Genomic DNA, 277,475 nt, shown 5'->3' with positions numbered 1-277,475 from the left:
GCCACTGCATCCTTGCTGCTTTCTCATGTGGAAGTCTGTTTAATGTGAAAACAAGGTGATATCTAATTAGCACACAGGTAAGGAATTAAGAAAATCTTTATTTAAGGGTAAAGATGTTTCTCACAAAATCATTGCCCCAATGCATCATTGAAATTCAAGCTGGAAAGATGATTTTAATATATCACTTGTACATTTTGTATTGCTCTTCTGGTGACAATGTAGTTTGTTTTTGTCAATTACCATTTTAATAATAGGGTAAAGAAAATTAAGTGGATTTTTGAAAGAAAACAATACTGTCAATATACTATTAAAACAAATTAAAATGGTAAAAGTTATTGTACTTTAAGTAAAAATAAAAGCTAAAATATCAATCCCAGTTTTGGATTACTTTAATGAACAAAAAAAAAATGCATATAGCAAAGGATAGTTTCAATCTGCCTACCTCTGGGTTATGGGCCCAGCATGCTTCCATTGCAGTACTCTGCTGCACATGTAAGTGCAAGAGATCCTGAAGCACTCACTCATCATGCGAAAGTACCAATGTGTTTCTTCATTGGTTGCTGGAAGAAACATCTTACAAAAACTCTCCAGATTATTGACTTTTTAAAGTTTTTCTAGGAAACGTTCTAGATGAATGCTTATTAGTCTTTGTCAGTATATTCTTTTTGCAAAGTGTCTCTGTGGTGCAATCGGTTAGTGTGTTCAGCTATTAATCAAAAGGTTGGTGGTTCAATCCCACCCAGGGACGTAATTGACCTTGTGATCAGATTTTGGTGATATTTAAGTAGACAAGTCAAAATTGCAAACCCCCTCTTATGGTGTAGGGTACCTGGCCTTCTCTGATGTAATCAGAGTTAGTTTTGATTAAGTGATTTTATAAAAAAACAGCTAGGAAGCACAATTTAGCAGTGGGTTGCAGAGAAAAAGAAAAATGCTGGCAGAAAAATACAATTGAGTGATTAAACAGCTCTTCATTTTCTGGCTTTATTTTTATGATAACAAATTTGTTCTCTGAAAAGTGTCCACAAAGCCAAGTCTCTGATTAACACCTTTGTAGGGATGGTTTTTCACCTATTACTAAATTAAACTTGCTTCATTGGAAAGGCAGCAAGATGCATCCTCATTTCAATATCTACTGAAATAATACAGGTTGACACCAGGAAACATTAACGCCACTGCATCCTTGCTGCTTTCTCATGTGGAAGTCTGTTTAATGTGAAAACAAGGTGATATCTAATTAGCACACAGGTAAGGAATTAAGAAAATCTTTATTTAAGGGTGAAGATGTTTCTCACAAAATCGTTGCCCCAATGCATCATTGAAATTCAAGCTGGAAAGATGATTTTAATATATCACTTGTACATTTTGTATTGCTCTTCTGGTGACAATGTAGTTTGTTTTTGTCAGTTACCATTTTAATAATCGGGTAAAGAAAATTAATTGGATTTTTGAAAGAAAACAATACTGTCAATATACTATTAAAACAAATTAAAATGGTAAAAGTTATTGTACTTTAAGTAAAAATAAAAGCTAAAATATCAATACCAGTTTTGGATTACTTTAATGAACAAAAAAAAAATGCATATAGCAGAGGATAGTTTCAATCTGCCTACCTCTGGGTTATGGACCCAGCATGCTTCCATTACAGTACTCTGCTGCACATGTAAGTGCAAGAGATCCTGAAGCACTCACTCATCATGGGAAAGTACCAATGTGTTTCTTCATTGGTTGATGGAAGAAACATCTTACAAAAACTCTCCACATTATTGACTTTTTAAAATGTTTCTAGGAATCGTTCTAGATGAATGCTTATTAGCCTTTGTCAGTAAGTACTTTTGCAAAGTGTCGCTGTGGCGCAATCAGTTAGTGTGTAAGGCTATTAACCAAAAGGTTGGTGGTTCAATCCCACCCAGGGACTTAATTGACCTTGTTATCAGATTTTGGTGATCTTTAAGCAGACAAGTCAAAATTTCAAACCCCCTGTTATGGTGTAAGGTACCTGGCCTTCTCTGATGTAATCAGAGTTAGATTTGATTCAGTGATTTTATAAAAACAGCTAGGAAGCACAATTTAGCAGTGGGTTGCAGAGAAAAAGAAATATGCTGGCAGAAAAATCCAATTGAGTGATTAAACAGCTCTTCATTTTCTGGCTTTATTTTTATGCTAACTAATTTGTTCTCTGAAAAGTGTCCACAAAGCCAAGTATCTGATTAACATATTTGTAGGGATGGTTTTTCACCTATTACTAAATTAAACTTGCTTCATTGGAAAGGCAGCAAGATGCATCCTCATTTCAATATCTACTGAAATAATACAGGTTGACACCAGGAAACATTAACGCCACTGCATCCTTGCTGCTTTCTCATGTGGAAGTCTGTTTAATGTGAAAACAAGGTGATATCTAATTAGCACACAGGTAAGGAATTAAGAAAATCTTTATTTAAGGGTAAAGATGTTTCTCACAAAATCATTGCCCCAATGCATCATTGAAATTCAAGCTGGAAAGATGATTTTAATATATCACTTGTACATTTTGTATTGCTCTTCTGGTGACAATGTAGTTTGTTTTTGTCAATTACCATTTTAATAATAGGGTAAAGAAAATTAAGTGGATTTTTGAAAGAAAACAATACTGTCAATATACTATTAAAACAAATTAAAATGGTAAAAGTTATTGTACTTTAAGTAAAAATAAAAGCTAAAATATCAATCCCAGTTTTGGATTACTTTAATGAACAAAAAAAAAATGCATATAGCAAAGGATAGTTTCAATCTGCCTACCTCTGGGTTATGGGCCCAGCATGCTTCCATTGCAGTACTCTGCTGCACATGTAAGTGCAAGAGATCCTGAAGCACTCACTCATCATGCGAAAGTACCAATGTGTTTCTTCATTGGTTGCTGGAAGAAACATCTTACAAAAACTCTCCAGATTATTGACTTTTTAAAGTTTTTCTAGGAAACGTTCTAGATGAATGCTTATTAGTCTTTGTCAGTATAGTCTTTTTGCAAAGTGTCTCTGTGGCGCAATCGGTTAGTGTGTTCAGCTATTAATCAAAAGGTTGGTGGTTCAATCCCACCCAGGGACGTAATTGACCTTGTGATCAGATTTTGGTGATATTTAAGTAGACAAGTCAAAATTGCAAACCCCCTCTTATGGTGTAGGGTACCTGGCCTTCTCTGATGTAATCAGAGTTAGATTTGATTAAGTGATTTTATAAAAAAACAGCTAGGAAGCACAATTTAGCAGTGGGTTGCAGAGAAAAAGAAAAAAGCTGGCAGAAAAATACAATTGAGTGATTAAACAGCTCTTCATTTTCTGGCTTTATTTTTATGATAACAAATTTGTTCTCTGAAAAGTGTCCACAAAGCCAAGTATCTGATTAACATCTTTGTAGGGATGGTTTTTCACCTATTACTAAATTAAACTTGCTTCATTGGAAAGGCAGCAAGATGCATCCTCATTTCAATATCTACGGAAATAATACAGGTTGACACCATGAAACATTAACGCCACTGCATCTTTGCTGTTTTCTCATGTGGAAGTCTGTTTAATGTGAAAACAAGGTGATATCTAATTAGCACACAGGTAAGGAATTAAGAAAATCTTTATTTAAGGGTGAAGATGTTTCTCACAAAATCGTTGCCCCAATGCATCATTGAAATCCAAGCTGGAAAGATGATTTTAATATATCACTTGTACATTTTGTATTGCTCTTCTGGTGACAATGTAGTTTGTTTTTGTCAATTACCATTTTAATAATCGGGTAAAGAAAATTAAGTGGATTTTTGAAAGAAAACAATACTGTCAATATACTATTAAAACAAATTAAAATGGTAAAACTTATTGTTACTTTAAGTAAAAATAAAAGAGCAAAAATATCAATCCCAGTTTTGGTTTACTTTAATTAACAAAAAAAAATGCATATAGCAGAGGATAGTTTCAATCTGCCTACCTCTGGGTTATGGACCCAGCGAGCTTCCATTACAGTACTCTGCTGCACATGTAATTGCAAGAGATCCTGAAGCACTCACTCATCATGGGAAAGTACCAATGTGTTTCTTCATTGGTTGATGGAAGAAACATCTTACAAAAACTCTCCAGATTATTGACTATTTAAAGTTTTTCTAGGAAACGTTCTAGATGAATGCTTATTAGCCTTTGTCAGTATGTACTTTTGCAAAGTGTCGCTGTGGCGCAATCAGTTAGTGTGTACGGCTATTAACCAAAAGGTTGGTGGTTCAATCCCACCCAGGGACGTAATTGACCTTGTTATCAGATTTTGGTGATCTTTAAGTAGACAAGTCAAAATTTCAAAAACCCCTGTTATGGTGTAGGGTACCTGGCCTTCTCTGATGTAATCAGAGTTAGATTTGATTCAGTGATTTTATAAAAACAGCTAGGAAGCACAATTTAGCAGTGGTTTGCAGAGAAAAAGAAATATGCTGGCAAAAAAATCCAATTGAGTGATTAAACAGCTCTTCATTTTCTGGCTTTATTTTTATGCTATCAAATTTGTTCTCTGAAAAGTGTCCACAAAGCCAAGTATCTGATTAACATCTTTGTAGGGATGGTTTTTCACCTATTACTAAATTAAACTTGCTTCATTGGAAAGGCAGCAAGATGCATCCTCATTTCAATATCTACTGAAATAATACAGGTTGACACCAGGAAACATTAACGCCACTGCATCCTTGCTGCTTTCTCATGTGTAAGTCTGTTTAATGTGAAAACAAGGTGATATCTAATTAGCACACAGGTAAGGAATTAAGAAAATCTTTATTTAAGGGTGAAGATGTTTCTCACAAAATCGTTGCCCCAATGCATCATTGAAATTCAAGCTGGAAAGATGATTTTAATATATCACTTGTACATTTTGTATTGCTCTTCTGGTGACAATGTAGTTTGTTTTTGTCAATTACCATTTTAATAATAGGGTAAAGAAAATTAAGTGGATTTTTGAAAGAAAACAATACTGTCAATATACTATTAAAACAAATTAAAATGGTAAAAGTTATTGTACTTTAAGTAAAAATAAAAGAGCAAAAATATCAATCCCAGTTTTGGATTACTTTAATTAACAAAAAAAAATGCATATAGCAGAGGATAGTTTCAATCTGCCTACCTCTGGGTTATGGGCCCAGCATGCTTCCATTGCAGTACTCTGCTGCACATGTAAGTGCAAGAGATCCTGAAGCACTCACTCATCATGGGAAAGTACCAATGCGTTTCTTCATTGGTTGATGGAAGAAACATCTTACAAAATCTCTCCAGATTATTGACTTTTTAAAGTTTTCTAGGAAACGTTCTAGATGAATGCTTATTAGCCTTTGTCAGTATGTACTTTTGCAAAGTGTCTCTGTGGTGCAATCGGTTAGTGTGTTTGGTTATTAACCAAAGGGTTGGTGGTTCAATCCCACCCAGGGATGTTATTGACCTTGTCATCAGATTTTGGTGATCTTTAAGTAGACAAGTCAAAATTTCAAACCCCCTCTTATGGTGTAGGGTACCTGGCCTACTCTGATGTAATCAGAGTTAGATTTGATTAAGTGATTTTATCAAAAAACAGCTAGGAAGCACAATTTAGCAGTGGGTTGCAGAGAAAATGAAATATGCTGGCAGAAAAATCCAATTGAGTGATTAAACAGCTCTTCATTTTCTGGCTTTATTTTTATGCTAACAAATTTGTTCTCTGAAAAGTGTCCACAAAGCCAAGTATCTGATTAACATCTTTGTAGGGATGGTTTTTCACCTATTACTAAATTAAACTTGCTTCATTGGAAAGGCAGCAAGATGCATCCTCATTTCAATATCTACTGAAATAATACAGGTTGACACCAGGAAACATTAACGCCACTGCATCCTTGCTGCTTTCTCATGTGGAAGTCTGTTTAATGTGAAAACAAGGTGATATCTAATTAGCACACAGGTAAGGAATTAAGAAAATCTTTATTTAAGGGTGAAGATGTTTCTCACAAAATCGTTGCCCCAATGCATCATTGAAATTCAAGCTGGAAAGATGATTTTAATATATCACTTGTACATTTTGTATTGCTCTTCTGGTGACAATGTAGTTTGTTTTTGTCAATTACCATTTTAATAATCGGGTAAAGAAAATTAAGTGGATTTTTGAAAGAAAACAATACTGTCAATATACTATTAAAACATATTAAAATGGTAAAAGTTATTGTACTTTAAGTAAAAATAAAAGAGAAAAAATATCAATCCCAGTTTTGGATTACTTTAATTAACAAAAAAAAAATGCATATAGCAGAGGATAGTTTCAATCTGCCTACCTCTGGGTTATGAACCCAGCATGCTTTCATTACAGTACTCTGCTGCACATGTAAGTGCAAGAGATCTTGAAGCACTCACTCATCATGGGAAAGTAACAATGTGTTTCTTCGTTGGTTGATGGAAGAAACATCTTACAAAAACTCTCCAGATTATTGACTTTTTAAAGTTTTTCTAGGAAACGTTCTAGATGAATGCTTATTAGCCTTTGTCAGTATGGACTTTTGCAAAGTGTCTCTGTGGCGCAATTGGTTAGTGTGATTGGTTATTAACCAAAGGGTTGGTGGTTCAATCCCACCCAGGGATGTAATTGACCTTGTTATGAGATTTTGGTGATCTTTAAGTAGACAAGTCAAAATTTCAAAAACCCCTGTTATGGTGTAGGGTGCCTGGCCTTCTCTGATGTAATCAGAGTTAGATTTGATTCAGTGATTTTATAAAAACAGCTAGGAAGCACAATTTAGCAGTGGTTTGCAGAGAAAAAGAAATATGCTGGCAAAAAAATCCAATTGAGTGATTAAACAGCTCTTCATTTTCTGGCTTTATTTTTATGATAACAAATTTGTTCTCTGAAAAGTGTCCACAAAGCCAAGTATCTGATTAACATCTTTGTAGGGATGGTTTTTCACCTATTACTAAATTAAACTTGCTTCATTGGAAAGGCAGCAAGATGCATCCTCATTTCAATATCTACTGAAATAATACAGGTTGACACCAGGAAACATTAACGCCACTGCATCCTTGCCGATGATAACCTCAAGTTGGGTCATTCGGTGCTGCAGAGTCGTACGCACTCTTCCACCCGTTCAAGAGCTTTGGTATAACCCCATGGTTCTTAATGTGACCCCAGCATCCTCTAGGTCGTATGAGAAAATAGGATTTTAATACCTACCGGTAAATCCTTTTCTCTTAGTCTGTAGAGGATGCTGGAGTTCCCTTGTGCTGCCTCAGTTGAATCTCCTTTACTTGACAGAGATGTGCCTGAGCAGCGGCCCTCCCCAGCCCTATCCCAAATCATACTTATTTTGCATAGGAGATACCATGGTCATGAAGATTATTCTCCCAGGGTGAGGTTCATTCATTGCATTCTGGGTATGCTGACCCCTGTGATTTCCCCAAATGTGGGTAACTCGACTGCATTATTTGTGGTAGTGGGGGACTGTGTTTGTGTTTTCCTCTGGTCAGCTCTGGTAAAAGTCAGATTTCTTTGTTTCAGATCTTCCTATAGCCTTGTTCTTCTTTCGAGAGTTCCCTTGTGCTGCCTCAGTTGGATCTCCTTCACTTGACAGGGGGGTGCCCGAGCAGCGACCCTCCCCAGCTCAAGCCCAACTCCTACTTACCTGCCAGGTGAGATACTATGATCATGAAGGTGCTTCTCCCAGGGCAAGGCTCACCCATTGCACTCTGGGTGTGCTGCCCCTGCGATTTCCCCAAATGTGGGAAACTTGACTGCATAATTTGTGTTTCCCCTGGTCGGCTCTCGTATAATTCAGATCTCTTTGTCTCAGGTCTCTCTCCAGCCTAGTTTGCTGTCTGTTTCCACTTCTTTTTTCTTGAGCCCCTCCCTTTTATACCCTTGTGCACTATCCTGACTTCTCCTCCTGTCTGCTTACTTTGTGCCTTCCAATGCACAATGCAAACTACACACCCTTTTACTTGCCTTACAGAGCAGCTCTGGAGCTGTTACAGTGCCAAGCTGCTGTAAGAAATCAGCTTGAATGCTTCAGGGGCTGGGGCATTGTCAACATGAGCCCCACACCGAAGGAGGGTGGGGGTGTTTAATGCGAACTAAGGGTCATCCAAGCGCCGCAAAAGGCCGCCATGCCCTGCATACCCCTTTTCTCTTTTCATATGCAGATGAGGGTTCCAGCCAACTTTGGCCCACTGCTTGGATGACATCACCGTATGCAAATCCATCTTCTGCAGAACTTCCCCCAGGAATGCTTGTACTAGTTGTTGCATTTGGTTTGTTGTTTGGGGGTGCTTCAGTATTAGGCAGCCTTCTGCCCTCCCATGTTCATCTGAAAATATGTGTTCTCCCTGCAGTTGTTGTCTCCAGATGAGAGTTCCCTTGTGCTGCCTCAGTTGAATCTCCTTTACTTGACAGAGATGTGCCTGAGCAGCGGCCCTCCCCAGCCCTATCCCAAATCATACTTATTTTGCATAGGCGATACCATGGTCATGAAGATTGTTCTCCCAGGGTGAGGTTCATTCATTGCATTCTGGGTATGCTGACCCCTGTGATTTCCCCAAATGTGGGAAACTCGACTGCATTATTTGTGGTAGTGGGGGACTGTGTTTGTGCTTTCCTCTGGTCAGCTCTGGTAAAAGTCAGATTTCTTTGTCTCAGATCTTCCTCTAGCCTTGTTCTTCTTTCGAGAGTTCCCTTGTGCTGCCTCAGTTGGATCTCCTTCACTTGACAGGGGGTGCCCGAGCAGCAATCCTCCACAGCTCTGGCCCAACTCCTACTTACCTGCCAGGAGAGATACTATGATCTTCACTGTTAGGGCAATCAGGATGTGGAATTCCCTGCCAGGGAAGGTGGTAATGGCGGACTCTGTAATTGGATTTAAAAAAGGAATGGATACATTTCTGAATGAAAAAGCTATCCAAGGTTATAATACTTAAAATATCAACATGGTTAATCCGGGGGTAACATGAGTTGTAGTAGCTAACTAGTCATAAAACATTATTCAGCAAGTATGTAGAATCATCACAACTTAAAACAGGTTGAACACGATGGGCAATTTGCCTCTATTCAACCTCAAAAACTATGTTACTATATTACTATGTTACTGTAGTATACAGAACACCACAATGCAATGAGCAGTGATAGTGAGCACTGATGAGGATACTAGAACTGACACTGAGCAGCAAGATGCAGCACTGGACTATTAGTAATGTACTGTAGTATGCTGAGCACAACAATGCAGCACAAGACAATGAGCAGTGATACTGAGCACTGATGAGGATACTACTGAGAACTGACACTGAGCAGGAGAGACACACTACTAGTATTACTGAGCAGCAATAAGTATCCACTGATACTGAGCACTGATATTGAGATTTCCACTGAGAGAACATAGCCACGTCCTCTCCGCTCTCTCTTCAATGCACGAGTAAAAATGGCGGCAACGCGCAGCTCTTTATATGGAATCCAAATCTCGCGAGAATCCGACAGCGGGATGATGACATTTTCCCTTGTTCAGGTTTTCCGAGTCAGGCGGGAACAACCGAGCCTGCCTCGTACCAGTGTAAACCACGTGGAGTTCGTGGGGAATTCGGTTCTCGGAGAACCGAACCCGCTCCTCTCTACCTTATACCCATCAATTTTTTTTATTTTCAATCTAAGCCCCTGCAGTTTTCTGTAAGCATCTGCTTTGCTATGATGATCAACAAGTCACAAGGGCAAACACTCAGGGCTTGAGGCGTAGATCTTAGGACCAGCTGCTACAAGCATGGCAGAGGTGTCACTATCACTGGTGACACCCAGAGAGGTGGCGAGGGAGATTGTAATGCAGTGCGCGCAGATAAGCAGCGCAATGGTAAAAAGGAGGCATGGTTTCATAGGTAGGGGCGTGGCCTGGTGGCCTGAATCTACATTTTGTTGCTCCGGGTGTCCCGGGGGTTGGGGGCTGCACCGGGGACTAGTGTGTGAGCGGTGCTGGCTCCTGCACAGTGACATGGCATGGCCACTAGAGATGTGCACCGGAAATTTTTCGGGTTTTGTGTTTTGGTTTTGGGTTCGGTTCCGCGGCCGTGTTTTGGGTTCGAACGCGTTTTGGCTAAACCTCACCGAATTTTTTTTGTCGGATTCGGGTGTGTTTTGGATTCGGGTGTTTTTTTCAAAAAACCCTAAAAAACAGCTTAAATCATAGAATTTGGGAGTCATTTTGATCCCAAAGTATTATTAACCTCAATAACCATAATTTCCACTCATTTTCAGTCTATTCTTAACACCTCACACCTCACAATATTATTTTTAGTCCTAAAATTTGCACCGAGGTCGCTGGATGACTAAGCTCAGTGACCCAAGTGGCCGACACAAACACCTGGCCCATCTAGGAGTGGCACTGCAGTGTCACGCATGATGGCCCTTCCAAAAAACACTCCCCAAACAGCACATGACGCAAAGAAAAAAAGAGGCGCAATGAGGTAGCTGTGTGACTAAGCTCAGCGACCCAAGTGGCCGACACAAACACCTGGCCCATCTAGGAGTGGCACTGCAGTGTCACGCAGGATGGCCCTTCCAAAAAACACTCCCCAAACAGCACATGACGCAAAGAAAAAAAGAGGCGCAATGAGGTAGCTGTGTGACTAAGCTCAGCGACCCAAGTGGACGACACAAACACCTGGCCCATCTAGGAGTGTCACTGCAGTGTCACGCAGGATGGCCCTTCCAAAAAACACTCCCCAAACAGCACATGACGCAAAGAAAAAAAGAGGCGCAATGAGGTAGCTGTGTGACTAAGCTCAGCGACCCAAGTGGCCGACACAAACACCTGGCCCATCTAGGAGTGGCACTGCAGTGTCACGCAGGATGGCCCTTCCAAAAAACACTCCCCAAACAGCACATGACGCAAAGAAAAATAAAAGAAAAAAGAGGTGCAAGGTGGAATTGCCTTGGGCCCTCCCACCCACCCTTATGTTGTATAAACAGGACATGCACACTTTAACCAACCCATCATTTCAGTGACAGGGTCTGCCACACGACTGTGACTGAAATGACGGGTTGGTTTGGACCCCCACCAAAAAAGAAGCAATTAATCTCTCCTTGCACAAACTGGCTCTATAGAGGCAAGATGTCCACCTCATCATCCTCCGATTCATCACCGTGTACATCCCCCTCCTCACAGATTATCAATTCGTCCCCACTGGAATCCACCATCTCAGCTCCCTGTATACTTTGTGGAGGCAATTGCTGCTGGTCAATGTCTCCACGGAGAAATTGATTATAATTCATTTTAATGAACATCATCTTCTCCACATTTTCTGGAAGTAACCTCGTACGCCGATTGCTGACAAGGTGAGCGGCGGCACTAAACACTCTTTCGGAGTACACACTTGTGGGAGGGCAACTTAGGTAGAATAAAGCCAGTTTGTGCAAGGGCCTCCAAATTGCCTCTTTTTCCTGCCAGTATACGTACGGACTGTCTGACGTGCCTACTTGGATGCGGTCACTCATATAATCCTCCACCATTCTTTCAATGGTGAGAGAATCATATGCAGTGACAGTAGACGACATGTCCGTAATCGTTGGCAGGTCCTTCAGTCCGGACCAGATGTCAGCATCAGCAGTCGCTCCAGACTGCCCTGCATCACCGCCAGCGGGTGGGCTCGGAATTCTGAGCCTTTTCCTCGCACCCCCAATTGCGGGAGAATGTGAAGGAGGAGCTGTTGACCGATCAAGTTCCGCTTGACTTGATAATTTTCTCACCAGCAGGTCTTTGAACCCCTGCAGACTTGTGTCTGCCGGAAAGAGAGATACAACGTAGGTTTTAAATCTAGGATCGAGCACGGTGGCCAAAATGTAGTGCTCTGATTTCAACAGATTGACCACCCGTGAATCCTGGTTAAGCGAATGAAGGGCTCCATCCACAAGTCCCACATGCCTAGCGGAATCGCTCTGTCTTAGCTCCTCCTTCAATGTCTCCAGCTTCTTCTGCAAAAGCCTGATGACGGGAATGACCTGACTCAGGCTGGCAGTGTCTGAACTGACTTCACGTGTGGCAAGTTCAAAAGGTTGCAGAACCTTGCACAACGTTGAAATCATTCTCCACTGCGCTTGAGACAGGTGCATTCCACCTCCTATATCGTGGTCAGATGTATAGGCTTGAATGGCCTTTTGCTGCTCCTCCATCCTCTGAAGCATATAGAGGGTTGAATTCCACCTCGTTACCACTTCTTGCTTCAGATGATGGCAGGGCAGGTTCAGGCGTTTTTGGTGTTGCTCCAGTCTTCTGTACGTGGTGCCTGTACGCCGAAAGTGTCCCGCAATTCTTGTGGCCACCGACAGCATCTCTTGCACGCCCCTGTCGTTTTTTAAATAATTCTGCACCACCAAATTCAAGGTATGTGCAAAACATGGGACGTGCTGGAATTTGCCCAGATATAATGCACGCACAATATTGCTGGCGTTGTCCGATGCCACAAATCCACAGGAGAGTCCAATTGGGGTAAGCCATTCTGTGATGATCTTCCTTAGTTGCCGTAAGAGGTTTTCAGCTGTGTGCGTATTCTGGAAAGCGGTGATACAAAGCGTAGCCTGCCTAGGAAAGAGTTGGCGTTTGCGAGATGCTGCTACTGGTGCCGCCGCTGCTGTTCTTGCGGCGGGAGTCAATACATCTACCCAGTGGGCTGTCACAGTCATATAGTCCTGAGTCTGCCCTGCTCCACTTGTCCACATGTCCGTGGTTAAGTGGACATTGGGTACAACTGCATTTTTTAGGACACTGGTGAGTCTTTTTCTGAGGTCTGTGTACATTTTCGGTATCGCCTGCCTAGAGAAATGGAACCTAGATGGTATTTGGTACCGGGGACACAGTACCTCAATCAAGTCTATAGTTGGCTCTGAAGTAATGATGGATACCGGAACCACGTTTCTCACTGCCCAGGATGCCAAGGCCTCAGTTATCCGCTTTGCAGCAGGATGACTGCTGTGATATTTCATCTTCCTTGCAAAAGACTGTTGGACAGTCAATTGCTTGGTGGAAGTAGTAAAAGTGGTCTTACGACTTCCCCTCTGGGATGACCATCGACTCCCAGCAGCAACAACAGCAGCGCCAGCAGCAGTAGGCGTTACACTCAAGGATGCATCGGAGGAATCCCAGGCAGGAGAGAACTCGTCAGAATTGTCAGTGACATGGCCTGCAGGACTATTGGCATTCCTGGGGAAGGAGGAAATTGACACTGAGGGAGTTGGTGGGGTGGTTTGCGTGAGCTTGGTTACAAGAGGAAGGGATTTACTGGTCAGTGGACTGCTTCCGCTGTCGCCCAAAGTTTTTGAACTTGTCACTGACTTATGATGAATGCGCTGCAGGTGACGTATAAGGGAGGATGTTCCGAGGTGGTTAACGTCCTTACCCCTACTTATTACAGCTTGACAAAGGCAACACACGGCTTGACACCTGTTGTCCGCATTTCTGTTGAAATACTTCCACACCGAAGAGCTGATTTTTTTGGTATTTTCACCAGGCATGTCAATGGCCATATTCCTCCCACGGACAACAGGTGTCTCGCCGGGTGCCTGACTTAAACAAACCACCTCACCATCAGAATCCTCCTTGTCAATTTCCTCCCCAGCGCCAGCAACACCCATATCCTCCTCATCCTGGTGTACTTCAACACTGACATCTTCAATCTGACTATCAGGAACTGGACTGCGGGTGCTCCTTCCAGCACTTGCAGGGGGCGTGCAAATGGTGGAAGGTGCATGCTCTTCACGTCCAGTGTTGGGAAGGTCAGGCATCGCAACCGACACAATTGGACTCTCCTTGTGGATTTGTGATTTTGAAGAACGCACAGTTCTTTGCTGTGCTTTTGCCAGCTTAAGTCTTTTCATTTTTCTAGCGAGAGGCTGAGTGCTTCCATCCTCATGTGAAGCTGAACCACTAGCCATGAACATAGGCCAGGGCCTCAGCCGTTCCTTGCCACTCCGTGTGGTAAATGGCATATTGGCAAGTTTACGCTTCTCCTCCGACGATTTTTATTTAGATTTTTGAGTCCTTTTTTTACTGATCTTTTGTGTTTTGGATTTTACATGCTCTGTACTATGACATTGGGCATCGGCCTTGGCAGACGACGTTGATGGAATTTCATCGTCTCGGCCATGACTAGTGGCAGCAGCTTCAGCACGAGGTGGAAGTGGATCTTGATCTTTCCCTATTTTTGGAACCTCAACATTTTTGTTCTCCATATTTTAATAGGCACAACTAAAAGGCACCTCAGGTAAACAATGGAGATGGATGGATACTAGTATACTTATGGATGACGAGTGACTGACGACACAGAGGTAGCTACAGCCGTGGACTACCGTACTGCGTCTGCTAGTATAGAGATGATAATTAATGATATAAAAAAAATATATATATAACTACTGTAGGTATATATAATATAATGACGGACCTGGTGGACACTGTCAGCAGACTGCTAAACTACTAGTATGAAGAAGATAGAAAAAAACTTCCACCACAGGTAGGTAGGTATACAATTATGGACGAGCACTGACGACACAGAGATAGCCACAGCCGTGGACTACCGTACTGCGTCTGCTAGTATAGAGATGATAATTAATGATATAAAAAAAAATATATATAACTACTGTAGGTATATATAATATAATGACGGACCTGGTGTAATTCAGATCTCTTTGTCTCAGGTCTCTCTCCAGCCTAGTTTGCTGTCTGTTTCCACTTCTCTTTTCTTGAGCCGCTGCCTTCTATGCCCTTGTGCACTCTCCTGACTTCTCCTGTCTGCTTACTTTGTGCCTTCCAACGCACAATGCAAACTACAGGTAGTGCTGCAGGGCCCACACCCTTTTACCTTGCCTTACAGAGCAGCTCTGGAGCTGTTACAGTGCCCAGCTGCAGCAAGAAATCAGCTTGAATGCTTCAGGTGCTGGGGCATAGCCAACAAGAGCCCCACACCGACGGAGGGTGGAGGTGTTTAATGCAAACTAGGGGTCAGCCAAGCGCCGCAAAAGGCCGCCATGCCCTGCATGCCCCTTTTCTCTTTTCATATGCAGACGAGGGTTGAAGCCAACTTTGACCCACTGCTTGGATGACATCACCATATGCAAATCCATCTGCGGCAGGCCTTCCCCCAGGAATGCTTGCACTAGTTGTTGCATTTGGTTTGTTGTTTGGGGGTGCTTCAGTATTAGGCAGCCTTCTGCCCTCCCATGTTCATCTGAAAATATGTGTTCTCCCTGCAGTTGTTGTCCCCAGATGAGAGTTCCCTTGTGCTGCCTCAGTTGAATCTCCTTTACTTGACAGAGATGTGCCTGAGCAGCGGCCCTCCCCAGCCCTATCCCAAATCATACTTATTTTGCATAGGAGATAACATGGTCATGAAGATTGTTCTCCCAGGGTTAGGTTCATTCATTGCATTCTGGGTATGCTGACCTCTGTGATTTCCCCAAATGTGGGAAACTCAACTGCATTATTTGTGGTAGCGGGGGACTGTGTTTGTGCTTTCCTCTGGTCAGCTCTGGTAAAAGTCAGATTTCTTTGTCTCAGATCTTCCTCTAGCCTTGTTCTTCTTTCAAGAGTTCCCTTGTGCTGCCTCAGTTGGATCTCCTTCACTTGACAGGGGGGTGCCCGAGCAGCGACCCTCCCCAGCTCTAGCCCAACTCCTACTTACCTGCCAGGTTAGATACTATGATCATGAAGTTGCTTCTCCCAGGGCAAGGCTCACCCATTGCACTCTGGGTGTGCTGCCCCTGCGATTTCCCCAAATGTGGGAAACTTGACTGCATAATTTGTGTTTCCCCTAGTCGGCTCTCATATAATTCAGATCTCTTTGTCTCAGGTCTCTCTCCAGCCTAGTTTGCTGTCTGTTTCCACTTCTTTTTTCTTGAGCCCCTCCCTTCTACACCCTTGTGCACTATCCTGACTTCTCCTCCTGTCTGCTTACTTTGTGCCTTCCGATGCACAATGCAAACTACAGGTAGTGCTGCAGGGCCCACACCCTTTTACTTGCCTTACAGAGCAGCTCTGGAGCTGTTACAGTGCCAAGCTGCTGAAAGAAATCAGCTTGAATGCTTCAGGGGCTGGGGCATGGCCAACATGAGCCCCACACCGAAGGAGGGTGGGGGTGTTTAATGCGAACTAAGGGTCATCCAAGCGCCGCAAAAGGCCGCCATGCCCTGCATACCCCTTTTCTCTTTTCATATGCAGATGAGGGTTCCAGCCAACTTTGGCCCACTGCTTGGATGACATCACCGTATGCAAATCCGTCTTCTGCAGACCTTTTCCCAGGAATGCTTGTACTAGTTGTTGCATTTGGTTTGTTGTTTGGGGGTGCTTCAGTATTAGGCAGCCTTCTGCTCTCCCATGTTCATCTGAAAATATGTGTTCTCCCTGCAGTTGTTGTCCCCAGATGAGAGTTCCCTTGTGCTGCCTCAGTTGAATCTCCTTTACTTGACAGAGATGTGCCTGAGCAGCGGCCCTCCCCAGCCCTATCCCAAATCATACTTATTTTGCATAGGAGATACCATTGTCATGAAGATTGTTCTCCCAGGGTGAGGTTCATTCATTGCATTCTGGGTATGCTGACCCCTGTGATTTCCCCAAATGTGGGAAACTCGACTGCATTATTTGTGGTAGTGGGGGACTGTGTTTGTGCTTTCCTCTGGTCAGCTCTGGTAAAAGTCAGATTTCTTTGTCTCAGATCTTCCTCTAGCCTTGTTCTTTTTTCGAGAGTTTCCTTGTGCTGCCTCAGTTGGAGCTCCTTCACTTGACAGGGGGGTGCCCGAACAGCGACCCTCCCCAGCTCTAGCCCAACTCCTACTTACCTGCCAGGTGAGATACTATGATCAGGAAGGTGCTTCTCCCAGGGCAAGGCTCACCCAATGCACTCTGGGTGTGCTGCTCCTACGATTTCCCCAAATGTGGGACACTTGATTACATAATTTGTGTTTCCTCTGGTCGGCTCTCGTATAATTCAGATCTCTTTGTCTCAGGTCTCTCTCCAGCCTAGTTTGCTGTCTGTTTCCACTTCTCTTTTCTTGAGCCGCTCCCTTCTATGCCCTTGTGCACTATCCTGACTTCTCCCGTCTGCTTACTTTGTGCCTTCCAAAGCACAATGCAAACTACAGGTAGTGCTGCAGGGCCCACACCCTTTTACTTGCTTTACAGAGCAGCTCTGGAGCTGTTACAGTGCCCAGCTGCTGCAAGAAATCAGCTTGAATGCTTCAGGGGCTGGGGCATAGCCAACATGAGCCCCACACCGAAGGAAGGTGGAGGTGTTTAATGCGAACTAGGGGTCATCCAAGCGCCGCAAAAGGCCGCCATGCCCTGCACACCCCATTTTTATTTTCATATGCAGACGAGGGTTGAAGCCAACTTTGACCCACTGCTTGGATGACATCACCATATGCAAATCCATCTGCTGCAGGCCTTCCCCCAGGAATGCTTGCACTAGTAGTTGCATTTGGTTTGTTGTTTGGGGGTGCTTCAGTATTAGGCAGCCTTCTGCCCTCCCATGTTAATCTGAAAATATGTGTTCTCCCTGCAGTTGTTGTCCCCAGATGAGAGTTCCCTTGTGTTGCCTCAGTTGAATCTCCTTTACTTGACAGAGATGTGCCTGAGCAGCGGCCCTCCCCAGCCCTATCCCAAATCATACTTATTTTGCATAGGAGATACCATGGTCATGAAGATTGTTCTCCCAGGGTGAGGTTCAGTCATTGCACTCTGGGTATGCTGACCCCTGTGATTTCCCCAAATGTGGGAAACTCGACTGCATTATTTGTGGTAGTGGGGGACTGTGTTTGTGCTTTCCTCTGGTCAGCTCTGGTAAAAGTCAGATTTCTTTGTCTCAGATCTTCCTCTAGCCTTGTTCTTCTTTCGAGAGTTCCCTTGTGCTGCCTCAGTTGGATCTCCTTCACTTGACAGGGGGTTCCCGAGCAGCAATCCTCCACAGCTCTAGCCCAACTCCTACTTACCTGCCAGGTGAGATACTATGATCTTCACTGTTAGGGCAATCAGGATGTGGAATTCCCTGCCAGGGAAGGTGGTAATGGCGGACTCTGTAATTGGATTTAAAAAAGGAATGGATACATTTCTGAATGAAAAAGCTATCCAAGGTTATAATACTTAAAATATCAACATGGTTAATCCGGGGGTAACATGAGTTATAGTAGTTAACTAGTCATAAAACATTATTCAGCAAGTATGTAGAATCATCACAACTTAAAACAGGTTGAACACGATGGGCAATTTGCCTCTATTCAACCTCAAAAACTATGTTACTATATGTTACTATATTACTATGTTACTGTAGTATACAGAACACCACAATGTAATGAGCAGTGATAGTGAGCACTGATGAGGATACTAGAACTGACACTGAGCAGCAAGATGCAGCACTGGACTATTAGTAATGTACTGTAGTATGCTGAGCACCACAATGCAGCACAAGACAATGAGCAGTGATACTGAGCACTGATGAGGATACTACTGAGAACTGACACTGAGCAGGAGAGACACACTACTAGTATTACTGAGCAGCAATAAGTAACCACTGATACTGAGCACTGATATTGAGATTTCCACTGAGAGAACATAGCCACGTCCTCTCCGCTCTCTCTTCAATGCACGAGTAAAAATGGCGGCAACGCGCAGCTCTTTATATGGAATCCGAATCTCGCGAGAATCCGACAGCGGGATGATGACATTTTCCCTTGTTCAGGTTTTCCGAGTCAGGCGGGAACAACCGAGCCTGCCTCGGACCAGTGTAAACCACGTGGAGTTCGTCGGGAATTCGGTTCTCGGAGAACCGAACCCGCTCCTCTCTACCTTATACCCATCAATTTTTTTATTTTCAATCTAAGCCCCTGCAGTTTTCTGTAAGCATCTGCTTCGCTATGATGATCAACAAGTCACAAGGGCAAACACTCAGGGCTTGAGGCGTAGATCTTAGGACCAGCTGCTACAAGCATGGCAGAGGTGTCACTATCACTGGTGACACCCAGAGAGGTGGTGAGGGAGATTGTAATGCAGTGCGTGCAGATAAGCAGTGCAATGGTAAAAAGGAGGCATGGTTTCATAGGTAGGGGCGTGGCCTGGTGGCCTGAATCTACATTTTGTTGCTCCGGGTGTCCCGGGGGTTGGGGGCTGCACCCGGGGACTAGTGTGTGTGCGGTGCTGGCTCCTGCACAGTGACAGTGCATGGCCACCGAGCATGACGCCTCCATTCTTGACCATGCTGTAATTGCAGTCGCACTGCAGTTCAGCGTGATCATATAAAATGGTGTAGCCTCCTGCTGGTGCAGACTGTATGTGCGCGCAGGAAGCCGCCACCATTTTTGTGATCACAGCGGCTGAATGTGATGTCATACAGCCGCTGTGACCACGCCCCCTGTGTCTCCTCCGTTGCAGACCCCATTTTGAAGCCTTGCCCCCGCACCGCTCCATCCCTGACTTGGAAATGGAGTGTTGCTGACCCCCCTCTCCCCCCCCCCCGCCCCGATTGACAGGCAGAGGCGATCGCATTCTCTGCGGGGTGCCGCAGAAAATGCAGGCACATGCGTATGCTCTTAGCAATTTTTGCAGTTGGATCGCTTATTGTGATTGCAATCCAACCTGAATCAGGCCCTATTACCTATCACAATGCGCTGCGGGCAGTACAAAATTGGGTTAATATAGGAGTAAAACTCCCAGACCTGTGCTCCTTAACTGTACCTGGTGGCTAGTGGAGCGGCTGCCCAGTAATCAGTGTCCACGCCAGTGCGCACACGGTCCACCCCCTACGGCCACGCTCCCCTTCATCAGCGGCCTCGTGATCCGGAAGGGCGGTGTGTGTGTGACTGACCTTAGGAAGAAACTGGAGCCTCCGCTGCAGTGACCCAGCAACCAGGGCACGGGAGTATACAGCGCCGCTGGGAGTGATGAAGCTGCAGTAAAGATGTCTATTAGACCTAGCCTGCTGCAGCCCTTGTAGATTCTCATAAAACAAGTTCTTCTTTTCTTGTCAAAATTAATAGCTAAGAATAGGCTGCTTGAGGCAGGCCCCTGTTAAGAGGCCTGCTACTGAAGGCACCAACTACAAACTGAGCTCCCTGTTCATGGAAGCGGGGTTATAGAGGAGAATGCACTGAGCATCTTGGGAACAGTCAAAAGCTTTGAGCCGGTTGGTGCCTCAGATCAAGATCCTACTCTACACCCCAATGTGAATCCTTGTGGAGTCCAGTGTACCCCACAGAAGAAATTAATGTGTCACACCCATTGGCAGCAACCTTAGAATAGCTGCTGACGGGCACAATTGAGAAAGGAAGGGGGGGGGGACATTTGAATCCAGCACATAGATGCAATTCAAATATGTAATTTGTACCTTCCTATTTTAAAATATAATGGATGAACCTCACCCTGTGAGAACAATCTTCATGATCAAGAGATCTCATATGCAAAATAAGTAAGAGTTGGGATAGGGCTGGGGAGGGTGGCTGCTCGGGCAGCCCCTCCCCCGTCAAGTTAAGGAGATTCAACTGAGGACGCACAAGGGAACTCTCGTCTGGGGACAACAACTGCAGGGAGACCACATCTGTTCAGATGAACATGGGAGGGTGGAAGGCTGCCTAATATTGAAGCACCATCAAATATCAAACCATATGCAACAACTAGTACAAGCATTCCAGGGGGAAGGTCTGCAGAAGACGGATTTGCATACGGTGATGTCATCCAAGCAGTGGACCAAAGTTGGCTGGAACCCTCATCTGCATATGAAAAGAGAAAAGGGGCATGCAGGGCATGGCGGCCTTTTGCGGTGCTTGGATGACCCCTAGTTCGCATTAAACACCCCCACCCTCCTTTGGTGTGGGGCTCATGTTGGCCATGCCCCATCCCCTGAAGCATTCAAGCTGATTTCTTGCAGCAGCTGGGCACTGTAACAGCTCCAGAGCTGTTCTGTAAGGCAAGTAAAAGGGTGTGGGCCCTGCAGCACCACCTGTAGTTCGCATTGTGCGTTGGAAGGCACAAAGTAAGCAGACGGGAGGAGAAGTCAGGATAGTGCGCAAGGGCATCCTTTTCTCTTAGTCCGTAGAGGATGCTGGGGTCACATTAAGAACCATGGGGTATAGACGGGATCCGCAAGAGACATGGGCACTTTAAGACTTTCAAAGGGTGTGAACTGGCTCCTCCCTCTATGCCCCTCCTCCAGACTCCAGTTATAGGAACTGAGCCCAGGGAGACGGACATTTCGAGGAAAGGATTTATTGTTAAACTAAGGTGAGCATCTTACCAGCTCACACCTTAAGCATGCCGCAGAACGTGGCATTCAACAGAACACAAGCCAACGGCATGAACAATTGCAGCAAAAAGCTGACCAGAACCATAACACAACATGTGTATAACCACAAGTAATAACTGCAGACACAGTATGGACTGGGACGGGTGCCCAGCATCCTCTACGGACTAAGAGAAAAGGATTTACCGGTAGGTATTAAAATCCTATTTTCTCATACGACCTAGAGGATGCTGGGGTCACATTAAGAACCATGGGGTTATACCAAAGCTCTTGAACGGGTGGGAGAGTGCGTACGACTCTGCAGCACCGAATGACCCAACTTGAGGTTATCATCAGCCAAGGTATCAAACTTGTAAAACTTAGCAAAAGTGTTTACTAAATAGCTGCTCGGCAAAATTGCAATGCCGAGACTCCCCGACCAGCTGCCCAGGATGAACCCACCTTTCTAGTAGAATGGGTCTTCACCTATTTCAGTAACGGCAATCCTGCCGTGGAATGAGCATGCTGAATCTTACCACAGATCCAGCGCATAATGGTCTACATGGAAGCAGGACACCCAATCCTGTTGGGAGCATACAGGACAAACAGAGCCTCTGTTTTCCTAATCTGAACCGTTCTGGTGACATAAATTTTCAAAGTTCTGACCACAGCCAGAGACTTTGACTCAACGAAGGTGTCAGTGGCCAAAGGCACCATGTGGAAAGATGAACCACCTTCGGCAGAAATTGTTGACGTGTCCTCAATTCTGCTCTATCTTCATGAAAGATCAAATAAAGGCTCTTGTGATACTGCATGGTTTGTACTGTTTTCCATGTGCTCCCAGATCTTTCAAGCAAGTAGCATGGTCAAGAAAGTTCTGTTTGAAAAGTAACAACATTTACTGTCATTGTTATAGAATTTGGGAGAAAAAACAAGAAGAAATCTGCACTGTTGACGCACTGGACAGAATGAATGAATCATAAAATATAACCTTTATTAAGTATGTATTAAAATTGGATAAATATTAATATTATTATCCCAAACTGCAGTGAAACATAAAGGTTAAAATCACAGAACTAACATACATGTGCATAAGAAGAATAAAGAGATGTGAAAAAAAGGTTTAAAAAGCGTGTCCATGTGTGATTATTTTTGAAGGCACAACCCTGGCGGGGTTGTTTATATAGATATATATGTTGCTAATAATCACTTTCTAGCGTAATGTTATTAAATAGCTGTTAGTATCTATGTCGTCAGGTACCACTGGGTCGTATCCTATATACTCCCTTCACTCAATAGGGGTTACCTCCCGGGAAGCCATCCCCATTGGCGAATTTGTGGGGGTGATTGAGTATAACCGGTAAGCTAACCTCCAATTTGTGGGGTGCTTAGGTAGATGGGGATCACTTATTTCTCTGTGTCCCCTAAGACTATATTCCTAAATTCAATACCATAGGGGGATAGCTTTCTATATCGGATAAGGAATCACTTGATAGGGAAATCTCTATGCATCATGGAAAGATCATATTTATTAATATCCAAACTAAAAAAATGATGAATACCTTTAATTTAGCTGTTTAGATATAGTTAATTGGCGAGATATACCAACAGGTGCGGTTGCCTTAAGGAATATGGCAATTCCAATATAAATAGCAGCCCTCCTTCATATAATCAGCCAGATCTTATTAAATCTGGTCCAGATATAGCCGTTCAGATATACTTAATTGACAACATATATCAATCGGTGGGGTTGCCTTAAGGAATATAGCAATTCCAATTCTCATATAAATAGCAACCTTCCTTCATATATTCAGCCAGATCTTATTTAATCTGATCTAGGCGTAGGCAATAATGCTTTCCTTAGAGGTATAGCCACCTCAATTCTTATTAGGAAGCAAAGTGTCTGTCATAATGGTTTATCCAATTCATCTAAGAAATAATATATTCCATGTGTCAGAGATTCATTACTCTCTATTTACACTGTTAAAGAGTTAATTCTTATTATGTTACAGTGTAATGAAATTATCATATAGGGAGATGTGGCAATTCCATGTGCTATATATATAATAACCCTTAGTGGTCCAGATTCCACAATGAGGAATTTTCTTATAAACCGCTGAAACACACAGCTGTTTGACTGACTTCCAAATATATCTATCTCACTTTGTAACAGTCTTATGATAGAGAAACTGTTACATATTCGGTCACTTAGTTATCTAAAGGTAAACAGACTCAGTGTGAGGGTAATATAATATATCAAATGCGCTGTCAATAATCGTGGTAACTGGTGTAATAATGTGGTATATTGAGTATGCTAGTAAGGCATATAACTGCTCTCCAGCCTTTAAGTGTTACCAATCAATTTGTTACACTGTAAAGGATTTATGGTGTCCTGTTAGGACATGCAGCTGCTAGGCTGACTCAAAGATTTATCCATTTGTAACAATTATGTAACAGTTATATACATGTTACTGGTATTACATAGAAATAGTATGACACAGGCCAGCAGTCCCATGTGTCTAGATTCCACAATAGGAGATTTTCTTTGTCTTATAAACTGCTGGAACACACAGCTGCTAGACTGACTTCAAATATATATATTACTTTGTAACAGTCTTATAGTAAAGAGACTGTTACACACTGTCATTTAGTTATCTCAAGGTTAGCAGATTCTGTGTGAGGATAGTGTTCTGTTAGAACATGCAGCTGCTAGGCTGACTCATAGAAAATGTATCCATTTGTAACAAATGACACATACAGCATTAAATTAATATCTATAGCAGCCCATGTGACATCTCTACTCTTATCATAATTGTCTGGTTATTGCCAATCTGGACAGCAGGAGTGATATATATTCACTAGTCCCAATATCCCATCATATAAATATACCCACACTGATATACTTTCTTATCAAGAGTTATTAGTAGCTATCTGTATGCACTTTAGACATTGTAATTGCTAAGTGACATCATATCTAGTGTATTCCTTTCTTATAGCTCAGCTTCTATTCCCTATTAGTGGAGACTAACAGCTAACATCATAATCATATATTTTTGTTTTATAACATTTCACATGAGTCAAATACACGAGGACACGCCGTGCCCTACACGCGTGTTTCACTGCATCTATGGCAACTTACATTAAAGCTAACAAGAAAGCACACTCGTTCTGTCTTTAAACAGATAAAAGAAACCCCAATAATATGGGGCATGCAAAAATTTAGATAAAACTCAGTTTTGCTCCTCTCCACGGAAATCTTTAGTAAAAGGCGAAAGATTTGTTCGTTCTGAAGAGAAACCAGAGCATGACCAAGATTCCACCTGTCGCCTGAGTGCCATGCCAGCAGTCCTCATTCAGCTCAAAGTGAGCACCCAATATGAAAGAAAGAAAGCAGATTTCTCACCAGGCTTCCCCTTGCTATAAGCATGGTTTGTACTCTTTTCCATGTGCTCCCAGATCTTTCAAGCAATTAGTATGGTCAAGAAAGTTCTGCTTGAAAAGAAACAGACATTTACTGTCATTGTTATACAAATAAACTTACATTAAAGCCAACAAGAAAGCTCACTCGTTCTGTCTTTAAACTGATAAAAGAAACCCCAATAATATGGGGCATGCAAAAATTGAGATAAAACTCAGTTTTGCTCCTCTCCACGGATAATCTTTAATAAAAGGCGAAAGATTTGTTCATTCTGAAGAGAAACCAGAGCATGACCAAGATTCCACCTGTCGCCTGAGTGCCATGCCAGCAGTCCTCATTCAGATCAAAGTGAGCGCCCAATTTGAAAGAAAGCAGATTTCTCACCTGGCTTCTCCTTGCTATAAGCATGGTTTGTACTGTATTCCATGTGCTCCCAGATCTTTCAAGCAAGTAGCATGGTCAAGAAAGTTCTGTTTGAAAAGAAACAAACATTTACTGTAATTTCTATGCAAATTAGCTTTCATTAAAGCACACTCATTCTATCTTTAAACCGATAAAAGAAACCCCAAAAAGATGGGGCATGCAAAAATTGAGGTAAAACTCAGTTTTGCTCCTCTCCACGGAAATCTTTAGTAAAAGGCGAAAGATTTGTTCGTTCTGAAGAGAAACCAGAGCATGACCAAGATTTTCATCTGAAAATATGTGTTCTCCCTGCAGTTGTTGTCCCCAGATGAGAGTTCCCTTGTGCTGCCTCAGTTGAATCTCCTTTACTTGACAGAGATGTGCCTGAGCAGCGGCCCTCCCCAGCCCTATCCCAAATCATACTTATTTTGCATAGGAGATACCATGGTCATGAAGATTGTTCTCCCAGGGTGAGGTTCATTCATTGCATTCTGGGTATGCTGACCCCTGTGATTTCCCCAAATGTGGGAAACTCGACTGCATTATTTGTGGTAGTGGGGGACTGTGTTTGTGCTTTCCTCTGGTCAGCTCTGGTAAAAGTCAGATTTCTTTGTCTCAGATCTTCCTCTAGCCTTGTTCTTCTTTCGAGAGTTCCCTTGTGCTGCCTCAGTTGGATCTCCTTCACTTGACAGGGGGTGCCCGAGCAGCAATCCTCCACAGCTCTAGCCCAACTCCTACTTACCTGCCAGGTGAGATACTATGATCTTCACTGTTAGGGCAATCAGGATGTGGAATTCCCTGCCAGGGAAGGTGGTAATGGCGGACTCTGTAATTGGATTTAAAAAAGGAATGGATACATTTCTGAATGAAAAAGCTATCCAAGGTTATAATACTTAAAATATCAACATGGTTAATCCGGGGGTAACATGAGTTATAGTAGCTAACTAGTCATAAAACATTATTCAGCAAGTATGTAGAATCATCACAACTTAAAACAGGTTGAACACGATGGGCAATTTGCCTCTATTCAACCTCAAAAACTATGTTACTATATTACTATGTTACTGTAGTATACAGAAAACCAAAATGCAATGAACAGTGATAGTGAGCACTGATGAGGATACTAGAACTGACACTGAGCAGCAAGATGCAGCACTGGACTATTAGTAATGTACTGTAGTATGCTGAGCACCACAATGCAGCACAAGACAATGAGCAGTGATCTGAGCACTGATGAGGATACTACTGAGAACTGACACTGAGCAGGAGAGACACACTACTAGTATTACTGAGCAGCAATAAGTAACCACTGATACTGAGCACTGCTATTGAGATTTCCACTGAGAGAACATAGCCACGTCCATTCCGCTCTCTCTTCAATGCACGAGTAAAAATGGCGGCAACGCGCAGCTCTTTATATGGAATCCGAATCTCGCGAGAATCCGACAGCGGGATGATGACATTTTCCCTTGTTCAGGTTTTCCGAGTCAGGCGGGAACAACCGAGCCTGCCTCGGACCAGTGTAAACCACGTGGAGTTCGTGGGGAATTCGGTTCTCGGAGAACCGAACCCGCTCCTCTCTACCTTATACCCATCAATTTTTTTATTTTCAATCTAAGCCCCTGCAGTTTTCTGTAAGCATCTGCTTCGCTATGATGATCAACAAGTCACAAGGGCAAACACTCAGGGCTTGAGGCGTAGATCTTAGGACCAGCTGCTACAAGCATGGCAGAGGTGTCACTATTACTGGTGACACCCAGAGAGGTGGCGAGGGAGATTGTAATGCAGTGCGCGCAGATAAGCAGCGCAATGGTAAAAAGGAGGCATGGTTTCATAGGTAGGGACGTGGCCTGGTGGCCTGAATCTACATTTTGTTGCTCCGGGTGTCCCGGGGGTTGGGGACTGCACCCGGGGACTAGTGTGTGAGCGGTGCTGGCTCCTGCACAGTGAAAAGGCATGGCCACCCAGCATGACGCCTCCCTTCTTGACCATGCTGTAATTGCAGTCGCACTGCAGTTCAGCGTGATCATAAAAAATGGTGTAGCCTCCTGCTGGTGCAGACTGTATGTGCGCGCAGGAAGCCGCCACCATTTTTGTGATCACAGCGGCTGAATGTGATGTCATACAGCCGCTGTGACCACGCCCCCTGTGTCTCCTCCATTGCAGACCCCATTTTGAAGCCTTGCACCCGCACCGCTCCATCCCTCACTTGGAAATGGAGTGTTGCTGACCCACCTATCCCCCCCCCCCCCGCCCCGATTGACAGGCAGAGGCGATCGCATTCTCTGCGGGGTGCCGCAGAAAATGCAGGCACATGCGTATGCTCTTAGCAATTTTTGCAGTTGGATCGCTTATTGTGATTGCAATCCAACCTGAATCAGGCCCTATTACCTATCACAATGCGCTGCGGGCAGTACAAAATTGGGTTAATATAGGAGAAAAACCCCCAGACCTGTGCTCCTTAACTGTACCTGGTGGCTAGTGGAGCGGCTGCCCAGTAATCAGTGTCCACGCCAGTGCGCACACGGTCCACCCCCTACGGCCACGCTCCCCTTCAACAGCGGCCTTGTGATCCGGAAGGGTGGTGTGTGTGTGACTGACCTTAGGATGAAACCGGAGCCTCCGCTGCAGTGACCCAGCAACCAGGGCACGGGAGTATACAGCGTCGCTGGGAGTGATGAAGCTGCAGTAAAGATGTCTATTAGACCTAGCCTGCTGCAGCCCTTGTAGATTCTCATAAAACAAGTTCTTCTTTTCTTGTCAAAATTTATAGCTAAGAATAGGCTGCCTGAGGCAGGCCCCTGTTAAGTGGCCTGCTACTGAAGGCACCAACTACAAACTGAGCTCCCTGTTCATGGAAGCGGGGTTATAGAGGAGAATGCACTGAGCATCTTGGGAACAGTCAAAAGCTTTGAGCCGGTTGGTGCCTCAGATCAAGATCCTACTCTACACCCCAATGTGAATCCTTGTGGAGTCCAGTGTACCCCACAGAAGAAATTAATGTGTCACACCCATTGGCAGCAACCTTAGAATAGCTGCTGACGGGCACAATTGAGAATGGAAGGGGGGGGGGGACATTTGAATCCAGCACATAAATGCAATTCAAATATGTAATTTGTACCTTCCTATTTTAAAATATAATGGATGAACCTCACCCTGTGAGAACAATCTTCATGATCAAGAAATCTCATATGCAAAATAAGTATGAGTTGGGATAGGGCTGGGGAGGGTGTCTGCTCTGGCAGCCCCTCCCCCGTCAAGTTAAGGAGATTCAACTGAGGAAGCACAAGGGAACTCTCGTCTGGGGACAACAACTGCAGGGAGACCACATCTTTTCAGATGAACATGGGAGGGCGGAAGGCTGCCTAATACTGAAGCACCATCAAATATCAAACCATATGCAACATCTAGTACAAGCATTCCTGGGGGAAGGTCTGCAGCAGACGGATTTGCATACAGTGATGTTATCCAAGCAGTGGGCCAAAGTTGGCTGGAACCCTCATCTGCATATGAAAAGAGAAAAGGGGCGTGCAGGGCATGGCGGCCTTTTGCAGTGCTTGGATGACCCCTAGTTCTCATTAAACACCCCCACCCTCCTTTGGTGTGGGGCTCATGTTGGCCATGCCCCATCCCCTGAAGCATTCAAGCTGATTTCTTGCAGCAGCTGGGCACTGTAACAGCTCCAGAGCTGTTCTGTAAGGCAAGTAAAAGGGTGTGGGCCCTGCAGCACCACCTGTAGTTCGCATTGTGCGTTGGAAGGCACAAAGTAAGCAGACGGGAGGAGAAGTCAGGATAGTGCGCAAGGGCATCCTTTTCTCTTAGTCCGTAGAGGATGCTGGGGTCACATTAAGAACCATGGGGTATAGACGGGATCCGCAAGAGACATGGGCACTTTAAGACTATCAAAGGGTGTGAACTGGCTCCTCCCTCTATGCCCCTCCTCCAGACTCCAGTTATAGGAACTGTGCCCAGGGAGACGGACATTTCGAGGAAAGGATTTATTGTTAAACTAAGGTGAGCATCTTACCAGCTCACACCTTAAGCATGCCGCAGAACGTGGCATTCAACAGAACACAAGCCAACGGCATGAACAATTGCAGCGTGGCCTAAGTAAAAGGGGGTGTGACTTCACGGGAGGACCCGCGATCGCGAGTCACGCCCCCGTTTTCGGCACTGAGGGGGCATGCCCAGCGCTCTGTGAGCCGCTGGCATGCCACCTCTCCCTCTGACTTCAGTGAATAGACGCTGTGCGCATGCGCACAGCGTCTATTCACCGCTGCTCTGCTAAGCAGGGCAGCGACAGACAGAGCCTCCCAACTGTCCTCCCCACCGCGGGACACTGCGGCCCGCAGGTGGGACAGCGGGACAGTCCCCAAAAAACGGGACTGTCCCGCGAAAATCGGGACAGTTGGGAGGTATGATATGGGGCATGCAAAAATTGAGATAAAACTCAGTTTTGCTCCTCTCCACGGAAATCTTTAATAAAAGGCGAAATATTTGTTAGTTCTGAAGAGAAACCAGAGCATGACCAAGATTCCACCTGTCGCCTGAGTGCCATGCCAGCAGTTCTCATTCAGCTGAAAGTGAGCACCCAATTTGAATGAAAGAAAGCAGATTTCTCACCAGGCTTACCCTTGCTATAAACATGGTTTGTACTCTTTTCCATGTGCTCCCAGATCTTTCAAGCAATTAGTGTGGTCAAGAAAGTTCTGTTTGAAAAGAAACAAACATTTACTGTAATTTCTATGCAAATGAGCTTACATTAAAGCACACTCGTTCTATCTTTAAACAGATAAAATAAAACCCCAATAAGATGGGGCAAGGAAAAAATGAGATAAAACTCAGTTTTGCTCCTCTCCACGGAAATCTTTAGTAAAAGGCGAAAGATTTGTTCGTTCTGAAGAGAAACCAGAGCATGACCAAGATTCCACCTGTCGCCTGAGTGCCATGCCAGCAGTTCTTATTCAGCTCAAAGTGAGCACCCAATTTGAAAGAAAGAAAGCAGATTTCTCACCAGGCTTCCCCTAGCTATAAACATGGTTTGTATTTTTTTCCATGTGTTCCCAGATCTTTCAAGCAATTAGTATAGTCAAGAAAGTTCTGTTTGAAAAGAAACAAACATTTACTGTCATTTCTATGCAAATGAGCTTACATTAAAGCACACTCGTTCTATCTTTAAACCGATAAAATAAAACCCCAATAAGATGGGGCATGCAAAATTTGAGATAAAACTCAGTTTTGCTCCTCTCCACGGAAATCTTTAGTAAAAGGCGAAAGATTTGTTCGTTCTGAAGAGAAACCAGAGCATGACCAAGATTCCACCTGTCGCCTGAGTGCCATGCCAGCCAGGGCCGGCTCCAGGCCTACTAGCACCCTGAGCGAGAAAATGTAAAAGTGCCCCCCCCCCATGCGCGCGCCCTTGGAAAAGTGGGCGTGGCCTCTTGAAAAAGTGGGCGTGGTCTCGTCCCCCAGCAGTGCCAGCTACACATGACATGCCCTCCAGCAGTGCCAGCTACACGTGCTAGTGTTCACTTTTTAGGGCAGGTTGCTGATCACAGGGAGGGCACATTTTTAAGTTAGGTGGGCAAAATGATGTACATACTGTAATGCTTGTTGTTCCCATTTCCACACGCTAAAGCATGGACAGTGCGCGCCAAAGGCGCGCAGCAAAAATTTAGGGGAGTTACTTCGTGGGGAAGGTGCGTAGCCACATTATAGTGGCAATTCACATTACACCACACAGTAGTGCAGCTAATACACATTGCACCAGGTAGAACCTCCTATAAGAGCACGTTAGACACATTGCGCCAGGTAGAGCACTGAGACACACTGCCCAGCCACAGACGCCTAGCGGGAACACTACATGATATGCCCCCCAGCAGTGCCAGCTACACATGACATGCCCCCCAGCAGTGCCAGCTACACGTGACATGCCCCCCAGCAGTGCCAGCTACATAAATGGCCACACAGTTCCAGATGGATAAATGCCCCCACAGCGCAGATATGCCCCCACAGTGCCACATACATTAATGCCCTCACAGTGCAAGATATGCCCCCACAGTGCAAGAAATGTCCCCACAGTGCAAGAAATGCCCCCACAGTGCAAGAAATGCCCCCACGGTGCCAGATACATAAATGCCCCCACGGTGCCAGATACATAAATGCCCCCACGGTGCCAGATACATAAATGCCCCCACGGTGCCTGATACATAAATGCCCCCACGGTGCCAGATACATAAATGCCCCCACGGTGCCAGATACATAAATGCCCCCACGGTGCCAGATACATAAATGTCCCCACGGTGCCTGATACATAAATGCCCCCACGGTGCATGATACATAAATGCCCCCACGGTGCATGATACATAAATGCCCCCACGGTGCCTGATACATAAATGCCCCCACGGTGCCTGATACATAAATGCCCCCACAGAGCCAGATAAATGCCCCCACAGTGCCAGATATGTCCCCACAGTGCCAGATATGCCCCCACAGTGCCAGATATGCCCCCACGGTGCCAGAAATGCCCCCACAGTGCCAGATAAATGCCCCCAGTGCCAGATAAATGCCCCCACAGTGCCAGATAAATGCCCCCACAGAGCCAGATAAATGCCCCCACAGTGCCAGAAATGCCCCCACAGTGCCAGAAATGCCCCCACAGTGCCAGATATGCCCCCACAATGCCAGATATGCCCCCACAGTGCCAGATATGCCCCCACAGTGCCTGATATGTCCCCACAGTGCCAGAAATGCCCCCACAGTGCCAGAAATGCCCCCACAGTGCCAGATAAATGCCCCCACAGAGCCAGATAAATGCCCCCACAGAGCCAGATAAATGCCCCCACAGAGCCAGATAAATGCCCCCACAGTGCCAGAAATGCCCCCACAGTGCCAGAAATGCCCACACAGTGCCAGAAATGCCCCCACAGTGCCAGAAATGTCCCCACAGTGCCTGATATGCCCCCACAGGGCCAGATATGTCCCCACAGTGCCAAATATGCCCCCACAGAGCCAGATATGCAATGCCCCCACAGTGCCAGAAATGCCCCCACAGTGCCAGAAATGCCCCCCACAGAGCCAGAAATGCCCCCACAGTGCCAGAAATGCCCCCACATAACCAAAAATGCCCCCTGTGTGCCAGAAATGCCCCCACAGTGCGGATCTCCCCCCCCCCCCCAAAAAAAAAAATACCTGCGGCGCTGGGGAGGAGTACTGCTGTCCGCCTGTGTGGGAGCGCTGGCGGGCGGGCGGGAGGCCGGGCGAGTGAGCCTGAGCCTGGGTCCGGGCTGGCGGGCGGGTGGGCGGCCACTTGTGCAGGCGGGCTATGCGCGGCGCCGGCGTCTGATGTTAGATACCGGCGCCGCGCAGCGCGCATACACAGCGCGACCGCCAAATGCTGCAGCAGCACACACACAGGGCCGGCTCCAGCATCGAATATGGCGGCGCCAGCGCGTGGCGCCCATTAAGGGTGGTGCCCTGCGCGGCCGCTCTATTCGAACATGCCTAGAGCCGGCCCTGATGCCAGCAGTCCTCATTCAGCTCAAAGTGAGCACCCAATTTGAAAGAAAGAAAGCAGATTTCTCACCAGGCTTCCCCTTGCTATAAGCATGGTTTGTACTCTTTTCCATGTGCTCCCAGATCTTTCAAGCAATTAGTATGGTCAAGAAAGTTCTGCTTGAAAAGAAACAGACATTTACTGTCATTGTTATACAAATAAACTTACATTAAAGCTAACAAGAAAGCACACTCGTTCTGTCTTTAAACTGATAAAAGAAACCCCAATAATATGGGGCATGCAAAAATTGAGATAAAACTCAGTTTTGCTCCTCTCCACGGAAATCTTTAATAAAAGGCGAAATATTTGTTAGTTCTGAAGAGAAACCAGAGCATGACCAAGATTCCACCTGTCGCCTGAGTGCCATGCCAGCAGTCCTCATTCAGATCAAAGTGAGCGCCCAATTTAAAAGAAAGCAGATTTCTCACCTGGCTTCTCCTTGCTATAAGCATGGTTTGTACTGTATTCCATGTGCTCCCAGATCTTTCAAGCAAGTAGCATGGTCAAGAAAGTTCTGTTTGAAAAGAAACAAACATTTACTGTAATTTCTATGCAAATGAGCTTTCATTAAAGCACACTCATTCTATCTTTAAACCGATAAAAGAAACCCCAAAAAGATGGGGCATGCAAAAATTGAGGTAAAACTCAGTTTTGCTCCTCTCCACGGAAATCTTTAGTAAAAGGCGAAAGATTTGTTCGTTCTGAAGAGAAACCAGAGCATGACCAAGATTTTCATCTGAAAATATGTGTTCTCCCTGCAGTTGTTGTCCCCAGATGAGAGTTCCCTTGTGCTGCCTCAGTTGAATCTCCTTTACTTGACAGAGATGTGCCTGAGCAGCGGCCCTCCCCAGCCCTATCCCAAATCATACTTATTTTGCATAGGAGATACCATGGTCATGAAGATTGTTCTCCCAGGGTGAGGTTCATTCATTGCATTCTGGGTATGCTGACCCCTGTGATTTCCCCAAATGTGGGAAACTCGACTGCATTATTTGTGGTAGTGGGGGACTGTGTTTGTGCTTTCCTCTGGTCAGCTCTGGTAAAAGTCAGATTTCTTTGTCTCAGATCTTCCTCTAGCCTTGTTCTTCTTTCGAGAGTTCCCTTGTGCTGCCTCAGTTGGATCTCCTTCACTTGACAGGGGGTGCCCGAGCAGCAATCCTCCACAGCTCTAGCCCAACTCCTACTTACCTGCCAGGTGAGATACTATGATCTTCACTGTTAGGGCAATCAGGATGTGGAATTCCCTGCCAGGGAAGGTGGTAATGGTGGACTCTGTAATTGGATTTAAAAAAGGAATGGATACATTTCTGAATGAAAAAGCTATCCAAGGTTATAATACTTAAAATATCAACATGGTTAATCCGGGGGTAACATGAGTTATAGTAGCTAACTAGTCATAAAACATTATTCAGCAAGTATGTAGAATCATCACAACTTAAAACAGGTTGAACACGATGGGCAATTTGCCTCTATTCAACCTCAAAAACTATGTTACTATATGTTACTATATTACTATGTTACTGTAGTATACAGAAAACCAAAATGCAATGAACAGTGATAGTGAGCACTGATGAGGATACTAGAACTGACACTGAGCAGCAAGATGCAGCACTGGACTATTAGTAATGTACTGTAGTATGCTGAGCACCACAATGCAGCACAAGACAATGAGCAGTGATACTGAGCACTGATGAGGATACTACTGAGAACTGACACTGAGCAGGAGAGACACACTACTAGTATTACTGAGCAGCAATAAGTAACCACTGATACTGAGCACTGATATTGAGATTTCCACTGAGAGAACATAGCCACGTCCATTCCGCTCTATCTTCAATGCACGAGTAAAAATGGCGGCAACGCGCAGCTCTTTATATGGAATCCGAATCTCGCGAGAATCCGACAGCGGGATGATGACATTTTCCCTTTTTCAGGTTTTCCGAGTCAGGCGGGAACAACCGAGCCTGCCTCGGACCAGTGTAAACAACGTGGAGTTTGTGGGGAATTCGGTTCTCGGAGAACCGAACCCGCTCCTCTCTACCTTATACCTATCAATTTTTTTATTTTCAATCTAAGCCCCTGCAGTTTTCTGTAAGCATCTGCTTCGCTATGATGATCAACAAGTCACAAGGGCAAACACTCAGGGCTTGAGGCGTAGATCTTAGGACCAGCTGCTACAAGCATGGCAGAGGTGTCACTATCACTGGTGACACCCAGAGAGGTGGCGAGGGAGATTGTAATGCAGTGCGCGCAGATAAGCAGCGCAATGGTAAAAAGGAGGCATGGTTTCATAGGTAGGGGCGTGGCCTGGTGGCCTGAATCTACATTTTGTTGCTCCGGGTGTCCCGGGGGTTGGGGGCTGCACCCGGGGACTAGTGTGTGAGCGGTGCTGGCTCCTGCACAGTGAAAGGGCATGGCCACCCAGCATGACGCCTCCCTTCTTGACCATGCTGTAATTGCAGTCGCACTGCAGTTCAGCGTGATCATAAAAAATGATGTAGCCTCCTGCTGGTGCAGACTGTATGTGCGCGCAGGAAGCCGCCACCATTTTTGTGATCACAGCGGCTGAATGTGATGTCATACAGCCGCTGTGACCACGCCCCCTGTGTCTCCTCCGTTGCAGACCCCATTTTGAAGCCTTGCCCCCGCACCGCTCCATCCCTGACTTGGAAATGGAGTGTTGCTGACCCACCTATCCCCCCCCCCCCGCCCCGATTGACAGGCAGAGGCGATCGCATTCTCTGCGGGGTGCCACAGAAAATGCAGGCACATGCGTATGCTCTTAGCAATTTTTGCAGTTGGATCGCTTATTGTGATTGCAATCCAACCTGAATCAGGCCCTATTACCTATCACAATGCGCTGCGGGCAGTACAAAATTGGGTTAATATAGGAGAAAAACCCCCAGACCTGTGCTCCTTAACTGTACCTGGTGGCTAGTGGAGCGGCTGCCCAGTAATCAGTGTCCACGCCAGTGCGCACACGGTCCACCCCCTACGGCCACGCTCCCCTTCATCAGCGGCCTCGTGATCCGGAAGGGTGGTGTGTGTGTGACTGACCTTAGGATGAAACCGGAGCCTCCGCTGCAGTGACCCAGCAACCAGGGCATGGGAGTATACAGCGCCGCTGGGAGTGATGAAGCTGCAGTAAAGATGTCTATTAGACCTAGCCTGCTGCAGCCCTTGTAGATTCTCATAAAACAAGTTCTTCTTTTCTTGTCAAAATTTATAGCTAAGAATAGGCTGCCTGAGGCAGGCCCCTGTTAAGTGGCCTGCTACTGAAGGCACCAACTACAAACTGAGCTCCCTGTTCATGGAAGCGGGGTTATAGAGGAGAATGCACTGAGCATCTTGGGAACAGTCAAAAGCTTTGAGCCGGTTGGTGCCTCAGATCAAGATCCTACTCTACACCCCAATGTGAATCCTTGTGGAGTCCAGTGTACCCCACAGAAGAAATTAATGTGTCACACCCATTGGCAGCAACCTTAGAATAGCTGCTGACGGGCACAATTGAGAATGGAAGGGGGGGGGGGGGACATTTGAATCCAGCACATAAATGCAATTCAAATATGTAATTTGTACCTTCCTATTTTAAAATATAATGGATGAACCTCACCCTGTGAGAACAATCTTCATGATCAAGAGATCTCATATGCAAAATAAGTATGAGTTGGGATAGGGCTGGGGAGGGTGGCTGCTCGGGCAGCCCCTCCCCCGTCAAGTTAAGGAGATTCAACTGAGGAAGCACAAGGGAACTCTCGTCTGGGGACAACAACTGCAGGGAGACCACATCTTTTCAGATGAACATGGGAGGGCGGAAGGCTGCCTAATACTGAAGCACCATCAAATATCAAACCATATGCAACATCAAGTACAAGCATTCCTGGGGGAAGGTCTGCAGCAGACGGATTTGCATACAGTGATGTTATCCAAGCAGTGGGCCAAAGTTGGCTGGAACCCTCATCTGCATATGAAAAGAGAAAAGGGGCGTGCAGGGCATGGCGGCCTTTTGCAGTGCTTGGATGACCCCTAGTTCTCATTAAACACCCACACCCTCCTTTGGTGTGGGGCTCATGTTGGCCATGCCCCATCCCCTGAAGCATTCAAGCTGATTTCTTGCAGCAGCTGGGCACTGTAACAGCTCCAGAGCTGTTCTGTAAGGCAAGTAAAAGGGTGTGGGCCCTGCAGCACCACCTGTAGTTCGCATTGTGCGTTGGAAGGCACAAAGTAAGCAGACGGGAGGAGAAGTCAGGATAGTGCGCAAGGGCATCCTTTTCTCTTAGTCCGTAGAGGATGCTGGGGTCACATTAAGAACCATGGGGTATAGACGGGATCCGCAAGAGACATGGGCACTTTAAGACTATCAAAGGGTGTGAACTGGTTCCTCCCTCTATGCCCCTCCTCCAGACTCCAGTTATAGGAACTGTGCCCAGGGAGACGGACATTTAGAGGAAAGGATTTATTGTTAAACTAAGGTGAGCATCTTACCAGCTCACACCTTAAGCATGCCGCAGAACGTGGCATTCAACAGAACACAAGCCAACGGCATGAACAATTGCAGCAAAAAGCTGACCAGAACCATAACACAACATGTGTATAACCACAAGTAATAACTGCAGACACAGTATGGACTGGGACGGGTGCCCAGCATCCTCTACAGACTAAGAGAAAAGGATTTACCGGTAGGTATTAAAATCCTATTTTCTCATACGACCTAGAGGATGCTGGGGTCACATTAAGAACCATGGGGTTATACCAAAGCTCTTGAACGGGTGGAAGAGTGCGTACGACTCTGCAGCACCGAATGACCCAACTTGAGGTTATCATCGGCAAGGATGCAGTGGCGTTAATGTTTCCTGGTGTCAACCTGTATTATTTCAGTAGATATTGAAATGAGGATGCATCTTGCTGCCTTTCCAATGAAGCAAGTTTAATTTAGTAATAGGTGAAAAACCATCCCTACAAAGATGTTAATCAGATACTTGGCTTTGTGGACACTTTTCAGAGAACAAATTTGTTAGCATAAAAATAAAGCCAGAAAATGAAGAGCTGTTTAATCACTCAATTGGATTTTTTTGCCAGCATATTTCTTTTTCTCTGCAAACCACTGCTAAATTGTGCTTCCTAGCTGTTTTTATAAAATCACTGAATCAAATCTAACTCTGATTACATCAGAGAAGGCCAGGTACCCTACACCATAACAGGGGTTTTTGAAATTTTGACTTGTCTACTTAAAGATCACCAAAATCTGATAACAAGGTCAATTACATCCCTGGGTGGGATTGAACCACCAACCCTTTGGTTAATAACCAATCACACTAACCAATTGCGCCACAGAGACACTTTGCAAAAGTCCATACTGACAAAGGCTAATAAGCATTCATCTAGAACGTTTCCTAGAAAAACTTTTAAAAGTCAATAATCTGGAGAGTTTTTGTAAGATGTTTCTTCCATCAACCAACGAAGAAACACATTGTTACTTTCCCATGATGAGTGAGTGCTTCAAGATCTCTTGCACTTACATGTGCAGCAGAGTACAGTAATGAAAGCATGCTGGGTTCATAACCCAGAGGTAGGCAGATTGAAACTATCCTCTGCTATATGCATTTTTTTTTTGTTAATTAAAGTAATCCAAAACTGGGATTGATATTTTTTCTCTTTTATTTTTACTTAAAGTACAATAACTTTTACCATTTTAATATGTTTTAATAGTATATTGACAGTATTGTTTTCTTTCAAAAATCCACTTAATTTTCTTTACCCGATTATTAAAATGGTAATTGACAAAAACAAACTACATTGTCACCAGAAGAGCAATACAAAATGTACAAGTGATATATTAAAATCATCTTTCCAGCTTGAATTTCAATGATGCATTGGGGCAACGATTTTGTGAGAAACATCTTCACCCTTAAATAAAGATTTTCTTAATTCCTTACCTGTGTGCTAATTAGATATCACCTTGTTTTCACATTAAACAGACTTCCACATGAGAAAGCAGCAAGGATGCAGTGGCGTTAATGTTTCCTGGTGTCAACCTGTATTATTTCAGTAGATATTGAAATGAGGATGCATCTTGCTGCCTTTCCAATGAAGCAAGTTTAATTTAGTAATAGGTGAAAAACCATCCCTACAAAGATGTTAATCCGATACTTGGCTTTGTGGACACTTTTCAGAGAACAAATTTGTTAGCATAAAAATAAAGCCAGAAAATGAAGAGCTGTTTAATCACTCAATTGGATTTTTCTGCCAGCATATTTCATTTTCTCTGCAACCCACTGCTAAATTGTGCTTCCTAGCTGTTTTTTGATAAAATCACTTAATCAAATCTAACTCTGATTACATCAGAGTAGGCCAGGTACCCTACACCATAAGAGGGGGTTTGAAATTTTGACTTGTCTACTTAAAGATCACCAAAATCTGATGACAAGGTCAATAACATCCCTGGGTGGGATTGAACCACCAACCCTTTGGTTAATAACCAAACACACTAACCGATTTCACCACAGAGACACTTTGCAAAAGTACATACTGACAAAGGCTAATAAGCATTCATCTAGAACAATTCCTAGAAAACTTTAAAAAGTCAATAATCTGGAGAGATTTTGTAAGATGTTTCTTCCATCAACCAATGAAGAAACGCATTGGTACTTTCCCATGATGAGTGAGTGCTTCAGGATCTCTTGCACTTACATGTGCAGCAGAGTACTGCAATGGAAGCATGCTGGGCCCATAACCCAGAGGTAGGCAGATTGAAACTATCCTCTGCTATATGCATTTTTTTTTGTTAATTAAAGTAATCCAAAACTGGGATTGATATTTTTGCTCTTTTATTTTTACTTAAAGTACAATAACTTTTACCATTTTAATTTGTTTTAATAGTATATTGACAGTATTGTTTTCTTTCAAAAATCCACTTAATTTTCTTTACCCTATTATTAAAATGGTAATTGACAAAAACAAACTACATTGTCACCAGAAGAGCAATACAAAATGTACAAGTGATATATTAAAATCATCTTTCCAGCTTGAATTTCAATGATGCATTGGGGCAACGATTTTGTGAGAAACATCTTCACCCTTAAATAAAGATTTTCTTAATTCCTTACCTGTGTGCTAATTAGATATCACCTTGTTTTCACATTAAACAGACTTCCACATGAGAAAGCAGCAAGGATGCAGTGGCGTTAATGTTTCCTGGTGTCAACCTGTATTATTTCAGTAGATATTGAAATGAGGATGCATCTTGCTGCCTTTCCAATGAAGCAAGTTTAATTTAGTAATAGGTGAAAAACCATCCCTACAAAGATGTTAATCAGATACTTGGCTTTGTGGACACTTTTCAGAGAACAAATTTGTTAGCATAAAAATAAAGCCAGAAAATGAAGAGCTGTTTAATCACTCAATTGGATTTTTTTGCCAGCATATTTCTTTTTCTCTGCAAACCACTGCTAAATTGTGCTTCCTAGCTGTTTTTATAAAATCACTGAATCAAATCTAACTCTCATTACATCAGAGAAGGCCAGGTACCCTACACCATAACAGGGGTTTTTGAAATTTTGACTTGTCTACTTAAATATCACCAAAATCTGATCACAAGGTCAATTACGTCCCTGGGTGGGATTGAACCACCAACCTTTTGATTAATAGCTGAACACACTAACCGATTGCGCCACAGAGACACTTTGCAAAAAGAATATACTGACAAAGACTAATAAGCATTCATCTAGAACGTTTCCTAGAAAAACTTTAAAAAGTCAATAATCTGGAGAGTTTTTGTAAGATGTTTCTTCCAGCAACCAATGAAGAAACACATTGGTACTTTCGCATGATGAGTGAGTGCTTCAGGATCTCTTGCACTTACATGTGCAGCAGAGTACTGCAATGGAAGCATGCTGGGCCCATAACCCAGAGGTAGGCAGATTGAAACTATCCTTTGCTATATGCATTTTTTTTTGTTCATTAAAGTAATCCAAAACTGGGATTGATATTTTAGCTTTTATTTTTACTTAAAGTACAATAACTTTTACCATTTTAATTTGTTTTAATAGTATATTGACAGTATTGTTTTCTTTCAAAAATCCACTTAATTTTCTTTACCCTATTATTAAAATGGTAATTGACAAAAACAAACTACATTGTCACCAGAAGAGCAATACAAAATGTACAAGTGATATATTAAAATCATCTTTCCAGCTTGAATTTCAATGATGCATTGGGGCAATGATTTTGTGAGAAACATCTTTACCCTTAAATAAAGATTTTCTTAATTCCTTACCTGTGTGCTAATTAGATATCACCTTGTTTTCACATTAAACAGACTTCCACATGAGAAAGCAGCAAGGATGCAGTGGCGTTAATGTTTCCTGGTGTCAACCTGTATTATTTCAGTAGATATTGAAATGAGGATGCATCTTGCTGCCTTTCCAATGAAGCAAGTTTAATTTAGTAATAGGTGAAAAACCATCCCTACAAATATGTTAATCAGATACTTGGCTTTGTGGACACTTTTCAGAGAACAAATTTGTTATCATAAAAATAAAGCCAGAAAATGAAGAGCTGTTTAATCACTCAATTGTATTTTTCTGCCAGCATTTTTCTTTTTCTCTGCAACCCACTGCTAAATTGTGCTTCCTAGCTGTTTTTTTATAAAATCACTTAATCAAATCTAACTCTGATTACATCAGAGAAGGCCAGGTACCCTACACTATAAGAGGGGGTTTGCAATTTTGACTTGTCTACTTAAATATCACCAAAATCTGATCACAAGGTCAATTACGTCCCTGGGTGGGATTGAACCACCAACCTTTTGATTAATAGCTGAACACACTAACCGATTGCGCCACAGAGACACTTTGCAAAAAGCATATACTGACAAAGACTAATAAGCATTCATCTAGAACGTTTCCTAGAAAAACTTTAAAAAGTCAATAATCTGGAGAGTTTTTGTAAGATGTTTCTTCCAGCAACCAATGAAGAAACACATTGGTACTTTCGCATGATGAGTGAGTGCTTCAGGATCTCTTGCACTTACATGTGCAGCAGAGTACTGCAATGGAAGCATGCTGGGCCCATAACCCAGAGGTAGGCAGATTGAAACTATCCTTTGCTATATGCATTTTTTTTTGTTCATTAAAGTAATCCAAAACTGGGATTGATATTTTAGCTTTTATTTTTACTTAAAGTACAATAACTTTTACCATTTTAATTTGTTTTAATAGTATATTGACAGTATTGTTTTCTTTCAAAAATCCACTTAATTTTCTTTACCCTATTATTAAAATGGTAATTGACAAAAACAAACTACATTGTCACCAGAAGAGCAATACAAAATGTACAAGTGATATATTAAAATCATCTTTCCAGCTTGAATTTCAATGATGCATTGGGGCAATGATTTTGTGAGAAACATCTTTACCCTTAAATAAAGATTTTCTTAATTCCTTACCTGTGTGCTAATTAGATATCACCTTGTTTTCACATTAAACAGACTTCCACATGAGAAAGCAGCAAGGATGCAGTGGCGTTAATGTTTCCTGGTGTCAACCTGTATTATTTCAGTAGATATTGAAATGAGGATGCATCTTGCTGCCTTTCCAATGAAGCAAGTTTAATTTAGTAATAGGTGAAAAACCATCCCTACAAATATGTTAATCAGATACTTGGCTTTGTGGACACTTTTCAGAGAACAAATTAGTTAGCATAAAAATAAAGCCAGAAAATGAAGAGCTGTTTAATCACTCAATTGGATTTTTCTGCCAGCATATTTCTTTTTCTCTGCAACCCACTGCTAAATTGTGCTTCCTAGCTGTTTTTATAAAATCACTGAATCAAATCTAACTCTGATTACATCAGAGAAGGCCAGGTACCCTACACCATAACAGGGGGTTTGAAATTTTGACTTGTCTGCTTAAAGATCACCAAAATCTGATAACAAGGTCAATTAAGTCCCTGGGTGGGATTGAACCACCAACCTTTTGGTTAATAGCCTTACACACTAACTGATTGCGCCACAGCGACACTTTGCAAAAGTACTTACTGACAAAGGCTAATAAGCATTCATCTAGAACGATTCCTAGAAACATTTTAAAAAGTCAATAATGTGGAGAGTTTTTGTAAGATGTTTCTTCCATCAACCAATGAAGAAACACATTGGTACTTTCCCATGATGAGTGAGTGCTTCAGGATCTCTTGCACTTACATGTGCAGCAGAGTACTGTAATGGAAGCATGCTGGGTCCATAACCCAGAGGTAGGCAGATTGAAACTATCCTCTGCTATATGCATTTTTTTTTGTTCATTAAAGTAATCCAAAACTGGGATTGATATTTTAGCTTTTATTTTTACTTAAAGTACAATAACTTTTACCATTTTAATTTGTTTTAATAGTATATTGACAGTATTGTTTTCTTTCAAAAATCCAATTAATTTTCTTTACCCGATTATTAAAATGGTAACTGACAAAAACAAACTACATTGTCACCAGAAGAGCAATACAAAATGTACAAGTGATATATTAAAATCATCTTTCCAGCTTGAATTTCAATGATGCATTGGGGCAACGATTTTGTGAGAAACATCTTCACCCTTAAATAAAGATTTTCTTAATTCCTTACCTGTGTGCTAATTAGATATCACCTTGTTTTCACATTAAACAGACTTCCACATGAGAAAGCAGCAAGGATGCAGTGGCGTTAATGTTTCCTGGTGTCAACCTGTATTATTTCAGTAGATATTGAAATGAGGATGCATCTTGCTGCCTTTCCAATGAAGCAAGTTTAATTTAGTAATAGGTGAAAAACCATCCCTACAAAGGTGTTAATCAGAGACTTGGCTTTGTGGACACTTTTCAGAGAACAAATTTGTTATCATAAAAATAAAGCCAGAAAATGAAGAGCTGTTTAATCACTCAATTGTATTTTTCTGCCAGCATTTTTCTTTTTCTCTGCAACCCACTGCTAAATTGTGCTTCCTAGCTGTTTTTTTATAAAATCACTTAATCAAATCTAACTCTGATTACATCAGAGAAGGCCAGGTACCCTACACCATAAGAGGGGGTTTGCAATTTTGACTTGTCTACTTAAATATCACCAAAATCTGACCACAAGGTCAATTACGTCCCTGGGTGGGATTGAACCACCAACCTTTTGATTAATAGCTGAACACACTAACCGATTGCGCCACAGAGACACTTTGCAAAAAGAATATACTGACAAAGACTAATAAGCATTCATCTAGAACGTTTCCTAGAAAAACTTTAAAAAGTCAATAATCTGGAGAGTTTTTGTAAGATGTTTCTTCCAGCAACCAATGAAGAAACACATTGGTACTTTCGCATGATGAGTGAGGGCTTCAGGATCTCTTGCACTTACATGTGCAGCAGAGTACTGCAATGGAAGCATGCTGGGCCCATAACCCAGAGGTAGGCAGATTGAAACTATCCTCTGCTACAGTATATGCATTTTTTTTTTGTTCATTAAAGTAATCCAAAACTGGGATTGATATTTTAGCTTTTATTTTTACTTAAAGTACAATAACTTTTACCATTTTAATTTGTTTTAATAGTATATTGACAGTATTGTTTTCTTTCAAAAATCCACTTAATTTTCTTTACCCTATTATTAAAATGGTAATTGACAAAAACAAACTACATTGTCACCAGAAGAGCAATACAAAATGTACAAGTGATATATTAAAATCATCTTTCCAGCTTGAATTTCAATGATGCATTGGGGCAATGATTTTGTGAGAAACATCTTTACCCTTAAATAAAGATTTTCTTAATTCCTTACCTGTGTGCTAATTAGATATCACCTTGTTTTCACATTAAACAGACTTCCACATGAGAAAGCAGCAAGGATGCAGTGGCGTTAATGTTTCCTGGTGTCAACCTGTATTATTTCAGTAGATATTGAAATGAGGATGCATCTTGCTGCCTTTCCAATGAAGCAAGTTTAATTTAGTAATAGGTGAAAAACCATCCCTACAAATATGTTAATCAGATACTTGGCTTTGTGGACACTTTTCAGAGAACAAATTAGTTAGCATAAAAATAAAGCCAGAAAATGAAGAGCTGTTTAATCACTCAATTGGATTTTTCTGCCAGCATATTTCTTTTTCTCTGCAACCCACTGCTAAATTGTGCTTCCTAGCTGTTTTTATAAAATCACTGAATCAAATCTAACTCTGATTACATCAGAGAAGGCCAGGTACCCTACACCATAACAGGGGGTTTGAAATTTTGACTTGTCTGCTTAAAGATCACCAAAATCTGATAACAAGGTCAATTAAGTCCCTGGGTGGGATTGAACCACCAACCTTTTGGTTAATAGCCTTACACACTAACTGATTGCGCCACAGCGACACTTTGCAAAAGTACTTACTGACAAAGGCTAATAAGCATTCATCTAGAACGATTCCTAGAAACATTTTAAAAAGTCAATAATGTGGAGAGTTTTTGTAAGATGTTTCTTCCATCAACCAATGAAGAAACACATTGGTACTTTCCCATGATGAGTGAGTGCTTCAGGATCTCTTGCACTTACATGTGCAGCAGAGTACTGTAATGGAAGCATGCTGGGTCCATAACCCAGAGGTAGGCAGATTGAAACTATCCTCTGCTATATGCATTTTTTTTGTTCATTAAAGTAATCCAAAACTGGGATTGATATTTTAGCTTTTATTTTTACTTAAAGTACAATAACTTTTACCATTTTAATTTGTTTTAATAGTATATTGACAGTATTGTTTTCTTTCAAAAATCCAATAAATTTTCTTTACCCGATTATTAAAATGGTAACTGACAAAAACAAACTACATTGTCACCAGAAGAGCAATACAAAATGTACAAGTGATATATTAAAATCATCTTTCCAGCTTGAATTTCAATGATGCATTGGGGCAACGATTTTGTGAGAAACATCTTCACCCTTAAATAAAGATTTTCTTAATTCCTTACCTGTGTGCTAATTAGATATCACCTTGTTTTCACATTAAACAGACTTCCACATGAGAAAGCAGCAAGGATGCAGTGGCGTTAATGTTTCCTGGTGTCAACCTGTATTATTTCAGTAGATATTGAAATGAGGATGCATCTTGCTGCCTTTCCAATGAAGCAAGTTTAATTTAGTAATAGGTGAAAAACCATCCCTACAAAGGTGTTAATCAGAGACTTGGCTTTGTGGACACTTTTCAGAGAACAAATTTGTTAGCATAAAAATAAAGCCAGAAAATGAAGAGCTGTTTAATCACTCAATTGGATTTTTTTGATAGCATATTTCTTTTTCTCTGCAACCCACTGCTAAATTGTGCTTCCTAGCTGTTTTTATAAAATCACTGAATCAAATCTAACTCTGATTACATCAGAGAAGGCCAGGTACCCTACACCATAACAGGGGTTTTCGAAATTTTGACTTGTCTACTTAAAGATCAACAAAATCTGATAACAAGGTCAATTATGTCCCTGGGTGGGATTGAACCACCAACCTTTTGGTTAATAGCTGTACACACTAACTGATTGCGCCACAGCGACACTTTGAAAAAGTACATACTGACAAAGGCTAATAAGCATTCATCTAGAACGTTTCCTATAAAAACTTTAAATAGTCAATAATCTGGAGAGTTTTTGTAAGATGTTTCTTCCATCAACCAATGAAGAAACACATTGGTACTTTCCCATGATGAGTGAGTGCTTCAGGATCTCTTGCACTTACATGTGCAGCAGAGTACTGTTATGAAAGCATGCTGGGTCCATAACCCAGAGGTAGGCAGATTGAAACTATCCTCTGCTATATGCATTTTTTTTTTGTTAATTAAAGTAATCCAAAACTGGGATTGATATTTTTGCTCTTTTATTTTTACTTAAAGTACAATAACTTTTACCATTTTAATTTGTTTTAATAGTATATTGACAGTATTGTTTTCTTTCAAAAATCCAATTACTTTTCTTTACCCGATTATTAAAATGGTAATTGACAAAAACAAACTACATTGTCACCAGAAGAGCAATACAAAATGTACAAGTGATATATTAAAATCATCTTTCCAGCTTGAATTTCAATGATGCATTGGGGCAACGATTTTGTGAGAAACATCTTCACCCTTAAATAAAGATTTTCTTAATTCCTTACCTGTGTGCTAATTAGATATCACTTTGTTTTCACATTAAACAGACTTCCACATGAGAAAACAGCAAAGATGCAGTGGCGTTAATGTTTCCTGGTGTCAACCTGTATTATTTCTGTAGATATTGAAATGAGGATGCATCTTGCTGCCTTTCCAATGAAGCAAGTTTAATTTAGTAATAGGTGAAAAACCATCCCTACAAAGATGTTAATCAGATACTTGGCTTTGTGGACACTTTTCAGAGAACAAATTTGTTATCATAAAAATAAAGCCAGAAAATGAAGAGCTGTTTAATCACTCAATTGGATTTTTCTGCCAGCATTTTTCTTTTTCTCTGCAACCCACTGCTAAATTGTGCTTCCTAGCTGTTTTTTTTATAAAATCACTTAATCAAATCTAACTCTGATTACATCAGAGAAGGCCAGGTACCCTACACCATAAGAGGGGTTTTGCAATTTTGACTTGTCTACTTAAATATTACCAAAATCTGATCACAAGGTCAATTACGTCCCTGGGTGGGATTGAACCACCAACCTTCTGATTAATAGCTGAACACACTAACCGATTGCGCCACAGAGACACTTTGCAAAAAATACATACTGACAAAGACTAATAAGCATTCATCTAGAACGTTTCCTAGAAAAACTTTAAAAAGTCAATAATCTGGAGAGTTTTTGTAAGATGTTTCTTCCAGCAACCAATGAAGAAACACATTGGTACTTTCGCATGATGAGTGAGTGCTTCAGGATCTCTTGCACTTACATGTGCAGCAGAGTACTGCACTGGAAGCATGCTGGGCCCATAACCCAGAGGTAGGCAGATTGAAACTATCCTTTGCTATATGCATTTTTTTTTGTTCATTAAAGTAATCCAAAACTGGGATTGATATTTTAGCTTTTATTTTTACTTAAAGTACAATAACTTTTACCATTTTAATTTGTTTTAATAGTATATTGACAGTATTGTTTTCTTTCAAAAATCCAATTAATTTTCTTTACCCGATTTTTAAAATGGTAATTGACAAAAACAAACTACATTGTCACCAGAAGAGCAATACAAAATGTACAAGTGATATATTAAAATCATCTTTCCAGCTTGAATTTCAATGATGCATTGGGGCAACGATTTTGTGAGAAACATCTTCACCCTTAAATAAAGATTTTCTTAATTCCTTACCTGTGTGCTAATTAGATATCACCTTGTTTTCACATTAAACAGACTTCCACATGAGAAAACAGCAAAGATGCAGTGGCGTTAATGTTTCCTGGTGTCAACCTGTATTATTTCCGTAGATATTGAAATGAGGATGCATCTTGCTGCCTTTCCAATGAAGCAAGTTTAATTTAGTAATAGGTGAAAAACCATCCCTACAAAAATGTTAATCAGATACTTGGCTTTGTGGACACTTTTCAGAGAACAAATTTGTTATCATAAAAATAAAGCCAGAAAATGAAGAGCTGTTTAATCACTCAATTGGATTTTTCTGCCAGCATTTTTCTTTTTCTCTGCAACCCACTGCTAAATTGTGCTTCCTAGCTGTTTTTTTTATAAAATCACTTAATCAAATCTAACTCTGATTACATCAGAGAAGGCCAGGTACCCTACACCATAAGAGGGGGTTTGCAATTTTGACTTGTCTACTTAAATATCACCAAAATCTGATCACAAGGTCAATTATGTCCCTGGGTGGGATTGAACCACCAACTTTTTGATTAATAGCTGAACACACTAACCAATTGCGCCACAGAGACACTTTGCAAAAAGTACATACTGACAAAGACTAATAAGCATTCATCTAGTACGTTTCCTAAAAAAACTTTAAAAAGTCAATAATCTGGAGAGTTTTTGTAAGATGTTTCTTCCAGCAACCAACGAAGAAACACATTGGTACTTTCGCATGATGAGTGAGTGCTTCAGGATCTCTTGCACTTACATGTGCAGCAGAGTACTGCAATGGAAGCATGCTGGGCCCATAACCCAGAGGTAGGCAGATTGAAACTATCCTTTGCTATATGCATTTTTTTTTGTTCATTAAAGTAATCCAAAACTGGGATTGATATTTTAGCTTTTATTTTTACTTAAAGTACAATAACTTTTACCATTTTAATTTGTTTTAATAGTATATTGACAGTATTGTTTTCTTTCAAAAATCCAATTAATTTTCTTTACCCGATTATTAAAATGGTAATTGACAAAAACAAACTACATTGTCACCAGAAGAGCAATACAAAATGTACAAGTGATACATTAAAATCATCTTTCCAGCTTGAATTTCAATGATGCATTGGGGCAACGATTATGTGAGAAACATCTTCACCCTTAAATAAAGATTTTCTTAATTCCTTACCTGTGTGCTAATTAGATATCACCTTGTTTTCACATTAAACAGACTTCCACATGAGAAAGCAGCAAGGATACAGTGGCGTTAATGTTTCCTGGTGTCAACCTGTATTATTTCAGTAGATATTGAAATGAGGATGCATCTTGCTGCCTTTCCAATGAAGCAAGTTTAATTTAGTAATAGATGAAAAACCATCCCTACAAATATGTTAATCAGATACTTGGCTTTGTGGACACTTTTCAGAGAACAAATTAGTTAGCATAAAAATAAAGCCAGAAAATGAAGAGCTGTTTAATCACTCAATTGGATTTTTCTGCCAGCATATTTCTTTTTCTCTGCAACCCACTGCTAAATTGTGCTTCCTAGCTGTTTTTATAAAATCACTGAATCAAATCTAACTACATCAGAGAAGGCCAGGTACCCTACACCATAACAGGGGGTTTGAAATTTTGACTTGTCTACTTAAAGATCACCAAAATCTGATAACAAGGTCAATTAAGTCCCTGGGTGGGATTGAACCACCAACCTTTTGGTTAATAGCCTTACACACTAACTGATTGCGCCACAGCGACACTTTGCAAAAGTACATACTGACAAAGGCTAATAAGCATTCATCTAGAACGATTCCTAGAAACATTTTAAAAAGTCAATAATGTGGAGAGTTTTTGTAAGATGTTTCTTCCATCAACCAATGAAGAAACACATTGGTACTTTCCCATGATGAGTGAGTGCTTCAGGATCTTTTGCACTTACATGTGCAGCAGAGTACTGTAATGGAAGCATGCTGGGTCCATAACCCAGAGGTAGGCAGATTGAAACTATCCTCTGCTATATGCATTTTTTTTTTGTTAATTAACGTAATCCAAAACTGGGATTGATATTTTTGCTCTTTTATTTTTACTTAAAGTACAATAACTTTTACCATTTTAATTTGTTTTAATAGTATATTGACAGTATTGTTTTCTTTCAAAAATCCACTTAATTTTCTTTACCCGATTATTAAAATGGTAATTGACAAAAACAAACTACATTGTCACCAGAAGAGCAATACAAAATGTACAAGTGATATATTAAAATCATCTTTCCAGCTTGAATTTCAATGATGCATTGGGGCAACGATTTTGCGAGAAACATCTTCACCCTTAAATAAAGATTTTCTTAATTCCTTACCTGTGTGCTAATTAGATATCACCTTGTTTTCACATTAAACAGACTTCCACATGAGAAAACAGTAAAGATGCAGTGGCGTTAATGTTTCCTGGTGTCAACCTGTATTATTTCCGTAGATATTGAAATGAGGATGCATCTTGCTGCCTTTCCAATGAAGCAAGTTTAATTTAGTAATAGGTGAAAAACCATCCCTACAAAGATGTTAATCAGATACTTGGCTTTGTGGACACTTTTCAGAGAACAAATTTGTTATCATAAAAATAAAGCCAGAAAATGAAGAGCTGTTTAATCACTCAATTGGATTTTTCTGCCAGCATTATTCTTTTTCTCTGCAACCCACTGCTAAATTGTGCTTCCTAGCTGTTTTTTTATAAAATCACTTAATCAAATCTAACTCTGATTACATCAGAGAAGGCCAGGTACCCTACACCATAACAGGGGGTTTGCAATTTTGACTTGTCTACTTAAATATCACCAAAATCTGATCACAAGGTCAATTATGTCCCTGGGAGGGATTGAACCACCAACCTTTTGATTAATAGCTGAACACACTAACCGATTGCGCCACAGAGACACTTTGCAAAAAGTGCATACTGACAAAGACTAATAAGCATTCATCTAGAACGTTTCCTAGAAAAACTTTAAAAAATCAATAATCTGGAGAGTTTTTGTAAGATGTTTCTTCCAGCAACCAATGAAGAAACACATTGGTACTTTCGCATGATGAGTGAGTGCTTCAGGATCTCTTGCACTTACATGTGCAGCAGAGTACTGCAATGAAAGCATGCTGGGCCCATAACCCAGAGGTAGGCAGATTGAAACTATCCTTTGCTATATGCATTTTTTTTTTGTTCATTAAAGTAATCCAAAACTGGGATTGATATTTTAGCTTTTATTTTTACTTAAAGTACAATAACTTTTACCATTTTAATTTGTTTTAATAGTATATTGACAGTATTGTTTTCTTTCAAAAATCCACTTAATTTTCTTTACCCTATTATTAAAATGGTAATTGACAAAAACAAACTACATTGTCACCAGAAGAGCAATACAAAATGTACAAGTGATATATTAAAATCATCTTTCCAGCTTGAATTTCAATGATGCATTGGGGCAACGATTTTGTGAGAAACATCTTCACCCTTAAATAAAGATTTTCTTAATTCCTTACCTGTGTGCTAATTAGATATCACCTTGTTTTCACATTAAACAGACTTCCACATGAGAAAGCAGCAAGGATGCAGTGGCGTTAATGTTTCCTGGTGTCAACCTGTATTATTTCAGTAGATATTGAAATGAGGATGCATCTTGCTGCCTTTCCAATGAAGCAAGTTTAATTTAGTAATAGGTGAAAAACCATCCCTACAAATATGTTAATCAGATACTTGGCTTTGTGGACACTTTTCAGAGAACAAATTAGTTAGCATAAAAATAAAGCCAGAAAATGAAGAGCTGTTTAATCACTCAATTGGATTTTTCTGCCAGCATATTTCTTTTTCTCTGCAACCCACTGCTAAATTGTGCTTCCTAGCTGTTTTTATAAAATCACTGAATCAAATCTAACTCTGATTACATCAGAGAAGGCCAGGTACCCTACACCATAACAGGGGGTTTGAAATTTTGACTTGTCTACTTAAAGATCACCAAAATCTGATAACAAGATCAATTAAGTCCCTGGGTGGGATTGAACCACCAACTTTTTGGTTAATAGCCTTACACACTAACTGATTGCGCCACAGTGACACTTTGCAAAAGTACTTACTGACAAAGGCTAATAAGCATTCATCTAGAACGATTCCTAGAAACATTTTAAAAAGTCAATAATGTGGAGAGTTTTTGTAAGATGTTTCTTCCATCAACCAATGAAGAAACACATTGGTACTTTCCCATGATGAGTGAGTGCTTCAGGATCTCTTGCACTTACATGTGCAGCAGAGTACTGTAATGGAAGCATGCTGGGTCCATAACCCAGAGGTAGGCAGATTGAAACTATCCTCTGCTATATGCATTTTTTTTTGTTAATTAAAGTAATCCAAAACTGGGATTGATATTTTTGCTCTTTTATTTTTACTTAAAGTACATTAACTTTTACCATTTTAATTTGTTTTAATAGTATATTGACAGTATTGTTTTCTTTCAAAAATCCAATTAATTTTCTTTACCCGATTATTAAAATGGTAATTGACAAAAGCAAACTACATTGTCACCAGAAGAGCAATACAAAATGTACAAGTGATATATTAAAATCATCTTTCCAGCTTGAATTTCAATGATGCATTGGGGCAACGATTTTGTGAGAAACATCTTCACCCTTAAATAAAGATTTTCTTAATTCCTTACCTGTGTGCTAATTAGATATCACCTTGTTTTCACATTAAACAGACTTCCACATGAGAAAGCAGCAAGGATGCAGTGGCGTTAATGTTTCCTGGTGTCAACCTGTATTATTTCAGTAGATATTGAAATGAGGATGCATCTTGCTGCCTTTCCAATGAAGCAAGTTTAATTTAGTAATAGGTGAAAAACCATCCCTACAAAGATGTTAATTAGATACTTGGCTTTGTGGACACTTTTCAGAGAACAAATTTGTTAGCATAAAAATAAAGCCAGAAAATGAAGAGCTGTTTAATCACTCAATTGGATTTTTTTGCCAGCATATTTCTTTTTCTCTGCAACCCACTGCTAAATTGTGCTTCCTAGCTGTTTTTATAAAATCACTGAATCAAATCTAACTCTGATTACATCAGAGAAGGCCAGGTACCCTACACCATAACAGGGGTTTTTGAAATTTTGACTTGTCTACTTAAAGATCAACAAAATCTGATAACAAGGTCAATTACGTCCCTGGGTGGGATTGAACCACCAACCTTTTGATTAATAGCCGTACACACTTACTGATTGCGCCACAGCGACACTTTGCAAAAGTACTTACTGACAAAGGCTAATAAGCATTCATCTAGAATGTTTCCTAGAAAAACTTTAAAAAGTCAATAATCTGGAGAGTTTTTGTAAGATGTTTCTTCCATCAACCAACGAAGAAACACATTGGTACTTTCCCATGATGAGTGAGTGCTTCAGGATCTCTTGCACTTACATGTGCAGCAGAGTACTGCATTGGAAACATGCTGGGCCCATAACCCAGAGGTAGGCAGAATGAAACTATCCTCTGCTATATGCATTTTTTATTGTTAATTAAAGTAATCCAAAACTGGGATTGATATTTTTGCTCTTTTATTTTTACTTAAAGTACAATAACTTTTACCATTTTAATTTGTTTTAATAGTATATTGACAGTATTGTTTTCTTTCAAAAATCCACTTAATTTTCTTTACCCTATTATTATAATGGTAATTGACAAAAACAAACTACATTGTCACCAGAAGAGCAATACAAAATGTACAAGTGATATATTAAAATCATCTTTCCAGCTTGAATTTCAATGATGCATTGGGGCAACGATTTTGTGAGAAACATTTTCACCCTTAAATAAAGATTTTCTTAATTCCTTACCTGTGTGCTAATTAGATATCACCTTGTTTTCACATTAAACAGACTTCCACATGAGAAAACAGCAAAGATGCAGTGGCGTTAATGTTTCCTGGTGTCAACCTGTATTATTTCCGTAGATATTGAAATGAGGATGCATCTTGCTGCCTTTCCAATGAAGCAAGTTTAATTTAGTAATAGGTTAAAAACCATCCCTACAAAGATGTTAATCAGACACTTGGCTTTGTGGACACTTTTCAGAGAACAAATTAGTTAGCATAAAAATAAAGCCAGAAAATGAAGAGCTGTTTAATCACTCAATTGGATTTTTCTGCCAGCATATTTCTTTTTCTCTGCAACCCACTGCTAAATTGTGCTTCCTAGCTGTTTTTTTATAAAATCACTTAATCAAATCTAACTCTGATTACATCAGAGAAGGCCAGGTACCCTACACCATAAGAGGGGGTTTGAAATTTTGACTTGTCTACTTAAAGATCACCAAAATCTGATAACAAGGTCAATTACATCCCTGGGTGGTATTGAACCACCAACCCTTTGATTAATAACCAAACACACTAACCGATTGCGCCACAGAGACACTTTGCAAACTTACATACTGACAAAGGCTAATAAGCATTCATCTAGAACGTTTCCTAGAAAAACTTTAAAAAGTCAATAATCTGGAGAGTTTTTGTAAAATGTTTCTTCCATCAACCAACGAAGAAACACATTGGTACTTTCCCATGATGAGTGAGTGCTTCAGGATCTCTTGCACTTACATGTGCAGCAGAGTACTGCATTGGAAACATGCTGGGCCCATAACCCAGAGGTAGGCAGATTGAAACTATCCTCTGCTATATGCATTTTTTATTGTTAATTAAAGTAATCCAAAACTGGGATTGATATTTTTGCTCTTTTATTTTTACTTAAAGTACAATAACTTTTACCATTTTAATTTGTTTTAATAGTATATTGACAGTATTGTTTTCTTTCAAAAATCCACTTAATTTTCTTTACCCTATTATTATAATGGTAATTGACAAAAACAAACTACATTGTCACCAGAAGAGCAATACAAAATGTACAAGTGATATATTAAAATCATCTTTCCAGCTTGAATTTCAATGATGCATTGGGGCAACGATTTTGTGAGAAACACCTTCACCCTTAAATAAAGATTTTCTTAATTCCTTACCTGTGTGCTAATTAGATATCACCTTGTTTTCACATTAAACAGACTTCCACATGCGAAAGCAGCAAGGATGCAGTGGCGTTAATGTTTCCTGGTGTCAACCTGTATTATTTCAGTAGACATTGAAATGAGGATGCATCTTGCTGCCTTTCAAATGAAGCAAGTTTAATTTAGTAATAGGTGAAAAACCATCCCTACAAAGATGTTAATCAGAGACTTGGCTTTGTGGACACTTTTCAGAGAACAAATTTGTTAGCATAAAAATAAAGCCAGAAAATGAAGAGCTGTTTAATCACTCAATTGGATTTTTTTGCCAGCATATTTCTTTTTCTCTGCAACTCACTGCTAAATTGTGCTTCCTAGCTGTTTTTATAAAATCACTAAATCAAATCTAACTCTGATTACATCAGAGAAGGCCAGGTACCCTACACCATAACAGGGGGTTTGAAATTTTGACTTGTCTACTTAAAGATCACCAAAATCTGATAACAAGGTCAATTAAGTCCCTGGGTGGGATTGAACCACCAACCTTTTGGTTAATAGCCTCACACACTAACTGATTGCGCCACAGTGACACTTTGCAAAAGTACTTACTGACAAAGACTAATACGCATTCATCTAGAACGATTCCTAGAAACATTTTAAAAAGTCAATAATGTGGAGAGTTTTTGTAAGATGTTTCTTCCATCAACCAATGAAGAAACACATTGGTACTTTCCCATGATGAGTGAGTGCTTCAGGATCTCTTGCACTTACATGTGCAGCAGAGTACTGTAATGGAAGCATGCTGGGTCCATAACCCAGAGGTAGGCAGATTGAAACTATCCTCTGCTATATGCATTTTTTTTGTTAATTAAAGTAATCCAAAACTGGGATTGATATTTTTGCTCTTTTATTTTTACTTAAAGTACAATAACTTTTACCATTTTAATTTGTTTTAATAGTATATTGACAGTATTGTTTTCTTTCAAAAATCCAATTAATTTTCTTTACCCGGTTATTAAAATGGTAATTGACAAAAGCAAACTACATTGTCACCAGAAGAGCAATACAAAATGTACAAGTGATATATTAAAATCATCTTTCCAGCTTGAATTTCAATGATGCATTGGGGCAACGATTTTGTGAGAAAAATCTTCACCCTTAAATAAAGATTTTCTTAATTCCTTACCTGTGTGCTAATTAGATATCACCTTGTTTTCACATTAAACAGACTTCCACATGAGAAAGCAGCAAGGATGCAGTGGCGTTAATGTTTCCTGGTGTCAACCTGTATTATTTCAGTAGATATTGAAATGAGGATGCATCTTGCTGCCTTTCCAATGAAGCAAGTTTAATTTAGTAATAGGTGAAAAACCATCCCTACAAAGATGTTAATCAGATACTTGGCTTTGTGGACACTTTTCAGAGAACAAATTTGTTAGCATAAAAATAAAGCCAGAAAATGAAGAGCTGTTTAATCACTCAATTGGATTTTTTTGCCAGCATATTTCTTTTTCTCTGCAACCCACTGCTAAATTGTGCTTCCTAGCTGTTTTTATAAAATCACTGAATCAAATCTAACTCTGATTACATCAGAGAAGGCCAGGTACCCTACACCATAACAGGGGGTTTGAAATTTTGACTTGTCTACTTAAAGATCACCAAAATCTGATAACAAGGTCAATTACGTCCCTGGGTGGGATTGAACCACCAACCTTTTGGTTAATAACCATACACACAGACTGATTGCGCCACAGCGACACTTTGCAAAAGTACATACTGACAAATGCTAATAAGCATTCATCTAGAACGTTTCCTAGAAACATTTTAAAAAGTCAATAATGTGGAGAGTTTTTGTAAGATGTTTCTTCCATCAACCAATGAAGAAACACATTGGAACTTTCCCATGATAAGTGAGTGCTTCAGGACCTCTTGCACTTACTTGTGCAGCAGAGTACTGTAATGGAAGCATGCTGGGTCCATAACCCAGAGGTAGGCAGATTGAAACTATCCTCTGCTATATGCATTTTTTTTTGTTAATTAAAGTAATCCAAAACTGGGATTGATATTTTTGCTCTTTTATTTTTACTTAAAGTACAATAACTTTTACCATTTTAATTTGTTTTAATAGTATATTGACAGTATTGTTTTCTTTCAAAAATCCAATTAATTTTCTTTACCCGATTATTAAAATGGTAATTGACAAAAACAAACTACATTGTCACCAGAAGAGCAATACAAAATGTACAAGTGATATATTAAAATCATCTTTCCAGCTTGAATTTCAATGATGCATTGGGGCAACGATTTTGTGAGAAACATCTTCACCCTTTAATAAAGATTTTCTTAATTCCTTACCTGTGTGCTAATTAGATATCACCTTGTTTTCACATTAAACAGACTTCCACATGAGAAAGCAGCAAGGATGCAGTGGCGTTAATGTTTCCTGGTGTCAACCTGTATTATTTCAGTAGATATTGAAATGAGGATGCATCTTGCTGCCTTTCCAATGAAGCAAGTTTAATTTAGTAATAGGTGAAAAACCATCCAAGAGCTGTTTAATCACTCAATTGGATTTTTTTGCCAGCATATTTCTTTTTCTCTGCAACCCACTGCTAAATTGTGCTTCCTAGCTGTTTTTATAAAATCACTGAATCAAATCTAACTCTGATTACATCAGAGAAGTCTAAATACCTAACACCATAACAGGGGGTTTGAAATTTTGACTTGTCTACTTAAAGATCACCAAAATCTGATAACAAAGTCAATTACATCCCTGGGTGGGATTGAACCACCAACCTTTTGGTTAATAGCCATACACACTAACTGATTGCGCCACAGCGACACTTTGCAAAATTACATACTGACAAAGGCTAATAAACAATCATCTAGAACGTTTCCTAGAAAAACTTTAAAAAGTCAATAATCTGGAGTGTTTTTGTAAGATGTTTCTGCCATCAACCAATGAAGAAACACATTGGTACTTTCCCATGATGAGTGAGTGCTTCAGGATCTCTTGCACTTACATGTGCAGCAGAGTACTGCAATGGAAGCATGCTGGGCCCATAACCCAGAGGTAGAAAGATTGAAACTATCCTCTGCTATATGCATTTTTTTTGTTAATTAAAGTAATCCAAAACTGGGATTGATATTTTTGCTCTTTTATTTTTACTTAAAGTACAATAACTTTTACCATTTTAATTTGTTTTAATAGTATATTGACAGTATTGTTTTCTTTCAAAAATTCACTTAATTTTCTTTTCTGTGTGCTAATTAGATATCACCTTGTTTTCACATTAAATAGACTTCCACATGAGAAAGCAGCAAGGATGCAGTGGCGTTAATGTTTCCTGGTGGTAGTGGGGTACTGTGTTTGTGCTTTCCTCTGGTCAGCTCTGGTAAAAGTCAGATTTCTTTGTCTCAGATCTTCCTCTAGCCTTGTTCTTCTTTCGAGAGTTCCCTTGTGCTGCCTCAGTTGGATCTCCTTCACTTGACAGGGGGGTACCCGAGCAGCGACCCTCCCCAGCACTAGCCCAACTCCTACTTACCTGCCAGGTGAGATACTATGATCAGGAAGGTGCTTCTCCCAGGGAAAGGCTCACCCATTGCACTCTGGGTGTGCTGCTCCTGCGATTTCCCCAAATGTGGGAAACTTGACTGCATAATTTGTGTTTCCCCTGGTCGGCTCTCGTATAATTCAGATCTCTTTGTCTCAGGTCTCTCTCCAGCCTAGTTTGCTGTCTGTTTCCACTTCTCTTTTCTTAAACCGCTCCCTTCTATTCCCTTGTGCACCTTAATTAAATCTAACTCTGATTACGTCAGAGAAGGCCAGGTACCCTACACCATAAGAGGGGGTTTGAAATTTTGACTTGTCTACTTAAAGATCACCAAAATCTGATCACAAGGTCAATTACATCACTGGGTGGGAACCTTTTGGTTAATAGCCCATGTAAGTGCAAGAGATCCTGAAGCACTCACTCATCATGGGAATGTACCAATGTGTTTCTTACAAAAATTCTCCAGATTATTGACTTTTTAAAGTTTTTCTAGGAAACGTTCTAGATGAATGCTTATTAGCTTTTGTCAGTATGTACTTTTGCAAAGTGTCGCTGTGGCGCAATCAGTTAGTGTGTATGGCTATTAACCTAAAGGTTGGTGATTCAATCCCACCCAGGGACGTAATAGACCTTGTTATCAGATTTTGGTGATCTTTAAGTAGACAAGTCAAAATTTCAAACCCCCTCTTATGGTGTAGGGTACCCGGCCTTCTCTGATGTAATCAGAATTAGATTTGATTAAGTGATTTTATAAAAAAACAGCTAGGAAGCACAATTTAGCAGTGGGTTGCAGAGAAAAAAAATTATGCTGGCAGAAAAGTCCAATTGAGTGATTAAACAGCTCTTCATTTTCTGATTTTATGTTTATGCTAACAAATTTGCTCTCTGAAAAGTGTCCACAAAGCCAAGTCTCTGATTAACACCTTTGTAGGAATGGTTTTTCACCTATTACTGAATTAAACTTGCTTCATTGGAAAGGCAGCAAGATGCATCCTCATTTCAATGTCTACTGAAATAATACAGGTTGACACCAGGAAACATAAACGTCACTGCATCCTTGCTGCTTCCTCATGGGGAAGTCTGTTTAATGTGAAAACAAGGTGATATCTAATCAGCACACAGGTAAGGAATTAAGAAAATCTTTCTTTATGGGTGAAGATGTTTCTCACAAAATTGTTGCACCAAGGCATCATTGAAATTCAAGCTGGAAAGATGATTTTAATATATCACTTGTACATTTTGTACTGCTCTTCTGGTGACAATGTAGATTGTTTTTGTCAATTACCATTTTAATAATCGGGTAAAGAAAATTAATTGGATTTTTGAAAGAAAACAATACTGTCAATATACTATTAAAACAAATTAAAATGGTAAAAGTTATTGTACTTTAAGTAAAAATAAAAGAGCAAAAATATCAATCCCAGTTTTGGATTACTTTAATTAATAAAAACAATGCATATAGCAGAGGATAGTTTCAATCTGCCTACCTCTGGGTTATGGACCCAGCATGCTTCCATTACAGTACTCTGCTGCACATGTAAGTGCAAGAGATCCTGAAGCACTCACTCATCATAGGAAAGTACCAATGTGTTTCTTCATTGGTTGATGGAAGAAACATCTTACAAAAACTCTCCACATTATTGACTTTTTAAAATGTTTCTAGGAAACGTTCTAGATGAATGCTTATTAGCCTTTGTCAGTATGTACTTTTGAAAAGTGTCGCTGTGGCGCAATCAGTTAGTGTGTAAGGCTATTAACCAAAAGGTTGGTGGTTCAATCCCACCCAGGGACGTAATTGACCTTGTTATCAGATTTCGGTGATCTTTAAGTAGACAAGTCAAAATTTCAAACCCCCTCTTATGGTGTAGGGTACCTGGCCTTCTCTGATGTAATCAGAGTTAGATTTGATTAAGTGATTTTATAAAAAAAACAGCTAGGAAGCACAATTTAGCAGTGGGTTGCAGAGAAAAAGAAAAATGCTGGCAGAAAAATCCAATTGAGTGATTAAACAGCTCTTCATTTTCTGGCTTTATTTTTATGCTAACAAATTTGTTCTCTGAAAAGTGTCCACAAAGCCAAGTCTCTGATTAACACCTTTGTAGGGATGGTTTTTAACCTATTACTAAATTAAACTTGCTTCATTGGAAAGGCAGCAAGATGCATCCTCATTTCAATGTCTACTGAAATAATACAGGTTGACACCAGGAAACATTAACGCCACTGCATCCTTGCTGCTTTCTCATGTGAAAGTCTGTTTAATGTGAAAACAAGGTGATATCTAATTAGCACACAGGTAGGGAATTAAGAAAATCTTTATTTAAGGGTGAAGATGTTTCTCACAAAATCGTTACCTCAATGCATCATTGAAATTCAAGCTGAAAAGATGATTTTAATATATCACTTGTACATTTTGTATTGCTCTTCTGGTGACAATGTAGTTTGTTTTTGTCAATTACCATTTTAATAATAGGGTAAAGAAAATTAAGTGGATTTTTGAAAGAAAACAATACTGTCAATATACTATTAAAACAAATTAAAACAGTAAAAGTTATTGTACTTTAAGTAAAAATAAAAGAGCCAAAATATCAATCCCAGTTTTGGATTACTTTAATTAACAAAAAAAATGCATATAGCAGAGGACAGTTGCAATCTGCCTACCTCTGGGTTATAGGCATAGCATGCTTCCATTGTAGTCCTTTGCTGCACATGTAAGTGCAAGAGATCCTGAAGCACTCACTCATCATGGGAAAGTACCAATGTGTTTCTTCATTGGTTGATGGAAGGAACATCTTACAAAAACTCTCCAGATTATTGACTTTTTAAAGTTTTTCTAGGAAACGTTCTAGATGAATGCTTATTAACCTTTGTCAGTATGTACTTTTGCAAAGTGTCTCTGAGGCGCAAACAGTTAGCGTGTTCAGTTGTTAACCAAAAGGTTGGTGGTTCAATCCCACCTAGGGACGTAATTGACCTCGTTATCAGATTTTGGTGATCTTTAAGTAGACAAGTAAAAATTTCAAACCACCTCTTATGGTGTAGGGTACCTGGCCTTCTCTGATGTAATCAGAGTTAGATTTGATTAAGTGATTTTATAAAAAAAACAGCCACGAAGCACAATTTAGCAGTGGGTTGCAGAGAAAAAGAAATATGCTGGCAGAAAAATCCAATTGAGTGATTAAACAGCTCTTCATTTTCTGGCTTTATTTTTATGCTAACAAATTTGTGCTCTGAAAAGTGTCCACAAAGCCAAGTATCTGATTAACACCTTTGTAGGGATGGTTTTTCACCTATTATTAAATTAAACTTGCTTCATTGGAAAGGCAGCAAGTGATGTCATCCAAGCAGTGGGTCAAAGTTGGCTTCAAACCTCGTCTGCTTATGAAAAGAGAAAAGGGGTATGCAGGGCATGGCGGCCTTTTGCGGTGCTTGGATGACCCCTAGTTCGCATTAAATAATGCAGTCGAGTTTCCCACATTTGGGGAAATCACAGGGGTCAGCATACCCAGAATGCAATGAATGAACCGCACCCTGGGAGAACAGTCTTCATGACCATGGTATCTCCTATGCAAAATAAGTATGATTTGGGATAGGGCTGGGGAGGGCCGCTGCTCAGGCACATCTCTGTCAAGTAAAGGAGATTCAACTGAGGCAGCACAAGGGAACTCTCATCTGGGGACAACAACTGCAGGGAGAACACATATTTTCAGATGAACATGGGAGGGCAGAAGGCTGCCTAATACTGAAGCACCCCCAAACAACAAACCAAATGCAACAACTAGTGCAAGCATTCCTGGGGGAAGGCCTGCAGCAGATGGATTTGCATATGGCGATGTCATCCAAGCAGTGGGTCAAAGTTGGCTTCAACCCTCGTCTGCATATGAAAAGAGAAAAGGGGCGTGCAGGGCATGGCGGCCTTTTGCGGCACTTGGATGACCCCTAGTTTGCATTAAACACCTCCACCCTCCGTCGGTGTGGGGCTCATGTTGGCTATGCCCCAGCCCCTGAAGCATTCAAGCTGATTTCTTGCAGCAGCTGGGCACTGTAACAGCTCCAGAGCTGCTCTGTAAGGCAAGTAAAAGGGTGTGGGCCCTGCAGCACTACCTGTAGTTCGCATTGTGCGAGACCCCTAGTTCGCATTAAACACCCCCACCCTCCTTCGGTGTGGGGCTCATGTTGGCCATGCCCCAGCCCCTGAAGCATTCACGCTGATTTCTTGCAGCAGCTGGGCACTGTAACAGCTCAAGAGCTGCTCTGTAAGGCAAGTAAAAGGGTGTGGGCCCTGCAGCACTACCTGTAGTTTGCATTGTGCATTGGAAGGCACAAAGTAAGCAGACGGGAGGAGAAGTCAGGATAGTGCACAAGGGTATAGATGGGAGGGGCTCAAGAAAAAAGAAGTGGAAACAGACAGCAAACTAGGCTTCCAATGCACAATGCAAACTACAGGTAGTGCTGCAGGGCCCACACCCTTTTACTTGCCTTACAGAGCAGCTCTGGAGCTGTTTAATCACTCAATTGGATTTTTCTGCCAGCATAATTTTTCTCTTACGTCCTAGAGGATGCTGGGGACTCCGTAAGGACCATGGGGGATAGACGGGCTCCGCAGGAGACATGGGCACTTAAAGAAAGACTTTAGATCTGGGTGTGCACTGGCTCCTCCCTCTATGCCCCTCCTCCAGACCTCAGTTTACTACTGTGCCCAGAGGAGACTGGGTGCTTTTCAGGGAGCTCTCCTGAGTTTCCTGACAGAAAGTATATTTGTTAGATTTTTTTATTTTCAGGGAGCCTGCTGGCAACAGACTCCCTGCATCGAGGGGCGGAGGGGAGAGATGCACACCTACTTCTGTGAGTTGATAGGCTCTGCTTCTTAGGCTACTGTACAGCATTAGCTCCAGAGGGATCGGTACGCAGGTCTCACCCTCGCCGTCCATCCCAGAGCCGCGCCGCCGTCCCCCTCGCAGAGCCGGAAGATAGAAGCCGGGTGAGTATGAGAAGAAAAGAAGACTTCAGAGGCGGCGGAAGACTTCATGATCTTCACTGAGGTAACGCACATCAGTAAAGCTGTGCTCCATTGCTCCCATACACCTCACACACGGCAGTCAGTGTAAGGGTGAAGGGCTCAGGGGGGACGCCCTGGGCAGCAATATAGACCTCTCTTTGGCAAAATAAATATATATGCAGCTAGGCACTGTATATATATATATAAGAGCCCCCGCCATTTTTTTACTATATTTGAGCGGGACAGAAGCCCGTCGCTGAGGGGGTGGGGCTTCTCCCTCAGCACTCACCAGCACCATTTTCTCCACAGCACCGCTGAGGGGAAGCTCCACGGACTCTCCCCTGCTTATACCACGGTAGAAAGAGGGTCTTAAAGAAGAGGGGGGCACATAATTAGGCTCATATATATATGGAAATACAGCGCTACTGGGTAAACATAAAATTATTGTGTTTTTTTCCTGGGTCATATAGCGCTGGGGTGTGTGCTGGCATACTCTCTCTCTCTGTCTCTCCAAAGGGCCTTGTTGGGGAACTGTCCTCAGATAAGAGGATTCCCTGAGTGTATGGTGTGTCGGTACACGTGTGTCGACATGTCTGAGGTAGAAGGCTCTCCTAGAGAGGAGCAGGAGCAAATTAATGTGGTGTCTCCATCGACAACGCCGACACCTGACTGAATGGATATGTGAAATGTTTTAAGTGCTAATGTAAACTTATTACACAAGAGATTAGACAAAGCTGAAGCTAGGGAACAGTCAGGGAGTCAACCCATGCCTGTCCCTATGTCGCAGGGACCTTCGGGGTCTCAAAAGCGCCCACTATCCCAAATAGTTGACACAGATACCGACACGGATTCTGACTCCAGTGTCGACTACGATGATGCAAAGTTACAGCCAAAATTGGCTAAATGTATTCGATATATGATTATTGCAATAAAAGATGTTTTGCACATCACAGAGTCCCCTGTCCCTGACACGAGGGTACACATCTATAAGGGAAAGAAACCTGAGATAACCTTTCCCCCCTCACATGAGTTGAACGAATTATGTGAAAAAGCTTGGGAATCTCCAGACAAAAAGCTGCAGATTCCCAAAAGGATTCTTATGGCGTATCCTTTCCCGCCAATGGACAGGATACGGTGGGAATCCTCCCCTAGGGTGGATAAAGCATTGACACGCTTATCCAAAAAGGTAGCGCTGCCATCCCAGGATACGGCTACCATCAGGGACCATGCTGACCGCAAGCAGGAGGTTACCCTAAAGTCCATTTACACACATTCTGGTACCTTACTCAGACCGGCAATTGCGTCGGCCGGGGTTGTAGCGCGGTGGCAGCATGGACAGATACCTTATCAGCAGAGATTGAGACCCTAGATAAGGATGCTATGTTATTGACCATAGGGCATATAAAAGATGCTGTCCTATATATAAGAGATGCTCAAAGTGACATTAGTCTACTGGGTTCTAGAATAAACGCTATGTCAATTTCTGCTAGACGAGTCCTATGGACCCGGCAATGGACAGGTGATGCCGACTCAAAAAGGTATATGGAGGTTTTACCTTACAGGGGTGAGGAATTGTTTGGGGAAGGTCTCTCGGACCTAGTCTCCACAGCTACAGCTGGTAAATCAAATTTTTTGCCTTATATTCCCTCACAGCCTAAGAAAGCACCACATTATCAAATGCAGTCCTTTCGATCACAGAGAAACAAGAAAGTACGAGGTGTGTCCTTTCTTGCCAGAGGTAAGGGCAGAGGGAAGAAGCTGCACAACACAGCTAGTTCCCAGGAACAGAAGTCCTCCCCGGCCTCTACAAAATCCACCGCATGACGCTGGGGCTCCGCTAAAGGAGTCCGCCCAGTTGGGGGCACGTCTTCGAGTTTTCAGCCACATCTGGGTTCATTCGCAGGTGGATCCCTAGGCAATAGAAATTGTTTCTCAGGGTTACAAGCTGAAATTCGAAGAGGTGCCTCCTCGCCGGTTTTTCAAATCGGCCCTACCATCTTCTCCCCAGGAAAGGGAGATAGTGTTAAATGCAATTCACAAATTGTATCTTCAACAGGTGGTGGTCAAGGTTCCCCTGCTTCAACAAGGAAATGGAAATTATTCGACCCTGTTTGTAGTCCCAAAACCGGACGGTTTGGTCAGACCCATATTAAATTTAAAATCCCTGAACCTATACTTGAAAAGGTTCAAGTTCAAGATGGAATCGCTAAGAGCGGTCATCGCCAGCCTAGAATGGGGGGATTTTATGATATCTCTGGACATAAAGGATGCATACCTTCATGTACTCATTTATCCACCTCATCAGGCGTACCTAAGATTTGCGGTACAGTATTGTCATTACCAATTTCAGACGTTGCCGTTTGGTCTCTCCAGAATTTTCTCCGAGAATTTTCACCAAGGTAATGACGGAAATTATGGTGCTCCTGCGAAAGCAAGGTGTCACAATTATCCCGTACTTGAACGATCTCCTCATAAAAGCGAGATCAAGAGAGCAGTTGCTGAACAGCGTATAACTTTCACTGAAGGTGTTACAGCAACACGGCTGGATTCTCAATATCCCGAAGTCGCAGTTGGTTCCTACGACTCGCCTGACTTTGCTTGGGCATTATTCTGGATACGGACCAGAAAAGGGTTTATCTTCCGATAGAAAAGGCCCAGGAACTCATGACTCTGGTCAGGAACCTATTGAAACCAAAACAGGTGTCAGTGCATCACTGCACTCGAGTCCTGGGAATGATGGTGGCATCATACGAGGCCATTCCCTTCGGCAGGTTCCATGCGAGGATCTTGCAATGGGACCTACTGGACAAGTGGTCCGGGTCACATCTACAGATTCATCAGTTGATCACCCTGTCCCCCAGGGCCAGGGTATCTCTCCTGTGGTGGCTGCAGAGTGCTCACCTTCTAGAGGGCCGCAGGTTCGGCATTCAGGACTGGATCCTGGTGACCACGAACGCGAGCCTCCGAGGTTGGGGAGCAGCCACACAGGGAAGAAATTTCCAAGGTCTTTGGTCAAGTCAGGAGACTTGTCTTCACATCAACATCCTGGAGCTAAGGGCCATATACAACGCCCTATGTCAAGCGGAGACCTTACTTCGCGACCAACCAGTTCTGATCCAGTCAGACAACGTCACCGCACTAGTTCATGTAAACCGCCAAGGCGGCACAAGGAGCAGAGTGGCGATGGCGGAAGCCACCAGAATTCTTCGCTGGGCGGAGAATCATGTAAGCTGTCAAAGTCAGAAAAATATCACGATGCACACTGCCATATTTGCACCTCATATGTGTCCCTGCTGCGCATGCGTGCGCTCTCCCGTGCGTGCGCATACTCGCTGTTGCGGGCACCCGCAGGCGCACGGTATGCGCATTTACGGTAGAGATTGTGTGCGTCTAGCGGGCGACTCTTTCGTTACATATTTTCACCATATAATGCATTTTGTAGATTATGGTCCCTTTGATAGAGTCTGAAAGTTTAGTTAATGTAGTATGTTCCTGGACAGAGAGATCCCTCATTGTTTGATACGAAGGGTCAGACAGGAGTAATACAGTGGTGTTTAGTATCCATCGGAAGAGTATTTAATTAGCAATATTCCGGTGTTGGTTTGAAGCGGATCAATCGCTCGTGCGAATAGTTATGGACATAAGAAGTTTATGAACATTTACTGTATTTGCACTTACTTATCCATGCGGCGGGAAACCCAGTTTCCCTCCCACCTGAGCTGTTGGAAATAGTCACAGCCCACCTGTATGAATCAACCTATGACCTTTTGTTATAATGCGAAGACGAATTCCTGTGTCCAATGAACAATGAGATTGTAGGGACCATTGAATTGTATTGTGTGTGGGGCATAAATAGACAGGCCGATCACATCCAGCACTCACTCTTCATCGGTTATCATTGCTGAAAATCGGGAGCTGGATGTCCAGAGGCGCATGCGATCGTTTCCTTTGTGCGTAAGTTTTCTCCGTAATCATATTGTCTTTTCTTGTTATTATGGGCCATATCTTTCTCTCTCTCTCTTCTCTTTCTCTCATTTTCTCTTAAACGTACTTGTATTGTATTTACTGTGTAGTTACCTGGTTAGTTAGTCTATGTTATATTGTAGTGTATGACTTGTATTGTATTAATTCTTTTGCAAGTATAACATTCATAATATATATATTAGGCGTTGGACCCTAAGCACGGTATTTGTGTATTTCTTATAGTGTTAAGTATTCTCAGAGCGTCGGTGACGCTCGAACAGCTTTTGAGTTAATAAGGTTATACAGTGTTGCATTTACACCCTATCTCTACACTAAGGTTTTACAGCAAATTACATTGTTTGTGGTTTAGACATAAAGGTTTAACATTGTGAGCGTCGGCGCCGCTCGTGATCTCCTCGTGGTCTCGAGCGTCCGCTACGCTGATAGCGTAGCATTACGGTAGTCGCTCACCTATAAGTGTGCCCGATACCAACAGCGTATTCTCGTGAGCGTCTGTATCGCTTGAGCAGCCCGCTCCCGATACAGCGTCCGTTACGCTATAGCGAACCATTACGTTAGTCAGCAGCCAATAGCGTGCCTGCCTGTGATCTCTTGGCCGTGAGCGAACGTGACGGTTGAGCGTCTCGACCACGGCTAAGCGATTGTTACGCAACGAGCGTACCCTTACGGTACTCCATACGCAAATAGCGTACAGTGTTCTTAGACCTCACAAAGGGTTTTAAATAAGATAAATATTTAGCTTTATCAATTGGCGGCTCGTCCTGTCCTTCACATATCTCTGCTAGGTAATTTCAGCAGACATTATCCATCAGCAAAGGGCGGGAGATCATATTCTTCGCAGTGCTGACGGGATAAGCGTCTGTTTCGCTTAGTAAAGGGTGCTGAAGGAATCCGGGAACCGGAGGTAAGAACAACACACTAGTGTCTTTTAAAACTGTTTATTTCTATCTTGCGTACGCACACACGCATATCTGCATTTCTTTTTCATTCGTGTATTTTCATATATCACTCTCCTGTTTGCCATTTTATAATTGATAAAACGTGCTAAGAGAGATTTGTCGCTATTTCATAGTTAAAGTGTAAAAGTAATGCGTTAAGGGATAAAGTGTAAAGCACACACGCAGCTCTACCTAAAGGTAAAAGGAGAGATTGGTGTGTTGCACGGTAGACGACTGAGGATCATCTACATTGATAAAACGTGTTAGTTGTGTTACGGTGGACATTGGTTTTGTATACACGTGTCTCTAACAAAAGGCTGAGACTCGCGTACGCAAAGGCCGACGCACGCAGCGTAAATTATGCAACGGAGCGTCTGGGTACGCCCACGTAACTCAAATCACACGATAGTGTTGATTTTTAAATAGCACAATAAGCGATAAATAGCGCAATAAGCGATAAATATCGCAACAGGCGATAAATAGCGCAACAAGCGATAAATAGCGCAACAGGCGATAAATAGCGCAAATCTATTTTAAATCCGAAATTTAAATTAACAGATCCTTCTCCAAATTTACAACACATCTGGTCTAAAGAAAAATTTCTGCGCAGAAATAGAAATAGAAACAAAAGTGTGTATGTGGTGAGTGAGTGTTTGTTTTTACAATTTTGGGGATTGAACCACAGAAATCATCGAGTTCTCGTGAAGTACATACGTGTAAGTGACATACGTGGTGGCTAGGGAGGCATCTCTGGTTAAACATAAAATTTGAGCATTAGAGTGTAGCAGACCAGGAGGTCATACTGTAACAGACCAGGAGGTCAGACCAGGAGGTCGCATAACAGACCAGGAGGTCCAAGTACAGCAGACAAGGAAGTCCGCTATAGAGACAAGGCACAACACCAAGAAGGGTTGGTGCGACACCCATATAGGCCATAAAAAGCTCAGGCTGAAGGAATTCGCAGCTGCTGAATGTCGATTCCACTGGTCGCTCCGTACATAAGATTAGTTGCTTATGTGCTGAACGATTGTACCGCACGTAATTGTGTGCATTAAGTTAGTCTGACCAGTACCATTTGTGTACAAACCCGGTCATAAAACTATTTGTACATTCTGACGTTATTTGTGTAATTTTTTATTTTCTGAAGGGAAGTTCGCTGGTCACTCAGGAATTGTCCAACAACCAATAGTTACTGGAAAGAGTAAGTGTTCTTCGGATATCTCTCGCATGTTCCAGTAAATAGAGGTTCATAGGGGCCCTGGGTCGAGTACGCCAGCGCTATATCAGTGTGTGGGCGTATTGGTCGGCGTGGGCGAGTGAGTGAGGTGCTCGGTAAACTTCACCGTCAACCTATCTTTTAATATTTTGTTTTTTTGTAAGGGTTCGCTGAAGACCCTGAGATAAAGGTCAGAGGTAGAGCAAGCAACACCTGCAAATTATGGGGGCCAGTTGTTCAGGAAGGGGGCGATCAACCTCGGTTCGGGTTGATTCAGTAAACCGACCAGTCGGGTCGGCAAGGTATGTAATGTGTGAAAAATATGGTTTACATACAGAAATTTTATGTGATGAATGGGAGAGAATGACAGTACATGACGGGGAGAAATTCCCAAGAGTAGGTAGCTTCAGCCCAGAAGTGTTAATGAATTTAAGGAGGAGGATATGTCTCATTAAATCAACAAAGAGACGAATCCAACATTATGATTATTTGCAGCTATGGCAACAGGAGGGTGAAATACAGAGAGGATTGGCTCTGGCGGCGGGATCTGGCCCTATCAGGAAACTGATAGCCACGGCCCCGCCGCCACCATACATATCAGGAGAGAAATTGGTTGCGGAGAATGACGCATCAGGGGGTAACAAACAGGCACTTAGCAACTGTATAAATGTTAAGGATAATGTTAATAAGTTAACCAATGCAAGCATTAACCCGTGCAAGTTGTACCCTGTTTTGAACTTTCCCCAGGAGTGTGATCAAGAGGACGAATCGGCAACAATATCGGCGCTCTCTCTAGCAGCCACTATATCAGAAACGACAGTAGGCACGGCCCAACCCATAAGATTAGTAACAAAGCCCCCTAGCGGAGGGACAGGTGAGGTCGTATCAACGGGTAAGTACGGCACCTTACACTATGCTGAAACCATTTCACCACAGGCTGTAGAATCTACACAGAATGATGTTAGTAGACTTAATCCTGTTAGGGTAATAGCTGTTCCAAATGGGAAAACTGACACATCAGGAGTCACTCCTATCAGGAACATTGCCATGTATATCCCATTTTCCAGAATGGAATTAAGGACCATAGTGTCTGAATTCCCTGACCCCAGAAAAGACTTAGTTGCTAGCCAAAAATACATCAGAGACCTAGGAAACACTTTAGAGCCCAATAACAAAGACTGGCAGATATTGCTGAGGGCATGTTTACCCTCCAATGTCGACTCAGCTCAATTTTTAGCTGACTGTGGATTGGATCTGGATGTACCTCTTACAGATGTGTACAACAAAGATAACGTAAAAAGAATAAATTTACAGTTAAAGGAGTATTTCCCAGCTGTAGCCAAATGGAATAGAATTTTTTCCATTAAACAAAAAGAGACAGAAACAGCTGCTGATTATTTTCACCGGGCATTATTAGAAATGGCAAAGTACACTGGCATAGAGGACATTAGGACCAATGCAAACCATCAAGAAGTAGCAGTATCTGTGCTAATGGATGGTTTAAAAGAAGCATTAAAGACAAGGGTACAGACCACGCAACCATGTTGGCGAGGTCTGTCAGTGGCTACTTTGAGAGAGGCTGCTATTGATCACGACCGGAATATCACCAGACACAGGGAGTCGCAAGGTGATAAGTTAATGTCAGTAAGTATACAGGCCCTGACCACAAAACAGCCTGTGTTTATATCACCAAACCCTGTGGGTAAGTCAAATGTGGTAACATGTTATTTTTGTCATAAACAGGGACACATAGCACGAGACTGTAGAGCGAAAAATTCGCAAAGATCTTACCAACCCCCTAGACAACGACACGACACACGACATTGGGAGCAAGGTCCGCAGAGACGGAGTTATGAGCCACATGCAGGAGAAACAAAAAGATACCCCCCGAACAGAGACTGGCAAACTCCTGGCAGTTCCCATTTAACCCCTTCACAAGTAGTTGCTGCCAGCGGGATTCAGGGAGGTCACCATACCCAATAGGGGTGTAGCCATACCTGTAATCTGCAGCCAGTAAAATTGATTGCAAGCCTTGGGAGTGAACCTGAAATTGCAATCAATGTAGCTGGTAAATCATTAAACTTTCTTGTAGACACAGGGGCGGCCAAATCAGTGATAAATTCGACAGTGGGCATGAGAACCACTGGTAAGACAATTCCAGCCATAGGGGTAACGGGAGTAGTCCAGCACTACCCTGTTAGCAAACCAGCCGAGATTACAGTAGGGCCTTTACATACCAAGCATTCCTTTTTGCTGGCTGCATCGGCACCGACTAATCTCCTGGGAAGAGACTTATTGTGTAAAATGGGGTGCGTCATTTATTGTACTCCTGAAGGTGTATTCTTGGACATACCTGAGAATCACGCTCAGGAAGTGCGAGACATGTTAGACTCCCCATCAAAATTAATGTCACATACCATTATGACAAATAGGACTCCATCCAAAGTAGAAGAAATGACATCCCAGATACCAGAGTCACTTTGGACTAAAGATGGACAGGACACTGGATTAATGGCAAACGTAGCTCCAGTAGTTGTACAAGTAAAAGATGGTAGGATAGCTCCAAAAATCCCACAGTACCCTCTGAAGCCAGAGGTGGAGTTAGGAGTGTATCCCGTAATAGAGCGCTTGCTACAACAGGGTATTCTGGTAAGAACGTCCAGCACTGCCAATAGTCCCATCTTCCCTGTGAAAAAGAGTGGGGGGAGGGGTTACCGGCTAGTGCAGGATCTAAGGGGGATCAACAAAATAGTTGAGAGTCAGTTCCCCGTAGTGCCAAATCCAGCTGTCATCCTTATGCAAATCCCTCCCACTGCGAAATTTTTCACTGTTATTGACCTCTGCTCCGCTTTCTTTTCGGTACCTCTGCACCCTGACAGCCAATATTTGTTTGCATTCACATACAGAGGAGTCCAATACACATGGACTCGATTACCACAAGGTTTCATAGACAGTCCAAGTATATTTTCCCAGGCTTTGCATGATTGTTTACAGTCTTTCCAACCAGAGAGTGGATCAGTATTAATACAGTACGTGGATGATCTACTACTGTGTTCTGATTCATTGGAAGCATCCCTGAAGGATACGAAACAGCTCCTGTTTCATCTTTCAGACACAGGACACAAGGTTTCCAAAGACAAGTTGTAATTATGCCAAACTAAGGTAAAATATTTGGGACACTGTCTAACACAAGGACTGAGACACCTGACCACTGATAGAATTCAAGCAATTAGAGACATGACTCTGCCAAAAACCCAGCAACAGATCAGAACATTTTTAGGAATGTGTGGGTATTGCCGTAACTGGATCCCAGGGTTTTCCATTCTAGCGTTACCTCTGCAGGAGATGGTCTCCTCAAACAAACCTGATCGGATTTCGCATACAGACGAGTCCGAGATGGCATTTGAGAGACTTAAACAGTGCCTAACGCAGGCACCAGCATTAGGTATGCCAGACTATGGGAAACCCTTTGAGCTGTACGGAACAGAAAGTGCTGGTTGCGCGGCAGGCGTCTTAACCCAAAAGCACGGTGATGCCAGCAGGCCAGTAGCATACTACAGCGCTCAGCTAGACACGGTAGCGCGATCCCTCCCCACATGCTTGCGAAGCGTCGCTGCGATAGCATTGCTAGTAACGAAAAGCGAAGATGTAGTGCTAGGTCACAACCTCACAATTCATACACCACATGCAGTGTCAGCCTTGCTAAATTCTGCCCAAACCAGGCATGTCTCATCAGCGCGGTTTACAAGATGGGAATTGGCACTAATGGCCCCCGTAAACATCACCATAAGGAGATGCAGTGCATTAAATCCTGCAACATATCTCCCAGGTGTGCCTGGACAGGCACAAAGGGTGGAGGATGAGAGTGGTGGGGAAGGAGAATTTAACACACAGGAGGACACACATGATTGTATGGAATATTTGACCCAAAATTTTACCGCAAGGCCTGACATCAGTGACAACCCGCTGGAAAATGTAGATCTAACTTTCTACACGGACGGTAGTTGTCACAGACAGTCAGACTCGGGAGACTTGTGTACTGGATACGCAGTCGTAGATGACCAAGGCACCATAGAAGCGGAACCGCTAGGCCCACCTCACTCAGCCCAGGTTGCTGAACTGGTCGCCCTAACCAGAGCATGTGAATTGGCTAAGGGCAAATCAGCCAATATCTACACCGACTCTAGATACGCATTCGGGGTAGTCCATGATTTCGGAGCCCTATGGCGCCTCAGAAATTTCATGACGGCAGCTGGTACACCGGTAGCGCATGCAGCTCACATCAAAAGGCTTCTAACAGCGATACAGGAACCCGACAGAGTGGCTGTTATCAAGTGTAAAGCACACACATATAGCTAGGACCCAGTATCACTTGGTAACAGCCGAGCAGACGAAGCAGCTAAGTTAGCAGCTGGTACCCCCAGACAGACAGACACCACACAACTGATGGTATTTAATACCATCAACACACAGAAGTTGTGTGAAATGCAAAATTTGTGTTCCACACAGGAAAAGGCAGTCTGGAAGGCGAAGGGATATGGCCAGGAGTCCTCAGGACTCTGGACGGATGGACAAGGTAAACCGGTGGCCCCCAGAGCATATCTTCCATGTTTAGCTGAGGCAGCTCACGGGCTGACTCATCTGGGCAAGGAAGGAATGTGCAAGTTGGTAAGAGCATATTGGTGCGCCCCAGGATTTTCATCTCATGCAAGTAAGAGAGCAATGTCATGCCTTACCTGTTTGAGAAAGAATATCGGAAAGGCAATACCAACAGAACCATCTCATATCCCACCTGCAGGCGGTCCTTTCCAGGCAATACAGATTGACTTCATTCAATTACCCCCTTGTCGAAATTTGAAATATGTACTTGTTTGTATAGATGTGTTCTCAAATTGGGTTGAAGCATTCCCGGCGGCCACAAATACCGCTATGTTTACTGCTAAGAAAATTGTGCAGGAATTTGTATGTAGATATGGTATCCCTAGAATTATCAAAAGTGATAGGGGTACCCATTTTACAGGTGATGTCTTTCAAGGAATGTGTAAGTTGATGGGAATTGATAGCAAGCTGCACACTCCATACCGTCCACAGGCGAGTGCGAAGGTGGAAAGAGTGAATAGCACTATTAAAAATAATTTGAGCAAAGTTATGGCAGAAACAGGATTGACATGGCCAGAAGCTTTACCCATTGTACTGTACAGCATCAGAACCACTCCCAGGTCCCCTCTTAATCTGTCCCCTTTTGAAATCTTGTTTGGTCGACAACCGCATGTTATGATTAACCCTCAGGATGATTTGAAGTGTAACAATGAAGTGACTGTAAAGTACCTGGTTAATATGAGTAAACAGCTAAGGAATCAAAATAATAATTTGAAGTTGGTGATTCCTGATTTACCAGAAAGTAATTGTCATGACATTGAACCTGGGGAGTATGTAATGATACAAAATTTTCTACGCTCAGGTTGCCTTATTGACAGATGGGAAGGACCATACCAAGTCTTATTGACTAGCACTACAGCATTGAAAGTTGCCGAGAGAGAGACTTGGGTTCATTCGTCCCAGTGTAAGAAGGTTGCTGATCCAGAGAGGTCCCGTGATAAGGAACAGACGGTAGAGGACGTTGTATCACTGGAGTGTCTGTTCCAGGAGGACTGAGGCGGCACCTGAGCATTGAAAATCACAAGATCAAAAGCAGTTGTCGATTCCCTGTTCCCTTTTATTGTTTTTCTCCAACTTCCCATCCCCTCTCCCTCAAATTATTTTCCCCCCCTTCTCATTCTTCTTCGTTTCCTCCTATAAGATGGACTTGCCCCAAGAGACTGTGATCCGGATTTTCCTGTTGACCATGATGTTGACCAGAGCAGTCTGTTCCGGCGAGAGTACCATGGAGGTCGAGAGAGGTTCTGGAATGGGTTCTGATGACAGAGATGGAGGCGTAGTTTTCCGAGAACAACATAATCAACAAGCAAAGGCGAGTATCAGAAAACGATCCGATAGCATTGACAATAGAAGGAATTGTGAAGGATTGTTAGCTGAAGAAAACTGTATCTGTAGGCTCTGTGACAACGTAGTCGAGGATGGGTGCATTAAGAAATGCCAATCCAGTTTTAATATCCACATGGACCGGCATCCCTTGAGTGACTATCACTCCTTAGTGGGTAGCGTGTTAAATCAAACAGATTGTTGGGTATGCTCTCAAGTACCTCAAGGTCATAGCAAATCAGGACTAGTACCATTTCCTTTAACGATAGGGGAGGTACTTGAGCTAAGTGGTGGGAGACCGGTGGACAGGAGGTTTAATATCTCCAGTCCTCCTAGTTTGAAGCTCCACCAATATCATGTGGATAGATCCCTCATATGTTTTAACATTTCCAATCCCCGAAAGCCGGGAAATTGGGAAGTGTCATGGAGTAACCAAACCATGACCTTTTCATATAGAGCAGATAGAATGCCGACAGATACAGAGCTTATACGCCACATAGCCAGTAGAGGAAAATCTTTCCGGTATAGGTATACCCTAGGAAGTAGGATTACGAGAGTTGGAGAGGTATCACCAGGATACTGTGCACATATCGTACAAGCTGATACGTGTACTAGACAGATGGGAGAATTAGGGTTAGGAGATTTCACATGGAAAATGTGTAATATGGTTATGTCCTACTCCGTCCCATATGTTCTCCCCGATGATGCATATTTCATATGCGGGAGGAAGGCGTATAAGTGGCTTGCCCCAAACTCTGAAGGATTGTGTTATATTGGAAAAGTATTGCCTGAGGTAATGACTGTATCACATGCCAAAATGAAAGACATACACCGTGTTGCCCAAACTCCTTATACTCACACCCATTACGAGCACGTAGTTAAACGGCACCTGATAGAAAGAACAGAGCACCCGGCCTCTGACATGATCCATGAATCCACCGGGATTCAGTTTCTACTTGCGTTAGACCTCACTCGCACCGCCAGAGGAGTGTTGAATTATAAATACATATCTGCGCTCGCAAATTTGTTAGACAATATCACAGAAATGTATGATGACACGTTTAGGTATACTGGAAGAGAACTTCAAGCTTATAAAACAGAACTAGTTCAGCATAGAATGATTCTCAATTATCTCACAGCAGTAACAGGTGGATATTGTGTCACACTGGCAACGCAGTACGGCGTGAAATGCTGCACATATATAACGAATAGTACCGAGGACCCGGTCGAGGTCATAGACCAAAAGATGGACGATATTCTCCAATTGAAGTGGGAATTTCGCAGGAGACACAATCTCACCCTTGCTGCTGTGAGTAATGAGCTGACTAGTTGGGTGTCATGGTTGAACCCGCGAAATTGGTTCTCCGGTTTAGGAGAATGGGCTCAAGGAGTTATAATGGATGTAGGGAAGTTTCTCCTATGTATCTTAGGTGTTATCATAACGATTGGCTTGATATTTAGATGCGGTCAGGCTTTAACGAAGTGCAAACGAAGTACCAGGGTGATGAGTTTAAGGAGTGAGGAAATTGTAATGCGATTTCTACGGTCCGTTTCTTTCACCTGTTTTTCCGTTTTCCTCTGAGGTAAAAAGACCCACTTGGACGAGGAATTTGATGAGCCGATATACAGACAACAGATGGATTAAAGAAGAAGTTTTGACAACCTTATACACAGATTTTTGATGAACTATGCCATAGATCCCCAGTTTCCCTAGAAATTTTAAAATTACTCTAGCCCAACACTTTTGTAAATCTATGGACATTGACAAAGCTTTTTGCTCGCACCTTATGGGCAAAAGCACAAAGAAGACTGCATTCAACAGACACCAAACAAGACCTCAATCGACGAATGTTCATTAACCTGACATAGAATACCACTGCATTTACCGTAACTATGTATTTTCTTCATCTCTACAACCTTCAGGTAATTACACACATAGTATAGGGAATACAGGCACAGATATCAGCAATCACATATTCCCCCATTCATGTATCATCAACTAAAATGTGCTCCCCATTTTTGTTACAACCAAAATCCGAAAAAAGCTCGGTAAAGTTTGACAGCCCATCCACAGACCCGTACCACGGGATAAGAAGGAATTCAAATGTATACTTCGCAATACCTCAAAGCTTGATTTAAAACACGTACGGCACGATGATACATGACCCCCCAAACATGGATTCATACACACATGCTTCTGCTATCTCACTAGGTCATACCCTTTTCCTACCTTCTCCTCTCCTCCCCTACCCAACCATGTAAATGTATTAACCCCTGACATATATTTTTCTCTTTTTGAAATGTTTTAGGAAGTGGCAGTTATTGTTGACTGCCAAAGGGTGGACTGTCAAAGTCAGAAAAATATCACGATGCACACTGCCATATTTGCACCTCATATGTGTCCCTGCTGCGCATGCGTGCGCTCTACCGTGCGTGCGCATACTCGCTGTTGCGGGCACCCGCAGGCGCACGGTATGCACATTTACGGTAGAGATTGTGTGCGTCTAGCGGGCGACTCTTTCGTTACATATTTTCACCATATAATGCATTTTGTAGATTATGGTCCCTTTGATAGATTCTGAAAGTTTAGTTAATGTAGTATGTTCCTGGACAGAGAGATCCCTCATTGTTTGATACGAAGGGTCAGACAGGAGTAATACAGTGGTGTTTAGTATCCATCGGAAGAGTATTTAATTAGCAATATTCCGGTGTTGGTTTGAAGCGGATCAATCGCTCGTGCGAATAGTTATGGACATAAGAAGTTTATGAACATTTACTGTATTTGCACTTACTTATCCATGCGGCGGGAAACCCAGTTTCCCTCCCACCTGAGCTGTTGGAAATAGTCACAGCCCACCTGTATGAATCAACCTATGACCTTTTGTTATAATGCGAAGACGAATTCCTGTGTCCAATGAACAATGAGATTGTAGGGACCATTGAATTGTATTGTGTGTGGGGCATAAATAGACAGGCCGATCACATCCAGCACTCACTCTTCATCGGTTATCATTGCTGAAAATCGGGAGCTGGATGTCCAGAGGCGCATGCGATCGTTTCCTTTGTGCGTAAGTTTTCTCCGTAATCATATTGTCTTTTCTTGTTATTATGGGCCATATCTTTCTCTCTCTCTCTTCTCTTTCTCTCATTTTCTCTTAAACGTACTTGTATTGTATTTACTGTGTAGTTACCTGGTTAGTTAGTCTATGTTATATTGTAGTGTATGACTTGTATTGTATTAATTCTTTTGCAAGTATAACATTCATAATATATATATTAGGCGTTGGACCCTAAGCACGGTATTTGTGTATTTCTTATAGTGTTAAGTATTCTCAGAGCGTCGGTGACGCTCGAACAGCTTTTGAGTTAATAAGGTTATACAGTGTTGCATTTACACCCTATCTCTACACTAAGGTTTTACAGCAAATTACATTGTTTGTGGTTTAGACATAAAGGTTTAACATTGTGAGCGTCGGCGCCGCTCGTGATCTCCTCGTGGTCTCGAGCGTCCGCTACGCTGATAGCGTAGCATTACGGTAGTCGCTCACCTATAAGTGTGCCCGATACCAACAGTGTATTCTCGTGAGCGTCTGTATCGCTCGAGCAGCCCGCTCCCGATACAGCGTCCATTATGCTATAGCGAACCATTACGTTAGTCAGCAGCCAATAGCGTGCCTGCCTGTGATCTCTTGGCCGTGAGCGAACGTGACGCTTGAGCGTCTCGACCACGGCTAAGCGATTGTTACGCAACGAGCGTACCCTTACAGTACTCCATACGCAAATAGCGTACAGTGTTCTTAGACCTCACAAAGGGTTTTAAATAAGATAAATATTTAGCTTTATCAAAGCGCACTGTCAGCAGTGTTCATTCCGGGAGTGGACAACTGGGATGCAGACTTCCTCAGCAGACACGACCTACATCCAGGAGAGTGGGGACTCCATCAGGAAGTCTTCGCACAGATTGCAAGTCGGTGGGGACTGTTCCAGATAGACATGATGGCGTCCCGCCTCAACAAAAAGCTACAGAGGTATTGCAACAGGTCAAGAGACCCTCGGGCAGTAGCTGTAGACGCCCTAGTGACACCGTGGGTGTTCTGGTCGGTCTATGTATTTCCTCCTCTACCTCTCATACCCAAGGTGTTGATAATAGTAAGAAAAAGAGGAGTAAGAACAATTCTCATTGTTCCAGATTGGCCGCGAAGGACCTGGTATCCAGATCTGCAGGAAATGCTCACAGAAGATCCGTGGCCACTTCCTCTAAGACAGGACCTGTTGCAACAGGGGCCCTGTCTGTTCCAAGACTTACCGCGGCTGCGTTTGACGGCATGGCGGTTGAACGCCGGATCCTAGCGGAAAAGGGTATTCCAGATGAGGTCATTCCTACGCTAATAAAGGCTAGGAAGGACGTGACATCTAAACATTATCACTGTATATGGCGAAAATATGTTTCTTTGTGTGAGGCCAGGAATGCTCATACGTAAGAATTCCACCTGGGCCACTTCCTTCACTTCCTACAAACTGGAGTGAATTTGGGCCTAAAATTAGGCTCTATTAAGGTTCAGATTTTGGCCTTATCCATTTTCTTTCAAAAGGAATTGGCCTCTCTTCCTGAAGTAAGTACAAACTTTTGTGAAGGGAGTACTGCATATTCAGCCTCCTTTTGTACCTCCGGTGGTCCCTTGGGACCTTAACGTGGTGTTAAGGTTATGGTTTGAACCACTTAAAATGGTGGAGTTTAAATATCTCACTTGGAAGGTGGTCATGTTATTAGCCTTGGCTTCCGCTAGGCGAGTGTCGGAATTAGCAGCTTTATCACATAAAATCCCCTATCTGGTTTTCCATATGGATAGAGCGGAATTGCAGACCCGTCCTCAATTCCTGCTAAAAGTGGACTCATCCTTTCATATGAACCAACCTATTGTGGTGCCTGTGGCTACGCGTGACTTGGAGGATTCCGAGTCCCTTGATGTGGTCAGGGCTTTGAAAATTTACGTGGCCAGAACGGCTAGAGTCAGAAAAACAGAAGCACTGTTTGTCCTGTATGCAGCCAACAAGATTGGCACCCCTGCTTCAAATCAGACTATTGCTCTCTGGATCTGTAACACGATTCAGCAGGCGCATTCTATGGCGGGATTGCCGTTGCCTAATTCAGTCAAGGCCCATTCCACTAGGAAGGTGGGCTCTTCTTGGGCAGCTGCCCGGGGGTCTCGGCACTACAGCTGTGCCGAGCTGCTACTTGGTCGGGTTCAAACACCTTTGCAAAGTTCTATAAGTTTGATACCCTGGCTGAGGAGGACCTCCTGTTTGCTCAATCGGTGCTGCAGAGTCATCCGCAGGAGCCCGTTTGGGAGCTTTGGTATAATCCCCATGGTCCTTACGGAGTCCCCAGCATCTTTTAGGACGTAAGAGAAAATAAGATTTTAAACCTACCGGTAAATCTTTTTCTCGTAGTCCGTAGAGGATGCTGGGTGCCCGTCCCAAGTGCGGACTACTTCTGCAAGACTTGTATATAGTTATTGCTTACATAAGGGTTATATGTTAGTTTTCATCGGTCTTGGACTGATGCTATGTTGTTTTCATACTGTTAACTGGGTAGTATATCACAAGTTATACGGTGTGATTGGTGTGGCTGGTATGAATCTTGACCTTGGATTAACAAAAATCCTTTCCTCGTACTGTCCGTCTCCTCTGGGCACAGTTTCTCTAACTGAGGTATGGAGGAGGGGCATAGAGGGAGGAGCCAGTGCACACCCAGATCTAAAGTCTTTCTTAAAGTGCCCATGTCTGCTGCGGAGCCCGTCTATCCCCCATGGTCCTTACGGAGTCCCCATCATCCTCTACGGACTACGAGAAAAAAAATTTACCGGTAGGTTTAAAATGTTATTTTTTTCTCTGCAACCCACTGCTAAATTGTGCTTCCTAGCTGTTTTTTATAAAATCACTTAATTAAATCTAACTCTGATTACGTCAGAGAAGGCCAGGTACCCTACACCATAAGAGGGGGTTTGACATTTTGACTTGTCTACTTAAAGATCACCAAAATCTGATCACAAGGTCAATTACATCCCTGGGTGGGATTGAACCACCAACCTTTTGGTTAATAGCCCATGTAAGTGAAAGAGATCCTGAAGCACTCACTCATCATGGGAAAGTACCAATGTGTTTCTTACAAAAATTCTCCAGATTATTGACTTTTTAAAGTTTTTCTAGGAAACGTTCTAGATAAATGCTTATTAGCCTTTGTCAGTATCTACTTTTGCAAGGTGTCTATGTGGCGCAATCGGTTAGCATGTTTGGCTATTAACCAAAAGGTTGGTGGTTCAATCCCACCCAGGGATGTAAATAACCTTGTAATCAGATTTTGGTGATCTTTAAATAGACAAGTCAAAATTTCAAACCCCCTCTTATGGTGTAGGGTACCTGGCCTTCTCTGATGTAATCAGAGTTAGATTTGATTAAGTCATTTTATAAAAAAACAGCTAGGAAGCACAATTTAGCAGTGGGTTGCAGAGAAAAAAAATTATGCTGGCAGAAAAGTCCAATTTAGTGACGAAACAGCTCTTCATTTTCTGATTTTATGTTTATGCTAACAAATTTGCTCTCTGAAAAGTGTCCACAAAGCCAAGTCTCTGATTAACACCTTTGTAGGGATGGTTTTTCACCTATTACTGAATTAAACTTGCTTCATTGGAAAGGCAGCAAGATGCATCCTCATTTCAATGTCTACTGAAATAATACAGGTTGACACCAGGAAACATAAACGTCACTGCATCCTTGCTGCTTCCTCATGGGGAAGTCTGTTTAATGTGAAAACAAGGTGATATCTAATCAGCACACAGGTAAGGAATTAAGAAAATCCTTCTTTATGGGTGAAGATGTTTCTCACAAAATTGTTGCACCAAAGCATCATTGAAATTCAAGCTGGAAAGATGATTTTAATATATCACTTGTACATTTTGTACTGCTCTTCTGGTGACAATGTAGTTTGTTTTTGTCAATTACCATTTTAATAATAGGGTAAAGAAAATTAAGTGGATTTTTGAAAGAAAACAATACTGTCAATATACTATTAAAACAAATTAAAATGGTAAAAGTTATTGTACTTTAAGTAAAAATAAAAGAGCCAAAATATCAATCCCAGTTTTGGATTACTTTAATTAACAAAAAACAATGCATATAGCAGAGGATAGTTTCAATCTGCCTACCTCTGGGTTATGGGCCCAGCATGCTTCCGTTGCAGTACTCTGCTGCTCATGTAAGTGCAAGAGATCCTGAAGCACTCACTCATCATGGGAAAGTACCAATGTGTTTCTTACAAAAACTCTCCAGATTATTGACTTTTTAAAGTTTTTCTAGGAAACGTTCTAGATGAATGCTTATTAGCCTTTGTCAGTATATACTTTTACGAGGTGTCTCTGTGGTGCAATCGGTTAGCATGTTTGGCTATTAACCAAAAGGTTGGTGGTTCAATCCCACCCATGGATGTAATTGACCTTGTGATTAGATTTTGGTAATCTTTAAGTAGACAAGTCAAAATGTCAAACTCCCTCTTATGGTGTAGGGTACCTGGCCTTCTCTGATGTAATCAGAGTTAGATTTGATTAAGTGATTTTATAAAAAACAGCTAGGAAGCACAATTTAGCAGTGGGTTGCAGAGAAAAAAAACTATGCTGGCAGAAAAGTCCAATTGAGTGATTAAACAGCTCTTCATTTTCTGATTTTATGTTTATGCTAACAAATTTGCTCTCTGAAAAGTGTCCACAAAGTAAAGTCTCTGATTAACACCTTTGTAGGAATGGTTTTTCACCTATTACTGAATTAAACTTGCTTCATTGGAAAGGCAGCAAGATGCATCCTCATTTCAATGTCTACTGAAATAATACAGGTTGACACCAGGAAACATAAACGTCACTGCATCCTTGCTGCTTCCTCATGGGGAAGTCTGTTTAATGTGAAAACAAGGTGATATCTAATCAGCACACAGGTAAGGAATTAAGAAAATCTTTCTTTATGGGTGAAGATGTTTCTCACAAAATTGTTGCACCAAAGCATCATTGAAATTCAAGCTGGAATGATGATTTTAATATATCACTTGTACATTTTATACTGCTCTTCTGGTGACAATGTAGTTTGTTTTTGTCAATTACCATTTTAATAATAGGGTAAAGAAAATTAAGTGGATTTTTGAAAGAAAACAATACTGTCAATTTACTATTAAAACAAATTAAAATGGTAAAAGTTATTGTACTTTAAGTAAAAATAAAAGAGCCAAAATATCAATCCCAGTTTTGGATTACTTTAATTAACAAAAAACAATGCATATAGCAGAAGATAGTTTCAATCTGCCTACATCTGGGTTATGGGCCCAGCATGCTTCCGTTGCAGTACTCTGCTGCTCATGTAAGTGCAAGAGATCCTGAAGCACTCACTCATCATGGGAAAGTAGCAATGTGTTTCTTACAAAAACTCTCCAGATTATTGACTTTTTAAAGTTTTTCTAGGAAACGTTCTAGATGAATGCTTATTAGCCTTTGTCAGAATGGACTTTTACGAGGTGTCTCTGTGGTGCAATCGGTTAGCATGTTTGGCTATTAACCAAAAGGTTGGTGGTTCAATCCCACCCAGGGATGTAATTGACCTTGTGATCAGATTTTGGTGATCTTTAAGTAGACAAGTCAAAATTTCAAACCCCCTCTTATGGTGTAGGGTACCTGGCCTTCTCTGATGTAATCAGAGTTAGATTTGATTAAGTGATTTTATAAAAAACAGCTAGGAAGCACAATTTAGCAGTGGGTTGCAGAGAAAAAAAAATTATGCTGGCAGAAAAGTCCAATTGAGTGATTAAACAGCTCTTCATTTTCTGACTTTATTTTTATGCTAACAAATTTGCTCTCTGAAAAGTGTCCACAAAGCCAAGTCTCTGATTAACACCTTTGTAGGAATGTTTTTTCACCTATTACTGAATTAAACTTGCTACATTGGAAAGGCAGCAAGATGCATCCTCATTTCAATGTCTACTGAAATAATACAGGTTGACACCAGGAAACATAAACGTTACTGCATCCTTGCTGCTTTCTCATGTGGAAGTCTGTTTAATGTGAAAACAAGGTAATATCTAATCAGCACACAGATAAGGAATTAAGAAAATCTTTCTTTATGGGTGAAGATGTTTCTCACAAAATTGTTGTCCCAATGCATCATTGAAATTCAAGATGGAAGATGATTTTAATATATCACTTGTACATTTTGCATTGCTCTTCTGGTGACAATGTAGTTTGTTTTTGTCAATTACCATTTCAGTAATAGGGTAAAGAAAATTAAGTGGATTTTTTAAAGAAAACAATGCTGTCAATATACTATTAAAACAAATTAAAATGATAAAAGTTATTGTACTTTAAGTAAAAATAAAAGAGCCAAAATATCAATCCCAGTTTTTGATTACTTTAATTATAAAAAAAAATGCACATAGCAGAGGATAGTTTCGATTAATCGACCTCTGGGTTATGCGCCCAGCATCCTTCCATTGCACTACTCTGCTGCTCATGGAAGTCCGAGAGATCCTGAAGACTAAATTGATTAAAGGCCTAAAAGTACTGGACTATAAGGAAAGACTTACTAGGCTGAATATGTATACACTAGAAAAGAGGTGCCTAAGAGGAGATATTATTAATATCTTCAAATATGTAAAGATACATAACAAAGAGTTATCAGAGGAATTATTTATTAAAAGAACACGTGGTCACTCGCTGCGACTGGAGGAAAGTTCAGAACGCAATGGAGGAAAGGTTTCTTCACTGTTAGGGCAATCAGGATGTGGAATTCCCTGCCAGGGAAGGTGGTAATGGCGGACTCTGTAATTGGATTTAAAAAAGGAATGGATACATTTCTGAATGAAAAAGCTATCCAAGGTTATAATACTTAAAATATCAACATGGTTAATCCGGGGGTAACATGAGTTATAGTAGCTAACTAGTCATAAAACATTATTCAGCAAGTATGTAGAATCATCACAACTTAAAACAGGTTGAACACGATGGGCAATTTGCCTCTATTCAACCTCAAAAACTATGTTACTATATGTTACTATATTACTGTAGTATACAGAACACCACAATGCAATGAGCAGTGATAGTGAGCACTGATGAGGATACTAGAACTGACACTGAGCAGCAAGATGCAGCACTGGACTATTAGTAATGTACTGTAGTATGCTGAGCACCACAATGCAGCACAAGACAATGAGCAGTGATACTGAGCACTGATGAGGATACTACTGAGAACTGACACTGAGCAGGAGAGACACACTACTAGTATTACTGAGCAGCAATAAGTAACCACTGATACTGAGCACTGATATTGAGATTTCCACTGAGAGAACATAGCCACGTCCTCTCCGCTCTCTCTTCAATGCACGAGTAAAAATGGCGGCAACGCGCTGCTCTATATATAATATCCGAATCTCGCGAGAATCCGACAGCGGGATGATGACATTTTCCCTTGTTCAGGTTTTCCGAGTCAGGCGGGAACAACCGAGCCTGCCTCAGACCAGTGTAAACCACGTGGAGTTCGTGGGGAATTCGGTTCTCGGAGAACCGAACCCGCTCCTCTCTACCTTATACCCATCAATTTTTTTTATTTTCAATCTAAGCCCCTGCAGTTTTCTGTAAGCATCTGCTTCGCTATGATGATCAACAAGTCACAAGGGCAAACACTCAGGGCTTGAGGCATAGATCTTTGGACTAGCTGCTACAAGCATGGCAGAGGTGTCACTATCACTGGTGACACCCAGAGAGGTGTCGAGGGAGATTGTAATGCAGTGCGTGCAAATAAGCAGCGCAATGGTAAAAAGGAGGCATGATTTCATAGGTAGGGGCGTGGCCTGGTGGCCTGAATCTACATTTTGTTGCTCCGGGTGTCCCGGGGGTTGGGTGCTGCACCCGGGGACTAGTGTGTAAGCGGTGCTGGCTCCTGCACAGTGATAGGGCATGGCCACCCAGTATGACACCTCCCTTCTTGACCATGCTGTAATTGCAGTCGCACTGCAGTTCAGCGTGATCATAAACAATGGTGTAGCCTCCTGCTGGTGCAGACTGTATGTGCGCGCAGGAAGCCGCCACCATTTTTGTGATCACAGCGGCTGAATGTGATGTCATACAGCCGCTGTGACCACGCCCCCTGTGTCTCCTCCATTGCAGACCCCATTTTGAAGCCTTGCCCCCGCACTGCTCCATCCCTGACTTGGAAATGGAGTGTTGCTGACCCCACTCTCCCCCCCTGCCCCGATTGACAGGCAGAGGCGATCGCATGCAGGCACATGCGTATGCTCTTAGCAATTTTTGCAGTTGGATCGCTTATTGTGATTGCAATCCAACCTGAATCAGGCCCTATTACCTATCACAATGCGCTGCGGGCAGTACAAAATTGGGTTAATATAGGAGAAAAACCCCCAGACCTGTGCTCCTTAACTGTACCTGGTGGCTAGTGGAGCGGCTGCCCAGTAATCAGTGTCCACCCCAGTGCGCACACGGCCCACCCCCTACGGCCACGCTCCCCTTAATCAGCGGCCTCGTGATCCGGAAGGGCGGTGTGTGTGTGTGACTGACCTTAGGAAGAAACCGGAGCCTCCGCTGCAGTGACCCAGCAACCAGGGCACGGGAGTATACAGCGCCGCTGGGAGTGATGAAGCTGCAGTAAAGATGTCTATTAGACCTAGCCTGCAGCAGCCCTTGTAGATTCTCATAAAACAAGTTCTTCTTTTCTTGTCAAAATTAATAGCTAAGAATAGGCTGCCTGAGGCAGGCCCCTGTTAAGTGGCCTGCTACTGAAGGCACCAACTACAAACTGAGCTCCCTGTTCATGGAAGCGGGGTTATAGAGGAGGATGCGCTGAGCATCTTGGGAACAGTCAAAAGCTTTGAGCCGGTTGGTGCCTCAGATCAAGATCCTACTCTACACCCCAATGTGAATCCTTGTGGAGTCCAGTGTACCCCACAGAAGAAATTAATGTGTCACACCCATTGGCAGCAACCTTAGAATAGCTGCTGACGGGCACAATTGAGAAAGGAAGGGGGGGGGCATTTGAATCCAGCACATAGATGCAATTCAAATATGTAATTTGTACCTTCCTATTTTAAAATATAATGGATGAACCTCACCCTGTGAGAACAATCTTCATGATCAAGAGATCTAATATGTAAAATAAGTATGAGTTGGGATAGGGCTGGGGAGGGTGGCAGCTCGGGCAGCCCCTCCCCCGTCAAGTTAAGGAGATTCAACTGAGGAAGCACAAGGGAACTCTCGTCTGGGGACAACAACTGCAGGGAGACCACATCTTTTCAGATGAACATGGGAGGGCGGAAGGCTGCCTAATACTGAAGCACCATCAAATATCAAACCATATCCAACAACTAGTACAAGCATTCCTGGGGAAAGGTCTGCAGCAGACGGATTTGCATACGGTGATGTCATCCAAGCAGTGGGCCAAAGTTGGCTGGAACCCTCATCTGCATATAAAAAGAGAAAAGGGGCATGCAGGGCATGGCGGCCTTTTGCAGTGCTTGGATGACCCCTAGTTTGCATTAAACACCCCCACCCTCCTTTGGTGTGGGGCTCATGTTGGCCATGCCCCATCCCCTGAAGCATTCATGCTGATTTCTTGCAGCAGCTGGGCACTGTAACAGCTCCAGAGCTGCTCTGTAAGGCAAGTAAAAGGGTGTGGGCCCTGCAGCACCACCTGTAGTTCGCATTGTGCGTTGGAAGGCACAAAGTAAGCAGACGGGAGGAGAAGTCAGGATAGTACACAAGGGCATCCTTTTCTCTTAGTCCGTAAAGGATGCTGGGGTCACATTAAGAACCATGGGGTATAGACGGGATCCGCAAGAGACATGGGCACTTTAAGACTTTCAAAGGGTGTGAACTGGCTCCTCCCTCTATGCCCCTCCTCCAGACTCCAGTTATAGGAACTGTGCCCAGGGAGACGGACATTTCGAGGAAAGGATTTATTGTTAAACTAAGGTGAGCATCTTACCAGCTCACACCTTAAGCATGCCGCAGAACGTGGCATTCAACAGAACACAAGCCAACGGCATGAACAATTGCAGCAAAAAGCTGACCAGAACCGTAACACAACATGTGTATAACCACAAGTAATAACTGCAGACACAGTATGGACTGGGACGGGTGCCCAGCATCCTCTACGTACTAAGAGAAAAGGATTTACCAGTAGGTATTAAAATCCTATTTTCTCATACGACCTAGAGGATGCTGGGGTCACATTAAGAACCATGGGGTTATACCAAAGCTCTTGAACGGGTGGGAGAGTGCGTACGACTCTGCAGCACCGAATGACCCAACTTGAGGTTATCATCAGCCAAGGTATCAAACTTGTAAAACTTAGCAAAAGTGTTTACTAAATAGCTGCTCGGCAAAGTTGCAATGCTGAGACTCCCCGACCAGCTGCCCAGGATGAACCCACCTTTCTAGTAGAATGGGTCTTCACCTAATTCAGTAACGGCAATCCTGCCGTGGAATGAGCATGCTGAATCTTACCACAGATTCAGCGCATAATGGTCTGCATGGAAGCAGGACACCCAATCCTGTTGGGAGCATACAGGACAAACAGAGCCTCTGTTTTCCTAATCTGAACCGTTCTGGTGACATAAATTTTCAAAGTTCTGACCACAGCCAGAGACTTTGACTCAACGAAGGTGTCAGTGGCCAAAGGCACCATGTGGAAAGATGAACCACCTTTGGCAGAAATTGTTGACGTGTCCTCAATTCTGCTCTATCTTCATGAAAGATCAAATAAAGGCTCTTGTGATACTGCATGGTTTGTACTGTTTTCCATGTGCTCCCAGATCTTTCAAGCAAGTAGCATGGTCAAGAAAGTTCTGTTTGAAAAGAAACAAACATTTACTGTCATTGTTATGCAAATAAACTTACATTAAAGCTAACAAGAAAGCACACTCGTTCTGTCTTTAAACTGATAAAAGAAACCCCAATAATATGGGGCATGCAAAAATTGAGATAAAACTCAGTTTTGCTCCTCTCCACGGAAATCTTTAATAAAAGGCGAAATATTTGTTAGTTCTGAAGAGAAACCAGAGCATGACCAAGATTCCACCTGTCGCCTGAGTGCCATGCCAGCAGTTCTCATTCAGCTCAAAGTGAGCACCCAATTTGAATGAAAGAAAGCAGATTTCTCACCAGGCTTCCCCTTGCTATAAACATGGTTTGTACTCTTTTCCATGTGCTCCCAGATCTTTCAAACAATTAGTGTGGTCAAGAAAGTTCTGTTTGAAAAGAAACAAACATTGACTGTCATTTCTATGCAAATGAGCTTACATTAAAGCACACTCGTTCTATCTTTAAACCGATAAAATAAAACCCCAATAAGATGGGGCATGCAAAAATTGAGATAAAACTCAGTTTTGCTCCTCTTCACGGAAATCTTTAGTAAAAGGCGAAAGATTTGTTCGTTCTGAAGAGAAACCACAGCATGACCAAGATTCTACCTGTCGCCTGAGTGCCATGCCAGCAGTCCTCATTCAGCTCAAAGTGAGCACCCAATTTGAAAGAAAGAAAGAAAGCAGATTTCTCACCAGGCTTCCCCTTGCTATAAACATGGTTTGTACTCTTTTCCATGTGCTCCCACATCTTTCAAGCAATTAGTATAGTCAAGAAAGTTCTGTTTGAAAAGAAACAAACATTTACTGTCATTTCTATGCAAATGTGCTTACATTAAAGCACACTCGTTCTATCTTTAAACTGATAAAAGAAACCCCAATAAGACGGGGCATGCAAAAATTGAGATAAAACTCAGTTTTGCTCCTCTCCACGGAAATCTTTAGTAAAAGGCGAAAGATTTGTTCGTTCTGAAGAGAAACCAGAGCATGACCAAGATTCCACCTGTCGCCTGAGTGCCATGCCAGCAGTCCTCATTCAGCTCAAAGTGAGCACCCAATTTGAAAGAAAGAAAGCAGATTTCTCACCAGGCTTCCCCTTGCTATAAGCATGGTTTGTACTCTTTTCCATGTGCTCCCAGATCTTTCAAGCAATTAGTATGGTCAAGAAAGTTCTGCTTGAAAAGAAACAGACATTTATTGTCATTGTTATGCAAATAAACTTACATTAAAGCTAACAAGAAAGCACACTCGTTCTGTCTTTAATCCGATAAAAGAAACCCCAATAATATGGGGCATGCAAAAATTGAGATAAAACTCAGTTTTGCTCCTCTCCACGGAAATCTTTAGTAAAAGGCGAAAGATTTGTTCGTTCTGAAGAGAAACCAGAGCATGACCAAGATTCCACCTGTCGCCTGAGTGCCGTGCCAGCAGTCCTCATTCAGATCAAAGTGAGCGCCCAATTTGAAAGAAAGCAGATTTCTCACCTGTCTTCTCCTTGCTATAAGCATGGTTTGTACTGTATTCCATGTGCTCCCAGATCTTTCAAGCAAGTAGCATGGTCAAGAAAGTTCTGTTTGAAAAGAAACAAACATTTACTGTCATTTCTATGCAAATGAGCTTACATTAAAGCACACTCATTCTATCTTTAAACCGATAAAAGAAACCCCAAAAAGATGGGGCATGCAAAAATTGAGATAAAACTCGGTTTTGCTCCTCTCCACGGAAATCTTTAGTAAAAGGCGAAAGATTTGTTCGTTCTGAAGAGAAACCAGAGCATGACCAAGATTTTTATCTGAAAATATGTGTTCTCCCTGCAGTTGTTGTCCCCAGATGAGAGTTCCCTTGTGCTGCCTCAGTTGAATCTCCTTTACTTGACAGGGGGATGCTCGAGCAGCGACCCTCCCCAGCTCTAGCCCAACTCCTACTTACCTGCCAGGTGAGATACTATGATCATGAAGGTGCTTCTCCCAGGGCAAGGCTCACCCATTGCACTCTGGGTGTGCTGCTTCTGCGTTTTCCCCAAATGTGGGAAACTTGACTGCATAATTTGTGTTTCCCCTGGTCGGCTCTCGTATAATTCAGATCTCTTTGTCTCAGGTCTCTCTCCAGCCTAGTTTGCTGTCTGTTTCCACTTCTCTTTTCTTGAGCCGCTCCCTTCTATGCCCTTGCGCACTATCCTGACTTCTACCGTCTGCTTACTTCGTGCCTTCCAACGCACAATGCAAACTACAGGTAGTGCTGCAGGGCCCACACCCTTTTACTTGCCTTACAGAGCGTCTCTGGAGCAGTTACAGTGCCCAGCTGCTGCAAGAAATCAGCTTGAATGCTTCAGGGGCTGGGGCATAGCCAACATGAGCCCCACACCGAAGGAGGGTGGAGGTGTGTAATGCGAACTAGGGGTCATCCAAGCGCCGCAAAAGGCCGCCATGCCCTGCACGCCCCTTGTCTCTTTTCATATGCAGACGAGGGTTGAAGCCAACTTTGACCCACTGTTTGGATGACATCACCATATGCAAATCCATCTGCTGCAGGCCTTCCCCCAGGAATGCTTGCACTAGTTGTTGCATTTGGTTTGTTGTTTGGGGGTGCTTCAGTATTAGGCAGCCTTCTGCCCTCCCATGTTCATCTGAAAATATGTGTTCTCCCTGCAGTTGTTGTCCCCAGATGAGAGTTCCCTTGTGCTGCCTCAGTTGAATCTCCTTTACTTGACAGAGATGTGCCTGAGCAGCGGCCCTCCCCAGCCCTATCCCAAATCATACTTATTTTGCATAGGCGATACCATGGTCATGAAGATTGTTCTCCCAGGGTGAGGTTCATTCATTGCATTCTGGGTATGCTGACCCCTGTGATTTCCCCAAATGTGGGAAACTCGACTGCATTATTTGTGGTAGTGGGGGACTGTGTTTGTGCTTTCCTCTGGTCAGCTCTGGTAAAAATCAGATTTCTTTATATCAGATCTTCCTCTAGCCTTGTTCTTCTTTCGAGAGTTCCCTTGTGCTGCCTCAGTTGGATCTCTTTCACTTGAGAGGGGGGTGCCCGAGCAGCGACCCTCCCCAGCTCTAGCCCAACTCCTACTTACCTGCCAGGTGAGATACTATGATCATGAAGGTGCTTCTCCCAGGGCAAGGCTCACCCATTGCACTCTGGTTGTGCTGCCCCTGCGATTTCCCCAAATGTGGGAAACTTGACTGCATAATTTGTGTTTCCCTTGGTCATCTCTCGTATAATTCAGATCTCTTTGTCTCAGGTCTCTCTCCAGCCTAGTTTGCTGTCTGTTTCCACTTCTCTTTTCTTGAGCCGCTCCCTTCTATGCCCTTGCGCACTATCCTGACTTCTCCCGTCTGCTTACTTCGTGCCTTCCAACGCACAATGCAAACTACAGGTAGTGCTGCAGGGCCCACACCCTTTTACTTGCCGTACAGAGCAGCTCTGGAGCTGTTACAGTGCCCAGCTGCTGCAAGAAATCAGCTTGAATGCTTCAGGGGCTGGGGCATAGCAAACATGAGCCCCACACCGAAGGAGGGTGGGGGTGTTTAATGTGAACTAAGGGTCATCCAAGCGCCGCAAAAGGCCGCCATGCCCTGCATACCCCTTTTCTCTTTTCATATGCAGATGAGGGTTCCAGCCAACTTTGGCCCACTGCTTGGATGACATCACCGTATGCAAATCCGTCTTCTGCAGAACTTCCCCCAGGAATGCTTGTACTAGTTGTTGCATTTGGTTTGTTGTTTGGGGGTGCTTCAGTATTAGGCAGCCTTCTGCCCTCCCATGTTCATCTGAAAATATGTGTTCTCCCTGCAGTTGTTGTCCCCAGATGGGAGTTCCCTTGTGCTGCCTCAGTTGAATCTCCTTTACTTGACAGAGATGTGCCTGAGCAGCGGCCCTCCCCAGCCCTATCCCAAATCATACTTATTTTGCATAGGAGATACCATTTTCATGAAGATTGTTCTCCGAGGGTGAGGTTCATTCATTGCATTTTGGGTATGCTGACCCCTGTGATTTCCCCAAATGTGGGAAACTCGACTGCATTATTTGTGGAAGTGGGGGACTGTGTTTGTGCTTTCCTCTGGTCAGCTCTGGTAAAAATCAGATTTCTTTATATCAGATCTTCCTCTAGCCTTGTTCTTCTTTCGAGAGTTCCCTTGTGCTGCCTCAGTTGGATCTCTTTCACTTGAGAGGGGGGTGCCCGAGCAGTGACCCTCCCCAGCTCTAGCCCAACTCCTACTTACCTGCCAGGTGAGATACTATGATCATGAAGGTGCTTCTCCCAGGGCAAGGCTCACCCATTGCACTCTGGTTGTGCTGCCCCTGCGATTTCCCCAAATGTGGGAAACTTGACTGCATAATTTGTGTTTCCCTTGGTCATCTCTCGTATAATTCAGATCTCTTTGTCTCAGGTCTCTCTCCAGCCTAGTTTGCTGTCTGTTTCCACTTCTCTTTTCTTGAGCCGCTCCCTTCTATGCCCTTGCGCACTATCCTGACTTCTCCCGTCTGCTTACTTCGTGCCTTCCAACGCACAATGCAAACTACAGGTAGTGCTGCAGGGCCCACACCCTTTTACTTGCCTTACAGAGCAGCTCTGGAGCAGTTACAGTGCCCAGCTGCTGCAAGAAATCAGCTTGAATGCTTCAGGGGCTGGGGCATAGCCAACATGAGCCCCACACCGAAGGAGGGTGGAGGTGTGTAATGTGAACTAGGGGTCATCCAAGCGCCGCAAAAGGCCGCCATGCCCTGCACGCCCCTTTTCTCTTTTCATATGCAGACGAGGGTTGAAGCCAACTTTGACCCACTGCTTGGATGGCATCACCATATGCAAATCCATCTGCTGCAGGTCTTCCCCCAGGAATGCTTGCACTAGTTGTTGCATTTGGTTTGTTGTTTGGGGGTGCTTCAGTATTAGGCAGCCTTCTGCCCTCCCATGTTCATCTGAAAATATGTGTTCTCCCTGCAGTTGTTGTCCCCAGATGAGAGTTCCCTTGTGCTGCCTCAGTTGAATCTCCTTTACTTGACAGAGATGTGCCTGAGCAGCGGCCCTCCCCAGCCCTATCCCAAATCATACTTATTTTGCATAGGAGAGACCATGGTCTTGAAGATTGTTCTCCCAGGGTGAGGTTCATTCATTGCATTCTGGGTATGCTGACCCCTGTGATTTCCCCAAATGTGGGAAACTCAACTGCATTATTTGTGGTAGTGGGGGACTGTGTTTGTGCTTTCCTCTGGTCAGCTCTGGTAAAAGTCAGATTTCTTTGTTTCAGATCTTCCTCTAGCCTTGTTCTTCTTTCGAGAGTTCCCTTGTGCTGCCTCAGTTGGATCTCCTTCACTTGACAGGGGGGTGCCCGTGCAGCGACTCTCCCCAGCTCTAGCCCAACTTCTACTTACCTGCCAGGTGAGATGCTATAATCATGAAGGTGCTTCTCCCAGGGCAAGGCTCACCCATTGCACTCTGGATGTGCTGCCCCTGCGATTTCCCCAAATGTGGGAAACTTGACTGCATAATTTGTGTTTCCCCTGGTCGGCTCTGGTATAATTCAGATCTCTTTGTCTCAGGTCTCTCTCCAGCCTAGTTTGCTGTCTGTTTCCACTTCTCTTTTCTTAAGCCGCTCCATTCTATGGCCTTGCGCACTATCCTTACTTCTCCCGTCTGCTTACTTTGTGCCTTCCAATGCACAATGCAAACTACAGGTAGTGCTGCAGGGCCCACACCCTTTTACTTGCCGTACAGAGCAGCTCTGGAGCAGTTACAGTGCCCAGCTAATGCAAGAAATCAGCTTGAATGCTTCAGGGGCTGGGGCATAGCCAACATGAGCCCCACACCGAAGGAGGGTGGAGGTGTTTAATGCGAACTAGGGGTCATCCAAGCGCCGCAAAAGGCCGCCATGCCCTGCACGCCCCTTTTCTCTTTTCATATAAAGACGAGGGTTGAAGCCAACTTTGACCCACTGCTTTGGATGACATCACCATATGCAAATCCATCTGCTGCAGGCCTTCCCCCAGGAATGCTTGCACTAGTTGTTGCATTTGGTTTGTTGTTTGGGGGTGCTTCTGTATTAGGCAGCCTTCTGCCCTCCCATGTTCATCTGAAAATATGTGTTCTCCCTGCAGTTGTTGTCCCCAGATGAGAGTTCCTTTATGCTGCCTCAGTTGAATCTCCTTTACTTGACAGAGATGTGCCTGAGCAGCGGCCCTCCCCAGCCCTATCCCAAATCATACTTATTTTGCATAGGAGAGACCATGGTCATGAAGATTATTCTCCCAGTATGAGGTTCATTCATTGCATTCTGGGTATGCTGACCCCTGTGATTTCCCCAAATGTGGGAAACTCGACAGCATTATTTGTGGTAGTGGGAGACTGTGTTTGTGTTTTCCTCTGGTCAGCTCTGGTAAAAGTCAGATTTCTTTGTCTCAGATCTTCCTCTAGCCTTGTTCTTCTTTCGAGAATTCCCTTGTGCTGCCTCAGTTGGATCTCCTTCACTTGACAGGGGGGGTACCCGAGCAGCGACCCTCCCCAGCTCTAGCCCAACTCCTACTTACCTGCCAGGTGAGATACTATGATCACGTAGGTGCTTCTCCCAGGGCAAGGCTCACCCATTGCACTCTGGGTGTGCTGCTCCTGCGATTTCCCCAAATGTGGGAAACTTGACTGCATAATTTGTGTTTCCCCTGGTCGGCTCTCGTATAATTCAGATCTCTTTGTCTCAGGTCTCTCTCCAGCCTAGTTTGCTGTCTGTTTCCACTTCTCTTTTCTTAAGTGCCTTCCAATGCACAATGCAAACTACAGGTAGTGCTGCAGGGCCCACACCCTTTTACTTGCCTTACAGAGCAGCTCTGGAGCTGTTACAGTGCCAAGCTGCTGCAAGAAATCAGCTTGAATGCTTCAGGGGCTGGGGCATGGCCAACATGAGCCCCACACCGAAGGAGGGTGGGGGTGTTTAATGCGAACTAAGGGTCATCCAAGCGCCGCAAAAGGCCGCCATGCCCTGCATACCCCTTTTCTCTTTTCATATGCAGATGAGGGTTCCAGCCAACTTTGGCCCACTGCTTGGATGACATCACCGTATGCAAATCCGTCTTCTGCAGACCTTCCCCCAGGAATGCTTGTACTAGTTGTTGCATTTGGTTTGTTGTTTGGGCGTGCTTCAGTATTAGGCAGCCTTCTGCCCTCCCATGTTCATCTGAAAATATGTGTTCTCCCTGCAGTTGTTGTCCCCAGATGAGAGTTCCCTTGTGCTGCCTCAGTTGAATCTCCTTTACTTGACAGAGATGTGCCTGAGCAGCGGCCCTCCCCAGCCCTATCCCAAATCATACTTATTTTGCATAGGAGATACCATGGTCATAAAGACTGTTCTCCCAGGATGAGGTTCATTCATTGCATTCTGGGTATGCTGACCCCTGTGATTTCCCCAAATGTGGGAAACTCAACTGCATTATTTGTGGTAGTGGGGGACTGTTTTTGTGTTTTCCTCTGGTCAGCTCTGGTAAAAGTCAGATTTCTTTGTCTCAGATCTTCCTCTAGCCTTGTTCTTCTTTCGAGAGTTCCATTGTGCTGCCTCAGTTTGATCTCCTTCACTTGACAGGGGGGTACCCGAGTAGCGACCCTCCCCAGCTCTAGCCCAACTCCTACATACCTGCCAGGTGAGATACTATGATCATGAAGGTGCTTCTCCCAGGGCAAGGCTCACCCATTGCACTCTGGGTGTGCTGCTCCTGCGATTTCCCCAAATGTGGGAAACTTGACTGCATAATTTGTGTTTCCCCTGGTCGGCGCTTGTATAATTCAGATCTCTTTGTCTCAGGTCTCTCTCCAGCCTAGTTTGCTGTCTGTTTCCACTTCTCTTTTCTTGAGCCCCTGCCGTCTATGCCCTTGTGCACTCTCCTGACTTCTCCTGTCTGCTTACTTTGTGCCTTCCAACGCACAATGCGAACTACAGGTAGTGCTGCAGGGCCCACACCCTTTTACTTGCCTTACAGAGCAGCTCTGGAGCTGTTACAGTGCCCAGCTGCTGCAAGAAATCAGCTTGAATACTTCAGGGGCTGGGGCATAGCCAACATGAGCCCCACACCGAAGGAGAATGGAGGTGTTTAATGCGAACTAGGGGTCATCCAAGCACCGCAAAAGGCCGCCATGCCCTGCATAACCCTTTTTTCTTTGCATATGCAGATGAGGGTTCCAGCCAACTTTGGCCCACTGCTTGGATGACATCACCGTATGCAAATCCGTCTTCTGCAGACCTTCTCCCAGGAATGCTTTTACTAGTTGTTGCATTTGGTTTGTTGTTTGGGGGTGCTTCAGTATTAGGCAGCCTTCTGCCCTCCCATGTTCATCTGAAAATATGTGTTCTCCCTGCAGTTGTTGTCCCCAGATGAGAGTTCCCTTGTGCTGCCTCAGTTGAATCTCCTTTACTTGACAGAGATGTGCCTGAGCAGCGGCCCTCCCCAGCCCTATCCCAAATCATACTTATTTTGCATAGGAGATACCATGGTCATGAAGATTGTTCTCCCAGGGTTAGGTTAATTCATTGCATTCTGGGTATGCTGACCCCTGTGATTTCCCCAAATGTGGGAAACTCAACTGCATTATTTGTGGTAGTGGGGGACTGTGTTTGTGCTTTCCTCTGGTCAGCTCTGGTAAAAGTCAGATTTCTTTGTCTCAGATCTTCCTCTAGCCTTGTTCTTCTTTCGAGAGTTCCCTTGTGTTGCCTCAGTTGGATCTCCTTCACTTGACAGGGGGGTGCCCGAGCAGCGACCCTCCCCAGCTCTAGCCCAACTCCTACTTACCTGCCAGGTGAGATACTATGATCATGTAGGTGCTTCTCCCAGGGCAAGGCTCACCCATTGCACTCTGGGTGTGCTGCCCCTGCGATTTCCCCAAATGTGGGAAACTTGACTGCATAATTTGTGTTTCCCCTGGTCGGCTCTCATATAATTCAGATCTCTTTGTCTCAGGTCTCTCTCCAGCCTAGTTTGCTGTCTGTTTCCACTTCTTTTTTCTTGAGCCCCTCCCTTCTATACCCTTGTGGACTCTCTTGACTTCTCCTCCTGTCTGCTTACTTTGTGCCTTCCAACGCACAATGCAAACTACAGGTAGTGCTGCAGGGCCCACACCCTTTTACTTGCCTTTCAGAGCAGCTCTGGAGCTGTTACAGTGCCCAGCTGCTGCAAGAAATCAGCTTGAATGCTTCAGGGGCTGGGGCATAGCCAACATGAGCCCCACACCGACGGAGGGTGGAGGTGTTTAATGCGAACTAAGGGTCATCCAAGCGCCGCAAAAGGCCGCCATGCCCTGCATACCCCTTTTCTCTTTTCATATGCAGATGAGGGTTCCAGCCAACTTTGGCCCACTGCTTGGATGACATCACCGTATGCAAATCCGTCTTCTGCAGACCTTCCCCCAGGAATGCTTGTACTATTTGTTGCATTTGGTTTGTTGTTTGGGGTGCTTCAGTATTAGGCAGCCTTCTGCTCTCCCATGTTCATCTGAAAATATGTGTTCTCCCTGCAGTTGTTGTCCCCAGATGAGAGTTCCCTTGTGCTGCCTCAGTTGAATCTCCTTTACTTGACAGAGATGTGCCTGAGCAGCGGCCCTCCCCAGCCCTATCCCAAATCATACTTATTTTGCATAGGAGATACCATGGTCATGAAGATTGTTCTCCCAGGGTGAGGTTCATTCATTGCATTCTGGGTATGCTGACCCCTGTGATTTCCCCAAATGTGGGAAACTCGACTGCATTATTTGTGGTAGTGGGGGACTGTGTTTGTGCTTTCCTCTGGTCAGCTCTGGTAAAAGTCAGATTTCTTTGTCTCAGATCTTCCTCTAGCCTTGTTCTCTTTTTGAGAGTTTCCTTGTGCTGCCTCAGTTGGATCTCCTTCACTTGACAGGGGGGTGCCCGAGCAGCGACCCTCCCCAGCTCAAGCCCAACTCTTACTTACCTGCCAGGTGAGATACTATGATCAGGAAGGTGCTTCTCCCAGGGCAAGGCTCACCCATTGCACTCTGGGTGTGCTGCTCCTACGATTTCCCCAAATGTGGGACACTTGATTGCATAATTTGTGTTTCCTCTGGTCGGCTACTCGTATAATTCAGATCTCTTTGTCTCAGGTCTCTCTTTAGCCTAGTTTGCTGTCTGTTTCCACTTCTCTTTTCTTGAGCCCCTGCCTTCTATGCCCTTGTGCACTCTCCTGACTTCTCCTGTCTGCTTACTTTGTGCCTTCCAACGCACAATGCGAACTACAGGTAGTGCTGCAGGGCCCACACCCTTTTACTTGCCTTACAGAGCAGCTCTGGAGCTGTTACAGTGCCCAGCTGCTGCAAGAAATCAGCATGAATACTTCAGGGGCTGGGGCATAGCCAACATGAGCCCCACACCGAAGGAGAATGGAGGTGTTTAATGCGAACTAGGGGTCATCCAAGCGCCGCAAAAGGCCGCCATGCCCTGCATAACCCTTTTTTCTTTGCATATGCAGATGAGGGTTCCAGCCAACTTTGGCCCACTGCTTGGATGACATCACCGTATGCAAATCCGTCTTCTGCAGACCTTCTCCCAGGAATGCTTTTACTAGTTGTTGCATTTGGTTTGTTGTTTGGGGGTGCTTCAGTATTAGGCAGCCTTCTGCCCTCCCATGTTCATCTGAAAATATGTGTTCTCCCTGCAGTTGTTGTCCCCAGATGAGAGTTCCCTTGTGCTGCCTCAGTTGAATCTCCTTTACTTGACAGAGATGTGCCTGAGCAGCGGCCCTCCCCAGCCCTATCCCAAATCATACTTATTTTGCATAGGAGATACCATGGTCATGAAGATTGTTCTCCCAGGGTTAGGTTAATTCATTGCATTCTGGGTATGCTGACCCCTGTGATTTCCCCAAATGTGGGAAACTCAACTGCATTATTTGTGGTAGTGGGGGACTGTGTTTGTGCTTTCCTCTGGTCAGCTCTGGTAAAAGTCAGATTTCTTTGTCTCAGATCTTCCTCTAGCCTTGTTCTTCTTTCGAGAGTTCCCTTGTGTTGCCTCAGTTGGATCTCCTTCACTTGACAGGGGGGTGCCCGAGCAGCGACCCTCCCCAGCTCTAGCCCAACTCCTACTTACCTGCCAGGTGAGATACTATGATCATGTAGGTGCTTCTCCCAGGGCAAGGCTCACCCATTGCACTCTGGGTGTGCTGCCCCTGCGATTTCCCCAAATGTGGGAAACTTGACTGCATAATTTGTGTTTCCCCTGGTCGGCTCTCATATAATTCAGATCTCTTTGTCTCAGGTCTCTCTCCAGCCTAGTTTGCTGTCTGTTTCCACTTCTTTTTTCTTGAGCCCCTCCCTTCTATACCCTTGTGGACTCTCTTGACTTCTCCTCCTGTCTGCTTACTTTGTGCCTTCCAACGCACAATGCAAACTACAGGTAGTGCTGCAGGGCCCACACCCTTTTACTTGCCTTTCAGAGCAGCTCTGGAGCTGTTACAGTGCCCAGCTGCTGCAAGAAATCAGCTTGAATGCTTCAGGGGCTGGGGCATAGCCAACATGAGCCCCACACCGACGGAGGGTGGAGGTGTTTAATGCGAACTAAGGGTCATCCAAGCGCCGCAAAAGGCCGCCATGCCCTGCATACCCCTTTTCTCTTTTCATATGCAGATGAGGGTTCCAGCCAACTTTGGCCCACTGCTTGGATGACATCACCGTATGCAAATCCGTCTTCTGCAGACCTTCCCCCAGGAATGCTTGTACTATTTGTTGCATTTGGTTTGTTGTTTGGGGTGCTTCAGTATTAGGCAGCCTTCTGCTCTCCCATGTTCATCTGAAAATATGTGTTCTCCCTGCAGTTGTTGTCCCCAGATGAGAGTTCCCTTGTGCTGCCTCAGTTGAATCTCCTTTACTTGACAGAGATGTGCCTGAGCAGCGGCCCTCCCCAGCCCTATCCCAAATCATACTTATTTTGCATAGGAGATACCATGGTCATGAAGATTGTTCTCCCAGGGTGAGGTTCATTCATTGCATTCTGGGTATGCTGACCCCTGTGATTTCCCCAAATGTGGGAAACTCGACTGCATTATTTGTGGTAGTGGGGGACTGTGTTTGTGCTTTCCTCTGGTCAGCTCTGGTAAAAGTCAGATTTCTTTGTCTCAGATCTTCCTCTAGCCTTGTTCTCTTTTTGAGAGTTTCCTTGTGCTGCCTCAGTTGGATCTCCTTCACTTGACAGGGGGGTGCCCGAGCAGCGACCCTCCCCAGCTCAAGCCCAACTCCTACTTACCTGCCAGGTGAGATACTATGATCAGGAAGGTGCTTCTCCCAGGGCAAGGCTCACCCATTGCACTCTGGGTGTGCTGCTCCTACGATTTCCCCAAATGTGGGACACTTGATTGCATAATTTGTGTTTCCTCTGGTCGGCTACTCGTATAATTCAGATCTCTTTGTCTCAGGTCTCTCTTTAGCCTAGTTTGCTGTCTGTTTCCACTTCTCTTTTCTTGAGCCCCTGCCTTCTATGCCCTTGTGCACTCTCCTGACTTCTCCTGTCTGCTTACTTTGTGCCTTCCAACGCACAATGCAAACTACAGGTAGTGCTGCAGGGCCAACACCCTTTTACTTGCCTTACAGAGCAGCTCTGGAGCTGTTACAGTGCCCAGCTGCTGCAAGAAATCAGCTTGAATGCTTCAGGGGCTGGGGCATAGCCAACATGAGCCCCACACCGACGGAGGGTGGAGGTGTTTAATGCGAACTAAGGGTCATCCAAGCACCGCAAAAGGCCGCCATGCCCTGCATAACCCTTTTCTCTTTTCATATGCAGATGAGGGTTCCAGCCAACCTTGGCCCACTGCTTGGATGACATCACCGTATGCAAATCCGTCTTCTGCAGACCTTTTCCCAGGAATGCTTGTACTAGTTGTTGCATTTGGTTTGTTGTTTGGGGGTGCTTCAGTATTAGGCAGCCTTCTGCTCTCCCATTTTCATCTGAAAATATGTGTTCTCCCTGCAGTTGTTGTCCCCAGATGAGAGTTCCCTTGTGCTGCCTCAGTTGAATCTCCTTTACTTGACAGAGATGTGCCTGAGCAGCGGCCCTCCCCAGCCCTATCCCAAATCATACTTATTTTGCATAGGAGATACCATGGTCATAAAGACTGTTCTCCCAGGATGAGGTTCATTCATTGCATTCTGGGTATGCTGACCCCTGTGATTTCCCCAAATGTGGGAAACTCAACTGCATTATTTGTGGTAGTGGGGGACTGTTTTTGTGTTTTCCTCTGGTCAGCTCTGGTAAAAGTCAGATTTCTTTGTCTCAGATCTTCCTCTAGCCTTGTTCTTCTTTCGAGAGTTCCATTGTGCTGCCTCAGTTTGATCTCCTTCACTTGACAGGGGGGTACCCGAGTAGCGACCCTCCCCAGCTCTAGCCCAACTCCTACATACCTGCCAGGTGAGATACTATGATCATGAAGGTGCTTCTCCCAGGGCAAGGCTCACCCATTGCACTCTGGGTGTGCTGCTCCTGCGATTTCCCCAAATGTGGGAAACTTGACTGCATAATTTGTGTTTCCCCTGGTCGGCGCTTGTATAATTCAGATCTCTTTGTCTCAGGTCTCTCTCCAGCCTAGTTTGCTGTCTGTTTCCACTTCTCTTTTCTTGAGCCCCTGCCGTCTATGCCCTTGTGCACTCTCCTGACTTCTCCTGTCTGCTTACTTTGTGCCTTCCAACGCACAATGCGAACTACAGGTAGTGCTGCAGGGCCCACACCCTTTTACTTGCCTTACAGAGCAGCTCTGGAGCTGTTACAGTGCCCAGCTGCTGCAAGAAATCAGCTTGAATACTTCAGGGGCTGGGGCATAGCCAACATGAGCCCCACACCGAAGGAGAATGGAGGTGTTTAATGCGAACTAGGGGTCATCCAAGCACCGCAAAAGGCCGCCATGCCCTGCATAACCCTTTTTTCTTTGCATATGCAGATGAGGGTTCCAGCCAACTTTGGCCCACTGCTTGGATGACATCACCGTATGCAAATCCGTCTTCTGCAGACCTTCTCCCAGGAATGCTTTTACTAGTTGTTGCATTTGGTTTGTTGTTTGGGGGTGCTTCAGTATTAGGCAGCCTTCTGCCCTCCCATGTTCATCTGAAAATATGTGTTCTCCCTGCAGTTGTTGTCCCCAGATGAGAGTTCCCTTGTGCTGCCTCAGTTGAATCTCCTTTACTTGACAGAGATGTGCCTGAGCAGCGGCCCTCCCCAGCCTTATCCCAAATCATACTTATTTTGCATAGGAGATACCATGGTCATGAAGATTGTTCTCCCAGGGTTAGGTTCATTCATTGCATTCTGGGTATGCTGACCCCTGTGATTTCCCCAAATGTGGGAAACTCAACTGCATTATTTGTGGTAGTGGGGGACTGTGTTTGTGCTTTCCTCTGGTCAGCTCTGGTAAAAGTCAGATTTCTTTGTCTCAGATCTTCCTCTAGCCTTGTTCTTCTTTCGAGAGTTCCCTTGTGTTGCCTCAGTTGGATCTCCTTCACTTGACAGGGGGGTGCCCGAGCAGCGACCCTCCCCAGCTCTAGCCCAACTCCTACTTACCTGCCAGGTGAGATACTATGATCATGTAGGTGCTTCTCCCAGGGCAAGGCTCACCCATTGCACTCTGGGTGTGCTGCCCCTGCGATTTCCCCAAATGTGGGAAACTTGACTGCATAATTTGTGTTTCCCCTGGTCGGCTCTCATATAATTCAGATCTCTTTGTCTCAGGTCTCTCTCCAGCCTAGTTTGCTGTCTGTTTCCACTTCTTTTTTCTTGAGCCCCTCCCTTCTATACCCTTGTGGACTCTCTTGACTTCTCCTCCTGTCTGCTTACTTTGTGCCTTCCAACGCACAATGCAAACTACAGGTAGTGCTGCAGGGCCCACACCCTTTTACTTGCCTTTCAGAGCAGCTCTGGAGCTGTTACAGTGCCCAGCTGCTGCAAGAAATCAGCTTGAATGCTTCAGGGGCTGGGGCATAGCCAACATGAGCCCCACACCGACGGAGGGTGGAGGTGTTTAATGCGAACTAAGGGTCATCCAAGCGCCGCAAAAGGCCGCCATGCCCTGCATACCCCTTTTCTCTTTTCATATGCAGATGAGGGTTCCAGCCAACTTTGGCCCACTGCTTGGATGACATCACCGTATGCAAATCCGTCTTCTGCAGACCTTCCCCCAGGAATGCTTGTACTATTTGTTGCATTTGGTTTGTTGTTTGGGGTGCTTCAGTATTAGGCAGCCTTCTGCTCTCCCATGTTCATCTGAAAATATGTGTTCTCCCTGCAGTTGTTGTCCCCAGATGAGAGTTCCCTTGTGCTGCCTCAGTTGAATCTCCTTTACTTGACAGAGATGTGCCTGAGCAGCGGCCCTCCCCAGCCCTATCCCAAATCATACTTATTTTGCATAGGAGATACCATGGTCATGAAGATTGTTCTCCCAGGGTGAGGTTCATTCATTGCATTCTGGGTATGCTGACCCCTGTGATTTCCCCAAATGTGGGAAACTCGACTGCATTATTTGTGGTAGTGGGGGACTGTGTTTGTGCTTTCCTCTGGTCAGCTCTGGTAAAAGTCAGATTTCTTTGTCTCAGATCTTCCTCTAGCCTTGTTCTCTTTTTGAGAGTTTCCTTGTGCTGCCTCAGTTGGATCTCCTTCACTTGACAGGGGGGTGCCCGAGCAGCGACCCTCCCCAGCTCAAGCCCAACTCTTACTTACCTGCCAGGTGAGATACTATGATCAGGAAGGTGCTTCTCCCAGGGCAAGGCTCACCCATTGCACTCTGGGTGTGCTGCTCCTACGATTTCCCCAAATGTGGGACACTTGATTGCATAATTTGTGTTTCCTCTGGTCGGCTACTCGTATAATTCAGATCTCTTTGTCTCAGGTCTCTCTTTAGCCTAGTTTGCTGTCTGTTTCCACTTCTCTTTTCTTGAGCCCCTGCCTTCTATGCCCTTGTGCACTCTCCTGACTTCTCCTGTCTGCTTACTTTGTGCCTTCCAACGCACAATGCGAACTACAGGTAGTGCTGCAGGGCCCACACCCTTTTACTTGCCTTACAGAGCAGCTCTGGAGCTGTTACAGTGCCCAGCTGCTGCAAGAAATCAGCATGAATACTTCAGGGGCTGGGGCATAGCCAACATGAGCCCCACACCGAAGGAGAATGGAGGTGTTTAATGCGAACTAGGGGTCATCCAAGCGCCGCAAAAGGCCGCCATGCCCTGCATAACCCTTTTTTCTTTGCATATGCAGATGAGGGTTCCAGCCAACTTTGGCCCACTGCTTGGATGACATCACCGTATGCAAATCCGTCTTCTGCAGACCTTCTCCCAGGAATGCTTGTACTAGTTGTTGCATTTGGTTTGTTGTTTGGGGGTGCTTCAGTATTAGGCAGCCTTCTGCCCTCCCATGTTCATCTGAAAATATGTGTTCTCCCTGCAGTTGTTGTCCCCAGATGAGAGTTCCCTTGTGCTGCCTCAGTTGAATCTCCTTTACTTGACAGAGATGTGCCTGAGCAGCGGCCCTCCCCAGCCCTATCCCAAATCATACTTATTTTGCATAGGAGATACCATGGTCATGAAGATTGTTCTCCCAGGGTTAGGTTAATTCATTGCATTCTGGGTATGCTGACCCCTGTGATTTCCCCAAATGTGGGAAACTCAACTGCATTATTTGTGGTAGTGGGGGACTGTGTTTGTGCTTTCCTCTGGTCAGCTCTGGTAAAAGTCAGATTTCTTTGTCTCAGATCTTCCTCTAGCCTTGTTCTTCTTTCGAGAGTTCCCTTGTGTTGCCTCAGTTGGATCTCCTTCACTTGACAGGGGGGTGCCCGAGCAGCGACCCTCCCCAGCTCTAGCCCAACTCCTACTTACCTGCCAGGTGAGATACTATGATCATGTAGGTGCTTCTCCCAGGGCAAGGCTCACCCATTGCACTCTGGGTGTGCTGCCCCTGCGATTTCCCCAAATGTGGGAAACTTGACTGCATAATTTGTGTTTCCCCTGGTCGGCTCTCATATAATTCAGATCTCTTTGTCTCAGGTCTCTCTCCAGCCTAGTTTGCTGTCTGTTTCCACTTCTTTTTTCTTGAGCCCCTCCCTTCTATACCCTTGTGGACTCTCTTGACTTCTCCTCCTGTCTGCTTACTTTGTGCCTTCCAACGCACAATGCAAACTACAGGTAGTGCTGCAGGGCCCACACCCTTTTACTTGCCTTTCAGAGCAGCTCTGGAGCTGTTACAGTGCCCAGCTGCTGCAAGAAATCAGCTTGAATGCTTCAGGGGCTGGGGCATAGCCAACATGAGCCCCACACCGACGGAGGGTGGAGGTGTTTAATGCGAACTAAGGGTCATCCAAGCGCCGCAAAAGGCCGCCATGCCCTGCATACCCCTTTTCTCTTTTCATATGCAGATGAGGGTTCCAGCCAACTTTGGCCCACTGCTTGGATGACATCACCGTATGCAAATCCGTCTTCTGCAGACCTTCCCCCAGGAATGCTTGTACTATTTGTTGCATTTGGTTTGTTGTTTGGGGTGCTTCAGTATTAGGCAGCCTTCTGCTCTCCCATGTTCATCTGAAAATATGTGTTCTCCCTGCAGTTGTTGTCCCCAGATGAGAGTTCCCTTGTGCTGCCTCAGTTGAATCTCCTTTACTTGACAGAGATGTGCCTGAGCAGCGGCCCTCCCCAGCCCTATCCCAAATCATACTTATTTTGCATAGGAGATACCATGGTCATGAAGATTGTTCTCCCAGGGTGAGGTTCATTCATTGCATTCTGGGTATGCTGACCCCTGTGATTTCCCCAAATGTGGGAAACTCGACTGCATTATTTGTGGTAGTGGGGGACTGTGTTTGTGCTTTCCTCTGGTCAGCTCTGGTAAAAGTCAGATTTCTTTGTCTCAGATCTTCCTCTAGCCTTGTTCTCTTTTTGAGAGTTTCCTTGTGCTGCCTCAGTTGGATCTCCTTCACTTGACAGGGGGGTGCCCGAGCAGCGACCCTCCCCAGCTCAAGCCCAACTCCTACTTTCCTGCCAGGTGAGATACTATGATCAGGAAGGTGCTTCTCCCAGGGCAAGGCTCACCCATTGCACTCTGGGTGTGCTGCTCCTACGATTTCCCCAAATGTGGGACACTTGATTGCATAATTTGTGTTTCCTCTGGTCGGCTACTCGTATAATTCAGATCTCTTTGTCTCAGGTCTCTCTTTAGCCTAGTTTGCTGTCTGTTTCCACTTCTCTTTTCTTGAGCCCCTGCCTTCTATGCCCTTGTGCACTCTCCTGACTTCTCCTGTCTGCTTACTTTGTGCCTTCCAACGCACAATGCAAACTACAGGTAGTGCTGCAGGGCCAACACCCTTTTACTTGCCTTACAGAGCAGCTCTGGAGCTGTTACAGTGCCCAGCTGCTGCAAGAAATCAGCTTGAATGCTTCAGGGGCTGGGGCATAGCCAACATGAGCCCCACACCGACGGAGGGTGGAGGTGTTTAATGCGAACTAAGGGTCATCCAAGCACCGCAAAAGGCCGCCATGCCCTGCATAACCCTTTTCTCTTTTCATATGCAGATGAGGGTTCCAGCCAACCTTGGCCCACTGCTTGGATGACATCACCGTATGCAAATCCGTCTTCTGCAGACCTTTTCCCAGGAATGCTTGTACTAGTTGTTGCATTTGGTTTGTTGTTTGGGGGTGCTTCAGTATTAGGCAGCCTTCTGCTCTCCCATTTTCATCTGAAAATATGTGTTCTCCCTGCTGTTGTTGTCCCCAGATGAGAGTTCCCTTGTGCTGCCTCAGTTGAATCTCCTTTACTTGACAGAGATGTGCCTGAGCAGCGGCCCTCCCCAGCCCTATCCCAAATCATACTTATTTTGCATAGGAGATACCATTATCATGAAGATTGTTCTCCCAGGGTGAGGTTCATTCATTGCATTCTGGGTATGCTGACCCCTGTGATTTCCCCAAATGTGGGAAACTCGACTGCATTATTTGTGGTAGTGGGGGACTGTGTTTGTGCTTTCCTCTGGTCAGCTCTGGTAAAAGTCAGATTTCTTTGTCTCAGATCTTCCTCTAGCCTTGTTCTTTTTTCGAGAGTTTCCTTGTGCTGCCTCAGATGGATCTCCTTCACTTGGCAGGGGGGTGCCCGAACAGCGACCCTCCCCAGCTCTAGCCCAACTCCTACTTACCTGCCAGGTGAGATACTATGATCAGGAAGGTGCTTCTCCCAGGGCAAGGCTCACCCAATGCACTCTGGGTGTGCTGCTCCTAAGATTTCCCCAAATGTGGGACACTTGATTACATAATTTGTGTTTCCTCTGGTCGGCTCTCGTATAATTCAGATCTCTTTGTCTCAGGTCTCTCTCCAGCCTAGTTTGCTGTCTGTTTCCACTTCTCTTTTCTTGAGCCGCTCCCTTCTATGCCCTTGTGCACTATCCTGACTTCCCCGTCTGCTTACTTTGTGCCTTCCAACGCACAATGCAAACTACAGGTAGAGCTGCAGGGCCCACACCCTTTTACTTGCTTTACAGAGCAGCTCTGGAGCTGTTACAGTGCCCAGCTGCTGCAAGAAATCAGCTTGAATGCTTCAGGGGCTGGGGCATAGCCAACATGAGCCCCACACCGAAGGAGGGTGGAGGTGTTTAATGCGAACTAGGGGTCATCCAAGCGCCGCAAAAGGCCGCCTTGCCCTGCACACCCCTTTTTTATTTTCATATGCAGACGAGGGTTGAAGCCAACTTTGACCCACTGCTTGGATGACATCACCATATGCAAATCCATCTGTGGCAGGCCTTCCCCCAGGAATGCTTGCACTAGTTGTTGCATTTGGTTTGTTGTTTGGGGGTGCTTCAGTATTAGGCAGCCTTCTGCCCTCCCATGTTCATCTGAAAATATATGTTCTCCCTGCAGTTGTTGTCCCAAGATGAGAGTTCCCTTGTGCTGCCTCAGTTGAATCTCCTTTACTTGACAGAGATGTGCATGAGCAGCGGCCCTCCCCAGCCCTATTCCAAATCATACTTATTTTGCATAGGAGATACCATGGTCATGAAGATTTTTCTCCCAGGGTGAGGTTCATTCATTGCATTTTGGGTATGCTGACCGCTGTGATTTCCCCAAATGTGGGAAACTTGACTGCATTATTTGTGGTAGTGGGAGACTGTGTTTGTGCTTTCCTCTGGTCAGCTCTGGTAAAAGTCAGATTTCTTTGTCTCAGATTTTCCTTTAGCCTTGTTCTTCTTTCGAGAGTTCCCTTGTGCTGCCTCAGTTTGATCTCCTTCACTTTACAGGGGGGTACACGAGCAGCGACCCTCCCCAGCTCTAGCCCAACTCCTACTTACCTGCCAGGTGAGATACTATGATCATGAAGGTGCTTCTCCCAGGGCAAGGCTCACCCATTGTACTCTGGGTGTGCTGCTCCTGCGATTTCCCCAAATGTGGGAAACTTGACTGCATAATTTGTGTTTCCCCTGGTCGGCTCTCGTATAATTCAGATCTCTTTGTCTCAGGTCTCTCTCCAGCCTAGTTTGCTGTCTGTTTCCACTTCTCTTTTCTTCAGCCGCTCCCTTCTATACCCTTGTGCACTATCCTGACTTCTCCTCCCGTCTGCTTACTTTGTGCCTTCCAATGCACAATGCAAACTACAGGTAGTGCTGCAGGGCCCACACCCTTTTACTTGCCTTACAGAGCAGCTCTGGAGCTGTTACAGTGCCCAGCTCCTGCAAGAAATCAGCTTGAATGCTTCAGGGGCTGGGGCATAGCCAACATGAGCCCCACACCGAAGGAGGGTGGAGGTGTTTAATGCAAACAAGGGGTCAGACAAGCGCCGCAAAAGGCCACCATGCCCTGCACGCCCCTTTTCTGTTTTCATATGCAGACGAGGGTTGAAGCCAACTTTGACCCACTGCTTGGATGACATCACCATATGCAAATCCATCTGCGGCAGGCCTTCCCCCAGGAATGCTTGCACTAGTTGTTGCATTTGGTTTGTTGTTTGGGGGTGCTTCAGTATTAGGCAGCCTTCTGCCCTCCCATGTTCATCTGAAAATATGTGTTCTCCCTGCAGTTGTTGTCCCCAGATGAGAGTTCCCTTGTGCTGCCTCAGTTGAATCTCCTTAACTTGACAGAGATGTGCCTGAGCAGCGGCCCTCCCCAGCTCTATCCCAAATCATACTTATTTTGCATAGGAGATACCATGGTCATGAAGATTATTCTCCCAGGGTGAGGTTCATTCATTGCATTCTGGGTATGCTGACCCCTGTGATTTCCCCAAATGTGGGAAACTTGACTGCTTTATTTGTGGTAGTGGGGGACTGTGTTTGTGTTTTCCTCTGGTCAGCTCTGGTAAAAGTCAGATTTCTTTGTTTCAGATCTTCCTCTAGCCTTGTTCTTCTTTCGAGAGTTCCCTTGTGCTGCCTCAGTTGGATCTCCTTCACTTGACAGGGGGGTGCCCGAGCAGAGACCCTCCCCAGCTCTAGCCCAACTCCTACTTACCTGCCAGGTGAGATACTATGATCATGAAGGTGCTTCTCCCAGGGCAAGGCTCACCCATTGCACTCTGGGTGTGCTGCCCCTGCGATTTCCCCAAATGTGGGAAACTTGACTGCATAATTTGTGTTTCCCCTGGTCGGCTCTCGTATAATTCAGATCTCTTTGTCTCAGGTCTCTCTCCAGCCTAGTTTGCTGTCTGTTTCCACTTCTCTTTTCTTGAGCCGCTCCCTTCTATGCCCTTGCGCACTATCCTGACTTCTCCTCCTTTCTGCTTACTTTGTGCCTTCCAACGCACAATGCGAACTACAGGTAGTGCTGCAGGGCCCACACCCTTTTACTTGCCTTACAGAGCAGCTCTGGAGCTGTTACAGTGCCCAGCTGCTGCAAGAAATCAGCTTGAATGCTTCAGGGGCTGGGGCATAGCCAACATGAGCCCCACACCAAAGGAGGTTGGAGGTGTTTAATGCAAACTAGGGGTCAGCCAAGCGCCGCAAAAGGCCACCATGCCCTGCACGCCCCTTTTCTCTTTTCATATGCAGACGAGGGTTGAAGCCAACTTTGACCCACTGCTTGGATGACATCACCATATGCAAATCCATCTGCGGCAGGCCTTCCCCCAGGAATGCTTGCACTAGTTGTTGCATTTGGTTTGTTGTTTGGGGGTGCTTCAGTATTAGGCAGCCTTCTGCCCTCCCATGTTCATCTGAAAATATATGTTCTCCCTGCAGTTGTTGTCCCCAGATGAGAGTTCCCTTGTGCTGCCTCAGTTGAATCTCCTTTACTTGATAGAGATGTGCATGAGCAGCGGCCCTCCCCAGCCCTATTCCAAATCATACTTATTTTGCATAGGAGATACCATGGTCATGAAGATTTTTCTCCCAGGGTGAGGTTCATTCATTGCATTTTGGGTATGCTGACCCCTGTGATTTCCCCAAATGTGGGAAACTTGACTGCATTATTTGTGGTAGTGGGAGGCTGTGTTTGTGATTTCTTCTGGTCAGCTCTGGTAAAAGTCAGATTTCTTTGTCTCAGATTTTCCTTTAGCCTTGTTCTTCTTTCGAGAGTTCCCTTGTGCTGCCTCAGTTGGATCTCCTTCACTTTACAGGGGGGTACCCGAGCAGCAACCCTCCCCAGCTCTAGACCAACTCCTACTTACCTGCCAGGTGAGATACTATGATCATGAAGGTGCTTCTCCCAGGGCAAGGCTCACCCATTGTACTCTGGGTGTGCTGCTCCTGCGATTTCCCCAAATGTGGGAAACTTGACTGCATAATTTGTGTTTCCCCTGGTCGGCTCTCGTATAATTCAGATCTCTTTGTCTCAGGTCTCTCTCCAGCCTAGTTTGCTGTCTGTTTCCACTTCTCTTTTCTTCAGCCGCTTCCTTCTATACCCTTGTGCACTATCCTGACTTCTCCTCCCGTCTGCTTACTTTGTGCCTTCCAATGCACAATGCAAACTACAGGTAGTGCTGCAGGGCCCACACCCTTTTACTTGCCTTACAGAGCAGCTCTGGAGCTGTTACAGTGCCCAGCTGCTGCAAGAAATCAGCTTGAATGCTTCAGGGGCTGGGGCATAGCCAACATGAGCCCCACACCGAAGGAGGGTGGAGGTGTTTAATGCAAACTAGGGGTCAGTCAAGCGCCGCAAAAGGCCACCATGCCCTGCACGCCCCTTTTCTGTTTTCATATGCAGACGAGGGTTGAAGCCAACTTTGACCCACTGCTTGGATGACATCACCATATGCAAATCCATCTGCGGCAGGCCTTCCCCCAGGAATGCTTGCACTAGTTGTTGCATTTGGTTTGTTGTTTGGGGGTGCTTCAGTATTAGGCAGCCTTCTGCCCTCCCATGTTCATCTGAAAATATGTGTTCTCCCTGCAGTTGTTGTCCCCAGATGAGAGTTCCCTTGTGCTGCCTCAGTTGAATCTCCTTAACTTGACAGAGATGTGCCTGAGCAGCGGCCCTCCCCAGCTCTATCCCAAATCATACTTATTTTGCATAGGAGATACCATGGTCATGAAGATTATTCTCCCAGGGTGAGGTTCATTCATTGCATTCTGGGTATGCTGACCCCTGTGATTTCCCCAAATGTGGGAAACTCGACTGCTTTATTTGTGGTAGTGGGGGACTGTGTTTGTGTTTTCTTCTGGTCAGCTCTGGTAAAAGTCAGATTTCTTTGTTTCAGATCTTCCTCTAGCCTTGTTCTTCTTTTGAGAGTTCCCTTGTGCTGCCTCAGTTGGATCTCCTTCTCTTAACAGGGGGGTGCCCGAGCAGCGACCCTCCCCAGCTCTAGCCCAACTCCTACTTACCTGCCAGGTGAGATACTATGATCATGAAGGTGCTTCTCCCAGGGCAAGGCTCACCCATTGCACTCTGGGTGTGCTGCCCCTGCGATTTCCCCAAATGTGGGAAACTTGACTGCATAATTTGTGTTTCCCCTGGTCGGCTCTCGTATAATTCAGATCTCTTTGTCTCAGATCTCTCTACAGCCTAGTTTGCTGTCTGTTTCCACTTCTCTTTTCTTCAGCCGCTCCCTTCTATACCCTTGTGCACTATCCTGACTTCTCCTCCCGTCTGCTTACTTTGTGCCTTCCAATGTACAATGCAAACTACAGGTAGTGCTGCAGGGCCCACACCCTTTTACTTGCCTTACAGAGCAGCTCTGGAGCTGTTACAGTGCCCAGCTGCTGCAAGAAATCTGCTTGAATGCTTCAGGGGATGGGGCATGGCCAACATGAGCCCCACACCAAAGGAGGGTGGAGGTGTTTAATGCGAACTAGGGGTCATCCAAGCACCGCAAAAGGCCGCCATGCCCTGCACGCCCCTTTTCTCTTTTCATATGCAGATGAGGGTTGAAGCCAACTTTGACCAACTGCTTGGATGACATCACCGTATGCAAATCCGTCTTCTGCAGAACTTCCCCCAGGAATGCTTGCACTAGTTGTTGCATTTGGTTTGTTGTTTGGGGGTGCTTCAGTATTAGGCAGCCTTCTGCCCTCCCATGTTCATCTAAAAATATGTGTTCTCCCTGCAGTTGTTGTCCCCAGATGAGAGTTCCCTTGTGCTGCCTCAGTTGAATCTCCTTTACTTGACAGAGATGTGCATGAGCAGCGGCCCTCCCCAGCCCTATTCCAAATCATACTTATTTTGCATAGGAGATACCATGGTCATGAAGATTGTTCTCTCAGGGTGAGGTTCATTCATTGCATTTTGGGTATGCTGACCCCTGTGATTTCCCCAAATGTGGGAAACTTGACTGCATTATTTGTGGTAGTGGGGGACTGTGTTTGTGCTTTCCTCTGGTCAGCTCTGGTAAAAGTCAGATTTCTTTGTCTCTTATTGTACTCTAGCCTTGTTCTTCTTTCGAGAGTTCCCTTGTGCTGCCTCAGTTGGATCTCCTTCACTTGACAGGGGGGTACCCGAGCAGCGACCCTCCCCAGCTCTAGCCCAAATCCTACTTACCTGCCAGGTGAGATACTATGATCATGAAGGTGCTTCTCCCAGGGCAAGGCTCACCCATTGCACTCTGGGTGTGCTGCTCCTGCGATTTCCCCAAATGTGGGAAACTTGACTGCATAATTTGTGTTTCCCCTGGTCGGCTCTCGTATAATTCAGATCTCTTTGTCTCAGGTCTCTCTCCAGCCTAGTTTGCTGTCTGTTTCCACTTCTCTTTTCTTGAGCCGCTCCCTTCTATGCCCTTGCGCACTATCCTGACTTCTCCTCCTCTCTGCTTACTTTGTGCCTTCCAACGCACAATGCGAACTACAGGTAGTGCACCCACACCCTTTTACTTGCCTTACAGAGCAGCTCTGGAGCTGTTACAGTGCCCAGCTGCTGCAAGAAATCAGCTTGAATGCTTCAGGGGCTGGGGCATAGCCAACATGAGCCCCACACCGAAGGAGGGTGGAGGTGTTTAATGCGAACTAGGGGTCATCCAAGCGCCGCAAAAGGCCGCCATGCCCTGCACGCCCCTTTTCTCTTTTCATATGCAGACGAGGGTTGAAGCCAACTTTGACCCACTGCTTGGATGACATCACCATATGCAAATCCGTCTTCTGCAGAACTTCCCCCAGGAATGCTTGTACTAGTTGTTGCATTTGGTTTGTTGTTTGGGGGTGCTTCAGTATTAGGCAGCCTTCTGCCCTCCCATGTTCATCTGAAAATATGTGTTCTCCCTGCAGTTGTTGTCCCCAGATGAGAGTTCCCTTGTGCTGCCTCAGTTGAATCTCCTTTACTTGACAGAGATGTGCATGAGCAGCGGCCCTCCCCAGCCCTATTCCAAATCATACTTATTTTGCATAGGAGATACCATGGTCATGAAGATTGTTCTCCCAGGGTGAGGTTCATTCATTGCATTCTGGGTATGCTGACCTCTGTGATTTCCCCAAATGTGGGAAACGCGACTGCTTTATTTGTGGTAGTGGGGGACTGTGTTTGTGTTTTCCCCTGGTCAGCTCTGGTAAAAGTCAGATTTCTTTGTTTCAGATCTTCCTCTAGCCTTGTTCTTCTTTCGAGAGTTCCCTTGTGCTGCCTCAGTTGGATCTCCTTCACTTGACAGGGGGGTGCCCGAGCAGCGACCCTCCCCAGCTCTAGCCCAACTCCTACTTACCTGCCAGGTGAGATACTATGATCATGAAGGTGCTTCTCCCATGGCAAGGCCCACCATTGCACTCTGGGTGTGCTGCCCCTGCGATTTCCCGAAATGTGGGAAACTTGACTGCATAATTTGTGTTTCCCCTGGTCGGCTCTCGTATAATTTAGATCTCTTTGTCTCAGGTCTCTCTCCAGCCTAGTTTGCTGTCTGTTTCCACTTCTTTTTTCTTGAGCCCCTCCCATCTATACCCTTGTGCACTATCCTGACTTCTCCTCCCGTCTGCTTACTTTGTGCCTTCCAATGCACAATGCAAACTACAGGTAGTGCTGCAGGGCCCACACCCTTTTACTTGCCTTACAGAGCAGCTCTGGAGCTGTTACAGTGCCCAGCTGCTGCAAGAAATCAGCTTGAATGCTTCAGGGGCTGGGGCATAGCCAACATGAGCCCCACACCGAAGGAGGGTGGAGGTGTTTAATGCAAACTAGGGGTCAGCCAAGCGCCGCAAAAGGCCACCATGCCCTGCACGCCCCTTTTCTCTTTTCATATGCAGACGAGGGTTGAAGCCAACTTTGACCCACTGCTTGGATGACATCACCATATGCAAATCCATCTGCGGCAGGCCTTCCCCCAGGAATGCTTGCACTAGTTGTTGCATTTGGTTTGTTGTTTGGGGGTGCTTCAGTATTAGGCAGCCTTCTGCCCTCCATGTTCATCTGAAAATATGTGTTCTCCCTGCAGTTGTTATCCCCAGATGAGAGTTCCCTTGTGCTGCCTCAGTTGAATCTCCTTTACTTGACAGAGATGTGCCTGAGCAGCGGCCCTCCCCAGCTCTATCCCAAATCATACTTATTTTGCATAGGAGATACCATGGTCATGAAGATTATTCTCCCAGGGTGAGGTTCATTCATTGCATTCTGGGTATGCTGACCCCTGTGATTTCCCCAAATGTGGGAAACTCGACTGCTTTATTTGTGGTAGTGGGGGACTGTGTTTGTGTTTTCCTCTGGTCAGCTCTGGTAAAAGTCAGATTTCTTTGTTTCAGATCTTCCTCTAGCCTTGTTCTTCTTTCGAGAGTTCCCTTGTGCTGCCTCAGTTGGATCTCCTTCACTTGACAGGGGGGTGCCCGAGCAGCGACCCTCCCCAGCTCTAGCCCAATTCCTACTTACCTGCCAGGTGAGATACTATGATCATGAAGGTGCTTCTCCCAGGGCAAGGCTCACCCATTGCACTCTGGGTGTGCTGCCCCTGCGATTTCCCCAAATGTGGGAAACTTGACTGCATAATTTGTGTTTCCCCTGGTCGGCTCTCGTATAATTCAGATCTCTTTGTCTCAGGTCTCTCTCCAGCCTAGTTTGCTGTCTGTTTCCACTTCTCTTTTCTTTAGCCGCTCCCTTCTATACCCTTGTGCACTATCCTGACTTCTCCTCCCGTCTGCTTACTTTGTGCCTTCCAATGCACAATGCAAACTACAGGTAGTGCTGCAGGGCCCACACCCTTTTACTTGCCTTACAGAGCAGCTCTGGAGCTGTTACAGTGCCCAGCTGCTGCAAGAAATCAGCTTGAATGCTTCAGGGGATGGGGCATGGCCAACATGAGCCCCACACCAAAGGAGGGTGGAGGAGTTTAATGCGAACTAGGGGTCATCCAAGCACCGCAAAAGGCCGCCAAGCCCTGCACGCCCCTTTTCTCTTTTCATATGCAGATGAGGGTTGAAGCCAACTTTGACCCACTGCTTGGATGACATCACCGTATGCAAATCCGTCTTCTGCAGAACTTCCCCCAGGAATGCTTGCACTAGTTGTTGCATTTGGTTTGTTGTTTGGGGGTGCTTCAGTATTAGGCAGCCTTCTGCCCTCCCATGTTCATCTGAAAATATGTGTTCTCCCTGCAGTTGTTGTCCCCAGATGAGAGTTCCCTTGTGCTGCCTCAGTTGAATCTCCTTTACTTGACAGAGATGTGCCTGAGCAGCGGCCCTCCCCAGCCCTATTCCAAATCATACTTATTTTGCATAGGAGATACCATGGTCATGAAGATTGTTCTCCCAGGGTGAGGTTCATTCATTGCATTTTGGGTATGCTGACCCCTGTGATTTCCCCAAATGTGGGAAATTTGACTGCATTATTTTTGGTAGTGGGGGACTGTGTTTGTGCTTTCCTCTGGTCAGCTCTGGTAAAAGTCAGATTTCTTGGTCTCAGATTTTCCTCTAGCCTTGTTCTTCTTTCGAGAGTTCCCTTGTGCTGCCTCAGTTGGATCTCCTTCACTTTACAGGGGGGTACCCGAGCAGCGACCCTCCCCAGCTCTAGCCCAACTCCTACTTACCTGCCAGGTGAGATACTATGATCATGAAGGTGCTTCTCCCAGGGCAAGGCTCACCCATTGCACTCTGGGTGTGCTGCCCCTGCGATTTCCCCAAATGTGGGAAACTTGACTGCATAATTTGTGTTTCCCCTGGTCGGCTCTCGTATAATTCAGATCTCTTTGTCTCAGGTCTCTCTCCAGCCTAGTTTGCTGTCTGTTTCCACTTCTCTTTTCTTGAGCCGCTCCCTTCTATGCCCTTGCGCACTATCCTGACTTATCCTCCTGTCTGCTTACTTTGTGCCTTCAAACGCACAATGCGAACTACAGGTAGTGCTGCAGGGCCCACACCCTTTTAGTTGCCTTACAGAGCAGCTCTGGAGCTGTTACAGTGCCCAGCTGCTGCAAGAAATCAGCTTGAATGCTTCAGGGGCTGGGGCAGAGCCAACATGAGCCCCACACAAAAGGAGGGTGGGGGTGTTTAATGCGAACTAAGGGTCATCCAAGCACCGCAAAAGGCCACCATGCCCTGCATGCCCCTTTTCTCTTTTCATATGCAGATGAGGGTTCCAGCCAACTTTGGCCCACTGCTTGGATGACATCACCGTATGCAAATCCGTCTTCTGCAGACCTTCCCCCAGGAATGCTTGTACTAGTTGTTGCATATGGTTTGATATTTGATGGTGCTTCAGTATTAGGCAGCCTTCCGCCCTCCCATGTTCATCTGAAAAGATGTGGTCTCCCTGCAGTTGTTGTCCCCAGACGAAAGTTCCCTTGTGCTTCCTCAGTTGAATCTCCTTAACTTGACGGGGGAGGGGCTGCCCGAGCAGCCACCCTCCCCAGCCCTATCCCAACTCATACTTATTTTGCATATGAGATCTCTTGATCATGAAGATTGTTCTCACAGGGTGAGGTTCATCCATTATATTTTAAAATAGGAAGGTACAAATTACATATTTGAATTGCATCTATGTGTTGGATTCAAATGTCCCCCCCCACCTTCCTTTCTCAATTGTGCCCGTCAGCAGCTATTCTAAGGTTGCTGCCAATGGGTGTGACACATTAATTTCTTCTGTGGGGTACACTGGACTCCACAAGGATTCACATTGGGGTGTAGAGTAGGATCTTGATCTGAGGCACCAACCGGCTCAAAGCTTTTGACTGTTCCCAAGAAGCTCAGTGCATTCTCCTCTATAACCCCGCTTCCATGAACAGGGAGCTCAGTTTGTAGTTGGTGCCTTCAGTAGCAGGCCACTTAACAGGGGCCTGCCTCAGGCAGCCTATTCTTAGCTATTAATTTTGACAAGAAAAGAAGAACTTGTTTTATGAGAATCTACAAGGGCTGCAGCAGGCTAGGTCTAATAGACATCTTTACTGCAGCTTCATCACTCCCAGCGGCGCTGTATACTCCCGTGCCCTGGTTGCTGGGTCACTGCAGCGGAGGCTCCGGTTTCTTCCTAAGGTCAGTCACACACACACCGCCCTTCCGGATCACGAGGCCGCTGATGAAGGGGAGCGTGGCCGTAGGGGGTGGACCGTGTGCGCACTGGCGTGGACACTGATTACTGGGCAGCCGCTCCACTAGCCACCAGGTACAGTTAAGGAGCACAGGTCTGGGGGGTTTTCTCCTATATTAAACCAATTTTGTACTGCCCGCAGCGCATTGTGATAGGTAATAGGGCCTGATTCAGGTTGGATTGCAATCACAATAAGCGATCCAACTGCAAAAATTGCTAAGAGCATACGCATGTGCCTGCATTTTCTGCGGCACCCCGCAGAGAATGCGATCGCCTCTGCCTGTCAATCGGGGCAGGGGGGGAGAGGGGGGTCAGCAACACTCCATTTCCAAGTCAGGGATGGAGCGGTGCGGGGGCAAGGCTTCAAAATGGGGTCTGCAATGGAGGAGACACAGGGGGCGTGGTCACAGCGGCTGTATGACATCACATTCAGCCGCTGTGATCACAAAAATGGTGGCGGCTTCCTGCGCGCACATACAGTCTGCACCAGCAGGAGGCTACACCATTTTTTATGATCACGCTGAACTGCAGTGCGACTGCAATTACAGCATGGTCAAGAAGGGAGGCGTCATGCTGGGTGGCCATTAGAGATGAGCGGGTTCGGTTCCTCGGAATCCGAACCCGCCCGAACTTCACCCTTTTTTGCACGGGTCCGAGCAGACTCGGATCCTCCCGCCTTGCTCGGTTAACCCGAGCGCGCCCGAACGTCATCATCCCGCTGTCGGATTCTCACGAGACTCGGATTCTATATAAGGAGCCGCGCGTCGCCGCCATTTTCACACGTGCATTGAGATTGATAGGGAGAGGACGTGGCTGGCGTCCTCTCCGTTTAGATTAGAAGATAGAGACGAGTGACATTTGATTTACTACTAATTTGGGGAGCAGTTGAACTTGTCAGGAGTACTCAGTAGTGCAGAGTTTTGCTGATAGTGACCACCAGTTTTATTATTTATAATCCGTTCTCTGCCTGAAAAAAAACGATACACATACCATATATGTGCTCAGCCTCAGTGTGCTGCATGATATATCATCTATGTATATCTGACTGTGCTGAGTGCTCACTGCTCACACAGCTTAATTGTGGGGGAGACTGGGGAGCAGTTATAGCAGGAGTACAGTGCACACTTTTGCTGCCAGTGTGACCACCAGTATATTGTCTGCCTGAAAAAGTTAAACACTCCTGTGGTGTTTTTTTTTTATTCTATAAACGCATTCTGCTGACAGTGTCCAGCAGGTCGGTCATACATTATATTATATAAATATTTACCTGCAGTAGTGTTATATTTTTTTTCATCTCTATCATCTTTATCATCTCTATATTAGCAGACGCAGTACGGTAGTCCACGGCTGTGGCTATCTCTGTGTCGTCAGTGCTCGTCCATAATTGTATACCTACCTACCTGTGGTGGGTTTTTTTTTTCTATCTTCTTCATACTAGTAGTTTAGGAGTCTGCTGACAGTGTCCACCAGGTCCATCATTATATTATATACCTACAGTAGTAATATATTTATTATATTATCTATACTAGCAGACGCAGTACGGTAGTCCACGGCTGTGGCTATCTCTGTGTCGTCAGTGCTCGTCCATAATTGTATACCTACCTGTGGTGGGGTGTTTTTTTCCTATCTTCTTCATACTAGTAGTTTAGGAGTCTGCTGACAGTGTCCACCAGGTCCGTCATTATATTATATACCTACAGTAGTAATATATTTAGTATATTATCTATACTAGCAGACGCAGTACGGTAGTCCACGGCTGTACCTACCTCTGTGTCGTCACTCGTCCATAATTGTATACCTAACTGTGGTGGGGGTTTTTTTTCTATCTTCTTCATACTAGTAGTTTAGGAGTCTGCTGACAGTGTCCACCAGGTCCGTCATTATATTATATACCTACAGTAGTAATATATTTAGTATATTATCTATACTAGCAGACGCAGTACTGTAGTCCACGGCTGTACCTACCTCTGTGTCGTCACTCGTCCATAATTGTATACCTACCTGTGGTGGGGTTTTTTTTTCTATCTTCTTCATACTAGTAGTTTAGCAGTCTGCTGACAGTGTCCACCAGGTCCGTCATTATATTATATACCTACAGTAGTAATATATTTAGTATATTATCTATGCTAGCAGACGCAGTACGGTAGGCCACGGCTGTGGCTATCTCTGTGTCGTCAGTGCTCGTCCATAATTGTATACCTACCTACCTGTGGTGGGTTTTTTTTTCTATCTTCTTCATACTAGTAGTTTAGGAGTCTGCTGACAGTGTCCACCAGGTCCGTCATTATATTATATACCTACAGTAGTAATATATTTAGTATATTATCTATACTAGCAGACGCAGTACGGTAGTCCACGGCTGTACCTACCTCTGTGTCGTCACTCGTCCATAATTGTATACCTACCTGTGGTGAAGTTTTTTTTCTATCTTCTTCATACTAGTAGTTTAGCAGTCTGCTGACAGTGTCCACCAGGTCCGTCATTACATTATATATACCTACAGTAGTTATATATATTTTTTTTTATATCATTAATTATCATCTCTATACTAGCAGACGCAGTACGGTAGGCCACGGCTGTGGCTATCTCTGTGTCGTCAGTGCTCGTCCATAATTGTATACCTACCTACCTGTGGTGGGTTTTTTTTTTCTATCTTCATCATACTAGTAGTTTAGCAGTCTGCTGACAGTGTCCACCAGGTCCGTCATTATATAATATATACCTACAGCAGTTATATATATATTTTTTTTATATCATTAATTATCATCTCTATACTAGCAGACGCAGTACGGTAGTCCACGGCTGTAGCTACCTCTGTGTCGTCAGTCACTCGTCATCCATAAGTATACTAGTATCCATCCATCTCCATTGTTTACCTGAGGTGCCTTTTAGTTGTGCCTATTAAAATATGGAGAACAAAAATGTTGAGGTTCCAAAAATAGGGAAAGATCAAGATCCACTTCCACCTCGTGCTGAAGCTGCTGCCACTAGTCATGGCCGAGACGATGAAATTCCATCAACGTCGTCTGCCGAGGCCGATGCCCAATGTCATAGTACAGAGCATGTAAAATTCAAAACACAAAAGATCAGTAAAAAAAAGGACTCAAAAATCTAAATAAAAATCGTCGGAGGAGAAGCGTAAACTTGCCAATATGCCATTTACCACACGGAGTGGCAAGGAACGGCTGAGGCCCTGGCCTATGTTCATGGCTAGTGGTTCAGCTTCACATGAGGATGGAAGCACTCAGCCTCTCGCTAGAAAAATGAAAAGACTTAAGCTGGCAAAAGCACAGCAAAGAACTGTGCGTTCTTCAAAATCACAAATCCACAAGGAGAGTCCAATTGTGTCGGTTGCGATGCCTGACCTTCCCAACACTGGACGTGAAGAGCATGCACCTTCCACCATTTGCACACCCCCTGCAAGTGCTGGAAGGAGCACCCGCAGTCCAGTTCCTGATAGTCAGATTGAAGATGTCAGTGTTGAAGTACACCAGGATGAGGAGGATATGGGTGTTGCTGGCGCTGGGGAGGTGAGGTGGTTTGTTTAAGTCAGGCACCCGGGGAGACACCTGTTGTCCGTGGGAGGAATATAGCCATTGACATGCCTGGTGAAAATACAAAAAAAAACTGCTCTTCGGTGTGGAAGTATTTCAACAGAAATGCGAACAACAGGTGTCAAGCCGTGTGTTGCCTTTGTCAAGCTGTAATAAGTAGGGGTAAGGACGTTAACCACCTCGGAACATCCTCCCTTATACGTCACCTGCAGCGCATTCATCATAAGTCAGTGACAAGTTCAAAAACTTTGGGCGACAGCGGAAGCAGTCCACTGACCAGTAAATCCCTTCCTCTTGTAACCAAGCTCACGCAAACCACCCCACCAACTCCCTCAGTGTCAATTTCCTCCTTCCCCAGGAATGCCAATAGTCCTGCAGGCCATGTCACTGGCAATTCTGACGAGTTCTCTCCTGCCTGGGATTCCTCCGATGCATCCTTGAGTGTAACGCCTACTGCTGCTGGCGCTGCTGTTGTTGCTGCTGGGAGTCGATGGTCATCCCAGAGGGGAAGTCGTAAGACCACTTTTACTACTTCCACCAAGCAATTGACTGTCCAACAGTCCTTTGCAAGGAAGATGAAATATCACAGCAGTCATCCTGCTGCAAAGCGGATAACTGAGGCCTTGGCATCCTGGGCGGTGAGAAACGTGGTTCCGGTATCCATCATTACTTCAGAGCCAACTATAGACTTGATTGAGGTACTGTGTCCCCGGTACCAAATACCATCTAGGTTCCATTTCTCTAGGCAGGCGATACCGAAAATGTACACAGACCTCAGAAAAAGACTCACCAGTGTCCTAAAAAATGCAGTTGTACCCAATGTCCACTTAACCACGGACATGTGGACAAATGGGGCAGGGCAGACTCAGGACTATATGACTGTGACAGCCCACTGGGTAGATGTATTGACTCCCGCCGCAAGAACAGCAGCGGCGGCACCAGTAGCAGCATCTCGCAAACGCCAACTCTTTCCTAGGCAGGCTACGCTTTGTATCACCGCTTTCCAGAATACGCACACAGCTGAAAACCTCTTACGGCAACTGAGGAAGATCATCGCAGAATGGCTTACCCCAATTGGACTCTCCTGTGGATTTGTGGCATCGGACAACGCCAGCAATATTGTGCGTGCATTATATCTGGGCAAATTCCAGCACGTCCCATGTTTTGCACATACCTTGAATTTGGTGGTGCAGAATTATTTAAAAAACGACAGGGGTGTGCAAGAGATGCTGTCGGTGGCCAGAAGAATTGCGGGACACTTTCGGCGTACAGGCACCACGTACAGAAGACTGGAGCAACACCAAAAACGCCTGAACCTGCCCTGCCATCATCTGAAGCAAGAAGTGGTAACGAGGTGGAATTCAACCCTCTATATGCTTCAGAGGATGGAGGAGCAGCAAAAGGCCATTCAAGCCTATACATCTGACCACGATATAGGAGGTGGAATGCACCTGTCTCAAGCGCAGTGGAGAATGATTTCAACGTTGTGCAAGGTTCTGCAACCTTTTGAACTTGCCACACGTGAAGTCAGTTCAGACACTGCCAGCCTGAGTCAGGTCATTCCCGTCATCAGGCTTTTGCAGAAGAAGCTGGAGACATTGAAGGAGGAGCTAAGACAGAGCGATTCCGCTAGGCATGTGGGACTTGTGGATGGAGCCCTTCATTCGCTTAACCAGGATTCACGGGTGGTCAATCTGTTGAAATCAGATCACTACATTTTGGCCACCGTGCTCGATCCTAGATTTAAAACCTACGTTGTATCTCTCTTTCCGGCAGACACAAGTCTGCAGGGGTTCAAAGACCTGCTGGTGAGAAAATTATCAAGTCAAGTGGAACTTGATCGGTCAACAGCTCCTCCTTCACATTCTCCCGCAATTGGGGGTGCGAGGAAAAGGCTCAGAATTCCGAGCCCACCCGCTGGCGGTGATGCAGGGCAGTCTGGAGCGACTGCTGATGCTGACATCTGGTCCGGACTGAAGGACCTGCCAACGATTACGGACATGACGTCTACTGTCACTGCATATGATTCTCTCACCATTGAAAGAATGGTGGAGGATTATATGAGTGACCGCATCCAAGTAGGCACGTCAGACAGTCCGTACGTATACTGGCAGGAAAAAGAGGCAATTTGGAGGCCCTTGCACAAACTGGCTTTATTCTACCTAAGTTGCCCTCCCACAAGTAGTACTCCGAAAGAGTGTTTAGTGCCGCCGCTCACCTTGTCAGCAATCGGCGTACGAGGTTACTTCCAGAAAATGTGGAGAAGATGATGTTCATTAAAATGAATTATAATCAATTGCTCCGTGGAGACATTGACCAGCAGCAATTGCCTCCACAAAGTACACAGGGAGCTGAGATGGTAGATTCCAGTGGGGACGAATTGATAATCTGTGAGGAGGGGGATGTACACGGTGATGAATCGGAGGATGATGATGAGGTGGACATCTTGCCTCTGTAGAGCCAGTTTGTGCAAGGAGAGATTAATTGCTTCTTTTTTGGTGGGGGTCCAAACCAACCCGTCATTTCAGTCACAGTCGTGTGGCAGACCCTGTCACTGAAATGATGGGTTGGTTAAAGTGTGCATGTCCTGTTTATACAACATAAGGGTGGGTGGGAGTGCCCAAGGACAATTCCATCTTGCACCTCTTTTTTCTTTCATTTTTCTTTGCGTCATGTGCTGTTTGGGGAGTGTTTTTTGGAAGGGCCATCCTGCGTGACACTGCAGTGCCACTCCTAGATGGGCCAGGTGTTTGTGTCGGCCACTTGGGTCGCTGAGCTTAGTCACACAGCTACCTCATTGCGCCTCTTTTTTTCTTTGCGTCATGTGCTGTTTGGGGAGTGTTTTTTGGAAGGGCCATCCTGCGTGACACTGCAGTGACACTCCTAGATGGGCCAGGTGTTTGTGTCGGCCACTTGGGTCGCTGAGCTTAGTCACACAGCTACCTCATTGCGCCTCTTTTTTTCTTTGCGTCATGTGCTGTTTGGGGAGTGTTTTTTGGAAGGGCCATCCTGCGTGACACTGCTGTGCCACTCCTAGATGGGCCAGGTGTTTGTGTCGGCCACTTGGGTCGCTGAGCTTAGTCACACAGCTACCTCATTGCGCCTCTTTTTTTCTTTGCGTCATGTGCTGTTTGGGGAGTGTTTTTGGAAGGGCCATCCTGCGTGACACTGCAGTGCCACTCCTAGATGGGCCAGGTGTTTGTGTCGGCCACTTGGGTCGCTGAGCTTAGTCACACAGCTACCTCATTGCGCCTCTTTTTTTCTTTGCGTCATGTGCTGTTTGGGGAGTGTTTTTTGGAAGGGCCATCCTGCGTGACACTGCAGTGCCACTCCTAGATGGGCCAGGTGTTTGTATCGGCCACTTGGGTCGCTGAGCTTAGTCACACAGCTACCTCATTGCGCCTCTTTTTTTCTTTGCGTCATGTGCTGTTTGGGGAGTGTTTTTTGGAAGGGCTATCCTGCGTGACACTGCAGTGCCACTCCTAGATGGGCCAGGTGTTTGTGTCGGCCACTTGGGTCGCTGAGCTTAGTCATCCAGCGACCTCGGTGCAAATTTTAGGACTAAAAATAATATTGTGAGGTGTAAGGTGTTAAGAATAGACTGAAAATGAGTGGAAATTATGGTTATTGAGGTTAATAATACTTTGGGATCAAAATGACTCCCAAATTCTATGAACAAGGGAAAATGTCATCATCCCGCTGTCGGATTCTCGCGAGATTCGGATTCCATATAAAGAGCTGCGCGTTGCCGCCATTTTTACTCGTGCATTGAAGAGAGAGCGGAGAGGACGTGGCTATGTTCTCTCAGTGGAAATCTCAATATCAGTGCTCAGTATCAGTGGATACTTATTGCTGCTCAGTAATACTAGTAGTGTGTCTCTCCTGCTCAGTGTCAGTTCTCAGTAGTATCCTCATCAGTGCTCAGTATCACTGCTCATTGTCTTGTGCTGCATTGTTGTGCTCAGCATACTACAGTACATTACTAATAGTCCAGTGCTGCATCTTGCTGCTCAGTGTCAGTTCTAGTATCCTCATCAGTGCTCACTATCACTGCTCATTGCATTGTGGTGTTCTGTATACTACAGTAACATAGTAATATAGTAACATATAGTAACATAGTTTTTGAGGTTGAATAGAGGCAAATTGCCCATCGTGTTCAACCTGTTTTAAGTTGTGATGATTCTACATACTTGCTTAATAATGTATTATGACTAGTTAGCTACTACAACTCATGTTACCCCCGGATTAACCATGTTGATATTTTAAGTATTATAAACTTGGATAGCTTTTTCATTCAGAAATGTATCCATTCCTTTTTTAAATCCAATTAAAGAGTCCGCCATTACCACCTTCCCTGGCAGGGAATTCCACATCCTGATTGCCCTAACAGTGAAGATCATAGTATCTCACCTGGCAGGTAAGTAGGAGTTGGGCCAGAGCTGTGGAGGATTGCTGCTCGGGCACCCCCTGTGAAGTGAAGGAGATCCAACTGAGGCAGCACAAGGGAACTCTCGAAAGAAGAACAAGGCTAGAGGAAGATCTGAGACAAAGAAATCTGACTTTTACCAGAGCTGACCAGAGGAAAGCACAAACACAGTCCCCCACTACCACAAATAATGCAGTCGAGTTTCCCACATTTTGGAAATCACAGGGGTCAGCATACCCAGAATGCAATGAATGAACCTCACCCTGGGAGAACAATCTTCATGACCATGGTATCGCCTATGCAAAATAAGTATGATTTGGGATAGGGCTGGGGAGGGCCGCTGCTCAGGCACATCTCTGTCAAGTATAGGAGATTCAACTGAGGCAGCACAAGGGAACTCTCATCTGGGGACAACAACTGCAGGGAGAACACATATTTTCAGATGAACATGGGAGGGCAGAAGGCTGCCTAATACTGAAGCACCCCCAAACAACAAACCAAATGCAACAACTAGTACAAGCATTCCTGGGGGAAGTTCTGCAGAAGACGGATTTGCATACGGTGATGTCATCCAAGCAGTGGGCCAAAGTTGGCTGGAACCCTCATCTGCATATGAAAAGAGAAAAGGGGCATGCAGGGCATGGCGGCCTTTTGCGGCGCTTGGATGACCCTTAGTTCGCATTAAACACCCCCACCCTCCTTCGGTGTGGGGCTCATGTTGACAATGCCCCAGCCCCTGAAGCATTCAAGCTGATTTCTTACAGCAGCTTGGCACTGTAACAGCTCCAGAGCTGCTCTGTAAGGCAAGTAAAAGGGTGTGTAGTTTGCATTGTGCATTGGAAGGCACAAAGTAAGCAGACAGGAGGAGAAGTCAGGATAGTGCACAAGGGTATAAAAGGGAGGGGCTCAAGAAAAAAGAAGTGGAAACAGACAGCAAACTAGGCTGGAGAGAGACCTGAGACAAAGAGATCTGAATTATACGAGAGCCGACCAGGGGAAACACAAATTATGCAGTCAAGTTTCCCACATTTGGGGAAATCGCAGGGGCAGCACACCCAGAGTGCAATGGGTAAGCCTTGCCCTGGAAGAAGCACCTTCATGATCATAGTATCTCACCTGGCAGGTAAGTAGGAGTTGGGCTTGAGCTGGGGAGGGTCGCTGCTCGGGCACCGCCCTGTCAACTGAAGGAGATCCAACTGAGGAAGCACAAGGGAACTCTCGAAAGAAGAACAAGGCTAGAGGAAGATCTGAAACAAAGAAATCTGACTTTTACCAGAGCTGACCAGAGGAAAACACAAACACAGTCCCCCACTACCACAAATAATGCAGTCGAGTTACCCACATTTGGGGAAATCACAGGGGTCAGCATACCCAAAATGCAATGAATGAACCTCACCCTGGGAGAACAATCTTCATGACCATGGTATCTCCTATGCAAAATAAGTATGATTTGGGATAGGGCTGGGGAGGGCCGCTGCTCAGGCACATCTCTGTCAAGTAAAGGAGATTCAACTGAGGCAGCACAAGGGAACTCTCATCTGGGGACAACAACTGCAGGGAGAACACATATTTTCAGATGAACATGGGAGGGCAGAAGGCTGCCTAATACTGAAGCACCCCCAAACAACAAACCAAATGCAACAACTAGTGCAAGCATTCCGGGGGGAAGGCCTGCAGCAGATGGATTTGCATATGGTGATGTCATCCAAGCAGTGGGTCAAAGTTGGCTTCAATCCTCATCTGCATATGAAAAGAGAAAAGGGGCGTGCAGGGTATGGCGGCCTTTTGCGGCGCTTGGATGACCCCTAGTTCGCATTAAACACCTCCACCCTCCTTTGGTGTGGGGCTCATGTTGACAATGCCCCAGCCTCTGAAGCATTCAAGCTTATTTCTTACAGCAGCTTGGCACTGAAACAGCTCCAGAGCTGCTCCGTAAGGCAAGTAAAAGGGTGTGGGCCCTGCAGCACTACCTGTAGTTTGCATTGTGCATTGGAAGGCACAAAGTAAGCAGACAGGAGGAGAAGTCAGGATAGTGCACAAGGGTTAGCTGAACACACTAACCGATTGCGCCACAGAGACACTTTGCAAAAAGTATATACTGACAAAGACTAATAAGCATTCATCTAGAACGTTTCCTAGAAAAACTTTAAAAAGTCAATAATCTGGAGAGTGTTTGTAAGATGTTTCTTCCAGCAACCAATGAAGAAACACATTGGTACTTTCGCATGATGAGTGAGTGCTTCAGGATCTCTTGCACTTACATGTGCAGCAGAGTACTGCAATGGAAGCATGCTGGGTCCATAACCCAGAGGTAGGCAGATTGAAACTATCCTTTGCTATATGCATTTTTTTGTTGTTCATTAAAGTAATCCAAAACTGGGATTGATATTTTAGCTTTTATTTTTACTTAAAGTACAATAACTTTTACCATTTTAATTTGTTTTAATAGTATATTGACAGTATTGTTTTCTTTCAAAAATCCACTTAATTTTCTTTACCCTATTATTAAAATGGTAATTGACAAAAACAAACTACATTGTCACCAGAAGGGCAATACAAAATGTACAAGTGATATATTAAAATCATCTTTCCAGCTTGAATTTCAATGATGCATTGGGGCAACGATTTTGTGAGAAACATCTTCACCCTTAAATAAAGATTTTCTTAATTCCTTACCTGTGTGCTAATTAGATATCACCTTGTTTTCACATTAAACAGACTTCCACATGAGAAAGCAGCAAGGATGCAGTGGCGTTAATGTTTCCTGGTGTCAACCTGTATTATTTCAGTAGATATTGAAATGAGGATGCATCTTGCTGCCTTTCCAATGAAGCAAGTTTAATTTAGTAATAGGTGAAAAACCATCCCTACAAATATGTTAATCAGATACTTGGCTTTGTGGACACTTTTCAGAGAACAAATTAGTTAGCATAAAAATAAAGCCAGAAAATGAAGAGCTGTTTAATCACTCAATTGGATTTTTCTGCCAGCATTTTTCTTTTTCTCTGCAACCCACTGCTAAATTGTGCTTCCTAGCTGTTTTTATAAAATCACTGAATCAAATATAACTCTGATTACATCAGAGAAGGCCAGGTACCCTACACCATAACAGGGGGTTTGAAATTTTGACTTGTCTACTTAAAGATCACCAAAATCTGATAACAAGGTCAATTAAGTCCCTGGGTGGGATTGAACCACCAACCTTTTGGTTAATAGCCTTACACACTAACTGATTGCGCCACCGCGACACTTTGCAAAAGTACATACTGACAAAGGCTAATAAGCATTCATCTAGAACGATTCCTAGAAACATTTTAAAAAGTCAATAATGTGGAGAGTTTTTGTATGAGGTTTCTTCCATCAACCAATGAAGAAACACATTGGTACTTTCCCATGATGAGTGAGTGCTTCAGGATCTCTTGCACTTACATGTGCAGCAGAGTACTGTAATGGAAGCATGCTGGGTCCATAACCCAGAGGTAGGCAGATTGAAACTATCCTCTGCTATATGCATTTTTTTTTTGTTAATTAAAGTAATCCAAAACTGGGATTGATATTTTTGCTCTTTTATTTTTACTTAAAGTACAATAACTTTTACCATTTTAATTTGTTTTAATAGTATATTGACAGTATTGTTTTCTTTCAAAAATCCAATTAATTTTCTTTACCCGATTATTAAAATGGTAATTGACAAAAGCAAACTACATTGTCACCAGAAGAGCAATACAAAATGTACAAGTGATATATTAAAATCATCTTTCCAGCTTGAATTTCAATGATGCATTGGGGCAACGATTTTGTGAGAAACATCTTCAGCCTTAAATAAAGATTTTCTTAATTCCTTACCTGTGTGCTAATTAGATATCACCTTGTTTTCACATTAAACAGACTTCCACATGAGAAAGCAGCAAGGATGCAGTGGCGTTAATGTTTCCTGGTGTCAACCTGTATTATTTCAGTAGATATTGAAATGAGGATGCATCTTGCTGCCTTTCCAATGAAGCAAGTTTAATTTAGTAATAGGTGAAAAACCATCCCTACAAAGATGTTAATCAGATACTTGGCTTTGTGGACACTTTTCAGAGAACAAATTTGTTAGCATAAAAATAAAGCCAGAAAATGAAGAGCTGTTTAATCAGTCAATTGGATTTTTTTGCCAGCATATTTCTTTTTCTCTGCAACCCACTGCTAAATTGTGCTTCCTAGCTGTTTTTATAAAATCACTGAATCAAATCTAACTCTGATTACATCAGAGAAGGCCAGGTACCCTACACCATAACAGGGGTTTTCGAAATTTTGACTTGTCTACTTAAATATCACCAAAATCTGATCACAAGGTCAATTACATCCCTGGGTGGGATTGAACCACCAACCTTTTGATTAATAGCTGAACACACTAACCGATTGCGCCACAGAGACACTTTGCAAAAAGTACATACTGACAAAGACTAATAAGCATTCATCTAGAACGTTTCCTAGAAAAACTTTAAAAAGTCAATAATCTGGAGAGTTTTTGTAAGATGTTTCTTCCAGCAACCAATGAAGAAACACATTGGTACATTCGCATGATGAGTGAGTGCTTCAGGATCTCTTGCACTTACATGTGCAGCAGAGTACTGCACTGGAAGCATGCTGGGCCCATAACCCAGAGGTAGGCAGATTGAAACTATCCTTTGCTATATGCATTTTTTTTTTGTTCATTAAAGTAATCCAAAACTGGGATTGATATTTTAGCTTTTATTTTTACTTAAAGTACAATAACTTTTACCATTTTAATTTTTTTTAATAGTATATTGACAGCATTGTTTTCTTTCAAAAATCCAATTAATTTTCTTTACCCGATTATTAAAATGGTAATTGACAAAAACAAACTACATTGTCACCAGAAGAGCAATACAAAATGTACAAGTGATATATTAAAATCATCTTTCCAGCTTGAATTTCAATGATGCATTGGGGCAACGATTTTGTGAGAAACATCTTCACCCTTAAATAAAGATTTTCTTAATTCCTTACCTGTGTGCTAATTAGATATCACCTTGTTTTCACATTAAACAGACTTCCACATGAGAAAGCAGCAAGGATGCAGTGGCGTTAATGTTTCCTGGGGTCAACCTGTATTATTTCAGTAGATATTGAAATGAGGATGCATCTTGCTGCCTTTCCAATGAAGCAAGTTTAATTTAGTAATAGGTGAAAAACCATCCCTACAAATATGTTAATCAGATACTTGGCTTTGTGGACACTTTTCAGAGAACAAATTAGTTAGCATAAAAATAAAGCCAGAAAATGAAGAGCTGTTTAATCACTCAATTGGATTTTTCTGCCAGCATTTTTCTTTTTCTCTGCAACCCACTGCTAAATTGTGCTTCCTAGCTGTTTTTATAAAATCACTGAATCAAATCTAACTCTGATTACATCAGAGAAGGCCAGGTACCCTACACCATAACAGGGGGTTTGAAATTTTGACTTGTCTACTTAAAGATCACCAAAATCTGATAACAAGGTCAATTAAGTCCCTGGGTGGGATTGAACCACCAACCTTTTGGTTAATAGCCTTACACACTAACTGATTGCGCCACCGCGACACTTTGCAAAAGTACATACTGACAAAGGCTAATAAGCATTCATCTAGAACGATTCCTAGAAACATTTTAAAAAGTCAATAATGTGGAGAGTTTTTGTATGATGTTTCTTCCATCAACCAATGAAGAAACACATTGGTACTTTCCCATGATGAGTGAGTGCTTCAGGATCTCTTGCACTTACATGTGCAGCAGAGTACTGTAATGGAAGCATGCTGGGTCCATAACCCAGAGGTAGGCAGATTGAAACTATCCTCTGCTATATGCATTTTTTTTTTGTTAATTAAAGTAATCCAAAACTGGGATTGATATTTTTGCTCTTTTATTTTTACTTAAAGTACAATAACTTTTACCATTTTAATTTGTTTTAATAGTATATTGACAGTATTGTTTTCTTTCAAAAATCCAATTAATTTTCTTTACCCGATTATTAAAATGGTTATTGACAAAAGCAAACTACATTGTCACCAGAAGAGCAATACAAAATGTACAAGTGATATATTAAAATCATCTTTCCAGCTTGAATTTCAATGATGCATTGGGGCAACGATTTTGTGAGAAACATCTTCACCCTTAAATAAAGATTTTCTTAATTCCTTACCTGTGTGCTAATTAGATATCACCTTGTTTTCACATTAAACAGACTTCCACATGAGAAAGCAGCAAGGATGCAGTGGCGTTAATGTTTCCTGGTGTCAACCTGTATTATTTCAGTAGATATTGAAATGAGGATGCATCTTGCTGCCTTTCCAATGAAGCAAGTTTAATTTAGTAATAGGTGAAAAACCATCCCTACAAAGATGTTAATCAGATACTTGGCTTTGTGGACACTTTTCAGAGAACAAATTTGTTAGCATAAAAATAAAGCCAGAAAATGAAGAGCTGTTTAATCAGTCAATTGGATTTTTTTGCCAGCATATTTCTTTTTCTCTGCAACCCACTGCTAAATTGTGCTTCCTAGCTGTTTTTATAAAATCACTGAATCAAATCTAACTCTGATTACATCAGAGAAGGCCAGGTACCCTACACCATAACAGGGGTTTTCGAAATTTTGACTTGTCTACTTAAATATCACCAAAATCTGATCACAAGGTCAATTACATCCCTGGGTGGGATTGAACCACCAACCTTTTGATTAATAGCTGAACACACTAACCGATTGCGCCACAGAGACACTTTGCAAAAAGTACATACTGACAAAGACTAATAAGCATTCATCTAGAACGTTTCCTAGAAAAACTTTAAAAAGTCAATAATCTGGAGAGTTTTTGTAAGATGTTTCTTCCAGCAACCAATGAAGAAACACATTGGTACTTTCGCATGATGAGTGAGTGCTTCAGGATCTCTTGCACTTACATGTGCAGCAGAGTACTGCACTGGAAGCATGCTGGGCCCATAACCCAGAGGTAGGCAGATTGAAACTATCCTTTGCTATATGCATTTTTTTTTTTGTTCATTAAAGTAATCCAAAACTGGGATTGATATTTTAGCTTTTATTTTTACTTAAAGTACAATAACTTTTACCATTTTAATTTGTTTTAATAGTATATTGACAGTATTGTTTTCTTTCAAAAATCCAATTAATTTTCTTTACCCGATTATTAAAATGGTAATTGACAAAAACAAACTACATTGTCACCAGAAGAGCAATACAAAATGTACAAGTGATATATTAAAATCATCTTTCCAGCTTGAATTTCAATGATGCATTGGGGCAACGATTTTGTGAGAAACATCTTCACCCTTAAATAAAGATTTTCTTAATTCCTTACCTGTGTGCTAATTAGATATCACCTTGTTTTCACATTAAACAGACTTCCACATGAGAAAGCAGCAAGGATGCAGTGGCGTTAATGTTTCCTGGTGTCAACCTGTATTATTTCAGTAGATATTGAAATGAGGATGCATCTTGCTGCCTTTCCAATGAAGCAAGTTTAATTTAGTAATAGGTGAAAAACCATCCCTACAAAGATGTTAATCAGATACTTGGCTTTGTGGACACTTTTCAGAGAACAAATTTGTTAGCATAAAAATAAAGCCAGAAAATGAAGAGCTGTTTAATCAGTCAATTGGATTTTTTTGCCAGCATATTTCTTTTTCTCTGCAACCCACTGCTAAATTGTGCTTCCTAGCTGTTTTTATAAAATCACTGAATCAAATCTAACTCTGATTACATCAGAGAAGGCCAGGTACCCTACACCATAACAGGGGTTTTCGAAATTTTGACTTGTCTACTTAAATATCACCAAAATCTGATCACAAGGTCAATTACGTCCCTGGGTGGGATTGAACCACCAACCTTTTGATTAATAGCTGAACACACTAACCGATTGCGCCACAGAGACACTTTGCAAAAAGTACATACTGACAAAGACTAATAAGCATTCATCTAGAACGTTTCCTAGAAAAACTTTAAAAAGTCAATAATCTGGAGAGTTTTTGTAAGATGTTTCTTCCAGCAACCAATGAAGAAACACATTGGTACTTTCGCATGATGAGTGAGTGCTTCAGGATCTCTTGCACTTACATGTGCAGCAGAGTACTGCACTGGAAGCATGCTGGGCCCATAACCCAGAGGTAGGCAGATTGAAACTATCCTTTGCTATATGCATTTTTTTTTGTTCATTAAAGTAATCCAAAACTGGGATTGATATTTTAGCTTTTATTTTTACTTAAAGTACAATAACTTTTACCATTTTAATTTTTTTTAATAGTATATTGACAGTATTGTTTTCTTTCAAAAATCCAATTAATTTTCTTTACCCGATTATTAAAATGGTAATTGACAAAAACAAACTACATTGTCACCAGAAGAGCAATACAAAATGTACAAGTGATATATTAAAATCATCTTTCCAGCTTGAATTTCAATGATGCATTGGGGCAACGATTTTGTGAGAAACATCTTCACCCTTAAATAAAGATTTTCTTAATTCCTTACCTGTGTGCTAATTAGATATCACCTTGTTTTCACATTAAACAGACTTCCACATGAGAAAGCAGCAAGGATGCAGTGGCGTTAATGTTTCCTGGTGTCAACCTGTATTATTTCAGTAGATATTGAAATGAGGATGCATCTTGCTGCCTTTCCAATGAAGCAAGTTTAATTTAGTAATAGGTGAAAAACCATCCCTACAAATATGTTAATCAGATACTTGGCTTTGTGGACACTTTTCAGAGAACAAATTAGTTAGCATAAAAATAAAGCCAGAAAATGAAGAGCTGTTTAATCACTCAATTGGATTTTTCTGCCAGCATATTTCTTTTTCTCTGCAACCCACTGCTAAATTGTGCTTCCTAGCTGTTTTTATAAAATCACTGAATCAAATCTAACTCTGATTACATCAGAGAAGGCCAGGTACCCTACACCATAAGAGGGGGTTTGCAATTTTGACTTGTCTACTTAAATATCACCAAAATCTGATCACAAGGTCAATTACGTCCCTGGGTGGGATTGAACCACCAACCTTTTGATTAATAGCTGAACACACTAACCGATTGCGCCACAGAGACACTTTGCAAAAAGTATATACTGACAAAGACTAATAAGCATTCATCTAGAACGTTTCCTAGAAAAACTTTAAAAAGTCAATAATCTGGAGAGTGTTTGTAAGATGTTTCTTCCAGCAACCAATGAAGAAACACATTGGTACTTTCGCATGATGAGTGAGTGCTTCAGGATCTCTTGCACTTACATGTGCAGCAGAGTACTGCAATGGAAGCATGCTGGGTCCATAACCCAGAGGTAGGCAGATTGAAACTATCCTTTGCTATATGCATTTTTTTTTTGTTCATTAAAGTAATCCAAAACTGGGATTGATATTTTAGCTTTTATTTTTACTTAAAGTACAATAACTTTTACCATTTTAATTTGTTTTAATAGTATATTGACAGTATTGTTTTCTTTCAAAAATCCACTTAATTTTCTTTACCCTATTATTAAAATGGTAATTGACAAAAACAAACTACATTGTCACCAGAAGAGCAATACAAAATGTACAAGTGATATATTAAAATCATCTTTCCAGCTTGAATTTCAATGATGCATTGGGGCAACGATTTTGTGAGAAACATCTTCACCCTTAAATAAAGATTTTCTTAATTCCTTACCTGTGTGCTAATTAGATATCACCTTGTTTTCACATTAAACAGACTTCCACATGAGAAAGCAGCAAGGATGCAGTGGCGTTAATGTTTCCTGGTGTCAACCTGTATTATTTCAGTAGATATTGAAATGAGGATGCATCTTGCTGCCTTTCCAATGAAGCAAGTTTAATTTAGTAATAGGTGAAAAACCATCCCTACAAATATGTTAATCAGATACTTGGCTTTGTGGACACTTTTCAGAGAACAAATTAGTTAGCATAAAAATAAAGCCAGAAAATGAAGAGCTGTTTAATCACTCAATTGGATTTTTCTGCCAGCATTTTTCTTTTTCTCTGCAACCCACTGCTAAATTGTGCTTCCTAGCTGTTTTTATAAAATCACTGAATCAAATCTAACTCTGATTACATCAGAGAAGGCCAGGTACCCTACACCATAACAGGGGGTTTGAAATTTTGACTTGTCTACTTAAATATCACCAAAATCTGATAACAAGGTCAATTAAGTCCCTGGGTGGGATTGAACCACCAACCTTTTGGTTAATAGCCTTACACACTAACTGATTGCGCCACCGCGACACTTTGCAAAAGTACATACTGACAAAGGCTAATAAGCATTCATCTAGAACGTTTCCTAGAAAAACTTTAAAAAGTCAATAATCTGGAGAGTTTTTGTAAGATGTTTCTTCCAGCAACCAATGAAGAAACACATTGGTACTTTCGCATGATGAGTGAGTGCTTCAGGATCTCTTGCACTTACATGTGCAGCAGAGTACTGCACTGGAAGCATGCTGGGCCCATAACCCAGAGGTAGGCAGATTGAAACTATCCTTTGCTATATGCATTTTTTTTTTTGTTCATTAAAGTAATCCAAAACTGGGATTGATATTTTAGCTTTTATTTTTACTTAAAGTACAATAACTTTTACCATTTTAATTTGTTTTAATAGTATATTGACAGTATTGTTTTCTTTCAAAAATCCAATTAATTTTCTTTACCCGATTATTAAAATGGTAATTGACAAAAACAAACTACATTGTCACCAGAAGAGCAATACAAAATGTACAAGTGATATATTAAAATCATCTTTCCAGCTTGAATTTCAATGATGCATTGGGGCAACGATTTTGTGAGAAACATCTTCACCCTTAAATAAAGATTTTCTTAATTCCTTACCTGTGTGCTAATTAGATATCACCTTGTTTTCACATTAAACAGACTTCCACATGAGAAAGCAGCAAGGATGCAGTGGCGTTAATGTTTCCTGGTGTCAACCTGTATTATTTCAGTAGATATTGAAATGAGGATGCATCTTGCTGCCTTTCCAATGAAGCAAGTTTAATTTAGTAATAGGTGAAAAACCATCACTACAAATATGTTAATCAGATACTTGGCTTTGTGGACACTTTTCAGAGAACAAATTAGTTAGCATAAAAATAAAGCCAGAAAATGAAGAGCTGTTTAATCACTCAATTGGATTTTTCTGCCAGCATATTTCTTTTTCTCTGCAACCCACTGCTAAATTGTGCTTCCTAGCTGTTTTTATAAAATCACTGAATCAAATCTAACTCTGATTACATCAGAGAAGGCCAGGTACCCTACACCATAACAGGGGGTTTGAAATTTTGACTTGTCTACTTAAAGATCACCAAAATCTGATAACAAGGTCAATTAAGTCCCTGGGTGGGATTGAACCACCAACCTTTTGGTTAATAGCCTTACACACTAACTGATTGCGCCACAGCGACACTTTGCAAAACTATATACTGACAAAGGCTAATAAGCATTCATCTAGAACGATTCCTAGAAACATTTTAAAAAGTCAATAATGTGGAGAGTTTTTGTAAGATGTTTCTTCCATCAACCAATGAAGAAACACATTGGTACTTTCCCATGATGAGTGAGTGCTTCAGGATCTCTTGCACTTACATGTGCAGCAGAGTACTGTAATGGAAGCATGCTGGGTCCATAACCCAGAGGTAGGCAGATTGAAACTATCCTCTGCTATATGCATTTTTTTTGTTAATTAAAGTAATCCAAAACTGGGATTGATATTTTTGCTCTTTTATTTTTACTTAAAGTACAATAACTTTTACCATTTTAATTTGTTTTAATAGTATATTGACAGTATTGTTTTCTTTCAAAAATCCAATTAATTTTCTTTACCCGATTATTAAAATGGTAATTGACAAAAACAAACTACATTGTCACCAGAAGAGCAATACAAAATGTACAAGTGATATATTAAAATCATCTTTCCAGCTTGAATTTCAATGATGCATTGGGGCAACGATTTTGTGAGAAACATCTTCACCCTTAAATAAAGATTTTCTTAATTCCTTACCTGTGTGCTAATTAGATATCACCTTGTTTTCACATTAAACAGACTTCCACATGAGAAAACAGCAAAGATGCAGTGGCGTTAATGTTTCCTGGTGTCAACCTGTATTATTTCCGTAGATATTGAAATGAGGATGCATCTTGCTGCCTTTCCAATGAAGCAAGTTTAATTTAGTAATAGGTGAAAAACCATCCCTACAAAGATGTTAATCAGATACTTGGCTTTGTGGACACTTTTCAGAGAACAAATTTGTTATCATAAAAATAAAGCCAGAAAATGAAGAGCTGTTTAATCACTCAATTGGATTTTTCTGCCAGCATTTTTCTTTTTCTCTGCAACCCACTGCTAAATTGTGCTTCCTAGCTGATTTTTTATAAAATCACTTAATCAAATCTAACTCTGATTACATCAGAGAAGGCCAGGTACCCTACACCATAAGAGGGGGTTTGCAATTTTGACTTGTCTACTTAAATATCACCAAAATCTGATCACAAGGTCAATTACGTCCCTGGGTGGGATTGAACCACCAACCTTTTGACTAATAGCTGAACACACTAACCGATTGCGCCACAGAGACACTTTGCAAAAAGTCCATACTGACAAAGACTAATAAGCATTCATCTAGAACGTTTCCTAGAAAAACTTTAAAAAGTCAATAATCTGGAGAGTTTTTGTAAGATGTTTCTTCCAGCAACCAATGAAGAAACACATTGGTACTTTCCCATGATGAGTGAGTGCTTCAGGATCTCTTGCACTTACATGTGCAGCAGAGTACTGTAATGGAAGCATGCTGGGTCCATAACCCAGAGGTAGGCAGATTGAAACTATCCTCTGCTATATGCATTTTTTTTGTTAATTAAAGTAATCCAAAACTGGGATTGATATTTTTGCTCTTTTATTTTTACTTAAAGTACAATAACTTTTACCATTTTAATTTGTTTTAATAGTATATTGACAGTATTGTTTTCTTTCAAAAATCCAATTAATTTTCTTTACCCGATTATTAAAATGGTAATTGACAAAAGCAAACTACATTGTCACCAGAAGAGCAATACAAAATGTACAAGTGATATATTAAAATCATCTTTCCAGCTTGAATTTCAATGATGCATTGGGGCAACGATTTTGTGAGAAACATCTTCACCCTTAAATAAAGATTTTCTTAATTCCTTACCTGTGTGCTAATTAGATATCACCTTGTTTTCACATTAAACAGACTTCCACATGATAAAGCAGCAAGGATGCAGTGGCGTTAATGTTTCCTGGTGTCAACCTGTATTATTTCAGTAGATATTGAAATGAGGATGCATCTTGCTGCCTTTCCAATGAAGCAAGTTTAATTTAGTAATAGGTGAAAAACCATCCCTACAAAGATGTTAATCAGATACTTGGCTTTGTGGACACTTTTCAGAGAACAAATTTGTTAGCATAAAAATAAAGCCAGAAAATGAAGAGCTGTTTAATCAGTCAATTGGATTTTTTTGCCAGCATATTTCTTTTTCTCTGCAACCCACTGCTAAATTGTGCTTCCTAGCTGTTTTTATAAAATCACTGAATCAAATCTAACTCTGATTACATCAGAGAAGGCCAGGTACCCTACACCATAACAGGGGTTTTCGAAATTTTGACTTGTCTACTTAAATATCACCAAAATCTGATCACAAGGTCAATTACGTCCCTGGGTGGGATTGAACCACCAACCTTTTGATTAATAGCTGAACACACTAACCGATTGCGCCACAGAGACACTTTGCAAAAAGTACATACTGACAAAGACTAATAAGCATTCATCTAGAACGTTTCCTAGAAAAACTTTAAAAAGTCAATAATCTGGAGAGTTTTTGTAAGATGTTTCTTCCAGCAACCAATGAAGAAACACATTGGTACTTTCGCATGATGAGTGAGTGCTTCAGGATCTCTTGCACTTACATGTGCAGCAGAGTACTGCACTGGAAGCATGCTGGGCCCATAACCCAGAGGTAGGCAGATTGAAACTATCCTTTGCTATATGCATTTTTTTTTGTTCATTAAAGTAATCCAAAACTGGGATTGATATTTTAGCTTTTATTTTTACTTAAAGTACAATAACTTTTACCATTTTAATTTTTTTTAATAGTATATTGACAGTATTGTTTTCTTTCAAAAATCCAATTAATTTTCTTTACCCGATTATTAAAATGGTAATTGACAAAAACAAACTACATTGTCACCAGAAGAGCAATACAAAATGTACAAGTGATATATTAAAATCATCTTTCCAGCTTGAATTTCAATGATGCATTGGGGCAACGATTTTGTGAGAAACATCTTCACCCTTAAATAAAGATTTTCTTAATTCCTTACCTGTGTGCTAATTAGATATCACCTTGTTTTCACATTAAACAGACTTCCACATGAGAAAGCAGCAAGGATGCAGTGGCGTTAATGTTTCCTGGTGTCAACCTGTATTATTTCAGTAGATATTGAAATGAGGATGCATCTTGCTGCCTTTCCAATGAAGCAAGTTTAATTTAGTAATAGGTGAAAAACCATCCCTACAAATATGTTAATCAGATACTTGGCTTTGTGGACACTTTTCAGAGAACAAATTAGTTAGCATAAAAATAAAGCCAGAAAATGAAGAGCTGTTTAATCACTCAATTGGATTTTTCTGCCAGCATTTTTCTTTTTCTCTGCAACCCACTGCTAAATTGTGCTTCCTAGCTGTTTTTATAAAATCACTGAATCAAATCTAACTCTGATTACATCAGAGAAGGCCAGGTACCCTACACCATAACAGGGGGTTTGAAATTTTGACTTGTCTACTTAAAGATCACCAAAATCTGATAACAAGGTCAATTAAGTCCCTGGGTGGGATTGAACCACCAACCTTTTGGTTAATAGCCTTACACACTAACTGATTGCGCCACCGCGACACTTTGCAAAAGTACATACTGACAAAGGCTAATAAGCATTCATCTAGAACGATTCCTAGAAACATTTTAAAAAGTCAATAATGTGGAGAGTTTTTGTATGATGTTTCTTCCATCAACCAATGAAGAAACACATTGGTACTTTCCCATGATGAGTGAGTGCTTCAGGATCTCTTGCACTTACATGTGCAGCAGAGTACTGTAATGGAAGCATGCTGGGTCCATAACCCAGAGGTAGGCAGATTGAAACTATCCTCTGCTATATGCATTTTTTTTTTGTTAATTAAAGTAATCCAAAACTGGGATTGATATTTTTGCTCTTTTATTTTTACTTAAAGTACAATAACTTTTACCATTTTAATTTGTTTTAATAGTATATTGACAGTATTGTTTTCTTTCAAAAATCCAATTAATTTTCTTTACCCGATTATTAAAATGGTAATTGACAAAAGCAAACTACATTGTCACCAGAAGAGCAATACAAAATGTACAAGTGATATATTAAAATCATCTTTCCAGCTTGAATTTCAATGATGCATTGGGGCAACGATTTTGTGAGAAACATCTTCACCCTTAAATAAAGATTTTCTTAATTCCTTACCTGTGTGCTAATTAGATATCACCTTGTTTTCACATTAAACAGACTTCCACATGAGAAAACAGCAAAGATGCAGTGGCGTTAATGTTTCCTGGTGTCAACCTGTATTATTTCCGTAGATATTGAAATGAGGATGCATCTTGCTGCCTTTCCAATGAAGCAAGTTTAATTTAGTAATAGGTGAAAAACCATCCCTACAAAGATGTTAATCAGATACTTGGCTTTGTGGACACTTTTCAGAGAACAAATTTGTTATCATAAAAATAAAGCCAGAAAATGAAGAGCTGTTTAATCACTCAATTGGATTTTTCTGCCAGCATTTTTCTTTTTCTCTGCAACCCACTGCTAAATTGTGCTTCCTAGCTGATTATTTATAAAATCACTTAATCAAATCTAACTCTGATTACATCAGAGAAGGCCAGGTACCCTACACCATAAGAGGGGGTTTGCAATTTTGACTTGTCTACTTAAATATCACCAAAATCTGATCACAAGGTCAATTACGTCCCTGGGTGGGATTGAACCACCAACCTTTTGACTAATAGCTGAACACACTAACCGATTGCGCCACAGAGACACTTTGCAAAAAGTCCATACTGACAAAGACTAATAAGCATTCATCTAGAACGTTTCCTAGAAAAACTTTAAAAAGTCAATAATCTGGAGAGTTTTTGTAAGATGTTTCTTCCAGCAACCAATGAAGAAACACATTGGTACTTTCCCATGATGAGTGAGTGCTTCAGGATCTCTTGCACTTACATGTGCAGCAGAGTACTGTAATGGAAGCATGCTGGGTCCATAACCCAGAGGTAGGCAGATTGAAACTATCCTCTGCTATATGCATTTTTTTTGTTAATTAAAGTAATCCAAAACTGGGATTGATATTTTTGCTCTTTTATTTTTACTTAAAGTACAATAACTTTTACCATTTTAATTTGTTTTAATAGTATATTGACAGTATTGTTTTCTTTCAAAAATCCAATTAATTTTCTTTACCCGATTATTAAAATGGTAATTGACAAAAGCAAACTACATTGTCACCAGAAGAGCAATACAAAATGTACAAGTGATATATTAAAATCATCTTTCCAGCTTGAATTTCAATGATGCATTGGGGCAACAATTTTGTGAGAAACATCTTCACCCTTAAATAAAGATTTTCTTAATTCCTTACCTGTGTGCTAATTAGATATCACCTTGTTTTCACATTAAACAGACTTCCACATGATAAAGCAGCAAGGATGCAGTGGCGTTAATGTTTCCTGGTGTCAACCTGTATTATTTCAGTAGATATTGAAATGAGGATGCATCTTGCTGCCTTTCCAATGAAGCAAGTTTAATTTAGTAATAGGTGAAAAACCATCCCTACAAAGATGTTAATCAGATACTTGGCTTTGTGGACACTTTTCAGAGAACAAATTTGTTAGCATAAAAATAAAGCCAGAAAATGAAGAGCTGTTTAATCAGTCAATTGGATTTTTTTGCCAGCATATTTCTTTTTCTCTGCAACCCACTGCTAAATTGTGCTTCCTAGCTGTTTTTATAAAATCACTGAATCAAATCTAACTCTGATTACATCAGAGAAGGCCAGGTACCCTACACCATAACAGGGGTTTTCGAAATTTTGACTTGTCTACTTAAATATCACCAAAATCTGATCACAAGGTCAATTACGTCCCTGGGTGGGATTGAACCACCAACCTTTTGATTAATAGCTGAACACACTAACCGATTGCGCCACAGAGACACTTTGCAAAAAGTACATACTGACAAAGACTAATAAGCATTCATCTAGAACGTTTCCTAGAAAAACTTTAAAAAGTCAATAATCTGGAGAGTTTTTGTAAGATGTTTCTTCCAGCAACCAATGAAGAAACACATTGGTACTTTCGCATGATGAGTGAGTGCTTCAGGATCTCTTGCACTTACATGTGCAGCAGAGTACTGCACTGGAAGCATGCTGGGCCCATAACCCAGAGGTAGGCAGATTGAAACTATCCTTTGCTATATGCATTTTTTTTTGTTCATTAAAGTAATCCAAAACTGGGATTGATATTTTAGCTTTTATTTTTACTTAAAGTACAATAACTTTTACCATTTTAATTTTTTTTAATAGTATATTGACAGTATTGTTTTCTTTCAAAAATCCAATTAATTTTCTTTACCCGATTATTAAAATGGTAATTGACAAAAACAAACTACATTGTCACCAGAAGAGCAATACAAAATGTACAAGTGATATATTAAAATCATCTTTCCAGCTTGAATTTCAATGATGCATTGGGGCAACGATTTTGTGAGAAACATCTTCACCCTTAAATAAAGATTTTCTTAATTCCTTACCTGTGTGCTAATTAGATATCACCTTGTTTTCACATTAAACAGACTTCCACATGAGAAAGCAGCAAGGATGCAGTGGCGTTAATGTTTCCTGGTGTCAACCTGTATTATTTCAGTAGATATTGAAATGAGGATGCATCTTGCTGCCTTTCCAATGAAGCAAGTTTAATTTAGTAATAGGTGAAAAACCATCCCTACAAATATGTTAATCAGATACTTGGCTTTGTGGACACTTTTCAGAGAACAAATTAGTTAGCATAAAAATAAAGCCAGAAAATGAAGAGCTGTTTAATCACTCAATTGGATTTTTCTGCCAGCATTTTTCTTTTTCTCTGCAACCCACTGCTAAATTGTGCTTCCTAGCTGTTTTTATAAAATCACTGAATCAAATCTAACTCTGATTACATCAGAGAAGGCCAGGTACCCTACACCATAACAGGGGGTTTGAAATTTTGACTTGTCTACTTAAAGATCACCAAAATCTGATAACAAGGTCAATTAAGTCCCTGGGTGGGATTGAACCACCAACCTTTTGGTTAATAGCCTTACACACTAACTGATTGCGCCACCGCGACACTTTGCAAAAGTACATACTGACAAAGGCTAATAAGCATTCATCTAGAACGATTCCTAGAAACATTTTAAAAAGTCAATAATGTGGAGAGTTTTTGTATGATGTTTCTTCCATCAACCAATGAAGAAACACATTGGTACTTTCCCATGATGAGTGAGTGCTTCAGGATCTCTTGCACTTACATGTGCAGCAGAGTACTGTAATGGAAGCATGCTGGGTCCATAACCCAGAGGTAGGCAGATTGAAACTATCCTCTGCTATATGCATTTTTTTTTTGTTAATTAAAGTAATCCAAAACTGGGATTGATATTTTTGCTCTTTTATTTTTACTTAAAGTACAATAACTTTTACCATTTTAATTTGTTTTAATAGTATATTGACAGTATTGTTTTCTTTCAAAAATCCAATTAATTTTCTTTACCCGATTATTAAAATGGTAATTGACAAAAGCAAACTACATTGTCACCAGAAGAGCAATACAAAATGTACAAGTGATATATTAAAATCATCTTTCCAGCTTGAATTTCAATGATGCATTGGGGCAACGATTTTGTGAGAAACATCTTCACCCTTAAATAAAGATTTTCTTAATTCCTTACCTGTGTGCTAATTAGATATCACCTTGTTTTCACATTAAACAGACTTCCACATGAGAAAACAGCAAAGATGCAGTGGCGTTAATGTTTCCTGGTGTCAACCTGTATTATTTCCGTAGATATTGAAATGAGGATGCATCTTGCTGCCTTTCCAATGAAGCAAGTTTAATTTAGTAATAGGTGAAAAACCATCCCTACAAAGATGTTAATCAGATACTTGGCTTTGTGGACACTTTTCAGAGAACAAATTTGTTATCATAAAAATAAAGCCAGAAAATGAAGAGCTGTTTAATCACTCAATTGGATTTTTCTGCCAGCATTTTTCTTTTTCTCTGCAACCCACTGCTAAATTGTGCTTCCTAGCTGATTATTTATAAAATCACTTAATCAAATCTAACTCTGATTACATCAGAGAAGGCCAGGTACCCTACACCATAAGAGGGGGTTTGCAATTTTGACTTGTCTACTTAAATATCACCAAAATCTGATCACAAGGTCAATTACGTCCCTGGGTGGGATTGAACCACCAACCTTTTGACTAATAGCTGAACACACTAACCGATTGCGCCACAGAGACACTTTGCAAAAAGTCCATACTGACAAAGACTAATAAGCATTCATCTAGAACGTTTCCTAGAAAAACTTTAAAAAGTCAATAATCTGGAGAGTTTTTGTAAGATGTTTCTTCCAGCAACCAATGAAGAAACACATTGGTACTTTCCCATGATGAGTGAGTGCTTCAGGATCTCTTGCACTTACATGTGCAGCAGAGTACTGTAATGGAAGCATGCTGGGTCCATAACCCAGAGGTAGGCAGATTGAAACTATCCTCTGCTATATGCATTTTTTTTGTTAATTAAAGTAATCCAAAACTGGGATTGATATTTTTGCTCTTTTATTTTTACTTAAAGTACAATAACTTTTACCATTTTAATTTGTTTTAATAGTATATTGACAGTATTGTTTTCTTTCAAAAATCCAATTAATTTTCTTTACCCGATTATTAAAATGGTAATTGACAAAAGCAAACTACATTGTCACCAGAAGAGCAATACAAAATGTACAAGTGATATATTAAAATCATCTTTCCAGCTTGAATTTCAATGATGCATTGGGGCAACGATTTTGTGAGAAACATCTTCACCCTTAAATAAAGATTTTCTTAATTCCTTACCTGTGTGCTAATTAGATATCACCTTGTTTTCACATTAAACAGACTTCCACATGATAAAGCAGCAAGGATGCAGTGGCGTTAATGTTTCCTGGTGTCAACCTGTATTATTTCAGTAGATATTGAAATGAGGATGCATCTTGCTGCCTTTCCAATGAAGCAAGTTTAATTTAGTAATAGGTGAAAAACCATCCCTACAAAGATGTTAATCAGATACTTGGCTTTGTGGACACTTTTCAGAGAACAAATTTGTTAGCATAAAAATAAAGCCAGAAAATGAAGAGCTGTTTAATCAGTCAATTGGATTTTTTTGCCAGCATATTTCTTTTTCTCTGCAACCCACTGCTAAATTGTGCTTCCTAGCTGTTTTTATAAAATCACTGAATCAAATCTAACTCTGATTACATCAGAGAAGGCCAGGTACCCTACACCATAACAGGGGTTTTCGAAATTTTGACTTGTCTACTTAAATATCACCAAAATCTGATCACAAGGTCAATTACGTCCCTGGGTGGGATTGAACCACCAACCTTTTGATTAATAGCTGAACACACTAACCGATTGCGCCACAGAGACACTTTGCAAAAAGTACATACTGACAAAGACTAATAAGCATTCATCTAGAACGTTTCCTAGAAAAACTTTAAAAAGTCAATAATCTGGAGAGTTTTTGTAAGATGTTTCTTCCAGCAACCAATGAAGAAACACATTGGTACTTTCGCATGATGAGTGAGTGCTTCAGGATCTCTTGCACTTACATGTGCAGCAGAGTACTGCACTGGAAGCATGCTGGGCCCATAACCCAGAGGTAGGCAGATTGAAACTATCCTTTGCTATATGCATTTTTTTTTGTTCATTAAAGTAATCCAAAACTGGGATTGATATTTTAGCTTTTATTTTTACTTAAAGTACAATAACTTTTACCATTTTAATTTTTTTTAATAGTATATTGACAGTATTGTTTTCTTTCAAAAATCCAATTAATTTTCTTTACCCGATTATTAAAATGGTAATTGACAAAAACAAACTACATTGTCACCAGAAGAGCAATACAAAATGTACAAGTGATATATTAAAATCATCTTTCCAGCTTGAATTTCAATGATGCATTGGGGCAACGATTTTGTGAGAAACATCTTCACCCTTAAATAAAGATTTTCTTAATTCCTTACCTGTGTGCTAATTAGATATCACCTTGTTTTCACATTAAACAGACTTCCACATGAGAAAGCAGCAAGGATGCAGTGGCGTTAATGTTTCCTGGTGTCAACCTGTATTATTTCAGTAGATATTGAAATGAGGATGCATCTTGCTGCCTTTCCAATGAAGCAAGTTTAATTTAGTAATAGGTGAAAAACCATCCCTACAAATATGTTAATCAGATACTTGGCTTTGTGGACACTTTTCAGAGAACAAATTAGTTAGCATAAAAATAAAGCCAGAAAATGAAGAGCTGTTTAATCACTCAATTGGATTTTTCTGCCAGCATTTTTCTTTTTCTCTGCAACCCACTGCTAAATTGTGCTTCCTAGCTGTTTTTATAAAATCACTGAATCAAATCTAACTCTGATTACATCAGAGAAGGCCAGGTACCCTACACCATAACAGGGGGTTTGAAATTTTGACTTGTCTACTTAAAGATCACCAAAATCTGATAACAAGGTCAATTAAGTCCCTGGGTGGGATTGAACCACCAACCTTTTGGTTAATAGCCTTACACACTAACTGATTGCGCCACCGCGACACTTTGCAAAAGTACATACTGACAAAGGCTAATAAGCATTCATCTAGAACGATTCCTAGAAACATTTTAAAAAGTCAATAATGTGGAGAGTTTTTGTATGATGTTTCTTCCATCAACCAATGAAGAAACACATTGGTACTTTCCCATGATGAGTGAGTGCTTCAGGATCTCTTGCACTTACATGTGCAGCAGAGTACTGTAATGGAAGCATGCTGGGTCCATAACCCAGAGGTAGGCAGATTGAAACTATCCTCTGCTATATGCATTTTTTTTTTGTTAATTAAAGTAATCCAAAACTGGGATTGATATTTTTGCTCTTTTATTTTTACTTAAAGTACAATAACTTTTACCATTTTAATTTGTTTTAATAGTATATTGACAGTATTGTTTTCTTTCAAAAATCCAATTAATTTTCTTTACCCGATTATTAAAATGGTAATTGACAAAAGCAAACTACATTGTCACCAGAAGAGCAATACAAAATGTACAAGTGATATATTAAAATCATCTTTCCAGCTTGAATTTCAATGATGCATTGGGGCAACGATTTTGTGAGAAACATCTTCACCCTTAAATAAAGATTTTCTTAATTCCTTACCTGTGTGCTAATTAGATATCACCTTGTTTTCACATTAAACAGACTTCCACATGAGAAAACAGCAAAGATGCAGTGGCGTTAATGTTTCCTGGTGTCAACCTGTATTATTTCCGTAGATATTGAAATGAGGATGCATCTTGCTGCCTTTCCAATGAAGCAAGTTTAATTTAGTAATAGGTGAAAAACCATCCCTACAAAGATGTTAATCAGATACTTGGCTTTGTGGACACTTTTCAGAGAACAAATTTGTTATCATAAAAATAAAGCCAGAAAATGAAGAGCTGTTTAATCACTCAATTGGATTTTTCTGCCAGCATTTTTCTTTTTCTCTGCAACCCACTGCTAAATTGTGCTTCCTAGCTGATTATTTATAAAATCACTTAATCAAATCTAACTCTGATTACATCAGAGAAGGCCAGGTACCCTACACCATAAGAGGGGGTTTGCAATTTTGACTTGTCTACTTAAATATCACCAAAATCTGATCACAAGGTCAATTACGTCCCTGGGTGGGATTGAACCACCAACCTTTTGACTAATAGCTGAACACACTAACCGATTGCGCCACAGAGACACTTTGCAAAAAGTCCATACTGACAAAGACTAATAAGCATTCATCTAGAACGTTTCCTAGAAAAACTTTAAAAAGTCAATAATCTGGAGAGTTTTTGTAAGATGTTTCTTCCAGCAACCAATGAAGAAACACATTGGTACTTTCCCATGATGAGTGAGTGCTTCAGGATCTCTTGCACTTACATGTGCAGCAGAGTACTGTAATGGAAGCATGCTGGGTCCATAACCCAGAGGTAGGCAGATTGAAACTATCCTCTGCTATATGCATTTTTTTTGTTAATTAAAGTAATCCAAAACTGGGATTGATATTTTTGCTCTTTTATTTTTACTTAAAGTACAATAACTTTTACCATTTTAATTTGTTTTAATAGTATATTGACAGTATTGTTTTCTTTCAAAAATCCAATTAATTTTCTTTACCCGATTATTAAAATGGTAATTGACAAAAGCAAACTACATTGTCACCAGAAGAGCAATACAAAATGTACAAGTGATATATTAAAATCATCTTTCCAGCTTGAATTTCAATGATGCATTGGGGCAACGATTTTGTGAGAAACATCTTCACCCTTAAATAAAGATTTTCTTAATTCCTTACCTGTGTGCTAATTAGATATCACCTTGTTTTCACATTAAACAGACTTCCACATGAGAAAGCAGCAAGGATGCAGTGGCGTTAATGTTTCCTGGTGTCAACCTGTATTATTTCAGGAGATATTGAAATGAGGATGCATCTTGCTGCCTTTCCAATGAAGCAAGTTTAATTTAGTAATAGGTGAAAAACCATCCCTACAAAGATGTTAATCAGATACTTGGCTTTGTGGACACTTTTCAGAGAACAAATTTGTTAGCATAAAAATAAAGCCAGAAAATGAAGAGCTGTTTAATCAGTCAATTGGATTTTTTTGCCAGCATATTTCTTTTTCTCTGCAACCCACTGCTAAATTGTGCTTCCTAGCTGTTTTTATAAAATCACTGAATCAAATCTAACTCTGATTACATCAGAGAAGGCCAGGTACCCTACACCATAACAGGGGTTTTCGAAATTTTGACTTGTCTACTTAAATATCACCAAAATCTGATCACAAGGTCAATTACGTCCCTGGGTGGGATTGAACCACCAACCTTTTGATTAATAGCTGAACACACTAACCGATTGCGCCACAGAGACACTTTGCAAAAAGTACATACTGACAAAGACTAATAAGCATTCATCTAGAACGTTTCCTAGAAAAACTTTAAAAAGTCAATAATCTGGAGAGTTTTTGTAAGATGTTTCTTCCAGCAACCAATGAAGAAACACATTGGTACTTTCGCATGATGAGTGAGTGCTTCAGGATCTCTTGCACTTACATGTGCAGCAGAGTACTGCACTGGAAGCATGCTGGGCCCATAACCCAGAGGTAGGCAGATTGAAACTATCCTTTGCTATATGCATTTTTTTTTGTTCATTAAAGTAATCCAAAACTGGGATTGATATTTTAGCTTTTATTTTTACTTAAAGTACAATAACTTTTACCATTTTAATTTGTTTTAATAGTATATTGACAGTATTGTTTTCTTTCAAAAATCCACTTAATTTTCTTTACCCTATTATTAAAATGGTAATTGACAAAAACAAACTACATTGTCACCAGAAGAGCAATACAAAATGTACAAGTGATATATTAAAATCATCTTTCCAGCTTGAATTTCAATGATGCATTGGGGCAACGATTTTGTGAGAAACATCTTCACCCTTAAATAAAGATTTTCTTAATTCCTTACCTGTGTGCTAATTAGATATCACCTTGTTTTCACATTAAACAGACTTCCACATGAGAAAGCAGCAAGGATGCAGTGGCGTTAATGTTTCCTGGTGTCAACCTGTATTATTTCAGTAGATATTGAAATGAGGATGCATCTTGCTGCCTTTCCAATGAAGCAAGTTTAATTTAGTAATAGGTGAAAAACCATCCCTACAAATATGTTAATCAGATACTTGGCTTTGTGGACACTTTTCAGAGAACAAATTAGTTAGCATAAAATAAAGCCAGAAAATGAAGAGCTGTTTAATCACTCAATTGGATTTTTCTGCCAGCATTTTTCTTTTTCTCTGCAACCCACTGCTAAATTGTGCTTCCTAGCTGTTTTTATAAAATCACTGAATCAAATCTAACTCTGATTACATCAGAGAAGGCCAGGTACCCTACACCATAACAGGGGGTTTGAAATTTTGACTTGTCTACTTAAAGATCACCAAAATCTGATAACAAGGTCAATTAAGTCCCTGGGTGGGATTGAACCACCAACCTTTTGGTTAATAGCCTTACACACTAACTGATTGCGCCACCGCGACACTTTGCAAAAGTACATACTGACAAAGGCTAATAAGCATTCATCTAGAACGATTCCTAGAAACATTTTAAAAAGTCAATAATGTGGAGAGTTTTTGTATGATGTTTCTTCCATCAACCAATGAAGAAACACATTGGTACTTTCCCATGATGAGTGAGTGCTTCAGGATCTCTTGCACTTACATGTGCAGCAGAGTACTGTAATGGAAGCATGCTGGGTCCATAACCCAGAGGTAGGCAGATTGAAACTATCCTCTGCTATATGCATTTTTTTTGTTAATTAAAGTAATCCAAAACTGGGATTGATATTTTTGCTCTTTTATTTTTACTTAAAGTACAATAACTTTTACCATTTTAATTTGTTTTAATAGTATATTGACAGTATTGTTTTCTTTCAAAAATCCAATTAATTTTCTTTACCCGATTATTAAAATGGTAATTGACAAAAGCAAACTACATTGTCACCAGAAGAGCAATACAAAATGTACAAGTGATATATTAAAATCATCTTTCCAGCTTGAATTTCAATGATGCATTGGGGCAACGATTTTGTGAGAAACATCTTCACCCTTAAATAAAGATTTTCTTAATTCCTTACCTGTGTGCTAATTAGATATCACCTTGTTTTCACATTAAACAGACTTCCACATGAGAAAGCAGCAAGGATGCAGTGGCGTTAATGTTTCCTGGTGTCAACCTGTATTATTTCAGTAGATATTGAAATGAGGATGCATCTTGCTGCCTTTCCAATGAAGCAAGTTTAATTTAGTAATAGGTGAAAAACCATCCCTACAAAGATGTTAATCAGATACTTGGCTTTGTGGACACTTTTCAGAGAACAAATTTGTTAGCATAAAAATAAAGCCAGAAAACGAAGAGCTGTTTAATCAGTCAATTGGATTTTTTTGCCAGCATATTTCTTTTTCTCTGCAACCCACTGCTAAATTGTGCTTCCTAGCTGTTTTTATAAAATCACTGAATCAAATCTAACTCTGATTACATCAGAGAAGGCCAGGTACCCTACACCATAACAGGGGTTTTCGAAATTTTGACTTGTCTACTTAAATATCACCAAAATCTGATCACAAGGTCAATTACGTCCCTGGGTGGGATTGAACCACCAACCTTTTGATTAATAGCTGAACACACTAACCGATTGCGCCACAGAGACACTTTGCAAAAAGTACATACTGACAAAGACTAATAAGCATTCATCTAGAACGTTTCCTAGAAAAACTTTAAAAAGTCAATAATCTGGAGAGTTTTTGTAAGATGTTTCTTCCAGCAACCAATGAAGAAACACATTGGTACTTTCGCATGATGAGTGAGTGCTTCAGGATCTCTTGCACTTACATGTGCAGCAGAGTACTGCACTGGAAGCATGCTGGGCCCATAACCCAGAGGTAGGCAGATTGAAACTATCCTTTGCTATATGCATTTTTTTTTGTTCATTAAAGTAATCCAAAACTGGGATTGATATTTTAGCTTTTATTTTTACTTAAAGTACAATAACTTTTACCATTTTAATTTGTTTTAATAGTATATTGACAGTATTGTTTTCTTTCAAAAATCCAATTAATTTTCTTTACCCGATTATTAAAATGGTAATTGACAAAAACAAACTACATTGTCACCAGAAGAGCAATACAAAATGTACAAGTGATATATTAAAATCATCTTTCCAGCTTGAATTTCAATGATGCATTGGGGCAACGATTTTGTGAGAAACATCTTCACCCTTAAATAAAGATTTTCTTAATTCCTTACCTGTGTGCTAATTAGATATCACCTTGTTTTCACATTAAACAGACTTCCACATGAGAAAGCAGCAAGGATGCAGTGGCGTTAATGTTTCCTGGTGTCAACCTGTATTATTTCAGTAGATATTGAAATGAGGATGCATCTTGCTGCCTTTCCAATGAAGCAAGTTTAATTTAGTAATAGGTGAAAAACCATCACTACAAATATGTTAATCAGATACTTGGCTTTGTGGACACTTTTCAGAGAACAAATTAGTTAGCATAAAAATAAAGCCAGAAAATGAAGAGCTGTTTAATCACTCAATTGGATTTTTCTGCCAGCATATTTCTTTTTCTCTGCAACCCACTGCTAAATTGTGCTTCCTAGCTGTTTTTATAAAATCACTGAATCAAATCTAACTCTGATTACATCAGAGAAGGCCAGGTACCCTACACCATAACAGGGGGTTTGAAATTTTGACTTGTCTACTTAAAGATCACCAAAATCTGATCACAAGGTCAATTAAGTCCCTGGGTGGGATTGAACCACCAACCTTTTGGTTAATAGCCTTACACACTAACTGATTGCGCCACAGCGACACTTTGCAAAACTATATACTGACAAAGGCTAATAAGCATTCATCTAGAACGATTCCTAGAAACATTTTAAAAAGTCAATAATGTGGAGAGTTTTTGTAAGATGTTTCTTCCATCAACCAATGAAGAAACACATTGGTACTTTCCCATGATGAGTGAGTGCTTCAGGATCTCTTGCACTTACATGTGCAGCAGAGTACTGTAATGGAAGCATGCTGGGTCCATAACCCAGAGGTAGGCAGATTGAAACTATCCTCTGCTATATGCATTTTTTTTGTTAATTAAAGTAATCCAAAACTGGGATTGATATTTTTGCTCTTTTATTTTTACTTAAAGTACAATAACTTTTACCATTTTAATTTGTTTTAATAGTATATTGACAGTATTGTTTTCTTTCAAAAATCCAATTAATTTTCTTTACCCGATTATTAAAATGGTAATTGACAAAAACAAACTACATTGTCACCAGAAGAGCAATACAAAATGTACAAGTGATATATTAAAATCATCTTTCCAGCTTGAATTTCAATGATGCATTGGGGCAACGATTTTGTGAGAAACATCTTCACCCTTAAATAAAGATTTTCTTAATTCCTTACCTGTGTGCTAATTAGATATCACCTTGTTTTCACATTAAACAGACTTCCACATGAGAAAACAGCAAAGATGCAGTGGCGTTAATGTTTCCTGGTGTCAACCTGTATTATTTCCGTAGATATTGAAATGAGGATGCATCTTGCTGCCTTTCCAATGAAGCAAGTTTAATTTAGTAATAGGTGAAAAACCATCCCTACAAAGATGTTAATCAGATACTTGGCTTTGTGGACACTTTTCAGAGAACAAATTTGTTATCATAAAAATAAAGCCAGAAAATGAAGAGCTGTTTAATCACTCAATTGGATTTTTCTGCCAGCATTTTTCTTTTTCTCTGCAACCCACTGCTAAATTGTGCTTCCTAGCTGATTTTTTATAAAATCACTTAATCAAATCTAACTCTGATTACATCAGAGAAGGCCAGGTACCCTACACCATAAGAGGGGGTTTGCAATTTTGACTTGTCTACTTAAATATCACCAAAATCTAATCACAAGGTCAATTACGTCCCTGGGTGGGATTGAACCACCAACTTTTTGACTAATAGCTGAACACACTAACCGATTGCGCCACAGAGACACTTTGCAAAAAGTCCATACTGACAAAGACTAATAAGCATTCATCTAGAACGTTTCCTAGAAAAACTTTAAAAAGTCAATAATCTGGAGAGTTTTTGTAAGATGTTTCTTCCAGCAACCAATGAAGAAACACATTGGTACTTTCGCATGATGAGTGAGTGCTTCAGGATCTCTTGCACTTACATGTGCAGCAGAGTACTGCAATGGAAGCATGCTGGGCCCATAACCCAGAGGTAGGCAGATTGAAACTATCCTTTGCTATATGCATTTTTTTTTTGTTCATTAAAGTAATCCAAAACTGGGATTGATATTTTAGCTTTTATTTTTACTTAAAGTACAATAACTTTTACCATTTTAATTTGTTTTAATAGTATATTGACAGTATTGTTTTCTTTCAAAAATCCACTTAATTTTCTTTACCCTATTATTAAAATGGTAATTGACAAAAACAAACTACATTGTCACCAGAAGAGCAATACAAAATGTACAAGTGATATATTAAAATCATCTTTCCAGCTTGAATTTCAATGATGCATTGGGGCAACGATTTTGTGAGAAACATCTTCACCCTTAAATAAAGATTTTCTTAATTCCTTACCTGTGTGCTAATTAGATATCACCTTGTTTTCACATTAAACAGACTTCCACATGAGAAAGCAGCAAGGATGCAGTGGCGTTAATGTTTCCTGGTGTCAACCTGTATTATTTCAGTAGATATTGAAATGAGGATGCATCTTGCTGCCTTTCCAATGAAGCAAGTTTAATTTAGTAATAGGTGAAAAACCATCCCTACAAATATGTTAATCAGATACTTGGCTTTGTGGACACTTTTCAGAGAACAAATTTGTTAGCATAAAAATAAAGCCAGAAAATGAAGAGCTGTTTAATCACTCAATTGGATTTTTCTGCCAGCATATTTCTTTTTCTCTGCAACCCACTGCTAAATTGTGCTTCCTAGCTGTTTTTATAAAATCACTGAATCAAATCTAACTCTGATTACATCAGAGAAGGCCAGGTACCCTACACCATAACAGGGGGTTTGAAATTTTGACTTGTCTACTTAAAGATCACCAAAATCTGATAACAAGGTCAATTAAGTCCCTGGGTGGGATTGAACCACCAACCTTTTGGTTAATAGCCTTACACACTAACTGATTGCGCCACAGCGACACTTTGCAAAAGTACATACTGACAAAGGCTAATAAGCATTCATCTAGAACGATTCCTAGAAACATTTTAAAAAGTCAATAATGTGGAGAGTTTTTGTAAGATGTTTCTTCCATCAACCAATGAAGAAACACATTGGTACTTTCCCATGACGAGTGAGTGCTTCAGGATCTCTTGCACTTACATGTGCAGCAGAGTACTGTAATGGAAGCATGCTGGGTCCATAACCCAGAGGTAGGCAGATTGAAACTATCCTCTGCTATATGCATTTTTTTTTGTTAATTAAATTAATCCAAAACTGGGATTGATATTTTTGCTCTTTTATTTTTACTTAAAGTACAATAACTTTTACCATTTTAATTTGTTTTAATAGTATATTGACAGTATTGTTTTCTTTCAAAAATCCAATTAATTTTCTTTAACCGATTATTAAAATGGTAATTGACAAAAACAAACTACATTGTCACCAGAAGAGCAATACAAAATGTACAAGTGATATATTAAAATCATCTTTCCAGCTTGAATTTCAATGATGCATTGGGGCAACGATTTTGTGAGAAACATCTTCACCCTTAAATAAAGATTTTCTTAATTCCTTACCTGTGTGCTAATTAGATATCACCTTGTTTTCACATTAAACAGACTTCCACATGAGAAAACAGCAAAGATGCAGTGGCGTTAATGTTTCCTGGTGTCAACCTGTATTATTTCCGTAGATATTGAAATGAGGATGCATCTTGCTGCCTTTCCAATGAAGCAAGTTTAATTTAGTAATAGGTGAAAAAACATCCCTACAAAGATGTTAATCAGATACTTGGCTTTGTGGACACTTTTCAGAGAACAAATTTGTTATCATAAAAATAAACCCAGAAAATTAAGAGCTGTTTAATCACTCAATTGGATTTTTCTGCCAGCATTTTTCTTTTTCTCTGCAACCCACTGCTAAATTGTGCTTCCTAGCTGTTTTTTTTATAAAATCACTTAATCAAATCTAACTCTGATTACATCAGAGAAGGCCAGGTACCCTACACCATAAGAGGGGGTTTGCAATTTTGACTTGTCTACTTAAATATCACCAAAATCTGATTACAAGGTCAATTACGTCCCTGGGTGGGATTGAACCACCAACCTTTTGATTAATAGCTGAACACACTAACCGATTGCGCCACAGAGACACTTTGCAAAAAGTACATACTGACAAAGATTAATAAGCATTCATCTAGAACGTTTCCTAGAAAAACTTTAAAAAGTCAATAATCTGGAGAGTTTTTGTAAGATGTTTCTTCCAGCAACCAATGAAGAAACACATTGGTACTTTCGCATGATGAGTGAGTGCTTCAGGATCTCTTGCACTTACATGTGCAGCAGAGTACTGCAATGGAAGCATGCTGGGCCCATAACCCAGAGGTAGGCAGATTGAAACTATCCTTTGCTATATGCATTTTTTTTTTGTTCATTAAAGTAATCCAAAACTGGGATTGATATTTTAGCTTTTATTTTTACTTAAAGTACAATAACTTTTACCATTTTAATTTGTTTTAGTGCAAAAGGCATATCAGCAGTCAGCACTAACTGGTGACATGCCATTTGTACAAGTAAGCCATGTGTGACTAATATATAAACATACTTTATTAAATAACACCTCAAACTATCATACCCTGGATTCAAACCTATAACCTGTTGAATTCTAATCAAACACCCTACCCATGGAGCTACTTGATCCTGCATCTTTTCTAACCTCCAAAAACAGATTCAGTTGCATTTTCCAGCGTGTTTTGTTTGCGCCTTTGCAAATGTCTTACATCGACAAACTTATTTAGTACTATTTTGCAAATAGGGTTACATTGTCGCAACATTGTGTTCCCTAATTGCTTGATTTTTTAAATGCAACAATTGATAAAGACACCTGATAATTGCTCTGTGGAGTCTTATTTTGTGTTTTGTGTTTAGTCTTTAGATCTGAATTTGAATGTACTTGTGAACTAACTTAATTTCCTACTTCTAAATTCATTCCTAAATTCACTACTTACATGAATCCTGTAGTTGGGCATTTTGGGACTTCGATTGTGGGCATTGTTTTGTGTCCAGACCAGCAGCAGGTGGTGTGCATTTGCTGGAAAGGCATCGAAGACCTCCGATATGCTGCATCTCCTGATGTGTGTCTCCCTCAAGTGGCTGTCAGCAAATGCCTGCTAGACACCCCATTCCAAGCTGATTGTGACATCATGGAACATGCATCATAGAACAGGCATGCTAAAACATGGGTCTTCAACCTGCGACCCTCCAGCTGCTGTGGAACTACACATCCCAGCATGCCCTGCCTCAGTTTTAGCATACCTTAATAGCAAAACTGTGGCAGGGCATGCTGGGATGTGTAGTTTCACAGCAGCTGGAGGGCCACAGGATGAAGACCCATGTGCTAGAGCCAAGCCGCAGGTACATTGAATGCTAGCAAGCTGAATATTTAAATCCTTTTTGTTCCGCAGCATTCCAATGCGGAAGATTCCATGGAACCAGAGATCCTTCCATTGAGAAGGACATGCTGCCTGGATGACTACACTGTGCAAATTAAATCACGGAGCCAGTTGGCTTGTGGGTGGCTCTGGTGACTGGGTGGTTGGGTGGGTGGTGTGTCGGAAGTGGAGCGCATGCAAATGATTGTGTATCATCCAGCTAGTGAGAGAGAAAACTCATGCAGGAGTGTGCCTGCTTGTCAGTGGGTTATGCACCTTGCCAGACGTTAAATCTACATAGAGCAGCTGGAGGGGACAAGAGCAGGTTTGCAAAATATAGATAGAAGAGCATATATGCTGGCGCATTCTCCATGATTGTGTCAGCTTATGTTTTGGTGCACTGCACTTTCCTCCACTAAGTTTTAGCCATTTTTGTTAAGCTCAAGTGTAGTTGCTTCTCGCCCTTTTGGCTGTGATCTTGTATCGTGGTTGAAGGGTCTGCTGGAGGGAGGGATTGTTTTCTTCATTGGCGAAAGACCAAAGATATTCCAGGATGGAAGGCTTGGGAACACTATCTGTTTTTCAGTTGTGGAAGAGCACAGAGGTCGGATTGGACTACATTCTATAGTAAAGGATATCTTTCTATTTATTGACCCTCCCCTTATATGTGTCTGTGTTACAATAAAGCTTCGGTTTTGTGAATCCCTCACCCTCTTACACTCCACACCCATAGCCTTATTAACTGTTGTATTATTGTATAGTTTAAATGTATAGTGCAGTTCATGATTTATAGTGTAGGCTGGCCTGTGCTGTAGTTCTGGAACTGTACTATACCGTCAGCATTTGTATTGTGTTTTGGCTGTGCTGCAACACTGTACTTATGTGTGTAATGTTTATGTATGTTTTTTTAATGTCAATAAAAACTGCTTTTTCAAGCCAATATCTGAAAACAATCAATGTTTATCTTTGATGGCAATAAAAGTGGTATGATATTTGATGCTTTTGAAAGGCAATATCTGATATGTCCCCTATCTGGGAACCATATATTAAATGGCTTTTCAGAAAAGGGAGATGGGAGAAGAGCTTTCAGTACTTGTAGGACCGATGCACATAAAGAAGCAAAAAAACATACATAAACATTACACACATAAGTACCGCGTTGCGGCAATGCCAAAACACAATAGAAATGCTGACGGTATAGTACAGTTCAAGAACTACAGCACAGGCCAGCCTACACTATAAATCATGAACTGCACTATACATTTAAACTGTACAATAATACAACAGTTAATAAGGCTATGGGTGTGGAGTGTAAGAGGGTGAGGGAATCACAAGCCCGAAGCTTTATTGAAAGACTGACACATATAAGGGGAGGATTAATAAATAGAAAGACATCCTTTACTATAGAATGTAGTCCAATCCGGTCTTTCAACTCTTCCACAATTGAAAAACGGATAGTGTTCCCAAGCCTTCCATCCTGGAATATCTTTGGTCTTTCGCCAATGAAGAAAGCAATCCCTCCCTCCAGCAGACCCTTCAACCACAATACAAGATCACAGCCAAAAGGCAGAGAAGCAACTACACTTGAGCTTAACAAAAATGGCTAAAACTTAGTGGAGGAAAGTGCAGTGCACCAAAACATAAGCTGACACAATCATGGAGAATGCGCCAGCATATATGCTCTTCTATCTATATTTTGCAAACCTGCTCTTGTCCCCTCCAGCTGCTCTATGTAGATTTAACGTCTGGCAAGGTGCATAACCCACTGACAAGCAGGCACACCCCTGCATGAGTTTTCACTCTCACTAGCTGGATGATACACAATCATTTGCATGTGCTCCACCTCCGACACACCACCCACCCAACCACCCAGTCACCAGAGCCACCCACAAACCAACTGGCTCCGTGATTTAATTTGCACAGTGTAGTCATCCAGGCAGCATGTCCTTCTCAATGGAAGGATCTCTGGTTCCATGGAATCTTCCGCATTGGAATGCTGCGGAACAAAAAGGATTTAAATATTCAGCTTGCTAGCATTCAATGTACCTGCGGCTTGGCTCTAGCACATGGGTCTTCATCCTGTGGCCCTCCAGCTGCTGTGAAACTACACATCCCAGCATGCCCTGCCACAGTTTTGCTATAAGGTATGCTAAAACTGAGGCAGGGCATGCTGCGATGTGTAGTTCCACAGCAGCTGGAGGGTCGCAGGTTGAAGACCCATGTTTTAGCATGCCTGTTCTATGATGCATGTTCCGTGATGTCACAATCAGCTTGGAATGGGGTGTCTAGCAGGCATTTGCTGACAGCCACTTGAGGGAGACACACATCAGGAGATGCAGCATATCGGAGGTCTTCGATGCCTTTCCAGCAAATGCACACCACCTGCTGCTGGTCTGGACACAAAACAATGCCCACAATCGAAGTCCCAAAATGCCCAACTACAGGATTCATGTAAGTAGTGAATTTAGGAATGAATTTAGAAGTAGGAAATTAAGTTAGTTCACAAGTACATTCAAATTCAGATCTAAAGTCTAGGTAGGCCTCACGTCCTGGCAGCCGCCAGCATTTAAAAATGCCTTGATTAGAGGTACGGAATTAAATGTAGATAAGAAGTAGACACAAAATAAGACTCCGCAGAGCAGTTATCAGGTGTTTTTATCAATTGTTGCATTTAAAAAATCAAGCAATTAGGGAACACAATGTTGCAACAATGTAACCCTATTTGCAAAATAGTACTAAATAAGTTTGTCGATGTAAGACATTTGCAAAGGCGCATCCAAAACACGCTGGAAAATGCAACTGAATCTGTTTTTGGAGGCTAGAATAGGAAATGTGCATCGGTCCTACAAGTACTGAAAGCTCTTCTCCCATCTCCCTTTTCTGAAAAGCCATTTAATATATGGTTCCCAGATAGGGGACATATCAGATATTGCCTTTCAAAAGCAGCAAATATCATACCACTTCTATTGCCATCAAAGATAAACATTGATTGTTTTCAGATATTGGATTGAAAAAGCAGTCTTTATTGACATAAAGAAGCAAAAAAACATACATAAACATTACACACATAAGTACTGTGTTGCAGCACAGCCAAAACACAATACAAATGCTGTCGGTATAGTACAGTTCAAGAACTACAGCACAGGTCAGCCTACACTATAAATCATGAACTGCACTATACATTTAAACAATACAATAGTTAATAAGGCTATGGGTGTGGAGTGTAAGAGGGTGACGGAATCACAAGCCCAAAGCTTTATTGAAAGACAGACACATATAAAGGGAGGATTAATAAATACAAAGATACCCTTTACTATAGAATGTAGTCCAATCCGGTCTTTCAACTCTTCCACAACTGAAAAACGGATAGTGTTCCCAAGCCTTCCATCCTGGAATATCTTCAGTCTCTCGCCAATGAAGAAAACAATCCCTCCAGCAGACTCTTCAACCACAATACAATATCACAGCCAAAAGAGCGAGAAGCAACTACACTTGCGTTTAAACAAAATGGCTAAAACTTAGTGGAGGAAAGTGCAGTGCACCAAAACATAAGCTGACACAATCATGGAGAATGCGCCAGCATATATGCTCTTCTGTCTATATTTTCCAAACCTGCTCTTGTCCCCTCCAGTTGCTCCATGTAGATTTGACGTCTGGCAAGGTGCATAACTCACTGACAAGCAGGCACACTCCTACATGAGTTTTCTCTCTCACTAGCTGGATGATACACATTCATTTGCATGTGCTCCACCTCCGACACACCGCCCACCCAACCACCCAGTCACCAGAGCCACCCACAAGCCAACTGGCTCCGTGATTTAATTTGCACAGTGCAGTCATCCAGGCAGCATGTCCTTCTCAATGGAATAATCTCTGGTTCCATGGAATCTTCCGCATTGGAATGCTGCGGAACAAAAAGGATTTAAACATTCAGCTTGCTAGCATTCAATGTACCTGCGGTTTGGTTCTAGCACATGGGTCTTCATCCTGTGGCCCTCCAGCTGCTGTGAAACTACACATCCCAGCATGCCCTGCCACAGTTTTGCTTTTAAGGTATGCTAAAACTGAGGCAGGGCATGCTGGGATATGTAGTTCCACAGCAGCTGGAGGGTCGCAGGTTGAAGACCCATGTTCTAGCATGCCTGTTCTATGATGCATGTTCCGTGATGTCACAATCAGCTTGGAATGGGGTGTCTAGCATGCATTTGCTGACAGCCACTTGAGGCAGACACACATCAGGAGATGCAGCATATCGGAGGTCTTCGATGCCTTTCCAGCAAATGCACACCACCAGCTGCTGGTCTGGACACAAAACAATGCCCACAATTGAAGGCTCAAAATGCCCAACTACAGGATTAATGTAAGTAGTGAATTTAGGAATGAATTTAGAAGTAGGAAATTAAGTTAGTTCACAAGTACATTCAAATTCAGATCTAAAGACTAGGTAGGCCTCACGTCCTGGCAGCACCCAGCATTTAAAAATGCCTTGATTATAGGTAGGGAATTAAATGTAGATAAGAAGTAGACACAAAAGAAGACTCCACAGAGCAATTATCAGGTGTCTTTATCAATTTTTGCATTTAAAAAATCAAGCAATTAGGGAACACAATGTTGCGACAATGTAACCCTATTTGCAAAATAGTACTAAATAAGTTTGTCGATGTAAGACATTTGCAAAGGCGCAAACAAAACACGCTGGAAAATGCAACTGAATCTGTTTTTGGAGGTTAGAATAGATGCAGGATCAAGTAGCTCAATGGGTAGGGTGTTTGATTAGAATTTAACAGGTTTTAGGTTTGAATCCTGGGTATGATAGTTTGAGGTGTTATTTAATAAAGTATGTTTATATATTAGTCACACATGGCTTACTTGTACAAATGGCATGTCACCAGTTAGTGCTGACTGCTGATATGCCATTTACACAAACATGCCATGTGTGACTGTATATGCATTTAAGGAGGGCACCCCTGCAATACCACAAACCATTGAGTGTCAAGTATACTAGATATATCTTCATATCTCATGTGCTTTCTCTGAGACCAATCTTGTTATGCCCCTTCCCCACAAGGCATGCGCCTTTTGTCCATATTGCAAAAATGGGGGGGAGGGCATATAATTCTCTGTCACAGGGCACCAAAAAGTCTAGTTATGGCTCTGGTATGCATTATGTAATCTGGCAGACCATCTCTCCAACACTGGCTGGTTGGAATAGAAATCCGGTTATCTATGTGAGCAAATGACCATCAACGATTTACTCTCAAACACTAAAAAATGGACAAAAATGGTCCCCTAAACAAATTGGTTAAATTTTGGGTTTAACCAATTTGTGTAATGACCATTTTTGACCACTTTTCTAGTGTTTGGGAGCAAATGGTTAATTGACATTTGCTCCTATACATTACCAGATTTTCATTCCAACCATCCAGACTGGATAGATAGCCTGACAGATAATTGTGTAGTGTACGCCCAGGATAACTGTTAGTCATGCTTTATTTTATGGCGGCACATAAATGGGTGGACAGATCCAGGGCAAGCACTGCCCACTCATGCATAGTTGTCAACTGATGTGAAGTTCCAGGGGGCAATCTCAGTTATAAAGGGAAGTATCTGGAAATTGTCCCTAGTTAAAAAAAAAAAAAAAATTTTATCAACTCCATTTATTTAGTATGATATCCCAGGTGATAGGATGCCGGCAGTCAGAACAACATACTTTATTAAATAACACATCTCAAACTACCATACCCAGGATTCAAACCTATAACCTGTTGAATTCTAATCAAACACCCTACCTATTGAGCTGTTTGATCCTGCATAAAAATTGTGAACATTATATGAAGCTATTGGTACTTTGCAAAAAAAAAGAATCAGCATTACAACGCTGCAGATCCATGCAGTTTGCAGCCACACACTACATGTATCTGCTCAGCCACAATGCTGATTATTTCTTCACAAAGTACAAGGTGAGCTCCAAACAGAATTCTCTAGCTTAGAATTATACCTTTCTTTGCCAAACCTAGAAGTCGGGCCCCCCACCCTGGGATCCCCCAGAGGGAGGCCTGCACCGTCATGCGGCAGGCTTGTCCGTTTTGGAAGCAGGCTGATGGGCAGCCCAGGATTGCTTCAGTCTGGGCTTGGCAGGTCTGGAAACATGAGCTTGCTTTGGGTATGCCTGACCTTGGGTACGCTTTACCTGGAGGATGAAAGGGCCAAGAAAAGTACTTTTAGCCTTCTGCGTGGTAGGAGTCATACTAGGTAGGCAAGCTGTTTTAGCAGTAGCCAGATCAGCTACAATCTTATTGAGGTCTTCTCCAAAAGGAGATTCAACTGAGGCAGCACAAGGGAACTCTCATCTGGGGACAACAACTGCAGGGAGAACACATATTTTCAGATGAACATGGTAGGGCAGAAGGCTGCCTAATACTGAAGCACCCCCAAACAACAAATCAAATGCAACTTACTTGACAGAGATGTGCCTGAGCAACGGCCCTCCCCAGCCCTATCCCAAATCATACTTATTTTGCATAGGAGATACCATGGTCATGAAGATTGTTCTCCCAGGGTTAGGTTCATTCATTGCATTCTGGGTATGCTGACCCCTGTGATTTCCCCAAATGTGGGAAACTCGACTGCATTATTTGTGGTAGTGGGGGACTGTATTTGTGCTTTCCTCTGGTCAGCTCTGGTAAAATTCAGATTTCTTTGTCTCAGATCTTCCTCTAGCCTTGTTCTTCTTTCGAGAGTTCCCTTGTGCTGCCTCAGTTGGATCTCCTTCACTTGACAGGGGGGTGCCCGAGCAGCGACCCTCCCCAGCTCTAGCCCAACTCCTACTTACCTGCCAGGTGAGATACTATGATCATGAAGTTGCTTCTCCCAGGGCAAGGCTCACCCATTGCACTCTGGGTGTGCTGCCCCTGCGATTTCCCCAAATGTGGGAAACTTGACTGCATAATTTGAGTTTTCCCTGGTCGGCTCTCATGTAATTCAGATCTCTTTGTCTCAGGTCTCTCTCCAGCCTAGTTTGCTGTCTGGTTCCACTTCTTTTTTCTTGAGCCCCTCCCTTCTATACCCTTGTGCACTATCCTGACTTCTCCTCCCCTCTGCTTACTTTGTGCCTCCCAATGCACAATGCAAACTACGGGTAGTGCTGCAGGGCCCACACCCTTTTACTTGCTTTACAGAGCAGCTCTGGAGCTGTTACAGTGCCCAGCTGCTGCAAGAAATCAGCTTGAATGCTTCAGGGGCTGGGGAATGGCCAACATGAGCCCCACACCGAAGGAGGGTGGGGGTGCTTAATGCGAACTAGGGGTCATCCAAGCACCACAAAAGGCCTCCATGCCCTGCACGCTCCTTTTCTCTTTTCATATGCAGACAAGGGTTGAAGCCAACTTTGACCCACTGCTTGGATGACATCACCATATTCAAATCCATCTGCTGCAGGCCATCCCCCAGGAATGCTTGCACTAGTTGTTGCATTTGGTTTGTTGTTTGGGGGTGCTTCAGTATTAGGCAGCCTTCTGCCACCCCATGTTCATCTGAAAATATGTGTTCTCCCTGCAGTTGTTGTCCCCAGATGAGAGTTCCCTTGTGCTGCCTCAGTTGAATCTCCTTTACTTGACAGAGATGTGCCTGAGCAGCGGCCCTCCCCAGCCCTATCCCAAATCATACTTATTTTGCATAGGAGATACTATTGTCATGAAGATTGTTTTCCCAGGGTGAGGTTCATTCATTGCATTCTGGGTATGCTGACCCCTGTGATTTCCCCAAATGTGGGAAACTCGACTGCATTATTTGTGGTAGTGGTGGACTGTGTTTGTGCTTTCCTCTGGTCAGCTCTGGTAAAGTCAGATTTCTTTGTCTCAGATTTTCCTCTAGCCTTGTTCTTCTTTTGAGAGTTCCCTTGTGCTGCCTCAGTTGGATCTCCTTCACTTGAAAGGTAGTGCCCGAGCAGCGACCCTCCCCAGCTCTAGCCCAACTCCTACTAACCTGCCAGGTGAGATACTATGATCATGAAGGTGCTTCTCCCAGGGCAAGGCTCACCCATTGCACTCTGGGTGTGCTGCCCCTTGCGATTTCCCCAAATGTGGGAAACTTGACTGCATAATTTGTGTTTCCCCTGGACGGCTCTCGTATAATTCAGATCTCTTTGTCTCAGGTCTCTCTCCAGCCTAGTATTCTGTCTGTTTCCACTTCTCTTTTCTTGAGCCCCTCCCTTCTATAACCTTGTGCACTATCCTGACTTCTCCTCCCGTCTGCTTACTTTGTGCCTTCCAATGCACAATGCAAACTACAGGTAGTGCTGCAGGGCCCACACCCTTTTACTTGCCTTACAGAGCAGCTCTGGAGCTGTTACAGTACCCAGCTGCTGCAAGAAATCAGCTTGAATGCTTCAGGGGCTGGGGCATGGCCAACATGAGCCCCACACCGAAGGAGGGTGGGGGTGTTTAATGCGAACTAGGGGTCATCCAAGCGTCGCAAAAGGCCGCCATGCCCTGCATATCCCTTTTCTCTTTTCATAAGCAGACGAGGGTTGAAGCCAACTTTGACCCACTGCTTGGATGACATCACTTGCTGCCTTTCCAATGAAGCAAGTTTAATTTAGTAATAGGTGAAAAACCATCCCTACAAAGGTGTTAATCAGATACTTGGCTTTGTGGACACTTTTCAGAGAACAAATTAGTTAGCATAAAAATAAAGCCAGAAAATGAAGAGCTGTTTAATCACTCAATTGGATTTTTCTGCAAGCGTATTTCTTTTTCTCTGCAACCCACTGCTAAGTTGTGCTTCCTAGCTGTTCTTTTATAAAATCACTTAATCAAATCTAACTCTGATTACATCAGAGAAGGCCAGGTACCCTACACCATAAGAGGGGGTTTGAAATTTTGACTTGTCTACTTAAAGATCACCAAAATCTGATGACAAGGTCAATAACATCCCTGGGTGGGATTGAACCACCAACCTTTTGGTTAATAGCTGTACACACTAACTGATTGCGCCACAGCGACACTTTGCAAAAGTACATACTGACAAAGGCTAATAAGCATTCATCTAGAATGTTTCCTAGAAAAACTTTAAATAGTCAATAATCTGGAGAGTTTTTGTAAGATGTTTCTTCCATCAACCAATGAAGAAACACATTGGTACTTTCCCATGATGAGTGAGTGCTTCAGGATCTCTTGCAATTACATGTGCAGCAGAGTACTGTAATGGAAGCATGCTGGGTCCATAGCCCAGAGGTAGGCAGATTGAAACTATCCTCTGCTATATGCATTTTTTTTTTGTTAATTAAAGTAATCCAAAACTGGGATTGATATTTTTGCTCTTTTATTTTTACTTAAAGTACAATAACTTTTACCATTTTCATTTGTTTTAATAGTATATTGACAGTATTGTTTTCTTTCAAAAATCCACTTAATTTTCTTTACCCGATTATTAAAATGGTAATTGACAAAAACAAACTACATTGTCACCAGAAGAGCAATACAAAATGTACAAGTGATATATTAAAATCATCTTTCCAGCTTGAATTTCAATGATGCATTGGGGCAACGATTTTGTGAGAAACATCTTCACCCTTAAATAAAGATTTTCTTAATTCCTTACCTGTGTGCTAATTAGATATCACCTTGTTTTCACATTAAACAGACTTCCACATGAGAAAGCACAAAGGATGCAGTGGCGTTAATGTTTCCTGGTGTCAACCTGTATTATTTCAGTAGATATTGAAATGAGGATGCATCTTGCTGCCTTTCCAATGAAGCAAGTTTAATTTAGTAATAGGTTAAAAACCATCCCTACAAATGTGTTAATCAGAAACTTGGCTTTGTGGACACTTTTCAGAGAACAAATTTGTTAGCATAAAAATAAAGCCAGAAAATGAAGAGCTGTTTAATCACTCAATTGGATTTTTTTGCCAGCATATTTCTTTTTCTCTGCAACCCACTGCTAAATTGTGCTTCCTAGCTGTTTTTATAAAATCACTGAATCAAATCTAACTCTGATTACATCAGAGAAGGCCAGGTACCCTACACCATAACAGGGGTTTTCGAAATTTTGACTTGTCTACTTAAATATCACCAAAATCTGATCACAAGGTCAATTACATCCCTGGGTGGGATTGAACCACCAACCTTTTGATTAATAGCTGAACACACTAACCGATTGCGCCACAGAGACACTTTGCAAAAGTCCATACTGACAAAGGCTAATAAGCATTCATCTAGAACGATTCCTAGAAACATTTTAAAAAGTCAATAATGTGGAGAGTTTTTGTAAGATGTTTCTTCCATCAACCAATGAAGAAACACATTGGTACTTTCCCATGATGAGTGAGTGCTTCAGGATCTCTTGCACTTACATGTGCAGCAGAGTACTGTAATGGAAGCATGCTGGGTCCATAACCCAGAGGTAGGCAGATTGAAACTATCCTTTGCTATATGCATTTTTTTTTTGTTCATTAAAGTAATCCAAAACTGGGATTGATATTTTAGCTTTTATTTTTAATTAAAGTACAATAACTTTTACCATTTTAATTTGTTTTAGTGCAAATGGCATATCAGCAGTCAGCACTAACTGGTGACATGCCATTTGTACAAGTAAGCCATGTGTGACTAATATATAAACATGCTTTATTAAATAACACCTCAAACTATCATACCCAGGATTCAAACCTATAACCTGTTGAATTCTAATCAAACACCCTACCCATGGAGCTACTTGATCCTGCATCTTTTCTAACCTCCAAAAACAGATTCAGTTGCATTTTCCAGCGTGTTTTGTTTGCGCCTTTGCAAATGTCTTACATCGACAAACTTATTTAGTACTATTTTGCAAATAGGGTTACATTGTCACAACATTGTGTTCCCTAATTGCTTGATTTTGTAAATGCAACAATTGATAAAGACACCTGATAATTGCTCTGTGGAGTCTTATTTTGTGTTTTGTGTTTAGTCTTTAGATCTGAATTTGAATGTACTTGTGAACTAACTTAATTTCCTACTTCTAAATTCATTCCTAAATTCACTACTTACATGAATCCTGTAGTTGGGCATTTTGGGACTTCGATTGTGGGCATTGTTTTGTGTCCAGACCAGCAGCAGGTGGTGTGCATTTGCTGGAAAGGCATCGAAGACCTCCGATATGCTGCATCTCCTGATGTGTGTCTCCCTCAAGTGGCTGTCAGCAAATGCCTGCTAGACACCCCATTCCAAGCTGATTGTGACATCATGGAACATGCATCATAGAACAGGCATGCTAAAACATTGGTCTTCAACCTGCGACCCTCCAGCTGCTGTGGAACTACACATCCCAGCATGCCCTGCCTCAGTTTTAGCATACCTTAATAGCAAAACTGTGGCAGGGCATGCTGGGATGTGTAGTTTCACAGCAGCTGGAGGGCCACAGGATGAAGACCCATGTGCTAGAGCCAAGCCGCAGGTACATTGAATGCTAGCAAGCTGAATATTTAAATCCTTTTTGTTCCGCAGCATTCCAATGCGGAAGATTCCATGGAACCAGAGATCCTTCCATTGAGAAGGACATGCTGCCTGGATGACTACACTGTGCAAATTAAATCACGGAGCCAGTTGGCTTGTGGGTGGCTCTGGTGACTGGGTGGTTGGGTGGGTGGTGTGTCGGAAGTGGAGCGCATGCAAATGATTGTGTATCATCCAGCTAGTGAGAGAGAAAACTCATGCAGGAGTGTTCCTGCTTGTCAGTGGGTTATGCACCTTGCCAGACGTTAAATCTACATAGAGCAGCTGGAGGGGACAAGAGCAGGTTTGCAAAATATAGATAGAAGAGCATATATGCTGGCGCATTCTCCATGATTGTGTCAGCTTATGTTTTGGTGCACTGCACTTTCCTCCACTAAGTTTTAGCCATTTTTGTTAAGCTCAAGTGTAGTTGCTTCTCGGCCTTTTGGCTGTGATCTTGTATCGTGGTTGAAGGGTCTGCTGGAGGGAGGGATTGTTTTCTTCATTGGCGAAAGACCAAAGATATTCCAGGATGGAAGGCTTGGGAACACTATCTGTTTTTCAGTTGTGGAAGAGCACAGAGGTCGGATTGGACTACATTCTATAGTAAAGGATATCTTTCTATTTATTGACCCTCCCCTTATATGTGTCTGTGTTACAATAAAGCTTCGGTTTTGTGAATCCCTCACCCTCTTACACTCCACACCCATAGCCTTATTAACTGTTGTATTATTGTATACTTTAAGTGTATAGTGCAGTTCATGATTTATAGTGTACACTGGCCTGTGCTGTAGTTCTTGAACTGTACTATACCGTCAGCATTTGTATTGTGTTTTGGCTGTGCTGCAACACTGTATTTATGTGTGCAATGTTTATGTATGTTTTTTTTTAATGTCAATAAAGACTGCTTTTTCAAGCCAATATCTGAAAACAATCAATGTTTATCTTTGATGGCAATAAAAGTGGTATGATATTTGATGCTTTTGAAATCCAATATCTGATATGTCCCCTATCTGGGAACCATATATTAAATGGCTTTTCAGAAAAGGGAGATGGGAGAAGAGCTTTCATTACTTGTAGGACCGATGCACATAAAGAAGCAAAAAAACATACATAAACATTACACACATAAGTACCGCGTTGCGGCACAGCCAAAACACAATAGAAATGCTGATGGTATAGTACAGTTCAAGAACTACAGCACAGGCCAGCCTACACTATAAATCATGAACTGCACTATACATTTAAACTGTACAATAATACAACAGTTAATAAGGCTATGGGTGTGGAGTGTAAGAGGGTGAGGGAATCACAAGCCCGAAGCTTTATTGAAAGACTGACACATATAAGGGGAGGTTTAATAAATAGAAAGACATCCTTTACTATAGAATGTAGTCCAATCCGACCTCTGTGCTCTTCCACAACTGAAAAACAGATAGTGTTCCCAAGCCTTCCATCCTGGAATATCTTTGGTCTTTCGCCAATGAAGAAAGCAATCCCTCCCTCCAGCAGACCCTTCAACCACAATACAAGATCACAGCCAAAAGGCCGAGAAGCAACTACACTTGAGCTTAACAAAAATGGCTAAAACTTAGTGGAGGAAAGTGCAGTGCACCAAAACATAAGCTGACACAATCATGGAGAATGCGCCAGCATATATGCTCTTCTATCTATATTTTGCAAACATGCTCTTGTCCCCTCCAGCTGCTCTATGTAGATTTAACGTCTGGCAAGGTGCATAACCCACTGACAAGCAGGCACACTCCTGCATGAGTTTTCACTCTCACTAGCTGGATGATACACAATCATTTGCATGTGCTCCACCTCCGACACACCACCCACCCAACCACCCAGTCACCAGAGCCACCCACAAACCAACTGGCTCCGTGATTTAATTTGCACAGTGTAGTCATCCAGGCAGCATGTCCTTCTCAATGGAAGGATCTCTGGTTCCATGGAATCTTCCGCATTGGAATGCTGCGGAACAAAAAGGATTTAAATATTCAGCTTGCTAGCATTCAATGTACCTGCGGCTTGGCTCTAGCACATGGGTCTTCATCCTGTGGCCCTCCAGCTGCTGTGAAACTACACATCCCAGCACGCCCTGCCACAGTTTTGCTATAAGGTATGCTAAAACTGAGGCAGGGCATGCTGGGATGTGTAGTTCCACAGCAGCTGGAGGGTCGCAGGTTGAAGACCCATGTTTTAGCATGCCTGTTCTATGATGCATGTTCCGTGATGTCACAATCAGCTTGGAATGGGGTGTCTAGCAGGCATTTGCTGACAGCCACTTGAGGGAGACACACATCAGGAGATGCAGCATATCGGAGGTCTTTGATGCCTTTCCAGCAAATGCACACCACCTGCTGCTGGTCTGGACACAAAACAATGCCCACAATCGAAGTCCCAAAATGCCCAACTACAGGATTCATGTAAGTAGTGAATTTAGGAATGAATTTAGAAGTAGGAAATTAAGTTAGTTCACAAGTACATTCAAATTCAGATCTAAAGTCTAGGTAGGCCTCACGTCCTGGCAGCCGCCAGCATTTAAAAATGCCTTGATTAGAGGTACGGAATTAAATGTAGATAAGAAGTAGACACAAAATAAGACTCCGCAGAGCAGTTATCAGGTGTTTTTATCAATTGTTGCATTTAAAAAATCAAGCAATTAGGGAACACAATGTTGCAACAATGTAACCCTATTTGCAAAATAGTACTAAATAAGTTTGTCGATGTAAGACATTTGCAAAGGCGCATCCAAAACACGCTGGAAAATGCAACTGAATCTGTTTTTGGAGGCTAGAATAGGAAATGTGCATCGGTCCTACAAGTACTGAAAGCTCTTCTCCCATCTCCCTTATCTGAAAAGCCATTTAATATATGGTTCCCAGATAGGGGACATATCAGATATTGCCTTTCAAAAGCAGCAAATATCATACCACTTCTATTGCCATCAAAGATAAACATTGATTGTTTTCAGATATTGGATTGAAAAAGCAGTCTTTATTGACATAAAGAAGCAAAAAAACATACATAAACATTACACACATAAGTACTGTGTTGCAGCACAGCCAAAACACAATACAAATGCTGTCGGTATAGTACAGTTCAAGAACTACAGTACAGGTCAGCCTACACTATAAATCATGAACTGCACTATACATTTAAACAATACAATAGTTAATAAGGCTATGGGTGTGGAGTGTAAGAGGGTGACGGAATCACAAGCCCAAAGCTTTATTGAAAGACAGACACATATAAAGGGAGGATTAATAAATACAAAGATACCCTTTACTATAGAATGTAGTCCAATCCGGTCTTTCAACTCTTCCACAACTGAAAAACGGATAGTGTTCCCAAGCCTTCCATCCTGGAATATCTTCAGTCTCTCGCCAATAAAGAAAAACAATCCCTCCAGCAGACTCTTCAACCACAATACAATATCACAGCCAAAAGAGCGAGAAGCAACTACACTTGCGTTTAAACAAAATGGCTAAAACTTAGTGGAGGAAAGTGCAGTGCACCAAAACATAAGCTGACACAATCATGGAGAATGCGCCAGCATATATGCTCTTCTGTGTATATTTTCCAAACCTGCTCTTGTCCCCTCCAGTTGCTCCATGTAGATTTGACGTCTGGCAAGGTGCATAACTCACTGACAAGCAGGCACACTCCTGCATGAGTTTTCTCTCTCACTAGCTGGATGATACACATTCATTTGCATGTGCTCCACCTCCGACACACCGCCCACCCAACCACCCAGTCACCAGAGCCACCCACAAGCCAACTGGCTCCGTGATTTAATTTGCACAGTGCAGTCATCCAGGCAGCATGTCCTTCTCAATGGAATAATCTCTGGTTCCATGGAATCTTCCGCATTGGAATGCTGCGGAACAAAAAGGATTTAAACATTCAGCTTGCTAGCATTCAATGTACCTGCGGTTTGGTTCTAGCACATGGGTCTTCATCCTGTGGCCCTCCAGCTGCTGTGAAACTACACATCCCAGCATGCCCTGCCACAGTTTTGCTATTAAGGTATGCTAAAACTGAGGCAGGGCATGCTGGGATATGTAGTTCCACAGCAGCTGGAGGGTCGCAGGTTGAAGACCCATGTTCTAGCATGCCTGTTCTATGATGCATGTTCCGTGATGTCACAATCAGCTTGGAATGGGGTGTCTAGCATGCATTTGCTGACAGCCACTTGAGGCAGACACACATCAGGAGATGCAGCATATCGGAGGTCTTCGATGCCTTTCCAGCAAATGCACACCACCAGCTGCTGGTCTGGACACAAAACAATGCCCACAATTGAAGGCTCAAAATGCCCAACTACAGGATTAATGTAAGTAGTGAATTTAGGAATGAATTTAGAAGTAGGAAATTAAGTTAGTTCACAAGTACATTCAAATTCAGATCTAAAGACTAGGTAGGCCTCACGTCCTGGCAGCACCCAGCATTTAAAAATGCCTTGATTATAGGTAGGGAATTAAATGTAGATAAGAAGTAGACACAAAAGAAGACTCCACAGAGCAATTATCAGGTGTCTTTATCAATTTTTGCATTTAAAAAATCAAGCAATTAGGGAACACAATGTTGCGACAATGTAACCCTATTTGCAAAATAGTACTAAATAAGTTTGTCGATGTAAGACATTTGCAAAGGCGCAAACAAAACACGCTGGAAAATGCAACTGAATCTGTTTTTGGAGGTTAGAATAGATGCAGGATCAAGTAGCTCAATGGGTAGGGTGTTTGATTAGAATTTAACAGGTTTTAGGTTTGAATCCTGGGTATGATAGTTTGAGGTGTTATTTAATAAAGTATGTTTATATATTAGTCACACATGGCTTACTTGTACAAATGGCATGTCACCAGTTAGTGCTGACTGCTGATATGCCATTTACACAAACATGCCATGTGTGACTGTATATGCATTTAAGGAGGGCACCCCTGCAATACCACAAACCATTGAGTGTCAAGTATACTAGATATATCTTCATATCTCATGTGCTTTCTCTGAGACCAATCTTGTTATGCCCCTTCCCCACAAGGCATGCGCCTTTTGTCCATATTGCAAAAATGGGGGGGAGGGCATATAATTCTCTGTCACAGGGCACCAAAAAGTCTAGTTATGGCTCTGGTATGCATTATGTAATCTGGCAGACCATCTCTCCAACACTGGCTGGTTGGAATAGAAATCCGGTTATCTATGTGAGCAAATGACCATCAACGATTTACTCTCAAACACTAAAAAATGGACAAAAATGGTCCCCTAAACAAATTGGTTAAATTTTGGGTTTAACCAATTTGTGTAATGACCATTTTTGACCACTTTTCTAGTGTTTGGGAGCAAATGGTTAATTGACATTTGCTCCTATACATTACCAGATTTTCATTCCATCCATCCAGACTGGATAGATAGCCTGACAGATAATTGTGTAGTGTACGCCCAGGATAACTGTTAGTCATGCTTTATTTTATGGCGGCACATAAATGGGTGGACAGATCCAGGGCAAGCACTGCCCACTCATGCATAGTTGTCAACTGATGTGAAGTTCCAGGGGGCAATCTCAGTTATAAAGAGAAGTATCTGGAAATTGTCCCTAGTTAAAAAAAATAAATAAATTTTTATCAACTCCATTTATTTAGTATGATATCCCAGGTGATAGGATGCCGGCAGTCAGAACAACATACTTTATTAAATAACACATCTCAAACTACCATACCCAGGATTCAAACCTATAACCTGTTGAATTCTAATCAAACACCCTACCTATTGAGCTATTTGATCCTGCATAAAAATTGTGAACATTATATGAAGCTATTGGTACTTTGCAAAAAAAAAGAATCAGCATTACAACGCAGCAGATCCATGCAGTTTGCAGCCACACACTACATGTATCTGCTCAGCCACAATGCTGATTATTTCTTCACAAAGTACAAGGTGAGCTCCAAACAGAATTCTCTAGCTTAGAATTATACCTTTCTTTGCCAAACCTAGAAGTCGGGCCCCCCACCCTGGGATCCCCCAGAGGGAGGCCTGCACCGTCATGCGGCAGGCTTGTCCGTTTTGGAAGCAGGCTGATGGGCAGCCCAGGATTGCTTCAGTCTGGGCTTGGCAGGTCTGGAAACATGAGCTTGCTTTGGGTATGCCTGACCTTGGGTACGCTTTACCTGGAGGATGAAAGGGCCAAGAAAAGTACTTTTAGCCTTCTGCGTGGCAGGAGTCATACTAGGTAGGCAAGCTGTTTTAGCAGTAGCCAGATCAGCTACAATCTTATTGAGGTCTTCTCCAAAAGGAGATTCAACTGAGGCAGCACAAGGGAACTCTCATCTGGGGACAACAACTGCAGGGAGAACACATATTTTCAGATGAACATGGTAGGGCAGAAGGCTGCCTAATACTGAAGCACCCCCAAACAACAAATCAAATGCAACTTACTTGACAGAGATGTGCCTGAGCAACGGCCCTCCCCAGCCCTATCCCAAATCATACTTATTTTGCATAGGAGATACCATGGTCATGAAGATTGTTCTCCCAGGGTTAGGTTCATTCATTGCATTCTGGGTATGCTGACCCCTGTGATTTCCCCAAATGTGGGAAACTCGACTGCATTATTTGTGGTAGTGGGGGACTGTGTTTGTGCTTTCCTCTGGTCAGCTCTGGTAAAAGTCAGATTTCTTTGTCTCAGATCTTCCTCTAGCCTTTGTCTTCTTTCGAGAGTTCCCTTGTGCTGCCTCAGTTGGATCTCCTTCACTTGACAGGGGGGTGCCCGAGCAGCGACCCTCCCCAGCTCTAGCCCAACTCCTACTTACCTGCCAGGTGAGATACTATGATCATGAAGTTGCTTCTCCCAGGGCAAGGCTCACCCATTGCACTCTGGGTGTGCTGCCCCTGCGATTTCCCCAAATGTGGGAAACTTGACTGCATAATTTGAGTTTTCCCTGGTCGGCTCTCATGTAATTCAGATCTCTTTGTCTCAGGTCTCTCTCCAGCCTAGTTTGCTGTCTGGTTCCACTTCTTTTTTCTTGAGCCCCTCCCTTCTATACCCTTGTGCACTATCCTGACTTCTCCTCCCGTCTGCTTACTTTGTGCCTCCCAATGCACAATGCAAACTACGGGTAGTGCTGCAGGGCCCACACCCTTTTACTTGCTTTACAGAGCAGCTCTGGAGCTGTTACAGTGCCCAGCTGCTGCAAGAAATCAGCTTGAATGCTTCAGGGGCTGGGGAATGGCCAACATGAGCCCCACACCGAAGGAGGGTGGGGGTGCTTAATGCGAACTAGGGGTCATCCAAGCACCACAAAAGGCCTCCATGCCCTGCACGCTCCTTTTCTCTTTTCATATGCAGACGAGGGTTGAAGCCAACTTTGACCCACTGCTTGGATGACATTACCATATTCAAATCCATCTGCTGCAGGCCATCCCCCAGGAATGCTTGCACTAGTTGTTGCATTTGGTTTGTTGTTTGGGGGTGCTTCAGTATTAGGCAGCCTTCTGCCACCCCATGTTCATCTGAAAATATGTGTTCTCCCTGCAGTTGTTGTCCCCAGATGAGAGTTCCCTTGTGCTGCCTCAGTTGAATCTCCTTTACTTGACAGAGATGTGCCTGAGCAACGGCCCTCCCCAGCCCTATCCCAAATCATACTTATTTTGCATAGGAGATACTATTGTCATGAAGATTGTTCTCCCAGGGTGAGGTTCATTCATTGCATTCTGGGTATGCTGACCCCTGTGATTTCCCCAAATGTGGGAAACTCGACTGCATTATTTGTGGTAGTGGTGGACTGTGTTTGTGCTTTCCTCTGGTCAGCTCTGGTAAAAGTCAGATTTCTTTGTCTCAGATCTTCCTCTAGCCTTGTTCTTCTTTTGAGAGTTCCCTTGTGCTGCCTCAGTTGGATCTCCTTCACTTGAAAGGTAGTGCCCGAGCAGCGACCCTCCCCAGCTCTAGCCCAACTCCTACTAACCTGCCAGGTGAGATACTATGATCATGAAGGTGCTTCTCCCAGGGCAAGGCTCACCCATTGCACTCTGGGTGTGCTGCCCCTTGCGATTTCCCCAAATGTGGGAAACTTGACTGCATAATTTGTGTTTCCCCTGGACGGCTCTCGTATAATTCAGATCTCTTTGTCTCAGGTCTCTCTCCAGCCTAGTATGCTGTCTGTTTCCACTTCTCTTTTCTTGAGCCCATCCCTTCTATAACCTTGTGCACTATCCTGACTTCACCTCCCGTCTGCTTACTTTGTGCCTTCCAAAGCACAATGCAAACTACAGGTAGTGCTGCAGGGCCCACACCCTTTTACTTGCCTTACAGAGCAGCTCTGGAGCTGTTACAGTACCCAGCTGCTGCAAGAAATCAGCTTGAATGCTTTAGGGGCTGGGGCATGGCCAACATGAGCCCCACACCGAAGGAGGGTGGGGGTGTTTAATGCGAACTAGGGGTCATCCAAGCGTCGCAAAAGGCCGCCATGCCCTGCATATCCCTTTTCTCTTTTCATAAGCAGACGAGGGATGAAGCCAACTTTGACCCACTGCTTGGATGACATCACTTGCTGCCTTTCCAATGAAGCAAGTTTAATTTAGTAATAGGTGAAAAACCATCCCTACAAAGGTGTTAATCAGATACTTGGCTTTGTGGACACTTTTCAGAGAACAAATTTGTTAGCATAAAAATAAAGCCAGAAAATGAAGAGCTGTTTAATCACTCAATTGGATTTTTCTGCAAGCGTATTTCTTTTTCTCTGCAACCCACTGCTAAGTTGTGCTTCCTAGCTGTTCTTTTATAAAATCACTTAATCAAATCTAACTCTGATTACATCAGAGAAGGCCAGGTACCCTACAACATAAGAGGGGGTTTGAAATTTTGACTTGTCTACTTAAAGATCACCAAAATCTGATAACAAGGTAAATTACGTCCCTGGGTAGGATTGAACCACCAACCTTTTGGTTAATAACCGAACACGCTAACTGATTGCGCCACAGAGACACATTGCAAAAGTATATACTGACAAAGGCTAATAAGCATTCATCTAGAACGTTTCCTAGAAAAACTTTAAAAAGTCAATAATCTGGAGAGTTTTTGTAAGATGTTTCTTCCATCAACCAATGAAGAAACACATTGGTACTTTCCCATGATGAGTGAGTGCTTCAGGATCTCTTGCACTTACATGTGCAGCAGAGTACTGCAATGGAAGCATGCTGGGCCCATAACCCAGAGGTAGGCAGATTGAAACTATCCTCTGCTATATGCATTTTTTTTTTGTTAATTAAAGTAATCCAAAACTGGGATTGATATTTTTGCTCTTTTATTTTTACTTAAAGTACAATAACTTTTATTATTTTAATTTGTTTTAATAGTATATTGACAGTATTGTTTTCTTTCAAAAATCCACTTAATTTTCTTTACCCTATTATTCAAATGGTAATTGACAAAAACAAACTACATTGTCACCAGAAGAGCAATACAAAATGTACAAGTGATATATTAAAATCATCTTTCCAGCTTGAATTTCAATGATGCATTGGGGCAACGATTTTGTGAGAAACCTCTTCACCCTTAAATAAAGATTTTCTTAATTCCTTACCTGTGTGCTAATTAGATATCACCTTGTTTTCACATTAAACAGACTTCCACATGAGAAAGCAGCAAGGATGCAGTGGCGTTAATGTTTCCTGGTGTCAACCTGTATTATTTCAGTAGATATTGAAATGAGGATGCATATTGCTGCCTTTCCAATGAAGCATGTTTAATTTAGTAATAGGTGAAAAACCATCCCTACAAAGGTGTTAATCAGATACTTGGCTTTGTGGACTCTTTTCAGAGAACAAATTTGTTAGCATAAAAATAAAGCCAGAAAATGAAGAGCTGTTTAATCACTCAATTGGATTTTTCTGCCAGCATATTTCTTTTTCTCTGCAACCCACTGCTAAATTGTGCTTCCTAGCTGTTTTTTTTTCATAAAATCACTTAATCAAATCTAACTGATTACATCAGAGTAGGCCAGGTACCCTACACCATAAGAGAAGGTTTGAAATTTTGACTTGTCTACTTAAATATCACCAAAATCTGATCACAAGGTCAATTACGTCCCTGGGTGGGATTGAACCACCAACTTTTTGGTTAATAGCCGTACACACTAACTGATTGCGCTACAGCGACACTTTGTGAAAGTACATACTGACAAAGGCTAATAAGCATTCATCTAGAACGTTTCCTAGAAAAACTTTAAATAGTCAATAATCTGGAGAGTTTTTGTAAGATGTTTCTTCCATCAACCAATGAAGAAACACATTGGTACTTTCCCATGATGAGTGAGTGCTTCAGGATCTCTTGCACTTACATGTGCAGCAGAGTACTGTAATGGAAGCATGCTGGGTCCATAACCCAGAGGTAGGCAGATTGAAATTATCCTCTGCTATATGCATTTTTTTTGTTAATTAAAGTAATCCAAAACTGGGATTGATATTTTTGCTCTTTTTATTTTACTTAAAGTACAATAACTTTTACCTTTTTAATTTGTTTTAATAGTATATAGACAGTATTGTTTTCTTTCAAAAATCCACTTAATTTTCTTTACCCGATTATTAAAATGGTAATTGACAAAAACAAACTACATTGTCACCAGAAGAGCAATACAAAATGTACAAGTGATATATTAAAATCATCTTTCCAGCTTGAATTTCAATGATGCATTGGGGCAACGATTTTGTGAGAAACATCTTACCCTTAAATAAAGATTTTCTTAATTCCTTACCTGTGTGCTAATTAGATATCACCTTGTTTTCACATTAAACAGACTTCCACATGAGAAAGCAGCAAGGATGCAGTGGCGTTAATGTTTCCTGGTGTCAACCTGTATTATTTCAGTAGATATTGAAATGAGGATGCATCTTGCTGCCTTTCCAATGAAGCAAGTTTAATTTAGTAATAGGTGAAAAACCATCCCTACAAAGATGTTAATCCGATACTTGGCTTTGTGGACACTTTTCAGAGAACAAATTAGTTAGCATAAAAATAAAGCCAGAAAATGAAGAGCTGTTTAATCACTCAATTGGATTTTTCTGCCAGCAAATTTCATTTTCTCTGCAAACCACTGCTAAATTGTGCTTCCTAGCTGTTTTTTGATAAAATCACTTAATCAAATCTAACTCTGATTACATCAGAGTAGGCCAGGTACCCTACACCATAAGAGGGGGTTTGAAATTTTGACTTGTCTACTTAAAGATCACCAAAATCTGATGACAAGGTCAATAACATCCCTGGGTGGGATTGAACCACCAACCCTTTGGTTAATAACCAAACACACTAACCGATTACACCACAGAGACACTTTGCAAAAGTACATACTGACAAAGGCTAATAAGCATTCATCTAGAACGTTTCCTAGAAAACTTTAAAAAGTCAATAATCTGGAGAGTTTTTGTAAGATGTTTCTTCCATCAACCAATGAAGAAACGCATTGGTACTTTCCCATGATGAGTGAGTGCTTCAGGATCTCTTGCACTTACATGTGCAGCAGAGTACTGCAATGGAAGCATGCTGGGCCCCTTAACCCAGAGGTAGGCAGATTGAAACTATCCTCTGCTATATGCATTTTTTTTTTGTTAATTAAAGTAATCCAAAACTGGGATTGATATTTTTGCTCTTTTATTTTTACTTAAAGTACAATAACTTTTACCATTTTAATTTGTTTTAATAGTATATTGACAGTATTGTTTTCTTTCAAAAATCCACTTAATTTTCTTTACCCTATTATTAAAATGGTAATTGACAAAAACAAACTACATTGTCACCAGAAGAGCAATACAAAATGTACAAGTGATATATTAAAATCATCTTTCCAGCTTGAATTTCAATGATGCATTGGGGCAACGATTTTGTGAGAAACATCTTCACCCTTAAATAAATATTTTCTTAATTCCTTACCTGTGTGCTAATTAGATATCACCTTGTTTTCACATTAAACAGACTTCCACATGAGAAAGCAGCAAGGATGCAGTGGCGTTAATGTTTCCTGGTGTCAACCTGTATTATTTCAGTAGATATTGAAATGAGGATGCATCTTGCTGCCTTTCCAATGAAGCAAGTTTAATTTAGTAATAGGTGAAAAACCATCCCTACAAAGATGTTAATCAGATACTTGGCTTTGTGGACACTTTTCAGAGAACAAATTTGTTAGCATAAAAATAAAGCCAGAAAATGAAGAGCTGTTTAATCACTCAATTGGATTTTTTTGCCAGCATATTTCTTTTTCTCTGCAAACCACTGCTAAATTGTGCTTCCTAGCTGTCTTTATAAAATCACTGAATCAAATCTAACTCTGATTACATCAGAGAAGGCCAGGTACCCTACACCATAACAGGGGTTTTTGAAATTTTGACTTGTCTACTTAAAGATCACCAAAATCTGATAACAAGGTCAATTACATCCCTGGGTGGGATTGAACCACCAACCTTTTGGTTAATAGCCGTACACACTAACTGATTGCGCCACAGCGACACTTTGCAAAAGTACATACTGACAAAGGCTAATAAGCATTCATCTAGAACGTTTCCTAGAAAAACTTTAAATAGTCAATAATCTGGAGAGTTTTTGTAAGATGTTTCTTCCATCAACCAATGAAGAAACACATTGGTACTTTCCCATGATGAGTGAGTACTTCAGGATCTCTTGCAATTACATGTGCAGCAGAGTACTGTAATGGAAGCATGCTGGGTCCATAGCCCAGAGGTAGGCAGATTGAAACTATCCTCTGCTATATGCGTTTTTTTTTGTTAATTAAAGTAATCCAAAACTGGGATTGATATTTTTGCTCTTTTATTTTTACTTAAAGTACAATAACTTTTACCATTTTCATTTGTATTAATAGTATATTGACAGTATTGTTTTCTTTCAAAAATCCACTTAATTTTCTTTACCCGATTATTAAAATGGTAATTGACAAAAACAAACTACATTGTCACCAGAAGAGCAAAACAAAATGTACAAGTGATATATTAAAATCATCTTTCCAGCTTGAATTTCAATGATGCATTGGGGCAACGATTTTGTGAGAAACATCTTCACCCTTAAATAAAGATTTTCTTAATTCCTTACCTGTGTGCTAATTAGATATCACCTTGTTTTCACATTAAACAGACTTCCACATGAGAAAGCAGCAAGGATGCAGTGGCGTTAATGTTTCCTGGTGTCAACCTGTATTATTTCAGTAGATATTGAAATGAGGATGCATCTTGCTGCCTTTCCAATGAAGCAAGTTTAATTTAGTAATAGGTGAAAAACCATCCCTACAAAGATGTTAATCAGATACTTGGCTTTGTGGACACTTTTCAGAGAACAAATTTGTTAGCATAAAAATAAAGCCAGAAAATGAAGAGCTGTTTAATCACTCAATTGGATTTTTTTGCCAGCATATTTCTTTTTCTCTGCAAACCACTGCTAAATTGTGCTTCCTAGCGGTTTTTATAAAATCACTGAATCAAATCTAACTCTGATTACATCAGAGAAGGCCAGGTACCCTACACCATAACAGGGGTTTTTGAAATTTTGACTTGTCTACTTAAAGATCACCAAAATCTGATAACAAGGTCAATTACATCCCTGGGTGGGATTGAACCACCAACCTTTTGGTTAATAGCCGTACACACTAACTGATTGCGCCACAGCGACACTTTGCAAAAGTACATACTGACAAAGGCTAATAAGCATTCATCTAGAACGTTTCCTAGAAAAACTTTAAATAGTCAATAATCTGGAGAGTTTTTGTAAGATGTTTCTTCCATCAACCAATGAAGAAACACATTGGTACTTTCCCATGATGAGTGAGTACTTCAGGATCTCTTGCAATTACATGTGCAGCAGAGTACTGTAATGGAAGCATGCTGGGTCCATAGCCCAGAGGTAGGCAGATTGAAACTATCCTCTGCTATATGCGTTTTTTTTTGTTAATTAAAGTAATCCAAAACTGGGATTGATATTTTTGCTCTTTTATTTTTACTTAAAGTACAATAACTTTTACCATTTTCATTTGTTTTAATAGTATATTGACAGTATTGTTTTCTTTCAAAAATCCACTTAATTTTCTTTACCCGATTATTAAAATGGTAATTGACAAAAACAAACTACATTGTCACCAGAAGAGCAATACAAAATGTACAAGTGATATATTAAAATCATCTTTCCAGCTTGAATTTCAATGATGCATTGGGGCAACGATTTTGTGAGAAACATCTTCACCCTTAAATAAAGATTTTCTTAATTCCTTACCTGTGTGCTAATTAGATATCACCTTGTTTTCACATTAAACAGACTTCCACATGAGAAAGCAGCAAGGATGCAGTGGCGTTAATGTTTCCTGGTGTCAACCTGTATTATTTCAGTAGATATTCAAATGAGGATGCATCTTGCTGCCTTTCCAATGAAGCAAGTTTAATTTAGTAATAGGTGAAAAACCATCCCTACAAAGGTGTTAATCAGAAACTTGGCTTTGTGGACACTTTTCAGAGAACAAATTTGTTAGCATAAAAATAAAGCCAGAAAATGAAGAGCTGTTTAATCACTCAATTGGATTTTTTTGCCAGCATATTTCTTTTTCTCTGCAACCCACTGCTAAATTGTGCTTCCTAGCTGTTTTTATAAAATCACTGAATCAAATCTAACTCTGATTACATCAGAGAAGGCCAGGTACCCTACACCATAAGAGGGGGTTTGAAATTTTGACTTGTCTACATAAAGATCACCAAAATCTGATAACAAGGTCAATTACGTCCCTGGGTGGGATTCAACCACCAACCTTTTGGTTAATAGCCTTACACAGTAACTGATTGCGCCACAGCAACACTTTGCAAAAGTCCTTACTGACAAAGGCTAATAAGCATTCATCTAGAAAGATTCCTAGAAACATTTTAAAAAGTCAATAATGTGGAGAGTTTTTGTAAGATGTTTCTTCCATCAACCAATGAAGAAACACATTGGTACTTTCCCATGATGAGTGAGTGCTTCAGGATCTCTTGCACTTACATGTGCAGCAGAGTACTGTAATGGAAGCATGCTGGGTCCATAACCCAGAGGTAGGCAGATTGAAACTATCCTCTGCTATATGCATTTTTTTTTGTTAATTAAAGTAATCCAAAACTGGGATTGATATTTTTGCTCTTTTATTTTTACTTAAAGTACAATAACTTTTACCATTTTAATTTGTTTTAATAGTATATTGACAGTATTGTTTTCTTTCAAAAATCCAATTAATTTTCTTTACCCGATTATTAAAATGGTAATTGACAAAAACAAACTACATTGTCACCAGAAGAGCAATACAAAATGTACAAATGATATATTAAAATCATCTTTCCAGCTTGAATTTCAATGATGCATTGGGGCAACGATTTTGTGAGAAACATCTTCACCCTTAAATAAAGATTTTCTTAATTCCTTACCTGTGTGCTAATTAGATATCACCTTGTTTTCACATTAAACAGACTTCCACATGAGAAAGCAGCAAGGATGCAGTGGCGTTAATGTTTCCTGGTGTCAACCTGTATTATTTCAGTAGATATTGAAATGAGGATGCATCTTGCTGCCTTTCCAATGAAGCAAGTTTAATTTAGTAATAGGTGAAAAACCATCCCTACAAAGATGTTAATCAGATACTTGGCTTTGTGGACACTTTTCAGAGAACAAATTTGTTAGCATAAAAATAAAGCCAGAAAATGAAGAGCTATTTAATCACTCAATTGGATTTTTTTGCCAGCATATTTCTTTTTCTCTGCAACCCACTGCTAAATTGTGCTTCCTAGCTGTTTTTATAAAATCACTGAATCAAATCTAACTCTGATTACATCAGAGAAGGCCAGGTACCCTACACCATAACAGGGGTTTTCGAAATTTTGACTTGTCTACATAAAGATCACCAAAATCTGATAACAAGGTCAATTACATCCCTGGGTGGGATTGAACCACCAACCTTTTGGTTAATAGCCTTACACAGTAACTGATTGCGCCACAGCAACACTTTGCAAAAGTCCATACTGACAAAGGCTAATAAGCATTCATCTAGAACGATTCCTAGAAACATTTTAAAAAGTCAATAATGTGGAGAGTTTTTGTAAGATGTTTCTTCCATCAACCAATGAAGAAACACATTGGTACTTTCCCATGATGAGTGAGTGCTTCAGGATCTCTTGCACTTACATGTGCAGCAGAGGACTGTAATGGAAGCATGCTGGGTCCATAACCCAGAGGTAGGCAGATTGAAACTATCCTCTGCTATATGCATTTTTTTTTTGTTAATTAAAGTAATCCAAAACTGGTATTGATATTTTTGCTCTTTTATTTTTACTTAAAGTACAATAACTTTTACCATTTTAATTTGTTTTAATAGTATATTGACAGTATTGTTTTCTTTCAAAAATCCACTTAATTTTCTTTACCCGATTATTAAAATGGTAATTGACAAAAACAAACTACATTGTCACCAGAAGAGCAATACAAAATGTACAAGTGATATATTAAAATCATCTTTCCAGCTTGAATTTCAATGATGCATTGGGGCAACGATTTTGTGAGAAACATCTTACCCTTAAATAAAGATTTTCTTAATTCCTTACCTGTGTGCTAATTAGATATCACCTTGTTTTCACATTAAACAGACTTCCACATGAGAAAGCAGCAAGGATGCAGTGGCGTTAATGTTTCCTGGTGTCAACCTGTATTATTTCAGTAGATATTGAAATGAGGATGCATCTTGCTGCCTTTCCAATGAAGCAAGTTTAATTTAGTAATAGGTGAAAAACCATCCCTACAAAGATGTTAATCAGATACTTGGCTTTGTGGACACTTTTCAGAGAACAAATTTGTTAGCATAAAAATAAAGCCAGAAAATGAAGAGCTGTTTAATCACTCAATTGGATTTTTTTGCCAGCATATTTCTTTTTCTCTGCAAACCACTGCTAAATTGTGCTTCCTAGCTGTTTTTATAAAATCACTGAATCAAATCTAACTCTGATTACATCAGAGAAGGCCAGGTACCCTACACCATAACAGGGGTTTTTGAAATTTTGACTTGTCTACTTAAAGATCACCAAAATCTGATTACAAGGTCAATTACATCCCTGGGTGGGATTGAACCACCAACCTTTTGGTTAATAGCCATACACACTAACTGATTGCGCCACAGCGACACTTTGCAAAAGTACATACTGACAAAGGCTAATAAGCATTCATCTAGAACGTTTCCTAGAAAAACTTTAAATAGTCAATAATCTGGAGAGTTTTTGTAAGATGTTTCTTCCATCAACCAATGAAGAAACACATTGGTACTTTCCCATGATGAGTAAGTACTTCAGGATCTCTTGCAATTACATGTGCAGCAGAGTACTGTAATGGAAGCATGCTGGGTCCATAGCCCAGAGGTAGGCAGATTGAAACTATCCTCTGCTATATGCGTTTTTTTTTGTTAATTAAAGTAATCCAAAACTGGGATTGATATTTTTGCTCTTTTATTTTTACTTAAAGTACAATAACTTTTACCATTTTCATTTGTTTTAATAGTATATTGACAGTATTGTTTTCTTTCAAAAATCCACTTAATTTTCTTTACCCGATTATTAAAATGGTAATTGACAAAAACAAACTACATTGTCACCAGAAGAGCAATACAAAATGTACAAGTGTTATATTAAAATCATCTTTCCAGCTTGAATTTCAATGATGCATTGGGGCAACGATTTTGTGAGAAACATCTTCACCCTTAAATAAAGATTTTCTTAATTCCTTACCTGTGTGCTAATTAGATATCACCTTGTTTTCACATTAAACAGACTTCCACATGAGAAAGCAGCAAGGATGCAGTGGCGTTAATGTTTCCTGGTGTCAACCTGTATTATTTCAGTAGATATTCAAATGAGGATGCATCTTGCTGCCTTTCCAATGAAGCAAGTTTAATTTAGTAATAGGTGAAAAACCATCCCTACAAAGGTGTTAATCAGAAACTTGGCTTTGTGGACACTTTTCAGAGAACAAATTTGTTAGCATAAAAATAAAGCCAGAAAATGAAGAGCTGTTTAATCACTCAATTGGATTTTTTTGCCAGCATATTTCTTTTTCTCTGCAACCCACTGCTAAATTGTGCTTCCTAGCTGTTTTTATAAAATCACTGAATCAAATCTAACTCTGATTACATCAGAGAAGGCCAGGTACCCTACACCATAAGAGGGGGTTTGAAATTTTGACTTGTCTACATAAAGATCACCAAAATCTGATAACAAGGTCAATTACGTCCCTGGGTGGGATTGAACCACCAACCTTTTGGTTAATAGTCTTACACAGTAACTGATTGCGCCACAGCAACACTTTGCGAAAGTCCATACTGACAAAGGCTAATAAGCATTCATCTAGAACGATTCCTAGAAACATTTTAAAAAGTCAATAATGTGGAGAGTTTTTGTAAGATGTTTCTTCCATCAACCAATGAAGAAACACATTGGTACTTTCCCATGATGAGTGAGTGCTTCAGGATCTCTTGCACTTACATGTGCAGCAGAGTACTGTAATGGAAGCATGCTTGGTCCATAACCCAGAGGTAGGCAGATTGAAACTATCCTCTGCTATATGCATTTTTTTTGTTAATTAAAGTAATCCAAAACTGGGATTGATATTTTTGCTCTTTTATTTTTACTTAAAGTACAATAACTTTTACCATTTTAATTTGTTTTAATAGTATATTGACAGTATTGTTTTCTTTCAAAAATCCAATTAATTTTCTTTACCCGATTATTAAAATGGTAATTGACAAAAACAAACTACATTGTCACCAGAAGAGCAATACAAAATGTACAAATGATATATTAAAATCATCTTTCCAGCTTGAATTTCAATGATGCATTGGGGCAACGATTTTGTGAGAAACATCTTCACCCTTAAATAAAGATTTTCTTAATTCCTTACCTGTGTGCTAATTAGATATCACCTTGTTTTCACATTAAACAGACTTCCACATGAGAAAGCAGCAAGGATGCAGTGGCGTTAATGTTTCCTGGTGTCAACCTGTATTATTTCAGTAGATATTGAAATGAGGATGCATCTTGCTGCCTTTCCAATGAAGCAAGTTTAATTTAGTAATAGGTGAAAAACCATCCCTACAAAGATGTTAATCAGATACTTGGCTTTGTGGACACTTTTCAGAGAACAAATTTGTTAGCATAAAAATAAAGCCAGAAAATGAAGAGCTATTTAATCACTCAATTGGATTTTTTTGCCAGCATATTTCTTTTTCTCTGCAACCCACTGCTAAATTGTGCTTCCTAGCTGTTTTTATAAAATCACTGAATCAAATCTAACTCTGATTACATCAGAGAAGGCCAGGTACCCTACACCATAACAGGGGTTTTCGAAATTTTGACTTGTCTACATAAAGATCACCAAAATCTGATAACAAGGTCAATTACATCCCTGGGTGGGATTGAACCACCAACCTTTTGGTTAATAGCCTTACACAGTAACTGATTGCGCCACAGCAACACTTTGCAAAAGTCTATACTGACAAAGGCTAATAAGCATTCATCTAGAACGATTCCTAGAAACATTTTAAAAAGTCAATAATGTGGAGAGTTTTTGTAAGATGTTTCTTCCATCAACCAATGAAGAAACACATTGGTACTTTCCCATGATGAGTGAGTGCTTCAGGATCTCTTGCACTTACATGTGCAGCAGAGGACTGTAATGGAAGCATGCTGGGTCCATAACCCAGAGGTAGGCAGATTGAAACTATCCTCTGCTATATGCATTTTTTTTTGTTAATTAAAGTAATCCAAAACTGGTATTGATATTTTTGCTCTTTTATTTTTACTTAAAGTACAATAACTTTTACCATTTTAATTTGTTTTAATAGTATATTGACAGTATTGTTTTCTTTCAAAAATCCACTTAATTTTCTTTACCCGATTATTAAAATGGTAATTGACAAAAACAAACTACATTGTCACCAGAAGAGCAATACAAAATGTACAAGTGATATATTAAAATCATCTTTCCAGCTTGAATTTCAATGATGCATTGGGGCAACGATTTTGTGAGAAACATCTTACCCTTAAATAAAGATTTTCTTAATTCCTTACCTGTGTGCTAATTAGATATCACCTTGTTTTCACATTAAACAGACTTCCACATGAGAAAGCAGCAAGGATGCAGTGGCGTTAATGTTTCCTGGTGTCAACCTGTATTATTTCAGTAGATATTGAAATGAGGATGCATCTTGCTGCCTTTCCAATGAAGCAAGTTTAATTTAGTAATAGGTGAAAAACCATCCCTACAAAGATGTTAATCCGATACTTGGCTTTGTGGACACTTTTTAGAGAACAAATTAGTTAGCATAAAAATAAAGCCAGAAAATGAAGAGCTGTTTAATCACTCAATTGGATTTTTCTGCCAGCATATTTCATTTTCTCTGCAAACCACTGCTAAATTGTGCTTCCTAGCTGTTTTTTGATAAAATCACTTAATCAAATCTAACTCTGATTACATCAGAGTAGGCCAGGTACCCTACACCATAAGAGGGGGTTTGAAATTTTGACTTGTCTACTTAAAGATCACCAAAATCTGATGACAAGGTCAATAACATCCCTGGGTGGGATTGAACCACCAACCTTTTGATTAATAGCTGAACACACTAACCGATTGCGCCACAGAGACACTTTGCAAAAAGTAAATACTGACAAAGACTAATAAGCATTCATCTAGAACGTTTCCTAGAAAAACTTTAAAAAGTCAATAATCTGGAGAGTTTTTGTAAGATGTTTCTTCCAGCAACCAATGAAGAAACACATTGGTACTTTCGCATGATGAGTGAGTGCTTCAGGATCTCTTGCACTTACATGAGCAGCAGAGTACTGTAATGGAAGCATGCTGGGTCCATAACCCAGAGGTAGGCAGATTGAAACTATCCTTTGCTATATGCATTTTTTTTTTGTTCATTAAAGTAATCCAAAACTGGGATTGATATTTTAGCTTTTATTTTTACTTAAAGTACAATAACTTTTACCATTTTAATTTGTTTTAATAGTATATTGACAGTATTGTTTTCTTTCAAAAATCCACTTAATTTTCTTTACCCGATTATTAAAATGGTAATTGACAAAAACAAACTACATTGTCACCAGAAGAGCAATACAAAATGTACAAGTGATGTATTAAAATCATCTTTCCAGCTTGAATTTCAATGATGCATTGGGGCAACGATTTTGTGAGAAACATCTTCACCCTTAAATAAAGATTTTCTTAATTCCTTACCTGTGTGCTAATTAGATATCACCTTGTTTTCACATTAAACAGACTTCCACATGAGAAAGCAGCAAGGATGCAGTGGCGTTAATGTTTCCTGGTGTCAACCTGTATTATTTCAGTAGATATTGAAATGAGGATGCATCTTGCTGCCTTTCCAATGAAGCAAGTTTAATTTAGTAATAGGTGAAAAACCATTCCTACAAAGATGTTAATCAGATATTTGGCTTTGTGGACACTTTTCAGAGTACAAATTTGTTAGCATAAAAGTAAAGCCAGAAAATGAAGAGCTGTTTAATCACTCAATTGGATTTTTTTGCCAGCATATTTCTTTTTCTCTGCAAACCACTGCTAAATTGTGCTTCCTAGCTGTTTTTATAAAATCACTGAATCAAATCTAACTCTGATTACATCAGAGAAGGCCAGGTACCCTACACCATAACAGGGGTTTTTGAAATTTTGACTTGTCTACTTAAAGATCACCAAAATCTGATAACAAGGTCAATTACGTCCCTGGGTGGGATTGAACCACCAACCTTTTGGTTAATAGCCGTACACACTAACTGATTGCGCCACAGCGACACTTTGCAAAAGTACATACTGACAAAGGCTGATAAGCATTCATCTAGAACGTTTCCAAGAAAAACTTTAAATAGTCAATAATCTGGAGAGTTTTTGTAAGATGTTTCTTCCATCAACCAATGAAGAAACACATTGGTACTTTCCCATGATGAGTGAGTGCTTCAGGATCTCTTGCAATTACATGTGCAGCAGAGTACTGTAATGGAAGCATGCTGGGTCCATAGCCCAGAGGTAGGCAGATTGAAACTATCCTCTGCTATATGCATTTTTTTTTGTTAATTAAAGTAATCCAAAACTGGGATTGATATTTTTGCTCTTTTATTTTTACTTAAAGTTCAATAACTTTTACCATTTTAATTTGTTTTAATAGTATATTGACAGTATTGTTTTCTTTCAAAAATCCACTTAATTTTCTTTACCCGATTATTAAAATGGTAATTGACAAAAATAAACTGATGAGGATACTACTGCAGTCTTTGTTTCGTCTGTACCCGCTGAAAGAGCAGCAAAAGGTGGAGATCTTGATGGGACAGTTGAAAGGGCTTGCACTTAGAGAGGTTACTTCCTGGCCTACTGAAGAGAAGAAGACTGTGGACCAGATCCTCAACAGGCTTGCTACCACATTTGACACAAGGACAGTGTCAGAACTTAAAATGCACTTCTTTGCTCGAAAGCAACAACCAGGAGAGTCACTACGGGGCTATGCCCTCAGCTTGCAGGAAGCACTCAGAGATGTTCAGCAAGCAGACCCTGAGCAAGTGCATGACAAAGAGAAAATGTTATTGGACCAGTTCACTGAAGGTGCAAGGGGCGAATTTGTAAAACTCAGCTGCGACTATTGAGATTGCAGAAGCCTGGAAGCACATTCCTGGATTTTAAAGAGGCTGCGATTAAAGTTCTAGGCTCCAGTCTTACTTCAGGGGCTGTTCCACAAGAGTCTATTCCAGAGATGCCACGGTATCAAGAGAATTCTGATGCCCAGGAGTCAAGTTTTAAAGGAGCTACTTACCCACCTACAGTAAAAGGAGTGACAGTGCCATGTTCAAAGACATGCATATTTGACTCTTCTAGTGAGTTACGAAGTCTGCTGGCTGAACTGACACGTGGTGTGACAGAGATGCGCAGAGACCTGCAGATTCTGAAGAGACAGCAGGCACTGCTCCATGAAGAAATGGAATGGTGCCAGGAGAGGAGACCACTGAACAGTTCCCAATGGGACCTACATAGAAACAGGGAGACACTTTTTTCCAACCACTTTGCCTCCCAAAGGCGACCCATTTTTCAAAGCTGTGAAGGAAGCGGACAAATTAAGAGAGAATTTGAGCAGCCAGATCATTTAAACTCCAAATTCATGTGGTTAACCCGTTATGTTAGCCAAAGCCCGGTGGTTCAAGTTTGCATCAATGGAGTCTCAATGCCCGCTCTCTTAGACACTGGATCACAAGTGACCACAATACAAGCAACACAGTTTGAGCAGCATTGGACTGAGGAACAGATGTTTCCGTCAACTTCCACATTGATAAACCCGATTGCAAGCAATGGGCACTGCATCCCTTGCAAAGGATACTCGGAAGCTGAAATTCAAATCGGACGAACAGTGCTACCACAGCAAGGCTTCATCATCACCACTGCCCAAGATGATGGATTGCCTCCAGTGATAGTGGGCATGAATGTGTTGCGGAACTGCTGTGAGGAGCTCGTAGCAGCACTCCAAGGAGAGTTTCAAACTGACAAGCTCCAGGAGAAACAAGGCCTTCAACCTGGGATAGCCAAACAAAAGGGAAGAATGATAACAGAATTATCTGTAAGAGAGGAACATGAAAAAAATAAGGCTAGCCAAATAATGATAGAAATGCCCATCTCCAGTGTCCAGATTATCCGAAAGAATGCTTCAATGTTAGGCATGAATAATATAGCATCCAGTTCTAGAAACTGTGAGCAACCTATTCAAGGAACCAGTTTTGACCACCTGCAAGATAAAAGTCAGATGATTAGACACCTCAAAGCCTTACTGAAGATTGGGAAATACCTGACCAAGCGACAAAGGCAAGAATCCTCGCCAGAACTCCTGAAGTTGTTGAGACAGCGAGAAAGGCTGTTTGAAGAGAAAGGACAGTTGGTTCGATGTAGTGTGGATCCTAATACTCATTATAGGATCAGTCAACTTGTAATTCCAAGACAAAGTGCTTGTTATGTGCTTGAAGAATATCACGACAAGTCAGGTCACCCTGGGTGCAAAAGGATGGAAACAAGCATCTGGAAAAAGTTCTTTTGGGTTGAAATGAGGGAAGACATCAAGAGATGGTGCCGAAACTGTCCAACCTGTTCTGTAAGAAGAACCTTGCTGCCTCTTTCTCTCCAGAATCCATTGTCCCAAACCAGCTGTGATACTGAATCCCAAGATGGAATGGAAGAGGCTCATAAAATGTATTTACAGCAGACTAAGGTGGTTTGTCACCGACAAGGAGGCAAGAAGACTAGGGCTTGCAAAACAGAAAACCACCATAGTCAGCTGCAGTTTTGTACAGCATGTCCCAAAGACAGTTTAGAAAGAGTTCAATACTCATCCATGGCAGGGGGGTTGAGGTTTCCTAGACAAACTTTTCAAGACCATATACTGTCCAGATTTCAACCGATTGCTCCAGGAGCATGTGTTAATGTACTATAGCACAAAAGGAATTATACCTATCAGATACTGATGTTAAAAATGTTGATAAATGTTAATGTTTCAGACATAATCTGTGTTCACTAATGAATGTGACTGGATATAGTGAGAAGTTTATATAGGGATAAAACCAAAATGCGTGAGGACACGCATGTTTTGGGGGGGGGGGCACGTGTGATATCCCATAACAACAAGGACATTTTTGACAACAGTGTAGTTGCCTGTGCCATTTTAAATAAAGTTTATTTAAAAGAAAATTGAACAGCAGTTTGAGAAGTCAGTTGGAGCCATGGTGAGGAAAGAGCTGGCGACGCCATTACGCAGAGATGAGCAGCTGAGAGAGGGGAGACAAATAAGCTGAAAATTGCATGAGAGAGTAAGCAGTAGTGCAAAATACAGCAGTGGAAGTGCAGCAATTAACAAGTAAGAACGCCATGACACTCTCAGCCAAGAGAGTGCACAGCAAGTGTCAGAGACAGGAGAGTATAAAGCCTTTATACCAATGCTGACTGGCCTACATCTGAGGGGAAACTGCCTCAGAAACATCTATTGACTGGGTGAGATAAATCCATATTTATACTGAAACCTACTCCACTGCAAAGGACATTATCCTATATTTACTATACCTATGCAGCGATTTACATGGGAAGCAGCTCCAGTTTGTTTTAAACAATCATCTTTACTACACAGAGCTACAATATTTTGTTCACAGCTAAAGGAGACAATAGCTGCATATAACTATGTAACAACATAACCGGGCCCCAACGTGCACATAGAGACTCCCTGCAGTGACACCAATGTTATCTGGGACTTAAATATTGTCTGCATAAGTTGATTTCTATTACTAAGCAACATAGTATTAATCTCAGATTTAGTTATATTACCATTTGTGTAATGACTTAAAGTGTATATGGTGTCTGTGTTTAAGTTGCTTGAATCAAATCTTTCCCTTCCCTACTGTAATCAGTTCCTTTTCTGAGTTATGTGGTAAACCATTTATTCTTTCATACAAAGCCCTGCCTGCCTTTCTTTGTGTCTGGGGAAACCTTGCCTCTCTGCCAGGAATAGAGAAGAGCTGCTGCTGAAGGAGGAATAGTCCATCAAGGTATCCCTGACCTGTTCCACATAGTTTACACACTTGTTATACCGGGGTGTTACATTGTGTGTGACTGACCTTAGGAAGAAACCGGAGCCTCCGCTGCAGTGACCCAGCAACCAGGGCACGGGAGTATACAGTGCCGCTGGGAGTGATGAAGCTGCAGTAAAGATGTCTATTAGACCTAGCCTGCTGCAGCCCTTGTAGATTCTCATAAAAAAAGTTCTTCTTTTCTTGTCAAAATTAATAGCTAAGAATAGGCTGCTTGAGGCAGGCCCCTGTTAAGTGGCCTGCTACTGAAGGCAACAACTACAAACTGAGCTCCCTGTTCATGGAAGCGGGGTTATAGAGGAGAATGCGCTGAGCATCTTGGGAACAGTCAAAAGCTTTGAGCCGGTTGGTGCCTCAGATCAAGATCCTACTCTACACCCCAATGTGAATCCTTGTGGAGTCCAGTGTACCCCACAGAAGAAATTAATGTGTCACACCCATTGGCAGCAACCTTAGAATAGCTGCTGACGGGCACAATTGAGAAAGGAAGGGGGGGGGGACATTTGAATCCAGCACATAGATGCAATTCAAATATGTAATTTGAACCTTCCTATTTTAAAATATAATGGATGAACCTCACCCTGTGAGAACAATCTTCATGATATAGAGATCTCATATGCAAAATAAGTATGAGTTGGGATAGGGCTGGGGAGGGTGGCTGCTCGGGCAGCCCCTCCCCCGTCAAGTTAAGGAGATTCAACTGAGGAAGCACAAGGGAACTCTCGTCTGGGGACAACAACTGCAGGGAGACCACATCTTTTCAGATGAACATGGGAGGGCGGAAGGCTGCCTAATACTGAAGCACCATCAAATATCAAACCATATGCAATAACTAGTACAAGCATTCCTGGGGGAAGGTCTGCAGGAGACGAATTTGCATACGGTGATGTCATCCAAGCAGTGGGCCAAAGTTGGCTGGAACCCTCATCTGCATATGAAAAGAGAAAAGGGTTATGCAGGGCATGGCGGCCTTTTGCGGCGCTTGGATGACCCCTAGTTCGCATTAAACACCTCCACCCTCCTTCGGTGTGGGGCTCATGTTGACTATGCCCCAGCCCCTGAAGCATTCAAGCTGATTTCTTGCAGCAGCTGGGCACTGTAACAGCTCCAGAGCTGCTCTGTAAGGCAAATAAAAGGGTGTGGGCCCTGCAGCACTACCTGTAGTTCGCATTGTGCGTTGGAAGGCACAAAGTAATCAGACGGGAGAAGTCAGGATAGTGCGCAAGGGCATAGAAGGGAGCGGCTCAAGAAAAGAGAAGTGGAAACAGACAGCAAACTAGGCTGGAGAGAGACCTGAGACAAAGAGATCTGAATTATACGAGAGCCGACCAGGGGAAACACAAATTATGCAGTCAAGTTTCCCACATTTGGGGAAATCGCAGGGGCAGCACAGCCAGAGTGCAATGGGTGAGCCTTGCCCTGGGAGAAGCACCTTCAAGATCATAGTATCTCACCTGGCAGGTAAGTAGGAGTTGGGCTAGAGCTGGGGAGGGTCGCTGCTCGGGTACCCCCCTGTAAAGTGAAGGAGATCCAACTGAGGCAGCACAAGGGAACTCTCGAAAGAAGAACAAGGCTAGAGGAAGATCTGAGACAAAGAAATCTGACTTTTACCAGAGCTGACCAGCGGAAAACACAAACACAGTCCCCCACTACCACAAATAATGCAGGCGAGTTTCCCACATTTGGGGAAATCACAGGGGTCAGCATACCCAGAATGCAATGAATGAACCTCACCCTGGGTGAACAATCTTCATGACCATGGTGTCTCCTATGCAAAATAAGTATGATTTGGGATAGGGCTGGGGAGGGCCGCTGCTCAGGCACATCTCTGTCAAGTAAAGTTAATTCAACTGAGGCAGCACAAGGGAACTCTCATCTGGGGACAACAACTGCAGGGAGAACACATATTTTCAGATGAACATGGGAGGGCAGAAGGCTGCCTAATACTGAAGCACCCCCAAACAACAAACCAAATGCAACAACTAGTGCAAGCATTCCTGGGGGAAGGCCTGCAGCAGATGGATTTGCATATGGTGATGTTATCCAAGCAGTGGGTCAAAGTTGGCTTCAACCCTCATCTGCATATGAAAAGAGAAAAGGGGCGTGCAGGGCATGGCGGCCTTTTGCGCTGCTTGGATGACCCCTAGATCGCATTAAACACCCCCACCCTCCTTTGGTGTGGGGCTCATGTTGGCCATGCCCCATCCCATGAAGCATTCAAGCTGATTTCTTGCAGCAGCTGGGCACTGTAACAGCTCCAGAGCTGCTCTGTAAGGCAAGTAAAAGGGTGTGGGCCCTGCAGCACTACCTGTAGTTCGCATTGTGCGTTGGAAGGCACAAAGTAAGCAGACGGGAGGAGAAGTCAGGATAGTGCACAAGGGTATAGAAGGGAGGGGCTCAAGAAAAGAGAAGTGGAAACAGACAGCAAACTAGGCTGGAGAGAGACCTGAGACAAAGAGATCTGAATTATACGAGAGCCGACCAGGGGAAACACAAATTATGCAGTCAAGTTTCCCACATTTGGGGAAATTGCAGGGGCAGCACACCCAGAGTGCAATGGGTGAGCCTTGCCCTGGGAGAAGCACCTTCATGATCATAGTATCTCACCTGGCAGGTAAGTAGGAGTTGGGCTAGAGCTGGGGAGGGTCGCTGCTCGGACACCCCCCTGTCAAGTGAAGGAGATCCAACTGAGGCAGCACAAAGGAACTCTCGAAAGAAGAACAAGGCTAGAGGAAGATCTGAGACAAAGAAATCTGACTTTTACCAGAGCTGACCAGAGGAAAGCACAAACACAGTCCACCACTACCACAAATAATGCAGTCGAGTTTCCCACATTTGGGGAAATCACAGGGGTCAGCATACCCAGAGTGCAATGAATGAACCGCACCCTGGGAGAACAATCTTCATAACAATGGTATCTCCTATGCAAAATAAGTATGATTTGGGATATGGCTGGGGAGGGCCGCTGCTCAGGCACATCTCTGTCAAGTAAAGGAGATTCAACTGAGGCAGCACAAGGGAACTCTCATCTGGGGACAACAACTGCAGGGAGAACACATATTTTCAGATGAACATGGGAGGGCAGAAGGCTGCCTAATACTGAAGCACCCCCAAACAACAAACCAAATGCAACAACTAGTGCAAGCATTCCTGGGGGAAGGCCTGCAGCAGATAGATTTGCATATGGTGATGTCATCCAAGCAGTGGGTCAAAGTTGGCTTCAACCCTCGTCTGCATATGAAAAGAGAAAAGGGGCGTGCAGGGCATGGTGGCCTTTTGCGGCACTTGGCTGACCCCTAGTTTGCATTAAACACCTCCACCCTCCTTCGGTGTGGGGCTCATGTTGGCTATGCCCCAGCCCCTGAAGCATTCAAGCTGATTTCTTGCAGCAGCTGGGCACTGTAACAGCTCCAGAGCTGCTCTGTAAGGCAAGTAAAAGGTTGTGGGCCCTGCAGCACTACCTGTAGTTCGCATTGTGCGTTGGAAGGCACAAAGTAAGCAGAAAGGAGGAGAAGTCAGGATAGTGCGCAAGGGCATAGAAGGGAGCTGCTGAAGAAAAGAGAAGTGGAAACAGACAGCAAACTAGGCTGGAGAGAGACCTGAGACAAAGAGATCTGAATTATACGAGACCTGACCAGGGGAAACACAAATTATGCAGTCAAGTTTCCCACATTTGGGGAAATCGCAGGAGCAGCACACCCAGAGTGCAATGGGTGAGCCTTGCCCTGGGAGAAGCACCTTCATGATCATAGTATCTCACCTGGCAGGTAAGTAGGAGTTGGGCTAGAGCTGGGGAGGGTCGCTGCTCGGACACCCCCCTGTCAAGTGAAGGAGATCCAACTGAGGCAGCACAAAGGAACTCTCGAAAGAAGAACAAGGCTAGAGGAAGATCTGAGACAAAGAAATCTGACTTTTACCAGAGCTGACCAGAGGAAAGCACAAACACAGTCCACCACTACCACAAATAATGCAGTCGAGTTTCCCACATTTGGGGAAATCACAGGGGTCAGCATACCCAGAGTGCAATGAATGAACCGCACCCTGGGAGAACAATCTTCATAACAATGGTATCTCCTATGCAAAATAAGTATGATTTGGGATATGGCTGGGGAGGGCCGCTGCTCAGGCACATCTCTGTCAAGTAAAGGAGATTCAACTGAGGCAGCACAAGGGAACTCTCATCTGGGGACAACAACTGCAGGGAGAACACATATTTTCAGATGAACATGGGAGGGCAGAAGGCTGCCTAATACTGAAGCACCCCCAAACAACAAACCAAATGCAACAACTAGTGCAAGCATTCCTGGGGGAAGGCCTGCAGCAGATAGATTTGCATATGGTGATGTCATCCAAGCAGTGGGTCAAAGTTGGCTTCAACCCTCGTCTGCATATGAAAAGAGAAAAGGGGCGTGCAGGGCATGGTGGCCTTTTGCGGCACTTGGCTGACCCCTAGTTTGCATTAAACACCTCCACCCTCCTTCGGTGTGGGGCTCATGTTGGCTATGCCCCAGCCCCTGAAGCATTCAAGCTGATTTCTTGCAGCAGCTGGGCACTGTAACAGCTCCAGAGCTGCTCTGTAAGGCAAGTAAAAGGTTGTGGGCCCTGCAGCACTACCTGTAGTTCGCATTGTGCGTTGGAAGGCACAAAGTAAGCAGAAAGGAGGAGAAGTCAGGATAGTGCGCAAGGGCATAGAAGGGAGCTGCTGAAGAAAAGAGAAGTGGAAACAGACAGCAAACTAGGCTGGAGAGAGACCTGAGACAAAGAGATCTGAATTATACGAGACCTGACCAGGGGAAACACAAATTATGCAGTCAAGTTTCCCACATTTGGGGAAATCGCAGGAGCAGCACACCCAGAGTGCAATGGGTGAGCCTTGCCCTGGGAGAAGCACCTTCATGATCATAGTATCTCACCTGGCAGGTAAGTAGGAGTTGGGCTAGAGCTGGGGAGGGTCGCTGCTCGGGCACCCCCCTGTCAAGTGAAGGAGATCCAACTGAGGCAGCACAAAGGAACTCTCGAAAGAAGAACAAGGCTAGAGGAAGATCTGAGACAAAGAAATCTGACTTTTACCAGAGCTGACCAGAGGAAAGCACAAACACAGTCCACCACTACCACAAATAATGCAGTCGAGTTTCCCACATTTGGGGAAATCACAGGGGTCAGCATACCCAGAGTGCAATGAATGAACCGCACCCTGGGAGAACAATCTTCATAACAATGGTATCTCCTATGCAAAATAAGTATGATTTGGGATATGGCTGGGGAGGGCCGCTGCTCAGGCACATCTCTGTCAAGTAAAGGAGATTCAACTGAGGCAGCACAAGGGAACTCTCATCTGGGGACAACAACTGCAGGGAGAACACATATTTTCAGATGAACATGGGAGGGCAGAAGGCTGCCTAATACTGAAGCACCCCCAAACAACAAACCAAATGCAACAACTAGTGCAAGCATTCCTGGGGGAAGGCCTGCAGCAGATAGATTTGCATATGGTGATGTCATCCAAGCAGTGGGTCAAAGTTGGCTTCAACCCTCGTCTGCATATGAAAAGAGAAAAGGGGCGTGCAGGGCATGGTGGCCTTTTGCGGCACTTGGCTGACCCCTAGTTTGCATTAAACACCTCCACCCTCCTTCGGTGTAGGGCTCATGTTGGCTATGCCCCAGCCCCTGAAGCATTCAAGCTGATTTCTTGCAGCAGCTGGGCACTGTAACAGCTCCAGAGCTGCTCGTTAAGGCAAGTAAAAGGGTGTGGGCCCTGCAGCACTACCTGTAGTTCGCATTGTGCGTTGGAAGGCACAAAGTAAGCAGAAAGGAGGAGAAGTCAGGATAGTGCGCAAGGGCATAGAAGGGAGCGGCTCAAGAAAAGAGAAGTGGAAACAGACAGCAAACTAGGCTGGAGAGAGACCTGAGACAAAGAGATCTGAATTATACGAGACCTGACCAGGGGAAACACAAATTATGCAGTCAAGTTTCCCACATTTGGGGAAATCGCAGGGGCAGCACACCCAGAGTGCAATGGGTGAGCCTTGCCCTGGGAGAAGCACCTTCATGATCATAGTATCTCACCTGGCAGGTAAGTAGGAGTTGGGCTAGAGCTGGGGAGGGTCGCTGCTCGGGCACCCCCCTGTCAAGTGAAGGAGATCCAACTGAGGCAGCACAAGGAAACTCTCGAAAGAAGAACAAGGCTAGAGGAAGATCTGAAACAAAGAAATCTGACTTTTACCAGAGATCAGAGGAAAACACAAACACAGTCCCCCACTACCAACAAATAAAGCAGTCGCGTTTCCCACATTTGGGGAAATCACAGGGGTCAGCATACCCAGAATGCAATGAATGAACCTCACCCTGGGAGAGTAATCTTCATGACCATGGTATCTCCTATGCAAAATAAGTATGATTTGGGATAGGGCTGGGGAGGGCCGCTGCTCATGCACATCTCTGTCAAGTAAAGGAGATTCAACTGAGGCAGCACAAGGGAACTCTCATCTGGGGACAACAACTGCAGGGAGAACACATATTTTCAGATGAACATGGGAGGGCAGAAGGCTGCCTAATACTGAAGCACCCCCAAACAACAAACCAAATGCAACAACTAGTGCAAGCATTCCTGGGGGAAGTTCTGCAGAAGACGGATTTGCATACGGTGATGTCATCCAAGCAGTGGGTCAAAGTTGGCTTCAACCCTCATCTGCATATGAAAAGAGAAAAGGGGCGTGCAGGGCATGGCGGCCTTTTGCGGTGCTTGGATGACCCCTAGTTCGCATTAAACACCCCACCCTCCTTTGGTGTGGGGCTCATGTTGGCCATGCCCCATCCCCTGAAGCATTCAAGCTGATTTATTGCAGCAGCTGGGCACTGTAACAGCTCCAGAGCTGCTCTGAACGGCAAGTAAAAGGGTGTGGGCCCTGCAGCACTACCTGTAGTTTGCATTGTGCATTGGAAGGCACAAAGTAAGCAGACGGGAGAAGTCAGGATAGTGCGCAAGGGCATAGAAGGGAGCGGCTCAAGAAAAGAGAAGTTGAAACAGACAGCAAACTAGGCTGGAGAGAGACCTGAGACAAAGAGATCTGAATTATACGAGAGCCGACCAGGGGAAACACAAATTATGCAGTCAAGTTTCCCACATTTGGGGAAATCGCAGGAGCAGCACACCCAGAGTGCAATGGGTGAGCCTTGCCCTGGGAGAAGCACCTACATGATCATAGTATCTCACCTGCCAGGTAAGTAGAAGTTGGGCTAGAGCTGGGGAGGGTCGCTGCTCGGGTACCCCCCTGTCAAGTGAAGGAGATCCAACTGAGGCAGCACAAGGGAACTCTCGAAAGAAGAACAAGGCTAAAGGAAGATCTGAGACAAAGAAATCTGACTTTTACCAGAGCTGACCAGAGGAAAGCACAAACACAGTCCCCCACTACCACAAATAAAGCAGTCGAGTTTCCCACATTTGGGGAAATCACAGGGGTCAGCATACCCAGAATGCAATGAATGAACCTCACCGTGGGAGAACAATCTTCATGACCATGGTATCTCCTATGCAAAATAAGTATGATTTGGGATAGGGCTGGGGAGGGCCGCTGCTCAGGCACATCTCTGTCAAGTAAAGGAGATTCAACTGAGGCAGCACAAGGGAACTCTCATCTGGGGACAACAACTGCAGGGAGAACACATATTTTCAGATGAACATGGGAGGGCAGAAGGCTGCCTAATACTGAAGCACCCCCAAACAACAAACCAAATGCAACAACTAGTGCAAGCATTCCTGGGGGAAGGCTTGCAGCAGATGGATTTGCATACGGTGATGTCATCCAAGCAGTGGGTCAAAGTTGGCTTCAACCCTCGTCTGCATATGAAAAGAGAAAAGGGGCGTGCAGGGCATGGCGGCCTTTTGCGGCGCTTGGATGACCCCTAGTTCGCATTAAACACCTCCACCCTCCTTCGGTGTGGGGCTCATGTTGGCTATGCCCCAGCCCCTGAAGCATTCAAGCTGATTTCTTGCAGCAGCTGGGCACTGTAACAGCTCCAGAGCTGCTCTGTACGGCAAGTAAAAGGGTGTGGGCCCTGCAGCACTACCTGTAGTTTGCATTGTGCATTGGAAGGCACAAAGTAAGCAGACAGGAGGAGAAGTCAGGATAGTGCACAAGGGTATAAAAGGGAGGGGCTCATGAAAAAAGAAGTGGAAACAGACAGCAAACTAGGCTGGAGAGAGACCTGAGACAAAGAGATCTGAATTATACGAGAGCCGACCAGGGGAAACACAAATTATGCAGTCAAGCTTCCCACATTTGGGGAAATCAGAGTGCAATGGGTGAGCCTTGCCCTGGGAGAAGCACCTTCATGATCATAGTATCTCACCTGGCAGGTAAGTAGGAGTTGGGCTAGAGCTGGGGAGGGTCGCTGCTCGGGCACCCCTCTGTCAAGTGAAAGAGATCCAACTGAGGCAGCACAAGGAAACTCTCGAAAAAAGAACAAGGCTAGAGGAAGATCTGAGACAAATAAATCTGACTTTTACCAGAGCTGACCAGAGGAAAGCACAAACACAGTCCCCCACTACCACAAATAATGCAGTCGAGTTTCCCACATTTTGGAAATCACAGGGGTCAGCATACCCAGAATGCAATGAATGAACCTCACCCTGGGAGAACAATCTTCATGACCATGGTATCTCCTATGCAAAATAAGTATGATTTGGGATAGGGCTGGGGAGGGCCGCTGCTCAGGCACATCTCTGTCAAGTAAAGGAGATTCAACTGAGGCAGCACAAGGGAACTCTCATCTGGGGACAACAACTGCAGGGAGAACACATATTTTCAGATGAACATGGGAGGGCAGAAGGCTGCCTAATACTGAAGCACCCCCAAACAACAAACCAAATGCAACAACTAGTGCAAGCATTCCTGGGGGAAGGCCTGCAGCAGATGGATTTGCATACGGTGATGTCATCCAAGCAGTGGGTCAAAGTTGGCTTCAACCCTCGTCTGCATATGAAAAGAGAAAAGGGGAGTGCAGGGCATGGCGGCCTTTTGCGGCGCTTGGATGACCCCTAGTTCACATTAAACACCTCCACCCTCCTTCGGTGTGGGGCTCATGTTGGCTGTGCCCCAGCCCCTAAAGCATTCGAGCTGATTTCTTGCAGTAGCTGGGCACTGTAACAGCTCCAGAGCTGCTCTGTACGGCAAGTAAAAGGGTGTGGGCCCTACAGCACTACCTGTAGTTTGCATTGTGCATTGGAAGGCACAAAGTAAGCAGACAGGAGGAGAAGTCAGGATAGTGCACAAGGGTATAAAAGGGAGGGGCTCATGAAAAAAGAAGTGGAAACAGACAGCAAACTAGGCTGGAGAGAGACCTGAGACAAAGAGATCTGAATTATACGAGAGCCGACCAGGGGAAACACAAATTATGCAGTCAAGCTTCCCACATTTGGGGAAATCGCAGGGGCACCACACCCAGAGTGCAATGGGTGAGCCTTGCCCTGGGAGAAGCACCTTCATGATCATAGTATCTCACCTGGCAAGTAAGTAGGAGTTGGGCTAGAGCTGGGGAGGGTCGCTGCTCGGGCACCCCCCTGTCAAGTGAAAGAGATCCAACTGAGGCAGCACAAGGGAACTCTCGAAAGAAGAACAAGGCTAGAGGAAGATCTGAGACAAATAAATCTGACTTTTACCAGAGCTGTCCAGAGGAAAGCACAAACACAGTCCCCCACTACCACAAATAATGCAGTTGAGTTTCCCACATTTGGGGAAATCACAGGGGTCAGCATACCCAGAATGCAATGAATGAACCTCACCCTGGGAGAACAATCTTCATGACCATGGTATCGCCTATGCAAAATAAGTATGATTTGGGATAGGGCTGGGGAGGGCCGCTGCTCAGGCACATCTCTGTCAAGTAAAGGAGATTCAACTGAGGCAGCACAAGGGAACTCTCATCTGGGGACAACAACTGCAGGGAGAACACATATTTTCAGATAAACATGGGAGGGCAGAAGGCAGCCTAATACTGAAGCACCCCCAAACAACAAACCAAATGCAACAACTAGTACAAGCATTCCTGGGGGAAGGCCTGCAGCAGATGGATTTGCATATGGTGATGTCATCCAAGCAGTGGGTCAAAGTTGGCTTCAACCCTCGTCTGCATATGAAAAGAGAAAAGGGGCGTGCAGGGCATGGCGGCCTTTTGCGGCGCTTGGATGACCCCTAGTTCGCATTAAACACCTCCACCCTCCTTCGGTGTGGGGCTCATGTTGGCTATGCCCCAGCCCCTGAAGCATTCAAGCTGATTTCTTGCAGCAGCTGGGCACTGTAACAGCTCCAGAGCTGCTCTGAACGGCAAGTAAAAGGGTGTGGGCCCTGCAGCACTACCTGTAGTTTGCATTGTGCATTGGAAGGCACAAAGTAAGCAGACGGGAGAAGTCAGGATAGTGCGCAAGGGCATAGAAGGGAGCGGCTCAAGAAAAGAGAAGTTGAAACAGACAGCAAACTAGGCTGGAGAGAGACCTGAGACAAAGAGATCTGAATTATACGAGAGCCGACCAGGGGAAACACAAATTATGCAGTCAAGTTTCCCACATTTGGGGAAATCGCAGGAGCAGCACACCCAGAGTGCAATGGGTGAGCCTTGCCCTGGGAGAAGCACCTACATGATCATAGTATCTCACCTGCCAGGTAAGTAGAAGTTGGGCTAGAGCTGGGGAGGGTCGCTGCTCGGGTACCCCCCTGTCAAGTGAAGGAGATTCAACTGAGGCAGCACAAGGGAACTCTCGAAAGAAGAACAAGGCTAGAGGAAGATCTGAGACAAATAAATCTGACTTTTACCAGAGCTGACCAGAGGAAAGCACAAACACAGTCCCCCACTACCACAAATAATGCAGTCGAGTTTCCCACATTTGGGGAAATCACAGGGGTCAGCATACCCAGAATGCAATGAATGAACCTCACCCTGGGAGAACAATCTTCATGACCATGGTATCTCCTATGCAAAATAAGTATGATTTGGGATAGGGCTGGGGAGGGCCGCTGCTCAGGCACATCTCTGTCAAGTAAAGGAGATTCAACTGAGGCAGCACAAGGGAACTCTCATCTGGGGACAACAACTGCAGGGAGAACACATATTTTCAGATGAACATGGGAGGGCAGAAGGCTGCCTAATAATGAAGCACCCCCAAACAACAAACCAAATGCAACAACTAGTGCAAGCATTCCTGGGGGAAGGCCTGCAGCAGATGGATTTGCATACGGTGATGTCATCCAAGCAGTGGGTCAAAGTTGGCTTCAACCCTCGTCTGCATATGAAAAGAGAAAAGGGGCGTGCAGGGCATAGCGGCCTTTTGCGGCGCTTGGATGACCCCTAGTTCGCATTAAACACCTCCACCCTCCTTCGGTGTGGGGCTCATGTTGGCTATGCCCCAGCCCCTGAAGCATTCAAGCTGATTTCTTGCAGCAGCTGGGCACTGTAACAGCTCCAGAGCTGCTCTGTACGGCAAGTAAAAGGGTGTGGGCCCTGCAGCACTACCAGTAGTTTGCATTGTGCATTGGAAGGCACAAAGTAAGCAGACAAGAGGAGAAGTCAGGATAGTGCACAAGGGTATAAAAGGGAGGGGCTCATGAAAAAAGAAGTGGAAACAGACAGCAAACTAGGCTGGAGAGAGACCTGAGACAAAGAGATCTGAATTATACGAGAGCCGACCAGGGGAAACACAAATTATGCAGTCAAGCTTCCCACATTTGGGGAAATCGCAGGGGCACCACTCCCAGAGTGCAATGGGTGAGCCTTGCCCTGGGAGAAGCACCTTCATGATCATAGTATCTCACCTGGCAGGTAAGTAGGAGTTGGGCTAGAGCTGGGGAGGGTCGCTACTCGGGCACCCCCCTGTCAAGTGAAAGAGATCCAACTGAGGCAGCACAAGGGAACTCTCGAAAGAAGAACAAGGCTAGAGGAAGATCTGAGACAAATAAATCTGACTTTTACCAGAGCTGACCAGAGGAAAGCACAAACACAGTCCCCCACTACCACAAATAATGCAGTCGAGTTTCCCACATTTGGGGAAATCACAGGGGTCAGCATACCCAGAATGCAATGAATGAACCTCACCCTGGGAGAACAATCTTCATGACCATGGTATCGCCTATGCAAAATAAGTATGATTTGGGATAGGGCTGGGGAGGGCCGCTGCTCAGGCACATCTCTGTCAAGTAAAGGAGATTCAGCTGAGGCAGCACAAGGGAACTCTCATCTGGGGACAACAACTGCAGGGAGAACACATATTTTCATATAAAAATCTTGGTCATGCTCTGGTTTCTCTTCAGAACGAACAAATCTTTCGCCTCTTACTAAAGATTTCCGTGGAGAGGAGCAAAACCGAGTTTTATCTCAATTTTTGCATGCCCCATCTTTTTGGGGTTTCTTTTACCGGTTTAAAGATAGAATGAGTGTGCTTTAATGTAAGCTCATTTGCATAGAAATGACAGTAAATGTTTATTTATGTTCAAACAGAACTTTCTTGACCATGCTACTTGCTTTAAAGATCTGGGAGCACATGGAATACAGTACAAACCATGCTTATAGCAAGGAGAAGCCAGGTGAGAAATCTGCTTTCTTTCAAATTGGGCGCTCACTTTGATCTGAATGAGGACTGCTGGCACAGCACTCAGGCGACAGGTGGAATCTTGGTCATGCTCTGGTTTCTCTTCAGAACGAACAAATCTTTCGCCTTTTATTAAAGATTATCCGTGGAGAGGAGCAAAACTGAATTTTATCTCAATTTTTGCATGCCCCATATTATTGGGGTTTCTTTTATCAGTTTAAAGACAGAACGAGTGTGCTTTCTTGTTAGCTTTAATGTAAGTTTATTTGCATAACAATGACAATAAATGTCTGTTTCTTTTCAAGCAGAACTTTCTTGACCATTCTAATTGCTTGAAAGATCTGGGAGCACATGGAAAAGAGTACAAACCATGTTTATAGCAAGGGGAAGCCTGGTGAGAAATCTGCTTTCTTTCTTTCAAATTGGGTGCTCACTTTGAGCTGAATGAGGACTGCTGGCATGGCACTCAGGCGACAGGTGGAATCTTGGTCATGCTCTGGTTTCTCTTCAGAACGAACAAATCTTTCGCCTTTTACTAAAGATTTCCGTGGAGAGGAGCAAAACTGAGTTTTATCTCAATTTTTGCATGCCCCATATCATACCTCCCAACTGTCCCGATTTTCGCGGGACAGTCCCGTTTTTTGGGGACTGTCCCGCTGTCCCACCTGCGGGCCGCAGTGTCCCGCGGTGGAGAGGACAATTGGGAGGCTCTGTCTGTCGCTGCCCTGCTTAGCAGAGCAGCGGTGAATAGACGCTGTGCGCATGCGCACAGCGTCTATTCACTGAAGTCAGAGGGAGAGGTGGCATGCCAGCGGCTCACAGAGCGCTGGGCATGCCCGCTCAGTGCCGAAAACGGGGGCGTGACTCGCGATCGCGGGTCCTCCCGCGAAGCCACGCCCCCTTTTACTTAGGCCACACCCTTTTTGGGAGCGCGCGCGACTTCGCCGCGCGTGTGTCCCTCTTTGCGAGCCGACAAAGTTGGGAGGTATGCCCATATTATTGGGGTTTCTTTTATCAGTTTAAAGACAGAACGAGTTTGCTTTCTTGTTAGCTTTAATGTAAGTTTATTTGCATAACAATGACAGTAAATGTTTGTTTCTTTTCAAACAGAACTTTCTTGACCATGCTACTTGCTTGAAAGATCTGGGAGCACATGGAAAACAGTACAAACCATGCAGTATCACAAGAGCCTTTATTTGATCTTTCATGAAGATAGAGCAGAATTGAGGACACGTCAACAATTTCTGCCGAAGGTGGTTCATCTTTCCACATGGTGCCTTTGGCCACTGACACCTTCGTTGAGTCAAAGTCTCTGGCTGTGGTCAGAACTTTGAAAATTTATGTCACCAGAACGGTTCAGATTAGGAAAACAGAGGCTCTGTTTGTCCTGTATGCTCCCAACAGGATTGGGTGTCCTGCTTCCATGTAGACCATTATGCGCTGGATCTGTGGTAAGATTCAGCATGCTCATTCCATGGCAGGATTGCCGTTACTGAATTAGGTGAAGACCCATTCTACTAGAAAGGTGGGTTCATCCTGGGCAGCTGGTCGGGGAGTCTCGGCATTGCAACTTTGCCGAGCAGCTATTTAGTAAACACTTTTGCTAAGTTTTACAAGTTTGATACCTTGGCCGATGATAACTTCAAGTTGGGTCATTCGGTGCTGCAGAGTCGTACGCACTCTTCCACCCGTTCAAGAGCTTTGGTATAACCCCATGGTTCTTAATGTGACCCCAGCATCCTCTAGGTCGTATGAGAAAATAGGATTTTAATACCTACCGGTAAATCCTTTTCTCTTAGTCTGTAGAGGATGCTGGGCACCCGTCCCAGTCCATACTGTGTCTGCAGTTATTACTTGTGGTTATACACATGTTGTGTTATGGTTCTGGTCAGCTTTTTGCTGCAATTGTTCATGCCGTTGGCTTGTGTTCTGTTGAATGCCACGTTCTGCGGCATGCTTAAGGTGTGAGCTGGTAAGATGCTCACCTTAGTTTAACAATAAATCCTTTCCTCGAAATGTCCGTCTCCATGGGCACAGTTCCTATAACTGGAGTCTGGAGGAGGGGCATAGAGGGAGGAGCCAGTTCACACCCTTTGATAGTCTTAAAGTGCCCATGTCTCTTGCGGATCCCGTCTATACCCCATGGTTCTTAATGTGACCCCAGCATCCTCTACGGACTAAGAGAAAAGGATGCCCTTGCGCACTATCCTGACTTCTCCTCCCGTCTGCTTACTTTGTGCCTTCCAACGCACAATGCAAACTACAGGTGGTGCTGCAGGGCCCACACCCTTTTACTTGCCTTACAGAACAGCTCTGGAGCTGTTACAGTGCCCAGCTGCTGCAAGAAATCAGCTTGAATGCTTCAGGGGATGGGGCATGGCCAACATGAGCCCCACACCAAAGGAGGGTGGGGGTGTTTAATGAGAACTAGGGGTCATCCAAGCACTGCAAAAGGCCGCCATGCCCTGCACGCCCCTTTTCTCTTTTCATATGCAGATGAGGGTTCCAGCCAACTTTGGCCCACTGCTTGAATAACATCACTGTATGCAAATCCGTCTGCTGCAGACCTTCCCCCAGGAAGGCTTGTACTAGATGTTGCATATGGTTTGATATTTGATGGTGCTTCAGTATTAGGCAGCCTTCCGCCCTCCCATGTTCATCTGAAAAGATGTGGTCTCCCTGCAGTTGTTGTCCCCAGACGAGAGTTCCCTTGTGCTTCCTCAGTTGAATCTCCTTAACTTGACGGGGGAGGGGCTGCCCGAGCAGCCACCCTCCCCAGCCCTATCCCAACTCATACTTATTTTGCATATGAGATCTCTTGATCATGAAGATTGTTATCACAGGGTGAGGTTCATCCATTATATTTTAAAATAGGAAGGTACAAATTACATATTTGAATTGCATTTATGTGCTGGATTCAAATGTCCCCCCCCCCCCCTTCCTTTCTCAATTGTGCCCGTCAGCAGCTATTCTAAGGTTGCTGCCAATGGGTGTGACACATTAATTTCTTCTGTGGGGTACACTGGACTCCACAAGGATTCACATTGGGGTGTAGAGTAGGATCTTGATCTGAGGCACCAACCGGCTCAAAGCTTTTGACTGTTCCCAAGATGCTCAGTGCATTCTCCTCTATAACCCCGCTTCCATGAACAGGGAGCTCAGTTTGTAGTTGGTGCCTTCAGTAGCAGGCCACTTAACAGGGGCCTGCCTCAGGCAGCCTATTCTTAGCTATAAATTTTGACAAGAAAAGAAGAACTTGTTTTATGAGAATCTACAAGGGCTGCAGCAGGCTAGGTCTAATAGACATCTTTACTGCAGCTTCATCACTCCCAGCGGCGCTGTATACTCCCGTGCCCTGGTTGCTGGGTCACTGCAGCGGAGGGTCCGGTTTCATCCTAAGGTCAGTCACACACACACCACCCTTCCGGATCACGAGGCCGCTGATGAAGGGGAGCGTGGCCGTAGGGGGTGGACCGTGTGCGCACTGGCGTGGACACTGATTACTGGGCAGCCGCTCCACTAGCCACCAGGTACAGTTAAGGAGCACAGGTCTGGGGGTTTTTCTCCTATATTAACCCAATTTTGTACTGCCCGCAGCGCATTGTGATAGGTAATAAGGCCTGATTCAGGTTGGATTGCAATCACAATAAGCGATCCAACTGCAAAAATTGCTAAGAGCATACGCATGTGCCTGCATTTTCTGCGGCACCCCGCAGAGAATGCGATCGCCTCTGCCTGTCAATCGGGGCGGGGGGGGGATAGGTGGGTCAGCAACACTCCATTTCCAAGTCAGGGATGGAGCGGTGCGGGGGCAAGGCTTCAAAATGGGGTCTGCAACGGAGGAGACACAGGGGGCGTGGTCACAGCGGCTGTATGACATCACATTCAGCCGCTGTGATCACAAAAATGGTGGCGGCTTCCTGCGCGCACATACAGTCTGCACCAGCAGGAGGCTACACCATTTTTTATGATCACGCTGAACTGCAGTGCGACTGCAATTACAGCATGGTCAAGAAGGGAGGCGTCATGCTGGGTGGCCATGCCCTTTCACTGTGCAGGAGCCAGCACTGCTCACACACTAGTCCCCGGGTGCAGCCCCCAACCCCCGGGACACCCGGAGCAACAAAATGTAGATTCAGGCCACCAGGCCACGCCCCTACCTATGAAACCATGCCTTCTTTTTACCATTGCGCTGCTTATCTGCGCGCACTGCATTACAATCTCCCTCGCCACCTCTCTGGGTGTCACCAGTGATAGTGACACCTCTGCCATGCTTGTAGCAGCTGGTCCTAAGATCTACGCCTCAAGCCCTGAGTGTTTGCCCTTGTGACTTGTTGATCATCATAGCGAAGCAGATGCTTACAGAAAACTGCAGGGGCTTAGATTGAAAATAAAAAAATTGATGGGTATAAGGTAGAGAGGAGCGGGTTCAGTTCTCCGAGAACCGAATTCCCCACGAACTCCACGTTGTTTACACTGGTCCGAGGCAGGCTCGGTTGTTCCCGCCTGACTCGGAAAACCTGAACAAGGGAAAATGTCATCATCCCGCTGTCGGATTCTCGCGAGATTCGGATTCCATATAAAGAGCTGCTTGTTGCCGCCATTTTTACTCGTGCTTTGAAGAGAGAGCGGAATGGACGTGGCTATGTTCTCTCAGTGGAAATCTCAATATCAGTGCTCAGTATCAGTGGTTACTTATTGCTGCTCAGTAATACTAGTAGTGTGTCTCTCCTGCTCAGTGTCAGTTCTCAGTAGTATCCTCATCAGTGCTCAGTATCACTGCTCATTGTCTTGTGCTGCATTGTGGTGCTCAGCATACTACAGTACATTACTAATAGTCCAGTGCTGCATCTTGCTGCTCAGTGTCAGTTCTAGTATCCTCATCAGTGCTCACTATCACTGTTCATTGCATTTTGGTTTTCTGTATACTACAGTAACATAGTAATATAGTAACATATAGTAACATAGTTTTTGAGGTTGAATAGAGGCAAATTGCCCATCGTGTTCAACCTGTTTTAAGTTGTGATGATTCTACATACTTGCTGAATAATGTTTTATGACTAGTTAGCTACTATAACTCATGTTACCCCCGGATTAACCATGTTGATATTTTAAGTATTATAACCTTAGATAGCTTTTTCATTCAGAAATGTATCCATTCCTTTTTTAAATCCAATTACAGAGTCCGCCATTACCACCTTCCCTGGCAGGGAATTCCACATCCTGATTGCCCTAACAGTGAAGATCATAGTATCTCACCTGGCAGGTAAGTAGGAGTTGGGCTAGAGCTGTGGAGGATTGCTGCTCGGGCACCCCCTGTCAAGTGAAGGAGATCCAACTGAGGCAGCACAAGGGAACTCTCGAAAGAAGAACAAGGCTAGAGGAAGATCTGAGACAAAGAAATCTGACTTTTACCAGAGCTGACCAGAGGAAAGCACAAACACAGTCCCCCACTACCACAAATAATGCAGTCGAGTTTCCCACATTTGGGGAAATCACAGGGGTCAGCATACCCAGAATGCAATGAATGAACCTCACCCTGGGAGAACAATCTTCATGACCATGGTATCTCCTATGCAAAATAAGTATGATTTGGGATAGGGCTGGGGAGGGCCGCTGCTCAGGCACATCTCTGTCAAGTAAAGGAGATTCAACTGAGGCAGCACAAGGGAACTCTCATCTGGGGACAACAACTGCAGGGAGAACACATATTTTCAGATGAAAATCTTGGTCATGCTCTGGTTTCTCTTCAGAACGAACAAATCTTTCGCCTTTTACTAAAGATTTCCGTGGAGAGGAGCAAAACTGAGTTTTACCTCAATTTTTGCATGCCCCATCTTTTTGGATTTTCTTTTATCGGTTTAAAGATAGAATGAGTGTGCTTTAATGAAAGCTCATTTGCATAGAAATTACAGTAAATGTTTGTTTCTTTTCAAACAGAACTTTCTTGACCATGCTACTTGCTTGAAAGATCTGGGAGCACATGGAATACAGTACAAACCATGCTTATAGCAAGGAGAAGCCAGGTGAGAAATCTGCTTTCTTTCAAATTGGGCGCTCACTTTGATCTGAATGAGGACTGCTGGCATGGCACTCAGGCGACAGGTGGAATCTTGGTCATGCTCTGGTTTCTCTTCAGAATGAACAAATCTTTCGCCTTTTATTAAAGATTTCCGTGGAGAGGAGCAAAACTGAGTTTTATCTCAATTTTTGCATGCCCCATATTATTGGGGTTTCTTTTATCAGTTTAAAGACAGAACGGTTGTGCTTTCTTGTTGGCTTTAATGTAAGTTTATTTGTATAACAATGATAGTAAATGTCTGTTTCTTTTCAAACAGAACTTTCTTGACCATGCTACTTGCTTGAAAGATCTGGGAGCACATGGAAAAGAGTACAAACCATGCTTATAGCAAGGGGAAGCCTGGTGAGAAATCTGCTTTCTTTCTTTCAAATTGGGTGCTCACTTTGAGCTGAATGAGGACTGCTGGCATGGCACTCAGGCGACAGGTGGAATCTTGGTCATGCTCTGGTTTCTCTTCAGAACGAACAAATCTTTCGCCTTTTACTAAAGATTTCCGTGGAGAGGAGCAAAACTGAGTTTTATCTCAAATTTTGCATGCCCCATCTTATTGGGGTTTTATTTTATCTGTTTAAAGATAGAACGAGTGTGCTTTAATGTAAGCTCATTTGCATAGAAATGACAGTAAATGTTTGTTTCTTTTCAAACAGAACTTTCTTGACTATACTAATTGCTTGAAAGATCTGGGAACACATGGAAAAGAGTACAAACCATGTTTATAGCTAGGGGAAGCCTGGTGAGAAATCTGCTTTCTTTCTTTCAAATTGGGTGCTCACTTTGAGCTCAATGAGAACTGCTGGCATGGCACTCAGGCGACAGGTGGAATCTTGGTCATGCTCTGGTTTCTCTTCAGAACTAACAAATATTTCGCCTTTTATTAAAGATTTCCGTGGAGAGGAGCAAAACTGAGTTTTATCTCAATTTTTGCATGCCCCATATTATTGGGGTTTCTTTTATCAGTTTAAAGACAGAACGAGTGTGCTTTCTTGTTAGCTTTAATGTAAGTTGCCATAGATGCAGTGAAACACATGTGTAGGGCACGGCGTGTCCGCGTGTATTTGACTCATGTGAAATGTTATAAAACAAAAATATATGATTATGATGTTAGCTGTTAGTCTCCACTAATAGGGAATAGAAGCTGAGCTATAAGAAAGGAATACACTAGATATGATGTCACTTAGCAATTACAATGTCTAAAGTGCATACAGATAGCTACTAATAACTCTTGATAAGAAAGTATATCAGTGTGGGTATATTTATATGATGGGATATTGGGACTAGTGAATATATATCACTCCTGCTGTCCAGATTGGCAATAACCAGACAATTATGATAAGAGTAGAGATGTCACATGGGCTGCTATAGATATTAATTTAAGGCTGTATGTGTCATTTGTTACAAATGGATACATTTTCTATGAGTCAGCCTAGCAGCTGCATGTTCTAACAGAACACTATCCTCACACAGAATCTGCTAACCTTGAGATAACTAAATGACAGTGTGTAACAGTCTCTTTACTATAAGACTGTTACAAAGTAATATATATATTTGAAGTCAGTCTAGCAGCTGTGTGTTCCAGCAGTTTATAAGACAAAGAAAATCTCCTATTGTGGAATCTAGACACATGGGACTGCTGGCCTGTGTCATACTATTTCTATGTAATACCAGTAACATGTATATAACTGTTACATAATTGTTACAAATGGATAAATCTTTGAGTCAGCCTAGCAGCTGCATGTCCTAACAGGACACCATAAATCCTTTACAGTGTAACAAATTGATTGGTAACACTTAAAGGCTGGAGAGCAGTTATATGCCTTACTAGCATACTCAATATACCACATTATTACACCAGTTACCACGATTATTGACAGCGCATTTGATATATTATATTACCCTCACACTGAGTCTGTTTACCTTTAGATAACTAAGTGACCGAATATGTAACAGTTTCTCTATCATAAGACTGTTACAAAGTGAGATAGATATATTTGGAAGTCAGTCAAACAGCTGTGTGTTTCAGCGGTTTATAAGAAAATTCCTCATTGTGGAATCTGGACCACTAAGGGTTATTATATATATAGCACATGGAATTGCCACATCTCCCTATATGATAATTTCATTACACTGTAACATAATAAGAATTAACTCTTTAACAGTGTAAATAGAGAGTAATGAATCTCTGACACATGGAATATATTATTTCTTAGATGAATTGGATAAACCATTATGACAGACACTTTGCTTCTTAATAAGAATTGAGGTGGCTATACCTCTAAGGAAAGCATTATTGCCTACGCCTAGATCAGATTAAATAAGATCTGGCTGAATATATGAAGGAAGGTTGCTATTTATATGAGAATTGGAATTGCTATATTCCTTAAGGCAACCCCACCGATTGATATATGTTGTCAATTAAGTATATCTGAACGGCTATATCTGGACCAGATTTAATAAGATCTGGCTGATTATATGAAGGAGGGCTGCTATTTATATTGGAATTGCCATATTCCTTAAGGCAACCGCACCTGTTGGTATATCTCGCCAATTAACTATATCTAAACAGCTAAATTAAAGCTATTCATCATTTTTTTAGTTTGGATATTAATAAATATGATCTTTCCATGATCCATAGAGATTTCCCTATCAAGTGATTCCTTATCCGATATAGAAAGCTATCCCCCTGTGGTATTGAATTTAGGAATATAGTCTTAGGGGACACAGAGAAATAAGTGATCCCCATCTACCTAAGCACCCCACAAATTGGAGGTTAGCTTACCGGTTATACTCAATCACCCCCACAAATTCGCCAATGGGGATGGCTTCCCGGGAGGTAACCCCTATTGAGTGAAGGGAGTATATAGGATACGACCCAGTGGTACCTGACGACATAGATACTAACAGCTATTTAATAACATTACGCTAGAAAGTGATTATTAGCAACATATATATCTATATAAACAACCCCGCCAGGGTTGTGCCTTCAAAAATAATCACACACGGACACGCTTTTTAAACCTTTTTTTCACATCTCTTTATTCTTCTTATGCACATGTATGTTAGTTCTGTGATTTTAACATTTATGTTTCACTGCAGTTTGGGATAATAATATTAATATTTATCCAATTTTAATACATACTTAATAAAGGTTATATTTTATGATTCATTCATTCTGTCCAGTGCGTCAACAGTGCAGATTTCTTCTTGTTTTTTCTCCCAAATTCTATAACAATGACAGTAAATGTTGTTTCTTTTCAAACAGAACTTTCTTGACCATGCTACTTGCTTGAAAGATCTGGGAGCACATGGAAAACAGTACAAACCATGCAGTATCACAAGAGCCTTTATTTGATCTTTCATGAAGATAGAGCAGAATTGAGGACACGTCAACAATTTCTGCCGAAGGTGGTTCATCTTTCCACATGGTGCCTTTGGCCACTGACACCTTCGTTGAGTCAAAGTCTCTGGCTGTGGTCAGAACTTTGAAAATTTATGTCACCAGAACGGTTCAGATTAGGAAAACAGAGGCTCTGTTTGTCCTGTATGCTCCCAACAGGATTGGGTGTCCTGCTTCCATGTAGACCATTATGCGCTGGATCTGTGGTAAGATTCAGCATGCTCATTCCATGGCAGGATTGCCATTACTGAATTAGGTGAAGACCCATTCTACTAGAAAGGTGGGTTCATCCTGGGCAGCTGGTCGGGGAGTCTCGGCATTGCAACTTTGCCGAGCAGCTATTTAGTAAACACTTTTGCTAAGTTTTACAAGTTTGATACCTTGGCTGATGATAACCTCAAGTTGGGTCATTCGGTGCTGCAGAGTCGTACGCACTCTCCCACCCGTTCAAGAGCTTTGGTATAACCCCATGGTTCTTAATGTGACCCCAGCATCCTCTAGGTCGTATGAGAAAATAGGATTTTAATACCTACTGGTAAATCCTTTTCTCTTAGTCCGTAGAGGATGCTGGGCACCCGTCCCAGTCCATACTGTGTCTGCAGTTATTACTTGTGGTTATACACATGTTATGTTATGGTTCTGGTCAGCTTTTTGCTGCAATTGTTCATGCCGTTGGCTTGTGTTCTGTTGAATGCCACGTTCTGCGGCATGCTTAAGGTGTGAGCTGGTAAGATGCTCACCTTAGTTTAACAATAAATCCTTTCCTCGAAATGTCCGTCTCCCTGGGCACAGTTCCTATAACTGGAGTCTGGAGGAGGGGCATAGAGGGAGGAGCCAGTTCACACCCTTTGAAAGTCTTAAAGTGCCCATGTCTCTTGCGGATCCCGTCTATACCCCATGGTTCTTAATGTGACCCCAGCATCCTCTACGGACTAAGAGAAAAGGATGCCCTTGCGCACTATCCTGACTTCTCCGCCCGTCTGCTTACTTTGTGCCTTCCAACGCACAATGCGAACTACAGGTGGTGCTGCAGGGCCCACACCCTTTTACTTGCCTTACAGAACAGCTCTGGAGCTGTTACAGTGCCCAGCTGCTGCAAGAAATCAGCTTGAATGCTTCAGGGGATGGGGCATGGCCAACATGAGCCCCACACCAAAGGAGGGTGGGGGTGTTTAATGCGAACTAGGGGTCATCCAAGCACCGCAAAAGGCCGCCATGCCCTGCATGCCCCTTTTCTCTTTTCATATGCAGATGAGGGTTCCAGCCAACTTTGGCCCACATCTTGGATGACATCACCGTATGCAAATCCGTCTTCTGCAGACCTTCCCCCAGGAATGCTTGTACTAGTTGTTGCATATGGTTTGATATTTGATGGTGCTTCAATATTAGGCAGCCTTCCACCCTCCCATGTTCATCTGAACAGATGTGGTCTCCCTGCAGTTGGTGTCCCCAGACGAGAGTTCCCTTGTGCGTCCTCAGTTGAATCTCCTTAACTTGACGGGGGAGGGGCTGCCCGAGCAGCCACCCTCCCCAGCCCTATCCCAACTCATACTTATTTTGCATATGAGATCTCTTGATCATGAAGATTGTTCTCACAGGGTGAGGTTCATCCATTATATTTTAAAATAGGAAGGTACAAATTACATATTTGAATTGCATCTATGTGCTGGATTCAAATGTCCCCCCCCCCCTTCCTTTCTCAATTGTGCCCGTCAGCAGCTATTCTAAGGTTGCTGCCAATGGGTGTGACACATTAATTTCTTCTGTGGGGTACACTGGACTCCACAAGGATTCACATTGGGGTGTAGAGTAGGATCTTGATCTGAGGCACCAACCGGCTCAAAGCTTTTGACTGTTCCCAAGATGCTCAGCGCATCCTCCTCTATAACCCCGCTTCCATGAACAGGGAGCTCAGTTTGTAGTTGGTGCCTTCAGTAGCAGGCCACTTAACAGGGGCTTGCCTCAGGCAGCCTATTCTTAGCTATTAATTTTGACAAGAAAAGAAGAACTTGTTTTATGAGAATCTACAAGGGCTGCAGCAGGCTAGGTCTAATAGACATCTTTACTGCAGCTTCATCACTCCCAGCGGCGCTGTATACTCCCGTGCCCTGGTTGCTGGGTCACTGCAGCGGAGGCTCCAGTTTCTTCCTAAGGTCAGTCACACACACACCGCCCTTCCGGATCACGAGGCCGCTGATGAAGGGGAGCGTGGCCGTAGGGGGTGGACCGTGTGCGCACTGGCGTGGACACTGATTACTGGGCAGCCGCTCCACTAGCCACCAGGTACAGTTAAGGAGCACAGGTCTGGGAGTTTTACTCCTATATTAACCCAATTTTGTACTGCCCGCAGCGCATTGTGATAGGTAATAGGGCCTGATTCAGGTTGGAATGCAATCACAATAAGCGATCCAACTGCAAAATTTGCTAACAGCATACGCATGTGCCTGCATTTTCTGCGGCACCCCGCAGAGAATGCGATCGCCTCTGCCTGTCAATCGGGGCGGGGGGGGGGGAGAGGGGGGTCAGCAACACTCCATTTCCAAGTCAGGGATGGAGCGGTGCGGGGGCAAGGCTTCAAAATGGGGTCTGCAACGGAGGAGACACAGGGGGCGTGGTCACAGCGGCTGTATGACATCACATTCAGCCGCTGTGATCACAAAAATGGTGGCGGCTTCCTGCGCGCACATACAGTCTGCACCAGCAGGAGGCTACACCATTTTTTATGATCACGCTGAACTGCAGTGCGACTGCAATTACAGCATGGTCAAGAATGGAGGCGTCATGCTGGGTGGCCATGCCCTGTCACTGTGCAGGAGCCAGCACAGCACACACACTAGTCCCCGGGTGCAGCCCCCAACCCCCGGGACACCCGGAGCAACAAAATGTAGATTCAGGCCACCAGGCCACGCCCCTACCTATGAAACCATGCCTCCTTTTTACCATTGCGCTGCTTATCTGCGCGCCCTGCATTACAATCTCCCTCGCCACCTCTCTGGGTGTCACCAGTGATAGTGACACCTCTGCCAGCTGGTCCTAAGATCTACGCCTCAAGCCCTGAGTGTTTGCCCTTGTGACTTGTTGATCATCATAGCGAAGCAGATGCTTACAGAAAACTGCAGGGGCTTAGATTGAAAATAAAAAAATTGATGGGTATAAGGTAGAGAGGAGCGGGTTCGGTTCTCCGAGAACCGAATTCCCGACGAACTCCACGTGGTTTACACTGGTCCGAGGCAGGCTCGGTTGTTCCCGCCTGACTCGGAAAACCTGAACAAGGGAAAATGTCATCATCCCGCTGTCGGATTCTCGCGAGATTCGGATTCCATATAAAGAGCTGCGCGTTGCCGCCATTTTTACTCGTGCATTGAAGAGAGAGCGGAGAGGACGTGGCTATGTTCTCTCAGTGGAAATCTCAATATCAGTGCTCAGTATCAGTGGTTACTTATTGCTGCTCAGTAATACTAGTAGTGTGTCTCTCCTGCTCAGTGTCAGTTCTCAGTAGTATCCTCATCAGTGCTCAGTATCACTGCTCATTGTCTTGTGCTGCATTGTGGTGCTCAGCATACTACAGTACATTACTAATAGTCCAGTGCTGCATCTTGCTGCTCAGTGTCAGTTCTAGTATCCTCATCAGTGCTCACTATCACTGCTCATTACATTGTGGTGTTCTGTATACTACAGTAACATAGTAATATAGTAACATATAGTAACATAGTTTTTGAGGTTGAATAGAGGCAAATTGCCCATCGTGTTCAACCTGTTTTAAGTTGTGATGATTCTACATACTTGCTGAATAATGTTTTATGACTAGTTAGCTACTATAACTCATGTTACCCCCGGATTAACCATGTTGATATTTTAAGTATTATAACCTTGGATAGCTTTTTCATTCAGAAATGTATCCATTCCTTTTTTAAATCCAATTACAGAGTCCGCCATTACCACCTTCCCTGGCAGGGAATTCCACATCCTGATTGCCCTAACAGTGAAGATCATAGTATCTCACCTGGCAGGTAAGTAGGAGTTGGGCTAGAGCTGTGGAGGATTGCTGCTCGGGCACCCCCTGTCAAGTGAAGGAGATCCAACTGAGGCAGCACAAGGGAACTCTCGAAAGAAGAACAAGGCTAGAGGAAGATCTGAGACAAAGAAATCTGACTTTTACCAGAGCTGACCAGAGGAAAGCACAAACGCAGTCCCCCACTACCACAAATAATGCAGTCGAGTTTCCCACATTTGGGGAAATCACAGGGGTCAGCATACCCAGAATGCAATGAATGAACCTCACCCTGGGAGAACAATCTTCATGACCATGGTATCTCCTATGCAAAATAAGTATGATTTGGGATAGGGCTGGGGAGGGCCGCTGCTCAGGCACATCTCTGTCAAGTAAAGGAGATTCAACTGAGGCAACACAAGGGAACTCTCATCTGGGGACAACAACTGCAGGGAGAACACATATTTTCAGATGAACATGGGAGGGCAGAAGGCTGCCTAATACTGAAGCACCCCCAAACAACAAATCAAATGCAACTACTAGTGCAAGCATTCCTGGGGGAAGGCCTGCAGCAGATGGATTTGCATATGGTGATGTCATCCAAGCAGTGGGTCAAAGTTGGCTTCAACCCTCGTCTGCATATGAAAATAAAAAAGGGGTGTGCAGGGCATGGCGGCCTTTTGCGGCGCTTGGATGACCCCTAGTTCGCATTAAACACCTCCACCTTCCTTCGGTGTGGGGCTCATGTTGGCTATGCCCCAGCCCCTGAAGCATTCAAGCTGATTTCTTGCAGCAGCTGGGCACTGTAACAGCTCCAGAGCTGCTCTGTAAAGCAAGTAAAAGGGTGTGGGCCCTGCAGCACTACCTGTAGTTTGCATTGTGCGTTGGAAGGCACAAAGTAAGCAGACGGGAGAAGTCAGGATAGTGCACAAGGGCATAGAAGGGAGCGGCTCAAGAAAAGAGAAGTGGAAACAGACAGCAAACTAGGCTGGAGAGAGACCTGAGACAAAGAGATCTGAATTATACGAGAGCCGACCAGAGGAAACACAAATTATGTAATCAAGTGTCCCACATTTGGGGAAATCGTAGGAGCAGCACACCCAGAGTGCATTGGGTGAGCCTTGCCCTGGGAGAAGCACCTTCCTGATCATAGTATCTCACCTGGCAGGTAAGTAGGAGTTGGGCTAGAGCTGGGGAGGGTCGCTGTTCGGGCACCCCCCTGTCAAGTGAAGGAGATCCAACTGAGGCAGCACAAGGAAACTCTCGAAAAAAGAACAAGGCTAGAGGAAGATCTGAGACAAAGAAATCTGACTTTTACCAGAGCTGACCAGAGGAAAGCACAAACACAGTCCCCCACTACCACAAATAATGCAGTCGAGTTTCCCACATTTGGGGAAATCACAGGGGTCAGCATACCCAGAATGCAATGAATGAACTTCACCCTGGGAGAACAATCTTCATGACAATTGTATCTCCTATGCAAAATAAGTATGATTTGGGATAGGGCTGGGGAGGGCCGCTGCTCAGGCACATCTCTGTCAAGTAAAGGAGATTCAACTGAGGCAGCACAAGGGAACTCTCATCTGGGGACAACAACTGCAGGGAGAACACATATTTTCAGATGAACATGGGAGAGCAGAAGGCTGCCTAATACTGAAGCACCCCCAAACAACAAACCAAATGCAACAACTAGTACAAGCATTCCTGGGAAAAGGTCTGCAGAAGACGGATTTGCATACGGTGATGTCATCCAAGCAGTGGGCCAAAGTTGGCTGGAACCCTCATCTGCATATGAAAAGAGAAAAGGGGTATGCAGGGCATGGCGGCCTTTTGCGGCGCTTGGATGACCCTTAGTTAGCATTAAACACCTCCACCCTCCGTCGGTGTGGGGCTCATGTTGGCTATGCCCCAGCCCCTGAAGCATTCAAGCTGATTTCTTGCAGCAGCTGGGCACTGTAACAGCTCCAGAGCTGCTCTGTAAGGCAAGTAAAAGGGTGTTGGCCCTGCAGCACTACCTGTAGTTTGCATTGTGCGTTGGAAGGCACAAAGTAAGCAGACAGGTGAAGTCAGGAGAGTGCACAAGGGCATAGAAGGCAGCGGCTCAAGAAAAGAGAAGTGGAAACAGACAGCAAACTAGGCTGGAGAGAGACCTGAGACAAAGAGATCTGAATTATACGAGAGCCGACCAGGGGAAACACAAATTATGCAGTCAAGTTTCCCACATTTGGGGAAATCACAGGAGCAGCACACCCAGAGTGCAATGGGTGAGCCTTGCCCTGGGAAAAGCACCTTCATGATCATAGTATCTCACCTGGCAGGTATGTAGGAGTTGGGCTAGAGCTGGGGAGGGTCGCTGCTCGGGTACCCCCCTGTCAAGTGAAGGAGATCAAACTGAGGCAGCACAATGGAACTCTCGAAAGAAGAACAAGGCTAGAGGAAGATCTGAGACAAAGAAATCTGACTTTTACCAGAGCTGACCAGAGGAAAACACAAACACAGTCCCCCACTACCACAAATAATGCAGTTGAGTTTCCCACATTTGGGGAAATCACAGGGGTCAGCATACCCAGAATGCAATGAATGAACCTCACCCTGGGAGAACAATCTTTATGACCATGGTATCTCCTATGCAAAATAAGTATGATTTGGGATAGGGCTGGGGAGGGCCGCTGCTCAGGCACATCTCTGTCAAGTAAAGGAGATTCAACTGAGGCAGCACAAGGGAACTCTCATCTGGGGACAACAACTGCAGGGAGAACACATATTTTCAGATGAACATGGGAGAGCAGAAGGCTGCCTAATACTGAAGCACCCCCAAACAACAAACCAAATGCAACAACTAGTGCAAGCATTCCTGGGGGAAGGCCTGCAGCAGATAGATTTGCATATGGTGATGTCATCCAAGCAGTGGGTCAAAGTTGGCTTCAACCCTCGTCTGCATATGAAAAGAGAAAAGGGGCGTGCAGGGCATGGTGGCCTTTTGCGGCACTTGGCTGACCCCTAGTTTGCATTAAACACCTCCACCCTCCTTCGGTGTGGGGCTCATGTTGGCTATGCCCCAGCCCCTGAAGCATTCAAGCTGATTTCTTGCAGCAGCTGGGCACTGTAACAGCTCCAGAGCTGCTCTGTAAGGCAAGTAAAAGGGTGTGGGCCCTGCAGCACTACCTGTAGTTCGCATTGTGCGTTGGAAGGCACAAAGTAAGCAGAAAGGAGGAGAAGTCAGGATAGTGCGCAAGGGCATAGAAGGGAGCGGCTCAAGAAAAGAGAAGTGGAAACAGACAGCAAACTAGGCTGGAGAGAGACCTGAGACAAAGATATCTGAATTATACGAGACCTGACCAGGGGAAACACAAATTATGCAGTCAAGTTTCCCACATTTGGGGAAATCGCAGGAGCAGCACACCCAGAGTGCAATGGGTGAGCCTTGCCCTTGGAGAAGCACCTTCATGATCATAGTATCTCACCTGGCAGGTAAGTAGGAGTTGGGCTAGAGCTGGGGAGGGTCGCTGCTCGGGCACCCCCCTGTCAAGTGAAGGAGATCCAACTGAGGCAGCACAAAGGAACTCTCGAAAGAAGAACAAGGCTAGAGGAAGATCTGAGACAAAGAAATCTGACTTTTACCAGAGCTGACCAGAGGAAAGCACAAACACAGTCCACCACTACCACAAATAATGCAGTCGAGTTTCCCACATTTGGGGAAATCACAGGGGTCAGCATACCCAGAGTGCAATGAATGAACCGCACCCTGGGAGAACAATCTTCATAACAATGGTATCTCCTATGCAAAATAAGTATGATTTATGATATGGCTGCGGAGGGCCGCTGCTCAGGCACATCTCTGTCAAGTAAAGGAGATTCAACTGAGGCAGCACAAGGGAACTCTCATCTGGGGACAACAACTGCAGGGAGAACACATATTTTCAGATGAACATGGGAGGGCAGAAGGCTGCCTAATACTGAAGCACCCCCAAACAACAAACCAAATGCAACAACTAGTGCAAGCATTCCTGGGGGAAGGCCTGCTGCAGATAGATTTGCATATGGTGATGTCATCCAAGCAGTGGGTCAAAGTTGGCTTCAACCCTCGTCTGCATATGAAAAGAGAAAAGGGGCGTGCAGGGCATGGTGGCCTTTTGCAGCACTTGGCTGACCCCTAGTTTGCATTAAACACCTCCACCCTCCTTCGGTGTGGGGCTCATGTTGGCTATGCCCCAGCCCCTGAAGCATTCAAGCTGATTTCTTGCAGCAGCTGGGCACTGTAACAGCTCCAGAGCTGCTCTGTAAGGCAAGTAAAAGGGTGTGGGCCCTGCAGCACTACCTGTAGTTCGCATTGTGCGTTGGAAGGCACAAAGTAAGCAGAAAGGAGGAGAAGTCAGGATAGTGCGCAAGGGCATAGAAGGGAGCGGCTCAAGAAAAGAGAAGTGGAAACAGACAGCAAACTAGGCAGGAGAGAGACCTGAGACAAAGAGATCTGAATTATACGAGACCTGACCAGGGGAAACACAAATTATGCAGTCAAGTTTCCCACATTTGGGGAAATCGCAGGGGCAGCACACCCAGAGTGCAATGGGTGAGCCTTGCCCTGGGAGAAGCACCTTCATGATCATAGTATCTCACCTGGCAGGTAAGTAGGAGTTGGGCTAGAGCTGGGGAGGGTCGCTGCTCGGGCACCCCCCTGTCAAGTGAAGGAGATCCAACTGAGGCAGCACAAGGAAACTCTCGAAAGAAGAACAAGGCTAGAGGAAGATCTGAAACAAAGAAATCTGACTTTTACCAGAGATCAGAGGAAAACACAAACACAGTCCCCCACTACCAACAAATAAAGCAGTCACGTTTCCCACATTTGGGGAAATCACAGGGGTCAGCATACCCAGAATGCAATGAATGAACCTCACCCTGCAAAAGAGAGATATCGGCAAGGAAAAGCTGTATTGTACTTTTGCATTTTTCTCCCAAACGAAAGACACTAGAATGAAAATTTTAAAGCCTCCTGTTAGTGCTTCATCTACACGTTATAGCCCTGAATTTTCCAATGCCTATCTCTTTGCAAAAGAGAGATATCGGCAAGGAAAAGCTGTATTGTACCTTTGCATTTTTCTACCAAACGAAGGACACTAGAATGAAAATTTAAAAGCCTCCTGTTAGTGCTTCATCTACACGGTATAGCCCTGAATTTTCCAATGCCTAGCTCTTTGCAAAAGAGAGATATTGGCAAGGAAAAGCTGTATTGTACCTTTGCATTTTTCTCCCAAACGAAGGACACTAGAATGAAAATTTTAAAGCCTCCTGTTAGTGCTTCATCTACACGTTATAGCCCTGAATTTTCCAATGCCTATCTCTTTGCAAAAGAGAGATATCGGCAAGGAAAAACTGTATTGTACCTTTGCATTTTTCTCCCAAACGAAAGACACTAGAATGAAAATTTTAAAGCCTCCTGTTAGTGCTTCATCTACACGTTATAGCCCTGCATTTTCCAATGCGCAGCTCTTTGCAAAAGAGAGATATTGGCAAGGAAAAGCTGTCTTGTACCTTTGCATTTTTCTCCCAAACGAAGGTCACTAGAAAGAAAATTTTAAAGCCTCCTGTTAGGCCATCATCTACACGACATAGCCCTGAATTTTCCAATGCGTAGCTCTTTGCAAAATAGAGATATTGGCAAGGAAAAGCTGTCTTGTACCTTTGCATTTTTCTCCCAAACGAAGGACACTAGAAAGAAAATTTTAAAGCCTCCTGTTAGGCCATCATCTACACGACATAGCCCTGAATTTTCCAATGCGCAGCTCTTTGCAAAAGAGAGATATTGGCAAGGAAAAGCTGTCTTGTACCTTTGCATTTTTCTCCCAAACGAAGGACACTAGAAAGAAAATTTTAAAGCCTCCTGTTAGGCCATCATCTACACGACATAGCCCTGAATTTTCCAATGCGTAGCTCTTTGCAAAAGAGAGATATTGGCAAGGAAAAGCTGTCTTGTACCTTTGCATTTTTCTCCCAAACGAAGGACACTAGAAAGAAAATTTTAAAGCCTCCTGTTAGGCCATCATCTACACGACATAGCCCTGAATTTTCCAATGCGCAGCTCTTTGCAAAAGAGAGATATTGGCAAGGAAAAGCTGTCTTGTACCATTGCATTTTTCTCCCAAACGAAGGACACTAGAAAGAAAATTTTAAAGCCTCCTGTTAGGCCATCATCTACACGACATAGCCCTGAATTTTCCAATGCGTAGCTCTTTGCAAAAGAGAGATATCGGCAAGGAAAAGCTGCATTGTACTTTTGCATTTTTCTCCCAAATGATAGACACTAGAATGAAAATTTTAAAGCCTCCTTTTAGTGCTTCATCTACACGTAATAGCCCTGAATTTTCCTATGCCTATCTCTTTGCAAAAGAGAGATATCGGCAAGGAAATGCTGTATTGTACCTTTGCATTTTTCTCCCAAACGAAAGACACTAGAATGAAAATTTTAAAGCCTACTGTTAGTGCTTCATCTACACGTTATAGCCCTGCATTTTCCAATGCCTATCTCTTTGCAAAAGAGAGATATCGGCAAGGAAAAGCTGCATTGTACTTTTGCATTTTTCTCCCAAACGAAAGACACTAGAATGAAAATTTTAAAGCCTCCTGTTAGTGCTTCATCTACATGTTATAGCCCTGAATTTTCCAATGCCTATCTCTTTGCAAAAGAGAGATATCGGCAAGGAAAAACTGTATTGTACCTTTGCATTTTTCTCCCAAACGAAAGACACTAGAATGAAAATTTTAAAGCCTCCTGTTAGTGCTTCAACTACACGTTATAGCCCTGAATTTTCCAATGCCTATCTCTTTGCAAAAGAGAGATATCGGCAAGGAAAAGCTGTATTGTACCTTTGCATTTTTCTCCCAAACGAAGGACACTAGAATGAAAATTTAAAAGCCTCCTGTTTAGTGCTTCATCTACACGGTATAGCCCTGAATTTTCCAATGCCTAGCTCTTTGCAAAAGAGAGATATTGGCAAGGAAAAACTGTATTGTACCTTTGCATTTTTCTCCCAAACGAAGGACACTAGAATGAAAATTTTAAAGCCTCCAGTTAGTGCTTCATCTACACGTTATAGCCCTGAATTTTCCAATGCCTATCTCTTTGCAAACGAGAGATATCGGCAAGGAAAAACTGTATTGTACCTTTGCATTTTTCTCCCAAACGAAAGACACTAGAATGAAAATTTTAAAGCCTCCTGTTAGTGCTTCATCTACACGTTATAGCCCTGAATTTTCCAATGCCTAGCTCTTTGCAAAAGAGAGATATTGGCAAGGAAAAGCTGTATTGTACCTTTGCATTTTTCTCCCAAACTAAAGACACTAGAATGAAAATTTTAAAGCCTGCTGTTAGTGCTTCATCTACACGTTATAGCCCTGAATTTTCCAATGCCTATCTCTTTGCAAAAGAGAGATATCGGCAACGAAATGCTGTATTGTACCTTTGCATTTTTCTCCCAAACGAAAGACACTAGAATGAAAATTTTAAAGCCTCCTGTTAGTGCTTCATCTACACGTTATAGCCCTGAATTTTCCAATGCCTATCTCTTTGCAAAAGAGAGATATCGGCAAGGAAAAACTGTATTGTACCTTTGCATTTTTCTCCCAAACGAAAGACACTAGAATGAAAATTTTAAAGCCTCCTGTTAGTGCTTCATCTACACGTTATAGCCCTGAATTTTCCAATGCCTAGCTCTTTGCAAAAGAGAGATATTGGCAAGGAAAAGCTGTATTGTACCTTTGCATTTTTCTCCCAAACTAAAGACACTAGAATGAAAATGTTAAAGCCTACTGTTAGTGCTTCATTTACACGTTATAGCCCTGAATTTTCCAATGCCTATCTCTTTGCAAAAGAGAGATATCGGCAAGGAAAAGCTGCATTGTACTTTTGCATTTTTCTCCCAAACGAAAGACACTAGAATGAAAATTTTAAAGCCTCCTTTTAGTGCTTCATCTACACGTAATAGCCCTGAATTTTCCAATGCCTATCTCTTTGCAAAAGAGAGATATCGGCAAGGAAATGCTGTATTGTACCTTTGCATTTTTCTCCCAAACGAAAGACACTAGAATGAAAATTTTAAAGCCTACTGTTAGTGCTTCATCTACACGTTATAGCCCTGCATTTTCCAATGCCTATCTCTTTGCAAAATAGAGATATCGGCAAGGAAAAGCTGCATTGTACTTTTGCATTTTTCTCCCAAACGAAAGACACTAGAATGAAAATTTTAAAGCCTCCTGTTAGTGCTTCATCTACACGTTATAGCCCTGAATTTTCCAATGCCTAGCTCTTTGCAAAAGAGAGATATTGGCAAGGAAAAACTGTATTGTACCTTTGCATTTTTCTCCCAAACGAAGGACACTAGAATGAAAATTTTAAAGCCTCCTGTTAGTGCTTCATCTACACGTTATAGCCCTGAATTTTCCAATGCCTATCTCTTTGCAAAAGAGAGATATCGGCAAGGAAAAACTGTATTGTACCTTTGCATTTTTCTCCCAAACGAAAGACACTAGAATGAAAATTTTAAAGCCTCCTGTTAGTGCTTCATCTACACGTTATAGCCCTGAATTTTCCAATGCCTAGCTCTTTGCAAAAGAGAGATATTGGCAAGGAAAAGCTGTATTGTACCTTTGCATTTTTCTCCCAAACTAAAGACACTAGAATGAAAATTTTAAAGCCTGCTGTTAGTGCTTCATCTACACGTTATAGCCCTGAATTTTCCAATGCCTATCTCTTTGCAAAAGAGAGATATCGGCAACGAAATGCTGTATTGTACCTTTGCATTTTTCTCCCAAACGAAAGACACTAGAATGAAAATTTTAAAGCCTCCTGTTAGTGCTTCATCTACACGCTATAGCCCTGAATTTTCCAATGCCTATCTCTTTGCAAAAGAGAGATATCGGCAAGGAAAAACTGTATTGTACCTTTGCATTTTTCTCCCAAACGAAAGACACTAGAATGAAAATTTTAAAGCCTCCTGTTAGTGCTTCATCTACACGTTATAGCCCTGAATTTTCCAATGCCTAGCTCTTTGCAAAAGAGAGATATTGGCAAGGAAAAGCTGTATTGTACCTTTGCATTTTTCTCCCAAACTAAAAACACTAGAATGAAAATTTTAAAGCCTACTGTTAGTGCTTCATTTACACGTTATAGCCCTGAATTTTCCAATGCCTATCTCTTTGCAAAAGAGAGATATCGGCAAGGAAAAGCTGCATTGTACTTTTGCATTTTTCTCCCAAACGAAAGACACTAGAATGAAAATTTTAAAGCCTCCTTTTAGTGCTTCATCTACACGTAATAGCCCTGAATTTTCCAATGCCTATCTCTTTGCAAAAGAGAGATATCGGCAAGGAAATGCTGTATTGTACCTTTGCATTTTTCTCCCAAACGAAAGACACTAGAATGAAAATTTTAAAGCCTACTGTTAGTGCTTCATCTACACGTTATAGCCCTGCATTTTCCAATGCCTATCTCTTTGCAAAATAGAGATATCGGCAAGGAAAAGCTGCATTGTACTTTTGCATTTTTCTCCCAAACGAAAGACACTAGAATGAAAATTTTAAAGCCTCCTGTTAGTGCTTCATCTACACGTTATAGCCCTGAATTTTCCAATGCCTAGCTCTTTGCAAAAGAGAGATATTGGCAAGGAAAAGCTGTATTGTACCTTTGCATTTTTCTCCCAAATGAAAGACACTAGAATGAAAATTTTAAAGCCTCCTGTTAGTGCTTCATCTACACGTTATAGCCCTGAATTTTCCAATGCCTATCTCTTTGCAAAAGAGAGATATCGGCAAGGAAAAGCTGTATTGTACCTTTGCATTTTTCTCCCAAACTAAAGACACTAGAATGAAAATTTTAAAGCCTACTGTTAGTGCTTCATCTACACGTTATAGCCCTGAATTTTCCAATGCCTAGCTCTTTGCAAAAGAGAGATATCGGCAAGGAAAAGCTGTATTGTACCTTTGCATTTTTCTCCCAAACGAAAGACACTAGAATGAAAATTTTAAAGCCTCCTGTTAGTGCTTCATCTACACGTTAAAGCCCTGAATTTTCCAATGCCTATCTCTTTGCAAAAGAGAGATATCGGCAAGGAAAAGCTTTATTGTACCTTTGCATTTTTCTCCCAAATGAAGGACACTAGAATTAAAATTTTAAAGCCTCATATTAGTGCTTCATCTACACGTTATAGCCCTGAATTTTCCAATGCCTATCTCTTTGCAAAAGAGAGATATCGGCAAGGAAAAGCTGTATTTTACCTTTGCATTTTTCTCCCAAACGAAGGACACTAGAATGAAAATTTTAAAGCCTCCTGTTAGTGCTTCATCTACACGTTATAGCCGAGAATTTTCCAATGCCTATCTCTTTGCAAAAGAGAGATATCGGCAAGGAAAAGCAGTATTGTACCTTTGCATTTTTCTACCAAACGAAGGACACTAGAATGAAAATTTAAAAGCCTCCTGTTAGTGCTTCATCTACACGGTATAGCCCTGAATTTTCCAATGCCTAGCTCTTTGCAAAAGAGAGATATTGGCAAGGAAAAGCTGTATTGTACCTTTGCATTTTTCTCCCAAACGAAGGACACTAGAATGAAAATTTTAAAGCCTCCTGTTAGTGCTTCATCTACACGTTATAGCCCTGAATTTTCCAATGCCTATCTCTTTGCAAAAGAGAGATATCGGCAAGGAAAAACTGTATTGTACCTTTGCATTTTTCTCCCAAACGAAAGACACTAGAATGAAAATTTTAAAGCCTCCTGTTAGTGCTTCATCTACACGTTATAGCCCTGCATTTTCCAATGCCTATCTCTTTGCAAAAGAGAGATATCGGCAAGGAAAAGCAGCATTGTACCTTTGCATTTTTCTCCCAAACGAAAGACACTAGAATGAAAATTGTAAAGCCTCCTGTTAGTGCTTCATCTACACGTTATAGCCCTGCATTTTCCAATGCCTAGCTCTTTGCAAAAGAGAGATATTGGCAAGGAAAAGCTGTATTGTACCTTTGCATTTTTCTCCCAAACGAAGGACACTAGAATGAAAATTTTAAAGCCTCCTGTTAGTGCTTCATCTACACGTTATAGCCCTGAATTTTCCAATGCCTATCTCTTTGCAAAAGAGAGATATCGGCAAGGAAAAACTGTATTGTACCTTTGCATTTTTCTCCCAAACGAAAGACACTAGAATGAAAATTTTAAAGCCTCCTGTTAGTGCTTCATCTACACGTTATAGCCCTGCATTTTCCAATGCCTATCTCTTTGCAAAAGAGAGATATCGGCAAGGAAAAGCAGCATTGTACCTTTGCATTTTTCTCCCAAACGAAAGACACTAGAATGAAAATTGTAAAGCCTCCTGTTAGTGCTTCATCTACACGTTATAGCCCTGCATTTTCCAATGCCTAGCTCTTTGCAAAAGAGAGATATTGGCAAGGAAAAGCTGTATTGTACCTTTGCATTTTTCTCCCAAACGAAGGACACTAGAATGAAAATTTTAAAGCCTCCTGTTAGTGCTTCATCTACACGTTATAGCCCTGAATTTTCCAATGCCTATCTCTTTGCAAAAGAGAGATATCGGCAAGGAAAAGCTGTATTGTACCTTTGCATTTTTCTCCCAAACTAAAGACACTAGAATGAAAATTTTAAAGCCTTCTGTTAGTGCTTCATCTACACGTTATAGCCCTGAATTTTCCAATGCCTAGCTCTTTGCAAAAGAGAGATATCGGCAAGGAAAAGCTGTATTGTACCTTTGCATTTTTCTCCCAAACCAAAGACACTAGAATGAAAATTTTAAAGCCTCCTGTTAGTGCTTCATCTACACGTTATAGTCCTGAATTTTCCAATGCCTATCTCTTTGCAAAAGAGAGATATCGGCAAGGAAAAGCTTTATTGTACCTTTGCATTTTTCTCCCAAATGAAGGACACTAGAATTAAAATTTTAAAGCCTCCTATTAGTGCTTCATCTACACGTTATAGCCCTGAATTTTCCAATGCCTATCTCTTTGCAAAAGAGAGATATCGGCAAGGAAAAGCTGTATTTTACCTTTGCATTTTTCTCCCAAACGAAGGACACTAGAATGAAAATTTTAAAGCCTCCTGTTAGTGCTTCATCTACACGTTATAGCCCAGAATTTTCCAATGCCTATCTCTTTGCAAAAGAGAGATATCGGCAAGGAAAAGCAGTATTGTACCTTTGCATTTTTCTACCAAACGAAGGACACTAGAATGAAAATTTAAAAGCCTCCTGTTAGTGCTTCATCTACACGGTATAGCCCTGAATTTTCCAATGCCTAGCTCTTTGCAAAAGAGAGATATTGGCAAGGAAAAGCTGTATTGTACCCTTGCATTTTTCTCCCAAACGAAGGACACTAGAATGAAAATTTTAAAGCCTCCTGTTAGTGCTTCATCTACACGTTATAGCCCTGAATTTTCCAATGCCTATCTCTTTGCAAAAGAGAGATATCGGCAAGGAAAAACTGTATTGTACCTTTGCATTTTTCTCCCAAACGAAAGACACTAGAATGAAAATTTTAAAGCCTCCTGTTAGTGCTTCATCTACACGTTATAGCCCTGCATTTTCCAATGCCTATCTCTTTGCAAAAGAGAGATATCGGCAAGGAAAAGCAGCATTGTACCTTTGCATTTTTCTCCCAAACGAAAGACACTAGAATGAAAATTGTAAAGCCTCCTGTTAGTGCTTCATCTACACGTTATAGCCCTGCATTTTCCAATGCCTAGCTCTTTGCAAAAGAGAGATATTGGCAAGGAAAAGCTGTATTGTACCTTTGCATTTTTCTCCCAAACGAAGGACACTAGAATGAAAATTTTAAAGCCTCCTGTTAGTGCTTCATCTACACGTTATAGCCCTGAATTTTCCAATGCCTAGCTCTTTGCAAAAGAGAGATATCGGCAAGGAAAAGCTGTATTGTACCTTTGCATTTTTCTCCCAAACGAAAGACACTAGAATGAAAATTTTAAAGCCTCCTGTTAGTGCTTCATCTACACGTTATAGCCCTGAATTTTCCAATGCCTATCTCTTTGCAAAAGAGAGATATCGGCAAGGAAAAGCTTTATTGTACCTTTGCATTTTTCTCCCAAATGAAGGACACTAGAATTAAAATTTTAAAGCCTCCTATTAGTGCTTCATCTACACGTTATAGCCCTGAATTTTCCAATGCCTATCTCTTTGCAAAAGAGAGATATCGGCAAGGAAAAGCTGTATTTTACCTTTGCATTTTTCTCCCAAACGAAGGACACTAGAATGAAAATTTTAAAGCCTCCTGTTAGTGCTTCATCTACACGTTTTAGCCCAGAATTTTCCAATGCCTATCTCTTTGCAAAAGAGAGATATCGGCAAGGAAAAGCATTATTGTACCTTTGCATTTTTCTACCAAACGAAGGACACTAGAATGAAAATTTAAAAGCCTCCTGTTAGTGCTTCATCTACACGGTATAGCCCTGAATTTTCCAATGCCTAGCTCTTTGCAAAAGAGAGATATTGGCAAGGAAAAGCTGTATTGTACCTTTGCATTTTTCTCCCAAACGAAGGACACTAGAATGAAAATTTTAAAGCCTCCTGTTAGTGCTTCATCTACACGTTATAGCCCTGAATTTTCCAATGCCTATCTCTTTGCAAAAGAGAGATATCGGCAAGGAAAAACTGTATTGTACCTTTGCATTTTTCTCCCAAACGAAAGACACTAGAATGAAAATTTTAAAGCCTCCTGTTAGTGCTTCATCTACACGTTATAGCCCTGCATTTTCCAATGCCTATCTCTTTGCAAAAGAGAGATATCGGCAAGGAAAAGCAGCATTGTACCTTTGCATTTTTCTCCCAAACGAAAGACACTAGAATGAAAATTGTAAAGCCTCCTGTTAGTGCTTCATCTACACGTTATAGCCCTGCATTTTCCAATGCCTAGCTCTTTGCAAAAGAGAGATATTGGCAAGGAAAAGCTGTATTGTACCTTTGCATTTTTCTCCCAAACGAAGGACACTAGAATGAAAATTTTAAAGCCTCCTGTTAGTGCTTCATCTACACGTTATAGCCCTGAATTTTCCAATGCCTATCTCTTTGCAAAAGAGAGATATCGGCAAGGAAAAACTGTATTGTACCTTTGCATTTTTCTCCCAAACGAAAGACACTAGAATGAAAATTTTAAAGCCTACTGTTAGTGCTTCATCTACACGTTAATGCCCTGAATTTTCCAATGCCTAGCTCTTTGCAAAAGAGAGATATCGGCAAGGAAAAGCTGTATTGTACCTTTGCATTTTTCTCCCAAAAGAAGGACACTAGAATGAAAATTTTAAAGCCTCCTATTAGTGCTTCATCTACACGTTATAGCCCTGAATTTTCCAATGCCTATCTCTTTGCAAAAGAGAGATATCGGCAAGGAAAAGCTGTATTGTACCTTTGCATTTTTCTCCCAAACGAAGGACACTAGAATGAAAATTTTTAAGCCTCCTGTTAGTGCTTCATCTACACGTTATAGCCCTGAATTTTCCAATGCCTATCTCTTTGCAAAAGAGAGATATCGGCAAGGAAAAGCAGCATTGTATCTTGGCATTTTTCTCCCGAACGAAAGACACTAGAATGAAAATTGTAAAGCCTCCTGTTAGTGCTTCATCTACACGTTATAGCCCTGCATTTTCCAATGCCTAGCTCTTTGCAAAAGAGAGATATTGGCAAGGAAAAGCTGTATTGTACCTTTGCATTTTTCTCCCAAACGAAAGACACTAGAATGAAAATTTTAAAGCCTCCTTCATCTACACGTTATAGCCCTGAATTTTCCAATGCTTATCTCTTTGCAAAAGAGAGATATCGGCAAGGAAAAGCAGCATTGTACTTTTGCATTTTTCTCCCAAACGAAAGACACTAGAATGAAAATTTTAAAGCCTCCTGTTAGGCCATCATCTACACGACATAGCCCTGAATTTTCCAATGCGCAGCTCTTTGCAAAAGAGAGATATTGGCAAGGAAAAGCTGTCTTGTACCTTTGCATTTTTCTCCTAAACGAAGGACACTAGAAAGAAAATTTTAAAGCCTCCTGTTAGGCCATCATCTACACGACATAGCCCTGAATTTTCCAATGCGCAGCTCTTTGCAAAAGAGAGATATTTGCAAGGAAAAGCTGTCTTGTACCATTGCATTTTTCTCCCAAACGAAGGACACTAGAAAGAACATTTTAAAGCCTCCTGTTAGGCCATCATCTACACGACATAGCCCTGAATTTTCCAATGCGCAGCTCTTTGCAAAAGAGAGATATTGGCAAGGAAAAGCTGTCTTGTACCTTTGCATTTTTCTCCCAAACGAAGGTCACTAGAAAGAAAATTTTAAAGCCTCCTGTTAGGCCATAAACTACACGACATAGCCCTGAATTTTCCAATGCGCAGCTCTTTGCAAAAGAGAGATATTGGCAAGGAAAAGCTGTCTTGTACCATTGCATTTTTCTCCCAAACGAAGGACACTAGAAAGAACATTTTAAAGCCTCCTGTTAGGCCATCATCTACACGACATAGCCCTGAATTTTCCAATGCGCAGCTCTTTGCAAAAGAGAGATATTGGCAAGGAAAAGCTGTCTTGTACCTTTGCATTTTTCTCCCAAACGAAGGTCACTAGAAAGAAAATTTTAAAGCCTCCTGTTAGGCCATCATCTACACGACATAGCCCTGAATTTTCCAATGCGTAGCTCTTTGCAAAAGAGAGATATTGGCAAGGAAAAGCTGTCTTGTACCTTTGCATTTTTCTCCCAAACGAAGGACACTAGAAAGAAAATTTTAAAGCCTCCTGTTAGGCCATCATCTACACGACATAGCCCTGAATTTTCCAATGCGTAGCTCTTTGCAAAAGAGAGATATTGGCAAGGAAAAGCTGTCTTGTACCTTTGCATTTTTCTCCCAAACGAAGGACACTAGAAAGAAAATTTTAAAGCCTCCTGTTAGGCCATCATCTACACGACATAGCCCTGAATTTTCCAATGCGCAGCTCTTTGCAAAAGAGAGATATTGGCAAGGAAAAGCTGTCTTGTACCATTGCATTTTTCTCCCAAACGAAGGACACTAGAAAGAAAATTTTAAAGCCTCCTGTTAGGCCATCATCTACACGACATAGCCCTGAATTTTCCAATGCGTAGCTCTTTGCAAAAGAGAGATATTGGCAAGGAAAAGCTGTCTTGTACCTTTGCATTTTTCTCCCAAACGAAGGACACTAGAAAGAAAATTTTAAAGCCTCCTGTTAGGACATCATCTACACGACATAGCCCTGAATTTTCCAATCCGTAGCTCTTTGCAAAAGAGAGATATTGGCAAGGAAAAGCTGTCTTGTACCTTTGCATTTTTCTCCCAAACGAAGGACACTAGAAAGAAAATTTTAAAGCCTCCTGTTAGGCCATCATCTACACGACATAGCCCTGAATTTTCCAATGCGCAGCTCTTTGCAAAAGAGAGATATTGGCAAGGAAAAGCTGTCTTGTACCTTTGCATTTTTCTCCCAAACGAAGGTCACTAGAAAGAAAATTTTAAAGCCTCCTGTTAGGCCATCATCTACACGACATAGCCCTGAATTTTCCAATGCGTAGCTCTTTGCAAAAGAGAGATATTGGCAAGGAAAAGCTGTCTTGTACCTTTGCATTTTTCTCCCAAACGAAGGACACTAGAAAGAAAATTTTAAAGCCTCCTGTTAGGCCATCATCTACACGACATAGCCCTGAATTTTCCAATGCGCAGCTCTTTGCAAAAGAGAGATATTGGCAAGGAAAAGCTGTCTTGTACCATTGCATTTTTCTCCCAAACGAAGGACACTAGAAAGAAAATTTTAAAGCCTCCTGTTAGGCCATCATCTACACGACATAGCCCTGAATTTTCCAATGCGTAGCTCTTTGCAAAAGAGAGATATTGGCAAGGAAAAGCTGTCTTGTACCTTTGCATTTTTCTCCCAAACGAAGGACACTAGAAAGAAAATTTTAAAGCCTCCTGTTAGGACATCATCTACACGACATAGCCCTGAATTTTCCAATCCGTAGCTCTTTGCAAAAGAGAGATATTGGCAAGGAAAAGCTGTCTTGTACCTTTGCATTTTTCTCCCAAACGAAGGACACTAGAAAGAAAATTTTAAAGCCTCCTGTTAGGCCATCATCTACACGACATAGCCCTGAATTTTCCAATGCGCAGCTCTTGGCAAGGAAAAGCTGTCTTGTACCATTGCATTTTTCTCCCAAACGAAGGACACTAGAAAGAAAATTTTAAAGCCTCCTGTTAGGCCATCATCTACACGTTATAGCCCTGAATTTTCCAATGCCTATCTCTTTGCAAAAGAGAGATATCGGCAAGGAAAAGCAGCATTGTATCTTGGCATTTTTCTCCCGAACGAAAGACACTAGAATGAAAATTGTAAAGCCTCCTGTTAGTGCTTCATCTACACGTTATAGCCCTGCATTTTCCAATGCCTAGCTCTTTGCAAAAGAGAGATATTGGCAAGGAAAAGCTGTATTGTACCTTTGCATTTTTCTCCCAAACGAAAGACACTAGAATGAAAATTTTAAAGCCTCCTTCATCTACACGTTATAGCCCTGAATTTTCCAATGCTTATCTCTTTGCAAAAGAGAGATATCGGCAAGGAAAAGCAGCATTGTACTTTTGCATTTTTCTCCCAAACGAAAGACACTAGAATGAAAATTTTAAAGCCTCCTGTTAGGCCATCATCTACACGACATAGCCCTGAATTTTCCAATGCGCAGCTCTTTGCAAAAGAGAGATATTGGCAAGGAAAAGCTGTCTTGTACCTTTGCATTTTTCTCCTAAACGAAGGACACTAGAAAGAAAATTTTAAAGCCTCCTGTTAGGCCATCATCTACACGACATAGCCCTGAATTTTCCAATGCGCAGCTCTTTGCAAAAGAGAGATATTTGCAAGGAAAAGCTGTCTTGTACCATTGCATTTTTCTCCCAAACGAAGGACACTAGAAAGAACATTTTAAAGCCTCCTGTTAGGCCATCATCTACACGACATAGCCCTGAATTTTCCAATGCGCAGCTCTTTGCAAAAGAGAGATATTGGCAAGGAAAAGCTGTCTTGTACCTTTGCATTTTTCTCCCAAACGAAGGTCACTAGAAAGAAAATTTTAAAGCCTCCTGTTAGGCCATAAACTACACGACATAGCCCTGAATTTTCCAATGCGCAGCTCTTTGCAAAAGAGAGATATTGGCAAGGAAAAGCTGTCTTGTACCATTGCATTTTTCTCCCAAACGAAGGACACTAGAAAGAACATTTTAAAGCCTCCTGTTAGGCCATCATCTACACGACATAGCCCTGAATTTTCCAATGCGCAGCTCTTTGCAAAAGAGAGATATTGGCAAGGAAAAGCTGTCTTGTACCTTTGCATTTTTCTCCCAAACGAAGGTCACTAGAAAGAAAATTTTAAAGCCTCCTGTTAGGCCATCATCTACACGACATAGCCCTGAATTTTCCAATGCGTAGCTCTTTGCAAAAGAGAGATATTGGCAAGGAAAAGCTGTCTTGTACCTTTGCATTTTTCTCCCAAACGAAGGACACTAGAAAGAAAATTTTAAAGCCTCCTGTTAGGCCATCATCTACACGACATAGCCCTGAATTTTCCAATGCGTAGCTCTTTGCAAAAGAGAGATATTGGCAAGGAAAAGCTGTCTTGTACCTTTGCATTTTTCTCCCAAACGAAGGACACTAGAAAGAAAATTTTAAAGCCTCCTGTTAGGCCATCATCTACACGACATAGCCCTGAATTTTCCAATGCGCAGCTCTTTGCAAAAGAGAGATATTGGCAAGGAAAAGCTGTCTTGTACCATTGCATTTTTCTCCCAAACGAAGGACACTAGAAAGAAAATTTTAAAGCCTCCTGTTAGGCCATCATCTACACGACATAGCCCTGAATTTTCCAATGCGTAGCTCTTTGCAAAAGAGAGATATTGGCAAGGAAAAGCTGTCTTGTACCTTTGCATTTTTCTCCCAAACGAAGGACACTAGAAAGAAAATTTTAAAGCCTCCTGTTAGGACATCATCTACACGACATAGCCCTGAATTTTCCAATCCGTAGCTCTTTGCAAAAGAGAGATATTGGCAAGGAAAAGCTGTCTTGTACCTTTGCATTTTTCTCCCAAACGAAGGACACTAGAAAGAAAATTTTAAAGCCTCCTGTTAGGCCATCATCTACACGACATAGCCCTGAATTTTCCAATGCGCAGCTCTTTGCAAAAGAGAGATATTGGCAAGGAAAAGCTGTCTTGTACCTTTGCATTTTTCTCCCAAACGAAGGTCACTAGAAAGAAAATTTTAAAGCCTCCTGTTAGGCCATCATCTACACGACATAGCCCTGAATTTTCCAATGCGTAGCTCTTTGCAAAAGAGAGATATTGGCAAGGAAAAGCTGTCTTGTACCTTTGCATTTTTCTCCCAAACGAAGGACACTAGAAAGAAAATTTTAAAGCCTCCTGTTAGGCCATCATCTACACGACATAGCCCTGAATTTTCCAATGCGTAGCTCTTTGCAAAAGAGAGATATTGGCAAGGAAAAGCTGTCTTGTACATTTGCATTTTCCTCCCAAACGAAGGACACTAGAAAGAAAATTTTAAAGCCTCCTGTTAGGCCATCATCTACACGACATAGCCCTGAATTTTCCAATGCGCAGCTCTTTGCAAAAGAGAGATATTGGCAAGGAAAAGCTGTCTTGTACCATTGCATTTTTCTCCCAAACGAAGGACACTAGAAAGAAAATTTTAAAGCCTCCTGTTAGGCCATCATCTACACGACATAGCCCTGAATTTTCCAATGCGTAGCTCTTTGCAAAAGAGAGATATTGGCAAGGAAAAGCTGTCTTGTACCTTTGCATTTTTCTCCCAAACGAAGGACACTAGAAAGAAAATTTTAAAGCCTCCTGTTAGGACATCATCTACACGACATAGCCCTGAATTTTCCAATCCGTAGCTCTTTGCAAAAGAGAGATATTGGCAAGGAAAAGCTGTCTTGTACCTTTGCATTTTTCTCCCAAACGAAGGACACTAGAAAGAAAATTTTAAAGCCTCCTGTTAGGCCATCATCTACACGACATAGCCCTGAATTTTCCAATGCGCAGCTCTTGGCAAGGAAAAGCTGTCTTGTACCATTGCATTTTTCTCCCAAACGAAGGACACTAGAAAGAAAATTTTAAAGCCTCCTGTTAGGCCATCATCTACACGACATAGCCCTTAATTTTCCAATGCGTAGCTCTTTGCAAAAGATAGATATTGGCAAGGAAAAGCTGTCTTGTACCTTTGCATTTTTCTCCCAAACGAAGGACACTAGAAAGAAAATTTTAAAGCCTCCTGTTAGGCCATCATCTACACGACATAGCCCTGAATTTTCCAATGCGCAGCTCTTTGCAAAAGAGAGATATTGGCAAGGAAAAGCTGTCTTGTACCTTTGCATTTTTCTCCCAAACGAAGGTCACTAGAAAGAAAATTTTAAAGCCTCCTGTTAGGCCATCATCTACACGACATAGCCCTGAATTTTCCAATGCGCAGCTCTTTGCAAAAGAGAGATATTGGCAAGGAAAAGCTGTCTTGTACCTTTGCATTTTTCTCCCAAACGAAGGACACTAGAAAGAAAATTTTAAAGCCTCCTGTTAGGCCATCATCTACACGACATAACCCTGAATTTTCCAATGCGCAGCTCTTTGCAAAAGAGAGATATTGGCAAGGAAAAGCTGTCTTGTTCCATTGCATTTTTCTCCCAAACGAAGGACACTAGAAAGAACATTTTAAAGCCTCCTGTTAGGCCATCATCTACACGACATAGCCCTGAATTTTCCAATGCGCAGCTCTTTGCAAAAGAGAGATATTGGCAAGGAAAAGCTGTCTTGTACCTTTGCATTTTTCTCCCAAACGAAGGTCACTAGAAAGAAAATTTTAAAGCCTCCTGTTAGGCCATCATCTACACGACATAGCCCTGAATTTTCCAATGCGCAGCTCTTTGCAAAAGAGAGATATTGGCAAGGAAAAGCTGTCTTGTACCATTGCATTTTTCTCCCAAACGAAGGACACTAGAAAGAAAATTTTAAAGCCTCCTGTTAGGCCATCATCTACACGACATAGCCCTGAATTTTCCAATGCGTAGCTCTTTGCAAAAGAGAGATATTGGCAAGGAAAAGCTGTCTTGTACCTTTGCATTTTTCTACCAAACGAAGGTCACTAGAAAGAAAATTTTAAAGCCTCCTGTTAGGCCATCATCTACACGACATAGCCCTGAATTTTCCAATGCGTAGCTCTTTGCAAAAGAGAGATATTGGCAAGGAAAAGCTGTCTTGTACCTTTGCATTTTTCTCCCAAACGAAGGACACTAGAAAGAAAATTTTAAAGCCTCCTGTTAGGCCATCATCTACACGACATAGCCCTGAATTTTCCAATGCGCAGCTCTTTGCAAAAGAGAGATATTGGCAAGGAAAAGCTGTCTTGTACCATTGCATTTTTCTCCCAAACGAAGGGCACTAGAAAGAAAATTTTAAAGCCTCCTGTTAGGCCATCATCTACACGACATAGCCCTGAATTTTCCAATGCGCAGCTCTTTGCAAAAGAGAGATATTGGCAAGGAAAAGCTGTCTTGTACCTTTGCATTTTTCTCCCAAACGAAGGTCACTAGAAAGAAAATTTTAAAGCCTCCTGTTAGGCCATCATCTACACGACATAGCCCTGAATTTTCCAATGCGCAGCTCTTTGCAAAAGAGAGATATTGGCAAGGAAAAGCTGTCTTGTACCATTGCATTTTTCTCCCAAACGAAGGGCACTAGAACGAAAATTTTAAAGCCTCCTGTTAGGCCATCATCTACACGACATAGCCCTGAATTTTCCAATGCGCAGCTCTTTGCAAAAGAGAGATATTGGCAAGGAAAAGCTGTCTTGTACCTTTGCATTTTTCTCCCAAACGAAGGTCACTAGAAAGAAAATTTTAAAGCCTCCTGTTAGGCCATCATCTACACGACATAGCCCTGAATTTTCCAATGCGCAGCTCTTTGCAAAAGAGAGATATTGGCAAGGAAAAGCTGTCTTGTACCATTGCATTTTTCTCCCAAACGAAGGACACTAGAAAGAAAATTTTAAAGCCTCCTGTTATGCCATCATCTACACGACATAGCCCTGAATTTTCCAATGCGCAGCTCTTTGCAAAAGAGAGATATTGGCAAGGAAAAGCTGTCTTGTACCTTTGCATTTTTCTCCCAAACGAAGGACACTAGAAAGAAAATTTTAAAGCCTCCTGTTAGGCCATCATCTACACGACATAGCCCTGAATTTTCCAATGCGCAGCTCTTTGCAAAAGAGAGATATTGGCAAGGAAAAGCTGTCTTGTACCATTGCATTTTTCTCCCAAACGAAGGACACTAGAAAGAAAATTTTAAAGCCTCCTTTTAGGCCATCATCTACACGACATAGCCCTGAATTTTCCAATGCGCAGCTCTTTGCAAAAGAGAGATATTGGCAAGGAAAAGCTGTCTTGTACCATTGCATTTTTCTCCCAAACGAAGGACACTAGAAAGAACATTTTAAAGCCTCCTGTTAGGCCATCATCTACACGACATAGCCCTGAATTTTCCAATGCGCAGCTCTTTGCAAAAGAGAGATATTGGCAAGAAAAAGCTGTCTTGTACCATTGCATTTTTCTCCCAAACGAAGGACACTAGAAAGAACATTTTAAAGCCTCCTGTTAGGCCATCATCTACACGACATAGCCCTGAATTTTCCAATGCGCAGCTCTTTGCAAAAGAGAGATATTGGCAAGGAAAAGCTGTCTTGTACCTTTGCATTTTTCTCCCAAACGAAGGACACTAGAAAGAAAATTTTAAAGCCTACTGTTAGGCCATCATCTACACGACATAGCCCTGAATTTTCCAATGCGCAGCTCTTTGCAAAAGAGAGATATTGGCAAGGAAAAGCTGTCTTGTACCTTTGCATTTTTCTCCCAAACGAAGGTCACTAGAAAGAAAATTGTAAAGCCTCCTGTTAGGCCATCATCTACACGACATAGCCCTGAATTTTCCAATGCGCAGCTCTTTGCAAAAGAGAGATATTGGCAAGGAAAAGCTGTCTTGTACCATTGCATTTTTCTCCCAAACGAAGGACACTAGAAAGAATATTTTAAAGCCTCCTGTTAGGCCATCATCTACACTACATAGCCCTGAATTTTCCAATGCGCAGCTCTTTGCAAAAGAGAGATATTGGCAAGGAAAAGCTGTCTTGTACCTTTGCATTTTTCTACCAAACGAAGGTCACTAGAAAGAACATTTTAAAGCCTCCTGTTAGGCCATCATCTACACGACATAGCCCTGAATTTTCCAATGCGTAGCTCTTTGCAAAAGAGAGATATTGGCAAGGAAAAGCTGTCTTGTACCTTTGCATTTTTCTCCCAAACGAAGGACACTAGAAAGAAAATTTTAAAGCCTCCTGTTAGGCCATCATCTACACGACATAGCCCTGAATTTTCCAATGCGCAGCTCTTTGCAAAAGACAGATATTGGCAAGGAAAAGCTGTCTTGTACCATTGCATTTTTCTCCCAAACGAAGGGCACTAGAAAGAAAATTTTAAAGCCTCCTGTTAGGCCATCATCTACACGACATAGCCCTGAATTTTCCAATGCGCAGCTCTTTGCAAAAGAGAGATATTGGCAAGGAAAAGCTGTCTTGTACCTTTGCATTTTTCTCCCAAACGAAGGTCACTAGAAAGAAAATTTTAAAGCCTCCTGTTAGGCCATCATCTACACGACATAGCCCTGAATTTTCCAATGCGTAGCTCTTTGCAAAAGAGAGATATTGGCAAGTAAAAGCTGTCTTGTACCTTTGCATTTTTCTCCCAAACGAAGGACACTAGAAAGAAAATTTTAAAGCCTCCTGTTAGGCCATCATCTACACGACACAGCCCTGAATTTTCCAATGCGTAGCTCTTTGCAAAAGAGAGATATTGGCAAGGAAAAGCTGTCTTGTACCTTTGCATTTTTCTCCCAAACGAAGGACACTAGAAAGAAAATTTTAAAGCCTCCTGTTAGGCCATCATCTACACGACATAGCCCTGAATTTTCCAATGCGCAGCTCTTTGCAAAAGAGAGATATTGGCAAGGAAAAGCTGTCTTGTACCATTGCATTTTTCTCCCAAACGAAGGACACTAGAAAGAAAATTTTAAAGCCTCCTGTTAGGCCATCATCTACACGACATAGCCCTGAATTTTCCAATGCGTAGCTCTTTGCAAAAGAGAGATATTGGCAAGGAAAAGCTGTCTTGTACCTTTGCATTTTTCTCCCAAACGAAGGACACTAGAAAGAAAATTTTAAAGCCTCCTGTTAGGACATCATCTACACGACATAGCCCTGAATTTTCCAATCCGTAGCTCTTTGCAAAAGAGAGATATTGGCAAGGAAAAGCTGTCTTGTACCTTTGCATTTTTCTCCCAAACGAAGGACACTAGAAAGAAAATTTTAAAGCCTCCTGTTAGGCCATCATCTACACGACATAGCCCTGAATTTTCCAATGCGCAGCTCTTTGCAAAAGAGAGATATTGGCAAGGAAAAGCTGTCTTGTACCTTTGCATTTTTCTCCCAAACGAAGGTCACTAGAAAGAAAATTTTAAAGCCTCCTGTTAGGCCATCATCTACACGACATAGCCCTGAATTTTCCAATGCGTAGCTCTTTGCAAAAGAGAGATATTGGCAAGGAAAAGCTGTCTTGTACCTTTGCATTTTTCTCCCAAACGAAGGACACTAGAAAGAAAATTTTAAAGCCTCCTGTTAGGCCATCATCTACACGACATAGCCCTGAATTTTCCAATGCGTAGCTCTTTGCAAAAGAGAGATATTGGCAAGGAAAAGCTGTCTTGTACCTTTGCATTTTTCTCCCAAACGAAGGACACTAGAAAGAAAATTTTAAAGCCTCCTGTTAGGCCATCATCTACACGACATAGCCCTGAATTTTCCAATGCGCAGCTCTTTGCAAAAGAGAGATATTGGCAAGGAAAAGCTGTCTTGTACCATTGCATTTTTCTCCCAAACGAAGGACACTAGAAAGAAAATTTTAAAGCCTCCTGTTAGGCCATCATCTACACGACATAGCCCTGAATTTTCCAATGCGTAGCTCTTTGCAAAAGAGAGATATTGGCAAGGAAAAGCTGTCTTGTACCTTTGCATTTTTCTCCCAAACGAAGGACACTAGAAATAAAATTTTAAAGCCTCCTGTTAGGACATCATCTACACGACATAGCCCTGAATTTTCCAATCCGTAGCTCTTTGCAAAAGAGAGATATTGGCAAGGAAAAGCTGTCTTGTACCTTTGCATTTTTCTCCCAAACGAAGGACACTAGAAAGAAAATTTTAAAGCCTCCTGTTAGGCCATCATCTACACGACATAGCCCTGAATTTTCCAATGCGCAGCTCTTGGCAAGGAAAAGCTGTCTTGTACCATTGCATTTTTCTCCCAAACGAAGGACACTAGAAAGAAAATTTTAAAGCCTCCTGTTAGGCCATCATCTACACGACATAGCCCTTAATTTTCCAATGCGTAGCTCTTTGCAAAAGATAGATATTGGCAAGGAAAAGCTGTCTTGTACCTTTGCATTTTTCTCCCAAACGAAGGACACTAGAAAGAAAATTTTAAAGCCTCCTGTTAGGCCATCATCTACACGACATAGCCCTGAATTTTCCAATGCGCAGCTCTTTGCAAAAGAGAGATATTGGCAAGGAAAAGCTGTCTTGTACCTTTGCATTTTTCTCCCAAACGAAGGTCACTAGAAAGAAAATTTTAAAGCCTCCTGTTAGGCCATCATCTACACGACATAGCCCTGAATTTTCCAATGCGCAGCTCTTTGCAAAAGAGAGATATTGGCAAGGAAAAGCTGTCTTGTACCTTTGCATTTTTCTCCCAAACGAAGGACACTAGAAAGAAAATTTTAAAGCCTCCTGTTAGGCCATCATCTACACGACATAACCCTGAATTTTCCAATGCGCAGCTCTTTGCAAAAGAGAGATATTGGCAAGGAAAAGCTGTCTTGTTCCATTGCATTTTTCTCCCAAACGAAGGACACTAGAAAGAACATTTTAAAGCCTCCTGTTAGGCCATCATCTACACGACATAGCCCTGAATTTTCCAATGCGCAGCTCTTTGCAAAAGAGAGATATTGGCAAGGAAAAGCTGTCTTGTACCTTTGCATTTTTCTCCCAAACGAAGGTCACTAGAAAGAAAATTTTAAAGCCTCCTGTTAGGCCATCATCTACACGACATAGCCCTGAATTTTCCAATGCGCAGCTCTTTGCAAAAGAGAGATATTGGCAAGGAAAAGCTGTCTTGTACCATTGCATTTTTCTCCCAAACGAAGGACACTAGAAAGAAAATTTTAAAGCCTCCTGTTAGGCCATCATCTACACGACATAGCCCTGAATTTTCCAATGCGCAGCTCTTTGCAAAAGAGAGATATTGGCAAGGAAAAGCTGTCTTGTACCTTTGCATTTTTCTACCAAACGAAGGTCACTAGAAAGAAAATTTTAAAGCCTCCTGTTAGGCCATCATCTACACGACATAGCCCTGAATTTTCCAATGCGTAGCTCTTTGCAAAAGAGAGATATTGGCAAGGAAAAGCTGTCTTGTACCTTTGCATTTTTCTCCCAAACGAAGGACACTAGAAAGAAAATTTTAAAGCCTCCTGTTAGGCCATCATCTACACGACATAGCCCTGAATTTTCCAATGCGCAGCTCTTTGCAAAAGAGAGATATTGGCAAGGAAAAGCTGTCTTGTACCATTGCATTTTTCTCCCAAACGAAGGGCACTAGAAAGAAAATTTTAAAGCCTCCTGTTAGGCCATCATCTACACGACATAGCCCTGAATTTTCCAATGCGCAGCTCTTTGCAAAAGAGAGATATTGGCAAGGAAAAGCTGTCTTGTACCTTTGCATTTTTCTCCCAAACGAAGGTCACTAGAAAGAAAATTTTAAAGCCTCCTGTTAGGCCATCATCTACACGACATAGCCCTGAATTTTCCAATGCGCAGCTCTTTGCAAAAGAGAGATATTGGCAAGGAAAAGCTGTCTTGTACCATTGCATTTTTCTCCCAAACGAAGGGCACTAGAACGAAAATTTTAAAGCCTCCTGTTAGGCCATCATCTACACGACATAGCCCTGAATTTTCCAATGCGCAGCTCTTTGCAAAAGAGAGATATTGGCAAGGAAAAGCTGTCTTGTACCTTTGCATTTTTCTCCCAAACGAAGGTCACTAGAAAGAAAATTTTAAAGCCTCCTGTTAGGCCATCATCTACACGACATAGCCCTGAATTTTCCAATGCGCAGCTCTTTGCAAAAGAGAGATATTGGCAAGGAAAAGCTGTCTTGTACCATTGCATTTTTCTCCCAAACGAAGGACACTAGAAAGAAAATTTTAAAGCCTCCTGTTATGCCATCATCTACACGACATAGCCCTGAATTTTCCAATGCGCAGCTCTTTGCAAAAGAGAGATATTGGCAAGGAAAAGCTGTCTTGTACCTTTGCATTTTTCTCCCAAACGAAGGACACTAGAAAGAAAATTTTAAAGCCTCCTGTTAGGCCATCATCTACACGACATAGCCCTGAATTTTCCAATGCGCAGCTCTTTGCAAAAGAGAGATATTGGCAAGGAAAAGCTGTCTTGTACCATTGCATTTTTCTCCCAAACGAAGGACACTAGAAAGAAAATTTTAAAGCCTCCTTTTAGGCCATCATCTACACGACATAGCCCTGAATTTTCCAATGCGCAGCTCTTTGCAAAAGAGAGATATTGGCAAGGAAAAGCTGTCTTGTACCATTGCATTTTTCTCCCAAACGAAGGACACTAGAAAGAACATTTTAAAGCCTCCTGTTAGGCCATCATCTACACGACATAGCCCTGAATTTTCCAATGCGCAGCTCTTTGCAAAAGAGAGATATTGGCAAGGAAAAGCTGTCTTGTACCATTGCATTTTTCTCCCAAACGAAGGACACTAGAAAGAACATTTTAAAGCCTCCTGTTAGGCCATCATCTACACGACATAGCCCTGAATTTTCCAATGCGCAGCTCTTTGCAAAAGAGAGATATTGGCAAGGAAAAGCTGTCTTGTACCTTTGCATTTTTCTCCCAAACGAAGGACACTAGAAAGAAAATTTTAAAGCCTACTGTTAGGCCATCATCTACACGACATAGCCCTGAATTTTCCAATGCGCAGCTCTTTGCAAAAGAGAGATATTGGCAAGGAAAAGCTGTCTTGTACCTTTGCATTTTTCTCCCAAACGAAGGTCACTAGAAAGAAAATTGTAAAGCCTCCTGTTAGGCCATCATCTACACGACATAGCCCTGAATTTTCCAATGCGCAGCTCTTTGCAAAAGAGAGATATTGGCAAGGAAAAGCTGTCTTGTACCATTGCATTTTTCTCCCAAACGAAGGACACTAGAAAGAATATTTTAAAGCCTCCTGTTAGGCCATCATCTACACTACATAGCCCTGAATTTTCCAATGCGCAGCTCTTTGCAAAAGAGAGATATTGGCAAGGAAAAGCTGTCTTGTACCTTTGCATTTTTCTACCAAACGAAGGTCACTAGAAAGAACATTTTAAAGCCTCCTGTTAGGCCATCATCTACACGACATAGCCCTGAATTTTCCAATGCGTAGCTCTTTGCAAAAGAGAGATATTGGCAAGGAAAAGCTGTCTTGTACCTTTGCATTTTTCTCCCAAACGAAGGACACTAGAAAGAAAATTTTAAAGCCTCCTGTTAGGCCATCATCTACACGACATAGCCCTGAATTTTCCAATGCGCAGCTCTTTGCAAAAGACAGATATTGGCAAGGAAAAGCTGTCTTGTACCATTGCATTTTTCTCCCAAACGAAGGGCACTAGAAAGAAAATTTTAAAGCCTCCTGTTAGGCCATCATCTACACGACATAGCCCTGAATTTTCCAATGCGCAGCTCTTTGCAAAAGACAGATATTGGCAAGGAAAAGCTGTCTTGTACCTTTGCATTTTTCTCCCAAACGAAGGACACTAGAAAGAAAATTTTAAAGCCTCCTGTTAGGCCATCATCTACACGACATAGCCCTGAATTTTCCAATGCGCAGCTCTTTGCAAAAGACAGATATTGGCAAGGAAAAGCTGTCTTGTACCATTGCATTTTTCTCCCAAACGAAGGGCACTAGAAAGAAAATTTTAAAGCCTCCTGTTAGGCCATCATCTACACGACATAGCCCTGAATTTTCCAATGCGCAGCTCTTTGCAAAAGAGAGATATTGGCAAGGAAAAGCTGTCTTGTACCTTTGCATTTTTCTCCCAAACGAAGGTCACTAGAAAGAAAATTTTAAAGCCTCCTGTTAGGCCATCATCTACACGACATAGCCCTGAATTTTCCAATGCGCAGCTCTTTGCAAAAGAGAGATATTGGCAAGGAAAAGCTGTCTTGTACCTTTGCATTTTTCTCCCAAACGAAGGTCACTAGAAAGAAAATTTTAAAGCCTCCTGTTAGGCCATCATCTACACGACATAGCCCTGAATTTTCCAATGCGCAGCTCTTTGCAAAAGAGAGATATTGGCAAGGAAAAGCTGTCTTGTACCATTGCATTTTTCTCCCAAACGAAGGACACTAGAAAGAAAATTTTAAAGCCTCCTGTTAGGCCATCATCTACACGACATAGCCCTAAATTTTCCAATGCGCAGCTCTTTGCAAAAGAGAGATATTGGCAAGGAAAAGCTGTCTTGTACCTTTGCATTTTTCTCCCAAACGAAGGTCACTAGAAAGAAAATTTTAAAGCCTCCTGTTAGGCCATCATCTACACGACATAGCCCTGAATTTTCCAATGCGCAGCTCTTTGCAAAAGAGAGATATTGGCAAGGAAAAGCTGTCTTGTACCATTGCATTTTTCTCCCAAACGAAGGGCACTAGAAAGAAAATTTTAAAGCCTCCTGTTAGGCCATCATCTACACGACATAGCCCTGAATTTTCCAATGCGCAGCTCTTTGCAAAAGAGAGATATTGGCAAGGAAAAGCTGTCTTGTACCTTTGCATTTTTCTCCCAAACGAAGGTCACTAGAAAGAAAATTTTAAAGCCTCCTGTTAGGCCATCATCTACACGACATAGCCCTGAATTTTCCAATGCGCAGCTCTTTGCAAAAGAGAGATATTGGCAAGGAAAAGCTGTCTTGTACCATTGCATTTTTCTCCCAAACGAAGGACACTAGAAAGAAAATTTTAAAGCCTCCTGTAAGGCCATCATCTACACGACATAGCCCTGAATTTTCCAATGCGCAGCTCTTTGCAAAAGAGAGATATTGGCAAGGAAAAGCTGTCTTGTACCTTTGCATTTTTCTCCCAAACGAAGGACACTAGAAAGAAAATTTTAAAGCCTCCTGTTAGGCCATCATCTACACGACATAGCCCTGAATTTTCCAATGCGCAGCTCTTTGCAAAAGAGAGATATTGGCAAGGAAAAGCTGTCTTGTACCATTGCATTTTTCTCCCAAACGAAGGACACTAGAAAGAAAATTTTAAAGCCTCCTGTTAGGCCATCATCTACACGACATAGCCCTGAATTTTCCAATGCGCAGCTCTTTGCAAAAGAGAGATATTGGCAAGGAAAAGCTGTCTTGTACCATTGCATTTTTCTCCCAAACGAAGGACACTAGAAAGAACATTTTAAAGCCTCCTGTTAGGCCATCATCTACACGACATAGCCCTGAATTTTCCAATGCGCAGCTCTTTACAAAAGAGAGATATTGGCAAGGAAAAGCTGTCTTGTACCTTTGCATTTTTCTCCCAAACGAAGGTCACTAGAAAGAAAATTTTAAAGCCTCCTGTTAGGCCATCATCTACACGACATAGCCCTGAATTTTCCAATGCGCAGCTCTTTGCAAAAGAGAGATATTGGCAAGGAAAAGCTGTCTTGTACCATTGCATTTTTCTCCCAAACGAAGGACACTAGAAAGAAAATTTTAAAGCCTCCTGTTAGGCCATCATCTACACGACATAGCCCTGAATTTTCCAATGCGCAGCTCTTTGCAAAAGAGAGATATTGGCAAGGAAAAGCTGTCTTGTACCTTTGCATTTTTCTACCAAACGAAGGTCACTAGAAAGAAAATTTTAAAGCCTCCTGTTAGGCCATCATCTACACGACATAGCCCTGAATTTTCCAATGCGTAGCTCTTTGCAAAAGAGAGATATTGGCAAGGAAAAGCTGTCTTGTACCTTTGCATTTTTCTCCCAAACGAAGGTCACTAGAAAGAAAATTTTAAAGCCTCCTGTTAGGCCATCATCTACACGACATAGCCCTGAATTTTCCAATGCGCAGCTCTTTGCAAAAGAGAGATATTGGCAAGGAAAAGCTGTCTTGTACCATTGCATTTTTCTCCCAAACGAAGGACACTAGAAAGAAAATTTTAAAGCCTCCTGTTATGCCATCATCTACACGACATAGCCCTGAATTTTCCAATGCGCAGCTCTTTGCAAAAGAGAGATATTGGCAAGGAAAAGCTGTCTTGTACCTTTGCATTTTTCTCCCAAACGAAGGACACTAGAAAGAAAATTTTAAAGCCTCCTGTGAGGCCATCATCTACACGACATAGCCCTGAATTTTCCAATGCGCAGCTCTTTGCAAAAGAGAGATATTGGCAAGGAAAAGCTGTCTTGTACCATTGCATTTTTCTCCCAAACGAAGGACACTAGAAAGAAAATTTTAAAGCCTCCTTTTAGGCCATCATCTACACGACATAGCCCTGAATTTTCCAATGCGCAGCTCTTTGCAAAAGAGAGATATTGGCAAGGAAAAGCTGTCTTGTACCATTGCATTTTTCTCCCAAACGAAGGACACTAGAAAGAAAATTTTAAAGCCTCCTGTTAGGCCATCATCTACACGACATAGCCCTGAATTTTCCAATGCGCAGCTCTTTGCAAAAGAGAGATATTGGCAAGGAAAAGCTGTCTTGTACCATTGCATTTTTCTCCCAAACGAAGGACACTAGAAAGAACATTTTAAAGCCTCCTGTTAGGCCATCATCTACACGACATAGCCCTGAATTTTCCAATGCGCAGCTCTTTGCAAAAGAGAGATATTGGCAAGGAAAAGCTGTCTTGTACCTTTGCATTTTTCTCCCAAACGAAGGACACTAGAAAGAAAATTTTAAAGCCTACTGTTAGGCCATCATCTACACGACATAGCCCTGAATTTTCCAATGCGCAGCTCTTTGCAAAAGAGAGATATTGGCAAGGAAAAGCTGTCTTGTACCTTTGCATTTTTCTCCCAAACGAAGGTCACTAGAAAGAAAATTGTAAAGCCTCCTGTTAGGCCATCATCTACACGACATAGCCCTGAATTTTCCAATGCGCAGCTCTTTGCAAAAGAGAGATATTGGCAAGGAAAAGCTGTCTTGTACCATTGCATTTTTCTCCCAAACGAAGGACACTAGAAAGAATATTTTAAAGCCTCCTGTTAGGCCATCATCTACACGACATAGCCCTGAATTTTCCAATGCGCAGCTCTTTGCAAAAGAGAGATATTGGCAAGGAAAAGCTGTCTTGTACCTTTGCATTTTTCTACCAAACGAAGGTCACTAGAAAGAAAATTTTAACGCCTCCTGTTAGGCCATCATCTACACGACATAGCCCTGAATTTTCCAATGCGTAGCTCTTTGCAAAAGAGAGATATTGGCAAGGAAAAGCTGTCTTGTACCTTTGCATTTTTCTCCCAAACGAAGGACACTAGAAAGAAAATTTTAAAGCCTCCTGTTAGGCCATCATCTACACGACATAGCCCTGAATTTTCCAATGCGCAGCTCTTTGCAAAAGAGAGATATTGGCAAGGAAAAGCTGTCTTGTACCATTGCATTTTTCTCCCAAACGAAGGGCACTAGAAAGAAAATTTTAAAGCCTCCTGTTAGGCCATCATCTACACGACATAGCCCTGAATTTTCCAATGCGCAGCTCTTTGCAAAAGAGAGATATTGGCAAGGAAAAGCTGTCTTGTACCTTTGCATTTTTCTCCCAAACGAAGGTCACTAGAAAGAAAATTTTAAAGCCTCCTGTTAGGCCATCATCTACACGACATAGCCCTGAATTTTCCAATGCGCAGCTCTTTGCAAAAGAGAGATATTGGCAAGGAAAAGCTGTCTTGTACCTTTGCATTTTTCTCCCAAACGAAGGTCACTAGAAAGAAAATTTTAAAGCCTCCTGTTAGGCCATCATCTACACGACATAGCCCTGAATTTTCCAATGCGCAGCTCTTTGCAAAAGAGAGATATTGGCAAGGAAAAGCTGTCTTGTACCTTTGCATTTTTCTCCCAAACGAAGGTCACTAGAAAGAAAATTTTAAAGCCTCCTGTTAGGCCATCATCTACACGACATAGCCCTGAATTTTCCAATGCGCAGCTCTTTGCAAAAGAGAGATATTGGCAAGGAAAAGCTGTCTTGTACCATTGCATTTTTCTCCCAAACGAAGGACACTAGAAAGAAAATTTTAAAGCCTCCTGTTAGGCCATCATCTACACGACATAGCCCTAAATTTTCCAATGCGCAGCTCTTTGCAAAAGAGAGATATTGGCAAGGAAAAGCTGTCTTGTACCTTTGCATTTTTCTCCCAAACGAAGGTCACTAGAAAGAAAATTTTAAAGCCTCCTGTTAGGCCATCATCTACACGACATAGCCCTGAATTTTCCAATGCGCAGCTCTTTGCAAAAGAGAGATATTGGCAAGGAAAAGCTGTCTTGTACCATTGCATTTTTCTCCCAAACGAAGGGCACTAGAAAGAAAATTTTAAAGCCTCCTGTTAGGCCATCATCTACACGACATAGCCCTGAATTTTCCAATGCGCAGCTCTTTGCAAAAGAGAGATATTGGCAAGGAAAAGCTGTCTTGTACCTTTGCATTTTTCTCCCAAACGAAGGTCACTAGAAAGAAAATTTTAAAGCCTCCTGTTAGGCCATCATCTACACGACATAGCCCTGAATTTTCCAATGCGCAGCTCTTTGCAAAAGAGAGATATTGGCAAGGAAAAGCTGTCTTGTACCATTGCATTTTTCTCCCAAACGAAGGACACTAGAAAGAAAATTTTAAAGCCTCCTGTAAGGCCATCATCTACACGACATAGCCCTGAATTTTCCAATGCGCAGCTCTTTGCAAAAGAGAGATATTGGCAAGGAAAAGCTGTCTTGTACCTTTGCATTTTTCTCCCAAACGAAGGACACTAGAAAGAAAATTTTAAAGCCTCCTGTTAGGCCATCATCTACACGACATAGCCCTGAATTTTCCAATGCGCAGCTCTTTGCAAAAGAGAGATATTGGCAAGGAAAAGCTGTCTTGTACCATTGCATTTTTCTCCCAAACGAAGGACACTAGAAAGAAAATTTTAAAGCCTCCTGTTAGGCCATCATCTACACGACATAGCCCTGAATTTTCCAATGCGCAGCTCTTTGCAAAAGAGAGATATTGGCAAGGAAAAGCTGTCTTGTACCATTGCATTTTTCTCCCAAACGAAGGACACTAGAAAGAACATTTTAAAGCCTCCTGTTAGGCCATCATCTACACGACATAGCCCTGAATTTTCCAATGCGCAGCTCTTTACAAAAGAGAGATATTGGCAAGGAAAAGCTGTCTTGTACCTTTGCATTTTTCTCCCAAACGAAGGTCACTAGAAAGAAAATTTTAAAGCCTCCTGTTAGGCCATCATCTACACGACATAGCCCTGAATTTTCCAATGCGCAGCTCTTTGCAAAAGAGAGATATTGGCAAGGAAAAGCTGTCTTGTACCATTGCATTTTTCTCCCAAACGAAGGACACTAGAAAGAAAATTTTAAAGCCTCCTGTTAGGCCATCATCTACACGACATAGCCCTGAATTTTCCAATGCGCAGCTCTTTGCAAAAGAGAGATATTGGCAAGGAAAAGCTGTCTTGTACCTTTGCATTTTTCTACCAAACGAAGGTCACTAGAAAGAAAATTTTAAAGCCTCCTGTTAGGCCATCATCTACACGACATAGCCCTGAATTTTCCAATGCGTAGCTCTTTGCAAAAGAGAGATATTGGCAAGGAAAAGCTGTCTTGTACCTTTGCATTTTTCTCCCAAACGAAGGTCACTAGAAAGAAAATTTTAAAGCCTCCTGTTAGGCCATCATCTACACGACATAGCCCTGAATTTTCCAATGCGCAGCTCTTTGCAAAAGAGAGATATTGGCAAGGAAAAGCTGTCTTGTACCATTGCATTTTTCTCCCAAACGAAGGACACTAGAAAGAAAATTTTAAAGCCTCCTGTTATGCCATCATCTACACGACATAGCCCTGAATTTTCCAATGCGCAGCTCTTTGCAAAAGAGAGATATTGGCAAGGAAAAGCTGTCTTGTACCTTTGCATTTTTCTCCCAAACGAAGGACACTAGAAAGAAAATTTTAAAGCCTCCTGTGAGGCCATCATCTACACGACATAGCCCTGAATTTTCCAATGCGCAGCTCTTTGCAAAAGAGAGATATTGGCAAGGAAAAGCTGTCTTGTACCATTGCATTTTTCTCCCAAACGAAGGACACTAGAAAGAAAATTTTAAAGCCTCCTTTTAGGCCATCATCTACACGACATAGCCCTGAATTTTCCAATGCGCAGCTCTTTGCAAAAGAGAGATATTGGCAAGGAAAAGCTGTCTTGTACCATTGCATTTTTCTCCCAAACGAAGGACACTAGAAAGAAAATTTTAAAGCCTCCTGTTAGGCCATCATCTACACGACATAGCCCTGAATTTTCCAATGCGCAGCTCTTTGCAAAAGAGAGATATTGGCAAGGAAAAGCTGTCTTGTACCATTGCATTTTTCTCCCAAACGAAGGACACTAGAAAGAACATTTTAAAGCCTCCTGTTAGGCCATCATCTACACGACATAGCCCTGAATTTTCCAATGCGCAGCTCTTTGCAAAAGAGAGATATTGGCAAGGAAAAGCTGTCTTGTACCTTTGCATTTTTCTCCCAAACGAAGGACACTAGAAAGAAAATTTTAAAGCCTACTGTTAGGCCATCATCTACACGACATAGCCCTGAATTTTCCAATGCGCAGCTCTTTGCAAAAGAGAGATATTGGCAAGGAAAAGCTGTCTTGTACCTTTGCATTTTTCTCCCAAACGAAGGTCACTAGAAAGAAAATTGTAAAGCCTCCTGTTAGGCCATCATCTACACGACATAGCCCTGAATTTTCCAATGCGCAGCTCTTTGCAAAAGAGAGATATTGGCAAGGAAAAGCTGTCTTGTACCATTGCATTTTTCTCCCAAACGAAGGACACTAGAAAGAATATTTTAAAGCCTCCTGTTAGGCCATCATCTACACGACATAGCCCTGAATTTTCCAATGCGCAGCTCTTTGCAAAAGAGAGATATTGGCAAGGAAAAGCTGTCTTGTACCTTTGCATTTTTCTACCAAACGAAGGTCACTAGAAAGAAAATTTTAACGCCTCCTGTTAGGCCATCATCTACACGACATAGCCCTGAATTTTCCAATGCGTAGCTCTTTGCAAAAGAGAGATATTGGCAAGGAAAAGCTGTCTTGTACCTTTGCATTTTTCTCCCAAACGAAGGACACTAGAAAGAAAATTTTAAAGCCTCCTGTTAGGCCATCATCTACACGACATAGCCCTGAATTTTCCAATGCGCAGCTCTTTGCAAAAGAGAGATATTGGCAAGGAAAAGCTGTCTTGTACCATTGCATTTTTCTCCCAAACGAAGGGCACTAGAAAGAAAATTTTAAAGCCTCCTGTTAGGCCATCATCTACACGACATAGCCCTGAATTTTCCAATGCGCAGCTCTTTGCAAAAGAGAGATATTGGCAAGGAAAAGCTGTCTTGTACCTTTGCATTTTTCTCCCAAACGAAGGTCACTAGAAAGAAAATTTTAAAGCCTCCTGTTAGGCCATCATCTACACGACATAGCCCTGAATTTTCCAATGCGCAGCTCTTTGCAAAAGAGAGATATTGGCAAGGAAAAGCTGTCTTGTACCTTTGCATTTTTCTCCCAAACGAAGGTCACTAGAAAGAAAATTTTAAAGCCTCCTGTTAGGCCATCATCTACACGACATAGCCCTGAATTTTCCAATGCGCAGCTCTTTGCAAAAGAGAGATATTGGCAAGGAAAAGCTGTCTTGTACCATTGCATTTTTCTCCCAAACGAAGGACACTAGAAAGAACATTTTAAAGCCTCCTGTTAGGCCATCATCTACACGACATAGCCCTGAATTTTCCAATGCGCAGCTCTTTGCAAAAGAGAGATATTGGCAAGGAAAAGCTGTCTTGTACCTTTGCATTTTTCTCCCAAACGAAGGTCACTAGAAAGAAAATTTTAAAGCCTCCTGTTAGGCCATCATCTACACGACATAGCCCTGAATTTTCCAATGCGCAGCTCTTTGCAAAAGAGAGATATTGGCAAGGAAAAGCTGTCTTGTACCATTGCATTTTTCTCCCAAACGAAGGACACTAGAAAGAACATTTTAAAGCCTCCTGTTAGGCCATCATCTACACGACATAGCCCTGAATTTTCCAATGCGCAGCTCTTTGCAAAAGAGAGATATTGGCAAGGAAAAGCTGTCTTGTACCTTTGCATTTTTCTCCCAAACGAAGGTCACTAGAAAGAAAATTTTAAAGCCTCCTGTTAGGCCATCATCTACACGACATAGCCCTGAATTTTCCAATGCGCAGCTCTTTGCAAAAGAGAGATATTGGCAAGGAAAAGCTGTCTTGTACCATTGCATTTTTCTCCCAAACGAAGGACACTAGAAAGAAAATTTTAAAGCCTCCTTTTAGGCCATCATCTACACGACATAGCCCTGAATTTTCCAATGCGCAGCTCTTTGCAAAAGAGAGATATTGGCAAGGAAAAGCTGTCTTGTACCATTGCATTTTTCTCCCAAACGAAGGACACTAGAAAGAAAATTTTAAAGCCTCCTGTTAGGCCATCATCTACACGACATAGCCCTGAATTTTCCAATGCGCAGCTCTTTGCAAAAGAGAGATATTGGCAAGGAAAAGCTGTCTTGTACCATTGCATTTTTCTCCCAAACGAAGGACACTAGAAAGAACATTTTAAAGCCTCCTGTTAGGCCATCATCTACACGACATAGCCCTGAATTTTCCAATGCGCAGCTCTTTGCAAAAGAGAGATATTGGCAAGGAAAAGCTGTCTTGTACCTTTGCATTTTTCTCCCAAACGAAGGACACTAGAAAGAAAATTTTAAAGCCTACTGTTAGGCCATCATCTACACGACATAGCCCTGAATTTTCCAATGCGCAGCTCTTTGCAAAAGAGAGATATTGGCAAGGAAAAGCTGTCTTGTACCTTTGCATTTTTCTCCCAAACGAAGGTCACTAGAAAGAAAATTGTAAAGCCTCCTGTTAGGCCATCATCTACACGACATAGCCCTGAATTTTCCAATGCGCAGCTCTTTGCAAAAGAGAGATATTGGCAAGGAAAAGCTGTCTTGTACCATTGCATTTTTCTCCCAAACGAAGGACACTAGAAAGAATATTTTAAAGCCTCCTGTTAGGCCATCATCTACACGACATAGCCCTGAATTTTCCAATGCGCAGCTCTTTGCAAAAGAGAGATATTGGCAAGGAAAAGCTGTCTTGTACCTTTGCATTTTTCTCCCAAACGAAGGTCACTAGAAAGAAAATTTTAAAGCCTCCTGTTAGGCCATCATCTACACGACATAGCCCTGAATTTTCCAATGCGTAGCTCTTTGCAAAAGAGAGATATTGGCAAGGAAAAGCTGTCTTGTACCTTTGCATTTTTCTTCCAAACGAAGGACACTAGAAAGAAAATTTTAAAGCCTCCTGTTAGGCCATCATCTACACGACATAGCCCTGAATTTTCCAATGCGCAGCTCTTTGCAAAAGAGAGATATTGGCAAGGAAAAGCTGTCTTGTACCATTGCATTTTTCTCCCAAACGAAGGGCACTAGAAAGAAAATTTTAAAGCCTCCTGTTAGGCCATCATCTACACGACATAGCCCTGAATTTTCCAATGCGCAGCTCTTTGCAAAAGAGAGATATTGGCAAGGAAAAGCTGTCTTGTACCTTTGCATTTTTCTCCCAAACGAAGGTCACTAGAAAGAAAATTTTAAAGCCTCCTGTTAGGCCATCATCTACACGACATAGCCCTGAATTTTCCAATGCGCAGCTCTTTGCAAAAGAGAGATATTGGCAAGGAAAAGCTGTCTTGTACCTTTGCATTTTTCTCCCAAACGAAGGTCACTAGAAAGAAAATTTTAAAGCCTCCTGTTAGGCCATCATCTACACGACATAGCCCTGAATTTTCCAATGCGCAGCTCTTTGCAAAAGAGAGATATTGGCAAGGAAAAGCTGTCTTGTACCATTGCATTTTTCTCCCAAACGAAGGACACTAGAAAGAACATTTTAAAGCCTCCTGTTAGGCCATCATCTACACGACATAGCCCTGAATTTTCCAATGCGCAGCTCTTTGCAAAAGAGAGATATTGGCAAGGAAAAGCTGTCTTGTACCTTTGCATTTTTCTCCCAAACGAAGGTCACTAGAAAGAAAATTTTAAAGCCTCCTGTTAGGCCATCATCTACACGACATAGCCCTGAATTTTCCAATGCGCAGCTCTTTGCAAAAGAGAGATATTGGCAAGGAAAAGCTGTCTTGTACCATTGCATTTTTCTCCCAAACGAAGGACACTAGAAAGAACATTTTAAAGCCTCCTGTTAGGCCATCATCTACACGACATAGCCCTGAATTTTCCAATGCGCAGCTCTTTGCAAAAGAGAGATATTGGCAAGGAAAAGCTGTCTTGTACCTTTGCATTTTTCTCCCAAACGAAGGTCACTAGAAAGAAAATTTTAAAGCCTCCTGTTAGGCCATCATCTACACGACATAGCCCTGAATTTTCCAATGCGCAGCTCTTTGCAAAAGAGAGATATTGGCAAGGAAAAGCTGTCTTGTACCATTGCATTTTTCTCCCAAACGAAGGACACTAGAAAGAAAATTTTAAAGCCTCCTGTTAGGCCATCATCTACACGACATAGCCCTGAATTTTCCAATGCGCAGCTCTTTGCAAAAGAGAGATATTGGCAAGGAAAAGCTGTCTTGTACCTTTGCATTTTTCTACCAAACGAAGGTCACTAGAAAGAAAATTTTAAAGCCTCCTGTTAGGCCATCATCTACACGACATAGCCCTGAATTTTCCAATGCGTAGCTCTTTGCAAAAGAGAGATATTGGCAAGGAAAAGCTGTCTTGTACCTTTGCATTTTTCTCCCAAACGAAGGTCACTAGAAAGAAAATTTTAAAGCCTCCTGTTAGGCCATCATCTACACGACATAGCCCTGAATTTTCCAATGCGCAGCTCTTTGCAAAAGAGAGATATTGGCAAGGAAAAGCTGTCTTGTACCATTGCATTTTTCTCCCAAACGAAGGACACTAGAAAGAAAATTTTAAAGCCTCCTGTTATGCCATCATCTACACGACATAGCCCTGAATTTTCCAATGCGCAGCTCTTTGCAAAAGAGAGATATTGGCAAGGAAAAGCTGTCTTGTACCTTTGCATTTTTCTCCCAAACGAAGGACACTAGAAAGAAAATTTTAAAGCCTCCTGTGAGGCCATCATCTACACGACATAGCCCTGAATTTTCCAATGCGCAGCTCTTTGCAAAAGAGAGATATTGGCAAGGAAAAGCTGTCTTGTACCATTGCATTTTTCTCCCAAACGAAGGACACTAGAAAGAAAATTTTAAAGCCTCCTTTTAGGCCATCATCTACACGACATAGCCCTGAATTTTCCAATGCGCAGCTCTTTGCAAAAGAGAGATATTGGCAAGGAAAAGCTGTCTTGTACCATTGCATTTTTCTCCCAAACGAAGGACACTAGAAAGAAAATTTTAAAGCCTCCTGTTAGGCCATCATCTACACGACATAGCCCTGAATTTTCCAATGCGCAGCTCTTTGCAAAAGAGAGATATTGGCAAGGAAAAGCTGTCTTGTACCATTGCATTTTTCTCCCAAACGAAGGACACTAGAAAGAACATTTTAAAGCCTCCTGTTAGGCCATCATCTACACGACATAGCCCTGAATTTTCCAATGCGCAGCTCTTTGCAAAAGAGAGATATTGGCAAGGAAAAGCTGTCTTGTACCTTTGCATTTTTCTCCCAAACGAAGGACACTAGAAAGAAAATTTTAAAGCCTACTGTTAGGCCATCATCTACACGACATAGCCCTGAATTTTCCAATGCGCAGCTCTTTGCAAAAGAGAGATATTGGCAAGGAAAAGCTGTCTTGTACCTTTGCATTTTTCTCCCAAACGAAGGTCACTAGAAAGAAAATTGTAAAGCCTCCTGTTAGGCCATCATCTACACGACATAGCCCTGAATTTTCCAATGCGCAGCTCTTTGCAAAAGAGAGATATTGGCAAGGAAAAGCTGTCTTGTACCATTGCATTTTTCTCCCAAACGAAGGACACTAGAAAGAATATTTTAAAGCCTCCTGTTAGGCCATCATCTACACGACATAGCCCTGAATTTTCCAATGCGCAGCTCTTTGCAAAAGAGAGATATTGGCAAGGAAAAGCTGTCTTGTACCTTTGCATTTTTCTCCCAAACGAAGGTCACTAGAAAGAAAATTTTAAAGCCTCCTGTTAGGCCATCATCTACACGACATAGCCCTGAATTTTCCAATGCGCAGCTCTTTGCAAAAGAGAGATATTGGCAAGGAAAAGCTGTCTTGTACCTTTGCATTTTTCTCCCAAACGAAGGTCACTAGAAAGAAAATTTTAAAGCCTCCTGTTAGGCCATCATCTACACGACATAGCCCTGAATTTTCCAATGCGCAGCTCTTTGCAAAAGAGAGATATTGGCAAGGAAAAGCTGTCTTGTACCATTGCATTTTTCTCCCAAACGAAGGACACTAGAAAGAAAATTTTAAAGCCTCCTTTTAGGCCATCATCTACACGACATAGCCCTGAATTTTCCAATGCGCAGCTCTTTGCAAAAGAGAGATATTGGCAAGGAAAAGCTGTCTTGTACCATTGCATTTTTCTCCCAAACGAAGGACACTAGAAAGAACATTTTAAAGCCTCCTGTTAGGCCATCATCTACACGACATAGCCCTGAATTTTCCAATGCGCAGCTCTTTGCAAAAGAGAGATATTGGCAAGGAAAAGCTGTCTTGTACCATTGCATTTTTCTCCCAAACGAAGGACACTAGAAAGAACATTTTAAAGCCTCCTGTTAGGCCATCATCTACACGACATAGCCCTGAATTTTCCAATGCGCAGCTCTTTGCAAAAGAGAGATATTGGCAAGGAAAAGCTGTCTTGTACCTTTGCATTTTTCTCCCAAACGAAGGACACTAGAAAGAAAATTTTAAAGCCTACTGTTAGGCCATCATCTACACGACATAGCCCTGAATTTTCCATTGCGCAGCTCTTTGCAAAAGAGAGATATTGGCAAAGAAAAGCTGTCTTGTACCTTTGCATTTTTCTCCCAAACGAAGGTCACTAGAAAGAAAATTGTAAAGCCTCCTGTTAGGCCATCATCTACACGACATAGCCCTGAATTTTCCAATGCGCAGCTCTTTGCAAAAGAGAGATATTGGCAAGGAAAAGCTGTCTTGTACCATTGCATTTTTCTCCCAAACGAAGGACACTAGAAAGAATATTTTAAAGCCTCCTGTTAGGCCATCATCTACACGACATAGCCCTGAATTTTCCAATGCGCAGCTCTTTGCAAAAGAGAGATATTGGCAAGGAAAAGCTGTCTTGTACCTTTGCATTTTTCTACCAAACGAAGGTCACTAGAAAGAACATTTTAAATCCTCCTGTTAGGCCATCATCTACACGACATAGCCCTGAATTTTCCAATGCGTAGTTCTTTGCAAAAGAGAGATATTGGCAAGGAAAAGCTGTCTTGTACCTTTGCATTTTTCTCCCAAACGAAGGACACTAGAAAGAAAATTTTAAAGCCTCCTGTTAGGCCATCATCTACACGACATAGCCCTGAATTTTCCAATGCGCAGCTCTTTGCAAAAGACAGATATTGGCAAGGAAAAGCTGTCTTGTACCATTGCATTTTTCTCCCAAACGAAGGGCACTAGAAAGAAAATTTTAAAGCCTCCTGTTAGGCCATCATCTACACGACATAGCCCTGAATTTTCCAATGCGCAGCTCTTTGCAAAAGAGAGATATTGGCAAGGAAAAGCTTTGTACCTTTGCATTTTTCTCCCAAACGAAGGTCACTAGAAAGAAAATTTTAAAGCCTCCTGTTAGGCCATCATCTACACGACATAGCCCTGAATTTTCCAATGCGCAGCTCTTTGCAAAAGAGAGATATTGGCAAGGAAAAGCTGTCTTGTACCTTTGCATTTTTCTCCCAAACGAAGGTCACTAGAAAGAAAATTTTAAAGCCTCCTGTTAGGCCATCATCTACACGACATAGCCCTGAATTTTCCAATGCGCAGCTCTTTGCAAAAGAGAGATATTGGCAAGGAAAAGCTGTCTTGTACCATTGCATTTTTCTCCCAAACGAAGGACACTAGAAAGAAAATTTTAAAGCCTTCTGTTAGGCCATCATCTACACGACATAGCCCTAAATTTTCCAATGCGCAGCTCTTTGCAAAAGAGAGATATTGGCAAGGAAAAGCTGTCTTGTACCTTTGCATTTTTCTCCCAAACGAAGGTCACTAGAAAGAAAATTTTAAAGCCTCCTGTTAGGCCATCATCTACACGACATAGCCCTGAATTTTCCAATGCGCAGCTCTTTGCAAAAGAGAGATATTGGCAAGGAAAAGCTGTCTTGTACCATTGCATTTTTCTCCCAAACGAAGGGCACTAGAAAGAAAATTTTAAAGCCTCCTGTTAGGCCATCATCTACACGACATAGCCCTGAATTTTCCAATGCGCAGCTCTTTGCAAAAGAGAGATATTGGCAAGGAAAAGCTGTCTTGTACCTTTGCATTTTTCTCCCAAACGAAGGTCACTAGAAAGAAAATTTTAAAGCCTCCTGTTAGGCCATCATCTACACGACATAGCCCTGAATTTTCCAATGCGCAGCTCTTTGCAAAAGAGAGATATTGGCAAGGAAAAGCTGTCTTGTACCATTGCATTTTTCTCCCAAACGAAGGACACTAGAAAGAAAATTTTAAAGCCTCCTGTTAGGCCATCATCTACACGACATAGCCCTGAATTTTCCAATGCGCAGCTCTTTGCAAAAGAGAGATATTGGCAAGGAAAAGCTGTCTTGTACCTTTGCATTTTTCTCCCAAACGAAGGACACTAGAAAGAAAATTTTAAAGCCTCCTGTTAGGCCATCATCTACACGACATAGCCCTGAATTTTCCAATGCGCAGCTCTTTGCAAAAGAGAGATATTGGCAAGGAAAAGCTGTCTTGTACCTTTGCATTTTTCTCCCAAACGAAGGTCACTAGAAAGAAAATTTTAAAGCCTCCTATTAGGCCATCATCTACACGACATAGCCCTGAATTTTCCAATGCGCAGCTCTTTGCAAAAGAGAGATATTGGCAAGGAAAAGCTGTCTTGTACCTTTGCATTTTTCTCCCAAACGAAGGTCACTAGAAAGAAAATTGTAAAGCCTCCTGTTAGGCCATCATCTACACGACATAGCCCTGAATTTTCCAATGCGCAGCTCTTTGCAAAAGAGAGATATTGGCAAGGAAAAGCTGTCTTGTACCATTGCATTTTTCTCCCAAACGAAGGACACTAGAAAGAATATTTTAAAGCCTCCTGTTAGGCCATCATCTACACGACATAGCCCTGAATTTTCCAATGCGCAGCTCTTTGCAAAAGAGAGATATTGGCAAGGAAAAGCTGTCTTGTACCTTTGCATTTTTCTACCAAACGAAGGTCACTAGAAAGAACATTTTAAATCCTCCTGTTAGGCCATCATCTACACGACATAGCCCTGAATTTTCCAATGCGTAGTTCTTTGCAAAAGAGAGATATTGGCAAGGAAAAGCTGTCTTGTACCTTTGCATTTTTCTCCCAAACGAAGGACACTACGAAAGAAAATTTTAAAGCCTCCTGTTAGGCCATCATCTACACGACATAGCCCTGAATTTTCCAATGCGCAGCTCTTTGCAAAAGACAGATATTGGCAAGGAAAAGCTGTCTTGTACCATTGCATTTTTCTCCCAAACGAAGGGCACTAGAAAGAAAATTTTAAAGCCTCCTGTTAGGCCATCATCTACACGACATAGCCCTGAATTTTCCAATGCGCAGCTCTTTGCAAAAGAGAGATATTGGCAAGGAAAAGCTGTCTTGTACCTTTGCATTTTTCTCCCAAACGAAGGTCACTAGAAAGAAAATTTTAAAGCCTCCTGTTAGGCCATCATCTACACGACATAGCCCTGAATTTTCCAATGCGCAGCTCTTTGCAAAAGAGAGATATTGGCAAGGAAAAGCTGTCTTGTACCTTTGCATTTTTCTCCCAAACGAAGGTCACTAGAAAGAAAATTTTAAAGCCTCCTGTTAGGCCATCATCTACACGACATAGCCCTGAATTTTCCAATGCGCAGCTCTTTGCAAAAGAGAGATATTGGCAAGGAAAAGCTGTCTTGTACCATTGCATTTTTCTCCCAAACGAAGGACACTAGAAAGAACATTTTAAAGCCTCCTGTTAGGCCATCATCTACACGACATAGCCCTGAATTTTCCAATGCGCAGCTCTTTGCAAAAGAGAGATATTGGCAAGGAAAAGCTGTCTTGTACCTTTGCATTTTTCTCCCAAACGAAGGTCACTAGAAAGAAAATTTTAAAGCCTCCTGTTAGGCCATCATCTACACGACATAGCCCTGAATTTTCCAATGCGCAGCTCTTTGCAAAAGAGAGATATTGGCAAGGAAAAGCTGTCTTGTACCATTGCATTTTTCTCCCAAACGAAGGACACTAGAAAGAAAATTTTAAAGCCTCCTGTTAGGCCATCATCTACACGACATAGCCCTGAATTTTCCAATGCGCAGCTCTTTGCAAAAGAGAGATATTGGCAAGGAAAAGCTGTCTTGTACCTTTGCATTTTTCTACCAAACGAAGGTCACTAGAAAGAAAATTTTAAAGCCTCCTGTTAGGCCATCATCTACACGACATAGCCCTGAATTTTCCAATGCGTAGCTCTTTGCAAAAGAGAGATATTGGCAAGGAAAAGCTGTCTTGTACCTTTGCATTTTTCTCCCAAACGAAGGTCACTAGAAAGAAAATTTTAAAGCCTCCTGTTAGGCCATCATCTACACGACATAGCCCTGAATTTTCCAATGCGCAGCTCTTTGCAAAAGAGAGATATTGGCAAGGAAAAGCTGTCTTGTACCATTGCATTTTTCTCCCAAACGAAGGACACTAGAAAGAAAATTTTAAAGCCTCCTGTTATGCCATCATCTACACGACATAGCCCTGAATTTTCCAATGCGCAGCTCTTTGCAAAAGAGAGATATTGGCAAGGAAAAGCTGTCTTGTACCTTTGCATTTTTCTCCCAAACGAAGGACACTAGAAAGAAAATTTTAAAGCCTCCTGTGAGGCCATCATCTACACGACATAGCCCTGAATTTTCCAATGCGCAGCTCTTTGCAAAAGAGAGATATTGGCAAGGAAAAGCTGTCTTGTACCATTGCATTTTTCTCCCAAACGAAGGACACTAGAAAGAAAATTTTAAAGCCTCCTTTTAGGCCATCATCTACACGACATAGCCCTGAATTTTCCAATGCGCAGCTCTTTGCAAAAGAGAGATATTGGCAAGGAAAAGCTGTCTTGTACCATTGCATTTTTCTCCCAAACGAAGGACACTAGAAAGAAAATTTTAAAGCCTCCTGTTAGGCCATCATCTACACGACATAGCCCTGAATTTTCCAATGCGCAGCTCTTTGCAAAAGAGAGATATTGGCAAGGAAAAGCTGTCTTGTACCATTGCATTTTTCTCCCAAACGAAGGACACTAGAAAGAACATTTTAAAGCCTCCTGTTAGGCCATCATCTACACGACATAGCCCTGAATTTTCCAATGCGCAGCTCTTTGCAAAAGAGAGATATTGGCAAGGAAAAGCTGTCTTGTACCTTTGCATTTTTCTCCCAAACCAAGGACACTAGAAAGAAAATTTTAAAGCCTACTGTTAGGCCATCATCTACACGACATAGCCCTGAATTTTCCAATGCGCAGCTCTTTGCAAAAGAGAGATATTGGCAAGGAAAAGCTGTCTTGTACCTTTGCATTTTTCTCCCAAACGAAGGTCACTAGAAAGAAAATTGTAAAGCCTCCTGTTAGGCCATCATCTACACGACATAGCCCTGAATTTTCCAATGCGCAGCTCTTTGCAAAAGAGAGATATTGGCAAGGAAAAGCTGTCTTGTACCATTGCATTTTTCTCCCAAACGAAGGACACTAGAAAGAATATTTTAAAGCCTCCTGTTAGGCCATCATCTACACGACATAGCCCTGAATTTTCCAATGCGCAGCTCTTTGCAAAAGAGAGATATTGGCAAGGAAAAGCTGTCTTGTACCTTTGCATTTTTCTACCAAACGAAGGTCACTAGAAAGAAAATTTTAAAGCCTCCTGTTAGGCCATCATCTACACGACATAGCCCTGAATTTTCCAATGCGTAGCTCTTTGCAAAAGAGAGATATTGGCAAGGAAAAGCTGTCTTGTACCTTTGCATTTTTCTCCCAAACGAAGGACACTAGAAAGAAAATTTTAAAGCCTCCTGTTAGGCCATCATCTACACGACATAGCCCTGAATTTTCCAATGCGCAGCTCTTTGCAAAAGAGAGATATTGGCAAGGAAAAGCAGTCTTGTACCATTGCATTTTTCTCCCAAACGAAGGGCACTAGAAAGAAAATTTTAAAGCCTCCTGTTAGGCCATCATCTACACGACATAGCCCTGAATTTTCCAATGCGCAGCTCTTTGCAAAAGAGAGATATTGGCAAGGAAAAGCTGTCTTGTACCTTTGCATTTTTCTCCCAAACGAAGGTCACTAGAAAGAAAATTTTAAAGCCTCCTGTTAGGCCATCATCTACACGACATAGCCCTGAATTTTCCAATGCGCAGCTCTTTGCAAAAGAGAGATATTGGCAAGGAAAAGCTGTCTTGTACCTTTGCATTTTTCTCCCAAACGAAGGTCACTAGAAAGAAAATTTTAAAGCCTCCTGTTAGGCCATCATCTACACGACATAGCCCTGAATTTTCCAATGCGCAGCTCTTTGCAAAAGAGAGATATTGGCAAGGAAAAGCTGTCTTGTACCATTGCATTTTTCTCCCAAACGAAGGACACTAGAAAGAAAATTTTAAAGCCTCCTTTTAGGCCATCATCTACACGACATAGCCCTGAATTTTCCAATGCGCAGCTCTTTGCAAAAGAGAGATATTGGCAAGGAAAAGCTGTCTTGTACCATTGCATTTTTCTCCCAAACGAAGGACACTAGAAAGAACATTTTAAAGCCTCCTGTTAGGCCATCATCTACACGACATAGCCCTGAATTTTCCAATGCGCAGCTCTTTGCAAAAGAGAGATATTGGCAAGGAAAAGCTGTCTTGTACCATTGCATTTTTCTCCCAAACGAAGGACACTAGAAAGAACATTTTAAAGCCTCCTGTTAGGCCATCATCTACACGACATAGCCCTGAATTTTCCAATGCGCAGCTCTTTGCAAAAGAGAGATATTGGCAAGGAAAAGCTGTCTTGTACCTTTGCATTTTTCTCCCAAACGAAGGACACTAGAAAGAAAATTTTAAAGCCTACTGTTAGGCCATCATCTACACGACATAGCCCTGAATTTTCCAATGCGCAGCTCTTTGCAAAAGAGAGATATTGGCAAGGAAAAGCTGTCTTGTACCTTTGCATTTTTCTCCCAAACGAAGGTCACTAGAAAGAAAATTGTAAAGCCTCCTGTTAGGCCATCATCTACACGACATAGCCCTGAATTTTCCAATGCGCAGCTCTTTGCAAAAGAGAGATATTGGCAAGGAAAAGCTGTCTTGTACCATTGCATTTTTCTCCCAAACGAAGGACACTAGAAAGAATATTTTAAAGCCTCCTGTTAGGCCATCATCTACACGACATAGCCCTGAATTTTCCAATGCGCAGCTCTTTGCAAAAGAGAGATATTGGCAAGGAAAAGCTGTCTTGTACCTTTGCATTTTTCTACCAAACGAAGGTCACTAGAAAGAACATTTTAAATCCTCCTGTTAGGCCATCATCTACACGACATAGCCCTGAATTTTCCAATGCGTAGTTCTTTGCAAAAGAGAGATATTGGCAAGGAAAAGCTGTCTTGTACCTTTGCATTTTTCTCCCAAACGAAGGACACTAGAAAGAAAATTTTAAAGCCTCCTGTTAGGCCATCATCTACACGACATAGCCCTGAATTTTCCAATGCGCAGCTCTTTGCAAAAGACAGATATTGGCAAGGAAAAGCTGTCTTGTACCATTGCATTTTTCTCCCAAACGAAGGGCACTAGAAAGAAAATTTTAAAGCCTCCTGTTAGGCCATCATCTACACGACATAGCCCTGAATTTTCCAATGCGCAGCTCTTTGCAAAAGAGAGATATTGGCAAGGAAAAGCTTTGTACCTTTGCATTTTTCTCCCAAACGAAGGTCACTAGAAAGAAAATTTTAAAGCCTCCTGTTAGGCCATCATCTACACGACATAGCCCTGAATTTTCCAATGCGCAGCTCTTTGCAAAAGAGAGATATTGGCAAGGAAAAGCTGTCTTGTACCTTTGCATTTTTCTCCCAAACGAAGGTCACTAGAAAGAAAATTTTAAAGCCTCCTGTTAGGCCATCATCTACACGACATAGCCCTGAATTTTCCAATGCGCAGCTCTTTGCAAAAGAGAGATATTGGCAAGGAAAAGCTGTCTTGTACCATTGCATTTTTCTCCCAAACGAAGGACACTAGAAAGAAAATTTTAAAGCCTTCTGTTAGGCCATCATCTACACGACATAGCCCTAAATTTTCCAATGCGCAGCTCTTTGCAAAAGAGAGATATTGGCAAGGAAAAGCTGTCTTGTACCTTTGCATTTTTCTCCCAAACGAAGGTCACTAGAAAGAAAATTTTAAAGCCTCCTGTTAGGCCATCATCTACACGACATAGCCCTGAATTTTCCAATGCGCAGCTCTTTGCAAAAGAGAGATATTGGCAAGGAAAAGCTGTCTTGTACCATTGCATTTTTCTCCCAAACGAAGGGCACTAGAAAGAAAATTTTAAAGCCTCCTGTTAGGCCATCATCTACACGACATAGCCCTGAATTTTCCAATGCGCAGCTCTTTGCAAAAGAGAGATATTGGCAAGGAAAAGCTGTCTTGTACCTTTGCATTTTTCTCCCAAACGAAGGTCACTAGAAAGAAAATTTTAAAGCCTCCTGTTAGGCCATCATCTACACGACATAGCCCTGAATTTTCCAATGCGCAGCTCTTTGCAAAAGAGAGATATTGGCAAGGAAAAGCTGTCTTGTACCATTGCATTTTTCTCCCAAACGAAGGACACTAGAAAGAAAATGTTAAAGCCTCCTGTTAGGCCATCATCTACACGACATAGCCCTGAATTTTCCAATGCGCAGCTCTTTGCAAAAGAGAGATATTGGCAAGGAAAAGCTGTCTTGTACCTTTGCATTTTTCTCCCAAACGAAGGACACTAGAAAGAAAATTTTAAAGCCTCCTGTTAGGCCATCATCTACACGACATAGCCCTGAATTTTCCAATGCGCAGCTCTTTGCAAAAGAGAGATATTGGCAAGGAAAAGCTGTCTTGTACCTTTGCATTTTTCTCCCAAACGAAGGTCACTAGAAAGAAAATTTTAAAGCCTCCTGTTAGGCCATCATCTACACGACATAGCCCTGAATTTTCCAATGCGCAGCTCTTTGCAAAAGAGAGATATTGGCAAGGAAAAGCTGTCTTGTACCTTTGCATTTTTCTCCCAAACGAAGGTCACTAGAAAGAAAATTGTAAAGCCTCCTGTTAGGCCATCATCTACACGACATAGCCCTGAATTTTCCAATGCGCAGCTCTTTGCAAAAGAGAGATATTGGCAAGGAAAAGCTGTCTTGTACCATTGCATTTTTCTCCCAAACGAAGGACACTAGAAAGAATATTTTAAAGCCTCCTGTTAGGCCATCATCTACACGACATAGCCCTGAATTTTCCAATGCGCAGCTCTTTGCAAAAGAGAGATATTGGCAAGGAAAAGCTGTCTTGTACCTTTGCATTTTTCTACCAAACGAAGGTCACTAGAAAGAACATTTTAAATCCTCCTGTTAGGCCATCATCTACACGACATAGCCCTGAATTTTCCAATGCGTAGTTCTTTGCAAAAGAGAGATATTGGCAAGGAAAAGCTGTCTTGTACCTTTGCATTTTTCTCCCAAACGAAGGACACTAGAAAGAAAATTTTAAAGCCTCCTGTTAGGCCATCATCTACACGACATAGCCCTGAATTTTCCAATGCGCAGCTCTTTGCAAAAGACAGATATTGGCAAGGAAAAGCTGTCTTGTACCATTGCATTTTTCTCCCAAACGAAGGGCACTAGAAAGAAAATTTTAAAGCCTCCTGTTAGGCCATCATCTACACGACATAGCCCTGAATTTTCCAATGCGCAGCTCTTTGCAAAAGAGAGATATTGGCAAGGAAAAGCTGTCTTGTACCTTTGCATTTTTCTCCCAAACGAAGGTCACTAGAAAGAAAATTTTAAAGCCTCCTGTTAGGCCATCATCTACACGACATAGCCCTGAATTTTCCAATGCGCAGCTCTTTGCAAAAGAGAGATATTGGCAAGGAAAAGCTGTCTTGTACCTTTGCATTTTTCTCCCAAACGAAGGTCACTAGAAAGAAAATTTTAAAGCCTCCTGTTAGGCCATCATCTACACGACATAGCCCTGAATTTTCCAATGCGCAGCTCTTTGCAAAAGAGAGATATTGGCAAGGAAAAGCTGTCTTGTACCATTGCATTTTTCTCCCAAGCGAAGGACACTAGAAAGAAAATTTTAAAGCCTCCTGTTAGGCCATCATCTACACGACATAGCCCTAAATTTTCCAATGCGCAGCTCTTTGCAAAAGAGAGATATTGGCAAGGAAAAGCTGTCTTGTACCTTTGCATTTTTCTCCCAAACGAAGGTCACTAGAAAGAAAATTTTAAAGCCTCCTGTTAGGCCATCATCTACACGACATAGCCCTGAATTTTCCAATGCGCAGCTCTTTGCAAAAGAGAGATATTGGCAAGGAAAAGCTGTCTTGTACCATTGCATTTTTCTCCCAAACGAAGGGCACTAGAAAGAAAATTTTAAAGCCTCCTGTTAGGCCATCATCTACACAACATAGCCCTGAATTTTCCAATGCGCAGCTCTTTGCAAAAGAGAGATATTGGCAAGGAAAAGCTGTCTTGTACCTTTGCATTTTTCTCCCAAACGAAGGACACTAGAAAGAAAATTTTAAAGCCTCCTGTTAGGCCATCATCTACACGACATAGCCCTGAATTTTCCAATGCGCAGCTCTTTGCAAAAGAGAGATATTGGCAAGGAAAAGCTGTCTTGTACCATTGCATTTTTCTCCCAAACGAAGGACACTAGAAAGAAAATTTTAAAGCCTCCTTTTAGGCCATCATCTACACGACATAGCCCTGAATTTTCCAATGCGCAGCTCTTTGCAAAAGAGAGATATTGGCAAGGAAAAGCTGTCTTGTACCATTGCATTTTTCTCCCAAACGAAGGACACTAGAAAGAACATTTTAAAGCCTCCTGTTAGGCCATCATCTACACGACATAGCCCTGAATTTTCCAATGCGCAGCTCTTTGCAAAAGAGAGATATTGGCAAGGAAAAGCTGTCTTGTACCATTGCATTTTTCTCCCAAACGAAGGACACTAGAAAGAACATTTTAAAGCCTCCTGTTAGGCCATCATCTACACGACATAGCCCTGAATTTTCCAATGCGCAGCTCTTTGCAAAAGAGAGATATTGGCAAGGAAAAGCTGTCTTGTACCTTTGCATTTTTCTCCCAAACGAAGGACACTAGAAAGAAAATTTTAAAGCCTACTGTTAGGCCATCATCTACACGACATAGCCCTGAATTTTCCAATGCGCAGCTCTTTGCAAAAGAGAGATATTGGCAAGGAAAAGCTGTCTTGTACCTTTGCATTTTTCTCCCAAACGAAGGTCACTAGAAAGAAAATTGTAAAGCCTCCTGTTAGGCCATCATCTACACGACATAGCCCTGAATTTTCCAATGCGCAGCTCTTTGCAAAAGAGAGATATTGGCAAGGAAAAGCTGTCTTGTACCATTGCATTTTTCTCCCAAACGAAGGACACTAGAAAGAATATTTTAAAGCCTCCTGTTAGGCCATCATCTACACGACATAGCCCTGAATTTTCCAATGCGCAGCTCTTTGCAAAAGAGAGATATTGGCAAGGAAAAGCTGTCTTGTACCTTTGCATTTTTCTACCAAACGAAGGTCACTAGAAAGAACATTTTAAATCCTCCTGTTAGGCCATCATCTACACGACATAGCCCTGAATTTTCCAATGCGTAGTTCTTTGCAAAAGAGAGATATTGGCAAGGAAAAGCTGTCTTGTACCTTTGCATTTTTCTCCCAAACGAAGGACACTAGAAAGAAAATTTTAAAGCCTCCTGTTAGGCCATCATCTACACGACATAGCCCTGAATTTTCCAATGCGCAGCTCTTTGCAAAAGACAGATATTGGCAAGGAAAAGCTGTCTTGTACCATTGCATTTTTCTCCCAAACGAAGGGCACTAGAAAGAAAATTTTAAAGCCTCCTGTTAGGCCATCATCTACACGACATAGCCCTGAATTTTCCAATGCGCAGCTCTTTGCAAAAGAGAGATATTGGCAAGGAAAAGCTGTCTTGTACCTTTGCATTTTTCTCCCAAACGAAGGTCACTAGAAAGAAAATTTTAAAGCCTCCTGTTAGGCCATCATCTACACGACATAGCCCTGAATTTTCCAATGCGCAGCTCTTTGCAAAAGAGAGATATTGGCAAGGAAAAGCTGTCTTGTACCTTTGCATTTTTCTCCCAAACGAAGGTCACTAGAAAGAAAATTTTAAAGCCTCCTGTTAGGCCATCATCTACACGACATAGCCCTGAATTTTCCAATGCGCAGCTCTTTGCAAAAGAGAGATATTGGCAAGGAAAAGCTGTCTTGTACCATTGCATTTTTCTCCCAAACGAAGGACACTAGAAAGAAAATTTTAAAGCCTCCTGTTAGGCCATCATCTACACGACATAGCCCTAAATTTTCCAATGCGCAGCTCTTTGCAAAAGAGAGATATTGGCAAGGAAAAGCTGTCTTGTACCTTTGCATTTTTCTCCCAAACGAAGGTCACTAGAAAGAAAATTTTAAAGCCTCCTGTTAGGCCATCATCTACACGACATAGCCCTGAATTTTCCAATGCG

The 277,475-nt window shown here is 42.4% G+C and overlaps 111 non-coding genes and 8 pseudogenes across 111 annotated transcripts; 74 read left to right on the top strand and 45 right to left on the bottom strand.

The window, feature by feature from the left end:
- The first annotated feature begins 7,309 nt into the window (after positions 1-7,309).
- LOC135004720 (U1 spliceosomal RNA) lies at positions 7,310-7,473 on the top strand. Its single transcript, XR_010205448.1, has one exon. It is a non-coding gene; the product is annotated as a U1 spliceosomal RNA (small nuclear RNA).
- Positions 7,474-7,625: 152 nt separating this feature from the next.
- On the top strand, positions 7,626-7,788 carry LOC135004808 (U1 spliceosomal RNA). Its single transcript, XR_010205532.1, has one exon. It is a non-coding gene; the product is annotated as a U1 spliceosomal RNA (small nuclear RNA).
- Positions 7,789-8,443: 655 nt separating this feature from the next.
- Positions 8,444-8,607, top strand: LOC135004662 (U1 spliceosomal RNA). Its single transcript, XR_010205392.1, has one exon. It is a non-coding gene; the product is annotated as a U1 spliceosomal RNA (small nuclear RNA).
- A 6,722-nt stretch (positions 8,608-15,329) lies between these two features.
- On the top strand, positions 15,330-15,493 carry LOC135004699 (U1 spliceosomal RNA). Its single transcript, XR_010205427.1, has one exon. It is a non-coding gene; the product is annotated as a U1 spliceosomal RNA (small nuclear RNA).
- A 152-nt stretch (positions 15,494-15,645) lies between these two features.
- Positions 15,646-15,780, top strand: LOC135004965 (U1 spliceosomal RNA; annotated as a pseudogene).
- Positions 15,781-16,482: 702 nt separating this feature from the next.
- LOC135004655 (U1 spliceosomal RNA) lies at positions 16,483-16,646 on the top strand. The gene has a single exon (XR_010205385.1). It is a non-coding gene; the product is annotated as a U1 spliceosomal RNA (small nuclear RNA).
- Positions 16,647-16,798: 152 nt separating this feature from the next.
- On the top strand, positions 16,799-16,961 carry LOC135004975 (U1 spliceosomal RNA). The gene has a single exon (XR_010205675.1). It is a non-coding gene; the product is annotated as a U1 spliceosomal RNA (small nuclear RNA).
- A 671-nt stretch (positions 16,962-17,632) lies between these two features.
- On the top strand, positions 17,633-17,796 carry LOC135004634 (U1 spliceosomal RNA). The gene has a single exon (XR_010205365.1). It is a non-coding gene; the product is annotated as a U1 spliceosomal RNA (small nuclear RNA).
- Positions 17,797-24,423: 6,627 nt separating this feature from the next.
- On the bottom strand, positions 24,424-24,539 carry LOC135004997 (U5 spliceosomal RNA). The gene has a single exon (XR_010205689.1). It is a non-coding gene; the product is annotated as a U5 spliceosomal RNA (small nuclear RNA).
- A 286-nt stretch (positions 24,540-24,825) lies between these two features.
- Positions 24,826-24,942, bottom strand: LOC135005051 (U5 spliceosomal RNA). The gene has a single exon (XR_010205743.1). It is a non-coding gene; the product is annotated as a U5 spliceosomal RNA (small nuclear RNA).
- Positions 24,943-25,212: 270 nt separating this feature from the next.
- LOC135004993 (U5 spliceosomal RNA) lies at positions 25,213-25,328 on the bottom strand. The gene has a single exon (XR_010205686.1). It is a non-coding gene; the product is annotated as a U5 spliceosomal RNA (small nuclear RNA).
- Positions 25,329-25,472: 144 nt separating this feature from the next.
- On the top strand, positions 25,473-25,636 carry LOC135004807 (U1 spliceosomal RNA). The gene has a single exon (XR_010205531.1). It is a non-coding gene; the product is annotated as a U1 spliceosomal RNA (small nuclear RNA).
- A 3,830-nt stretch (positions 25,637-29,466) lies between these two features.
- Positions 29,467-29,579, bottom strand: LOC135005057 (U5 spliceosomal RNA). The gene has a single exon (XR_010205749.1). It is a non-coding gene; the product is annotated as a U5 spliceosomal RNA (small nuclear RNA).
- Positions 29,580-29,854: 275 nt separating this feature from the next.
- On the bottom strand, positions 29,855-29,970 carry LOC135005022 (U5 spliceosomal RNA). The gene has a single exon (XR_010205714.1). It is a non-coding gene; the product is annotated as a U5 spliceosomal RNA (small nuclear RNA).
- A 275-nt stretch (positions 29,971-30,245) lies between these two features.
- On the bottom strand, positions 30,246-30,361 carry LOC135005006 (U5 spliceosomal RNA). The gene has a single exon (XR_010205698.1). It is a non-coding gene; the product is annotated as a U5 spliceosomal RNA (small nuclear RNA).
- Positions 30,362-32,827: 2,466 nt separating this feature from the next.
- LOC135005041 (U5 spliceosomal RNA) lies at positions 32,828-32,943 on the bottom strand. Its single transcript, XR_010205733.1, has one exon. It is a non-coding gene; the product is annotated as a U5 spliceosomal RNA (small nuclear RNA).
- A 270-nt stretch (positions 32,944-33,213) lies between these two features.
- LOC135004992 (U5 spliceosomal RNA) lies at positions 33,214-33,329 on the bottom strand. Its single transcript, XR_010205685.1, has one exon. It is a non-coding gene; the product is annotated as a U5 spliceosomal RNA (small nuclear RNA).
- A 144-nt stretch (positions 33,330-33,473) lies between these two features.
- LOC135004796 (U1 spliceosomal RNA) lies at positions 33,474-33,637 on the top strand. The gene has a single exon (XR_010205520.1). It is a non-coding gene; the product is annotated as a U1 spliceosomal RNA (small nuclear RNA).
- Positions 33,638-58,439: 24,802 nt separating this feature from the next.
- LOC135004854 (U1 spliceosomal RNA) lies at positions 58,440-58,602 on the top strand. The gene has a single exon (XR_010205577.1). It is a non-coding gene; the product is annotated as a U1 spliceosomal RNA (small nuclear RNA).
- Positions 58,603-61,855: 3,253 nt separating this feature from the next.
- Positions 61,856-62,034, bottom strand: LOC135004981 (U1 spliceosomal RNA; annotated as a pseudogene).
- A 22,094-nt stretch (positions 62,035-84,128) lies between these two features.
- TRNAN-AUU (transfer RNA asparagine (anticodon AUU)) lies at positions 84,129-84,202 on the top strand. Its single transcript has one exon. It is a non-coding gene; the product is annotated as a tRNA-Asn (tRNA).
- Positions 84,203-89,563: 5,361 nt separating this feature from the next.
- On the bottom strand, positions 89,564-89,679 carry LOC135005040 (U5 spliceosomal RNA). Its single transcript, XR_010205732.1, has one exon. It is a non-coding gene; the product is annotated as a U5 spliceosomal RNA (small nuclear RNA).
- Positions 89,680-89,954: 275 nt separating this feature from the next.
- Positions 89,955-90,070, bottom strand: LOC135005012 (U5 spliceosomal RNA). Its single transcript, XR_010205704.1, has one exon. It is a non-coding gene; the product is annotated as a U5 spliceosomal RNA (small nuclear RNA).
- A 278-nt stretch (positions 90,071-90,348) lies between these two features.
- On the bottom strand, positions 90,349-90,464 carry LOC135005000 (U5 spliceosomal RNA). Its single transcript, XR_010205692.1, has one exon. It is a non-coding gene; the product is annotated as a U5 spliceosomal RNA (small nuclear RNA).
- Positions 90,465-90,750: 286 nt separating this feature from the next.
- Positions 90,751-90,866, bottom strand: LOC135004996 (U5 spliceosomal RNA). The gene has a single exon (XR_010205688.1). It is a non-coding gene; the product is annotated as a U5 spliceosomal RNA (small nuclear RNA).
- Positions 90,867-91,136: 270 nt separating this feature from the next.
- LOC135004998 (U5 spliceosomal RNA) lies at positions 91,137-91,252 on the bottom strand. Its single transcript, XR_010205690.1, has one exon. It is a non-coding gene; the product is annotated as a U5 spliceosomal RNA (small nuclear RNA).
- A 144-nt stretch (positions 91,253-91,396) lies between these two features.
- On the top strand, positions 91,397-91,559 carry LOC135004947 (U1 spliceosomal RNA). The gene has a single exon (XR_010205658.1). It is a non-coding gene; the product is annotated as a U1 spliceosomal RNA (small nuclear RNA).
- Positions 91,560-92,230: 671 nt separating this feature from the next.
- LOC135004661 (U1 spliceosomal RNA) lies at positions 92,231-92,394 on the top strand. Its single transcript, XR_010205391.1, has one exon. It is a non-coding gene; the product is annotated as a U1 spliceosomal RNA (small nuclear RNA).
- Positions 92,395-92,546: 152 nt separating this feature from the next.
- LOC135004922 (U1 spliceosomal RNA) lies at positions 92,547-92,709 on the top strand. The gene has a single exon (XR_010205637.1). It is a non-coding gene; the product is annotated as a U1 spliceosomal RNA (small nuclear RNA).
- Positions 92,710-93,380: 671 nt separating this feature from the next.
- On the top strand, positions 93,381-93,544 carry LOC135004696 (U1 spliceosomal RNA). Its single transcript, XR_010205424.1, has one exon. It is a non-coding gene; the product is annotated as a U1 spliceosomal RNA (small nuclear RNA).
- Positions 93,545-93,696: 152 nt separating this feature from the next.
- LOC135004921 (U1 spliceosomal RNA) lies at positions 93,697-93,859 on the top strand. Its single transcript, XR_010205636.1, has one exon. It is a non-coding gene; the product is annotated as a U1 spliceosomal RNA (small nuclear RNA).
- A 671-nt stretch (positions 93,860-94,530) lies between these two features.
- Positions 94,531-94,694, top strand: LOC135005063 (U1 spliceosomal RNA). The gene has a single exon (XR_010205755.1). It is a non-coding gene; the product is annotated as a U1 spliceosomal RNA (small nuclear RNA).
- Positions 94,695-94,846: 152 nt separating this feature from the next.
- Positions 94,847-94,998, top strand: LOC135004953 (U1 spliceosomal RNA; annotated as a pseudogene).
- Positions 94,999-95,681: 683 nt separating this feature from the next.
- On the top strand, positions 95,682-95,845 carry LOC135004892 (U1 spliceosomal RNA). Its single transcript, XR_010205609.1, has one exon. It is a non-coding gene; the product is annotated as a U1 spliceosomal RNA (small nuclear RNA).
- Positions 95,846-95,998: 153 nt separating this feature from the next.
- Positions 95,999-96,161, top strand: LOC135004895 (U1 spliceosomal RNA). The gene has a single exon (XR_010205612.1). It is a non-coding gene; the product is annotated as a U1 spliceosomal RNA (small nuclear RNA).
- Positions 96,162-96,776: 615 nt separating this feature from the next.
- LOC135004748 (U1 spliceosomal RNA) lies at positions 96,777-96,940 on the top strand. The gene has a single exon (XR_010205476.1). It is a non-coding gene; the product is annotated as a U1 spliceosomal RNA (small nuclear RNA).
- A 152-nt stretch (positions 96,941-97,092) lies between these two features.
- LOC135004872 (U1 spliceosomal RNA) lies at positions 97,093-97,255 on the top strand. The gene has a single exon (XR_010205590.1). It is a non-coding gene; the product is annotated as a U1 spliceosomal RNA (small nuclear RNA).
- A 671-nt stretch (positions 97,256-97,926) lies between these two features.
- Positions 97,927-98,090, top strand: LOC135004980 (U1 spliceosomal RNA). The gene has a single exon (XR_010205680.1). It is a non-coding gene; the product is annotated as a U1 spliceosomal RNA (small nuclear RNA).
- A 152-nt stretch (positions 98,091-98,242) lies between these two features.
- LOC135004928 (U1 spliceosomal RNA) lies at positions 98,243-98,384 on the top strand (annotated as a pseudogene).
- A 694-nt stretch (positions 98,385-99,078) lies between these two features.
- Positions 99,079-99,242, top strand: LOC135004785 (U1 spliceosomal RNA). Its single transcript, XR_010205511.1, has one exon. It is a non-coding gene; the product is annotated as a U1 spliceosomal RNA (small nuclear RNA).
- Positions 99,243-99,394: 152 nt separating this feature from the next.
- On the top strand, positions 99,395-99,558 carry LOC135004859 (U1 spliceosomal RNA). Its single transcript, XR_010205581.1, has one exon. It is a non-coding gene; the product is annotated as a U1 spliceosomal RNA (small nuclear RNA).
- A 671-nt stretch (positions 99,559-100,229) lies between these two features.
- LOC135004968 (U1 spliceosomal RNA) lies at positions 100,230-100,393 on the top strand. Its single transcript, XR_010205672.1, has one exon. It is a non-coding gene; the product is annotated as a U1 spliceosomal RNA (small nuclear RNA).
- A 152-nt stretch (positions 100,394-100,545) lies between these two features.
- Positions 100,546-100,687, top strand: LOC135004927 (U1 spliceosomal RNA; annotated as a pseudogene).
- A 694-nt stretch (positions 100,688-101,381) lies between these two features.
- Positions 101,382-101,545, top strand: LOC135004773 (U1 spliceosomal RNA). The gene has a single exon (XR_010205500.1). It is a non-coding gene; the product is annotated as a U1 spliceosomal RNA (small nuclear RNA).
- A 152-nt stretch (positions 101,546-101,697) lies between these two features.
- Positions 101,698-101,861, top strand: LOC135004890 (U1 spliceosomal RNA). The gene has a single exon (XR_010205608.1). It is a non-coding gene; the product is annotated as a U1 spliceosomal RNA (small nuclear RNA).
- A 671-nt stretch (positions 101,862-102,532) lies between these two features.
- LOC135004747 (U1 spliceosomal RNA) lies at positions 102,533-102,696 on the top strand. Its single transcript, XR_010205475.1, has one exon. It is a non-coding gene; the product is annotated as a U1 spliceosomal RNA (small nuclear RNA).
- Positions 102,697-102,848: 152 nt separating this feature from the next.
- LOC135004871 (U1 spliceosomal RNA) lies at positions 102,849-103,011 on the top strand. The gene has a single exon (XR_010205589.1). It is a non-coding gene; the product is annotated as a U1 spliceosomal RNA (small nuclear RNA).
- A 671-nt stretch (positions 103,012-103,682) lies between these two features.
- On the top strand, positions 103,683-103,846 carry LOC135004946 (U1 spliceosomal RNA). Its single transcript, XR_010205657.1, has one exon. It is a non-coding gene; the product is annotated as a U1 spliceosomal RNA (small nuclear RNA).
- A 152-nt stretch (positions 103,847-103,998) lies between these two features.
- Positions 103,999-104,140, top strand: LOC135004926 (U1 spliceosomal RNA; annotated as a pseudogene).
- Positions 104,141-104,834: 694 nt separating this feature from the next.
- LOC135004761 (U1 spliceosomal RNA) lies at positions 104,835-104,998 on the top strand. Its single transcript, XR_010205489.1, has one exon. It is a non-coding gene; the product is annotated as a U1 spliceosomal RNA (small nuclear RNA).
- A 152-nt stretch (positions 104,999-105,150) lies between these two features.
- LOC135004857 (U1 spliceosomal RNA) lies at positions 105,151-105,314 on the top strand. Its single transcript, XR_010205579.1, has one exon. It is a non-coding gene; the product is annotated as a U1 spliceosomal RNA (small nuclear RNA).
- Positions 105,315-105,985: 671 nt separating this feature from the next.
- Positions 105,986-106,149, top strand: LOC135004957 (U1 spliceosomal RNA). The gene has a single exon (XR_010205665.1). It is a non-coding gene; the product is annotated as a U1 spliceosomal RNA (small nuclear RNA).
- A 152-nt stretch (positions 106,150-106,301) lies between these two features.
- On the top strand, positions 106,302-106,443 carry LOC135004925 (U1 spliceosomal RNA; annotated as a pseudogene).
- Positions 106,444-107,137: 694 nt separating this feature from the next.
- LOC135004750 (U1 spliceosomal RNA) lies at positions 107,138-107,301 on the top strand. The gene has a single exon (XR_010205478.1). It is a non-coding gene; the product is annotated as a U1 spliceosomal RNA (small nuclear RNA).
- A 152-nt stretch (positions 107,302-107,453) lies between these two features.
- LOC135004938 (U1 spliceosomal RNA) lies at positions 107,454-107,617 on the top strand. Its single transcript, XR_010205648.1, has one exon. It is a non-coding gene; the product is annotated as a U1 spliceosomal RNA (small nuclear RNA).
- A 671-nt stretch (positions 107,618-108,288) lies between these two features.
- Positions 108,289-108,452, top strand: LOC135005014 (U1 spliceosomal RNA). Its single transcript, XR_010205706.1, has one exon. It is a non-coding gene; the product is annotated as a U1 spliceosomal RNA (small nuclear RNA).
- Positions 108,453-108,604: 152 nt separating this feature from the next.
- Positions 108,605-108,767, top strand: LOC135004987 (U1 spliceosomal RNA). Its single transcript, XR_010205682.1, has one exon. It is a non-coding gene; the product is annotated as a U1 spliceosomal RNA (small nuclear RNA).
- A 670-nt stretch (positions 108,768-109,437) lies between these two features.
- LOC135004771 (U1 spliceosomal RNA) lies at positions 109,438-109,601 on the top strand. The gene has a single exon (XR_010205498.1). It is a non-coding gene; the product is annotated as a U1 spliceosomal RNA (small nuclear RNA).
- Positions 109,602-109,753: 152 nt separating this feature from the next.
- On the top strand, positions 109,754-109,916 carry LOC135004878 (U1 spliceosomal RNA). Its single transcript, XR_010205596.1, has one exon. It is a non-coding gene; the product is annotated as a U1 spliceosomal RNA (small nuclear RNA).
- Positions 109,917-110,590: 674 nt separating this feature from the next.
- LOC135004740 (U1 spliceosomal RNA) lies at positions 110,591-110,754 on the top strand. Its single transcript, XR_010205468.1, has one exon. It is a non-coding gene; the product is annotated as a U1 spliceosomal RNA (small nuclear RNA).
- A 152-nt stretch (positions 110,755-110,906) lies between these two features.
- LOC135004806 (U1 spliceosomal RNA) lies at positions 110,907-111,069 on the top strand. Its single transcript, XR_010205530.1, has one exon. It is a non-coding gene; the product is annotated as a U1 spliceosomal RNA (small nuclear RNA).
- A 674-nt stretch (positions 111,070-111,743) lies between these two features.
- LOC135004760 (U1 spliceosomal RNA) lies at positions 111,744-111,907 on the top strand. The gene has a single exon (XR_010205488.1). It is a non-coding gene; the product is annotated as a U1 spliceosomal RNA (small nuclear RNA).
- A 152-nt stretch (positions 111,908-112,059) lies between these two features.
- Positions 112,060-112,222, top strand: LOC135004877 (U1 spliceosomal RNA). The gene has a single exon (XR_010205595.1). It is a non-coding gene; the product is annotated as a U1 spliceosomal RNA (small nuclear RNA).
- A 674-nt stretch (positions 112,223-112,896) lies between these two features.
- Positions 112,897-113,060, top strand: LOC135004736 (U1 spliceosomal RNA). The gene has a single exon (XR_010205464.1). It is a non-coding gene; the product is annotated as a U1 spliceosomal RNA (small nuclear RNA).
- A 152-nt stretch (positions 113,061-113,212) lies between these two features.
- Positions 113,213-113,375, top strand: LOC135004805 (U1 spliceosomal RNA). The gene has a single exon (XR_010205529.1). It is a non-coding gene; the product is annotated as a U1 spliceosomal RNA (small nuclear RNA).
- Positions 113,376-114,049: 674 nt separating this feature from the next.
- LOC135004673 (U1 spliceosomal RNA) lies at positions 114,050-114,213 on the top strand. Its single transcript, XR_010205403.1, has one exon. It is a non-coding gene; the product is annotated as a U1 spliceosomal RNA (small nuclear RNA).
- Positions 114,214-114,365: 152 nt separating this feature from the next.
- LOC135004828 (U1 spliceosomal RNA) lies at positions 114,366-114,528 on the top strand. The gene has a single exon (XR_010205551.1). It is a non-coding gene; the product is annotated as a U1 spliceosomal RNA (small nuclear RNA).
- Positions 114,529-115,196: 668 nt separating this feature from the next.
- On the top strand, positions 115,197-115,360 carry LOC135004723 (U1 spliceosomal RNA). Its single transcript, XR_010205451.1, has one exon. It is a non-coding gene; the product is annotated as a U1 spliceosomal RNA (small nuclear RNA).
- A 152-nt stretch (positions 115,361-115,512) lies between these two features.
- Positions 115,513-115,653, top strand: LOC135004986 (U1 spliceosomal RNA; annotated as a pseudogene).
- Positions 115,654-116,347: 694 nt separating this feature from the next.
- On the top strand, positions 116,348-116,511 carry LOC135004700 (U1 spliceosomal RNA). Its single transcript, XR_010205428.1, has one exon. It is a non-coding gene; the product is annotated as a U1 spliceosomal RNA (small nuclear RNA).
- A 152-nt stretch (positions 116,512-116,663) lies between these two features.
- Positions 116,664-116,826, top strand: LOC135004804 (U1 spliceosomal RNA). Its single transcript, XR_010205528.1, has one exon. It is a non-coding gene; the product is annotated as a U1 spliceosomal RNA (small nuclear RNA).
- A 674-nt stretch (positions 116,827-117,500) lies between these two features.
- LOC135004656 (U1 spliceosomal RNA) lies at positions 117,501-117,664 on the top strand. The gene has a single exon (XR_010205386.1). It is a non-coding gene; the product is annotated as a U1 spliceosomal RNA (small nuclear RNA).
- Positions 117,665-117,816: 152 nt separating this feature from the next.
- Positions 117,817-117,979, top strand: LOC135004803 (U1 spliceosomal RNA). Its single transcript, XR_010205527.1, has one exon. It is a non-coding gene; the product is annotated as a U1 spliceosomal RNA (small nuclear RNA).
- Positions 117,980-127,447: 9,468 nt separating this feature from the next.
- On the bottom strand, positions 127,448-127,610 carry LOC135004722 (U1 spliceosomal RNA). The gene has a single exon (XR_010205450.1). It is a non-coding gene; the product is annotated as a U1 spliceosomal RNA (small nuclear RNA).
- A 655-nt stretch (positions 127,611-128,265) lies between these two features.
- On the bottom strand, positions 128,266-128,428 carry LOC135004894 (U1 spliceosomal RNA). Its single transcript, XR_010205611.1, has one exon. It is a non-coding gene; the product is annotated as a U1 spliceosomal RNA (small nuclear RNA).
- Positions 128,429-128,580: 152 nt separating this feature from the next.
- LOC135004672 (U1 spliceosomal RNA) lies at positions 128,581-128,744 on the bottom strand. The gene has a single exon (XR_010205402.1). It is a non-coding gene; the product is annotated as a U1 spliceosomal RNA (small nuclear RNA).
- A 37,660-nt stretch (positions 128,745-166,404) lies between these two features.
- LOC135005058 (U1 spliceosomal RNA) lies at positions 166,405-166,568 on the top strand. The gene has a single exon (XR_010205750.1). It is a non-coding gene; the product is annotated as a U1 spliceosomal RNA (small nuclear RNA).
- A 152-nt stretch (positions 166,569-166,720) lies between these two features.
- On the top strand, positions 166,721-166,883 carry LOC135004909 (U1 spliceosomal RNA). Its single transcript, XR_010205625.1, has one exon. It is a non-coding gene; the product is annotated as a U1 spliceosomal RNA (small nuclear RNA).
- Positions 166,884-167,557: 674 nt separating this feature from the next.
- On the top strand, positions 167,558-167,721 carry LOC135004689 (U1 spliceosomal RNA). Its single transcript, XR_010205418.1, has one exon. It is a non-coding gene; the product is annotated as a U1 spliceosomal RNA (small nuclear RNA).
- A 150-nt stretch (positions 167,722-167,871) lies between these two features.
- On the top strand, positions 167,872-168,035 carry LOC135004790 (U1 spliceosomal RNA). The gene has a single exon (XR_010205514.1). It is a non-coding gene; the product is annotated as a U1 spliceosomal RNA (small nuclear RNA).
- Positions 168,036-177,858: 9,823 nt separating this feature from the next.
- LOC135004649 (U1 spliceosomal RNA) lies at positions 177,859-178,022 on the top strand. The gene has a single exon (XR_010205380.1). It is a non-coding gene; the product is annotated as a U1 spliceosomal RNA (small nuclear RNA).
- Positions 178,023-178,174: 152 nt separating this feature from the next.
- LOC135004908 (U1 spliceosomal RNA) lies at positions 178,175-178,337 on the top strand. Its single transcript, XR_010205624.1, has one exon. It is a non-coding gene; the product is annotated as a U1 spliceosomal RNA (small nuclear RNA).
- Positions 178,338-179,011: 674 nt separating this feature from the next.
- LOC135004682 (U1 spliceosomal RNA) lies at positions 179,012-179,175 on the top strand. Its single transcript, XR_010205411.1, has one exon. It is a non-coding gene; the product is annotated as a U1 spliceosomal RNA (small nuclear RNA).
- A 151-nt stretch (positions 179,176-179,326) lies between these two features.
- On the top strand, positions 179,327-179,490 carry LOC135004789 (U1 spliceosomal RNA). The gene has a single exon (XR_010205513.1). It is a non-coding gene; the product is annotated as a U1 spliceosomal RNA (small nuclear RNA).
- Positions 179,491-198,341: 18,851 nt separating this feature from the next.
- On the bottom strand, positions 198,342-198,504 carry LOC135004939 (U1 spliceosomal RNA). The gene has a single exon (XR_010205649.1). It is a non-coding gene; the product is annotated as a U1 spliceosomal RNA (small nuclear RNA).
- A 152-nt stretch (positions 198,505-198,656) lies between these two features.
- LOC135004757 (U1 spliceosomal RNA) lies at positions 198,657-198,820 on the bottom strand. Its single transcript, XR_010205485.1, has one exon. It is a non-coding gene; the product is annotated as a U1 spliceosomal RNA (small nuclear RNA).
- A 674-nt stretch (positions 198,821-199,494) lies between these two features.
- LOC135004795 (U1 spliceosomal RNA) lies at positions 199,495-199,657 on the bottom strand. Its single transcript, XR_010205519.1, has one exon. It is a non-coding gene; the product is annotated as a U1 spliceosomal RNA (small nuclear RNA).
- A 152-nt stretch (positions 199,658-199,809) lies between these two features.
- On the bottom strand, positions 199,810-199,973 carry LOC135004712 (U1 spliceosomal RNA). Its single transcript, XR_010205440.1, has one exon. It is a non-coding gene; the product is annotated as a U1 spliceosomal RNA (small nuclear RNA).
- A 674-nt stretch (positions 199,974-200,647) lies between these two features.
- On the bottom strand, positions 200,648-200,810 carry LOC135004835 (U1 spliceosomal RNA). The gene has a single exon (XR_010205558.1). It is a non-coding gene; the product is annotated as a U1 spliceosomal RNA (small nuclear RNA).
- A 152-nt stretch (positions 200,811-200,962) lies between these two features.
- LOC135004711 (U1 spliceosomal RNA) lies at positions 200,963-201,126 on the bottom strand. Its single transcript, XR_010205439.1, has one exon. It is a non-coding gene; the product is annotated as a U1 spliceosomal RNA (small nuclear RNA).
- A 674-nt stretch (positions 201,127-201,800) lies between these two features.
- On the bottom strand, positions 201,801-201,963 carry LOC135004834 (U1 spliceosomal RNA). Its single transcript, XR_010205557.1, has one exon. It is a non-coding gene; the product is annotated as a U1 spliceosomal RNA (small nuclear RNA).
- A 152-nt stretch (positions 201,964-202,115) lies between these two features.
- LOC135004710 (U1 spliceosomal RNA) lies at positions 202,116-202,279 on the bottom strand. The gene has a single exon (XR_010205438.1). It is a non-coding gene; the product is annotated as a U1 spliceosomal RNA (small nuclear RNA).
- Positions 202,280-202,953: 674 nt separating this feature from the next.
- Positions 202,954-203,116, bottom strand: LOC135004820 (U1 spliceosomal RNA). Its single transcript, XR_010205543.1, has one exon. It is a non-coding gene; the product is annotated as a U1 spliceosomal RNA (small nuclear RNA).
- Positions 203,117-203,265: 149 nt separating this feature from the next.
- LOC135004839 (U1 spliceosomal RNA) lies at positions 203,266-203,430 on the bottom strand. The gene has a single exon (XR_010205562.1). It is a non-coding gene; the product is annotated as a U1 spliceosomal RNA (small nuclear RNA).
- A 670-nt stretch (positions 203,431-204,100) lies between these two features.
- Positions 204,101-204,263, bottom strand: LOC135004775 (U1 spliceosomal RNA). The gene has a single exon (XR_010205502.1). It is a non-coding gene; the product is annotated as a U1 spliceosomal RNA (small nuclear RNA).
- A 152-nt stretch (positions 204,264-204,415) lies between these two features.
- On the bottom strand, positions 204,416-204,579 carry LOC135004702 (U1 spliceosomal RNA). Its single transcript, XR_010205430.1, has one exon. It is a non-coding gene; the product is annotated as a U1 spliceosomal RNA (small nuclear RNA).
- A 972-nt stretch (positions 204,580-205,551) lies between these two features.
- Positions 205,552-205,714, bottom strand: LOC135004686 (U1 spliceosomal RNA). Its single transcript, XR_010205415.1, has one exon. It is a non-coding gene; the product is annotated as a U1 spliceosomal RNA (small nuclear RNA).
- Positions 205,715-206,388: 674 nt separating this feature from the next.
- Positions 206,389-206,551, bottom strand: LOC135004954 (U1 spliceosomal RNA). Its single transcript, XR_010205662.1, has one exon. It is a non-coding gene; the product is annotated as a U1 spliceosomal RNA (small nuclear RNA).
- Positions 206,552-206,703: 152 nt separating this feature from the next.
- LOC135004639 (U1 spliceosomal RNA) lies at positions 206,704-206,867 on the bottom strand. The gene has a single exon (XR_010205371.1). It is a non-coding gene; the product is annotated as a U1 spliceosomal RNA (small nuclear RNA).
- A 671-nt stretch (positions 206,868-207,538) lies between these two features.
- Positions 207,539-207,701, bottom strand: LOC135004774 (U1 spliceosomal RNA). The gene has a single exon (XR_010205501.1). It is a non-coding gene; the product is annotated as a U1 spliceosomal RNA (small nuclear RNA).
- A 152-nt stretch (positions 207,702-207,853) lies between these two features.
- On the bottom strand, positions 207,854-208,017 carry LOC135004738 (U1 spliceosomal RNA). Its single transcript, XR_010205466.1, has one exon. It is a non-coding gene; the product is annotated as a U1 spliceosomal RNA (small nuclear RNA).
- Positions 208,018-208,691: 674 nt separating this feature from the next.
- On the bottom strand, positions 208,692-208,854 carry LOC135004961 (U1 spliceosomal RNA). The gene has a single exon (XR_010205666.1). It is a non-coding gene; the product is annotated as a U1 spliceosomal RNA (small nuclear RNA).
- Positions 208,855-209,006: 152 nt separating this feature from the next.
- Positions 209,007-209,170, bottom strand: LOC135004660 (U1 spliceosomal RNA). Its single transcript, XR_010205390.1, has one exon. It is a non-coding gene; the product is annotated as a U1 spliceosomal RNA (small nuclear RNA).
- Positions 209,171-209,314: 144 nt separating this feature from the next.
- On the top strand, positions 209,315-209,430 carry LOC135005015 (U5 spliceosomal RNA). The gene has a single exon (XR_010205707.1). It is a non-coding gene; the product is annotated as a U5 spliceosomal RNA (small nuclear RNA).
- A 270-nt stretch (positions 209,431-209,700) lies between these two features.
- LOC135005054 (U5 spliceosomal RNA) lies at positions 209,701-209,817 on the top strand. Its single transcript, XR_010205746.1, has one exon. It is a non-coding gene; the product is annotated as a U5 spliceosomal RNA (small nuclear RNA).
- A 286-nt stretch (positions 209,818-210,103) lies between these two features.
- On the top strand, positions 210,104-210,216 carry LOC135005047 (U5 spliceosomal RNA). Its single transcript, XR_010205739.1, has one exon. It is a non-coding gene; the product is annotated as a U5 spliceosomal RNA (small nuclear RNA).
- Positions 210,217-215,037: 4,821 nt separating this feature from the next.
- Positions 215,038-215,201, bottom strand: LOC135004727 (U1 spliceosomal RNA). Its single transcript, XR_010205455.1, has one exon. It is a non-coding gene; the product is annotated as a U1 spliceosomal RNA (small nuclear RNA).
- Positions 215,202-215,345: 144 nt separating this feature from the next.
- Positions 215,346-215,461, top strand: LOC135005024 (U5 spliceosomal RNA). The gene has a single exon (XR_010205716.1). It is a non-coding gene; the product is annotated as a U5 spliceosomal RNA (small nuclear RNA).
- Positions 215,462-215,731: 270 nt separating this feature from the next.
- Positions 215,732-215,847, top strand: LOC135005028 (U5 spliceosomal RNA). The gene has a single exon (XR_010205720.1). It is a non-coding gene; the product is annotated as a U5 spliceosomal RNA (small nuclear RNA).
- Positions 215,848-216,133: 286 nt separating this feature from the next.
- Positions 216,134-216,249, top strand: LOC135005005 (U5 spliceosomal RNA). The gene has a single exon (XR_010205697.1). It is a non-coding gene; the product is annotated as a U5 spliceosomal RNA (small nuclear RNA).
- Positions 216,250-216,524: 275 nt separating this feature from the next.
- On the top strand, positions 216,525-216,640 carry LOC135005039 (U5 spliceosomal RNA). Its single transcript, XR_010205731.1, has one exon. It is a non-coding gene; the product is annotated as a U5 spliceosomal RNA (small nuclear RNA).
- A 6,617-nt stretch (positions 216,641-223,257) lies between these two features.
- On the bottom strand, positions 223,258-223,421 carry LOC135005061 (U1 spliceosomal RNA). Its single transcript, XR_010205753.1, has one exon. It is a non-coding gene; the product is annotated as a U1 spliceosomal RNA (small nuclear RNA).
- Positions 223,422-224,092: 671 nt separating this feature from the next.
- On the bottom strand, positions 224,093-224,255 carry LOC135004973 (U1 spliceosomal RNA). The gene has a single exon (XR_010205673.1). It is a non-coding gene; the product is annotated as a U1 spliceosomal RNA (small nuclear RNA).
- Positions 224,256-224,407: 152 nt separating this feature from the next.
- LOC135004681 (U1 spliceosomal RNA) lies at positions 224,408-224,571 on the bottom strand. The gene has a single exon (XR_010205410.1). It is a non-coding gene; the product is annotated as a U1 spliceosomal RNA (small nuclear RNA).
- A 671-nt stretch (positions 224,572-225,242) lies between these two features.
- LOC135004945 (U1 spliceosomal RNA) lies at positions 225,243-225,405 on the bottom strand. The gene has a single exon (XR_010205656.1). It is a non-coding gene; the product is annotated as a U1 spliceosomal RNA (small nuclear RNA).
- Positions 225,406-225,557: 152 nt separating this feature from the next.
- LOC135004641 (U1 spliceosomal RNA) lies at positions 225,558-225,721 on the bottom strand. Its single transcript, XR_010205373.1, has one exon. It is a non-coding gene; the product is annotated as a U1 spliceosomal RNA (small nuclear RNA).
- Positions 225,722-226,395: 674 nt separating this feature from the next.
- On the bottom strand, positions 226,396-226,558 carry LOC135004918 (U1 spliceosomal RNA). Its single transcript, XR_010205633.1, has one exon. It is a non-coding gene; the product is annotated as a U1 spliceosomal RNA (small nuclear RNA).
- Positions 226,559-226,710: 152 nt separating this feature from the next.
- LOC135004709 (U1 spliceosomal RNA) lies at positions 226,711-226,874 on the bottom strand. The gene has a single exon (XR_010205437.1). It is a non-coding gene; the product is annotated as a U1 spliceosomal RNA (small nuclear RNA).
- Positions 226,875-227,548: 674 nt separating this feature from the next.
- Positions 227,549-227,711, bottom strand: LOC135004818 (U1 spliceosomal RNA). The gene has a single exon (XR_010205541.1). It is a non-coding gene; the product is annotated as a U1 spliceosomal RNA (small nuclear RNA).
- Positions 227,712-277,475: the final 49,764 nt, after the last annotated feature.

This window comes from Pseudophryne corroboree, unplaced genomic scaffold (genome assembly GCF_028390025.1).
Source record: "Pseudophryne corroboree isolate aPseCor3 unplaced genomic scaffold, aPseCor3.hap2 scaffold_195, whole genome shotgun sequence".
Lineage (NCBI taxonomy): Eukaryota > Metazoa > Chordata > Amphibia > Anura > Myobatrachidae > Pseudophryne > Pseudophryne corroboree.
The sequence above is the reverse complement of the archived record's forward strand: the minus strand, read 5'-3'. Positions and strand labels throughout refer to the sequence as shown.